This window comes from Anser brachyrhynchus, assembly GCF_964034855.1.
Source record: "Anser brachyrhynchus genome assembly, chromosome: 2".
NCBI lineage: Eukaryota > Metazoa > Chordata > Aves > Anseriformes > Anatidae > Anser > Anser brachyrhynchus.
In genome coordinates, this window is record NC_137695.1 from 86,816,911 (window position 1) to 87,105,268 (window position 288,358).

Here is a 288,358-nt window from a genome sequence, read left to right on the forward strand (position 1 = left end):
AGAAGGAATACCAGGAAGTGTGGGAAACTTTATTGTATAAATTTCCTCAATAAAAATGGGATTCGTTATATTCTAGCCTGAACGTCCACAGCCAGTATTAAAAATATACAGGATTTTTTAAATGTTTTTTATCTGTTTGTTTTGTTCCTCATAAAGGGCATGGCATGTGAGGTTGAAATAATGAAATCTTAATGAACGTTTTTCACCAGTAGGGTTTACATTCACCACCAGGCAGCACGAAGAGAACCAGGGGAAGCTGCTAGAAAGGGCGGTACCACCGAGAAGACATGAAGTGCGAAGGGACAATTATAGTTTGGGAGACTTTCAAGGCTGTGCAGTGGGAAGCAGAAGATGTCTGTTTCTTCAGAGAGTGCAGAAAAGGCACAGCACTTGCTCCCACTCTTGAAGATCAGAAACTTCTTTAAAATGTTATCTTAGCCTGTGAAGACAGCCACAGAGATCTGCCAGAGATGTGGGGAATAAAGGCGTTCCCTGGCAAAGTGCTGCAGTAAGCTTGGATGTATGGCATGCCCTTGTATAACATATATTCTTAAACATCTGAAGTGGAATTAAAAGTTTCAGCTCCTTCTAGCTTAAGAGCAAATACTGCTAATTATTTGAGCTAGCAATCTAGAAACTGAGCAATGCTTTTCGGTGAGCATGTGCCTCCAAAATATGCCAGTAGAATATTTTACTGTCGTGACCATTTTTGTTGTCTGTGCAGAAAACAAACATGAAAGGGCAGCTTAAGGCACAGTTGGAAGGTCTCTTTAATTACTGCTTTTGGCAGAATTTATTTCCAGAAATGTTATCACAGAATTGGAAATAAAAATGTCTCCTGGCACCACAAGAGCATTTTCAGATATCACTCTCAAATGTGACACTTCTGAACAAGTTGGAGGAAAAACAAAAAGAGAGAGAGAGAGAGAATATTGTGCCCACTGACATCTAACAAAATACTATAACACAAAGAAAAAAAATTTACACGAGATACTTTCTGTATCACCACCACTTACAGTACAGAAACAAACCTTAATCCCTCAAACACCCCTGCTAAACTATTAAGGCACAGTCAGATTGCTTCAGTTTGTGCCAATTCATTATATTTTTTAAATTTCTGCCTTTGAACATGGACAAAGTGCCTAAGGCTTCTCGCTGTGGACCTCTTAGCTTTTGTCTCTGCTGTCAATAGAGAAGACTCAAGTCCCTTTCAGACTACAACTAAGTCCAGGCAGGCCTTGTATCATGCAAGATACCAGATAAGGAAAGGCTTGTACAAGAATGTAGAGAAAAACGAGAATCCAGCAACTGTCAACTACCTCCCAAAATTTATAGCTAAGCTTTCTTTCAGCAGTCTGTGAGACTCCTGTGACAGGTTGTGAGGACATCTGCAAACATACTGTGCTCTCAACTGCTCTTTGAACTGCTCCGTAGGTACATTAATATACATCCTAAGCACTTTCCTTTCCTCTCTGATCTTAGCATCTCTGGAAATGCTTTCTGTTATTAAAGTACATTTCTTCCCAATATGCTTCCCAGTGCTTATCTCGCCATGATTTGTTGATGGGTGGAGGTCCCAGATAGTGGTGTGTGGTGGTTTTACCGTGCTAGGCAGCTGAACACCACAACCGCTCTCTCCCTCCCCCTCCTTAGATGAGGAGGGGAAGAAGTAAAGGAAAGAACAACTCACGGGTTGAGATAAGGATGATTTAATTAAAGGAAAAAAAATAATTATAAAGGAAAGATTATTATTAATTAAACAATTTAACTAAACAATTTAACTAAACAATTAACAATTTAACTAAAGGGGAAAAAAGGAAAGGGGAAAAGGGAGGGAGAAAGGGAAAACTAAACAAAACAAGTAAATGCTATGTGGAAGTACAGAGGAAAGAAATTACTCTCTACTTTCCACAAATGAGCGATGCTTGACCACGTCCTTGAAGCAGGGCCTCAACGCATGTAGCCGGTGTTCGGGAGGAGGACAGACGTTTCCACAATGAGAGCCCACCCCTCCCCTCTTCCTCCTTTTTCCACCTTGTATTGCTGAGTGTGACATCACATGGTATGGAATATCCCTTTGGTTGGTTTAGGTCAGCTGCCCTGGTGCTGTTTCTTTTCTCACATTTTTGCCCACCCCTAGGGGGGTTAGAGAGAGTCCTGATGCTGTGCCAGCACTGCTCAGCAGCAGACACAGCACTGGTGTGATACCATTGCTGTTTTAGCTACGAGTGCAGAGCACAGCACTGTATGGGCTGCTGCAGGGAAAGTTAACATCCCAGCCTGACCCAGTACATGGTGCCCGATGTAATCCTCTGTGATGTTTGCGATTCTGGCTCAGCACATGGGCACCAGGTGAGGCAGAGCATACTGCAGGTGGGTGAGGAGGATTTTGGACCTCGAGACAAAAGGCAAATGTTTGTAGTAGGAGGTGGTGAACCTGGGGCTGGATTTCTGGCTTGGGCAAGTGAGACCTGTGATAAAAAAGTGGGAAAAGTGGGGAGGATGAGTGTGGGGTCCCGTTTTACATAGGTAGGTTCTTACGGCTCCAGAGACTGGTGCTGGAGCTTCTGCTGCCTCAGGTACAACCTCTAGGCCAATCTATTTCCCCGGCAGGTAGGTAGCCAGACCTGGATCAGTGCTTATGTTGACTGAAAACAACATCAGAGAAAAGTACAACCTCTTTACATGCTGTACTATCCAAGTAGAGTTCTTTTCAAAATTACAGGAAAAGAGGAAAGAAAAAAAGGAGAAACAAGTTGCCAACAGAGTACTGGCATCAGTGAAATGCTTTATGGAAATACAGACATGCTACCCACCTATTGCTAAGGTTACCAGCTTACTATCCTGTTGTCTTCACACAGAAGCTGGCAGTAGAAGCTGGGTTTTGTGAAAGAAGGGAATAATGCTTTCAGATATTTTTAAATCATCTCATCATTCTCATCTTTGTTCTTGAAACCTTCTTTATAATTTAAGCTAATTACAAAATAGAGAGTGACAACCATACAAATCATGGATAAATAAGGGTCCTGGACAGTTAAGGGAACTTCATAAATAAGGTCCATATCCCTCTGTATGGTTTCGTAAAAAGCTTTTCTCTGCATCTCTATATGCCAGTACTATTCAAACTAATGTGGGCATGTTATCTCTGTTCTCTTCAGTTATCTTCAGATCAAATGTGGACTGAATTTCTTATAGGTGAAAACACTGTTTTAGCAAATAAATGGAGAGACGAATAGTCTTTTTATATCTAAAACCATGAATATTATTCTATCCTAAAATATACTGCCACAAATACTTTAATTCTTCAAAACAGAATTTAGACTAAGCTTTTCACTAGCTTTATTGGCTCTTAAGATTCATCTTTAAAAATTACGCCAATAAATTTAGAAATGCATTAGATGCAGTTACCATAATTAGATTTTACAACATTTGGAATGCTTTGTCAAAAGACTTTTGAGGATCAAAGACATTTATAAAAGCTCTATTTCAAGTGTAATCCAATCTTAATAATGAAAATGATAACAACTGAGAAATGAGGAGGTAGAGAATATAGATGAGCATAAAAGGAAACAGATTGGGGTCTTTCTCAACATACTTTTCCAGGTTTTTAATAAGTTAAAAAGTTCTCGTCAATGCCTATGCTTTTGTTACTTTGAGTCACATTGTGATCCATGCAGAATGCAAGCTACGTTCTGGTGCCATGAATCATTGATGTCTATTATAAAATTATAGTCATATTAGCTCACATTTTACTATGACCCTTTATACCAGAAAACAAATAAGGCACCCCCTTAGAAGACAAGTGTGTTACCTGCTGTCTTTGCTAACCCAAGAGACTGACAGTTCTGCAGCAAGAAGTAGTAGCTGCATGACACACTCAGAAAAAAAGAATATATAGCAATGTATGGAATATTGCAGCCGTAAGTAGACAGGGGTGTCTTTGCAATTTCAAAAGTCTTGCTTGCACCTGGCCTTTTAACTATCCTTCTGCTGCATTGGTCATGCTGCAGGTGTAGGAGAAATAGAAGAGTACACTCTTTTACAGTTCTGAATACCAGAAAGACTGACTGTTCCATCGCAGGGCACAGGGAGTGCTTTCCCGGAATTCTCAAAGGAGACTTGCCTGCAGGCATCTCATCTGCAGAGGAGCAAAGTGATAGAGATAGCAATAATATTTGATAGCATCTTACCACTAACTTGTTCATCTTAGTGTTCTGCTTTTCATGTTTGGCTCTGCTACAGAGCTCTGAAATATTTAACTGCCTTATACCTAAAAGCATCCAGCCTGGTGTTAAGTGTCATAAATGCAATACAAATTGTAAATAATCATTGTATATCTCAAAATGTAAATATTGGATTGCACCTTGCTTAGCATTATGGGAAGCAAATGTCATTAATTTTCTATACAGCTAACCTAAGACACTGCTTTACCTCAGTGATTCACATCAGCACTTCCAAAGGCAGAAAATTCGACACAGTGATCTGCAGCATGTGAGACACTTCCATGTATTTCTGAGCTCAGCAGCCACCACTGTCCCAGAATGCCCCCTCATCTTCTCCTTCTCGGGGATTAATGTAATGCATTTAACCATTTTCTCCTAGCATACTCATGCAGTCCTATGCCTTTTCTTAGCAAAGTTTGTTATTAGTCCTGGTGGTTTTTATTTACTTACCACTAAGTGGTATAACTGAGATCATAGGATAACAGAAACACTTAAACTGGAAGCAATTCTGGGGTCTTCTGATTCAAGCACAGTTCCAAGCAAGATTATTCAAGGCCAGTTCAGGTTCCTCAATGCCTTGAGGTCTGAACACCTCTAAGGGTGCTGATTCCACAACCTCCTTGAGAAACCTCTTCCACTAATTAAATGTTTTTATGGTGAAGAATTTTTTCATACATCCGTTCAGAATTTTCCTTGTAAGTGCTGCTTCTTGACTTTTCTCTGTTGTGCTTGTGAGAAGTCATGCTTCCCATTCTCTACAATTCCCCTTTAGGTGATAAAACAATGGACCATTCATGCAGAGAGAAAAATAAAGAAAAGGAGACTATTGATAAAAGAAGTAACTGTGAGCATCTTTAGTCCTGATTTCACAGGTAAGAGTTGTTCTGCTCGAGTTTTTGCTTAGGGAAAAAAATAATAATAATAATAATAATGCAAGCAATTATTAAAATAACATGTTTCCTTCTCTTTTTCATTAATCACTTGTCTTCCTGTACATGTAATCTTTGTGCAGATCTATCAGATCTCTCATCAAATCTCTCTTCCAGATTCATTGCTGCACTAAGTTCTATCAAATAGCAAGCTGGTAAGATTAATTCTTGTGCTTTGAATTCTGATAATATTTTCTCAAGGGAAAAAGATAATTCAGATTCTTTTTTTTTTTTTCCTCTTTTCTCTTGGATAAGCTGAAAACATAGTCTGATCACACATGATAAGACTGAGAATTATGAGCTGGGATTTGGAGATAGCACTACATTGTATTAGCATATTTTCTGTCTGATGAGAGGTCAGAATAAGAAACTACTGTTGAATCAAAAGGAAGCATCTCCTTAGGAAGAGAAAAAAGGAAAAAAGAAGAGTGAGATTAAAAAAAAAAAGAGAGAGAGAGAGAGAGAGAGAGAAAGGAAGTTCCCTTCAGTTATAATTCAGCCTCCTTGGGGATTTTTTTCACTTTCTTTATCTCACAGGTTGAAGAATGTACAGTTGCCTCCAGATGAGAAGGTGAAGATAGCCTTCAGTGGAATAAAAAGAGGTATTTAATGAACTCTGCTGATGATATCCTTGGTAATAGAACAATGGATTACAATCATATGCCTTACTTGCTTTGTATTCACAGGAGCTCCACTTACTAGTAGAATTTAATGTTCTACTAGTAGAAAATTAGGTTATCCATCCTGAAAGCACTTTCTAAGTCATAGGAAGAGTAAAACAGACAGACAGGCAAACTAGCAAAAGTGTTTTGCTCTTGCATTGCTTTTGTTGTTGTTTTCTTTGTTTGTTTGTTTTTATAAAGGAGTTATACACAATACTCAGTTTAGATGCCAAACACTGAAATACTCTCTCTATGAACTGATGCATGATACCACCTCCCCACAAGGTCTTGGAGCTATTCTCCTTCAGTATGCAAAAGGATGAAAAGTGTCATGGGGGAGTGGTATGACAGCGCATATGTTTCTCACTCAAATTACCTACAGCATCATTCCTCCAATGTACAGTGTAACAATTCCATATCACAAGAGGCATTCTACTCCTCAAAGCCTTAAACGACATGCCCTTTCAAAGTCTGCCACGTAAACAGTATGATTTATGTATTTCATAAAGGACCTGCTAACTCTCTTCCTATTCATTCTGTTGCACAGTTGTTCTGCACCAGAAGGGGTGCAGGATTCTTTCTGGATCTCAGTAAGAAAGGCACAGCAACAAATGGAGTAAAAAAACTGCAATAACAACAACAATGACAATAATAAGTATTATTATTATATTATATTATTATGCAAGAGAAAGAGGAAGAAAAATACAGAGACTGAGTAAATAAAACATCCCTTCAGAAGCTGGGTACCCTGCTCTTGTGCAGTGTTGGCTGGGCCCCAGATACATAGCCACAGCACCCTGTGCAGATCCCATTTGTGGTGAGGTTCACTCTCACGCAGTACCATTAACTCCTTTTACCTAATGTAGAAAACAAAACTAGGCATCTTGTTTCAACAGTTCTCTTTCTTAATGATCTCCAGAACATGGCTAGGTAAATGTATAGGACCTGTGTCCTATATATCATATAGTACATATATCCTTATAGGTGCTTATCCAGAGCCTTCCATTGCATATCCAGAGCCATCCATTTCCCTGTTCAGTTATATACTTAGGGTTATGCAGCAATTGTTCATGTGAACGTAGGGATTTCTCGAGTGCAGTCCCCAGTACGGCTGTCAGGGCTTGCTCAAGGTCACTGACTCCTCAAACACAATATCTTCCACAAGACTGCCAGTGCAACAGTATTTCTTTTTTTCTTCCATTGGGGAGCTAAGACAGAAAGGTACAAAAGAAGAGATTGTGATAGGATGACAGTATGTCAAAACTGGTGTATCTTTCCACTCTGGAAAGTCTAATGGTGCCTACAGTTCTCAACTTTTATCATTCTTTGTCTGTCAAAAACCACCTGTGAAATGATTGCTGATTTAAATAGAAGATAACGCCAGCTGTTGATACTAGTACTTTCATCATCTAAATGTGACATCACTAAAGTTTCATCACTAAAGTGACAAACCGATATGCAAGAGATCTACTTATGATGGACTCTGTGAGAGCTGCGCATTTTTATGCATAAAACAGAAGAAAGGTGTATAAATGTCATAGAATGAAATGTTATGTGTAGAGTAAAGCAGACAATGTTAAGTACAAATGTTAATATTTTATGGAAAAAAATCCCCTTTATTCTCTTAAATATTCAACATATTGCACTAGATGTATCTGCCTTACAGATAAAACAGGACAGTATAATAACAGAGGCAGTATAACTGCCAGAGTTTGAAGGTGTGGTGTGATCAAGGCAGGAGGTCATGTGAGACCCACATCAATCTCCTGGATGAGGAAATTAAATGCTAATTAGTAAGCTTGGTATGCAGCTTTGCCTCTTCTGTGGTTGTGAAAGGATGCTTTGCAAACTACAAGATGAAGTTACTGGGAGGTGAAAATGCATTTATATTGCTCTATTCTTGGATTCCTTAACTGAGACTGTATTGCCTGACTTACTTGTTTATTATTATTATTTATTTGCAACTGTACCAAGTGCTTGCACTTCAAATGAGATCAATAATGCAGCTTCTCAGAACCTGTGAGGGCTTCCTTCCCCTCAGGGGTGCTGTGAAGATACAATAGCAATATCTCATGCATGTTCATAATATTGTGACGAGTTCCAGACAAAAGCTTGTATGGAAAATATTTTTTTTTTCTTCTGAATTATTTCTGAATGGTGTATAGTAAACAAGTTCTCATTGAAAAATAAGGGAGGAAAAAAACAAACAAAAAACAGGACACTGAAGAGGCATTTGCTTAGATTGTCTCCAGTTGGTCTATACACTGCAAGAGGTAGGATGACTACAGGAAATATATAATGAATTTCTAAGGCTCTCATTGGACCGGTTCAACTTCAGGGTCCAAACTCTCAATATTTTCTCTTCCTAAGCCATAATTTGTGTAGTATTAGTGATTATATGTCATACATATTCCTAATTCCATGCAATTCTGGGTAAATATTTCCTGTCTAAACTTCCTCTGATGTGAACTGGGCTCTTGCAATTTTAAAGATGTGTTCTGTTGCCATTAGGAGACAGAAATGCATAAAAAAATTCTCCTCTCACTTTGCTGCTGACCTGCAGGCAATCAATATGAACATCTCTCTTGTCCTTTGTTTTTCATGAGGAGGTGCTGGTTTTGTATGATCTCAATAAGAAGTTACTCAGACTCTGAAAGTATTCCTCCTTGGAGCTAACACTACTTAAAAATAAATACATAGATAGATAAATAAAAAATAGTATACATTACCTTAGTCTCTTCAGATGCTTGGAAGCACAATTTATGCAGCAGTCAATGGGCTTCTCTGATCAGGACACTGCATGCCACACAGATCCCATGCCTGGAGAAATTACCCAACATTCTGGTATTTTGAACTTTTACAGGATTATGCAAAAATATATATATATTTTGTTTTGTTTTGTAAAAGGAAGTTCATATGAAAACTTCTTGCTGTACTTCTAGATAAAGGCAAGGACAACAGGTAGCATAATTGCCAGTATCAGGCCAGAACTGCCTGCAGGCAGAATCCACATAAACCACAGTGAAAAGCAGAAAGCAGTAGAAGATACTTCCATGAAATCATGCAGAGGAAAAACACTATCCAAATAAATGATGAAATGGCTTGACATTGGTATGTTTGATGTTGCCTAAGATCAAGTTAATTATAATAAAACCTTTACATGAAAAATTTCTTGGTAGTTTCAAAAAGTCTCAGGGTCCTGCAGGTACCAATAGTCCTTAGCAGCACTCATCAGCTTCAGCTGTAGCCTCCACCCACCCCTTCTGCTCATGGACCCAAGCCCATTTAAACTCAGTCCTGGGCTGTAAGTTTTTTCCTGACCCACAAGGGTCAGGGAAAAGTTAAATATGAAAACCACATTAGGTCTCAAAAATGACTCACCGCCATGCCCTGTTTGGTTCATGGTGTTCCTTAATGCAAAATATTCATCCTCAAGAGATGTATTGGTCAGATCAGAACTTACAGTAGTCAAGAAGTTCTAGATTAGAATTTTGAAGATCACCAGAGGTCAGGGAGGAAGGTGCTTTTACTTTTGTGACTTTGAAGGAGATTTTGAATACCATATGAAACTGCACTTTATGAAACTGGAGTGTACTTTAAGCATAGAAAAGGATCCAGTGCATGCTTTGATATTATTCAATCACGTTTTTTGTGCCTCGATCCTTATAGAATTTAATTAGTTAAAATAAGTGGATGGGCATCTCATTTACTTAAATATATATAAGTAGTTATTCTATGTAATTTTCACAATTCATAACAGCTGCAAATCTAGTTAGCAGGCGGTCTGTACTTCAGTCTACACAGGATATGTATTTCTTTCACTCTTTGACAGGTAACTTTGCTCTTATTAGATGGCTCAGATGGTGGACTGTTAAGATTTACTGCTCCTTGCAGAAACCTGGCAGTAATAACCACAGAAAGCAAAACAGACAACTTCCATTGCCTGTACCTGAAATATTTTCTTCTTTATGCAATTCATGTGAATTCTTTGTTATAAAAAATAGGTTATTTAGACAGAGGAAGAAAATTATCATGTTATTCTATTATCATAATCTTCTGTTTTTAGAAGAAAAAATAATTGAAAAAAAAATCATATTTTTTTCTAAATAAAACAAGGTGGTTTCTATCTGTGCAATCTGTGAAGGCATTATTCAGAGTCATAGGATTCTTTAATGTGAACTGTACGTTGGGACATAATTTCTCAGTTTAGGATGACATATCCTTCTTTTTGAAGTAAAAATAGCAGCTGATAATATTTATCTAACATTTATGTAATATTTATTTACATTTTCTTCCAACTTTCTTTGGCCAATACCACAGAAAATTCTTAAGTAGGGCTGTGACTACTATGTGATGACATCTACAAAGCACAGAAAAAAGTTAATGGATACCTTCAGTTCACAGGATCCCATTCAAAGAATTATAGAATACTTTGGGACAGAAGGGACCTAAGAAGCACATCTAGTCCAGTCTCATCCTCTAAACAGGACTAGTTTGCATGTCATATCAGGCTGGGTCTCATCACTTTCGAGAAAGCTCTTCAGAAAGCTCTCAGGGACTGCAGAGGGGAGAGTAAGCAGCCACTGTGAGCCAGAATGAAATCCTGTGGTATTGTGTAAAGGACGAAGCACCCAGCTGCCAGTGAGGAAATGCTTTGTGCAGAAAATCACTTTATCTCTCAGTCTGGAACCTCAAGGGAGTCTTACAAAACACTGTACACAGATGCACCTGGGAATTAAATGTGTAGCACTAGGACATCAAAACCCTTGGATTCAATAGAGACACTTGTTATGGCATGTTATAGCCTCTCTATCCCCACCTCCAACTTTTTTGTGCTCCACAGAGTACAAAAACTCTCTCTCCATCTCCCCCTTTCCCTCCAGCACTAATATCCTACCTACTCTGAAGACTCTAGATACTTTTCCTTTCAAGGTTAGCCTGACAAGTAGCTAGCTTCAGAGCAAGTGTTCTGAACTCACAGTCATATCTGAAGTCTGCTGCTCCTGGAGAAGGAATTGCCTGCTCAAAGTTCATCTATTTTTTCCTTATTATACCACTTCCTCTAGGAAGATATTACTACCTATAGGCTTTATCTTGATGATATTTCTAGAATATTAAATTTATAACGAAATGCAATATTTTGTGGGTTTTTTTGTTTGTTGTTTTTTGTTTGTTTGTTTAGCATCCACATGGGATGCAGCTGGAATGTCAGAACTCCAGTTTTGAACAATGCTCTGATATTTTCCAAATTTGGTTATGGCAGGCAGTAGCCCAGTGCAGCAGATGATTTTAGGCAATAATCCCAGATCATGCCAACTTAGTCTGCCCCTGAACCTCTAAAATACTTCCAGCTGCCTTGTGTACATATGTAAAAGTCATTAGCTAGTTTAAAACTTTGGCCACACAGGAATATTAAGCAAGTACTCAAAAACAGAACCCAGACTCTCAAGTACCCAGAATATTAACCTTCGGTATAATAACTCCTTAATTATCTTTCTTTCCCATGAAAATCTGTTGGATAACAAGTGCAGGTATCTTGTTTTTCACAGACAGTGAATTGAAGTGGTAAATAATACTCATTTGATACACTAAAAGGCACAAATTTGACTTCTTGCAGTTCACTTGTTTTATGGCTTACAAGTAAAAATTGAAATAGTGTATTTTCACTTCTGTTAATTCTATTTACTTAAAACATCAGGTGAGATTTTTCAGTGATATTCTGACACAAGAAAGGAAAATAAGGAAACAACATACAGTGGTATTAATATTTTTGATATGCATTTTCTTTATGCACAAAGAAATAGCATGTGGTTTTAATATGAATCTTAATGAATCTAATTTAAAAAGAAAAGAAATATGGATACCTTAGCTGTATTTATGATGACCAGGCAATATGGCAAATCTATGGTACAATTAATAGCTGCTTTATTTACTTAAGGTTACCATAAGCCCAAAACTGAATGTCAATGTATAAATATGTATGGGAATTGTTGTGGTAACCCTCCTTTTTCTGAATATATGCAAACAAACTACGTTAATAAAGAACACAGCTTTCAATTACTCATAAGATGTTTAGAGGAACTCTAAGGATTTTATGACAATCAACAAGTAAGAAAACAGGAAAATCAGAGTTACACTTAAAAGAATTCCAAAAATATTTCAGGATATGTTTCAAGTACCCACACTTCCTTGGCTGTCCTTTAGTGACTATTTAGTTATGACAAATGAACTGTAATTCTCAAGGAATCAAACATTTTTCAGTGGACTAGGGCAGCAGGATCTGGCTTTTCCCATGAGGCTTTTCACAAGTGGGAGAGAGTACTGTTGTAAGAAAGACAAGCCTGCTCACACTGCAACATTTGCAGAAAAAGAATAGCTCTGATATTACACAGCTCTAATAAAAAAAAAATCAAGAAACTCAGCCAACATTTCCTTCTGATGATTGACATAGACCATGCAAACCATTTTTGGGATGATCCATTCTCCAGCTTCTTTGTCAGCATAGAGACATGTGGAAATGGGATGCAGCTCCCTAAAAACTGGACATGTTTTCAAAGGTTTCTTTTCCCTTTATGTATACACAGAAACAGAACATATGAGACAAAGGATGATGACCCTACAGGTACTTTTCAAATAGCTCAGAGGTTGAAAGAAGTTATTGCACTTCTTGCATACCTTCTTTCAAAATAAATGTGAATGCAATAAACAGCCACAGCCCTATTTCAGGTTACACATTACTGCTACAAGTATCAGCAAGAAACAAAGTTATGTATAGCAGCAAACCAAATACCTTCCAGATTCATAGGAAACTGGCCAGGCAAACATAAATTTCCTACCATGGAATGAAACAAAATGAACAGCGATTAGGGAAGATAATATCAGTATAGGAAGTATTCGTGCACAAAACTTCCCTCATAATCTTATTTATTCAAGTCCATTAAAATTATTATAATATTTAGGTATTATAGGTTTTAATTTTAACAGTGACATCAGCAAGTTACACGTTGCTGTTAAGCATTCAGAAAGGCAGAAATTAAGGACAGAATAAAAGGAATATTCAAAGATCTATCTTCCTCTCTAGACAGAAGTTCAAATATGATGCAAGTGTTGTCTAAGACTATTTGCTCACTTAAATTAACGTATTTATTCTACATGTCCATGAAATGAAACGGGAATCATCCTGTGCCAAGGTACTTCTCTCATAAGTGAAACCAATATACAATCTTCACTTTATTGGCACTGAGAAACTAGAGTAGCGTTCATCTGTTTCCTTCTTGTTTCACTTATCAGCTTCAAATACCACATATCTTAAACAGGCAAGTTTGTTTGTGAATGGCATCTTTTGTTCTTCTCCTGTAAAAATAATTTTACAGTTAAGTGCACTTTAAGACAATATTTAGACAACTAATAGTGTTGATAACATTGATAACAAAGAAAATTTTAAAGATCTACAGTCCTTGATCAAACTGCAGAAAAAGATTTCCCTGGAGTGGGATCAAACTAGTGTGGATTTAAGGGAACTAATTCCCCATTATTCTGTTTCTCCTAAGTCACCTGTTGCCCGAACAGAACCACAATGACTAAACCATATCCCTAAGCTCTACATCTAAACGTCTTTTAAAGACCTCCAGGGATGGTGACTCCACCACCTCCTTGGAACGGGCTGCCCAGGGAGGTGGTGGAGTCACCATCCCTGGAGGTCTTTAAAAGACGTTTAGATGTAGAGCTTAGGGATATGGTTTAGTGGAGTACTTAGTGTTAGGTCGGAGGTTGGACTCGATGATCTTGAGGTCTCTTCCAACCTAGAGAAATCTGTGAATCTGTGAATCTGTGAATGACTGCCTCCCCAGTCACAGCTTGTAGCAGCTCATGTCAGGCATAGAAACAACAGTGAATATTATAAATATTAAATATTAACATGTCTTGAATTTCCACCATACGAAAGATCTAGTGATCAGAAAGTTTTTCTTTCCTGAGGTGCCTTGTGGATGCAAAAGGAAAAGGAAAATGAAAAGGAAAAGGAAAAGGAAAGGAAAAGGAAAAGGACACAAAATGTTAAGAGAGAGAGGTGGACAGGATATACCTTGACTTTAGGTGTTTCCTCCCACAGAAATTTAATTTGAAAACTGCGAATGTGTAACTGGATAAGCAGTCTCTTAAGTGGGCTTAACATAGTCAGGACCAACGTGCTCAAGAGGCAGTGATCCACGTCCAACTGGAAGTCACCTTCCAGAAGCCAGGCTAAGCGTGTACCCGCAACAGGCCACACACAGGTACACGTGTGTACACCTCACACCTGCATATACATGTCTGGATGCACAGATCTACTCAGACACACACACCCAGCACACACACAAACACAGACAGCACCAACGGCCTCATCCTGTTTCTCTCTCTGGTTGAGCAGGACAGAGGTAAGAATACGGGTAAGAATATATATACACAGGAATGTATGTAGAATATACATCTTGTACATATACAAGAATATATGTATAGCACGGATGACTCCAGAAGCTGGGCTCACCAGTAGCTGCCTCTGGATCCCAGTCTCTCCGTTAGCTGTCACCTGAAAATAGATGACCCCAAGGCTGAAGCTGTGCTCCAGGTGCTGGTACAGACACCCTCACTCACACGTGTACCTCCACCACACACCCCAAAAATGTGTCTCAAGGAGACCCCAGGACCCCACAGTCTCTCTGGCAGTTGGCCTGGACTCCTTGCTTCATCCAGAAGCCAGATCCTCCAGTTATCCCACTCACAGACACACAGGCACACACAGCTTCCAGGCAGCGTCACCTAGACACCAGCTAGTCCAGCCTGATCTTCACTAGTTGTCACACACTCACTCGCACACCCACACAGTTTTCTGGCCCCAGGCATTGCACGCAGCTCCCAGACCCACGGTGCCCCAGGAAGGAGCATGGGACAGGCCCACGGCAGCCAGCATCAGCCAGGAATCCAGATCATCCGGCTAGTTTGTGTTGATGAGGCAGGTCTGAGGTTGAACCACAAAGTCAGTCCACAAGTCAGGGTCAGGTTTGGTGAGGGTAAACAGACCAAATGGGGCTTCAGGTCTATGGGTGGAGTGGAAATATGTCACAGGTGAGGCTGGTAAGGGTCAGTAAGGTCAGTGCCCTCATGGTTCTGAAAGGAGGCTAAACTGGAAGGCACCAGAGGTGCCTTCCAAACAGTATTTCTGTGGTTCTTCAGAAGCATAGCAACTATGATGCATGGTTTCTTGGGGACAGCAGCCATATCGCTTCAGTCAGCATTCTTCCAAACTATATTGCTGGAGTCATGGACCAAGTCAGAAAACCAAATTTCTCTTACCTTTCTTTCCATCCACCAAGGCACATGGAGAAGTGTAAAGAACCTGCCTAATCTGATTTTGATGAAGAAAATCCGATTATGTAAATGGTGAGTGCTTGCTAATGCAATCAACAATTCAAAATACGCATGATTTAATGAGTAAACCCAGCAAAAGGTTCTTAATTATGCTTTTGTGCATATGCTCATCTTCAACTTTCTGTATTCCCATAGTCTCTGCAGTGTATTTTCTGTCCTAATGTGTGTATTCTTTTGTATTCCCTCTTGACTTTACCATGAACCAAGGGCATTTCATCATCCAATAGGGAAAAAAGAAACACCACCCCCCCCCCGCCTCAAATGGCAACTAGGGAAAAAAAAAAAGAATTACCTAGTAAACCATAGGAGGAAATACACATTGGTTTTGGTTTCAGAGTAAAAATTGTATGCACAAAGGAACAAAGGAAAAATAAATAACTCCAAGTGATTAACTACTCAAAACTATTGTGAGAGAGAAGGGAATGCAAATGAATGATGAGGATGTGAAAGCAAGATCTGCAGTGGTGCATGAAAGAACTTATGCAATGAGGAGCAAAAAGATAGGCAATTTTAGAGCTATGTGAAAAGAAAGGTATAAATGAGATATATCAATGAAATCCATTGTACTGCAGAAAGGAAAACATACAAGGAAAAGCAGGAAAAAAAATAATGAAATACAAAAGAAAAAAAAATCTGAGAATTTACAGAATGAAAGGTGATGTACAAAAATGAACACATATGTAAAAGCGAAAAGCAAAACCTTTAAAAGTCATAGGTGAGTAGGAAAAGGCACAATGAAATGAGGAAATCATAATGAAAGTCAGTTATGGAAGAAGATGAGGAAGAAGTATGAGAAATGCAAAACATATCACAGACTAATGTGTAATAAAGAAAAATGGGTAATCAGGAGGAAATGCATATAGAGAGATTAATGCAGACAGAGAGAGAAAGAAAGAGAAAGAGAAAGAGATAGAGAAAGAGAAAGAGAAAGCAAAATAGCCTGGGAAAAAGAGTATTTAAAATAAGGTGGGAGAAAAAAAAGAAATGAAATAAGAGATAAAAATGAAAAGTGAGATGTGCAATTTAAGAACTAATCAGTTATAAAAAAAAAAAAAATGTGAAGTAAGAACATATTTAGCAACAGAAAAACCTGAAAAAATATAATTAGATGATGGACAAATAGATGATGATGTGAGAAAAGATCACATCCAGTAGATATGAGGCTGCTCAAAAATACAAGCAAGTATCCAAAAGTTGAAAAATGCAACATTAACAAAATGTGAGTATGTGTAAAATGGCTGATTTTATGTGTAATGATACTTTAAAGACAAGATGTAAATAACGGAGTTGCATAATGAAATGTAGAAGAGCCATAAGCATTAAAAAGGGAGATGCAAAATCTGAAATGTGTAGTTATACAGCTAAGGAGGTTGTGCATAAGTGGAAAAATAGAACCAGGTGATCCATGCTAAGATGAAAATTTCTAAGTCAAATTTAAACTTGGAAAGAGACAAAATGGAAAATTCACTCTGAAAGGGGAAATTCATAAGGAAATGCAAAACTAAAAATCTGTGAGAGAGAAGAGAAGAGAAGAGAAGAGAAGAGAAGAGAAGAGAAGAGAAGAGAAGAGAAGAGAAGAGAAGACAAAATCAGAAATGTGTCATGAAATACAGAAATCATTAGAAGTAAATCAAGCTGCATAATCACTTGCATTGAGTAAAATGCAGAAATAGCTCTAAAAAATCGGAAAAAGATGCAAAATCTGAAGAGGAAATGTGTGAGGATTTGCAGATAGGAAAATGTATGATAAGAAGCCATTCCCCCAAACGTTGCAAAAATTACAAAAAGGGAAGTTTGTTATGCATTCTGTAAATGAAAACTTAGTATGAGATACAGAAATGAAATTTGCAATGAGATGAAATCATTTAAATGAGTAATGAGATACAAAAGAATACGTTTATTGAGGTGAAAAAGAAAGAGTTTACTCAGGTGTAAATAAATGATTTTAAAAATCATATGCTAGCAGGGAAATATGAAATATATAAGATGTAAGAAGTTAATTGAAGAACGTGAGAAAAGGAAAATGCACAGAGAAATCTGAAACCTCTTGTTCAGAATGCTGTGCATAATCTGTAATGGGCAACAAAAAGGAAATTGAGTAATAAGCAATGATACATGAAATTCCTAATTAGATCCAAAAGTACATAATGAGACATTGAATCAAAACCAAGCAGTGAAATAAAAATGAACACGCACAGCAAAAACCAAAACTGGAAACTGGAAATGAGATGTAAAAAAGGTCTCATATTGAGATGCAAAATCAAAAAAGTGGGTAATGAGATGTGAAAAGGGAAACTCATAATAGGATTTGACATCAGAAATGCATAATAAGTTGAAAATTCGTAATAAGTGATGAAGTACAAAATCTGAATGAGTAATGATAGGCAAAACCAGAACTGCACCTTAAGATCAAAGAGGCAAAATGAAATAAGATGCAAAGCTAAATAGTGAATCATGTAATGCAATAGGGAAAATGCATAATGAATTATGAAAGATTAAATGCATGATGAAATGCAAAAGGGAAAATCCATAATAAGTTGTGAAAAATCTGTTTTTTAAGGGAAGTAAACCCCCCAGTGTATGGTGTAATATGAACACTGAAATCCACAGTGAGGGTCTGCAAGATGAGTAATGAGATGTGAAATCAGAAATATAATGATTTGTGTGTGATAATGATCATTCATAATGACAAGCAAAAACAAGAATTGAAATGCTAATGCAGCATGACATGTGAAATGCCAAAGGAGATACAACAGCTGAAATGCATAATAGAATATGGAAAGAGAAATTTATAATGAAGTGTGAAAGAGAAAACGTACCAACACAGGAAATGTTCATAATGAAACAAGCATGGCAAAATATGTTGACCTACAAGTACTGAAGCACATAAAGCAGTGTGAATAAGGAACAGTACAGGTGTTGGACTGAAGTATGTGTGAGGTTCTGAGCAGGAATTTTACTCCAATATTTGAATGATAGGTTTAGTTAGAAAGTCACTAATTGTTGTGGGCTTGTTTTACCTTTTTTCTTTGTTTGTTAGGGTTTGTCCTGCTTACATCCTGTCAAATACGGGAAGGATCTGAACCTCTGTTCACACATGAGCTCTTGATACTCAGTGATATCATATCATAATGTGCCAGCTGCATTTTGTATGGCATCATCTCTTATCATGTCACAGCAATTGACTCCACTGGCAGATTACGTAGGAGAAGCAGCCTTGGGGAATTCTGCCTCAGGCATGTCAAGGCCACCAAGCGGCTTATTAATTGCAGAACAGCTTCAGCCTTACGGCATTTGTGCCCAGGCCCACCAGCAGAAACATGGATGAGTTTGTTAGGTGCAGGTTACCTAAAGAGAATTAGACAGCAGCTACACAGTGATTTTGTACAAGTTAACAACATATGTAAACAATGGGTTTAAATGCTTAAAGAGAGGCTATTGCACTACATTTTCACTACCTCCTGCTTTATTCATGCTGAGCAGTATAGATAAAGCCAAATCTCCCATGCACCAACAGCACATTTGGCCTTAAGGCACTGCTGCAAGCCTTGAGAGGGTGCTCTGCTGAAATGAGCAGTCTGCTTGGCCCTGACATTCCCTTCCAGGGTGCCTCCAGCCCACGGGCTGTCACCTTTCACCTGTGAGTGCTAAATGCTAATGCGGCCCTCTTCTCCAGTATGTACCCCAAAGGCGATGTGACATCTGCACCATGGCCCCGGGATATTTCTGTCCCACAGGTAGCTCATTTTTTCAAAACTCCATGGCACAGGTAGGATGCAGGTACTGCTCATACAGGAGGTCCACCCCCAAAACAGAGGGTGCCTACAGACAAGAAAACCTTTGAATCACAGAGAGGAGTAAGACTTGGACCGTATGAGACTCATGCTAGAGAGGAGACCTATACAACCATAGGCAGGTTGGGAGTGCGTTTCACCTTGACAATGGTGATCAGAAAGCTCTCTGGAATAACCTTGGGATGCAGAAGCAGTAACCCCAGCTGGCCCGCACAAGGCCATCTTACCTCTAAGCCAAGTACTTCACATGCTGGTCACACACACCAGAAACACAGTGTAGCACAGGCCAAGTCACTGCTGGCCTCAGGAGAAGACACTGCTCAGAATATGTGCCGCCTTCCCTCTGTTGCCTGTCATCTCTGCCACAGGCCATGGAAATGCTACTGCTCAGAAAAGATCTGGTATCACTGTTCTTTCTATTTTGGGTAGCTTTTTGGAGAAAGGGTCTGAAACTCTTCCAGGGCTAATGTAGAAGAGGGCAGTGCTGTCACTGTCCTCACTTTGCAAAATCTCTCTGTTCATTGTAAAAATACCATAGTATGCCATAGTGTAAACCATCTGAGGCCTCAATTCTGACTGTACAAGGGATCACCCTGGCATCCTGATAGTGCTAGAGCAGGGTCACACCTGCCGGGCAGAGAGAACTGCAAAGCCCTCACATAGTACCTAGAGTATTTAGTATCCGGCACTGACAAGAAGGGTTCCATCATCTTTGCCCACCAAGATATAGGCAGCAGTTAGATCATCCATCAACCTCATCTTGATCAGAGTCCCCCAGCATCATGTGTTTCCTCAAGTCATATGTTGCAAGTCTTTGGTCACCCATATCTCTAACTGTTGTCTTATGCAGCTATCTGTGTTATTGTATAGTAAATGCTATGCCTAGGGTTACTGAAGGGGCTGGAAATAAATAGCACACCTTTCTTCTTTGTCATCGCTTGAGAGGACAGTATAACTGAGGTCGTTGTTCATTGTATCCATAACATATAACAGTGAAATGGCCTTTCCAGTCCTGTCTTGGCCCCTCTTCCAAAGCCAGCTATGTCTCAGCTCCAGTCAAAAACAGGATAAGAAGCTTGCCTTCTTGAAATGGTGGCTGAGGAAAGATAGCTACCACCACCAAGTGTGCGTGAGCACCCTGATCTTATATGGCATTTCCCTCTAGAGGTGCCTTGTGCCTCTAGGTCAGGACAGCATTCAGTCTTGGTTTGGAGGCTAACATGAAAGAGGAATGCAAAGTGGCCTTCTTGGCAGAGATTTGCAATGATTGCAGTCAAATGTTTTGGCACTAGTTGTTCAGGAGTTTCTCTGGTGGGGAATGGCCAGAGGGTTTTCTAATAGGAAGAAGCTTGTATCTTCTGTTTTACTCCAGATGCTTCTTTTCTCAATGCCCACAAAAGCACAATCTGACCTCTGATTTCTTGAAAAGGTCAACACTGGTTTTGAAATGTCCAAGCCCTTTCATCTTAGACCTGTCTTCCAGAGAGGAGAAACTCCTCATAGAAATCTGACTGTTAGCTAAGCTTCAGAGAAAACTCTAGCTGACTGCAAGAAAATTAGGATTTCACCAGTAACTCTGCTTCAGAAATTCTGATCCTTCCAGCATAATAACCTGTAAAATTTGGTCTGACAGGAGGCAAAATTCTTAATGGCATTAAGCTTATTAGGCTCATTCAAAAGCAAAAGTAATACTGTGATTAGTGTATATTGTATGCATTAAGACCGTAATGAAGAATACAATCTGTTGCCAGAAGCAGCTGGTAACTTGTCTCATGCTGTAGAGTCATTCCAAATTATTCACTGAACGGCAGAACACTTTAAAATATGCTGCTATCATTTTGGGTGAGAAACTACACAGAAATAAAGATTCTGATAGTAAAGATAATAAGATAACAGCTAAACAGTATATAGATACTGAATGCACATATAGATTCCTTTATCTTCCACTGCATTTTTCCCTCCTATATACCACGCACCCTTCATTTATACTATCTAGTAAGAAACTATTAAAACCATGCTCAGGCAGCCAAAGAAAATGCTCACAAATTATTTTAAATAAATAAGCATTCAGCAGAACTCAACTTTAATGGTGCAAGAAGCATTTTTTTCAAAGCTAAAGAGCAACATGAGGATTATATATCTTTGATGCAAAATATGCCATACAGTTTGTTGGTGTTCCATTTCATAAAAATGTTGAATAAGTTGTACTTTTTGAGAAACCAAAATATTGCAAAATAGTTTACATGTTAATTAAGTTAAGGAAAATACAAATATGTCATCTTTATGCATTCTGTGGGTACATGCTATTTCTGCTATAAATAAAACAGGCCCAAATCCTGAAAAGACACATGCACATCTCAACTAAACCTACAAAAATTTTAAGGGGCTGTTACCATAAGCTTCATCTGCAATTCATCTACAGCTTGCCATTTTGTTCTTCCTCTGTAAGATACTTATAGAGCCATAGAATCACAGAATGGTTTGGGTTGGAAGGGACCTTAAAGATCACCCAGTTCCAACCCCCCTACCATGGGCCAGGACACCTTCCACTAGACCAGGTTGCCCAAAGCCCCATCCGCCTGGCCTTGAGCACTTCCAGGGATGGGGCATCCACAGCTTCTCTGGGCAACCTGTTCCAGTGCCTCACCACCCTATCATGAATAACTTCCTCCTTATATCTAATCTAAAACAGCCCTCTTTTAGTTTAAAACCTTCACCTATTGTCCTGTCTCTCTACTCCCTTCTAAAGAGTCCCTCCCCATCTTTCTTGTAGGCCTCTTTTAAATATTGGAAGACTGCTGTAAGGTCTCCCTGGAGCTGTCTCTAGGCTCAATAACCCCAACTTTCTCAGCCTTTCTTAACAGAAGAGGTTCTCCACCTCTTCTGTGTTTCTCCTCCAGGATGTTGCTTGAGTGATACATTGCAATATTACAGTCAGCTGAAAGCCGATCAGAAAGCTGCACATGGGTTAGAAGATGATTTAAAGAAATCTGGAGTCTTTGGTTGGGTATTCCTTACTGAAACGTGAAATTTGCTCTTACCTTCTTTTATCATGTTACCGTAACTCAAGGATGTGGATGAGAGGAGTCTGGTGTTAAGCAGCTCATCCTCTGATACGTAAATTAATACTGTTCCAAGTGAGCTTAGATTGCCTGATAAAGACCACTTTGAATCTGATTTAAAATGAGTATGAAGGGTTCTCTAGAGGTCTCACTAAGCAGCACAAGTAAAAATTAGATTTTCCATTAGAACGCATGGCTCTCACATTGCACATTGAATGGATCCACGAACAGTTTATTGGAAGTGGGGGCAGGCAGACTTTTAAATTTTTCATGCTTATAAGTAAGTAACAAAGGGCAGATTTATCATGTATTTCAGATGGGCTAACATTTTTTGTTATAAATTTTGTTTTCTGCTAATTACAACGTTGTGAATCTTAAGCGGTTTGGGCTTGAGTTCTCTCATCTATGCACCTGCTTCAATCGACTGTTATCTTTTTCAATTTTTAACTAATGCAGTAGAGCCTTTTCTGTGACACGTACCAAAATACAATCTCGCCCATGCTGAAAATAATAAGATGGAAAAAGAAGAAGAAGAAAAAAAAGAAAACCCCCTTTTAAAATATTTCTTTTAAAAGCTTTAGTACTTCTGCAGATGAAGAAGTTAACTACGTATGTAACAGGGAGTCTTTTTTGGCTCTCAAGGCTTCCCAATTACATTCAACTAACACTGCTTTGGAAATGAGAAATCAAAAGTTCACATACACTTAAAAAGCTACAAAACTCTCTAAAGATGTGGCATTCACAGTATAGTCCATCCCTTCACCGTTTTACTTATCAAGCAAACAGCATGCACTCTGTGAGCCACAGAGCCGGTCTGAATATATCTCACTTCAGTGCTGGGCTGCAGGGACTTTTCCTGCTGATCCTCCTCCCATCTGACAAAAGAGAAAGTCTCTCTTTGAGTTTCCCGGTGCTTCCTCTGATGGCAAAGAGCATGGGGCAACAGAGGGAGAGGCAGACTCCTCCTCTGCTAGTCCTTCTTATAATGGGAGTCCTAGAAACTAGAAACGGAGAGAGGCGCAGAACATGTGTGTACATGTAGTGACAGAAGGGTCTTTGCATTTTTCTGCAACCATATGGCAATGCCACTAGCAAAACATATTTTTGTTTTGTTTTGGTTTTGTTTGGTTGCTTTTTTTTTTTTTTGAAAGGCAAGTTCATATGCAAACATCCCTTTTAACAAAGAGACAGAGGACTGTGCTGTGGCTCCTCAGGCCCCAGCCAGCTGATGACTCATGCTTTAAGGAGGGCTAAATTCTTTTTAAGCATTTCCCACTAAATTCTAAGGCAAGAAGTCTAATTACTCTTTATGCTTTAGCGCACTTAGAAGAACAGCATGATTTGGAAATGGCTCTTTTCATAGAATGGCTTTGTAGAGCACATTTGAAAGTGACTGCTTCCCTAAATGCAAATGTATGAATTCCTCTAATTATATAACTGGGGGAAAAGAGGCTTTTTTTAGACTGCTAATATCTGAAGAAACTATGAAAGGACAGGACAGCTTCTCCCACCATTCCTTTTTAGTGTGTTTTCTATTCTAGTTCTAAATAGTAATAACCAGTGAGACTTCCAGCACTTTCTTTTTGCTATTTACTAATTATATGTCACTCTTAAAAACATTTATTTATTTATTTATTTATTTATTTATTTTAATTTTAAGTTTCAGCTTGTCAATCCCAATTACACAACACTGTCACACTGAAGTCAGGGAGCTCCTAATCACCATCACATGGAGTTCAGAGAAGTAGAAGGAACGTGTCTGGGATTTCCTATTACAAGTCTTAACTTGTCTTTATCCTGGCAGGTAAGTAACATCCCTGTAGTAAGTACAACATCTGATTGCATGAAAAAGCAGTCATAGAAAGTGTATTTTTAGTATTTTTTAATGCAATTTCACAGCAGGAAAGTGGAAAAACAAGCATCCAAGCTGCATCTGAGCTCCTTTATAATGTGATTTAGAGGCTAAAACAGCTTCTCACCCTCACTGCTTAGAGGTGGGAGCATCCTCAGGATTGAATTCACACACACCTCTGCTAGGTTTTCCAGGGGTGGGGGGCAGGTTCCACTAAAACATCGATTTAGCATTTTCAAGGGGAAAGATTTAGCTGCATTCAGTCAGCCCCCACCTGTCTCACCGACCGTTCTGTTGACAGTATCAGGCAGAAAAAAATGGTCTGTCAGTCTTTGCTAGCTGCAGGAGCAGATAACTCAGACTCAATGAATACCCTGTACGTGCATGTCAGAAGGAGATGTATCTGTTCTTTCCATGATTTGTACTAGAGAGGAAGCCCTGGTCTCTTGGCCAGTTCCCAAGATGGCTGCAGTGGGAAGATCAGGTACAAGAGGGGCCTGAACAGCCCCTAAAGAAGCTCTCAGTCCTGTTCCTACTTCCTCATCTTCCAGCTGCTTCTCTTCCTACTGTCACATTCTCAACAGAACTATAAGCACTCATCAAGATTTTCTCAGCTGGAAACCAAGTCTCTACAGGTCCCCCTGTTAACCTTCTCTTTATTCTGCTACTTCATTATTTTGTAAGCAATAGGACAGAAGGCAGGATAGTGAGAGGTTTGCTCTGCATCTCACCAGAGCTGTGCTTCCATGGTAGATGGGATAGGATTTGTTGTGAGGATTTCTCATCATATAAGAGGTCACCTGGTAAAGCAATTGGCTTGGATAGAAGAAAGTCATGTCTACACCACTGTGTATAGACTCAGATATTTTTATTTTTTTTTCAGGACCACCCTGAGCTGACAGCGTAGCAGCACTGGGAGCACTGGAGAATACTGGTGAGTCCCAAAGGAGCTGTGGCAGGGGCAGTGCCGAGGCAGACGCAACTCCAGCCCCCCAGACCAGCACTGGTGTCATGGTTAGGTTCAGAGCAGAGTGGAAGCTCATCCAGAGACTGCTGTGACTCCACCAACTTCTACTTAGAAAAAAATATATATATAAAAAAAAAAAAAGACCTAGTGGCTTGGTAGGAAACTTTTTTTGTTCTACATCAGCACCCTTCAACTGTTAAATTCTAATCTCAACACACAACTCAGTAGATGTGCCCATACTTACCAAGAAAGGTGTATTTGTAACATGGATAGGTATACCCTGCCTTTTTGCATGCAGTAGGTTGAGAGATTATTGCTCTGACTCTGTATCCTGACTTTAGCTTACTTTTTCCTCTCCCTGCCAGTTAACTGAACACAATATGCTATATTGCATATGTTTCAATTCACAGTCCACTTTCAACTTGAACTGCTCATGCAGGTGGGTTTTTATTAGGGCATTAGAGGTACAGCCTGTCGTGTTCATTGCTCTCATTTTTTGCATTAGGTATGTGAGAATTAGTTTGGATGTGCCTACCCATATTTTTATTTGCTCCATATTGATCTCAGGGGAAAAGCACTGAACACTGTGGAAACAGAAGAACTCCATAGATTTATTCCGTTTTTATGTATAGCAAATTTTTGAAGCACCAGTGAAATATTTAAAAGAAATGTTTCAAACCTTGCCATTTCCATTTTTTTTTCCTTTTCATACTTCTTTTTTTAATGAGTTAGCTGTTCACTAGAGGAAAAACATCCATGGCAGCACTCCACACATTTTATAGTATAGCATAGCTCATTAAGATATGTAAAATAATTTTGCATTTATGTATGGTCTTTACCTAATGACTAAAATGTTTGGTATTGGTTCATTGCAACCCTTAAAACAAGACTTTGATTCTTTATTGCTATTCTGTCAATTACAACCATATGAACATGGTGAGTACAGATGTGAATTCTGAAGGACTCGCCTCTAAGAGAAGAAACATCCCCCTTTGGTGGCAGAGTGCTAGAACAGATAAGGCACTTAGAAACAGACCATTTCACTCTGATGAACTCTGATTTCAATGATGATAGGAGCGTTAGCAGGTTGTAGCTGAACAGAGGGCATGCTTAGCATTGTAGGTGGAGGTTTGAAACCAGGTTTACAGAATTGCATGTGTTTTCAGATGAACAAGTAGAATGTTTTTTGCTAGAATAATCATTTGGGCAGTAATTAAAATACTAATACTCTTTTGTGAACTCACATTGTTTTACCCACTTGGACTTACCTTGGTGTTCCAAATATCTATTTTAAAATTGTGCACAGATTTCCATGTAGCTGTAACAACATGTTCCTTAGGCTGATGACAATTTAGGGAAAAGCACTATTAGGACAGTAAAGGCATTGTGTTAAAGGCTTTGTTCTCAAAATGATTTCTCTATTAAGAGAAGATTTAAATTAACATTTATAAATACAAAATAGGAGCAATTCAGTTCACAAATAACTTCACAAGCAGCTGAACTCCAAATATAGTCAGAAATGCTGAATATTTCAGAAATAATTACATGCCTATTTGAGAAAAAACACTAGATAATATAACTGTGATGAACTCTCCTTTTCTGAGGAATGGAAGAGAAACTCCCAACACATTTCCACAAGTGAACAGATTTCTTACTAACATTGGGATAGTTTCTGTCCTATATATTCTTCAGAACCATCTACAATATTGTGTGGATTTGACACATAATCAACCCTTCTTGTTATAGGATCTTTAAGTCTCTAGGTGGGGTCAAACAGCTACAACTGCATTCTTGGAGCAATCAATGCTATCAGACAGCAGGTGCTCCATGCAGGTCTACACAGATAGAAGATACCACAGGGTACAGGTATACCATAGCCTTTCAGTTCTCCTTGTGGTAACTTCCTATTCTTTTCTTATTCATTTAAATGAGTGAAGATACTACTGGGGAACGGGGAGGTGGTAAAAAAAAAATATCTTAGTAAATAGACCGCCTTTGAGGAAAAAGATACAAAATCAGTTTAGTCAAAACTAAAACACTGAAAATCTAAACTAGTGTAAATCTACTGAAAGTCTTCACTGCCAAATACTGGAACTTGGCGTCTTGAGGTCTTAAAAACATTGTTCACACCAGGATGGTCTTAATACAGACAGTAAAAGAAATAAGATCTACCACTGACTGGTTCAGACACTAAGCTTGTTTTTCTTGCAGGGAAATTAAGGTGTACTGACCCACAGTTTCTTTCCCTCAGAAAAATAGGTTGCTCACTGGCCTATCTTAAACAACTCAAATTAATGCAGGCAGTAGATCCCAGCATGGCTCTAAAAACAAAGCCTTCAAAGTTCTGAATCATGAACCATATTAGCTAAAAAAGTGAGGCTGTCACAGCTCCATCTCCCCAGGTGCAGTAGTAGCAGGGCTGAGCATTTATTCCCTGGAGGTATACATTCATATACATACACATACATATACATATACGGCCCCAGACCTGCCTCCACTTATGGATCTTCCTGATCCTGACTGTGACCTACAAACTGAGGTCCTGTCTTGACTTTGGGCCTACCATATCAACATGAGCTTGCCTGATGATCTGGAGTTGTTGGAGTTGTTGGTTGGACCTGGCTTGTTAGCTTGTCTCTGCAGGAGATGATCACTGGACTGTCTTTGGGACTTACTTTCACCATCTTGCTTGCCTGCCTCTGATGGAGGGGCAGGCCCTGGCTCATTAGGTCCCTGACATGTTACCACAGTCAGCTCCCCAACCCCTGGGGAGCAACCAGCCATCACTGCTCCTCGACACTCTGGGTCATCTTACAGACTGAGGAGAGCTACTGCCTACAGGGGAATGGGTTTCATATGGGATGCTTGTTATGGGATATTTAAGGGAGAAGGTAAAGATGGGGAAAGGGGAGAAACAAGGTGTTTTGGGGAGAAACAAGTATGGGAAAATAGAAAGAAAGGGGATAAAATGTACCAGTCACATGTGATCAGGTTGCTGTTCAGTAAACTTGCCTGAGTGATAACTGAGCGTGATGACTGCAGTCTGTTCTGTCTTATTACAGCGTGTGTGCGTGTGTGTGTTTGTCACCATAGCAGCCTCCAATCTATAGGGTTGGGCCAGGACTGACCCAGGACTCAAGGCGTGCTGGATTTAGTAGCCTTCTGAAAGCAAGGATGGCATGCCCAGAAAGCCCTGTTTTGATGGCTAGGTAACCGGCTCAGGAAATCTATTTCATTGCAGTTTTTGTGGAAACCTAGACTGTCCTTGGTGACTTGTATCCTTTTGTCTCCCCAGATCTAATACAAATAAATCAATCAATAAATAAGTGGCAGGCAAAAGAAAGTGGTGAGTAGGTACATTTTTCCATTTATTACTAGTAGAATTGATGGGACCAAAGATTCTGGGAAGTGTTGCGTATTTGCAAAGAAATTGTGCAAAGGCTTTGGGTTTTACAGTTTCAAGAGACAGAAGAGACAGTATTAATAGTGGAAAATCATCCATACAGACACTGCTTTTGACGTATTTTATTGAAGACAGAGGAAGCTATTAAGGGAAATAATTACATAAAAACTGCAGACAGATAATTGATATTGTTTGTGAGCTTGAAATTCTTGCTCTCTTTATCTGCATACCTGAAGCCAAAATCCTGATCTAAAGCACATTTCTGTTTCAATGAAAATGTCTTTGACCTATGTTGAGTCATTTTAAAAACAGAGAACTTCTGCACACACTGAATATTTTGTTTGTTTTTCACAGAGAGACCTAAGGGACACGTGAGCAATTTTTGTGCTGTAGCTACTACTGCAGTTTAAGACATTCAAATTAATAAAGTTTTGTATGGAATAGCCCCTGCTTGCTTTGATTTACCACTGGTATTTTATAGCAAGAAATACTTCCACTTCATCCAGGATGGACCTTAATCAGCCTTGTTTCTGCCATTCCAAAGTCTCAGATAGCCAAGAAGAAAGTATTAAGTTGTAATCGTTGAAAGTAGGAGGTGAAATGTGACATTAACATGCCAACATTACCTTACTTCATAGCAACATAAACCCCTACATAGAAGACTACCACACGTCATATAAACAAACACACCCTACAATCCTTAATCCAGCAAAAATTACTCCTGAAGATGATTGAACTATCTCAGGATTTAATGTTCTCTATTGACTCACATTCTTTAGTTTCAAAAAGCTTAATTTCCTGTGAAAAAATTCATTATTCATCATGACATTCAAGCACACCACAATTTTCTTTCATTCTGGATAAATAAGCTATAGAAAAGGACGAGATTTAGTGGAAAGGGAAATATTTTGCATGTTATTTTAGTCATTCAGATTTCTACCGTTAAAACTTGGTTTTAGTTTTTATTTTACTAGTATTTGAACAAATCACAAAGAATAAGCAACAATTGCATTTGATTGTGAAAATAAATATGTGCATTTGTCAACACAGTTTTGTTTTTCATCAGGACAAGGATGTCGTTTTAGAAAGCACACAGGCTTCTGTTGCAATAAAATTTCTATCTGTCTTCCCAAAGGAAGATATGTGCACACTTGAAGAGAAACGGGTTTAGAGCATGATATAACCAAGTAAAGGGGAAATAACTCAATGAAATTTTCTAAATGTTAATAATAACTCTTTCCCCATCTCTTCCCCAGTGTTAAAAGACTATACTGCTGACAAAAACTGTGGATTTGCTGAAGCAAATGAAAGTTTGGGAGAGAGATGTGGGAAAAGAAAATTAACAGGGAGAAGAATCTTGGGGAAAAAAAAGTTATCTTCCATATGTTCTTCCATGCAAAGAACTTCTATAAATTCTTAAAATATGTAAGGTATCATCACTTTGAGTCTTTTGGTGGCAATGTATGAGTCTGGAAAGGATGTAGAGAAAGAGGTCTCCTGTGTGGTAGTTATGCCCACCCATCAACATAATTATGGAGAAAATAATTACAGCAGTAACAACTGTAAGGCAGGAAGAATGGCTTTATACCTGCCAGTTTCCTTCATGAAGAATTTCACATTGTATAGAATGAAAAAGTCCTGTTAGCATCACATTTACACACTGAAAGATCCCTGTGATGGTGCAGGCACCACCAGCACATCTGGCTTGTTGCTCAGACTCTGTGCATTTGTGTCCAGACATTTGAGATATACTTTTGAATGCCCTTCCTTTTGAACAGGAACGTGAAAAGTTCTCCTTGTAACTTTCTCCTATGTGTACATCCTCCACATGCACCACTCCCTCCTTTTTTGAGTTTTGTTTGACGTCCCCATCCTTGAGCATAGTTCAAGATTTCCTCGTTATATTGCCACATCTATACACAGGGATGTTCTCTTTATTGTCAGGTGGATGCCATCTTCTACTAGTAGACCTTCGTTTTCATCAAATGATGCACCATGATCAAAGAAACCAAAGCTTGAAGACATCAGACAGTCAACCCTGCAGTACAGTCTGTGGGGCAGCTACAAAAGAAACACTTTTGCAGAAAGGATCTGGTGGTCCTGGTGGATAAGTTGAACACAAGCTAGCAGCACACCCTTTCAGCAAAGAAGGCCAACCACATCCTGGATTGTATCAGCAAAAATGTAACCAGCAGGCCCAAGTAAGTGGTTCTTCTCTTCTGCTCAGCATTTGTGAGACGACATCTGTAGTGTTTTCTCTTGTTTTAAGCTCCACATTACAAGAAAGGTATGGACATAGTGGCTAAAAATAACTGACGGCCATGAACATGGTGAAGCAGCTGGAGAACGTGACATACAAATAGTTGAGATAACTTGGCCTGTTCAGGCTTAAAAAGAGAAAGTTAAAGAGAGACCTTATGGTTGTCTATAACTACTTGATCACAGGATAAAAAGAAGACAGATGTAGAATCTTCTTAAAGGTGTACGCTAATAAGACGAGAGGCAACAAACACAGGCTGGAGGATGACAAATTCAAGTGAGATGAGTTTTTTTTATTTTTATTTTATTTTTTAACCATAAGAGTGGTCAATTGCAGGAACAGGTTGCTCAGCAAGGCTGTGAAATCTCCATCCTTGGAGGTTTTCAAGACTTGACTAGACAAGTCTCTGAGCAGCCTGAACAAATTAGGTTTGCTTTGAGCCAGGCATTGGACTAAGTGACTTTTGGAGGTCCCTTTCAACTTACCTTATTTCATGATTCTAGGCTCTGCTGTGCTAGATGTGCTTTCTCTTACCCAAGTCCTTCCTCTAGATCAAAAGGATTGAGAAAGATATTGCCTGAGGCAACATTGCCCTCTCCCTTGACCCAGGGTCAGTCTTGACCTGCTCCTGTCTTCTCTGGCTGTGTGGCTGGTGCCCAAATGGATTAGAAGCACAGGGTAGTAGGTTGAAATGACCGGAATTTTTCAAACAGAAGCCTAAGAAACAGCAAAAATTGAAATGACATAGAGACCATCTTGCTTATTCAGTGAATATTTGTATTTATGCTTAGCTTTTACAGATTCCACAGTATTTGCAAAGGTATCAGTTAAAACACCAGCTTCTGTCTCTTTGTGAACAACAGTAGGGCATGCTATTTTTACTTACAAAAATATTTCCAGCTCTGGGAGGAAACTGTCTTGTGATTTGGGTCAGGGGTATGACTGAGAAGCAAGATATCAAAGGTGGAGGTGCAGTTCAGGAACACCAGCCATTACATACTAATTTCCCCCAAATGCTTACTAGGGTATGGAGTCAAGGACCTGAATTTGTTTACCTCAGCCCCGGATAACCATGTGTATTACCTACATGCAGCCTAGCAGAGATACACAGACCATTGCACTTTACCTGGCACAGAGACAAATAGGTTGCTGCTGCTGTATGTACTGACAGAGAAGGAACAACCATCTCCCTTTTACGTAATAATTAAATCCTGACACCAGGATTTAGGCCTGTCTCACCCAGCCTCACAGTGACTTTCTAATCGCTTGGCTACAGAGTTTTCTGAGATCATCACAGGAAGATATATTTTTCTAAGTGCCTTCTTACTGCCTCTGTTAATAAATCATTCTCTGTTCCCAAAATCTACATGACCCAGCTCTTGTTCTTTTTGCAAAATGAATGTACTTAATCGTTTCCACAACTTCCTGTACAATCTTCTATTCATTTTTTATTAGTTTCCTTTTTTCATTTTCTATCTGCTTTAGCAGTGCTTTGTAATGCTATTACTTACAACTTTCTCCTTTGCAGTCATTTTAATTCATATTTTGAACTTAAAATAATTCAATTTATGAGAGTATGAGTGAAAGTTTTCCAGTCTCCTCCTCTGACTAACAACAAAACTGTAGCTATAACACGATTTACAATTTGGATGCAATTTAGAGGACATATTGCTTGTGATATTTCATTTCAGCAAGCAATTTTTTACACAGAACTGAAATAAATTATTAGTATTTGTAACGAAGTTAATTCATAATAAAATGAATTTGAATAAAAATACCCAAATTGTCACTAAATCTCTTCTGCTACTATGACTGCATTACAAAAATACATGTTAACTGAATGCTCATGAAAGACCATGAAATGATAAACTCTCAGTCTGTCCGCTTGTATTCCTTCCCCAGGTGGATAAAGTGCATTGCCAGGAATCAATGCACCTTTTCATTGTTCCACTGCAGAGTTAGACAAGCCATTGAAATGAAGAAAGAAATGTAACATTCTGTTTACATACATATTGAGGCTTCTGCCCTTATACTAAACTGTGAAGAATGGTCACTAAAAAGCAGATACAGAACTGTAGCAATGTCCTCTCATTCTTAATCTTAACTGAGTTTAATATTGCAGCTGGGAGGTGAAAAAAACAGAATCTCATTTTTCATTTGAAGAATCAGATTTTTCAGTCAAAGGTTGTTTTCATCATTCTGTGGTGACTGAGATTGTGTCAGTCAGAAAATGGAAGAAAAGGGAAGGGAACACTTTGCTTAGCTGAAAAGCTCTTTCTGAATGTATCACTCCAAAATGCACCTAGTTTTAGAGATGTTTTTGCCTTGCTGATTGCAAAATTTTTAATTCTAATCACAAATGGTCTGACAAAATAAACGTGGCCTGAATGTATGTTAATGATGTAAATTAAAAGCACAGATATTTGGGAAATGAATAGACTTTTAAAAGATCACAATCCAAAGGAATAACAATCTATATTAAAAATTAGCATCAAATTGATATTAAAACTAAGTAATCAAAACACAGAATTCAAACTTTTGATTGGGTCCATTCCTTTATGTTGTCATGCTTTAAAACACTTGCTGAGCCAAAAACAGGATTTAAATGTTTCAGTATCCAAGTTGTTAGGATACTAACTTGGGAGAAAGAATGGAAAAACAGAAGCACGATTTTAAATGATCAGATAACACATCATCAGAAGAACAAAACAGAACATTTCAGTTCGGTAGAGTATACATTCAATTGCAATGCCAATTACGAAGCCTTCAGATTGACAGTGGTGGAATCTGAAAACAAACAAAACATTGGATTTCGAGTCATAAGTTTAATTTCTCCCGTGTGCACATCCACCACATTCTCTGTTGTGGTCTGTAATTTGGGAATGCCTCATTTTTTTCTTCCCCTAAAATCAACACCTAACATTTTTGTGAATCAAGAGAGCTATCACAATGCTGCATGCAACTGCTACTGACCCTGTGAGTACATTGACAATTCATTCCCCCAAAAAAACTCATCCCAAACAAGGGGAGAGAAGAAAGAAAAGCCCATCTTACTATACCTGCTACTTTGTAAATCAGCTTCGAGAAATGGGAGAAGCTGATGTCTTCCTGGCATATATGATATGAACTCTAATGTAAGATATCTGACAGGAAAAGATTATGGAGGACATACAGGGGAGAATTCATCAGTCCTAGAGCTGGAGAATCCTGATCATCAATAAGTACACCTCATACACAGTTAATAAATTTCTCTGCACATGAGCTAAACTGATTGTCTGATTAATGCACGTAGTGGCGGTGTGTTGGTAGACTTGCCTATGCTACAGCTTCTGTTAGAAGACTTTTACTGTTCTCCAGGGAAGACCTGAAACTATCACCTGTTTGAAGCAGCTAAAAGGCAAATTTCCTCTCTGAACAGAAGCCAAGTGGCAAAGTGGCTTGCAAACCAAGAAGCTTAAAACTTACATAAGGCATCAAGAAAGCACTGCGAAAGGAACAAGGTGATTGTGGTGGAGGTGAATGCACAAAGACAGCCACACATGGTGGATGTGCAACAGTTTTCCAAACACAATGGTGGTGTTAAGTAATCTTCATGGTGGTAGGTGAAGCATGCCTGCTGCTGGCCTAAAGCAGAAAATGGGTTCTGAAATAGGCAGAACTTCATAAGCCCTTTTTAATGCAGGCACACAACCTCAGAAATTACTGACCAGGGAAAAGATTTTTTTAAACCATCCTTTAAGAAAGCTTTTATAGCTTTATAACAATCACCACTTTGCTACTAATAATGAAGTAAAAGCCTCCATTGTAGAACACTTTAACAGGACACTCAAAAACAAGATGTGAAGATGTTTTAGAGCACGCAATCCTTTTTGCTACACTGATATATTATCACAGTTTATAAAGAGTTATAACCACAGCTTCCGCAGAACTATCACAGTCACAGAGCCTGTTGAAGTGAAACCTTTAAAATGGAGGGGGGGGGGAGTTAATTTAAAATTTACAATTAAAATTTAAAATTAAATTTAAATTATAGAATCTGCACCTTTCCTAAAAAGAATGGAGACAATGTAAGTGTGTCTGCAAGAAAAGAGAGATTTGATAACAGTTATAAAGCATTCGTGGATGAAATTTTCAAAGTAGCTAAAATTGTGAAAAGGGAGAGATACCCATGTGCTGCTTAATAGATCACAGTCACAAAGGAATCAAAGGGCCATTGTACCTATAGAACCTCTAAAAGTGAATTTGGATAAGGGCAGAGTCTACAAAAGTGAGAAAATCATTACTACAAAAGGGACAGGAAGGAAAAAGCAGGTGCTGGTGATATGCTGTGACACACCCCCAGGCATTCAACAGCTACACAGGGGCTTTCCGATACCAGAACATCTAATGATCAGGCTGGAATGATGGAAAAAAGAAAGATGGTGGACAGTGGTTTCTACCTATCAATATTCAGCAACATCAATGCCAGAATTTTCACGCAGAACACAATCCTAGATCTCACTGTACAGCTGCAGAGGCCCAAAGAGTTCATTCAAGTGGTAGGTGGAGCTAAAGGACATACAGTACTTACACAGCTGGAATAACACCAGTGAAATAATGAAATAGCTCTCCTGGGGAGTAAACATGGCAGTGTACTTCATGAAAGACAGTTGATTTTGGTGGCATGTGCACACCATCTTATGAACCCTGATGAGAAAGCTTCAGCCTTTGACCTTCCAGACACAGGCCTGATCTACAATCCTGTGATAAGGCAAACAGGCTTAAAACAGATGAAAATTCTTACACGGTTTATGAAGCTGAGACTCTAGTGCATATTTGGGGAGGGCTTTATTAGGGGCTGCAGCCCAAAAAATCACATTTTGGTAGACATCATCAGATGGTTTATCTTGTTCTACATCTACATGTATCTTGTAGAGTACCAGCGTAGTGGGGACTTTTTGGTTGCATTATTGCACCGTGTTCCAACCAGCAGTACTAACAATGAGATCATTTCTGCCATGGATGGTAAGCTGTGACAGCAAAGTGCCCACACATTAGCAAAATCAATGTTGAAATAAAGACTAACCAGAACAAGTACATCTTATTTTGCTTTGGAAAGGCAATGTAAAGTATCATCTGCAGCCCTGCAAGTTCCTGATATTTCAATAAACACCACAAACACAGTAGAAATACCTTGTTACTAGGACTCAGCCCTGCAAATGAATTACACAGTCCAGGCTAGCAGTGGTCTCCCAGGTTTTCAAGGCATTGCTTGTACGCCACAGGCATAGGAGGTATATTTGGTAGCCTGCCATTTATTCTGTGCATGCAGGAGGTACATTACATATACTCTAGCTGTAGACAGGCTGTACCATTTTCACAAAGGGGATTGGAAATTTTTTAAGTCACATGTTGAAAGCATCACTCCTCAAAACATTGCAAAAAGAAATGTGTTTGGACACATTTCCAGACCATGCTGTTAACACCATCAAATCAAGAAGGGCTTGTGGCCTGTTTATATTTGAAGAAAAAGATTTAATGAGAGAGACAGACAGAGAGAAACTCATCAAACCTACACAGGGATGGCCTGTGCCAGCCTTTCAAAAGGGAAAGGACGGGAAGAACCAGGTAACCATCTGTCTGGGAGACAGAGAAAGAAAAGCATAGGCCAAATTGTGTGAAAGGCACTGAAAGCCCAGAAAAATGAGGGCTGCTCTGCCACTAGAGAAGGAGCTATATTTTAACAGGGTTGGCTTCTGTTTACAGCTGCTCAAAAGAATATACCAAATCCAAGCTGGATTTGTTTGAAGTGTCCCCAGTACAGACAGGCATTGAGAAAAGCCTGCTTATTGGGGTGCCTCCTCTTTCCACTGCTGGGCCCTGCACCTGTGGACTTTGCCATGGCTGGGAATGGGGAAGGCTCCAGGGATCTGAACAACTCTGCAGTGCCTTTGCTGCAAAACTGTGGCTGCTGATAGGTCCACCTCAGCACCAGCAGGGCCCTAGGCCTTGCTGACCTCTGTTTCACAGAATCACAGAATCACAGAATCGTCTAGGTTGGAAGAGACCTCCAAGATCATCTAGTCCAACCTCTGCCCTAACACTAACAAGTCCTCCACTAAACCATATCACTAAGGGCTACATCTAAACGTCTCTTAAAGACCTCCAGGGATGGTGACTCAACCACTTCCCTGGGCAGTCCATTCCAATGCCTAACAACCCTTTCAGTAAAGAAGTACTTCCTAACATCCAACCTAAACCTCCCCTGGCGCAACTTTAGCCCATTCCCCCTCGTCCTGTCACCAGGCACGTAGGAGAACAGACCAACCCCCACCCCTCTACAGCCTCCTTTAAGGTAACTGTAGAGAGCGATGAGGTCGCCCCTGAGCCTCCTCTTCTCCAGGCTAAACAACCCCAGCTCCCTCAGCCGCTCCTCATAAGACTTGTTCTCCAGACCCCTCACCAGCTTCGTCGCCCTTCTCTGGACTCTCTCGAGCACCTCCATGTCCTTCTTGTAGCGAGGGGCCCAAAACTGAACACAGGACTCGAGGTGCGGCCTCACCAGAGCCGAGTACAGGGGGACAATCACCTCCCTAGACCTGCTGGCCACACTGCTTCTTTGCCATCAGTTACGTTGGGAAACCGACTTATTAAACAGAGCAGCTGCTGCTGCCCCTCCTGCACATTAGTTGTGCCACTGGTCTGTTACAGCAGCAACATTGCCCACATTTCTCCATGGGGCTGCTCTGCAAAGACACTGCTGCGCAGCAGAGAGCAGAAAGCAGCTTAGGCAGCTCTGGTGGCCCAGAGCAGGAGGACTGAATGCCTGGGACCGCTCCACAGCAACCTGTCCTTTCAAGACACGATCGTATTGAACAGTGCAGATGTAAAAATTAAGCTGATGCACAGCAAAGACAGCATTTGTTTGATGGGCTCCCTGGTAACAGGGGCCTGCAGGCCACTTATTGCCCATGTCTTTCTGTTTGTGAGGAGAGTGTGGATGGCACACAGTGCTTTTGGGACAGGCTGAGCCTGTATACGTGGACCAGTGCTTAATACCTGGTTGACTGGGAGGTCATGAAAGCATTCAACATAACAGGCAGGCAGCCGTGTCAGCAACCAGGAAAATTTGTTTCTGGGACAGCTGCCCAAGCTTGTTCAATCTTGTTGTTATTGTGTTCATGGATAATGATTCTTTTAGCGGCAATTATGCTTAGAAGCCTTTCAACTTTAAACACTAAGATATAAATTTTATGGCTCTATATGTGGATGATGAACAAAACCTAATGAAAGCACTGCAGCTTGATTTTTAAGATCAGCTGCTGTGTAAGAGAACACCTGCAGTTCGTACAGAGGGTCAGCAGCCATATCAAAGATCACATATGCTATCAACCAACAGGGAAGAGTTCATCCATGGCTATACCCAGTTTGCCTTTGACTTGTCTCCAGATCAGGAATGTGATGATCACTATTAATTGATTAAAATAGCACACATTGGAGCAAAAATACACTTTGCAGGGCCTTTGACCACCACAGCTAATATGATCGTGAACAGCATATTTTATATGTGGTGGAAATAAGCCAGAGAAGATATATACCTTTTTGACTAAAAGTGAGGACACTCACAGCTCTCCTGTGTTTTTGTTTGTTTGTTTTTTGTTTGTTTTTCAGCAGACACCTATGCCAGAGGAACATTTCTAGGCACATACCCAAGTGACTGATGGCACAGCCCTGAGTGCACTCACAGACCAACAGCTCTCAGAGGGACAGGTCACTCTTCAGAAGAGGATGATACATCATGAACCTAAGCTTGCCCTGATAGAAAGGCAGGATGTTGATTTGGGTCCTTCCTATTTAGCAATGAATGCGGGTAGCTTTTTTCAATATGCAGATGGCCAGCTGCACTGGTAGAAAAACCTCTAGTCCTTAGACTAAAAGACTCTGGAAGCATTTAAACTGTCAACCAGGTACACATATAGTGCCTAAGTAGCAATTTCAGGTCCTTCTAAAATGAAGTAGACCAGGGACTCATCTACCTGACTAAGGACACAACATGGAGCTTATCTCAGGTGTTCTTAAATAATACCACATATTTTGTGCTGAGGGCCAAGAACAGCTCTTTTTTATCCTTGCAAAGTGAATATTCTGGACAATGTAGAAGATTATAAATTCCTGTAATATGCATATATAGTAAGAGCTTTTTTAATTTCATTGCTTTCACCAGTTTTGTTGAATCATCAGCCACAAGCATGTTTACTTTCCTAAAAGGAACTAATCAGTTACCCCAGAACCATAGAGTAGCAGAAATTGGAAGAGACCTCTGGATATCATTTAGTCCAGCCTGCCCTGATCAGCCCCCAGGGTCAACTACAGCAGGATGCTAAGGACTTTGTCCAGATAGATTGTGAATATTCCCAAAGATGGAGACTCCACAACCTTTCAGGGGAACCTTTTTCAGTTTTTGTCCACCATCCCTGGGAAAAAATAAAATAAAATAAAATTAAATTAAATTAAATTAAATTAAAATCCATATGTTTAAATGAAATTTAAATGGAATTTCTTGTATTTCACTATGTGTCCACCATTACCTCTTGTGATTTTTCCCACAGCTGCTGTGCCTTGTCAGAATAGCAGAAAAGGGATGTTCCTAACAGTGGTTGACTGACCAGTGGTCCAAAACTGCCTGTTTAAATGTTTAGTGAGTACCCTTTTGTCAGAGAGCATCTCTGCCTCTTCCAGAGGGGCCTTGTTGCTGTCACACCCTTCTCTTTGTTCTGGCAACAGAGCACTGCTCTGTTGTGATCTTTTTGGGTACATCGCTGTCTGGATTTATGCTGTAGACCAAGATGAGCTCCCTTAGCAACTCAGAATTGGTGTTTGCTGTTTGTTGCAGTTAGCGTTGCCTTTAACTTTTGACAATGCAAACTCAGTAATGTGCTTACTTGTCAGGTTGCCTAAATAGTCACTGAGCAGGGATGTTCCCGTCCCCTGAACAACTCATGAAATCTGAGTCTGTGTTGTGATTAAGTCAATGGTATTACAGGGCACACAAGAGATCGTAAAGCTTCAGGTATACGTATGCAATAGTGAAGCAAGCTATAAAATGTTAGTGCTGTGTTCCAGCATCACACCTCCTTTGGTGTGCTTCCATGAGACAGTGGCCACATGCCCATTGACAGAAATGCAGGGGGACACATCACAAGACAGAAAAAAGAGGTAGCCATACAACTCCTCTGGTTCTCTCACATGGATAGCAATGGGAGCATTTGCTGAGACAAGCCCACGGTGGGCCATCAAGGTGTCAGAGCTCTCAGCTTTGGGATGTCCAAGACAATATTGTTTTGTTGTTGAAGTAATAACAACTAGTAAAGTCATAGTAAAGTATCTTTTCATCAGCTCTGTAATACAGGCAAAAGGCATTTGTCCTGCTGCCCAAGAGCACACCTGTGGCAATCAGCAGCGTTTGCTCCTACAGCAGCCTACTTTTGCCCCCATACAGATCCAATGCAAAAGTCTGCTCTCTTCGGGTGGTCTATCTTCTGTTGTGTTGTGTAACACAAGTACTCAAAGGTGGCCCCCATCAGGGGGTGTCACTCATTTCCATGGCATCATTTCAGACAACTGTGGGAAAAGCACCCATTAAATTCAAAAGCTGTCAGCACCCAGCTGTTGACTGCATAGCCATCCAAGAAGTTAGGCTCCCACTTTATATTTTCTTCTTTGTAATGTATGATGGATTTTAGTATTTTCGCCATGTACATAAGTTACTGAATAGAAAGAGTGTAATATTTCTTTCTCCTCTGATGACCTCTGGGTGGAAGAGCATTACCCTCTTAAGTTTAAGGAGCATAAACAAGCATGTGGACGTGCATTATGTGGTACACTGAGAGCATGTATACCCTCCCATTTTCATCACTCTTTCTGATAAAGCATGTGACAGATCAGCACCACAATCTCCTTCTTCTGTGAGCCACAGGCTCCCCTCAAAACTTTGACATCTTGATAGCAATAACAACTCAGCTCTTTTTACAGGTCAAACATATCCTCCTGATTAGCTGCATGCCATGCCAAGAATTGATCAGGGACCTGAGGGCACTACTAGGCCATAATCACCACAGCCTCACCTGGGGCCTCCACTCACACCTGTGGCCCAGGGCTGGGAGATCAGTCCCTGCCTGAGCTATATGGTGGATTTGCCTGTCCCAGGCTCTGTTTCTGGAATGCTGTTTGAATTTCCTGGCTTGATCTTGGACCTGTCTTGTTGCCTTCCCTCTGCCTGATGGTCACAGCACAGCCAGTGCCTGCTCAGGTCAACTGGTCACTAATTTCTTGATGGACAATAGTTTTTTGGTTAGGTCCACTACACTTACCTTAACCTGTATACAAAGCATGAAAGAGAAATATAAAAAAAAATAAAAATGCTAAGGCTAGTTGCCAACCACAACAAAGCTCCACTTCTTATGGTACCTACACATAATAGTTGTTTTTTGGAAGTGGTGAGGCACAAGTCACATGAGCATTTTTAACCACTCTACAATGAAATAATCTGTGTAACAAGTGTAGTTTGTGGCTGTTGGAGAATCGTGTTTTCAGGGGGTTTACATTAAAATCAAACCAAGAAAGGAACTTCATATGCCAGCCTGAAGCAGTGTGAAGGTCAATACCCTATAAAAAAACAAGCTCAGAGGCAAGTGTGAAAGCTGTCATAATTTGCATTAAATGAGTTTGGGATAGTAATTTAGGAAAAGATTGTGGGAATATGGGAGCCTGTTAACTGATAAGATTTTAAGTCATTATTGGGTGCAATGACAGCTAACATGATGTCCAAGGTTTAGATGAGACTAAAATCACTTTCTGTACAGGCTATTTGATAGCAATATACATACTTACCAGACACTTGAAATGAGAGAGGCCACAGTAACCTTGCTGAATACATTTCTTCTCAAATTTTATTTTGAAATCTCACATTGCACTTTAACCCTTTAGTGTCAGTCTTAGACTTCAGGAACACAAACTGAACGTGAGCATGCAGAGGCCAGCATCATGTGCTCAAAAGGGATCCATACAGCAGTCCACTTGCACATGTTTATCTTTCATAGCATGGGAGATGATCATCACTATATCCTCATTTCTGTAGTCTATCAAAATGTTCACTTCTTATTGGCAATAACTCAGTTCTTCTTTCAAGTCAAAAGTTTTCTCTCTAGTTGCTTTGTGCCATTCCAGGAACTGTTTTTTTTCTCTTTGGGCATTGATCAGTGGGCTTTAGCTTCTTGACCCAAATGCCTTCCTGAAACCCTAAACCTATAATAATAAAAAACAAAGAAATGGGTTCTGGGATATTAGGGTTTGTCATCTGACAATGTTGAGAGCCCAAAGCCATTTTTCCCTGCACACATCATCTTGATATATACTAACACATAGCAGATTCTCAAACAATAGAATATCTCTTAGCATGACTTTCCAATTCATGGAGCACCCCCTTTGTGTGAAACTTTGTTAAAAGTTTAAAATTTTAAAAGTTTTTGTAAAACTTCTACATCTTTCAGTTCTGTCACTGCTTAGGGCTCTGTGAGACTACCATCAAAACTGAGATTACTGTCTCTGTTACTTAGATTACATAGTACTGTTTCTTGACAGTAATCTTATAACTGAGGATAGACTGTGTGCAGCATCCCCAGCTGCTTTTAGAACAGCAGTAGTCAAAAAAAAAAAAAAAGTGGATTAAAAAAAATGTTTACTGACCCATTTTAAAAATGTCCCAGCATTCAGATTGCTTAAATTGATTGTGGGGGAATATAACAAATCATGCATGCTGACAGCTTCAGGCCAGAGTAGCTCAGAAATTCCAGGTTCAAAAAATCTGTATAAGCAGTTGGAGATTTAACGTATTTCCCACCCACCCCACCCCTCCACAATCACTTCATAATTATTGTGAAACAATACCTGAACAAAATTACCAAATCTGTATTTGTCTATATGTTCTCTAACCATAATAACCCTACCTGTAATAACAATAATAAACAGCAATTGTGGTGTTTTGATGAGATTTTTAATTATGGCAAGAATAAAGGTGACTTCCTTTTTGTCCATAACAATACCTCTAGTGGAACAACAAGAGGTGGGAAGGATCCATCAACCCATGCTGTGAGAATGTCCCCATCAGAAGGGTACTTCTCTTCTTCATGTAAGGGGCGGGGGCTGGATCAAGCATCTGGTGAGGCTGCTGCAGCTCCCTGTTTGATTCTGCAAATCCTGAGCCCTACCCTGCAAGAGGAACTGAGAAGTGTCTGTCTTGTACTAGTGATGCAAACCTCCCCACACAGCATGTGAGAATCATAAGCAGACCTCTGAGCCCAGTAGGAGATGACTGAAAAGTACAGCAAAGGTGGTGAAGGGCAGCAGGTGTCTGAGGGACGTGCAGGAGGAAGGAGCAGGTGAAAACAGCTGAGGCTACTGTTCAAGGCTGCCTTGAAACTATGCTGAAACCGTAGGTTGGGTCTGCAAGGGGTGTGAGAAGAGAGAGAGGGACAGAGACCTGCCACAGTAGTTCTTCCACTGAGTTGGGGTACCTCAGAATCAGGTACAGATTTTCTGTATCAGGCACAGAAGTTGCTTCAGATTTTCTGTATCAGGCACAGAAGTTGCTTCAAGGAGCATGGTAGTGAAACTTTGTTGTATGGCCAAGATACAAAACACCAGTTTTGGTGTTTTAGTGGAGTTTTATGTGCTCTAGTGAGGAAGGATGGCTGGAGTGCACCAGCACGGGCAGCCTTGTCAGTCTGGATAGGAAGACAGGTGCCTGAACATGTTTCTAGCCGCTGCATTATTGTTTCTCAGGAGACAGCACTCCAGTCTGTGAAGTAGCTGGTTCCTATTCAGCCCTAATCCCTGGCAGCTGCTGCATCATCTGCTGTAGTTGCCAAGGGAGACTGTCATTTGAGGAGACGGTAGCTCTCCACCATCTCCAAAGACATGTGTTGTGTTTCAGCAGTGGTTGCCCATTCTCACCAAGCATCTGATATTAGAAAGGGTCCATGTTCCACCCCCCCAGAAAAAGTGTAGAAACTTCTCTTACACTCAGTGTAGTTCTATTCTGGCCCACAATTCACTGACGGTTGGGGCAGCAACAGCAGTGGATATCTCCAGCATCATCTTTCCTAAGAGTTTTGTCAGCTGGGATACCATATCTAGAAGATGTTTCTAAGGGGGGGGACTGTTTATGTTGCAGATCTGGGCTGCCTAAGCAGCATGTACCAACTTCCACTTCATTCTCTTACCCAAACATCAGCAGCTCCACATAGTGCAATACGAGGAGACCAGGCCTAGTAGCAATGCAAGCTTTTAGTTCATCCTAGCATCAGGTGGAAAATCATTCATAGTCATACTTCTCCATCACGTATGCTCAGGAAGATTCATTTGATGCTACATGCACCTTCACCCCCCACATACACACACTCCTTGTCCATTTTCCCACACAGGGCCACCAAAACTGGGGCCTTCGTTTCTCCATGGTCCCAGGTGGCTCTGAGCTGTTTCTCTTATCAAAGGCTCAACAACACAGCAACCTCTGGCAACAGAGCTTTAACAACAAGAAGCTAGGGGTGCTTTTTTCATGATGTGTTTGTCTATTTGGGCACACAAGACCAAATGGAAAAGATCTGGAGGACTGAACCAAAAGGATTGTGCCATGATAGCATGATCTTTTTTTATCTTGGAAACTAGGATCTTTCCATCAAAGCATGCCTGGGGACATTTGTAGGTGCAGTTTAAGTCATTAATACAGTCACGGCCTAAGTGCATGTACACCAGACTTACATTTAAATCCACAGCAGGGATCAGTACAGGGACCTATTTTGTTCAATATGTTCATCGACAGTTTAGAGAAGGAAATGCACAGTGAAGTCTTCAAGGTTCTGAATGACAGTTCTTCAGAAGACCACAGACTGGTTTAAGTGTTGGGATTGTTTGTGAAAATGGCCATCATTTGCTTCCTGTTTTTTAACCAGCTTTAAAACTTTAAGAGAGCCTTTCCTCCAAACCTGTGCCAACTTCCTTTGTATCCATATGGCTGTCTCATACTCCATTTATCCCATACAGACACATAAATAGGATCCTGAAGGCAAAAGAGCAGAATAGTGTTATCTGTTAGGTGCTAACATGCACCCCACTGCACAATCCCGCCATCTTGCCCCTGAGTTGTACCAGTCAGTTCTCAGCTCCTTTCCAGTTTATGTAGCTTTTTCAGACAAAATTATTCTCCTTAAATTTTTGGTTATGTTTACTTCTCTCAAACAGGCATGTTTTAGCAAGTAAGATATTTAGAACTATCTTCAAAATTGCTCAGTTCTGCCCTAAATACAGACTCAACCTTTTGATGATGCTAGAGTTACCACAAAACTACCTTGTTCTAATTCAATGAATTTTGGCCACAGCTCTTTAGAAGCAGAAAGCTGTCAGTGAGTGCTTCTCCTTCCCTTGTATTTCAAGCTTGCCTCTTTTTAGAAGAGGTTATATGTACTTATTTGTGAAATCTTTTCCATGATGCTCCAGGTTGGAGGTCATTGTCTGCAGCTCAGTCCTAACTGCTTGAAAATTGAAGTATTAATTTTCCATTCTCTAGAGCCTCACAGACAGCAACTGGATCGTGAAAAAAACAACTATTGCTTCTGACTTAATTTTCCAGGCATACATATCACCCACAAGGAAGCTTGGGGCTAAGTGCAGTGAGACTAAGTTATTTGTCTTACTTCAGGGACATATAAACAGATCCACTGTGATTTATTACTACTGACAAACTAAATGAAATAGATAGGGAATTTCCATCTATGAGGTACTAAAAAGTGCAGGAACAATGCACCTATGTGTGAATAATAAAATTATCTATCAAGATAGACTGTATGATGTAAAGGCAATTTTTTATTCAGTACAGTTAAAAAATCCAAATATTTTTTTTTCCAGATACTTTTGCAGAGTAAAAGATTCAAAAATCAACAAAGAAATCGGTCTTTATCTTGATTATCACCTACATTTTTGACTGGATTCTGTTGTGCTGAACAATCCCATTCTTAGCTCAAAAATAACATTTACTTTCTTAAAAGAGTTTGCTAGCAAGATGGCATTGAACAATTTCTCGCCTAGTTCATCACTGTCAATATACAGTATTTCCTCTGGTATTCTATGTCTGTTCATATTTTTCATCTCTATTATTGCCTTCTCTTTCCTCTGTGTACAGATGCTTTGAAAAATCTTCAAGCCTTGGACTATGCTTTCAATTTAGGCATCTATGTGTTTGTACCATTAGTTTAAAATGAAAAATATTTGCTATGGTTTATTTGTTTCTTCATCCTTCCTGTTTATATGCAAATCCATCAGAAAGTGTGATTGTTTTTGGAATACATTTTAACTCTTTTCCAGGTGTATTTAGTAACTTTTACCCATTTAAACATCTGTTTTTCCTTTTCTAGCAGGATCTAGCTGACATGTTCACCAAATGAAGTTGTCTTCTCTTAACCTTTTCCATGAGAAGGTGGTGACAGAGTAAAGGCGCACAGCTAAAGACTTTGGAACTATGAACTTAATTCTTGCCTCAAAGGGTGCTTCCAGCCAACCCACCCATCCACAGATCCTTTAGATGACACCAGAAGACACTAGAGGTAATGCTACATGTAATGGTATGTAGACTTTGGCTACAGAAACTGGATGTGTTTCCCATGCTGGTCCAAAGAGCCATTTGGGCATGGGTCTATCACTGATTTGTTATCTTTAATCCCTTTTATTTCTTCCTCCACCTATGTTACATCCACTTTCCAATACCAGACGTCACCCTTACAAATTCTCTGAGCCTGTCTGTGATGCTTAAGTCTTAGTCTGACTGCATTCTTGTTCTAAATGACAAGAGAAGAGATTTCCAGGGGGCATAACTCAGACATCCAGACTAGGAACAATGAATTGCAGAGAAAAGCTTGAAAATCAAGACACTTGTGCAAAATCTAGGCACCAAACTACAAAATGCATAATGAATTTTTCATCTCTTTTTAGACCCTCCTGCACTCAAAGTGATGGTTTTTTTTTTGTGTGTGTGTGAAGCTCTGAATACTGTTAAGGAGATCAGAAGCCTGAAACACAAAATCCTAATGCTTCACATTCACAATTGGCAGGCTGGATTTTGTGGACCACAGCAATTCCCTTATTCCCCCCAGGTAAAGGACAAGAGAGTTCTCTCCCCAGGAGAGCGTGTGGGGTAAATATCACTTCTGCTCATCTCCTCCTCAGTCACTGCTTGCAGTGCTAGTGAATTCACTTGTACTGACTACCTGTTGTAAACCAGTGTGTGTAGAGCCCTTACCCAAATGTAGGTGCTGCACAGCACCTATGTGACTGCACCACCCAAGGAGCAGCAGGAGTTCAAGCCCTATCAAAACAAGGGATAAACACGAATCTCACCCTGTGTCCCATGTTCATATAAACAGGAGCAGGGCTCAGGACAGTTTCACAGTTCTTTTTACCTTGAAGGTAAGGGTCATTGAGAGAATGAGTGTGCATTTGTGTATCATGTGCTCAGACAATTGAATCTTTACACTGCCGTAAATTATCATTCTTTGTGTTACAGAGCATTTTAGTTGTACCAACGTACAACTGCTGTCACTTTAAACTCCTTGTTTTGTTTTAATGGGATGTTCAGAAGAGGTATTAACTACACTGCCATGACAGATACCCAGGCAGACTATGGCGTGTAGGTGTTTCCATCAAACAGAAATTTCAGTCTGTTAGATTGGTTACATTCCAACTAGTTAAAAAAAAAAAAAAAAAAAAAGGAAGGAAGGAAGGAAATGTAAAAAGATGGTGTTCTGTCTGCTCTAACAGAAAGAGGTTGTTTTCATACAGACAGCACAGCTGGAAGGGAACATATCCCACTCTGCCAAGGGGCACCATCACCAGCGTCACCTTATACAACAGGAAGCACCGTGCTGGCTGGGGTTATTACCGGAATGAAATGTCCTATTACCTGGTAACTCCCTACTTGTAAGGCATTGTCTTAACCAACACCCACCTGTAGCTGGAGTCCCAAGCAGTGAGGAGCTCACTACAGATGCTGCTGTTGAGGAAGAGGCGCAGTTCAGGGCTAGACGAGGACTGCAGGTAAGTAGGCAACTTATGAGTGCGAAAGAACTTTTGGTCGGCAAGGGGACTGCACGTGTCAGGCCTCACTTAAATCACAGTTATAAAACACTTCAGAGCTTTTTTGATAGGATATCGAGGGAGTTTGCTGGAAGAAATGTCCGTCAGGATGCATAATCAGTAAATCCCTGGATAAACTACTAATTCCCAAGGTTTTACATGTGGCTAGTTCTGTAGATTCAGTTTTTATTACGCTTTTTTTTTTGTCTGAATGTATATATTAAAAAAAAAAAAATGCAACATTACATTAAAATCTCTCTTTATCTTGGTAATAAATACACAAATGTAAGCTTAACTCTGATTAATACCACTCCTCAGCTTGTCATGACAAATGAAACTTTTAGGTCACCTGCAGTCATGGAAGTTGAAAATTAGTTGTGGATATGTGGATGTCTGGCATTTATGCTAGTAAGTAACTGAAGTAACTGAATGCTTCTTTATGTTGCTCCCAGTCATCTTTCCTCACTGAAGAGTAAAAAGGAGAGGTTGTTGTGGTCCTTAAGAAGTAGAACATTTTGTTTTAATATTGAATAATACAGTTTTTCATTATTCTGCTATTTTAAATGTTTATTACTTCACAGTTTTTCATTTCCCTCTGAATTAAAAAGGAATCCCTCAACTGGCCATTAAAATCTTATTTTCTTGCCAGTTTATTATATATAATCTCTTCCATCTATGCCATCTTCATAACTAACAGCATACATTTGGAATCCCTAAGGACATTTAGGGAGAGAGTGTCGGAGTAGACACTGTTAAGCATTGTCCTAGAAATGAACCATAGCTTTTGCATCAGACGTACGGAATAATTCGTCCCTTGCGGATAAATAATAAAGACAGATAGGCAAAGTCAATTTCTGAGCATTTCTGTTTGTGTGCTGAACAGTTGGACTACTTCAACCTAATAAAGTCATAGCTTAATAAAGTCATACCAGCTGTAGTAACTGATTTGAGAGACAGACAGAACAACAAATGGAACAGTAGTGGAAACATACTCTACATTTGAACTCCTCCACTTTGAACTGCTATAAACACACAAGTTCATTTCTGTTTTGCATTCACATAAAACTTCAAGTTTATCCTGGGGTCTAGTTCCAATTCACTACAGATATTTTTACCAGCATCGCAGTCTTTTGACAGTGTACAGAGAAATATTAACAGCATTGTAATTTCCCATCCTTTTTTCCCTAAATCAGACTGCAAATTATCCATATGTATTCAATTTTAGGAGGGGAAAAAAGGTGATTTCTCTTTTGCTTCCTGATGGACCGCCTTCATGATGGCAAATGCAATTGGGGCCTATTTTAATGCAGCTGTAGTAACTATCAAGACAGAAGACATTTCCTTTTTGTCCTTCCTAAGGTCAGCAGTTTAAGAATCTCCATTTTATAACCAGCATTTATCAAGCTGATCATTCATAGACAGACGAACACTTGGTAGAGGAAACAGAGGAAGGAGAGAGTTTTGTACTGCCAAATTGCAGTCAGCTATGTACAAGGTGCTGGCTATATGCACAGAGGAGAGTAGTGTGCGCAGTACTGTTTCAGACGTACATCGGCATATGTAGAGGTGACAGGCGAATCAGAAACCTGGTGCTCTTTTCCCCACCCAACTCTATAAAATTTCCAGTTGCTCTCCAGTAACATCCTAGACTGTGGGCAGGTTAATCAGAAGGTGACAGTAGCTGCCGGCAGGGGACAGAGGAAGTCATTGGGCTTATTTTGGGATGACGTGGACACTGCTCAATTCCTCATATATAGAGAGAAAGAAACAGGCTGGAAAATCACATCAGAGAGTTGCCACACCACACACACTCTGCAGTCTGCTTTCTGCAGGTGATCAGTGTGACACCACTCTCTGCCCCTAGGTCAGATATCACTGACACCAGCATTTTGTAGGCCATTCTATGCGGAGTTCTCCTCCAGGAAGTCCTCCTGGGACATGGTCTATTAAAGAGTCATGTGAAAGAGAAAAATAGAAGACTGAACCCTAGTAGTTACACCTAAGTGTGCCAGGAGCAGTGGTCATCCCAGGGCAATACTTCCCAGCTCGAGGTTACAGAAATTATAACCTGACAAAAGGGCAGCAGATTGGCTTTGAAGTCTGCTGTAATCTGTAAAATAATTACAGATTGTTGTGCAGGCTACAGTTACAGTAGTTAAGACTGAGACCTCTGCTATGATTAGGAGACACAATAATTTGTGTTCAAGCATTTTCTTTTTGAAGCACCATAGACACTCTAATTAGGTGCTGAAATAACAAAAATGTCAGCAAAGCTTCAGTGTTAGCTAGAGTAGCAAGCAGAGCAAGAAGCAGGTGCGACCAGCAGAGCAAGCAATGAAGCAAAACAGGAGCAAAACAAAGAGAACAGAAGCTGCTCACAGCACAGTCTCCACAGCAGATCTTCAAGCCGTGACTGTCAATCTGTAAATATAATTGTTGCACAAAGAACAGCCTTCCCTTTATTTTGAACTGGATTCCTGCTAGCTTTAGTAGTTTAGGCCTCTAGTTTTTGTATTGCAAGGCACTGAACAGTCAATCCCTATCCATTTTTCCGTATGTTACTCGTGGATTTGTAGACCTTTGCTATATCCCTCCAGCTTGCATGGTAGGTGAATACATTTATATTAAGAAATAACGGCATTTTTTCCTAAAAAAATCACATTTGATGTGCTTTTTAGACAGTTACTGAGCACTGAACCAATACCTTCATGCACAATCCTACCATTTTACCCTTCAGTTGTACTGATCAGCTCTGAGCCCATCATTTTACAACTAAGCTATGTATATCTTCCCCTATGCACATCAGTTTACGCCTACCTCTATTGAATTTCATCTGTATAAGTTTATTACAAAACAGAGTGGCTTGGAATTGTCTTTCAATCCTTCAAAGCATGCTCTAAAACTTACTATTATGAATAACTATTTACTATCTGCAATTTTCTTACCTCATTGCTCATCTCCTTTTCTGGTGAGCAGCACAAGTCTTCATAGATCCATCGGTGATCTCTCTCCCTTTTGCCAGCCCTAATGATTTACTTTCTATTTCTTACCTTTTTTAACCAACTGTATATTGTTGCCTAGGCCTTCTGTCTTACTTTGCGACTAGCTAGTTTTCTTTTAAGGTTTGGTGAGGGACTTTCTGCAAAGATACTGATCTGTTCCACACATTTGATGCTCTGGAAGCTCTTATGGACCACATCCTCCAGGACATACAGCTTCCTGCTGATGACAGGCCTTACGTGCTGAAAAGATTACTCAAACACAAGCAACAAACCACTTAAGAAGCACCAACAGCAGAAACAGGTGCAAAAGAAAACAGAGACCTGCAGCCTGTTGCAAAGTGAGGTAAACAAATGTTCAGCATGCAATACATGTTATCCTCATGTGGTATGTGAATAGGTATGTGCAAAATCTGTAGGGCATATTGAGACAAGGAGTTCTCTATGTTCATATTATGCTATATGAACAAAGCTGGTCATTCATAGTGGGGAGCACTGGGGATAGACTCAAATCATTGTGACACAAGCCAGTCTTTGGCAAATGGTCAGGGATCACTCTGTAGTGCGATGCAATAACTCTACATATGTGTGCATGCACATAGAATAATAACAACATGTAAGTATGCCCAATATGTACTTTAAATATTGCTTTTTAAAAGAAATATCTAATCACTTGATAGTTATTACTTATTAATTGATTAATAAGTAATAGCGTAATATTAGCAAATATTTGTATATTAAATTATTCATTTTTTTTAAAATCATTAAAAAATTACTCTGTCAGGAACCTCCATACCTTCTCATATCTAGCTTGCTCACCTTACAGAAACTGTCAAGACTCATAATATCATATAAAGATTGCAAATGCCAATGCAGGAAGGATACTTGGAACCAAAGAGCAGCTTCTCATCATGTATGAATGAATTTAGAAAACCCAGGAAGTTAATTTCTGTTTTTATCCTCCTAAATCCAACTGCTTCAAAGTTCCCAAATTTTGGAGTTCATGGCAGTCACTGTTGCCACTGTGAGGAGTGTGCTGAAGAAAACAGAAAAGAGAAACTTTTCATTTGTCATGGATTACCCAGATCCTCATGTATTTTATAATAAAAAACAAACAAAATGACAGAAAAAAAAAAAAAACTTTTTTTTCTTTCTTCTTGAAAGAAAAACAATGCATTGAAAGAAACTTAGAAACTTTTTTTTTTTAAACAGTGTAATTCAAGTTATGTGGTTGTTCCAAACAAGAGTTTGGAAGCAAATTCTCCTCCAACTTATATTTTGCAAACTACATTTTAGGTCTACTTTCCCAAAGTATAGCAATATGCTGTGTGCAATTGCATAAGACTGACAGATGCTGTATAGAAACAGACCGGGCATGATTTAAAATAGATCCTTGAGAATATGTGAGGAGGGAAATACCATATTGTCACAAATACTGAATCAATACTGCTCAGATTCAGAAATGTAAAATAAATTTAAAAAAAAAAAAAGAAAGAAAGAAACTTGGCCTTTGTTCTCAACATATTATTTCAAGAGAAGATCCGTAGCCTTGCTAGCAAAGGGCTTTATGTAAGATTTTTCATTTCTCTTTCTCTCTTTGAAAGGCTGAAGAAAATTTTGGAAAAACTTTGTTGTCACTACCAATGCTATGAAAAAGCAGCAAGTAAGCTTTGTCTTCAGCTTCAACATGATCAGTGCGTATCACAGTACCCTAAGGCAAAACTGTACTGGTTTTATAACCACAAAGCCAGTATCGTGTTAAATTTTCTTTCTACAGACAGTGCTAGGAATTGGGATGCTTTGCTTGGGTATGCCTATATAAATTGCTGGCGTGATACAGTATTAAAAAAAAAAAAAAAAGAATAAAATCATAAAATCTGTCAGCAGAGGTATTCCCAGTAGGTAGACAATTGCTCTGATCATCCATCATCCCAGTGGTGGGTCCAGGTTTGATGACCTGTACTCAGGAAAGAAGAATCTTACAAGGTATATGGAGAAGGCCTACCTGAGAGATGAAAGAGTGAGGAGCCTGTTTTAAGAGAAACTGTGGGAAAACATTTGCTGTTTGTTTCCAAGCAATCTTCCTCTAAAAGGCAAAAATTATTCGATGCATGTTTACCTATACACATAATAGCAGATATGCGAGTTAACATCAGAGAAGAAAATGAACGGTTATGTATGAGGACAAATGACTATTAATGAGCCATGAATAAATATCCATTTGAAATGAGAAGAGGATATCTAGACCATTAAGGCAATCATGTTCTGAAATTGGCTTTTGAGAAGAAGAGTAGGATCAAAAACCTCAAACAGCTTAAAAATGGATCTTAGTAATGCTTGCTATACATTTTGGCAAATTTGGCCATCCAGGGTTTGTTCCTAAATTCCATTTAGCAGTGGCAATCATAGTTTGGACAGAACTTGAATAGAAGAATAGAAGAATAGAAGAATAAGCATATTACATCTCTGTTTCCGTATCTGTAAATTACTAAAAAGTTGAAAATGAAATCATTCGAATCCACAAGAATGGCCTTTGTGAAGCAGGACATGAAAGAGTCCTACATTAAAAAAAAAAAAAAAAAAAGCAGTCTATTAGAAAAAAGCTATACCTTTAACTATATCCAAAATTTTCGTTTAATTTATAGGCATCTATGCCTAAATTGTGTTTAAAGTACTTCTTAGACAACTAGTAGTGATTATTTTATATCCCTTGCCAGCCTCATCCTTGCTTTTAACTGACAGGTTCTTATTCAGGCCCACAACTAGGTGCAGCAGGCAGTCTCAGACCTTCCCAGCAGAGCCTCATGAAGGTTAGGTATTTAATGAAAATTAATTGACTGACACAATATTGAAATATTTAAAGCCTATTGAAGAGTACCAAAGGGAATAGTTCTCCCTGGAGGCATAAAGAAAGGTAAATATGCAGTGGTTAAACAGCACAGGTAATGTAAAGGGCAAGAAAAATGCAAACACTAAATAGCTCACCTGTAATCAACTTAACCTCTTGTACAACAAAGGCAAAAAGACAATAGAACACAGACAATTTGAACATTATGACATTACGAGCACTATGAAGCCATGGTATCAAAAGCAGTAAGGCAAGAAGCTTCTCTCAGTGGATAGATAGATAGATGAGGTATTATTCAACCTATGCTGAAGGACGGGCTGAACTAAAAGCAATTCAGGGTGTTTATATAGCATAAGTACAGGAAGTACCTCTACAACCCAAGAACTATGCTATTTGCTTCTTAAAGAGTTTGTGCTATATGTGGCATTTCTTGTAGGCTGACATCATGGCCATTAAATTGACAGGGTCAGTTCACTGCGACAGAAGTAGTGCAGCACCCAATGTGTGATGATGCTAGCAGCCAACAAGCCACCATCCTTAGGGACTACTGGTTTTTTATGCATAACTCATGGGAGGAACAACAGATCTGAAGAAAGTTAACCAAATCCCAGCTTACTGACTGAAACAAATCTAGACGATCTGGAATGAAGGTATTAATGGCTTGACGACATAGCTCTGTAATACAGTATTGCCATTGGCCATAAGCTTCACATTGAGTTTAAAAGGCAGCAGGCACCCCCTCATAAAGAATATACATGTCAGCTATGATTTAAATTCTAGGCCAGAGGTATGAGTGATAACAGTTCATCACACGCTAACGTAATATGTAACAGGCAATTTAGGAAAAAAAAAAAGTCCTTCTTACTGATATTAGCAGAAATAATTACCACAGTGTGTTTGCTCTCCTATTTCCTTTAAAGCTGACTCTGAATGGCACTGATAATATTTAATTAGCTTCTTGTTTTGTCAATTATTGTTCCTTTCAGAAAGAAAGTGCATTTTTCAACCATTCAAAACCTTCTGTATGCGTTCTGGCTACCTAAATACATTATAAGCAGTTAAAGCTGACCTTTCAGTATGTTCTCTCAGCTAAGTCAAATTTAAAACATGCATTTTCCACTTGTTAGAAGGAAACTTTTTGTTTAGTCTAAACCTCAAAAATATTACAGGCTGGTTCCCTCCCCCACCTCTTTTCCCTGAATTTCTTTTGATGATTACATACTGTCCAAACTAATAATCTTGCTTGTGTTTTTGGCTGCTCTTTTGGCTTATCTGACACTGCAGTAGAGGTTCTTATCAATGATACAGAGAGCTGCTTCTTTTCTGACCCCATTTAAGCTCTTCACCTCATACCATGGCTCAAGGGGGAGAGAATTCTACCCATTAATGATGCAATCGAAATATTTCAGTCATATCACAGGTGTAACAAGCTGCCTTCAGAAACAGCCTGGATTTCAAAAAAATAAAGACCCAGCAACTTCTTTGTGTCCAAAATAACCATATGAGAATATGAAGAAAAATCACAGTAGTGCACAGAAATGGGAGCAGTCACCACATCTCAGAACATTTGAGACGCGTAGCAGATTCCTATACAAAAAGAAATCCAAAGACAATCTCCCAGGCTTTTCATAATTAAGTGAAGTATTTTAGCAAGAAATACGGGGATTATTCCTGATTACCTAGGCTGTTTCCTTATTTTCACAATTTGGGAAAAACTTTCAAGAATGGCTGTAACAAGGGAAAAGGCTATTTAAAATGTCAGCCTACAAGGTAGTAAACACTCCTACTAAGAGAATTAATTATGATATGAGACTCAAACTTTAAACCAATAGCTCATTTGTAAATCGTAGTATTAAGAAACTAATGGCAAATTATATTAATAAATATTTAAAATGTTGAAGAGGTAGCAACAGAGATGCTTAAGTCCCTTGAAAACCCTTGCAAGAGAAACTGAAATACCAAAGCATAAACAGCTTTCTTTAGTTCATCTTGCACAGTGGCCCTGTTTTAACAGGAGAGTTTTCCTCACTTCCCTCGATCTGCTGTGGGTGTCTGATGGGGTGTAGGAATAGCTTCCCCCACAAATATTTCCAGTCTGCCATGATGGAGAGAAACAAAATCTGTACCTATTTTTATTATAAACACAAAATGCAGCGTTGTTTTTAGGGGAGCAGGAGGGACAAAAATCTAAAAGTAATTTCTGTTTTATGCAATTCCTTGTATAATATTTCACGAAGCTATAAGGCCAGCCAAACTGGACAGAAAAACAGGATTATAGGGTAGCTCAGACCAGCAGGGACATTGGAAGGTCACCTAATACAACCTGCTTTGAGCAGGGTCAGCTAGGCAGCAGACCATGTTACTTAAGGCTTTATCCATCCTGGGCTTGAGAACTCCAAACGATGGCAGCTATGCAGCCTCTCTGGGCACCCTGATCAATTGCCGGCTGTCCTCATGGTTAACAAGCTTCTCCTTACACCCAGCCAGAACCTCCCACATTTCAATTTATACCTGTTGTCTGTTATCCCACCAGCCACTGCTGTAAAGAGCCTGGTTCCCCCTCCTTGATGGGTCCCAGCAGCTGCTGTGATGTGGTCATATCACAAGAGGCGCATGAGGAGCTGGGATCAAGGGCAGGAGACAGAAACGGCATAGCCAGAAGAGACACAAACTCATTAGTTCTGTCGATCATGAAACAGCCTGCTTCTGTTGGGTTTTGTTTTCTTCAGATACAAAATTCAATCAAATTATGTAAGATTTGTATTTGCAGTAGCCTTTTGAGCATATTGCTTCTGCATGGATATTATGATTATAGATCTACTCATTGTTCTCCTCTTTATAGTTAAAAATGGAGCACGAAGCAAGCAGGTCGGCTTGAACGATTTTATTCTGCATTGTTCAACTCAATCCAAATCTCTGATATGTGACTTTTTCAGAATGATAACTGTTTTTCAGTTTGAGAACAAAAGTAACTTTTGCAAACTGAAAAGGATTTTTTAAAAAAGTTAAAATGGCTTCAATTGTTTCCGTTGAATGGGTATACAGTAGTTATTCCTGGTAAATTACAATCCTGTACATGGACATTTTTACTTTCTGGGACTCCCTGAAGTGAGCTATATTTTTTTAAGGCTATCATCTCAAATAGTGAACAACTTAATTAGCAGCAGGATTTACGTTCTAAGAATACACAGAATGTACCTGCAGCAACAAAGCAGACAAATTTAATCAAAATGTTCTCTGCTTCCAAATCTTGATATGTCACACATAAAAAACTGTAGTTCAGTGGGATGCAAGATTGATGAACGTGTCTAGAAGACCATATTTTTAGCTGGGTTTCCTAACAAAATGAAGCTTATGCAATTCCATTTTCCAGCCGTCCATCTACACGTCTTCTATTACAAGATTTGACTCTGTTGGCCAGCTTTAATCAGGCTTGAAAGGGGTGAATATCACAAAGATGACTGAGTTACAGAAATGTTAGCAGTTTGGTAGAGGACAATGAATCACAGCAGTGTACTTGAGAGGAAAATGCAGAATTCATCTCCTGCACACTCCATTTGTCAACCACTGAAGATGCAGGCATTTGAATCCTCAACAGCATTACCCTCTCGGATTTTTATAAGCATTTGTTAGTTAAATATTTTGTTATTTTACACTTCTCAAGACATTTTAAAAACATTAAATCCTGCATTATATTAAAACACTTGGGAGCGCTTTCTTAGCTGCTGTAACTCAGCTAATGCCACAGGAGTATTCTGATATATGCTAACGGAGGAAGTATCCTCACAAGAAGTAAAGTGCTACTGAATTGCAGGTAAGGACACGAGAATTTGGGTGATACATTCATTATACAGACTACGCAACCTGTTTTCTTTCCATACAGGAGCATACTGAAGGCTTTTATGAAGAAGTAACAAAAGTCAACTGGACTCCACCTCCCAAAGTTAATGTGGAAGTGAAATAAATACTGCTCCTCGCATGTGAAATCATTGAATTTTCATGAAGGAAGGTGATTAGGATTAGACGTCAAGTACAGGGATATGTGTACTTCCAATAAACACTGTGTAGTACAACCTGCGTACTCAAAGAGGTCAAATTTAAATAAAAAGTTTTCTTTAAAAGCATAACTGGGAGATTCCAAGACAAGTTACCGCAGCTGTCAGGCTGCCCTAACCTGTGCCCAACCAGAACCTCCAAACTGGAGGGCAGAAATTCGGTGTGATTAAAATAATCGGTACAGCTTTGAAATAACAAGGTACAAATTACATGCAAATGACAAAATAGGCTTGTACACACTAGAGAAGGCTTGAATTCAGATATATAAATACATAAGCCTTATTAATATTTACCACAGAAGCCATTGGCCTGAATCCCATGTGCGGATAGGAGCAAAGCAATACTAGAAATCTCCTCAGCCACACCACAGAAAGGTGACAGTGACTGGCAAATGCACATCACAGCAGTGGTGGATTACAGAAAACAAACAGTAACTGAAGGCTTTAATACCATGGGACTACGTGGTACATGGATAAGTGATGCAATAGGGCACAATGGACAAAAAAATATTAAGGCCCCATAAACATCTGCAAACCAAATCTTGTTTTATTCTTCCTCTTTTTCCTCACCTGCCACAGGTCCCTCTGATCTCTCCCTCCACTCCCCCATCTCCAGTGCCCATGTGTAATAAACCTACTCTTCATTTTTTTCCTCACTCTAAAGCCCATTACCTCTCTCCACAATTCTGTTCAGCTGGAGAAGCCATATCACCATCCCCTTTTAATGCAATTTTCTTTAATTTCATCTTCTTATGCTTTTTACCAGATCCTTTTTATTGCAGAAACCCCTTTTCTCTTCTGTCCCTTTCCTCCTCGACTCAAACCACTCGCAGCTTATCTGGAGACTGCTTACCTCACCCTGAAGCCAGCCAAAGCTCTGGAAACAGCTGCCTGCCTCTGAGGGGAACAAAAACCAACGTAGCAGGAGAGAGATCCCTCCATCTGGAGCGCACAGCTCCCCCTTCCAAACCAGCCCTTTGCAGCTCAGGCGGATGCATCCAGAGGCGTTATCTCGCATTTAATAGCCCTGAACGTTTTTTCTCCTCTTGGTATTTGTCCAACTGCTTTTCAAGCTCAAATAAGATTTCACATACAAAATCTTCTGGGAAGAAATTCTGCAGCTTAACCAGGAGTTACAAAAATTGTTCCATTTCTTTGCTTTCAAACTGCACCTACATGCCTTGCTTGGTGTTGTTTAACTGTTATTAGAAGAGACTGGCAACTATTCCCTAGCTATTTTAGACCCTTGTCATATCCATCTTCGCTTACCGCTTACCAAGGGTGAAAAATCCTAACACGTGTATTTCATATAGTCTTAAATATATATTAACTTCATGGTTTTCAATCTAAACAGGAGATTACTCTCAGCCTCTCCAAATCCTGCCATGGTTTGAATAGATGGCTCTGAATACAAGCATGGATGTAATGACTGACAGCTGTATGGAAGCAACTTATGTGGAAAGACAGACATATGGGCTGGGCTGCGTCGCTGAAAGCTTTTTAAAAATGTATGTTGAATTCCTGGTAAGAAATACAGTACCAAACCAGAAACCTATAATATTGGGTGAAGCTCCGGCACAGAAGTTTTGGCATACAACAAAAGTTTAATGCACACTAGTGGCAAACCATTAATTTTTCTGACAGCACACTAATTATACAGCAGTTGGAGAGAGAAACAGGCTCTAGGAAAGATCTTCTTCCATAAGAAAACTCAAGATCCATCTTCTATTGTCAAGCAAATGCTTACTTTTGAGACTGAAAGACAAGCGGCTCTGTAAAACCACAAATTTCTGATGGGGTCAATATAAACACAAGACAGAGGTTTCAGATGCTCTTACTGTTAGTCTAAGCTGGAGGCAGTACCCCAGCAAAAGGATACAAGAAAAAGATGTGTGAGAAACATGCTAGCACACATCTCTAGTAGCTTCTTGGGACGGGTGAGAAGGCAGATGAGAAAAAAATGGCCAAGAAATCCTTGGGGTGGTAGTGGTGGGGAGCCAATCGGAATATCTAATCTTGGGGCAAGAAAAGAGAACCTTGTGAACAGTATAACTGTGTTTAGAAGTTTCCTAATGGAACATAAGATCCTACTGAATACAAGGTCTCCTGATTCACCCTGTTTTACTTGCAATTTCAATTTCTCTTTAAAAGCACAGATTTAACTCTGTTACCATCACCTTATGATTTCCTGAGTACAGCATGGACTACACAGAACTGAATGAAATCCTAGCTTGCACAGGCCTTTATATTAGAAACCATGTTCCTATTTATTACTCCCATGCACATTTAGTGAACACAAATTCATTTGTCATGATGATTGCTGATATATTACTGACTACATATTTCAGTCTAACTACTCTTTAACCTTTAGCAAATAATGTCAGCAGTAACCTGAACATTGAACTAAAGCTGGGTAACACAGGAAACATCCACACCTGTTCATGAAGCGCGCAGACTCCCCAGTCTGGACAATGCTTGGAGCTATTTCCAAGAGTCTCTTTTACATCAGTGCTGAGTATATTCTATTTTCAGCAGACAACTTAAACTTGAAGAAGGAAAAAAAAAAAAAAAGAAAAAAAAAAAAACAGCCATTTCGGGCTAGCTAGAGAAAACTTGCCAGTGTCACAGCTCCATTCCCATGAGCACACAGTAATAAAAAATAATCTCCTCTGCATGCTAAAACAATTAGGAACTCATGCACCTGAGCTGGATTTGCGTAGTTAGGGGACTGAGAGATCCCTAAGAAGGAAACAACATTTTATCATCAGGAAGAATTAAACGTTGTGTTAACGGTGTGACAGCGCACTGCAAATCAAGTATATGGTTTCCCAGGCACAATTTTGGTAGGAAAAAAAAAAAAAATCCCTTGTCCAGTGATCCATTACTTATTAGGAATAAAATGTTCTGAGTATAATCCATATGATAAAATCAAAGTATGTTTGAAGCTACCCTGTGCCTCAGGAAAGATTTTTCAGTCAGGACAGCACCACCTCTAAACTAGAGACGGGTGAGCTGAGCAGTTTATTTTACGGTGGGACGTAAGAATGGTGCAAGAGCGCACCCTCTCTGCAGCCAGAGCAAATTGAATTTAGCAAACTGCATTTACCTTATTAACAGCAGAAAATCTTGTAATACCCTGTAAGGAGATAACTAAAAATAATCCTACACTTGAGTCAATTTAAAGTCTTACTGCTGTATGAGCAACATTCAATTCCAGGACTCCATGGGGACTTTCACTTAAAATAAAATTGCTAAAAAGCTCTGCAAAAAATGCACAGGAAAAAAAGCTCTCCCTCCCCCAGATTCAATATTTACCTAGAAGAAAATGAGGACAAGCAAATTGTGAAGTAGCTACTGACAGCAATCTGCTTAAACAATGCTGAAAAAAATCAATTCATGTTCAGTGCAAACCTTTTCATAAAGCATCCTTGGAAAAATCCTGCTGAGCTCTTTCTACCTCCTGTGCATCAGAAGGGTCTCAAATTTGAATGTATAATGAAATGAAATGCATATTTTGCCTTGGTAATTCAGATGACATTCATGCCTAGAGGATTACCGTCCTCATAGTCTCAGAAGTTCATATGAGCCAGAAAGAACACGTTTTCGGTTCCTACAAAAGATAGATTAAGGACAGCAGCAGAAAGGAGAAGAGGGCTGTGAGATGGATGAACAGGTGAATCACTGTGAGAAGTTTATTCGATTTTTCTTTCTTTGAGGTTTGGCTGACACGACCACTTATGCCCCCAGATACTCAAGGCAGCATCCTACATCTTAGGGTCTGTATGTGCATTTACAAGCCCTCCGAGCAAACAACAACCTTAGCACTACTCCAAGAAATGCACTGACACACTTGGATGTCTAAGCAGTTCCAGAATGTGTGATGAAGGCGCACATGGAGTTCCCATCCAGCTGTTCTGAACACATCGGAGATGGAGGTATTTCTGAGGAAAGTCCCACGCATAGCTTGTGCCATAGTGGACCATGCTCTGAGGATCAAGGGACACCTTGTGGTCACAGCATGATCATGTAGCAGACTTTTAACATGAGTAAAACAATATGCATTTCTCCACCAAAATTGCGTAAGAGCTGGCTATCTCAGTCATTTCCATCTTCCCCAACACATCCAGTCAGATCTTTTACTTGTAATCTACAAATCTGAAATGACAGCCAGCTAGTATGTTCAGCATCCCCAGGAGGCAAGGCTCTCCTGCAAAGCCAGAGATCAAAAGTTTGTCAATACAAGAACCATACAAACAGATGCAAAATGCTGGGTGATGGTATCTGTCATCCCTTGTGCTTCACATTATTTTGACATATTATAAAAGTTAAATTGAGCTTTGATGAATCTCCAGATGAAGCAGATCCCCAGGTGACAGAAGATTCAAATAAACCTGTTTGTGTCTGCAGTTCCTGCCATAACTGAATACAGAAACAAGAAGATTACCCTTTTCTTTATGTCCATTTTCTTCCCCAAAATGAGAAAAGCCACAGGAAATTTCTACAGTAAAACTCTGGACTTGTGATAAAAGAAACACTAATTGTACTAGAGACAGTTCATCTGATACGTCTTCAGTTCATACTTATTTTCTCTGTGAGACAGATTGGTGAATTATATTTTCAACTAATATTCCCAGGTGTTTCTCCTTTATCATTTCTAACCCAGAAGTCTCCACTGTTCCAAAGCAGCTATAAATTCTTAATTTATAACCTGTTTCATCCCATCTCTCATACTTACTACAAAATAATAATAATAATCTAACTCTGTGCATTGACCATGCTTCACATATTTGTTACACCCATAAATCCAGTCATTGCATGGCAATTCTTATGTCATGATTATTATCAAATAAGGTCAAAAATAATCTGGTTCCAAAATTAATCTTCAACTAACTGCACCAACCAGGCCCAAAAATTTGCACTCAGCGCCATCTATTGATTCCTTCCTGGTAAAGAAGAAGGTTACACCCTGGCTAATTCTGTGATACGGAACCATGTTTTACTGAACGGGTTGTTTCTGTTGTTGGTTGTGGTTTTTGTTTTTTGTTGTTGCTTTTGTAATAGCAGCAACACTTTGTTAGGCATTACAAAGCATTTGATAAATCAGTGTTAAATTTCGACTTAGGCTCTAACTAACCATATTCTGCTTTTCCATAGAAAGAGTTATAAAGATGAAATATTGAGACAAGTTGCCTGGATAATGACTTTGAGGTACTAATATCTTAGAGATACTGGTTCTTCTCCATAGATCACACTAGCAGTGCAGGTTTTTCTTGGTGGTAGTTTTAAATTCTTATTAGTAGATTTCCAGCTTGGCAAGTAATAATTCCCATTGTGCCAGAAAAATTATTTTATATATCAAGCTAAGATCACTAAACTCTTAGATTTTACTTCCTTTTCCTTCGTGGAAATTTTCTTTTCTCTATATCCACTCCTGATGAACATTCTTCCCTCTCATTCCTATGTTGCAAAATAAGGGACAGCTCTGACCTAGACAGATATGATCTGGAGTCACTCAGGTAAAACTTGGAGTAACTGCAGCTTCCAAGTCTTACCTACAGAAAGCCTTTTCACGATGCTGTCAGGTCTATGAGTGCTGTTTTACTACTCTTAAAGCATATAGCACTGTTAGTGTAAGTAATCCATGTAACACCCAAACTGCAGAATTAAGGCAAATAAGCAGATTTTCATTATCAAAAGCTTCCATGATGAATCTACGCAACTCTCACCACAAACAAGTGAAGAACTTAATATTTCAGTGTGTTTTGATGATGTACTACACAAACCGTATCTTCCACACTTGTGGATTGTGTGAACATTTCAAATAAAAATTGATTAAAATCAAAGAGACAAAATATGTTTATCAATAATAACACAACAAAGACAATAAAAACAGTTTAGTCAGGAAGATTTATTGATTTACACCTTGATCAATAATCTATGTGGGAGCTGTGCATTTCCAGGGATTATGGATTTCAGAAGACAGCATATATTTACCTGTTTCAACCTACTGCTCCTAACATTTGCAGAGGTATTTTAACAAGTGCATGACAAAGAGAAAAAAAAAGAAAATAAAAAAAAAACTATTCTTGACTCCATTAAAACACTTCATAAAGCTAAAAAAGTTAAATAAGTAAAAAAGTTATTTTTTTTGTAATATCATAGAAAAATTCAGATTAGGAGGAACCCTACTGAGGTCATGTGGCCCAACCTGCAGGTCCAGCAGTGCTAACTTTGAAGTTAGATTAGGTTGCATGAAGCCTTGTCCAGGTAGATTTTGAAAATCTCAGAAGACGGAAATTTCATAACTTCCTTGGAGCATTTGTATTCAGTGCTTAACTACTCACGCTTTCTAACATTCACATCAACAAAATCCTACTTTCCTTGACAACTCTTTTTTAATAGAGGAGTGGGACAAAATGGTAAGTCATTTTGTTCAACTGTTACAACAGGAACTAGTCAACAAATTGTTGCACAGACTTGCCCTTGAACAGAAGCAACAGCATTTATTTTATTTTTGTTACCCCAAGAGGCACAGACTGCTGGGCCTCCTGTGCTCTCCCCACCTCCCCTCAAGGTCTCTATATGGATGTTAGAACTAATCATGCACTCATAGGGGAGAACTTGAACTCTGCTCACCCACACAGAACTCTGCAGACATACATGAACAGCTAGCAGATTAACCTTATTCTTTTTTCGTCAATCTCCTAAGAAATTTCCCCTGAGAGAACAAAGATCACTGGATGTTCTCTCCCAAGATTATACACTGAGTGGGTACTCGAGCTATCTGTTATCACCTGAACAGGTAACTCTTGACATGGGTGAGATTTCACCTACTCATCTTGGCACTCAAAATTAGCCAGATATGTCCAACTGGACTGCTGAAGAGGGTGAATGTAGCCCGTCAGAAGATTCAGCTTCTCCTCTGTGGAAAGGAGGAACATGAAGAGAGGAATCTCCTTGCAAAGATCAACACAAAAAAAAAAAGACACGCCTCAAGTGGATCAGTGCCATAGTTTTTACCAATAGGAAGAGGTTATTCTGACACAGAGGTTACGGGCTTCCAGTTTAAATACAGGATTTTCTGTGTGAGGCTGAAAGCTGTGATGTTGTTTGATTTAGGTTTAAAAATAAGTCAGTGAAGCATTTATTTGAAACCTGTTTCTTACTGTGCCAGTAAATCAACTTTGTGTTCAATCAACTCTTGTAAGTAACTTAAGCAATAAACAACTTGCTGCACAGCAAAGAATTCAGAGCAGGAAAACATGTCATAGCAACAGGGCAGGAAAAAGTAGGTAGGAGATGCTCTTTAGGCCCATAATCCCAGCATAAGAGATGGGAGGACAAAGGCTATTAACAATACCACTTGAGAAAGTTTTCCAGATCTCAAGCATAAAGACATTTATATCCACAGTATGAGAAAGCAGTTGGGCTATTTCCTGAAGAATAAAATCCCTCCATTCATAATTTCTACGTTCGCACAACAATTACTTGATAAAAAAAGCAAGTGGGAGGAGAAACCCTATTTTGATTTGATGGTGAAAGGCCGCTCTCCCACAGGCAACGCTGTCTCAGAACTGTTATGGTAGTGTAATACTTAGAAATGTGAACAGAGGCGTAGGAAGCAGGAAGCAATTTTGCATATTTCAGGTACAAAGATGTTTCACAAAGACATCCTTATCCTTTCACTGAAATACAGCTGTAGCCTGTGACTATTACTTTTACTACTTTTAACAAAATCACTGCCAATTTTCTAGTAAGCAGCCTTGGTTAAAAACATTTTGTCCAATAGATCTTTTGCAGACGAGCTGCTCATGGGTATCCTTAAGTGATCTACTACTACTGGGAGTAAATGAAAGACTTCTGCAATCCAAAGCAGGCAAGGCACCTCCAGGATTGAAACCTCCAGGTGTTCTGTTGGAAGTAAAAATAAACAAGTTAATATTGTAGTTGAAAGGAAAGCCGAATGCCATCTGAAGATTTGGGGGAAGGTCTTCCGGCTGTGAACTTGAGGTTCAATTCTGGTACCATTTTCTGTTAAAAATTGAAGTAAACAATCTGAACAGCAGGGTTTATTTACATACTAACATGAGTTTTTATTCTAGTTTTCACTCACCACCATTCAAAACAGTTTATGTGCAGAAGCACAATACATCAGCCACCTATAATTGATGTTTCTCATGTCTTTTAATTGGAGAATTCAGGACATAAGTTTTAGTCCAGATGTTACTAAAATTCATAAGGACACCAAGTCAGCAGTAGCCAGAAAATAGGCTTGTTGTGTTTAAGAGCTCAAAAGTTGTTTGACACAGATGTGTCAAACACGTGTGGGGGGGGGTGTCAATCGGCTGACCATTCACAACTTTACTGTTGTGTTAAAGTTGTATTCACAACTTTAGTGCTTGCTTTTTCCCCACAGCTGAGGGAAAGATCAGATTGGTTGAAGGTTTCAACACTGCTTGTTGACCGACTGTTGCTGTGCCACTTTCTCTTCTTGTGTTCAAGAAGCTGTCCAAAGTTGTTCTGTAAAAAAAAAAAAAGATCATGAACAAGCAACATAGCACCAAGTCATACCTGTATCTTACCCTGCCTCAGTGCATAGGTGGATGTAGGAGTGAATTACAGAAGTCCAATGCAACAGCAGTGCTGACATCTCTTGGAAATGGCAACAGATAATGACCAAGTTTTTTCTAACACATACTCTGTGGATCCCATTCGTCCACTCACTTTGCGAGTCTCTTCCTTCCACGTCGAAAGACCAAGGCTAATTTTGCCCATCAACACAGTACAAAACCAGTCAGCAGAGGCAGGAAATAGGTGGGGTGGGTATCTGCAGTTACTACCAGAGAACAGACAGGGGTTCAAGGGAGCATGGGGAGACTCCCAGTGTATTAACAGGAGTAGCCTAACAAGGATAAAAATGGGGCAGAATTTGTGAGAAGATGAAGGGTGATAGGTTGATGGCTGGCGATAGGGTGATGGTTGGACCAGATGATCTTGGAGGTCTTTTCGAACCTTCATGATTCTATAAGAATAAAGCAAAGTCATCTGGACAGGAAGAGGCAAAGGCCAGGAGTTCCATAACCAATGCTGCTGCTATTTTCTCACCTGCATTAAATCTTTGTGTCTGCAGAGATTATATATCCCTCTATCAGCCATGCCCCACTGGCTAACTGAACTGAACAGAACATTGTTATCCCAACTACTACCACATGCTTATTGGTTAGCCTTCCGTCCTCCTACTCCCCCACCTTATGGATACTATGACCAAGTATCACAGGCTTCTCTGTTTTCGAATCCTTAGCCCTTCCTTCATTACTATCATTTAAATATAGTTCAGTTACCTTTTCTTGGAGTTCACAGTTAGACAAGTCCCTTCCGAAGACTCGATTTCTGAAATTCTGAATTTGAATCAGTTATTGAAATTCAGAGGGTTAATAAAAAACAAAAGACAAGATGCATCCAGTCTTTGAGGTGGCTAAGAACTTGACAAAAATTTTGAAAGGAGTTTAGAAGTTACAGGGAGAAATTAAAAATTATATGGGAAGTTAAGGTACTTCAAGGGATCAGTTAGTCAATCTCCTCTTTTAAGAATGTCGTTGGGGACTACCTCCAGCTCCTCTGCACTCTCATATTATCAGGGGACCAAATGCACAACTATGAAACCAACAGCCATACTCATTGCTCCCTTTATAAACACAAAGAACAGTGAGCAGAGAGTGCCCATCCACCTTCCAAGCTCATTCTGAAGATGCCTGGCATTTACACTGAAGCTGATGTTCAAAGCACCTGTCAAACAATGGGATAAGGTCAAATATTACTTCATCCATTACATTTTTCATAAAGATATACAGAAGAGTGACTGGTCTCCAAAGTTTATTAAAAATCAAAGAATAGAAAACTTTACATAAAAATATGTCAATTTTAGCTTCCACATAGTTGTCCACACAAAAAATTTAAACATGATTTTTTTAAACCTGTAGCACATAACCACAGTGATAGCCAGGCCAATTTATTTGGTTCACCATGACTGAAGTGTTACATGATACCACTTTTCAAATGAATTTTGCTTTAAAATGGACGCTAGTATAAGACACCAACTAAAGCCTTTGAAGGCTCTTTAATGTAGTTATGCTCAATATTGCTAGTGTGTGAAGACTAAGCAGTACAGGCTCATGTAACAGCCCTTAGATATTATTTATGAATCAGCTCACAATTTTTATTTTTATTTAAAATTGTGATGAATCTGAGCATTAAGACAAACTTTTTGCAAACAGATATGCACTACTCTACTTTGGAATGTTGCCCTCTCTCCCCTCAAAGACCTGTTTTGTTCAACAGATTCAGTAATAACATGAACTACTTCTGCTTCAAAGGCATACAGCGTATTAAAAAGCTTCATGCTTGACACCTCATTTTAATAGTCAGATATCAGTTTTAAAACCACCTGTATCTGTACACAGTATAGATGTCCTGTTAACAGGATTCTTCAGCCTTCTCTGCTAATGGATTTATAGAACTGATCTGTAGTTTTCTGTATAGTTTAAGAACTTTCATTAAAAAAATGGGAAGTCAGAGGGCGTGAGATGTGACCTACTCCCAGGACAACTGTGGTGCTTTAAAAACTCAGGGTTAGGCAGGATGTACATTTTTCAAAAAGTTAAAGACAGTGTTTGTCATGGCAATACACACTTGCATAGTATACCTGTATGCATCTGTAAATTAAGTGCCAGCCACTCATACTGTGTACAACACTGGGCTGTGCTCTCCTGCAATACATTAAAAGATACTTCTCATAATGCTTAGAGCAGCTGAAGTACTTTTTATATATTTGCTCTTAACAGAACTAATGCATACTGCTATACAGATTCCTTAATGGAATCAACATATTTCCTTTCTCCACATTCCTTAAGCCGGGTACCTCTGTTTAATAACGTTGTTTGAACCCAAACATTAACAGGTTACATTACTAAAATGCATCAAAGCATGTAGTTCACAGCTTTTTAATTTCACATCAGGACTTGAACCAACCTTCCCCCCCTCCCCAAAAGTTTTCTTTCTGGTACTAAGAATGCTGGATTTGTTGTCTAGTAAAAGGAATAAAATTAAAACTCATTGGTCAGAGCAAGACAACTGATAGAGGCCAGACAATGAGCTAAAAAACATAGGGTCGAAATGCTTTGGAGCGTAATACCTTCTTAAAACCATAAGCCAAATCGCACTTTCATTGTGAATCGAGAAGCCTCAAATATTACCAAATGTCATGTTTGTAACACTGCTCAGACAACCTGCCAAAACTATGAACCCAACTTAGATAATGCAACCTGGGAAAGGATCTGTAAATTAAAAAACTTCTTCCCCTTAAATATAACTTATGTGACAATATGAAATTAAATTAAAAATTCCAAGTTATTGCACAAATTATACCTCCAATATTTACAGAGCAAAAAATTCCGAACTTTGAAACAAACAGGAGAGCAGCAAATTTATTTTTATGAATTCCCAACTTGATTTGCTGCAAAGAAAAAGAAAATCCAAGGGGCTGAAGTTTCCTTCACTTCCAAAATAAAAGAAAACAGAACCCACAAAGGAACAGATGTAGCCACAGCAAAAAAAGCCACAGCATTTGTAAATGTCCTTGCAGTTCCATTGTCAGAGCTGCTTCGGCACTGTATGAACCATTGTGGGAAGGCAGAAAAACAAACTTCCACATTTAATAAGGCTTCACAGATAAGCACAACTACTTCTTGAAGATGGACTGAACCACCACACAAAGAAACATGCAAAGAAGTCAGCTGCAGATATTTGGCAACACCAATAAAACGATGTGCTGGACGCTGGTCTCCATCCCCCAAGTCGAGTGGCACTCGCTCAGTTTGTCTGAACAGGGAAGGTCATTTTGGCATCTGCCATTATCTGCTCAGACTAATAGGCAAACTGTCTCTGTGTTTTTTTCTTCTCCATATATTACGATTGTACTGGTGGTGTCCTCTGTTACCAACTGGTTGCCTCATGCCTCCACTGCTGACAGGGCTGTAGCTGTTGCCTTGATTATGAGTTCCTTTCATAGAAAACTTCATTCCACTGTGCTGCTAAAAAAGAAAAAAAGATTCACTCAGTTTAGGCATACAAACAAACGAAACAAAGCACATATCAGTAGTATTTCCTCAACACACATCATTCCCACTGAACATCGCTTGACACAACTGATCTTTCCATGCTTGTCTAGTTTTAGCTACTCAAGTCCAATGGCACTAACAGCTTAAGTGTTTTCTGAAGTAAATGTCCTGCAAATGAAAATGTAGATTTAAAAGCATCCTTAAAAACCTTTCATCTCAGTATGAAATATGCTTCACCCTTCTAAAAACACAGGCCTTCCACATTAAACACTAATTGTGACAGTTGTGTCTATTTTAAAGATTCTTAGCAAGAGCATGACCAAGTGAAATATCCAATAAGACTTTCAGGAACATTATCATTAAGGAACACAGGAGCATGATCACATGAGCTGATGCAGACAAAGGACAAGCTCATTCTGCCAATAATCTCACTGAGCTACAGGTAACTAGCTATGGCTTGTAAGCATCTGGGACTATTCTGATAAATCGTCTCAGTCTGATCCATACCCTATACCCAGACCAAGGCAAAACAATGATCAGGAGTATAGCACGACACTATTTCTTTGGGAGAATCTCCAATAACTTGGAACAGCAACTGCTGAAAATGTTTAATAGCATACATCTACCAAACCATAAAGGTACTACAGTTGTCCCTATCACTTAGCACCACAGTAAGTTGGGTTAGTATTTATGTACTTAAGATAGGTACAAGAGTTTCGAAAGATGAAATTGAAACAGACTTTCCAAACACTTGCAACTTCAATGCAAGCAACTTTTTCTGATGCCTGAAGGAAATAAAGACAATTGACTGCTTTTAACAAAAGCTAATACACCATTTTGTCTACTTTAAGTGGTTTAGCAGGGACACCACAATGCTAACCTGAGGGAACTGCTTAGAATATGAAATATCTGCAGATACTTTATTAACTCACATTTCCAAACAAGTCTGGAGTAGAAAGAGAAATTATGAGAACAACAAATCATCATTAAAACTATTTAAGGGATAATGCCATACACGGCTTTTTACTGTCAAAGCATAGCTAGAAGAGACACTGAGCATCCAGAAAAAAAGCCAGTGAAGACTAGTGTTGAGAAATAACTACAGTTAACTGCAGGGCGGTAAAAGAACTCAAACTCTTTTCATTTGTAGGAAGTGCCCCGTGGTGACCTACCTTATCAGCCTCCAATATGCAACTTCTAAAACTCCCAAGACAGACATGCTAAGTGCTTTCCTCAGGCTAGCAACGGTAAAATAATCAAGGATGAAAAGGAAGAGAGATTAAAGAGGAGAACCCTTCATTCTCAGGAGACAAAATTACGCCAAACTTATTTATTGAAGTATGTTGCCAAAATACCTACTAGAAGCTATTTATCAAAGTCAGCAAAAAGAAACTAAAAAAATATATTTAATTTTTGGCAAGTGGTCCTTCAAACTAACACCATTTGTCACATTCTTGTGCAGCAAAATTTTCTAGTTCAATGTGTACATCTATCAATTATATAAGCAGACAATCAAGCACCTAGAAGTATCAAGTAAGTCACTACGATTAAATGAGGTCAAATACTACAAATGATCCTACTACAGTCAAAACACTAAGAACTGCCAGTACTCATCAGTTATTCTTGACTATATGATGAAAGAGAGACATAAGTTCAACTTTGCTATTGTAAAACCAGTATAAAACTGAGTAAAGCAGATACAGAACCTAAGCAAGCCTATCATCTTCAACTGGAAATGAAGTATCTAGCAACTCAGTCCTCAATTTGAGTGTTCAGCAAAAAAAATTACTGGGGGTGTGTTGGCAGACAATGCTTCACTCAAATCACGTCAGCCAACCACCACTGCAAATATGATTAATCCCTATCTGCCTGTATCCTGAAAAGAAGTTATATCCTTTTTTTGTTCAAGAGGTAACCAAATGTCCAAATAATTGCTACTAAGCTAGCCAGAAAGCCATCTCTAGCTTTTCATAGAACACTCTGAACATCTTTTTAAGAGCAGAATCTCAATGTTTAATGGCTCCATCAGTTGACAGACAGGTACTTAAGGAAGAGACATAAGAGGTTCCTGAGTCAACTAAGTACTAAGGTGATAATTTTATACCTAGTGGGTCTCTACTAGCTATCATTCATTAGTTTTTTCTGATTTGCAAAAGCATAATGTGCATCGTCTTTAATTTGAACCTATTAGCTGGTGATTTTTCAGCTCTTGGAGTAATTCATTTCTTGTCATTCTATTTTTTTTTCCATGCTGCTGCTGATTAGCAAGATCTTGACCATGTACTTCCTCATTCTCTTCACCAGGCTGAATCATTCATTTTGTAGAGAATCTATTCCATATTTGATCACCCTTGCCATCCCTTCCCTATTTTTCTTCCATTTGTATTATAACTTTCTTCTAATGTGGGAGGCAAAATTGTACTCATCATTCATGATGTGGGGATGCACATGAATTTTCCTGTGATGTTTTCATTCCCATTCTTTATTCCTAATAATGCCTAAAATCTGGTTTGACAGTTAATGCTTTCATGATTTCATACTGAGAATTATCAAAGCAGTTTTCTGCAAAAATGTCAAGATCTCATCTTTGCAACAAACTGTCAGCCCAGGGCATACCACCCTTTGCAAAGAGTTAAAGCATTTCTCTCTCTCTCCTGATGGACCCCTTTGAAAGGTCTTCCGCAACTCTTCTTGGTTGGCCCTGCAGGAGCTTAACTCCACCTGCAAGCTTTGCCACACATTATCCATTGCCTTTTAGATGGTAGACAACATGAGACCCAACACAAACGATGAACTCTATTTACTACGAAGACTTAATCTTATCTTTTACGTCTTAAGTTCATCTCATTAAGGTTATAAAATATATCTAACTAGTTAAATGTTTACAAGAAGACATGCTTCTTTCACTATTCCAGAATCTCCGGTAAAGGAAGTTTAATGCCTTGTGGAAATTCCAAGAGACCGTGCCTACTCTTATCCACACATTTCTTGATATCCACATGATCAGGACTCCCATAATCACTGAGACATGGCATGTCTAATCACATGATAGCTAGAAAAAGAGACCCAATAACCAAAACAAAAGCCCTGTATCTACCATCTGACAGACAAATCTTTACATGTCTTTAGTTTAGATGTTTTGACTTCTTTAGATCTATTTCCCTTGATAGAAGAATCAGTGGTCATATGTTCAACAACTGATAGATTTTTTTTGTTTGTTTTTGACAAGTATGCTCTAGAACTCGATCTTCTGCAAATAAAAGCTGCTAGATGTAGAGGAAAACTTAAGAAACTTGAGTCTAAAACAAGCTGGGGAAAAACCTGTAACAGGTTAAAAAAGTTTTCCAGATGTTTTAACAGAAATTTAAGAAAAGAGTGTTCCTAGCCTTTACTCCAAATGACAGAAAACCAGTGGAAACTGAAAAGCCAGGTAATTATTTGCTAAAGAAACTAAACTTTTCATCTTAAATACTGGCAAATTTACTACATGAAAGTGATGACAGTCAAAGACTCAGTATTCAGTCAGAATTTCTAGCCAAAAGTAAGTCACCGATATTTCAAAAACAACACAAGCTACATCGCTACATCGCTGGAGCGATGGGCTGAGGTCAACTGTATGAAGTTCAACAAGGCAAAGTGCCGGGTCCTGCACCTGGGGCGCAACAACCCCAAGCAGAGCTACAGGCTGGGAGATGAGTGGTTGGAAAGCTGCCTGGCAGAGAAGGACCTGGGAGTACTGGTTGATAGTCGGCTGAATATGAGCCAGCAGTGTGCTCAGGTAGCCAAGAAGGCCAACAGCATCCTGGCCTGCATAAGAAGCAGTGTGGCCAGCAGGTCTAGGGAGGTGATTGTGCCCCTGTACTCGGCTCTGGTGAGGCCGCACCTCGAGTACTGTGTTCAGTTTTGGGCCCCTCGCTACAGGAAGGACATGGAGGTGCTGGAGCGAGCCCAGAGAAGGGCGACCAAGCTGGTGAGGGGTCTGGAGAACAAGTCTTACGAGGAGCGGCTGAGGGAGCTGGGATTGTTCAGCCTGGAGAAGAGGAGGCTCAGGGGCGACCTCATCGCTCTCTACAGTTACCTTAAAGGAGGCTGTAGAGAGGTGGGGGTTGGTCTGTTCTCCCACGTGCCTGGTGACAGGACGAGGGGGAATGGGCGAAAGTTGCGACAGGGGAGGTTTAGGTTGGATGTTAGGAAGTACTTCTTTACTGAAAGGGTTGTTAGGCATTGGAATGGGCTGCCCAGGGAGGTGGTGGAGTCACCATCCCTGGAGGTCTTTAAAAGACGTTTAGATGTTGAGCTTAGCGATATGGTTTAGTGGAGTACTTAGTGTTAGGTCGGAGGTTGGACTCGATGATCTTGAGGTCTCTTCCAACCTAGAAATCTGTGATACTGTGATACATAATTAACAAATATTATAAATAATAAAACATAATTAACAAAACTGCAGTCTGAACAGTTTCTAAACCTTTTTTTTTGGCTGTCATCTCTAAAATAAGGAGAAAAAAGGAGAGAAAGCAATGGAAATGATGTATCAATAGTCTTAACTTCAGAAGAAATGACATTATGCATACAGCACTCAATTTATAAATAAGAGAAAGTTTAGAAAATAAGCTTAGAAAATAAGTTTAGAAAACCTATTACTATTACATTGTTAATGCTACAAGATTAAAGGCCATGACTAAATCCAGTCTGCAGTCAATAGGAATTGTGATCATTCAGCTTGCATATTTCAAAATCGTTTCACATAACATTTTCTGTGGCATACCACACTTTTTAATGCACCCTTAACATTTTAAGTATCCCCTTAAATACTTTACTATACATCCTCAAAATGTTTCAAAGTTCTTTTCAATTTCTCACAGTGTTTCCAAACTTTATTTCAGGCATATAGCAAAACCCACAACCCTTATTTTGAGGATTTACATCCACTTTCCCACTGAGCATAGCATCTGGAAACACACTAAAAAGCATTCTGTATGCAGATAAAATTTAACTTCTTATTCTTTATAAAAAACACTGTTCTGCAGAGAAACAACCTAATATTTTAATCATTAAAACACTACTGATAAACTAAGTACTAGGCAATGGTTCATTAGCCTCATTACTTTTAAGCTAACAAGATCACACAATGTACTTGTACCAGCTACTTGAGCATACTCTTCATCCGTTAAGGTTTATATGGTTTATATTTTTTTAAGCTGAAATATAGCAAAAAAAATTCTAAGCAACTCGTGTAAGAATTGTAATCTGTGGAAATAACGCCCAAAGCACTCAAATATCAGAGATGCTTCCTCTCCTTTTTGACCCCCTTTGGGCCTACTGGCCAATTTCATCATCTCTTATCTCCTAACACCAGGAAACCAAAAGACACAAAGCCACAACGGAATAGTTTATATCAGTCCTTAGCACCTTATCCTACTTTGTGCATTTGCTCTGCCAGTAGCCTGTAAAAACAAAGGGAAGCTTTTGGTTCTCTTTCCCTTTTAACTGGTTAGGAAACTAGTCATCTGGGTAGTTCAATGATAAACTGAGAGATCAGAAGGCCTATTTCCCTGAGTGACTGAGTAAGAGAGTACAGAGTGAAGTTTAATCTGACACAGGAAATACAAATACTCTTTGATCTTTTCATGTCAAGTTTCAAAAATTGGAGATTAGTCAAAATAAAACTACCAGAAGACAGAATTCGTACTCTGAGTTTGATACTATCGTGAGATGGCCTGTGTGTTTTCATTTGAATACTTATCATTAAGCAGAACAAGAGATGATAGTATTTTTGTCCCAACTAAAAGCTGAGAAATGTCAGTAAGGGATTTGTCTTTAAAGGTCTAAAACTGCCAGTATTAAGCTAGAAAATCTATTTCAGCGAAAAGGCACAAAGCACTCTCCATATGATGAGTTCATGTCAATATGGCAAATAGGAAAGGCAGAGGAAACGTATTCGCAGATATTTAAACCAATCTGACTTTGGGACCAGCCATCTGATTACAGTGACATCGGAAGAGAAAGGTGTGCTAGACAAACAAGAAACAGGTAATAATCCTACATCTTCTTACAGATTCTTTTGGTGGTTGTTCTGGTTGTTTAAATTTATGGTGAACTCCTGTTCCTAGAAACTGCTGTTTAGCCTGTGTCAAGCACTCAGGAAGCAGCCACCACTGTAGTGGTGAGACTTTCGGTCATGTAAGCATGGAGGTTGGAAAGAACCTCTGGAGACCATATAATCCAACTTCTGCTATAAGCAGTCTTATAGTAGGTCATCCAGGGTCCAGTTACCTGAATCAGTTTCCATACATGGAAGGATATGACCACATAAGGACTACCCATATAAATACATGACAATCTAAGATAAAATATTTTGAATACTAGTTGCAGTTGGACTGCCTCTGAAACTATCATAATTGCCAAACAAAGTAACCCCATCAACAATTGTTCTAGGTAAGAGCAAGCTCTGAAGCAAAGTATTTTAGCCAGTGAAGTGCCTATAAGGCTATTAGTGCTCTTTTACATTGCTTTATATGGCCAGACAAAAAAAATTGAAAAACAAATACATTCTTGTAAAAGTAATTTAGATTGTGGTATTTTAGCACCGGCATTAAGATTTCATTTCCTAGTTGTTTTCTGTCCTCCACAAGTGAACTAGCGAATGCTAGCTCAATGCTAGAATAAATAGTGCTCTTGGACAGAACAGACACACTGGAAGCCATTGCAGCAGAAGGACTGGTGTTCACTATTTTTAAGATATTTTAAGACACTTTTGAATCAAAAAACCACTCTTCGGGGAAAAAATGAAACCTGAAAAGTTAAGAAGTTCTGAACAACTATGTTTCTTCTGTCTTCATTAGTGACTTTTCAACTGACCAGCAATCCAAGAAGAACAAACTGAACAGAGCTTGTCATCCCAAGATGACATTTCTCCTAATGTGAGGTCACCAATTTTTCTCCCCTCCATTGACCTGGACATGCACACCAATACCTTATCTTCTGCTGATCCCAGTGGACAGCTAGTTAAGATGAGCCTATTAAAAGTGATATACTACTATATAGGATGTTACTACCTCTCCAGTAACATCAACTGCAAGAGGAAAGCTATCAACCTAATCCAGTTCCATCATGCTCCAGAAAGTTGCAGATGAAAAGCATACATTTATAATATTCTGTGTAGAATGATTTCAGTTCCCACTTTTGACTGGGCTGGTCACAAACTTTATCTAAAAAGAACATTTCTACTACATAATACAAGCTTTCACTAAATTCAGTGCCGATAAAATCATCCCATCACTGTAGATAGCAAGAAAATTCTGATTTAGCATGAATCCAAAGGGCACATCCTTGTCAAGCAAAAGTCACAGAAAATTTCCCAGTTTTAAACATGTACGCATTGTACATGCTAGTAAAGGACAGCCAAGTAACAGAAAACTAAAGAAAATGCTGTAAAACAGTTGTTTTCCAAGACTCCCAATTGCAACTATGGTCCAAAATTCATTCAACACATTGCCTCTTCACAATCAAGTCAACTCAATGCCAACTTGTTTTGTACCAACAACTGCATGCCTAAAAACTGGATTGTGTTTTGATGTAATTTTGATGAATTTAAGCTCCAAGATACCTCTTCAGAGAAAGTTGTTAAGGAAAAGAACAAACTAGACTAAGCTTGTATTTTATGTGAAGTTTAGCATAAAACAGGAGAACACTTTAAACGAATTTCAGAAGTTTCAGATCGTACACTCATGAATACTCCATTGCAGACACTAAAATAGCAAAACAAGGTTCTATTGACTTCTCAATGATAGAAAAAAAGTCCTGTTCAAGTAAGCTGTTCCTGCCTAGGTAAGACTCAGCCATAGGAAAGGACAGGTAAAGGGAGAAAAGTCAGATTTATCACTCAGAAGATTAAAACAAAAAGCATGCCTGAAGATACAAATGGCAGCTTGGTAGATGATTGAGGATTGCTGAGGGAATAGCTGGAGAGAGCATGTGATGAACAGTTTTCAAAGACTGTGCCCCTTCTATATTAACCTGCCTGCAAGGAACTAGTGGAACACAAGCAGTATGCACTGCAGTATGACTCTGACCTGACCTAAATGAAAGAAAAGGGGTGAAAAAGATTTCTGTGAAGTGCCTAAAATAAATGCTTGTGTAGCAACTACAAAGAATTTGGGTACTGAACTATATAACATGCCATAACTTGATGCTGCTATTACTGAACATTGAAAAAGCTGTTCAGATAAAATTTCTTTGTTATTCATCTAAAGTTCCAACTTTTTAAGCACTTTTTTTTGTTGTTGTTGTTGTTTTAAATCTATATTAAGTAGCAGTTGCCATCTCTAGAAATAAAAATCAAACTCACAAGCTGAATGAAAAGTATACCCTTACATCCCAGACTCGAAGTATTTTGACCAGCACCACAGAGTCCAGTTAGAGGTCAGCAACTAGTGGTACATCCCAGCTGTTGATACCAGGGCCAATACTAATTAACAACTTCATTAGTGACCTGGATAATGTGACAGTAACCACCAGCAATTGGAAGGAGTGGCTGATACATAAGAGTGCTGTCATAAGAAGGGAATTTGTCAGGCTAGAGAAATGGGTTGACAGGAGTCTTATGAACTGTAAGTGAAATATTAAACTCTGTCCCTGTGAAGGAATAATTTCATGCACCAGTACACCAGCTGGAAAGCAGCTTGACATGAAAAGACCAGGGATTCCCAGTAGACAAGTTGAACATGAGCCAGCAACATATCCTTGCATCAACAAAGGTCAACAGCACCCCAGGCTGCATTAGGAATGTATGTAGGAGTATGACTGAATGGAGTATGATGAATATGATGAATGTATGTTAGGAGTATGACTGCCAGGTGGAGGGAGATGATCCTTCCCTTCTACTCAGCACTGGTGAGGCCACACCTGGAGTGCTCTGAACAGGTCTGGGCTCCCCAGTACAAGATAGATGTGGACATAGTGAAGTGAGTTCAATCGAAGTCCATGAAGATAAGACACTGAAACATTTGTCATACATGGAAAGGACAACAGAGCTGGATTATTTAGCCTCAGGAAGAGCTCAGGGCAGGAGGGATCTTACAGGTGAGTCTAAACAGCTAATGAGGGGCTGTAAAGTAGATGAAGCAACACTGTTCTCAGTAAGAGTGCCCAGTAAAAGAACAAGGAGCAGTGGGCTTAAGCAGAAATACAGGACGTACCACATAAATTTAAGGTTAAACTTGTTAAATGCAAGCATGATCAAACACTGGAACAGGTTGCCTGGAGGGAAACTGAGGAGTTCCCTGAGGAGTCCTCATCCTTGGAGATATTCAAAACCTGACTGGACAACACCGTAAGCAACCTGCTCTTTTGATCAGGTGGATTGGTCTAGATGACTTCAATGCCCCTTTCAGCCTCAACTACTCTGTTATTTCTCAAATATCTGAGAAATCTCAAAACTGAAACAGATACATCTTGTGTCATGTCCCCTCCCTGAAAGCATTCAAGGCCAGGCTGAATGGGGCTTTGTGCAACCTTATCTAGTGGAAGGTGTCCCTGTCCACGGCAGATGGATTAGAACTAGATGATCTTTAAGGTCCCTTCCAATTCAAACCATTCTATGACTATGACCAAAATGTCAAGGCAGTTGTGAATCAGATCAAAAAAAAACAAGGTTATTAAATTAAAAATATCCTGGTCCTACAATCTCACAAACTGCAGCAGGAGGATTGAGAGATCAGGTTTTTGCATGATCAAAATTAATGTCAAAAAGTAACTCGTTTCCTTATCATAGGCAACGTACTACCCACAGCTTGCACTAAAAGTTCATGAGGCACCTCTTTTGACTAGTAGTTTTAATAATCAAAAATGAGAGAGTATTTTCCCATAGACAGAAGCACCACGGCCGTCAGGAAAAATTGAGGACTTTTCTTATCCTTTCACTATAATGGATGCATTAGCTAAAATACCAGTTAGATAGCACACAGTATCCCTGCACATTTAAGCACATTTAATATTTGGGTAGAATTCTTGGACACATGCCTACATTTTTTTTGTTCTCCCCTTAAAACATACTACAAAAAGTTACAGGTATAGTCAGATCTGTTCTAGCCATTCAAAATCAAGGCCACTAACCACACCTAAACAAGTCAGAAATATTTCTTCAGATTCAAACACTAGCTTACAGATGTACCACCTATGAGAAGCTTCTGTTTTAAGAACAGGAGGTTAAACAGCCTAGAAATCTGCAAATATCCCACTAGTTTAGGCACCATGAGTCTCAAATACAGCTTAAAGAGAGATGTCTAACACACTCCAAACAACATTCCTAGGTGTCAGTGAGCTGTGGAAGGGCTCCAAAAATCTCAAATACAAACATTTCCCACCCAGCCTTCTCCCCGCACTTCTGACATGGCAGGTAAGTTTTATGGTTACAAGAGATTTTGCACATGCTATATGAAGAATATCTTCAGAGGTTTTTAGACTGTCAGCACAGCACAAATGATCTACACTTCTGACTGGATCACTTCCTCAAGAAAAAGTTGCTCCATTTTGTTGGCTCATACCTGATTACTGGCGGCCATTATCAAGGTTCTCGAAGGCGCGGATTGGGGTTTACCACTTGGCATAGGCAATACGGGTGGTAAACTGGCCATAAGTTGAGTCGGTGCTTGCAGACTGAACTGGTAAACATTAGGAGCTGTGCAAGGTGGTGTATCAGAATCCTTTTGGCAGAGAAAAAGGGGAAAAGAAAAGCAACTTTACAGAAAGTACAGCATATACAGACTATGCATGTGAAAATGCAGCCAAATATCAACTCATGTGAATACTGTAAAGTTTAAGATTTTTTTCAGTGGTAAAAAATAAAATACAAGCCAGCACTATGTTTATTTTACACATCTAGCAAAAGTTTAATTAAGCCTGCATCAAGGAGACAATGTCAACAGGCCTATGGCAATCGTAGATCAGTTCCAGCCAGCTCAAACTGAAGCCAAATAAAATCTCTTCAACCAAATTAGAATTAAAAGGCGGGAACTAAGGCTGGAGAAAAATGTAACAAGAATGGTGACACTGTTAGTGGTACAATGACTACAATTTCAGCTGTCATGACAGAATGAGTACTCTAAAGAGTGTTCTGGATTGTACTTATCCATACAGCAAAGTTACTCACTGTAATTGTTATACTCTCCCATTCTACCCAGCAACAGCAAAGTTAAGGCTCCACCTACCAAGAAACAAGGAGATTATGGTCTGCTAGTCAAGACTAATATGTAAGCACCAGTTACCCACTCAACCGCTAGTTAGGACTTCTGTTCTCATCACTTTTCTTTGGAAGTCTGCATAATTTGGGGGGGGGGGACGACAATACACAATACTGATGTAGGATTATGGAAAGAAATATTGTAATGGAAACTTATTACTAGGTTTCTTATTCTTCCTTCCAGCCTGACCAACAGCAATTACACATGCTTCATAAGCAGAGTCATACTGATGTTAACACTACGTGTCTGGAGTACTCAACACCCATAACCAAGGAGCTAAGCACAAGTCTCGGAGTTTTCATATTTCAGTAGTTCCTGTAAACACCAAACTGACTACCTCAATTCTTAAGTGACCAATTATGTCTTAAATTAAGAAACTTGAAGACTACAGCCTTTTAATACAACTCTGAACACAGACCTTTTAAGTGTTTTTAAACCTTAACACAATTGTAATAAAAAGGTACATTTCCCTACCTTTTACTGCTGTTTTTTACTTTCTTCCCTCCTTAACTCCAAAGTATTCTGAGCTTGAAAATAATGGAAAGACTCATCTCTTAGCAAGAGACACTTGACTCATTAGCAGTTTAGGAGTTAGCAAATTAAAAGACATTATTGACTCAGATCATCAAGGATGATGAACTGATCATCAATCTGATGTTAAGTGATTACTGAAATATTCTACCTCTGTTCCTCCAACAATTGATTGCTTGGAAGCAAGAACTCTTCGCTTAAAACCAAGCAAACATTAAATAGATGTCCATTACTAATACTTGCCCTCCTATGGCTTTGCAAATGAGATTCTTCAGTTAAAAGAACAGGCTGTCTAGGAAACTATTTTAAAGAACACGAACAAGAAAATATTTTAATGCTCTCTTGGGGAAAACACAAGATCATTTAAGACACGCTGATAGTTGTGAATACTAAGCAGCTGAAACAACAAATTACTAGAGAGCAAAACTTACATCCTAACTGAATTCCCACAGTAGAAACAGCCCTTGGTAGTAGTATCAGCTATTAGAACAATCACTTCTTCATTGGTCCATATAAAGTTGTGCTCTCTAAAAACTAAGTTATAGAAAGGAAGGCAGAGAAAGGATCTGCTCTCCCAAGCTCAACTGGTGGTAAAAGTCACTGCATGACTTTGTGAAGTGCTTTGATATTTGCATCATGAATGCACTGAAAAGACAGACCATACAGGTAATAAGAATCTGGGCAGAAATTTAATTCTTATTTATGAGAAGAGATGTTTACCATTTAATATGTTCAGAGTGGACAACTACATGCTGTAGCAGTATTCAAAAAATTTAGCTTAGTTGCACATGCAAAGCAAAGTGCCTGGAAGAGCTAGCAATTTTTTGCCCTCATCCTACAAAAAGATTAACCAGACTAAGGTCTCTACAAAGAAGTTTATCACGTAATTAGTTAATAGTGTTTTCAGAATTAGGTACAGGGGCAAAAACTTATGATTTCTAAGCTGATTTTTTTTTTATACCCTACTTGTCAGGAAGCTATTAAAAATTTTACAAAATGAGGGAAAAGAGGCATAGTCATATTTGATCAACTTGTGAGAATACACATAGTAGCCATTAGTGAACAAATAAGGGGGGGAAGGGATCTTACTGTCTACCCAAGTCAATGCATTAGCTTCTATGACGCAACCTTTGCAAAACTGACCCAGCAGCAGTTTCACTCTCTCCAAAGAGCCTCCTCTATCTTTTGCTTAGGTGCCATTAGGCCCTTGGAAGAATCACAAAGAAATCTTAAATGGGAAGTGTCCCATATGGGCAGTTTTCTGAAATTCTCCAGCACGGAAGCAGCAACAGATGAAAGAAGAGTCACATGGTTTAACTGGGACTACATAACCTTTGGTACAAGGCAGCTTGTGTTGCTTTCTTATAATTTTGTAACAGGTACATTCTTCTGCCTCAGTGTTATTTACTGAGACATATCCCATTCACCTAGACTATATTCCCATTTTTAGGTCATCTTAGATAGCTAATAGAATTACTATAGGAATCTGACAGGCCAACTTACCAGCATCAAAATCCTTTTCTAAAGCAGAGCGTTACCTTTCTTCCTCAAGGACTAACCTTCATGATCAAAACTCATTTTCACATTCATCACCTACACTAAGGGATCAAGTCTTACTTGGTCTTCTGGACAGAACTCTTCAGTGTAATGCACAATCCTGAAGCATTACGCAAGCACAGAAACCTAGAAGTAAACACTCAACGCTTCATATTCACTTTGGGAAGACAAACCTCTGAGCCTAACCAGCATAATGGCTACAGAGATGACACTAAAAATATGCATGTAAAATAAAGGGATAAGATCCCTCTTTATTGCTTTTAGCAAGTTAGATAGGGATGAAGCTACAATGGCTGTACTAAGGGTGTACTAAGAGCCCAGATACGTTGCTGATCTCCTGAATACTACTATGAAGGCCAATCAGATCCCCTCACCCTGTAAGGAAAATACCTAAAAAGATGCTTTTGGAAACACAGACTGCCAGGGAAGTCTCTAGAAATTTACTGGAAAGTTTTCATTTAAAAAACAACTCTTCAAATCAATTTCAACTTCTTAAGAACGCAGTATCCAGAAGGAAGATTTCTACTATTCATAATCTTGATTAATGAGGACTCTTCAATTTACCTCACTTTTGGTAAGAAGGTACAGTATAGAAGAGTCCCGGAATTGCAAATGTTACTGATGAATTCACATTTAACCACAACTTGCTTGAGTAACATGATCCCCAGCTTTCTGTCTAGACAGAAACTGAAACAAGAATCATATCAAAGATGAAGAACTGAAGCAATCTTATAAAGCAAAAAAGCAAACTTCCTGACAATAGGAGAGAACAATTTTGTTGTTGTACAGAATGCACCTCCCCTTTTAATGTCCCAGGATTTCATTAGCAAGAGAATATTTACTTTTAAGAGTCCCTTACTAACTAGGTCTTGCCATAAGAGCTTATTTAAATTTCATTTATAGCTCAAGGCTTAAGATACAAGGTAAAGTTTATAGGTACACCCATCCATCAGCATAATAGTTTGCTTTCCTCTAATTTCACATGCATTCAATTATACTCACAAGTATCGTTTTCATATGTTTAGAATCATGGAAAAGCCTTCTGCTTTGTTTCATGATACAGTCAGTCAATTCTAACTTCCCAAGAGCTACTATTTTAGAAATTTCAGATTTCCAAGATGTCTTTTAAAGTTACAGTGGTCAAACAAGATTTGTGTGTGTTTTGTTTTTTTTTTTTTGCTTGTTTGTTTTTAAATTGCCCAGAGATAGAAGTCTGTAGCTATCCTAGAAGTCAATATTCAGAAATCAAAAGCATAACAAAAGAATGCAAGTTTCTTGCTAGTGTGAAAAATTTGGGCTGTCCCCTCTACACATCTGAGCATGAACTACAGAGATCTTGGCAAAGATGTTCTTATGGCTCCCATTCTCCAACCTTCTCCCACTAGTTAAATTTCTTTTCTTTCCCACAACATTCAGGAACTGGAAGCTGTGAGAACAATTGCTACTCCAGTAAAAATTGTTCTATCTTTGAAAATAAAGGAACTGAAAGTGAGAGAATTGGTGCCTACAGTTTACACTTTACACTGAACAGATTTTTCCACATGCTCCTCTCAATGTGCAGTTTTAACAGTACAGTTGAAGTGATTTAATACATAACTGCTGTCATTCTTACTTCTTTCACCTCTTCTTTTGTTGTTGCTTTCTCCATTGTATCTGCATTAGTATCTGACATTATGAGCCAATTCACAGGTGAGCCACAGAAAGCGCAATCTCCTTTTTTCTAGCTTTACCTTCTGAATAATCTCACCAGAAGGTTAGGCGAACACCAGTGAAAGAAAACAGGAGCAGCTACTGAATTGAATCAGCCCTAGCAAGAAGATCTAACTAGCGGATTGGCTCAGCAATGAAACACTACACTCCTTAGAGCAGAAACTAACACCAGAAAACTTCAGACATTTCACGTAAGTTCAGGCAACAGAAGCAAAACCTCAATGCACACTCTTTGTTTGAATGGTTTTAGCCCAGCATACTTAACTCTGCTTGACAAACCAACATACTTCCACCAAGGTGATTTCATGGATTTTACACCCCCATCCCATTTCTTTCATGCCAGCTTGTGCCATTTCCCTTTTTGGTAGGTGGAGCCATAACTTTAGTAAACTGGTATAATAAAGTAGAATGGAGATGAACAAAATTTCTATGTCTACAGCAGGTCACAGGATAGTGAATTTGCATCAATGAAGTTGCACCATTTCCATTTGCCAGCCTATGAACAGTACAAAACAGCCTCCAGTAAGATGCAATTGGTTGATTTTTCTGCCTTCATTCAGTTATACTGCATTACAAAAGCAAAATACTTTGGTCATGCTAACAGGAGGGGAAAAAAAGTGAAAGAATAAATACACAACACAAGCAAACTGAAAAATATGCATCCTCCAAAACCATTAGTGTTTGTTTTACAGACAAACAACTAAGAAGTTAAGCTAATTAGCATCTTGAAGATTAAATACAAGCACAGTGCCCCTTTAACCTCACCAAATTATCTTCTGCCAGGTCTGTCAACTTACTGCTTGTTTTTATTAATATTTGCTGTATTTCAAACCAACCATCTTAAACACAACATCCCAAAAACATGTTATTTAAAGCTTCCTTTATTACCCCTAATACTTCCATTTCACAGGCTTTCAGTTGGTCTGTACTGTTAGGAGTACAGTAATATTTCACATTTTGTATGTAAATGTTTTTCAAGCTAGGCATAAAGTTATAAGACTTATTAATGCAAGTTGAACATAGTGTATTAAAATATAAATATTCAATTTAGGTTTTCTTCCATCCTAAATGGCTTTGGCACCTTTTTCAGGTGAGCTAATATTAAAATATGGCAAGAATACAATTAGCCCATGGCATCAAAAAGTAGTCTGAGGGTTTTTGTTTGTTTTTATTAGTGAAGTTGTGTGCTTCCCTTTCCTTACCTCGCTGACATCACAGCAGTAAAATCCAATGTTACTTGCTGATTCACACATTCCCTCTACGCCCTGTGTTGCTTACAGTAAATTAAATCACTTTATAGTTGTGTTCAAAACTGTCTCCTGCAGCGTTGCACAAGTTTAGTCTTACTATGTATATCCACTTGAAGTAAAGACTGTTCAAGCAACTGAGACAGAAGAACTGAAGGAGAGCACCAGACAGTATAAAACAGCACATAAGAATATGGATTAAGAAAATAAGAATATGGATTAAGAAAACCAAAACAAGGTATGGGACAATATGGTGAAAAGGGAAAATAAACAGGCAAGAGCAGCACTGGAAAAATTTGTTCCTCTCTGATCTAGAAGCTACCAGAAGCCTGCACAGCAAGAACAGGGAAAATAGTTTTAAGGGATTTAGGAAGGAAAGGGGGCAGACACTGTTCAAGGTTGCTGACTGCTTTATTTGGAAACTTAAATCTTTCTTGAAAGACTAAAGATTGAGTTGCTTACTTCTTAAGAGATCTTGCGTCCCTTTATTTGTTCAGGAAGGAGAAAGGACAGTAAGGTAAGATATGCATTCTGCCACAAGATGGTCAACTACCCATACACATTTGAATGGTTGTTTCAGTTAGGGCATGAGAATATTCACAGAAGAAGAAAGGTAGAATAAATACATTTGTGCAGCTCCTGCTCTTAGACTGGGAGTTTTTTTTAGGCCACCCCTTCCTGCCCACACATTTTTAATTGGAACTCTACAAATTTAATCCTAGTCATTAAAAGGATTTTCCAAGACTCCAAGAAGAGCTGTTACAGTAGCTGTTTTGAAGTGTCATCAGTGTCTATCCCTCTCCTGCAGATAAGCACATACCTTACACCTGCAAAATTAATCCCTTTAAAAAAGCAACATTTATCAGGACAATGTCATTTTTTTTCCCACCTCTGTCTGAAGAGTGAAATACAACAGCTCCTGTCAATAAGCTGAAATTCACAGCCCTTAACTAACAGAAGAGAGGGGAAATGGTGACACTTCATTAAACACATTGAGCCCAAGTACCAAAAGCCACAAACACTGCACAGCAAGTGACTGTTCCAAAGTCAGCGTGCATCTTGTATGCATTGAGCAGAATGATAGCAATAAGGAGTATCAGTCTTATCAGTCTATTTACAGACTATTCTCAGAACCGTATCTGATCACAGTACTGAATACTTAATACTTGAAGACAGTGAAAAGACACGCTCCACAGAACAGTTAAGGAACTGGTTGGCATATCCACTGACAGGGGCAGAACGGTGGGCAGATCAAGCAGTGACAGTCTGACAAAATGTTATTATAAAGCCTGAACAGCAACTGTTACAGCTAACATGTCAGGAACAGTATGAAAAAACATATGTAAAAGCTCAGAAAGTTAAATAGACTACACAGGTACCTTGTTCACTGGAACTTCCACTATCTTGGCATGACTGTATGGTCTTGAGAATTCCAAATTCTTCATGAAAGAATCTTGTCATAGAAGCCCAAAAGATACCACCAGAAACACTTTGTGATAAGGTGTGTGAGATTTCTGAGATCCAAACTTCTAACCAAACTCTGAGATTGTGCTGGACTGGATCTAAGGTTATGTATCCATTAGATATCAAGAACAGCTTTAAAACTTTCCTATGATCAGTTACATCAGTTACTGATGTGCAGTTACCACTGTTGCACTAAATGCTAAGCTTTATTTGGCACAACAGCATCAAAACTGCAGAGCATATTTAACACCAGGTCATATCAGCCTGAAATGAGGCTGGAGAAACATACCTCTCACTATTTTCACTTGGCAGAAAGTGTTGATCAGGCTGACATTCTCCAGCACAACTCTAGGATTTCCCTGAGCTAATAAAAGGAGACTCTCCACAATGCAACTGGAAATCCAGGTCAGCAGTTGCAGAGTGCATGTCCAGAACAAAAGAACACCCAGGAAAAAGTAAACTTCATTTTCAAGAAGAATTTGGTTACTGCTCAAGTTCCCAGACCAATATCTGCAACTAGCCAGAGCTGGCAGAGAGGCAAACACAAACATAGCTCACTTCATCAAGTTTCAGGTTCCCATAGCAGTCACTAACTCAGTAAGAAAGTTAAAATGAGACTTCCTGATGCCAGATGCTTATTTTATATTGTGGAGCAGATTGACTTGTGCTCCCTTAGAGAAGAAGCTCAGACTTTGCGCTGTCTTTAATGGCAAAGATATTTATAAAGCATCTTCAAAGGAAGATCTATGTACAACCAGCAGAATTATTCACTTCAACATTTGTTGGGAATGTGTAGTATTTTGAAACTTACCTGTGGGCAAGAGTAAGAGCGGAATACATGCTGCCTTTTTACCAGGGCAGCATATGCTATTTTAAATACCTGCACAGCAGAATCCTTCATTCAGAAAAAGACATACTGCACAGATCAGTTTGATAATTGAGAGAAGCCAGAAAAAAAACGTGCAGCCAAATATGTTCTGATAACCAGATTCTTTATGTTCATAGGTTCATTTCCAGTGTTCCTCATTTTGCTCCTGCTTAGTTCGTTGATAACATTTACACTGTACACAGAGCTGAGATAATAGAATGGGAACTTCAGTACTATTTTACAGTGAAGTATATTAGGAGTGTCAGTGAGAGTTAGAGGCTTGTATTGACATGAGTAGTATGACAAATCCATAAACTGAACAGCTCTCTCTGATAGCAAGAGGGATATCAGAAGTCATATTTCACTACTAAGCAGGCTTCAATCTGAAATTCACTGCACCTTATGAAAGCTTTTTCTTTAAATGACGGATTTCACTTTTTGCTAGGACTTTTATGAAAGACAAAGCAACTAGAATTTCATCAGCCAGACATTGCTAGCCTAAGGCATTTTGTAAGTAGCTTTTGCTTCCTTAGAAAATCCTTAAAAGATTATTTTTGAAAAAAAATATGGTTTAGTCTCATTAGGTCCTGTTCTTAGTTTTGGGCCCTGTAGACTGGCAAGCTAGTCCTGGACCTGCAGAGATAAAAGGAATCATCCTTCTGAACTTGAGACAGTGAATTTGAGAGAGGAAATGCATATACATCTACAATATACACAGAGAGAAAGCTGTCCTTGAAGGAGGCAGTTCTCACACTCCTCAGCAGTACACAAGCTCTCATCTGAGAGAGGTTATTATCAGTATGGTTCCTGAAGGAAGGAAAGCAGCAGAAGGAACAGAAAGAAGCCTGGGTAGTAGCTTTAAGCTTTTATATCCCTACACTTGATGAGTACGTACAAAATTTGAGGCTAATTTCTAAATGTTATCTCTGATCTACACCAATCCAGCCTCTAGAAAAAAAAATGCTCATTTTTATTAGCCTAATATTGTTCTGCTGCTGGAACAAATCTATAACCCATGTTATCTCAAGTGCCCATAAGGCACCAGAAGCTCTGACTATTCAGCTGCTGAACCGTATTTATGGAGTAAGGGAAAGTCTGTAATGCTGCCAAAACTTCAGTGAAGCAAATCCTTAAAAACCATACAGCACACGGTAATACAACCAATAGCTGTAGATAACATGAGCTACAATTTTTAATAAAAAATTATAGGGTCTCTACTAGCAATACCGCATTGATTTGATAATGCTTTAATACTTGACATATACTACCAATACCTCTTCCAGGACATATTGATGGGTATATGCAAGGCCTCTAGACTTACGGTCAGCATATAGAGGAATGTGATAGCTGCAGAACGCAGCTGCCTCTGTGCTAGAGTGGATGGCTGTAGTATTTGACTTTCATTAGAAGATGAAGTTCAGAGAGGCAATCTTACTCAGTAACGCCACAAGTAGCCAAGTCTACTTCCTCTTCCTTGACATATAAAAGGAGTTGACTTCTATTATATTGCCAGACAGGTCCCAGCAAGATCAAGGTGCAGCTGATCGCTATGACAAGTCAACTTTCACAGTACATAACAAAGCAAATACACTCTAATTTGACGTCTAGTCTCTTATAGTTGATACACGTTAAAAGTTAGCCTGCAGTCATGCAAAATATATCTCCAGAAACCATGTCTTGAGGCAGACTGTACTTAAGGGAATAACAGCAACATAGGGATGGTTATCTTGCTATTGAAATAAAATCTTACTTTTGGGGAAGAGGTCAAATTGTCAGTCTAGTATCTCCTCATCCCCTGCACTTGGTTTATAATCTGTATCTTCTCAAGTCTTCAGTATCAAACTTTTAAAAAAGTATTTAACTTTAAATGAATACGGAAACATCCCTGAAGAACAATTCTCCACAAGATCAGATCTAACACCTCACGTACCTTTATCAGTGATGCACAATATTCCCTCATTCTGAAACTAGTACCAAAATTCACTGCATCATACCTATTCGCAGCGTGCACCAGAAGTCTTAGCACAAATATTATTTCCACACATGCTAGATGTTTCTTTGCTAGAAGTTGTGCATAGAACTATACTAGATCACTCAACAGCGCCTCCTCAACTCCAGCAGAACAGGTTTCTCTTACTGAATTAGGTACAGTTCAGAACTGCTCAACCAGAGCTTGTTCATCCTTACATAACCAAGTAGGATGGACTCGGTTACTTGTCAGAAACCTGCCATTCCACTGCAAACTAAGATAATATGCTGGTAGTCTAAAGTCTTAATACTAGTAAATGACCAGGGCTTAAAATAGGAACTGTCACAAGCACACAAGCATAAGGCTATTTTTCTAAAGAGTTGCACTTACATTTACTTTTGGGATACCTAAGGGGAAAGTCCTAACTGTTCACTCCCCCCTAGTTAGGTTTAGAGTGCAAAATATTAAGCAAATATTTGCATTTTCTCATAAAACTTATCTTACAGCAACATCATCTTCACTGACATACTCAAACCAGGAGCACAGCTAACATTATCACTGCCAAGCATCATTCTGCTTTTTTCCCCTCATTTGTCAGATTCTGTAACTTATGCATTTACCATATTTACTGGAGGTGGAAAAGACAATTCAACACAGAAAGTTCAGGAGCATTAAGGAATTACAGAAAGTAACCAGAACATACAGTGAATGCATTTGTCCCTCAAAAGTTTTTTCACTGAATACAATTCCCAACTTGTAATTCAATGTTTGACCAGTTTTTGAAGTCAGTCAAGAAGAAAGTACTTGGACCTCTCTTGGCATCATCCACAGTTACTCACTGTTGTACTTAACTGTCTATCACATCTTCTTCCAATCAACACCTGTACCTAACACAAAGTCATCCAACAGATTTATGAGCGCCTCATGCAATGCAAGTTTGTGCTTTATAATCTCTACAGCCCAACTTTGTTGACTTAAATCTATACCAAAAGAAAACACCTGACAGTCTTAAGACTCTAGGAACAAACCTAGACTACTGTCTGTCTCCTCTTTCAGAAAATTATACTAAGCCTAGCAGTCACTTAAACTGCACTTTCCAACAAGGAAGCTGGTATCAAAACTTTACGTATTAGGGCCTCCTACCACTAAAGGATGAACTGAACGCTTGGCTGAAAACACTATGGAATATTATTCACCTTCGCAGCAAGACACGGTGGTCATATGTTCCATCTGGAGTGTGGGAAGAAAGGACTGGAAATTGTCAATGAGATTTTTCTTGATAGGAAGATCTATGAAGAGATTTCTATTATTCTGCTTAATTAGCTACTGTTAGCCTGGTGCTTTATATCTTATTACATCTAAAGTACTACCACAAAGGGTACCGAAGGTTTAGGATGGAATTAAGACACATTTCATTTAATGAAAAATACTTCATTTCAGTAATTTTTCTGAGCAGAGGAAATTATTAATTTGCTATAGCATCTTAGGGACAGTATCATATTAACTGTTGTTTTTTTAGTTAAGGTTTTGAATGGCATGATACACTCTGCTTAACAGTTTAACAAATTAAAAAAAAAAGCTTACAATGTCACTGCCGGAGAGCGATGATACAGAAGACGCAGATGAGCCAGAGGATAACTGTTGTGTATTAGCTAGTGACAAAGCCAAGCGTTGGTTGTAAGATGGTTCAGAGTCTCTGTTCTGTTGCTGTTCTCCATTGCACGGAGCTATCTGGTCTCTTATTTTCAACCTATTATCTGTTAACAGAAAACATAAGCATCAATCAAGAGCACAGAATACAACGTATGAACCCTGAAGTCTAAACTTCCATTTAACAAGCCAACAAACTGAAGAACAGCCTCAGAAAACATCTTGGATTAGAAAGTTACAAATCCCTTTTACTTTTTCTTTCATACCTGAAATAGCAATTAATTTCTAGGCATGGGTATTTTGAATTGCACCAAATGCAAGAAAAAAAATGATTTAGTTGGTTTCAAAGATTTCTGCTATACCTACCAAGTTCAGGTGATAAATTAATTTTGCTCCCCCACTTCTTTTTAATCCAGGCCCTGTAGTCAATCACTTCTTGGGTCACTTTGATGATTCTACCTAATGTGCTAAAAAAATTTTTAAATTAAGTATTAAAGACTGTTGGTTACATACTTGCAAGCATTTCAAAAAGCAATAAAATTACATTAAATCAGTTTAAGATATTCCTAACCAAAGATTTTTTGAAGTTTCGTTTTCTTAGATCACCATTTGGGCCTCTAAAGAATCACACTTTTAAACTAGAATATTACTCATCTTCCACCCTACTAACATGCAAGCACTGAAACAGGTAAGATTTTTACTCTTTCTAAATGGAATGCATCTTAATTATCAAGAATATACATGAAGATGATAGTGTATTTGATAAAAGCAATTTACATGTTCTTGCATTTCTCCGAACAAGAAGTATTTTTTCACTGAATCTCAATTGGAAGTTTTTTGATGCACTGAAGACACTGATGTCCCAGCCCCCTCAAATGATCATCACACTGAATAGAAAGACTCTCAATAGTCCTTCCTTACAGATTTACATAACATCTTCAAAGATCCCCACAATTATAAAGGAAGTACCATGGATCGTGAGGTAGTGGAAACAAGACACTGGCTCCGAAACCCAAATAAGTTAGAATTTAAGGAAACTCTTAAAGGTACCTGGTTCTGAGAAAAAGCTGACCTGGTCCTATTATCCTCTTAACTTGTGACCAGTTGTCAACAAGTACAGAGCAGTATTTTACAATATATTTTCTCAACTTTCAGATACGTGAACTGCATGCCATTTTGAGGAGGAGTTGTGTCCTGGTTTAACGATTTAACTTCCAAGCTTTCATTTCAATGGTGGCTGGCAGCTGAAATAATTTATAAACTCCATGATCAAGATCCATGAAGGACTGACTAGAGTACAAAAGTAAGCTGTGAAAAGTTGGCAACTTGAAGTTATTTTAATTCTAAAAATCTTCAACAGTTGTAATAAAGCTTATTCTTCATTTCACATCATAAAGGTACACTGTACCTTTATTGGAATTTTCGTTTGAGGTGTGTAATGGGGGGGCATACATAGTCTAAATGAATTTACACTACCCTTACTAGGTCATTTTAGAGTAACTCTTTAAAAAGGAACAATAGTTCTCCTGGATTAGGGATTACAAATTCATTGCAAGACCAAATACTATCTGTTCCACATTTAGACTTCCAACTTTACAGACATCAGTACCAAAACAGGCAGCCCTGCACTTTAAGCAAACATTGGACCAAATGACATTATCTAAGTTACAAGTCCAATAGGTGAAGGCAATCCTTATGGACAGAATGAGTACCATCTACTGTTCTCCTGTGTAATGTAGATAAATGAAATGATGCATGCTGGAAAACCATCTTGAATTTTACATGCAGAATTAAATGCTTTGACACGATTGTCACCATTGGGAATTATTTGGAAACTACAGCTCAATAGCTAAGTAGAGCACATTAAAAAAGGAACAGAACAAAACAGTAGTATTTTGTCAATGTACAATCCCGCAACATAATAGCATCTTAAATACTTAAAGCAATTCTGGTTTCTTAGTCTCAAAAAGTATGTTAAACCAGAGGAGTAATTTTGAAGAACTGCAGACAAGGACAACCAATACTACAGAGAATCAGCTGTGGCCCTGAAGCTGCAGTTCCCCAGACAGCAACGCTAGGATAGAACTCGAACATACAAATGCTGGGTGGCTCTTCAGCACTGGGACAAAGGAGGAAATCTCGCGGCTGTTTCATCTGAGCATGCCTTCAAGCAGACTTGAGCTTTTTTTGAGCTTTTATTCCAGGATGGCCCATAAGTTTCACAGCTATTACCATCAGTGGTCTTCAAAACAGAAAAATGATAATGGACCTAATAACACACTTATGGAAAAGGAGTTTGTCAAGCTTGAAGCTTCTTGGAGTACATTCCCCGTAGTAGTTTAGTAGTCATGCCTTCATGTTATTCATTTTCTTCCTGATATGTAAGATGGCTTTTTTTTTTTTAATCTGTGGAAGACTGCTATACCAAAAATGCCTGGTATCACAAGTGTAAAGGGTGAAAAACTAGGGCTACGCCAAGAACTGTGGCAGAGTTGAGCATACAGAGCCTGGGAATTTCTTCTCTCACTAGCTCCTTTTGCAGAGGACAGAGCTTGAAGCCCCAAACTCTCATCTTTTGGAAGCAAAGCAGAAAAATTGTAAATTTACTTACTTATCAAGAATTTGAAGGCAGATCCATACTACATTATTCACACACTAAAATTAAAAGTGTTACGACACATCAGAAACTAAAAGCTGATTAAGTCTACACTGCCATATACTTAATACAGCAGCAAAAAAAAAAAGCAGGTATGATCAGAACAGATACTTTTCCGTTTCATTACATATGGGACTCAAGCACATCCATAGGGTCAAGGGACTTTTTTTTTTTTTTTTAAATAAGTGTTTAAAAATTGTGCTTTTATCTGATTTCAACACTGCAAATGCTTAGGAACAAAGAGTAGCTATTGACCTACCCAGCCTCTAGTATGAGTAAATTCCACACTTTTTTTTGCCCGACACCAGAGTGAGACATTGCCACAGCTATACAAAGATGTTTGTTTAGAAAAGGGGGAAAAACACCAAGTTAACTGGTTAGACAGCTCTCCCGTGAAAGATGCCCCCTTACACTTTTTCCTTGATTATCATCAAATAGTAAAAACAATAACAAGCTATTTGCATACCCAGTTTATTTTAGAAGAGCCTAGAATCTCCACTTTTCCACACCACACAGCTTCGTCACACTAATGCTAATTCAACTGTAAGACTTGAGTTCACGAGGACACTTTCTAGCTGTCACTAACCATGATGCAAATCAATCTTAAGATCACTCTTTAAAGGCTCAGATTGCTGATGCAAGTTTCAATGAGATCCAGTATCTAATGCTCCAGCAAAGCTCTACATGAAAAAGTGCCACAGCAGGAAAAAAAACACATTGTCTGTGAAAGAACAGTCAAGATAACTGTTTGGTAGGCCTTAATTTATGAAATATCCCCCTGATACTGGAAAAATAAAAATCTAAAGCAGACTAAGAAGCATCTGAGAAAGATCTGCTTGAGCACAAGGATAACAAAAGTCTAAAACATTTAGCCAGACAAATACTCTGCGTAGGAAAAGCTGATATTGCTGATACCTCAGGAGACAGCATGCGTTCTAGTGATGGCCACCACCCAGCATTCACGATATGAAGCAGAAGAAGAACTTTTTCAGACAGAAAATGTTCAGACAGAACTCTATCAGCAGATCTAGCAGATACACTTAACATTCCCTTTGACAGTACTGGGAGCTATCTTGGCCAACCAGGAGCAAACCTAACACACAGGCCTGCCAGCAGTTAGTGGACTAAGAACAGACCAAACAGCTTTCAAGCACAGAGGTGGAAAAAACACTTTACTCATGGCACAAGACTATTGTTAAGATTGTCACCTACAAATGACAGTTCCAGACACAGAGCAGCAAAACCTTGCCAAGGCTTCCTGCAACTCTGGCCCACTGGCATAATAGTCCCTTTCCCTCATCCACCACTCATAAGGCTCCAGTAAGGAAGAACTGGTTAGAAATCTAGAATCCTAGGAACTGAAGAAAGGTTTCAAAAGTCTTAGTTATTATACTGAAAGGACACATCACAGCAGAATCTGACTTCCATTCAAAGTTCTATTAGAACTAAAGCCCTATTAAAATTAAATTTGGCCAGGGACATCAAGGGCCAATGATAAAGTCTTCTATAGGTACATCAGTGACACAAGAAAGACAAGGGAAATTGTGAGCCCTCTCCAGAAGGAAAGAGGAGACCTCATTACCTGGGATATGTAGAAGGCTGAGGTACTCACTGACTTCTTTGCCTCAGTCTTCACCAGCAAAAGCTCTAGCCACATAACCCAGGCCCCAGAAGACAGTTAGGGACTGGGAGAATGAAGGACTACCCAGTGTGGTATCAGGTTTAGATCAGGTTTAAAACAATCTAAGGAACCTAAAGGTGCACAGATCCACGGGACCTCATGAGATACATCCATAGGTCCAGAGGGAACTGGCAGATGAAGTTGCTAAGCCACTATCCATCACAGTTGAAAAGTTGTGGCAGTCTGGTAAAGTTCCCACCGACTTGAAAAGGGAAATCACAGCCCTCATTTTTTAAAAAAGGAAACAAGGAAGACCCTGGGAAATACAGACCAGTCAGTCTCACATCTGTGCCCAGCAAGATCGTGTAGCAGATCCTCCTGGAAACTATGCTAAGGCGCACAGAAAATAAGGAGGTGATTGGTGACAGCCAACACAGCTTCTCTAAGGGCAGATCATGCCTGTCAAATTTGGTGGACTTCTACGATAGGGTTACAGCATCGGTGGATAGGGGAAGAGCAACTGACATCATCTACCTGGACTTGCATTTGACACTGTCCCGCATGGTATCTTCGTCTCTAAATTGACGAGACATGGGTTTGGTGGATGGATCACTCAGTGGGCAAGGAACTGGCTGGATGGTCACACTCAGTCACAGTCAACAGCTCAATGTCCAGGTAGAGATCAGTAATGCGTGGTGTTCCCCACGGGTCAGTACTGAGACCAGCACTGTTTAACATCTAGCAACACAAACAGTGGGATTCTCATCACGTTTGACAGTGACACAGTGACACTAAGTTGTGTGGTGTGGTTGACACGCTGGAGGGAAGGGATGCCATCCAGAGGGACCTTGACAAGTTTGAGGTGGACCTGCACAAGCCTCACAAGGTTCAACAAGGTCAAGTACAAGGTTCTGTTCCTAAGCCAGGTCAACCCCAAGCAAGAATGAAGGATGAACAGAGAATGGATTGAGAGCAGCCCTGAGGAGAAGGACCTGGGGGTACTGGTTGACAAGAAGCTCAACAAGAGCTAGTAATGCGGCTTCTATAGCCCAGAAAGCCAATTGCATCCTGGGCTGCATCAAAAGAAACATGGCCAGCAAGCTGAAGGAAGTGATTTTGCTGTGCTCTCATGAAACTCAACTTTGAGTATTGCATTCAGATCCACGGCTCCCAGCACAAGAAGGACATGGACCTACCAGAAGAAGTTAAAAGCAGGGCCACAAGGATGATCAGAGGGATGGAGCACCCCTCCTATGAAAGACAGGCTGAGGGAGTTGGGGTCGTTTGGCCTGGAGAAGAGAAGTCTCTGGGGAGAACTTACAGCAGCCTGCCAGTACCTAAAGGGGCCTACAAGAAAACTGGGGAAGGACTCTTGTCAGGCACCAAAGTGATAGGACAAAGAATATTGGTTTTCAACTAGAAAACGGTAGATTTAAATTAGATATTAGGTTTAAACTAGATATTAGGAAGAAATTTTTTCCCCATGAGGGTGGTGAGGCACTGGCACAGGTTGCCCAGAGAGGCTGTGGATGCCCCATCCCTGGAGGTGTTCGAGGCCAGGCTAGATGGGGTTTTGAGCAACCTGGTCTGGTGGGAGGTGTCCCTGCTCATGGCAGAGGGTTGGAACTGGGTGTTCTTTAAGGCCCCTTCCAACCCGAACCATTCAGTGATTCCTCATTTCATGTGACATCTGCTCCCAAATACGGAGGCATATGGCTATGCTGCTGTTTAGAGATGCAGCCTGAGCACACACTTATACCTCAACCATATGACAAGCTAGTATGTAATCCAATATCTGATCTACAGACATGTTATTACCACAAGGATGAATTCATGTCACATCCAGATATTTATTTCCAGCATCATTTATGGCTATCAAACAGAATATCACTCTCTTCCATCTTATCCCAAAGAAATTCCTTCTGCTTCTCTTGCTTCTGATCTGCCCATCAAGTAGCCACAATGCAAACTGGATCAGCTTCTTGAGATGATAGAAGTGCTGATGTATCTGTTTTCATTCAGACCAGAGTTCATCTGACTTACCTTCTGACTGCAGGATCACTGGATCTGATCCAAGGAAAAAGTCAGGAATATGTAGATTGAGAAGGAAGAAATTGAGTTCATAACAGGATATAGTCCATATATACGTTATACCTTGTATAGCCTATTTCCTACTAGGAAAACCTCTCCTTCCAAGATGATAGGAATCAGCTTGGTCTAGAAATCTTCTGTCTAAAAATCTTCTGAACCTCTCCTTGAGGCATTCTAGAAAAATAATGTGTGAGGATGACTAGGGACAAAAAAGAGTTAAGGTAATTCCTGGGGCTTTGAACCACTACCTTCAGGACTCAACTGATTAGTTTCCATTCAGTGTAGAGCCAAAACACAATGAGAAGGTCAGACAAATTATAGCTTTTATCTCCCCGGACACTTCAAATGTTGTATTTGGAAGCATGAGCAGGACACTGGAGAGAGTAATTTGAATTTGCCCATAGTGTTCTGAGGGTTATGTTAGTACAGAACAGACAAGAATAAGACCTATGCTGAAGGATACAAAGTCTGACTGTTTTTTTTTTTGAAATAGGGAATAATAGAAGCAGCAGTTGACTAGAAAGCCTTAAATTACCTTAGGCTTGAGCTCCTTTGAGTTGGACTGACCCTGAAAAAGGGCAGTAATGATCACTATGAAACATTTGAAAGCTACTGAGATGGTCATCTACAAGACAGGACTGCATACACAAGATGTACATAGAAGTTTTCCCTGGAAAGAGTTGATATGAATTGAAACCCACCAGGCAGCCCAAGCACAGTTCTTCATGACTAAGGGAAAGATAGCCCCAATTATGACAGCACTGAACAAGTCAGCCTGTGCATTTAGTATCTTGCAAGTTCCTACCCTTTCAAGTGTTCATTTAGTATTTATTGATTCTTTTAGTAAAATGTCACATAGCTATCACGGCTCTTAAAGAAATTCCCCTCCTTACAGTTTAACCTGCCACTAACAAGCCTAGAAAAAGAAGAAAATGGATCATAGCAAAGGGCTCCTGCAGGGCTAGAGCTTTAGGTCAGCCCACTGGAAAAAGTCTTTATACCAAGCCTGGACAACTCTGCCTAACAGGTAGAAGAAGGATCTGAAAAGCACCTGGATTGCCCAGACACATTCAGTTTAACTAAAAATTGAAACTGAACAGGGAGTGCTGTTGAGTTTCTGCAACAAGCTTGGTACCAAACAGCACATCATCCACCTACAGGTCCTGGTGCTGAGGAAACTACTTGAAACCAGGACTTCATTGAGAGCTGCTCCTCTTATGACACCATTCCTTCTGATAAAATGGCAAGTAACAGGTGTGACAAGCTCTGAGACAGTTATCACTAGCACAGACAGCCCAAACTAGCAGAAAAACAGGTCAGATGTACAGCACCTGCTGAAACACAGCTGCTGGGACTTCTCAAGTCTGAAGCTGTGACAGAATTCAAACATTTTTCTAAATACAGTAAGTATACATGTTGATGACATCTGAGACTTGTATTAAATGCACTTACATACTTTTTGATATCTAATATAAATTCAGGCACCGCATAAGAGAACGACCACATCCTTTGAAGAACCATAGAGAAGTTAATGAAGACCAGGGCCCAAGACAAGCAAAACTTCAGGTATCCCTAGGTTGTTCTACTTATACTTACATAACAATAAAGTTTCCTTCAGCAACAAGAAATGTCAGACAGTACATATTCAATAGATGCACCTTCAACTTAAGACAGCAGTCTCAAACAAGAATGTGTAACTCTTACCACACTTCCTACATATCCCCATCACAGGAATGTGTATGGCCTCAGTCGTTGAGAATTTAGTACCACAGAAAACCCAGGGACGCACAAGCAATATTAAAACCTGTCAGTATTAAATCCCTACTGTATGGTAAATTTACTATATATAGTCTTTTTACCACAAGTACTAAGCTTACTATAGGAGAACCATTTCACCTACCACTTGCAATAATATTGAAAATTAGCAACTTGAATAAAGTCTGGAATTATATCTAGATGGTTAACGTGACTTTCTGCAGCCATTCCCTCCTGAAATTAGCTAGGGAGCTCAGAATGCTATTGTGATTCTAGGGAAGTCCCAGGGAAGGTACGTCCTCTGATCTAGCCCCAATTTATACTGAAGGTTAAAATTACATAACACATGCTAGAATAGATACATGAATGAAAAGGCACGTCAAACACGTTGTATTTGTTTTCTTTCTCCCTCTCCTTCATCAAAAAAAAAAGTTAGCAAAGGTGAGAGCTTGAGAGCTGACAACACAATAAGCTGTACAGTGTTTCTAAGACAGACATGAAGAACTGTGCTAAAAATGACGTATCTAGAAGTATTCTTTTAACGGTAGTTCTAACGTTATGGCCAAACTGAATTGACTCTAACAGCTTAGCTACATGTCAAGCCTTTTAGAACAGTTTATGGGAGCACATATTAAAGAACAAGGTAAATTTCTAGTCTTGTCGTCTAGTTTAATATATAAAACTTGGTTCGCACCCATTTCTCCACCATAGTACAGACACAGAAATCATATTGAATGTTAAAACCAGCAGTCCTTCCTTTGAAATATTTTAAGCAGAATGTTTGTAGAAAGACCACTTATCCTCTGGGTCCCTTCCACACTAGGAGAACCGCACACTGGAATCATCCTGTTTTGTCATGCTGTCTTTATTTCAGGGATGCACATGAAGGTATTACACTCATAGCACTGGGCCAGCCTAAATTTCTGGGCAGATGTCAATACAGCTGCAGGTAAATATTAAATAGCAATATACCTCTTATTGATTAGACCCAAACAATTCCTAAATAATTACACAAACAAACAATATTCAAAAAGTGAACTAATTACCTCTCAGAATCTCTATTTGGATATGATCTTGCAAGTGGTGATACTGCATGGCTAAGAACAATGTAGGCATAATCAAAAACTTGTTTCACTTGCATGGCACCGTAAGAGCTTCTGCCAACGTCGTTTCCTGAAATAATGTGACAGTGATCAGATCATCGTTTTTTGAAATCAGTAACCAGAAAATTATTCACACTTAGAGATCAGAAGCCTTAACAATACAGTTTAACTCTGTTTAAACTGGTCAGCCCACTCTATTCATATCAGGAACAACTAGGTTGTGCCAATCTCAATAAGGGAAACTAGCCTTAGGAATGATGTTCAACATCATGCATTCAATACAGCATTTGTAAAATACTGATGTACCAGAGCCTGAAAGAAACAGAAAAGGTAACTATAAAAAAAAAGTTTTAAGCTGATCTCTAATAGGGAACGTACCAAGGTCAAAGCACATCTCACTTACCAGTACAGTTTTTGCAGACCAAATTCAGCTTAGAATTCCACTTGTGCAACCACCTTATCTTCATATGGCCAGGTATATTTATACCAACCCTACTTAACCTTTTCAAAGCTACAGCTGAATAAAATACAGACTGCTTATCTCTACAGGATAAACTAGTTTCTCAAAATCTTTATCACCCAGGATTTCCAGAATTTTGTACAGTATTGTTTTTGATCAAGTTACTGGTACTTTTTGACTGCCCCTCTTTAAACAGGGGTGACTTTTATAGCAGAATTCCTTCCAAACCTCCACCACAACTCGAGAAGAACTGCAGAAGTTAAGAAGATGCTAAAGCTGCTGTATCAGTGACATTGCACAGGCACCAGTCTTCTGTTTGATGCCTAGAATGATCTTGCCAGTACCAAGAAGAAAGCATTTGGGATTTATTTTTTTTTTTTTTAAGATATATTTGGCACCAGACACCAAAGGTTCACTGTCACCACTCAATTTAAGGAACACTTAAAAACAACTTCCTCCAAATTGCATGTGCAAAACACAGATTAGATCTTGAGTGGGTAGAAAGCTGCTTACAGTAAAAGGTTCCCTCCTTCAGAATGATACTTGAAATGCTGTGAGAACACTGGAAATGGATGAACCGCTAAAAGTAGTTATTTTAAGCTTGCAAATCAAATCAGGGCCCACAAACAAGTTATAATGAAAAATCCTCTTTTAAAATGGATAGGTGAAGGATTGAGTCTATCCTTTGGAGACTGAATCCAATAAGACTGAATTTGACATTGGAGGAACCCTTCACTCACTGAAATATTTTGTCCAGCAAGCCATTATATATAAATAAGCCAACATCTGCCACCCAGGGTGAAAGGCAGCCTTGGCTTTACTACTTGACAACACATATTAGCCCTTCAAGATTCTCCAACAATGACGCCACTTAAACAGGAAAGGGTAATCAGTGAAAATAGATGTGGAGTATAAAGCATTTTGGGAAGTCAGGATTTCTTCAATAACATATATTGTTAAGTAAAAGTTGATCAAGAAAAGACTTCATGTTTAATGAAGTAACTGAGTATCTCACTCTGAATGTACTGTCACAGTATCCAACAGCTGCTAGACTCAGAATTACAGAATCCTCTTTAAATGGCATATTTACAACTGGACTCTATCCTGAAGTAGAAGCAGAAGCCAACGTAGGCCTTGGAAAGTGGATCTCTGAAGAACTACACTGTAGTTCAGTGTTTCACTGCAAAGTAGGTATCGGAGACTTTCCCAAAGGACTTTGTCCAAAGACAGCTGAATAGAGACAAGGGAAGTTCAGTGGTCAAGAAACCAAAACATGAACATGTTAATTCCACTAGAAAAACAGATGAATTCAGTACAAATTTTCCAGGGGAAGAACTGTCCTGCAACAATACCACCTTCCACTTAATAACACACAAAAGGTACATATAAAATAGAATTAAGTTGAAAAGGAATAAATAGAAACAATATTTACAAATGGCTAAACTCACGCAATTGCACCTACCACTAAGTTTACATAACAGGAATTGAGAATATACTGTCAAATTGCATTAGTGTAGTCTAACATAGTGCTAAGGCAACTACATTTAATGTGCATCATTAAAGGAGCTACACTAAAATGAAGACACTACCGCTACTTATTATTGGTTACTCCTTTTGACAATTATCACTTCTGCTCTTCTGCCAGCAAAAGAAATCAGAAACCATTCCACATCCACTTACAGCAAACTCAGGCAGTTTAGTTTAAACCACCAAGTTGTGTATGAGTCTTGATTGAAGCAGATGTGAGAAAAGGCAGGATAGCTCATGCCAAAGCATGCACAGGTTCTTGGATTGCCTCATTCTCCACCTGTAATTAGTTCATTAAAAAGTCTGAATAAGCAGTTTTATTCAGTTATAGTCTGCAGGTCTTCTGACTTGCACTGCAGCTGAACAGCAGATATGGAAGCCAAAGCTAGGCAAGCTACTATGAACAGTACCAGTCAAGCCTGCATAGAAGGTGACCCTACTCAATCCAGAGAGCAACATATTAGAGAAGCCAGAAGATCATGCATTTAGCAGTTCTGAATTCTAAAAAATAAAATAAATTTTAAAAAAGGATTCTTTAGGGAATAGGCTTTCTTCTGTGAGATTGTTCTGCCTAACACATCGCCTTTACATACCTAGGCAGCCTTTCAACACAATCTAGACCGAACAATTAAAGCACATACTCAAATGCTTTCACTCTTAAGAAGCCAGCCTTCAACTCTGATACAAACATCAGTGGATAACAATGGTGTATAATTCCACATATAACTCAATCCTTATTCTTTCGTGTGAAGTACAGCTTCATCTCTGAAGGAGCATGTCTGAGACTTCCATCAGTAGCTATCAGTATTAATCACTATCAAGTAGCCTTCCATTACCTGAAACAGTTTTAAGGACACAGCCTGGAAAGTCAAAAGTAAGACCATGAGCTAGGACTGAAGCAAATTTGTTTGTGTTAAGCTCTTACCTACTAAACACCTTCTTGCAACATTCATGAAGAGATTGTTTCAGCTGCTAGCCTCAATGTATTTGCATATTTTTTATAAATGTATGCATTTTATACACACATATATATTCACAGGTTCTAATGACAAATAACAGATACTGAAAAGCTGTGATGAATGTCTTTGGGCAATCACTAAGGCTAGAAAAGAATCCCAATAGTTGTTGCCATCTCAAAGCTTCCTGCATTTATGGCCTACCAAAATGCAGAAGAAAGCAACATGAAGCATAATTAGTCCTGTAAACAGTCCCTTCAAGAAAACCATATAAAAATTAACATTTAGAACTTTACCTTAGGCACTGGTAAATTCACCACCCTTCTCATGAAGAGAGCAGCAGAGATGAAGCTCATAGTCAGACTATGACAGCTATGCTTGCTGCTGCCATTCTGAACCAAGATCAAAATCACTTCTGTCACGAGCATCAAAAATGTGACTGAAGAACCTTGACATTCCCCTCAGATAAAAGAAACTAATAAGCTTCTCTAATAACTTACTGAATAAATTGGAAAATTGTTTTAAAACCACAGATGAAAGATTTGAGCTACAACCAGAGTCCTGTATTCCAGGACAGGATATGGGTGGATCAATTCCACACATACAAACCTCTCCTAGGATGGTAGCACCTACTCTGCTCCAACACGTTCCCATGAGCAGACTTCCTGAGTGCCTGACTTTGCAGGCTGCATCTTCTAAAAGGATGATTGCACAGGCATCAGCCCTCTGATGCACAGGCATCTCCTAAAAGGATGCTTTTACTTCTTACACAAAGGATGACTGTTTCCAGTAACTGCAGCAGTGGCAGTTAAAAGATGTTTACACAAACTCATTTCCTTGGAGAAGAGGGAGAGATTTTCATTTCATTACCCTGCCCTAGGACACTAGTAACTCAAGATGAAGAGCCTTAAGGTATTTAAGAAGATCAGATAGAAACTATCACTAAATTGCATCACAGGATTGATAATACTGACATCTCAAATCCAAGTTTCCACAGACTTCCCACTTCAAGTATAGACTCTCAATGTCTTTCTTGGTGTTTCTTTGATCTCAAATCAAAGAAATTATAACCCTCTAGTGCCCAATGAAGTCTTGAGGCTCTCAAAGGAAACCCTGTAGCACCCAGGAGAATCTTATCTGAGTTAAACCCACTACAACCAAAACTGATGTCTGTTCCTTCCAGATCTAGAACGGAATGTCCTAAGCAGGAAAAACTATTCCACAGACTTAAATGAATTAATCTCACTGAACTTAATCCTGTCGCCCCCTAATGCTATACTACCTTTCAGCATCCTACTGCACAACTTGTGCCTACACCCATAAGATGGCCTTTTAAACTGCTTGGATAATCTAAAGGAATTTAAAGGGTTTTTTGCATCCCTGTATTTTTGTGTCTGACTTCTGGATTAAGAAGTCACCTTGCAAGGTCTTCTTGCAAAGCTTAACCAGAACTTTACAGAAAGCTATGATCAAGCTGCAAAAGGACCCCCCCAAAAAGATTAAGAACTAGTGCATGAAGTATATAAACAGATTTTGGGGAAAACTCTACAGCACCTTATGTTAACCTAGATCAAGGAACAGCTGTTCTCCCTTTCCCAAGATATTTGTTCCCATCTCCTTTTCAGTGCCAACAGTGAACATCATAGAGCTAGACACTGAGCAGATCTGAGCACAAACTAACCAAGCAGAGGTGATGACCTGTCAACTGGGCAAGGACCTGAACCATTGGGAAAGTATTTTGTACTGAAACAAGCAGTAGCAAGACTAAACTAAAATCTAGATCTTATCTACATTATCTTACACTCAATAGGTACTTTGAGGCACTCTAAGAACATGTAATTGCACCTAGATCTAAGGGGGCTGTATTCAAGAGATCCAATTCAAAGTGCCACCCTACACGTTCTCTAAAGTTTTCCTCCTAGTTCCATCAGGCAAGTTCTGCAACTCTATGGTAGCTACCAAAAAATATCTGACTACTGTGTCCCAAAGGAATCATTAATTTCAAGTCGTCCACTTTGATTTGCCTTGCCAAAACACTTTCTCCTAGAAAAGCTACATTATCTCAGCCTACAGAATCTCACTTAAAACTTAGTTCTTACCAGCTCTTTAAGAGCATGTAACTATAGATCTTCCTTACAAATCAGTTCTCTTCCTTTAGTCTTCAGCTGGAAAGTCAGAACAGAACTGGAAGTCCAGGTAAGATTTTTGGTTCTAAAAAAAATGCAGTCATGCTGCCATCAAAACTGATTTTTAGGCAAGCGCACAGCTATTGCATGAAAACTCAACATGATAGATGTTCTCCAAAAATCACACTTATGCCTGGCCAAGTGCAAGAGTCATGATGGACACAAACTCAAAGCTACATACGTATCAGATGTAGCTAGACAAACAAGTATCTTAGCACACAGCCTGTTCTAGGGAAGCATGAACATTCGGTACACGAGTATTTAGGAAGGAGCCAAACTTCAGCTCCTGATCCATGGTATTTGCTTTAGAAGTGCTATACATAAGCAGCCTACCCACAAAATGTGACAGTATGGAGTTTGAGTGCCAATTACATTCCAAAAATATTAAAGCTGAAGTCCAAATTAACCAGAACTTGATTTTATTAAAAAGCTGTTCTAGAATTCCAGCCACTTAGGACAGTCTCAACAGAATCCAAACTGAGCACTACTAGCTGGCAATTTTCAGGAACTTAACCAAAATTAATCTTCATTACTCTGAACATTCCTGAACCAAAAACAAGACTTCGGGGAAAAAAGTATTTTAAATTACTTTCAAATGTACATGCAACCAAATGTGACGTTCTCTGGAAGTCCCTGTGCAATGCAGAAGCCAGTTATGCAAGCCAGACTCTCCACACCAACATAATATTCCAGCCATTCCCTTGCTACACATTTATGGCCATGTGCCCGTGTTTCTATGCAGTCTGTAGTGTACTGCCCTGCAGGGTAGGTACTTCATCTAGTGCATTTCATTTCCATGTGGTACAATACATCTGTAGCATAGCACCACAGATTGCAGCAGGAAAAGCTACACCTTCCTTTCTCATTCTTTCATAACAAAGAATGAAGAATTGTCCCTTCCAACAACTCCCCCTTCCAGGATTTCCTGGACCTCTCTCCTTCACTACCCCTCAGCACTGTTAGAGAACCTTATTATAAGCTCAACACATTTCTGAATCTCCAATGCATTATTTATCTGCACTGTTTGTGTGCAATCCAGCTTACTCAGGCTAAAGATCTTTACAAAATTCAGTTCCATATCCCTTGGCTCACCTCCACAGCTGTACCTCACCTGCAGGAAGTTTTTTCTCCATGCAGATTCAACACGTTTAACAGACTTTAGGAACTCTAAAATAAGTTAGAGAGCATGAGTTGAGCCAGAGCTCCAGAACACAGCAAGAAGTGCAGTCTTACCAGGCAGGAGAGGATCTTCAATACATAGCATGGATGGTCTGTATCCATTAGTCATGACTTTCATGATTTCTTCTTTGGCAATATAGGCACCTCCATTTTTTATTCTAATACCAGTTTTCAAGTAGTTAAAATTCCTTCCGTAGAGTTCAAAGAATTCTATCAGAAGCATTCCAAGGTTTTCATCAGCTCTTCTGGCATCGATTCTTGGATGCAGCTGTGACAGAACAGTTGCTAATTATTAAAAATAAATGCTTGTTTGACCATAACAGTACAACAACAAGCTCTCATTTAAACAGCCGAGTATAATCTCTTTACCCAAATCTGAGTTAAGTCATGTACTTCCACTACTTTCATGTAACCAAAAGGGGGCAGCACTTCAGCAGCATATAGGAGCCAAAAAATTCTTTCTTACCTCCCAACTTTTTATGGATTAGTAAATTCTTGTTTCTAAGCCAGAAGCAATAGAGCACTACATGCCACATTAAGGCTTAGTAATAGCTGATATTTTTTTTTAAAGAAAAATCCACCAGGCTTAATGTTTTCAGAAGCACAAGAACTATCTACCCCAACTGAACTGCAGTTCTTTTCTCAATCTCTTCATGTTATATATTTATATATAATCTATAGTCTTATTTCATTTAATTACTAGCAGCGGTGATACACAGGTTTTTCCATTATCAGAGGTGTTGAGACATTAACATTGTACTTCATACTCCCACAAAGCTTACTGTGACAAAAGTTTATTGGAAGTAGTAACAGCTCATTAATGATCTCGTGAGTAATTACCTAAAATACTTGCCCATTTTAAGCATTTAAAACTTAACCTATGAACATAATTAGAAAATGACCATTTACTTTCTTAATTTTAACAAGCACCGAAATCAGCTACTATCCACACTCAGTACCAGTAGTCTAGGAAGTAACAGACAAACTGTTTCCTACCAGATTTAGCACCAGTAAAATCATTCAGGGTCAGAACTGGAATAGACATAGGAAAGCACCGTAACCCTCATGACAGGACCTGTTATAGAAAGCAATGCACCACCTCTATGCTGTTGACAAGTCTCCTGCTCCTGTCTCAGTTCACACAGTGAATAGATCTTAGGTTTGAGAGGTAATCTATAGGAGCTGTCAATGATCAAACACCTAGAATCACAGCAAAATGAAGCTGTGCATTGGTATGGGATTGTAAAGAAACAGCATCTTCCATAACAGGGCCTAGTGACAGGAACAAAAATATTTTAAAGAACTTAAGCAAATAAGAAACAGACTTACCTGCAGGAAACTAATAGCCATTAAAATTAGGCTGTAAGAGCTAATTCCACCAGTAAAAACTTCATTCAAGTCCCTCTGAAGTAGGAACTGTTTTAATACTAAAATCAAATAAGGCAGCAAAGAGTATTTCTGCAAAGCAAAATAATTCTTATCAAAGATAACGTCAAAATTCCAAACCAAAATACTAAATCTCAACATAAGATTAATCTAATACAAAAATGTTGTTCAGAAGCATGCTATGTTTCCTAAGGAAGAAACAAAACATGCAATTTTTTATTCTAGAAACTGAGACAAATAGAGAAACTCATACTTGATCGAGTAGCCTATACAAATTTAATTCCCTCATCTCCTCCCCAACATGAAGACTTTTATATCTTCATTGAATGCAAGTGTCATTCAGTCAGTGCTTTTCATCTAAACAGTGCTTTTACTGCAGAGCATAAAAGTAAACTTAGGTTTAAGTACTTAGGCGCAGAATTGTTTTTAGACATTGCTTAACAAGGCAGCATTCACAAGCAAGCACTATTAAAATTCAAGGTAAGTAAAACTTGGACAACCTTGCTCTAGAAACAGTTTAGTACCTATCTCCAGATCTAAATACAATTGCACAAAACCTTTCAATATATAGGTTTATGAACAAAACACCTACCACTCAACTGTTAGAAAACTATGTAACCACATTCAGCTTCAGTGTTTACAGTTTCTAGTTCACAAAGCTCAAGCTTTTTAAAAAAATCTTAATATCTTTCTACCAAGTAAGGCAACACTGAACAGATACCAGCAGAAAATAAATTAAGACATTCATGTTTAATTAGTATTAATGAAAATAGTCTTCAACAGTAAGTTTTCAAAAGTCTTAAGCCATACCAAAAAAGGTTAGCTAAGCATCTAGCGTATCCTTGGTAAGTAGTATAACATTCATTGTATTGTTGATACCTTCATGTATTCCTTGATAAATCGAGCTGCCTTCACACCAGTTTCTACATTAAAACTGATGTCAACTTTCACTTCTGTCTCCTGGTCAGTAAGTTTTATTATTGGTACCTGAAAAGGTTAAAACAGGGTTTTATGAGTCCCCAAAAACACAACACCAGTGCTCCTCTCCAGCTACTTACTTAACACAGATGTGTACTATCAGTCCAAATGAATGACAAGGGAGACAAGAAAACGTGTTTTTGAGAAAGGATAACAATCCTAACTTGGCTGACAAGTGAACAATTTTTAGATTTTTAGTGAGGTGATTGAAATATTGGTGTGTACGATCACATTAACTTACGATCACTCATGTACATTCCCACAGCTGTTAGACATCTGCCTCCATAGCTGCAATATCAGTGTTGTAAGAACTGCATTCATCTGACCCAGCAGTGCACCATTCAGCTAGCTAAACTGACAGAAGACTTAGCCTAGCAGAAAAAATAAAGAGCTGCCTGTTGGTTTTATCAAGCTGAACTGGTTCACTGCAGAGTCAAATGAAAACCAGAATGGATAAAAGCAAAGCAGGAATAGCAGTACTTCCTCTCCTGGCAGCAATAAATCATTACAGAACTACAGAATATGCAGTTCAGTCTCACACCACCACCTTGAAGACAGTATCCAACAAAATGATATTATAAGCATGTTATCTCACAATCATAACCTAAACTTCAGCTTATACATTTATTCTGAATTGAGCTTCTTGCATGTATTTTTCATCTGAAATGGAAAGCAAAAAAAAAAGGCAGAATTACAGCATCATTTTATACTAACAGCAAAGGGAATAAAATAAGAGGCTGGTAAAATTAGTAAGCATACTGCCTTTCTCCTTTGCTACCTGGTACTAATACTGGAAATCCCACTCTCAGGCAATCCAAAGATTACCAGAGCTCCTGCTATGTATTGCTATTTCAGCAGAAGCTGTAGGAATCTTCCGGTCCTAAAAGTCACTATTTTCAGAAAACACAGAAGGTGACTGCCTACTAATAGAAGTCTGCAATATTCTGCTTAGTCTCCTGGAGAAAACACTGGTTTGGTAAAGCAAAATTCTTACATTAAGTTTTCAGCACATTCAATGTTTGATCAATTGTGTTCACAAGACAGATGCAAGAAATAATAAACAACACAACTCTAGCTACCAGTCCCTGGCTAAACACAAGTCCTCTTAAAATTCAGTGGAAAAACACAATATAGTTAAACTGTCTTGTATTTTGCAAATACAAACTTTTCTTGACAATAGGAATTCATTCTTTATTGGCAATGAGCATAAAAATGGCCTTCCAGCAAATACAGTGTACAGTTACACGTGCCTGGTGACAGGACGAGGGGGAATGGGCTAAAGTTGCGCCAGGGGAGGTTTAGGTTGGATATTAGGAAGAACTTCTTTACTGAAAGGGTTGTTAGGCATTGGAACGGGCTGCCCAGGGAAGTGGTTGAGTCACCATCCCTGGAGGTCTTTAAGAGACGTTTAGATGTAGAGCTTAGTGATATGGTTTAGTGGAGGACTTGTTAGTGTTAGGTCAGAGGTTGGACTCGGTCATCTTGGAGGTCTCTTCCAACCTAGACGATTCTGTGATTCTGTTAACGTTCTGTGTCAAAGCTTCTCTATGCTACTGCTAAAAACATACACATTCTACTAAAATCTTTACTAAAATCTTGCCCAGATAGAGCAAAACAAGATAACATCATTGTGCTTAAGACATCAATTTCTTCATGAATTACTTAAATTAAAGAACACTATTTATCATGTAGTATTATATTAAGTAGTCTAAAAACTTTTCTGTTCAGTGTTCCAATGATTGTTACTTACCGTAGCTTTATCAAGTACTTTAATGGAATATGGCTCAGCCACGTTGTGTTTTCTTAGTGCTTGCTCCAGCAGCTGTAAAGGGGGGCGTTCCCATTTCCCAAAAACAACTAAATCAATATCACTAGACAAAAAGAACACAGCATGAAATCCATTATGTCTAAGACGTGGTAGTCCGCAAACAAAACTGCCATCCTACATGTAACAAGTCCAGAATAAACGTTTTGCAACTTTTAACGATCTAGGTTTCTACGATGCTTGCTTTAGCAATGTTAGAGACAGGCTAGTGTGCTCTAGGACCCAAATTCAGTACTCTAGTTCCTTACTTTCAGTCCTCTGATGAGTTCTTTGGATGACTCCTTCCTTTTTTTTTTTCCTTGCTCCCCCATTCTGACTTCCACAGCCCAATCCTGTCCCCCACCTATCCATGTTGGTACGTTTGTTAATAGTCCAAATAAGTTTTGCTCTTTTTAAATCAGTAATTTTTTTCCACAGGAATTGATTTCCCAGTGCTTATTGAAAAGGTAAAGATGATAGTCTTTAAGACACAGCTAAACAGATTTCCCACTGACTTTGTAACCATCAGAATATCTGTTGAATTTTAAGTGACATAAAACACTTAATTAAGACACTTTACACTCCAAAGAGTTGAGAAAACCCTGCTGTGATGACCCCACCAATTTTGCACAGTAACTGCGACACTCAGATTTATTTAACAAAACACAGCATTTTCATAGTAAGTAGTAAACTTGCCAGTTTACTTTATCTTGAAAGCATAGCCCAAAGGAAGAAACAGTGCTTCACCAAAGCATTGACAAGTATGTAGTGCTGGCACTGATATACCAAATATTTATCAAATCTAAGTCGAAAGCTCTTCCCTTGGTCACACGGGACACTAAGCAAGAACTTTGCTGGAAGTTTGATAGGTTTACAAGTTACAGTCTAAATTCCCCTTTGAGTTTTACCATTAAACTAAAAGACAAGCTTTATCTAAAAGTAAATTATTACTTACCTAGTTGGAAGATAAAGCCCTGTACTAAAGCTGCCAAATATCTGGACCTGAAAAAAAAATGAAATCACTTGTTATGAATGCTCACTTTTAAGATTTGTTAAGATTTTCTGGACCTGTTAAGGATACAGCCTGGTGAAAAAAGTTATAGGGCTTACATGTCAGTATACAGACTTTGCTGTATACTGTTAAGCTTGTACAAATATACTTTCTCTTATAGATTCAACTTCACGGGAAATTGTATTTTTACAACGTGAAATGACTACCAAGCCTGAAAGCCAGACAGCATAAACTTTTGAAAAGTCCTTTTACCTATTTATTTCGTTCTATGGAAGTATAAGCTGTTATAAATTTCCTTCCTCTGCCCTCTTTCCTCATAGGGCAACTTTACTAATTTTGTTTGTTTAAAGGAAAGTATTTTTTTTTTTCCCCAATTCTTATGTTTAACAAGTGCAACTAAATTTTCAATTCATAAGAGACGTTAAGTACTCCAGATTTTACTGTAAGGATGACTGAAATTGTAGTAGATGTTTGGGGGAGAGAGGCACACGCAGAGAGATTATCCTGAAGAGACATTCATAGTCCAGATCAGATACTTTCACTATACTTCCACCCTAGAAAATTGAGATTTTCTTCTCTCTCATTTACAGCACAATTTGCAAGTTTACTTTGAAGCGACCCATAAAAAGGCTGGGCCATTTCAGTGACTATTACCGTTCCCACGGTCTAGAAAAATCTTATTGCTAAGAAAAATTGTAGGTGAAGATGAAGATAGGCTTTACAGCGTATTTAGCTCAACACCGTGCCCATAACCTTCAATTTTGGTCATTAAATGCTATGAAACCACAACGGTCTGAAATTTTGTTATGCTTGTTAATAACTACTCTGCTATCTGCAATCAGAAGGGTAATGAGATATGAGCAGGGTAATAGAGATATGGTTCGCAGTAAGTTCCTTTTGGATGTTTTTTTGTTTGGAGGAAGTTTGTTCTTTATATAATAAACAGTTTGAAAACAAAACAATTTTGGCTAAAAGATACCTCAGAAAGTAAAAGTCCAATCTTCCCACTAAAGCTGAACTGAAGTAATTCAAAAAATGTCAGATTTGTGAAGTATACAAAAAAGGAAGTTTAGTTTTGAAACTGTTCTTTTATGAAATATTTGTATTTACAAATATCCACATAGTCAGGATCCACTGTAGAAGTGGATACATCGTCAGGCTTATTTTGATATTCAATAAGCTTTTACTTTAAGAAATTAAAAAATATATATACTAGTGTATATATAAGTATATATGTATATATATGTATATAGTATATATGTGTATATATGTATATAAGTAGCCTTCACTAGCCTGATATCTAGGTTTTACGTTTCCTCCACTTTTTAAAATAAAATTCTGAAAAGCTGTGATATTTATTCAAGTCAATCACCTTAAAACTTACCTGTTCACTTCTTAAAAACAAAAGATAACTTCATGAATTGAGCTCTACAATCTACTGGAGAAGCAAATCAGTACTTGAGTTACACTCACATCAGCTGTAGGCCAAAGATCTTTGATGACCGTTTCTATTCTTTTCACCACTTCTCTTCTCATAGCTGCTTCTTCTGGACGAGGGGACATGAAGTCATAGAAATCAATTATTTCTTCGTGTAGTCTAAAAGAGAAAGAACCTTCAATTATTTTTTTGATGATTTAACTATTACAATAATGTCACACACACCCTAAATAAGGCCATAGGTTTTGTTTAATATCATTTAACCAAATCCAACAGTACTTTCAAGAGAGAGGTGAGCACCACAGAAGTTAGATTTTGGGAGGTAAAGCCAGACAGCTTGAGGTCTAGGATCGGCAGAGAGGCAAGGGCCTCAAGATGTATTCATACTTAATTTCCACGGCAGCACCTCACAGTAATCTCAGCAATGCCTACACATCAGCTCTCACCACATTACCTAACTGCCTAAAGATGTCAAATAACAGGACACAAACACTGGTAGACATTTGCTAACCTTCCTACATGCTCAAAAGGGAAGTTACAGGCCACTGACATTGAGTTTTTGCAGAGGGCTATAAGAGGGCCATATGACTATTCCTTGATGCAAAAACATACACTTGCACAAATAGGGATTTCCTTAACAATTCAAGTCCTTTACAAGCCATCTATTCATACAGGAAATGACCTTTCAACTGAACTACTCAAAGTAAGGAGTGTAACATTTTCTCCAGTGTAAAATACATTAATACCAGCACTAGGTGAGGAGTTCTCACACAGCATCTTTCTGTACCTGTTAAGTGCCTCCGTTTCCCATTTTCCTGATACTACAGGGTACTCACTGACAAACATGAATGAAGATGAATTTAAGTTTTCAGGTGAACATAAATGCTTGTTTACAATGGAAAAGCACCAAGCCATGCCAGGCAAAAAATATGATTTCTTGAAACAGGACAATAGCTGCTGCTGTGATATTTTAGCAAAGATCTTTTTGGTGTTGATATATACTCAATAAACTTAGCCTTCCAAAACAAAAATTGTTTAAGTCTAATAGAACTCTAAACTACTTTTATATTTTCCTGAGACTGTTTTGCAACAGATTTTACTAGAGAATTCCTTCCCTATCAGATATCCTTCAACAGATCATATTCAGAAGGCACTGCCCACTTCTTAAGTGTCAAGATTCCTTTCTATACACAAAGATTTCAGCAGCAAAACATAAAGACACTACTTTTAGAGAGTATATATTTAGAATTACCATGTGCCTTTCCTTTTATCTTAAGCTGTTGATCCACAGTTGAACACTTAACTACACTGCAGGCAGACCAAACTTTTCAATTTGTTGATGGAGGTACTTGACTTCACAACTTCAGAGCAAGATAGGAGGTACAAACCAACATGCCCCTATCTTATTTTGTTTGTTTCTAGAAAGTTTCTAGAAAGCACGAATTTTTTCCCCCTCTCCAAGGTTAAAAAAAAGGAAATTGATGAATACATGAAACAGCAACGAAACCCAACTAAAGACTTCCCATTGTCCTGTTCATAAAAATCAGCAGTAGGCAGATACAGGGTGAAAGCAAGAGAAGACAAAGCAGTTATCCAACTCCCTTGCAGCAATTCTTCCAAGTCTACAGTAATTCTGACATACTTTTGGGGCGGATACCAAACATGTGTATTAGCTCAAAAGACTTTTCTTCCACTAATTTTTCCACATCTTTTTACTCTATTTATGCTTTTGTCATTCATTACATTCTATGACAACTTAAATATGCATCAGAGTAAAGAAGTGTTTTATTTTAAACTCCTTCCCGTGAATGAGTCTACTTGATGCTCTTTTTCTAGGAAAAAAAATAATTTCTGGCAGCTCATCTCCAAACATTGTTTTGCAGACTCTGCATTTACATTCACCCGTCTCTTTTTCACCAGTTTATTTCCCCCTCAAGCTAACCACCCTCATCTGCTCCTCTCCCCTGACACAGGAGCAGGTCCAAAGTTTCATCAGTGCTGACTTTCTTCAGCTTGTTTTCAGTTGCACCACGCTTTTGGCAGGTGACCAGAAAGGCACACAGTCAATATGTAATTACACCACTTAGCGCATGACACACCTGTTATTTATTTTTTATTGTTCATTCCTACTGCTACTAATTGCTATTTGAGGAGCCGAGCATACAGTACTCTTTAAAAGAAAGCATTTTGAAGGAGCATTGAGATGTTTTCTGAACAATTGCCACCGATTGCCCACCCACTTGGCATGTGCAGCCTGAGTTTTCTTCAGATTTTTGTCTCCATGTTTACTAGCATTTAATTTTATCTACAGCTTTGTAACCTACTGAATAATGAACTCCCATTACAACTGCCTGCAATCAGCTCTGGCTTTCTGTTTCTCTTGGTGTTCCGTCCTTTTCCCATTCACTTCTTCCCTCCAGGTATTTATGAATATATTGTGCAACTATGTCTTGAATAATTCCACTGGTACCTTTCCTTTATTACAATATAAATAATTTATTCTCTTTGTTACTTCTAAGCAGTTGGTAAACCCATAAGCACAGCAAGCCCATGACTTTTAAAAAAGCCTTCAGAAAAGAACCTCAAACATTCCTCCAAAAGAAAAAAATATCCTACAGATCTATGTTATCCCAATGACCACGTTAATAAGGGTTAGCAATGAATCCGTTAGGATATCAGCCAGGTTCAACCACTCCTGGACATCCAGGCATTCCTGCAAAAAGCTGTGTTTGCAGTTGCCATTCAGTGTTAGGAAAGAAGAGAAGGCAGAGCAAGCACACATGCACTCCCCCACTGCAGTGCCCCAGCGAGCCTCTGCTCAGACCAGGAAGCGTAGCAATCTTTAAGCATATTATGAACAACTCAACATTTCCTTCCCTGATCTACTTTTTAACAAGTCAGCTCCACATTTCCACTCTTGCCCTGCCAAGAAAGCACGTAACGCTTCAGTTTGCACAGGACAACACCACAGGAGTTAGATAATCAAAGCTGTTTGCAAGTTGAAACTACGTGCTGCGGTTTCATGGTGAAGTTCCTCTTGAATTCCTCAGCACATGCCATCAGACGTGGCTGTATACAAGTCACTGTCCTACAGATTTAAACATTCCTTATTGAAATTCAACATGACAATTCCTCAACAGTCAAAGTCAAAGAAAGTGCAGATGAGAACTTCAAGTCCTCCTCTGGCAAAAAATAAAAATAAAAAATAGCAATGCAATTAGATCATTCAGGTTTTAGTGCACGATCTCACTTCCCCTTGGTGCCCTTTCACATCTCTGATCCTGGTATGAGCCCTGGCCACTCCGGCAAGTTCCTTGCTTTTGATGCATAAGGCTTCCAGTTTGTAATGCACTTCACAAGACAGAAGATTTGAGAACTGATTTAACAGACTCATTTTGTTTACTCCCCCTTCTACTCTCCTTATTTCAACAGTTTCTATTTCTCAGAAAACATCATCAAAACTCTTTGGTAAGAATCAATGCTATCGTCAGAGTCAGCCCAAGACAGCACTTGATCTTAATGCAGCATTTTCAAGTATTTTAACCTCCTGGCTTCTTTCTAAAGAAGCTTCTCAAAATAAGTTTTTGTTTTGTTTTGTTTTTAAAACTGAGTATTATTACTGTTGATATTTTCTAAGCCTCTTTGCTCAGATGAGATTACTGGAATGCTAGTCACATAAAAAGTAACTCTGATATACGCAGCCAGATGCTGTATGCTGCTCAGGACTAATCCCAGAGTAACTTCTATATTAGCTGCAGGAATGATTTGGTGTCTAAAAACAGGCTACAACATGACATTCACCCAGCTAATATATGGATAGTTGCCAGTTAAGTATTTTGCCCATGTACCCTCTCTCTGATCTTCAGAAGTACTTGTCACCTTCTTGGTCAGGACTGCAACAGGATCTTCATCATTAAGAACAACCTCAATCTGCAGCACAGGAGGTACTAGCAAGCGAAAATAAGACTTTTAAAAAAAAATAGAGCTTCCTTTAACATATAGCACAAGCTTCTTAAACAACTTATGCTATAAGAGCATCCCACTACATATCTACTTTCTTGGTTTAAGACTCCTGCTATACTGCTTTCTTAAAGCTGGGCATTTTAATTGACTTTTTAAAAAGGCAGTTTCACTCTATTAAAATATTGGAAATTAGATTTGTTGGCGAAATGTAACTATACTGCTAATGGAGGGTGGAAGAGATTAGAATGCAGGGATGCAGAAGAAGGGCTATTTGCACTTAAAACACTATTAATCTTGCTAATTTTAACACCCTGGAGGAACCAACCATTCACTGATGCCATTACTGCTAAACACAGTAAACATCTGCTGCTTACAGGCTGAACTATGCAACACAAACACCTTTGTTTACCAAAAAATATCCCTTTTACTGTTTTAGGAAAAGCAGAGATACACTTCTGGGCTTCAGGTTAAAATAAGACCAAGGAGGTATGTGCTTAGTCTTTCACCATGTTTTTCTTTAAGGCAGGTTTCTAAGAGAGGAAATCATTTACTTTACTCATTACTTACTGTGTCTACAAGTACTATTTTATACTTAGCTCATTTGTTACCTCAAGGGCTGCCTTCAGTGTATTGACATGAAATTCTGAAACTGCATCAGCAAACTGGAAAGTGAATGAAAAGCAACAGAGCGTTTGTTCCCTCCAGTAAGCATACTGTTTGTCTTCAACATCGTGTCTGCGCTATTAAGCGCACAAATTTATTCTTGGGCAGAAACATGACTGCATCATTTACATGGAACTGGTATTATTTTTTAAAATATATTCATTACTACATGAATATTTTTCTAATTAAGAACACATCAGCCAAGTATCCCTGTAAACGAATGGACACCTCAGTTACAACATATGTTTAATACCAGCACAGAGCAGGAAAGGCAGTATTTCAAGAGCTTTGTTGAAATAAAGGTTACAAACAACAAGCTAAGTTTTCAGTGAAGTATGAACTCTGAAACGTGTCTGAAGACTTGGCTGTCTCAAGCTTAAATGGTAAAGCCCCAGCAGTCACTGTGTGCATTTCTCAAGTCCGTTGAAATATTTTACCTTCACCTACAACTACTGCAAAGCACAATTGTATTATCAAGGAAATATAAGTGAAATCTCTAAGCTACAACTAAATGCATTCAATAGCTAACACCAGTATTACAGTCGAACTGAGGAACAGTTTAATATAACAAATGAACATGCACAATCGAAGCAATAGTATATTCCGAGATGTAGACTTTTACCAATATAATTTAAAATGAAGACATCTACAGAAGTAACAAAACAGGAACTATAACCCAGAAGAGGCCATTAGCTCCCAGCTCTTCTCCCCCTACCCGACTCGATACCCACCAGGCACCTGCACTTCTCTGTGCCGTTAGTGCTCAGGTAACAGCACACTGTGCCCTATGCAGCACTCTAAGGCTTGCAGATCAGAAAGAGCTATGAAAACGCAGCGCTGCGTTCATATATGATATTGCTGCAAACCAGTCTCACATTACACTGTAATTCAGACAGCGATTACTTTTATCACTGTAATTGCATGGAAGGCAGCAAACTCTGGACAGCAGAGGTAAAATCTCAGCCTAACAGAAATTCAGGGAGAACGGAAGAAAAGAACTTCTGTTCTCATCCACAAAACACAGAGGGTAGTCTTTTAAGATCTATTGTACCTTTTCCACAAGTGATCTCATTTCCCCTGTAAACTTTCTTTGCCCCAAGTCAGATCCAGTCCTAATTTCAGACCAAGTTTGTGGTCAACTGAATTTTACACCTTAGGAGCACACATGAAACTAAATTCCCTTTCCACCGCAAATGGACCAGTTTATGCTGCAAGTTTCCAGACTTAAGAGAATTTGTTTGTATTTTGGAAGAGAAAACCAATCAAAACTAATCTGCTTTTCAAAGTCTATCAATCTAATAAAACCCAACCAATTAGCTTCTTAATGACCTTGAAAAATCTGCATTATACTAAAATCCAGAAAAGAAACTGATATATTAGTATTATCTCCAAGCTGATACATGACAAAACAGATCTGCTATGCAAGCTTCTGAACAGCTGTACATGGCTCCTGACAGGCTGCTCGTCTTTGCCACAACACCAAGAAAACATCACATTATTATTTTGTTGCATCAATGAAGGAGCATACCATATGTTAAACCTTGGAACTGGATCAGCAAGCTCACTATGCCAATAAATAGAACCGCTAAACACTGAAATTCCTGTCTTAATACTATTCTTTTCCAAATGCCCAAAGATAGCAAGCGATTAACATCCCAGACAAGTCAGAAAGGTTGCAACGACAGAAACATCAGTGATAGAAACTATGCCCATGCAGCAGCTATGCATCGCATCACAGTAGCCACTGCAACTTTTCAGAGACACGATAACTTAGTCTTGAGTACCAAGCACACAGCTGAACCCAAAAAGCATCAATCTGAACAGCAACAGCAGCAAACCCTACACATCGAGTCTCTCTGCAGGGCAACAAAAGGATTTGGGGGTTTAAGTATTGCTGCAGTTCACTACATAAAAGAGGAAGCTTCTTAATTTAAGAATTTTAACCAAAAGACGGTGTGTTTAAGAGAATATCGAAGATATCATACCAGTTGCTCAGCAAAAGTATGCATCACTAATCAGATTTTAGGGAAAAAAGATCTTCCGCTACCTTGTCATAGGATTACATCAGAAGATGTCTTCAAAAACCCAAAGTCATGTGCAAAGCAGGAAAAGAGTATTTGGAAGATTAAGGATATTAAAAAGGATCGTGAGGAAAAACATAACAAGATACAAACCTAAGCTTAGGAAAGGATAAATTAGCTCACGAGCCAAAAAAAAATGCTTCAAGTGAATTAATTGATCAGAACAGAGAAGGTTAAATGATCACAATGCAAGACAAGCTAACTTTTTTTCTCTCCCTCAGAGAGGTTTCCCTAATCCCTACTTTACAGCAAGCTTGCCCCAAATTGACGTCTTAGATGGAAATACTTCACAGCAAAATCTATTCCTGGCAATTTGGCATTCACCAAAAGCAACTTTCAGTTCTGCATTTGTATCACAGGAACATTAAGAAACAATCTTTTTTTTAAATTAAAACAATTAGTTTTGACATTCACTATAGTCCAACTAGTCAAAGATAAAATCAGTGCAACCTATGAACAGTTACGGCTATGTCCAGATGTAAGCACAGCTTTCTCATATGGAAGCAGTGTCTCTTAAAGAAAACCATGGGGAATTACTCGCCAAAATCAGTGAACCACAAAGGAAATCCTATTATCTACTTTCCAGCATCTGATAAATCCACATCCTTACAAAAACTTACGAAGGAAGTAAGCTGACACAAAATGGAAGTGAAGACCTTCTAGTAGAGAAAGAACTGTTTTTAAATGGAAAACAAGCTGCTGAAACTTAGTTTTTCTATTGAAGGAAGGTCACAAGCGAAGTCCCAAAGAGTCCTGTACTATTCAACATCCTCTGAGCGATCTGGAAAATGGACAAATAGTAAAGCAGAAAAATCTGAGGCAGCAAGGTTATCAGGAACAAGCCAGCTGAAGAACTGCAGGTGGACATTAAAAGACTGCACAATGAATAATTACCAGGCAGAATTTGAGATAAGAGTCTTCTCATAATCATCTTTGTTGTGCTTTATACTTAGCCTGTCTCTACAAGGATACAACGAGGGGCTCTGCACTGACTGTCAATACTGAGAATCAAGATCCAGAAGAACTCTGCAGAAGTCTGTTTAATACCCAGTAACCAAAAAGAACAGGCAAGTCCAGTGCTGGAAAACAGAGAACAAGGTAGGAAGCCCCAGGATGCAGGAATACAGTGACACTATTGCACGCAGGCCTGGTTTGTCCAAGTTCCAGAGATAGAGCAGAACCGTCAAGCATGCAGAGACGATAAACATTTAGAGGCAGGGAACAACTTCAGCAGAAGCGATTAAATAGAGTGAAAGAAAAGTTTTATCAAGCCAGATACAAAAGGCACACATTGCCTGGATAATACAGTCATGGCTGGCAGCAATTACAACTCTAGTGATAGACTCGGGACAAAAAATAACGGTTCTTTACACAATGCATAACTTATCTGAGGAACACCATGCCACGGGACACTGTTCATCCCAGAAGCTCGATTCATTTTGAGCAGGTACAAATTCATACATTAAATCCACAATAAGCATGATGCACTGTCTGTAGCCCTATCGGTCCAAGAGCCACAGATCACTGAAATAAGGGCTTTCTCCAGAAAATATCCCCACAGGCCCATGTTGATAGGTTCTTCTCCCAGCATTTGGCATTGACCTCCAATGCTCTCACCTAGTACAGCTGTTTATACCCTTAATGCTGGTTACCTTGACTGCCAAAAACCTAGTAACTGTGAAAATCACCATGAGGCTGACACCAAGATTAAACAGCTCCAAGCATGTCTTACTTTCCTTTACACAAACACAAGCATCTCTTAAGCAAACTCACCTCCCGTTACACCACTGTAGAGCATCCCTTCTGATCTTTATCTCCACTACGTTCTGCCTCAAGTCTACTGCTGCCATAATTTGCTTCTCATTCCATTACCGAAAGCAGCAGTCTAACGACGCTAGGCATCCACTCTGCAAGGAAAGCTTTTTGAGTTTCACTGACTTAGCTTAGTTGTCTACAAAAAGAGACCTGCGCGCTTTGACAATCCATCCAGCAGCTACCCTTGAACTCTGCTGCGTACCATCCTCCAGGCCTGGAAACAGTAATTCCACTTCCTGGTGCTTTCCCAAGTCCCTCTCCACACATTTAGGACTAACAGGCAGCTACTCTGCCCTTCCCATGCATATTACAGTACATACTGCCTCATTCTGCCCTGCTCCTGAAGCCAGGTGGAACCAGAATCTATTGTACATCGCCAGCACTGCCTGCCTCTTCTATGGAGACCTTCACTGCAGGTGCCCACCTACAGCCGTGGGTAACCGACACCAGAGCTTTAACGGGAGCGTTTAACAGGCCACCGCATTGATTCCTTATTAGAAGGCACAATATACAAGACAGCACTCTTAAGTATAAGGAAAAGTGAGAATACCACGTCTGGGAAACCCATAAGGCCCTTACAAATGCTGGATGCGCCAGTGCAGACAGCAAAAGCTTCAGTTTCCAAAGTTTACATTTCGTTAGCTCAGCCAAAATACAAGAGAACATACATTTGCAAAAGAGGCTGTCCATATGGCATCCCTACACATTAACTTGCAGCGTCCAGCTCTAACAGCAGCAAAGTAAAAGGCAAGAATTGACAAACACAGAATTGGAGCCCTGCTACGTCCTGAAAAAAGCATTTTCAATAGTCGATCTGCACAGCACAAAATCCAGCTGGATTTCTCTTGGTCAAGTTCGGCAACAGATCATAAAAGCAAAATAAGCAAGAAAATCAGAAATGCTTCCGCAGAGGTGAAGAACAACAAAACCTAATATAGGCTTAATATACAATAAGAACACCACATCCCAGTAGCTACAGACATGAATTTCAGGACATCACTTTTGGCAGACGGTATCCTTCAGCTGCTGAACAGGGAAACAAGTGGTCTGGGGAAGCATCATCACGGCCTTACTCTGCTCATAAGAACCGCTTCTGCCACCAGCCTCTGCCAGCCTGCATCCTCCTTCAGGCAGATCACACGTGGAGGTGCCTGCGCTCGTGTGCTCCGACAGAACAGTTGTGCCTCTCTCTAACGAGACAAAGACAACTGGTATGGGGGTGAAGTGGATGCAGTTTTGCGAGCTGCCAGCTGCTATGCACGGCTATTAACGCAGGCAGAGCACCATTTCAACGCATCATCGGGCTTCTGGTACCCACGCTGGCCCTCAACAAGCCAGGCCTGTTGTTTCTGCACAGCACTGCAGCGTACCAAGAAGACATGCCAGGTATTTCAGCACTAATCTCATTCAACGTCTACAATTAATCTGAGTATTTTGAACTGAGTTTTAAGCAGAACAGGCTTATACAGTTAAATATGTCAATTCTTTATTCACCTGCTTCGTTTCATATTAAAAAGAATTAAATCAGCTATGATTTTATACTACTCATAAGCCATTAGCTACATCTTAAGAGAAATTGCCATATTCCTGTTTACACCAGCAATGCAAACTTAGCAGCAGAGTCCTTAAGAAGTTCACGATAGCTTAGTTTCACATTCTGAAATAAACTTTCAGCACTTTGAAGCTCTCTGAATGCTAAGATTATTCAAATATGTTTTAAATACATACTTTATAGAAACAGAAGCTATTAATTGGATGTACAAAGAAAGCCGACTAAGACTGTAGGTCTAATTTAAAGCCACTTAAGAGGTACTTCAAACTAGCAAGGACTCGCTCGCTGTTCTGAACAGTCACAAAAGTTTGAGCTAACCTAGTCACGTAACAGGACACTTATCTGCTTACATCTGAAATCAATCATTTCATCCTCCCTTCTCTGCTGCGCTCCTAATCTAAACCCAGGCACTCAGGAATTTACACTGGTGCTAAAGTAATCACTCCACTGAAGCAGTGCAACAAATAAAGTTCATTCTTCTCACCATCTTCCAAACATCTGGGAAGAGATATACAGGTCAACCTAGGGCACGCTAAAGCACAGCTTTAGGATGAAATCTAATCAAGCACTGCTAATCTCACACTTTTGTTTCACGAGAGAGACTGTTTCCTTTACAGCACAACCATTGGCATGCTACTGTCACAAGGTGGTGAAAGCAATAGATACGAGTCCTCTAGAGAAAAAGGAATACTGTACATAAAATACAGCAAAGCAGAGCCTTTACAGCATGCAGCATTGCCGGAAGTCACTACGCTTACCATCACTGAGCCTCGGAATATGATCCCTTTGAAAAAAAAGGCGATGCCATGAACTGCGACAAACCACCTCCAGCTCTGAAGGAGAAACTGGAGAAAGCACAACACTGCTTCAAAGCACACGGGTATCTCACCAGAAGCCCTACTGCATATCCTGGAAGAGTGCAAGCAGGACCCACCCATTCCCTGCCTCTTACCAAAAGAGACTACAGAACACCACGAGCAACTGCTTATTTTTTTCTACAACACTTAAATGACTTTCTGTGAAGAACAATATACACAGCAAGCTATGATCTACAATATTACCAGGTAACATTCATGCCTATAAGCAGTGTAACAGCACCTATGATCAAGTCCTTCTTCCTCCTACCTATGCCCAAAGCAGCCTGCAACTGAAGATTGCAGGGATGCCTTTTTGCCTAGACAGTTGCACACACCAGTTGGACACGCTGAACGTACTCTGCCAACAGACCACCACAGTCACAGAAGTGTTGTCAGCCCAGCTCTGAAGCATCTGCAAGTAATGCTGGGCAACAAATAAGGAAAAATGATCCAGAAGCAACTGCTGTAAAGATCTGTTCCCACACCAATCTTCTCAGAGCATTATTATTTGAACAGCCAAACTATATTTGAACATACACTCCACCTGCCTGGCTTTCGAAAAGTGAAATTAAACCCACCAGCAGCCAGGAATTACTGCAGAAAATAGACACCTAAAGCCACTCCATCAGTGAAAATATGTTTGTATTATTTCTATCATGAGTACTTCATGAAAAAAATTTCAACACCAGAAAACTGCTCCAGAACACACCCTCAAGATTCCAAGAGTCCAAGATTCACCCTCAGTAACAGAACTGAAAGTTTAAGGCAGGAACTGTTTCTTAGATAAGCCTGTCATCTCAGTTTCCTTGCTGTCCTCCAGGACTAGTTCCTTGTTACTCTGTGAACACCTATGACATCCAAACAGCTTTGTGAAGCGTAATGATTTGACAAATTTATAGTGAGACAATCTAGAACCACAGGATCACACACTGTAGTTATCTGCCCTAGTGACCCTGTCCTAGCATCAGGTCCCAGTGCAATAGCACAGATTCTGGACGGAAGATCAGGAAACAGCTTCTACTTTAAAAAGCTTCTTAGCCAACAACTTGGCATCAACTCCTCAGCAGAAGTGCAACCTGTATTATGCAACTAAATAGTGCAAATGAAGCTTGGCTAAACAACTTTATTGTACGTGGATTCTCTACAAACTTATACTAGAAAACTGGCATAACTTTTATTAAGGGAAACCCAGCAGGAAAAAAAAAAGGCAGAAGACAAAAGACAAGAAGGGTATGCGGGTAGCAAAGGTGATGCCGCCTAGTAGCCAGAGAACAGAACTTGCAGCGTCCAGATTTGACTCCCAGCTTCACCACTGCCCTGCTTGACGACCTCAGGCAACTCTGCCATCTGTCTGCCTGTAGCCCTGCCTCAGTGGCACTGACTTGTCTTACACTGATTAAGATGTCAAGCAAGCGCTCTACTGCGTATCTGTGGGAATAAAGCAAAGAAACTCAGACTGTTTTTGAGATGCTATTAGAATTTTAAACACGCATCTGAGCTTCCTGCCAGCAATTTTCATTTACAGCGTCACTTTGGGAATAAAAAGAGTAGTCAAATCTTGACCTCCACGAGGAGAGGCTACAGTTTGCAAAAACAGAACTCTAAAAACATGTTTTAATACTTCTGAATAACTTCAGCGCACCCAATGCCTGACCGTACCGCACAAAAGAGAAAAGAAAGACTCTGTTCTTCGGTCAAATCGCTCAACTTCTCCAGCTCTGGAAGTGCACCCTGTTATCTATTTCCTTCCACAGATATGCAGAGCCTTTACTCCCACTTGCATCCAAGAGCTTTGGATTTTAGTAGTTCCAAGAAAATATTTTTGAAATGACATCAGAAATCTTCTACAGTCCATCAGTGCAGCTAGCACTTTTTCTGTGAATAAGATAACCTTAAAATTAGAAAGCAATGTTATCCCTTGACTGAGTGAAATCTGACAGCTGAAAGACAAGTCTCGCGGAGCGCCCCAGAGGTGCCTTCTTCAACCTCCAGTGCCTCCTAAATACTTCCACAGCAGACTGAATAAACCCCCCAACTGTCCATTTATATGGGAAAGTGATGGTCATGGAAGAGGATAACCTTTTTATAAAGTGTTCTCACTCTTCAGGAAAGGAAGATTTCAGTTTAGACGCTGGCTGGCTGGGTCTACTTTAGAGGCAGCACACGCTTCCTTCAAAAATGTTACAAGACCACGCTGAATTTTGCATTTATTTCATCCAGAGCTGGGCACTTCCCTTACAATGGATGCCCTTAACACTTTTCCCAAGCTGCCAATCTGTTCCAGCCTGAGCAGAGGCTTTTAAAAATTGCTGCAGAGGCTTCCTTCGAGGTCCTGTGAACTGACTGCTGCCTTCCCCTTCTCCCTTTTAAGCTGAATCAACCCCTAAGAGCTCTGAAAAGCTTCCCCTGCCCATCCACGCTTGAATTTTTGCGGGAGGCACTCAACAGCCGCCTGGCACCTTCACTTCTGAACTTGCCCCAAGGCAAGGCCTAACCCGCCGTGCCTGCGCTCCCAGCATCACCGCTCCAGCCAGGGGCCACCCAGAGGCGATTTAAGCAAGGAGCCCGTTTCGTGTCCCCCCCCGGTGCCACAAAACCGGCCCCAGAGGAGGCCGTGCCGCCGCCGCCCCCCCTCCCCGAAGGGCTGCTCACCCCTGCACGCCCGGGCTGTACTTCCTCGTCTTCCAGGGCGTGCCGGGGCTCTGCAGCGCCGGCTGAGGCGGCTGCCGCTGCAGGTGCGGGGAGGTGTTGGCGGCGACGCCCCGGCTGCCGGAGAGCAGGTAATTCATGCCATAGGTGCTGGCTTTATTCTCCCGTTTCCTCCGGCCCGGGTGGTACTGGTGCTGCTGGGGGGAGGCCGGCGGCGGGTGGTGGGGCCCGCGGGCGAGGTGCGGGGGGGGAGGCGGGTGGTGCCCGTTCACACTGTTCGCTTTGTCGTTCTCGTGGAAGTTAAAAAACTCCCCGGGCCCGGCCCCGCTGCCCAGCAGCCCGGGAGGAGCCACGGCCGCCCGGGGGCCGCAGGAGGAAGAGGAGGAGCCGCCGCCTCCGCCGCAGGAGCCCGAGGAGGAGAAGCCGGGGCTCTCGGTGCCGGACTCCACCGACGAGCACGACGACGACGACGACGACACCGACGGCGACTTCTGCAGCCGCCGCCCTCCCTCCCCGCCGCCACCGTTGGCGGGGCCGGCGGCGGGGGGGGGCGCGGGGGGGGCGGCGGCGGGCAGCAGCCCGGCCAGCAGGGCCGGCGGCGACGGCGAGGGCGAAGGCGGCGAGGACGAGGAGCAGCAGCCGGGGCCGGGCGCCCCGAGCCGGGCGCAGCCGTGGCCGCGGGGCGGAGGGGACGAGGCGGCGGTGGCGGCGTTAGCGGCGGCGGCCGGGTCCAGCGCCGGGGAGTTGAGGCAGAGGTAGTGCGGGAAGCCGGCGCCGCCGCCGCCGCGGCCCCCCACGCCCTGCGAGGTCTCCCAGATCTGCATCCAGAGCGCATTCGCGGGGCCTTTCTGCTCGGGCTGGATCCAGGCCACGCGGGGATCCATCCACGCTCCGCCCGCAGCTCAGCGCCGGGCCGCGCCCGCTGCCGGCAGCCGGGGCATGGGCACGGGGACGGGCAGGGGAAGGGGACGGGGACGGCCGGCCCGGCGCTGCCCGCAGCGCTCCCCTCGCCGAGCCAATGTGGCGGCCCCCGAGGCAGAGCCAGGCGCCGCGCCGCGCATGCGCCGCCCCGTTTAAACCGGCACCCCCCTTCCCTTCCCCTTGGCCCCGCCGCCCCGGCAACCGCGCGTGCGCGCTGCCGGCCCCGACGGGGAGGGGGGCGCGGAAAGGACGTTGCGATGGCTTAGCCCCCTCCCGACGGGCGCGGCGCGCATGCGCGGCCGGGAAGGGGCTTCGGAAGGGTTCGGAAAAGATCGGGAGGGGAGGGGGGGTGATCCCGAGCCTGCCGCGCCTGCGCAGAGCGGCGCTGCTCCGCGCGGGGGGCGCAGTGCTGTGGGGGGCGTATGTAGCGTACAGTGCTTCAGGCAGCTCCGTTCCCTTAAACTTCAGGGAAAGAGGAACTACACGGAGCCTCCTTTTTATTTTATTTTTTATTGTTTGAAGTCAAACAGCAGGCCGTTCGTTTCTTTTTCTGTAGAAGCAGACCTGCCTTCAGGAATAACAGACACACCGCACATAAAAGTACACAGTAAACTAACCAAAGCCCAACCACATGAGAGAAACGTTGGTCTTGTCTCGCACAAAGCACCTTCACCACAGTTTCTGCCCAGTGAAACCTGAGTGCCCTTCCGACTTGGTTATCCAACCCGGGACACAGTTCTTCAGCTGCTCGAGCCCTTGGTTTTGCAGTTCATCTCCCCAAAGGATTTGGGATAACTTTGTGTTTAATTTAACTTGGAGACACGCAGACAGGGCTGTCACCTCTGTGCTAGTATGTGTGCCATGAGAAGTAAACCACAAAATTACACCCTCTCCTCTTTTATCCCCATATCCCCGAATACCTCGCATCCTTGTCCCCCAGATGGCCCAGATTTAGTAAGAGGACCTGGGGATCAGCGACATCTCCCCACACCTCAGCCTGTGGTTGCTTTGTAGATCACTCCGAAATACCATGAAGAACCAGGAGGCCCCAAAGCCCAGACCTGAACCCTTTTAGCCATGTACTGACTTGTCACACAGTAAGTAAAGATCACAACTTCAAGCTGCTGTGTTAAAAATCTTAATGAAGAAATATTGTTCAGTATTAAAAACAAACAACAACAAAACAACAACAAAAGAAGCACGGATCATGGAGGCAATTCCAAGCTCTGCCGTTTCATGATTTATTTTTATTTTATTTTATTTTATTTTATTTTATTTTATTTTATTTTATTTTATTTTATTTTATTTTATATTTTTATCTTTATTTTCTTCCCTGCCCTGCCGATATCCTTAAAACACAGCACCTGATTTCCCACCTTGCTAAAATTATCTCCACCTTCATTTTGAGGCAAAGCTGGTAGAGACCACTGGCTTGAAGAAGCAATAACTCAAAAGCAGCTTTTGACTGAGGAGAAACACATTATTCCAGGGACTCTCACCAGTCCCCGTACTGTTTTGGAAGGACCAGGCTGTTCCCTGAAGTACCTACCATCTTCTCAGAAGGGTTTGCTTCTCACTGGTTTTAACTGTGTTCCTCTGTTCAGAATTTCTGGTTGTATAATGGTGTTTTGTCAGTTCTTTCTATGCCAGCAAATGCCATGTGTAATAGTGGGCATGGGGTAGAAGTTTGGGGCACAATCTACCCAAAGTTTATAACCTGCTCCACATCTTAAGAATATGAAGAAGAAAGAAGTCTCCTCTGGTAAATCTGTAAGCAGTGGTTTATTAACACGCTAGTCCACTGATGTATCTCATGATGATTCTTTGAAGCTTGCAACAGGTCAGTGAAATATCTCTGCAGAGAAGGAGGAGACATTTACATGCTTTCTTTTGTAAGTCTGTAGTATGAAACAACAGCAGCCAATTGCTTCTTGTGTCACAAGGACAAGGAAAATTATCATCTTCTACCTACTCATCAGCTCTTACTTTTCTCTGTTTCTAGACTCTCCATTAAGAAATCTGAATTTTTGATTCAGTCGTTTAAAGTTATCTTGCATCCATAACAAAATCTCGCATATAACAGACAAAGCTCTCAGATAAATACAGTAACCTGTTATTAAGGCTGTAGGAATAAATTAATGTCTTGCTTTTTGTGTTCCTTCTGGTCAAAAAAGGGAGAGATATCGCATTCTTTTCCCATTTGGGGACACTGGGACATGATTTTGGAAACAAATGTAAGTGAATGCAATTGAGCAAGGTATTTCATGAATATAACTAAGTTGTTAATATCTAAATATTGCAAGGCAGTTGCAGTCTGGAAAACAATCTTCTTGTGATATTATGGCCTATAATAAATTTACTACTGCATATTAGCATACAATTTTTCTTTAATAATTTGACACTTTTCAGCCAAAGTAATTGTTCATGTTAAAATTCTGTTTAGAGAGATTCCATCAAAATCAGAGCTTGGAAGATAACTTTGTCGTGAATCCAGTGCTAGATATTACAGTTCAAGGTCCTCTTTTAGACCTGTGGAAGAAACGGTGTCACTCTAAAAGAATTTAAGAAATCTGTCGACTTACAAAATACCTGGAAGTCCGTGGCAAATGAGTAGGAAAGAAAAGAAGGGAAGGAAGTGGGGGGGAAAAAACACATACTAGTTAAGTGGTTGGATCAAAAAGATTTCAGAGACTATATGTAAAACAGGTAATCAAGGAAAGCATGTTTCACATCTTGTCTCCTTAAAATGAGACATTCCCTGTAAAGGCAGTGAGAATTTCCTTTGCAAGGACTGATTTTATAAAAAGCCTGGTTGATTTTAATTCAGTTGTCTTTTCCTGAATGAAAATATTCACTGAAGGTAAGACTCTCAGAAAGTATGAAAGTCAAATATAGTTTTGATTGTCAGAAAAATTTGTTCGCCTTTTTTTTTTTTTTTGAAAGAGCTTCCTTCCCACTGGTGAACTTGTGAGGACCTGGATAATGAGAAGATCCTAATCTGAGGAGGCGGAATGCCTTGCCTGCTGTGGGGAAACTGACATGCTTGATTCAGACTATTAATGGCATATTAAAATGCCTCATACCAGGATTGCCTGTCTTCATGCCAGTACCACAATGCTCCTGTATCTGCTCTTTTTAGTGACTTCTGTTTCTTTAAGGTAGTATTTGAAGGTAGTAGTCAAAGTGATACAAATAATGACTAAAACTGTGGTTTCACTACTTCTGAGGCCATTTAATTAATCTGTTATAAAGTGTTTTAATCTGGCTGCTTTTCACGGGAAACACAACCACACAGCTCCCTTCTGGATGAAGCTTATATTTCGGTTTCAACTTCAGCCAAATACATCTTTGATTTGGCAACAGCGACAGTGCTGCAGTCTTTGGTAACCTTGTGGTTGATGACTTTGATGTCCTGATGACCACAATTCCAATTCTGTGAATAGTTCATGTGATTTAGTAAATAATAGCAGCTGAGTTGACTACCTAAGTGGAATATACAAGGCAGTGTTGCCCAACGCTTGCTATTAATCTGTTTTTTAAACAAACACTCTGAACTCATTAATACAGAGATAAGTCGGTAATGTCTCATACCTTTAACATGGCTCAGTTGACACCCCTGGAAATGATGAGATGAAAATGCAACATACCCTCGTGATGCAACTTTAATTCCCTTCTCTGAAGTTGGCAATTGCCACAGGTGTGATTCTCTCAGGGCAATGCAGCGGTTGAGAGGTGACCAAGAGGTTCTCCGGCAGTTCATGCTCTCCAGCACTCCAGCACCGCTCCAGGATGTTGTGCCATATGACCTTCATTCTGGCCATCCATAGTCTCCGCAAGCCTCTTGACGCATCGCCTCCACCAGCTCTGCTCCTCTTCCATAGCGTTTGCAGTCCACAGAATGTATGGAGAAGACACAGGGACAGGCTCAGCAGTATTTCTGATCAGACCTGTATCTACTGAAGACAGGGATAGTAAAGAAAAGAGCAAACTATTTTTTGTAGCTGGATGGAAGCACGAGAGAAAGGTTGTCCAGCCAAGGAGGCGCACCTCTAACATTCGACCCTCAGAGTGCGCTATTCACCATGAGACAGGGGAGGAGGTAAAGGGGAGGTAGTTTCATTAGCTGCACTCCTGTCACTTTTTTTTTTTTCCAGTAAATACATTCCTGCACATGAGGGGGGCGATACAGTTTTCATCTCTCAAGCTGAGGGGATCAAATTGGGGAGGTGAATGTAAAGGCAGAACTGGAGTTTTTGGTTCTTACAAGGCATGACTTGGGGCATTCTCGCAATCTGTCCTCTGGAAACCAAGGCTTTTACGTTTTTCAAAATGGCCTCTTCTGTTTCCCATTAGAGAAGGTCTGGAACGCTGAACAGGCTAAAATCATGTCATCTTTTCCTCCTTAAATCTTCCACTTTGCTCAGTCCTTCTTCTCTTGGCTCAATGTCCATTTCTGATGAACGCTGAGCTTCGGCCAAGTTTAGGGTGTTGAGACATATTCAGCAGCGAATTAAACTGCAGAGGCTGAAACAGCTGTCAACCACGAGCCGTCTCTTCTTCCCACTCCATCTTCCCCCAGTCTTACAAAGGATGCCATCCCTGTGTCAGAGAAGCTGAACAGATGATAAATCAACTGCTGAACAGCTGCAGCTTCTAGCCAGGCATGTTCGTACGCATTGAAAGCCTCTTCTAGCTGCCTATATAAAATAGCTGGGTGGTAAATGGAGAAAGCGTGGGAGGCAGTTCACAAGTCACTCAATTACACGTGCAGTCAGGGTGGCAATTTGACAGAGAGAGGTTGCATGGACAGCCAGGTGTGATTCTTGCCCCACCACCAGTGTTTAATGCTGGATGTGTGTCAATGCTTCTTGCTGGAGCTCTCTGCCTTGGAGAGCTTTCATCATACGTACATCGTATAGATTTGCAGTACTACAGCAGAAGTGAGATAAATGTGTAACTGATATACCCACATTATATTTCCCTTAATATGTTTGGGGCTTTAATGGGGATTACTTTCAAAACATTGCTTTATTATGAAAATTTGTCTTGGTTTATTACACAGCAATTATTTTCTTAACACTATTATTTTTGTAATAGTTTTCTATGACAAAAACATTTAACTGTTCTGCTTTAAGGATGGTCAATGCAACTTTGTAAATTGTTCTTATGCTCTATTTCGTCTCTCTTCCTTGTGTAGAGGACAACTTCCTTTATTCAAAGCCTTATTTAGACATGGAAATTAAATTGTGGTAACAAGCACAGAGACCATTTTAAGAATATTTTTAGGTGTAAAAAAAAATCTGTGAGAGAGATCATAAACAAGGAATGTTTATGTTAAATATCTATAAAGCTCTTGGAAGTATTTTTCTAAGTGGAATCTGAATAGTTGTAAGAAATCAGGTGTTCTGCCTTCGTGTCCTGATAATGGAGAACCCTGCAGAGAGTTGCTTTTGTAAGAAGGATAACTTGCCATTAAAGGACAGGTTGACAGAACACTTTAAGGGGACTATTGGCAGTTCATGACAACGAATTCCTGGAACTGGTCACGATTCCTCTCTTACTCTTGTTTGCAGTCAAGGAGGTCCCAGGATCATCATTAAGTTGTCATTCTCTAGGTTGTTGTTTGGAAGACAGCTGAGGGCTGTGTGAATCCTGGTGAGTGCAAGGGATCCCAATTCAGAATGTGGCTGCACGTGCTCTGAAATGGAAGGAAAAAGCAGATCTGGCGAGACTTTCTGCTAGGAAAAGAATCTGTAAGTAATGCATTCCTCCGAGGAACAATATTACAATTAAAAAAAAAAAATGCTTACTTTCACATCTGTTCGTTTCGATATGTTTCTGCTGAGGAAAGATATTATTAACAAAAAAAAAAAAAAAGGCAGGAAAAGAAATTGCAAAGAGGTACTGGAAAATTTATGAGAGAGCTGATGTAAAATGTGCTTAGTGAGGATGTGTCCTTGAGCCCTCATCTGCCATGTTCACATGGCACCCAATAGTGCACCAGCTGCTTCAACACTAAACCTGGAGGAATCATTTATATGTAAGAGAATGAATATGGATAGAGTTAAAAAAAGTTACATTAGGTGTCAGCAAAGACTATCATGGTGAAAGAAGAAGCTCGGTCTTATTAGCTCCCAAGCTAGATCAAAGCCATATTTGATCTTGTACAGATTTCTACAAGCTAATTGATCTTGTGCGGACAGCTGCCTAATTATTTTTCTTTGGTTTATCCTGCCCACTAGACCTCATCTATAGGCAGCACATGCACATACCTACATATTTTTGTTCTGCACTCTGTTGCAATGCACTTCCCACCACCTGAGTATGTGTATGTCCTGCATCTCCACCTTCAAAGCTATTACCTTTCACTGTTCTTGGGCCACAACTAAATCACTTGGACATCTCAGGAAGGAGAGCTGTAGAAGAGAAACAGCTTGATACCTGTATGAAAGTGCTGACCTGAGCCATATGAACATTGGCCCATGGATAAGTGAGCAGAGAAGTACAGAAGATCAAAGGAGAGCAATTTTTTTGCCAGGGTTCTTAGATAACATTAATATGGAATAGGTGTAGGATAGATTAGGTGGGGACTGATGGGAAGGAATAACATGGTTGGTTTAGCAGGTCGTTTAGAATGAGGATAGGAACAAGGATGGGGAAAAGTGTTAGTCACTAAGAGAACATTTAGTCTGATGTGGAGGAAGGTGTGGACTAGGAAGGAGGAGAACAAAGGAGGTGAAGTGGTCAGATGGAGGTGTTGACCAGGGGGGCACAAAAACCCACAGCTCTGACTCATCTGTCAGTACACACCTTTGCCATTTCCTCTTTGAAGGAGCTAAAGTCAAGGCCAGGGATTGGCAGGACAGCACTCAGATGTCTCTCTCCCAAACGTTCTAGTAGCACTCCAGCTTTCTGGCACCAAAACCTCCTAGCTCAATAACAGAACCAGGTAGTCCCTTTACAGCTTCCTGTGCCTCCCTTGAGACACAGTAAACAGTCTCACCATCGTACTTTTCAGTGCATGGACAGACTGTGGCCAGCCATCAGCTAGGACTTTTCCAGGGCTTCTCCAGTTTGTCCGTACCATTTCATCTCAGGATCTTACACCCATGCAGAGGAACAGACGTGCCTTAGGGATCCTGAAGGCTGCAGATGAGCAAGACACCAGAACACCCCAAGGCCTCCTTATGTCAGCAGCGCCTCTGTCTCCTGTCTGTAGGTATCAGCAATGAACAGGATAGTTATCTGCAATGGCAATCTCCCCTCCACAGCCACATGAATTAAATTAAGGAGTGTGTTCACCAGTCAGTGTCCAATCTCAGCAAGCACCAGTTCCACAACAAGTCTATGACTCCGAGCTCCTGGACTGATGAGCACTGTATGGACAGGTAGTCATTTACTGTGCCGAGAGCAGAAAAGGCATGAGGAAGGGGGACTGAAATGTCAGCTGAGGATTTGTGGTTGCCTGTGATGACTGTGCTTAGGTTGAGCCGGGAGAATACCTCTTGTCACTTCAGGTAGGTCAGGGACCTACGCAAGGAGAGACTGCCATTCCTGCTGCCACAAGCCAAGGCGAAGCACCCTGTAACTTCATGAAGGGGCAGCTTCATTTATTCTCCATACTTCAAAAACACCATAGGCTTAAAGCATCCAGAAGGATGGAAACAGCCCCAGGTTCCTCCTGTGAGGTCACGAGGAGGCCTCAGAGATCAGTGATACTCTCTAAAACCTAGTGTCCAGCCAGTTCACTGATGTTTCCCAGACGAGTGAAAGGCCTGAGCATCCCTGATGTTCTCCCCAGCTGAGCGAAAGGTCTGACTGCCCTGCAGCCATGAGCCTGCCTTCAAACAGTCTGGTCTCCACTAGTACAACTCTTAAGTAGAAGTTGTCTATTTGTTTATCATGGCTGCTGCTGCATGAAGCTGCCAACGGGAAACTCTTTTCTGGCAGAAAATGGTGTGGTACTGACTGAAACCATGGAGCAGGTAAATCAGGCACTCATTCTGCTCTCAGAATTTGCTCAGCAGTCTTTTCCTTTTGGTGTGGTGGCAAGGTGCATGGAGTTTCTTCTCACATCTGGAAACAGCAAATTCATCTGGAGACAAGACACGTGTACTCAGTCATGGCTGTAGGGCTGGCTGGTGGAACCTGGAGAGCCTCTCTTCATCACCAGGCTGTAGCTGTTTTCTCATTCAGAGCTGCCTGGTGATACCCATGAAGTTGATTCCAGGTAGTTCTTCCTGAGATGGTGGTAGACAAGGTTCCTGATAAATATTTTTGTTAGACAGCAGCTGGGTGGACGTGCTCTCTTGGCCGTGGAGTCAGGTGACAGACATTAACACAGCGTAAACCCTGAGCTTCTGCGGATTGGGCAAAATTCTCAGAACTCAGTTAAGCCATGTGGCTGCCAGTGCTGAGCTGAGATCTGAGTCTTGCATGGTGGGAGAAAACACTGGAACAAAATGCATTGAATGAATAACTCTTGTGTGGTCTTTGACTCTTGTTTGCTCAGTTCATCTACCATGAATTAGGAGGAATTTAATCAGACTGGCCATGCAGGCAACACCACAGAATGATTCTGAGCATAAAGCCATTCTACTGCCCTTTCCAGCTGCACATGTGTAAATATCACTTACTGCTTGAAAAGTGCTTCTCTGACAACTTTTTTTGCCACTTTTTTAAACACTTATGTTCATTCCTTCCCTTTGTGATGGTCTAGGTCATGCTGTCCAGAGGCCATCCTTTCTGATATTAGTGTTCTTATGGGATGTTGTGTCAAGGACTCAGCCAATTCCTACATGATATAGTCATCTTCCTCTAGCTCCTTGCCTGTAAAGTTAGATCAGTCCCTCTCCACCTCCAATGGGATTGTCACCTGACATTGATCATCCTGTTCCTTAACTCACCTATGAGAACAATACATAGTACCAACCTATACCCCATACTACCTGTGGGGATGCTTCAAGAGTGCTATTGCAGAACTCCATGGCTGAGTCTTGGCCGTGAAGTGCAGACCACTTCAGAGTCATCCCTTGGATTGTATCTTCTAGGAGTGGAGAGAGCAAGAATGATGAAAGAATCTGTGTACAGCTGCTGTCCTGAGGAAGTGGAAGCTGCCTCTTTCATCTTTTGCCCTGTATTTCTTCCTTTCTACATCTCTGTGACAAGGGAAATCCTTCCCCTGTCCTGAGTGTAATGTGTTTCTTGTTCAGAACATGGTAATGGTGCATAATGCACACCCAGCCTGGTCATAAGAGTTCTGTTGTTTGGTGCTGGCCTGGAGATGATCTGTCGTTACCAGCAGTGGCTCTGGCACAGGGCTAGAGGACAGGGTGGAAGTGGTTTTCCAGGTACTTTGGCTATGTTTGTGCTGTCTATAGGATAGGCAGCTCTGCCTCAGCTTTCCACATAGCTGCTAAGAACAATTTATTGACGACATTTGTACAGTATGACGTTGTAGTTTGCTGTACCTGATTCAAACTTTCTCATTCATTTTGAACCTCTCATTTGGGCCACATGGAACCCAGCAAGAATTACGGGCAAAATGTTTTAATCTCACAGAAATTACTTCTTCAGTTACCTACAAGGAAGGAGAAATTATCTGTGATGTCTCAGGGCAGATCTCATCAGTCACCCAGGAAAGTTTCAAATCAGATCTGTTAGAACAAAATATTTACAGTATACATTAGGACAGATGAAACCTCTTCTAGATAAAGTAGAGCTCTGGCTGAGTGCCCAGCCTTGTTGCCAAACAGCTGGCCTTGCTGTTGGAGCAGAAAGTAAAAAATGTACATTTCCCTGGAGGAATCTGTATGAACGTTAAGAGAGGTTAGAGGCTTGTTCCCACAAACCAGTACTACCTGGAAACCTCACCGATATCCATTCCAAATGCTTGTTGGAGAGCCTTTAAGAAAACTGGTTTATTTAAAATCAAAGCCCATTCAAAGGCTGCCATTCAAAATGACTATGGAGACATGCTTCCCTAGGCTGAAAAATACGGTGCTATGGAAATCAGTCTCTATGTACAATGAGAGCTGTGCTATATATTTAGTGTGTTTCTCCTTCATTTTATGGTACATTCATATACTTTAGAATATGTTGAAGTTCCAAATTGCTAATAAATGTAGGCCCAAAATCTACATCTGATAAGTACCAGCAATTCTTTATTTTTTTATTTTTTTTTTAAGGTAAAACTTTGCTTTGGTTATGTTCTAGATAGGGACTAATAATGAGAAAGCATTTGGGTGATATACAGAGATTTGCTTTCCCCAGCTGGCCACACTCTCACTTTCCTTTCTGGGTGCTTGAAAGGCCATTTCGCTCAGCCTGCACGTGCACGGGCCAGTCTGCATCATAGTTATTTTTACATATGATTACTTCAATTCTGGGAAGTAGATAGAGAAGCTAAATTCCTTTTGTGAACATCAGACAATAATTCTGTTTGTGCAAAAGGTCGTAAATAGTTTTTGTGTTCATGTCACTGTTTCAGATCATGAAGGGAAATATGTTTTACTAAAGAGAATAAATTTGGGGCAAAAATATATTACAAAAGTTAGGTTTCTTTAGTCAAGAAACAGAAGGAATATTGAAGATGACTAAGCACAATTAATGATTTTCAAGTATCTGGTATCCAATAATCCTTCCTGTGATCAGTTCATTAGGTAGTCCATAAATTGGCTATGTATTTCTTAAACTGCAGAACGATGTTATATGAGCAAAATGCTAAATAGTTTTGTTGTTGTTGTTGTTGTTTTAATGAAGCTATTTAGAGAAAATCTGAGCAGAGAACGGACTAAATATACCAGGCCTCTCAGTTTTGCATGCCCGTGTACCCGCTGCTGAGGAGAGCAAGGATCCAGAGCCAGTTACGTGGTGCCATCCATGTCTAAGCACAGTTACCATGTGTGTGTGTAGCTCCGTGTGTGTGGCTGTTAGCAAGGGCTGCGCCAGCAACTGGAGCAGGGCTGCAAACTCAAGGGCTGGTATATCCAGGTGCCAGCAACTGGGCAGACTGGGATCCAGGGACGGCTGCTGGACAGGCTGAGTGCCTGAGCCCAGGCGCTGGGGAGACCCACCTTGCACATACAGGTTTATGTATTTCCCACTAACATACCTTCATCCTGCTCACCCAGAGTGGGGGAACAGGGTGAGGCTGTTGGTGCTGTTTGTGTTTGCAGGCGAGCTGAGTGTGTCTGTTTATGCTGATTTGTGCGGCCAGCCACGCATGTATGCATGTACGTGTTGTAGATGGGTGTTTGTATGTGTGCCTATCAGGAACACAGGCTCAGCCCTGATACCTTCTGGACCTGAGGACATGGAGCTGTGGCAGCCTCACCTCTGTTGGGTAATGCATTTGGCAACCCCCAACACCTCAAACTCTTATGCTCATTCCTGGTCTTACATCTGTGGACATTTAGGCAGAAACTGAATCCCGACCACTACTGAGAATAATTTAGCTCGTCACCTTTGCAACTGTCTTCAAGTCATTTCAGGCAACTACTACATGGCCTCCTCTCCACCGGGCTAAATAAGACCAGCTTCCTCAAATTCTTCTGACAGTACATGTGCTCCTGGCCTCTGACCACCACGGTTGCCTTCTGCAGGACCTTCTCCAGCATCTGAGTGTCCCCTTGGACTGCAGGGTTTGCAGGGGGAGAGGACATAAACAGACACGCTATTTCAGACTTGGCCTCACACGTGCTGAACAGAGGCAAATGATAACTTCCCTCATACTTTCATATATACAAGGCCCACAGCCTGAAGCGTGGCTTGGCCTGCTTATAGCAAGAGCACGCTGCTGGCACCAGCTGTAAACCCTAGCTCCATTCCTTCTGCTCACCTGCCCTATGCTGATGCTTGTGGTTGTCTTGTCCCAACCCACGCAGAACTGTGTCTTTCTCCTTACTGGACTGCATGAGGTTCCTGCTTCCCAGTCCTCAGGTTTCTCAAGATCCCTCTGAATTGGGGCACTGCTATTTGTCTTTCCAGCCACTCCCTCAAAGTTTGGGTCATCTGCCAATTTGCTGGGAGGCGCGCTGCGTTTCACCATTCAGGTTGTTATTGAAGACACCGAACAATGTGGGAATCAGTCTTAAGCCTGAGGTGCCCCACTCCTTACCACACAGCAGCTGGATATCGAGCTGATCACTCATCCCAATCCACTGGGCCTGGCCAACCAGCCACTTCCACACACCTGACAGAATTCACTGCTCGAGCAAATACTCAGCTTCGAAACAGGAATGGTGGGGAAGATGGCAACCTCCTAAGAGTTAGTGTGGCATCACTTGATGCTGATAGCCCAAGAGGCTTCTCTAAGCAGTTTTAAAGCCTTTTTTTGCTCCATGGTCAACTCCAGCACTATGCAGACCAACGTACTAATTTTTTTGTTTTTTTTTTTTCTTCTAAGCTCACTGTTTGCAGTTTCAGGCACACATTAGCTGATTTGCACTTCCTTGTGGGGCTGTGCCACAGAACGATCTAGAGGCTCAAACAGTGGTATTTGCAGTGCCTTGAGGGGAAAATGGGAACATGTGAGGGAGGATACAAGACTTAGAATCATAGAATCATTAAGGTTGGAAGAGACCTCCAAGATCATCTGGTCCAACCACCGCCCTACTACCAATGTCACCCACTAAACCATGTCCCTAAGCACCAGATCCAACCTTTCCTTGAACGCCCCCAGGGACAGTGACGCCACCACCTCCCTGGGCAACCCGTCCCAATGCCTGACTGCTCCTTCTGAGAACGACTACTCTAGGATGGTGCTGAAATGCTGTACGTGGCAGAGACAAGTCTGGCATTGTCTCTGGCTTTCATCATCATCATCAGGACTGAAAACACAGTTCCATCTAACAGCCCTCCCTTCCAGCTCCTCCAAGCCACCTAACCAAAGGGACTTCACAGCCCAGAAGTGTAACACACTTTATTAAACTTCCTTGACACCATATTCATTGCAAAATTAAGAACAAAGTTTAATATCCTTTATTGCTATACATATTGTGAAATAAAGAATCAAACAACTGGCAAAGACCTTTGCTGATGACTTTTAGAGGCTTGTTCTGAGGTGCATTCTTGTCTGTTCGTGGTCCACAGCTGGGAGAAATATAACTTTGAGTTAGAGGAGGGGACTGTCCTTGAAGTTGCTACTGTGACTTCCTCTTTCTGCTCTAGGCAGCGCTTAGTGGGAAAGGGCAGCTGTAATGCTATAGGTATCCACTAAACCCACATCTGTGCAGTGCCACAATAAGAATTCAAGTGTTTGGATTTCATCAAAGTTAAATAATGCAGCTCATGTTTCTAGTTAGCTTAGCACACCACAAAATAGAAGATGACATTACTTGATAAAAAATAAAGCAGGGTTGGTTATCTGCAGTGTTACTTGTAAATTTTTATTTTATCTGTAAAAGGAACTGGAACATTCAAGAACGTTAGCAGGAGTGATGTTGCGATATGAGGACTGACATTTACCTATGCAGTATCATCAGCTTTCAGAAATATAAATACCGTGCACGCTTGGTGATATCTGTGATTTAGCTCCAGTAGCAGATGGGAATACATTTGCAGAGGACTTGCATTATGCTGTCTACACTGAACTGAAATTGAAAGCTACTGTGACGGCGATCCATCTAGCATAAGGAATTAGAAAACAAAGTATAATTACTTGACTTTTGTCGACTTTTGCTAGTAACCCTTTTAAAAGTAGCAATTATAAATCAGTTGAGATTTGAAATGTCTACCTTGCAAAATATTGTGTAACAGTTTCAGTTTAAGAAAACCACTTAAAGCAATTGACAAAAGACCTCTGCCTACAAGTGCAATGCAATTGCTTTATTTCACAATTTTAAAAAATAAAATTTGCATAAACTTGTCTCAGCAGGAGTAAGTAACTATGAGAAAAAGTGATAGCAATAGGAATAACGTTCTATAAAAAGCTTATATATTGGAGTAAGTTATGGCATAACAGAAGAGACTGAAGGGCATAAAGAAAAAAAGTTACTTTTGAAAGGGATTTTAAAGACTACAATAAATCAAAGTAAAGAGCTACAGGGATAAACATACAAAGGAAAGAAATTGGAGGAGGAAATTTCCACTAACAATAGCTATGTGGTATCTAATGAGGAGACCTGATCTCAGTGAGTAAAAGAAATAAGTGGGAGCTGTAAGAACAGATCAGTTTAAAGGAAAAGTAAGGTTCTATTCAATTCAGATTTTATTAGAATATGGACAGATCGTTAAAAATATCAAGAAAGTGAACCTACAAAACAAGAGTTAAAATAATCCACACATAAAACTATCTCAGTGGAATTGCCTGGCTAAAGAGAGAAAGCTCAGTCTTACAAGCAGGTTATTTCCCTCTGAGATTTGGGTGAACTAGTGGGGAACTGCAACCCCTGCTGATCACTGCAACTGAACAAATGCAACTCTTCAGAGCTGTGTTGGAGGTTGTCTACCCTGGCAGGTCAATGGTATCCCTTCCCAGAAACACCTCAAGAGAGATTTAAGTGCATCTTCTTGGAAGCATTATTGAGAACATGACAGAACAAGAAAGTTGTGCTCAGTTTAACAAGGCAGCCTCTGTTAAGAAGGGCTGCTGCCATATGCTCCATGACACCTTCTTCCTTGCCATTTTAAGCCAGTGATCTAAAAATGATGTCCATAATGTTACAGGAATACTTTTTAGGAACACTTAGACAAAATTTAACTATTACAGCAGAAAAACCTTACTTAGTTTATCTACATCCAGAGACTGCATTTCAAAGAGACTTTTGAGTATCTGTAGAAGATGACCTACAAGTAGGCCTCTATGTAATCAAACACGTTACCTCAATTGATGAACTAGATCACCACATGCTGAATCAGTCGTTATACAGATTTATATTCTTTCATTATATTTCCATTCAATTCTGCAAACAAACTTATTGCTTCCACTCAACAAAAATACACAACAAAACAAGGTATTAGTTTTGCTTGCAATGCCAACATTAAATTAAACGAGATCTACAAGACTTTTTCAGAAGCTCAACAAGATCAAGTGGAAGCTGAGCCCACCGTTAGGTGCAAACCTTGTTATAGGCTCATCCCTTCCATTGTCTTCCAACAGAAATTTCCATAATTGCTTGCTCATGCATGTGCACAGAAGTGCTATTGTTGGTCCAAATGAAAAGTTCACTCTGAACTAGCAGAGGAAGAATCTGAAAATGTAGCCTCTGCTTCTGTTATTCTTTAATCTATCTATATGCAAGCACAGAGCATCTCAGTTACTTAGTTTGCTTTACATACAAATGTATCACTAGACAACTTATCTTGTAACTTCCATTTTATTTTTTGAGTGCATCTAGTCAAGGTCATATATGTACCTGGGATATTTTAATACAACCTTACTATTACAGTCCTCAAGACCTCACTTGGGATAATGAAAGCACTGGTACAAAAACCCTTAGCCAATCTCCACAAGTTATAGCAATGACTGCTAACAGGAAAAAGTATTCAAGCAAAACACCACAAACTACGTTTTATTAGTAGGGGATCCTTGTGAAAGATGCAGGTGATCTGAACAGACGTGTCTGTTAGAAATTGCTATAGCTATTACCACCCAATAGAGAGTGTACACATTTTCTCCTTCTGGAAAGGGTAGAACATAATTCATTTTAACACTACGTACTTTGAAGAAAGATTTCTCGGTATTAGATATTTTCTCACAGATAAATTCTGTCAATGCTCCTAAAAGGGGAGGAGAGTACAAGTGAAGTATTAAAAATGAAAGGGAATACTGTTTAAATAAGAGACATTTCTAGAATTTGAGCAAATTGATTATATGGTTTTCACCAATGCTGTTCACCTTGGTATACTGTATGATATATAAGAATGAACTGCCTTAAATAAAGTTCTGTAGTTCAGTTGTGACAGGTTTCAGCAGTATGATTAGAATATAAAATATAAACAAAAAACAAAACCTTCTTCTGCATTTTTTTTAATATTGCAGTTAACTAGAATTTCCAAATGCATTGACATTCACATCCCATACAACTTAGTGTTTCCTTTTCTGTAAGAAGTAAATGAAAAAACCACCAATAAACCCTCAGAGTGCCATGTTTCAGACCTTCATTCCCCTATATGTAAACCATAAATTAACATTGCGAGCAAAACCAGTTAAATTTTTGTCGAGATAAACACTTAGCAGCATAGAACCAGAGCAAAACTGAGGCATCAATAAAAGTTTTCTGTAAACAATAAAGACTATAATATATAATAAATGGTTGTACCATTAGTTGTTTTTTTTTTTAAACTAACCCCAAAATATAAACATTAATTCACTGTAAACCATGCAAGTCTTTAACCCCTAGATGAGATGTTGATACATTTTGCTCTTCTAAAACAGGTATTGATAACTGGATGGCTTAGATACCATGCTGCAAAAGGGCTTAGAAATACCTGGAAATTAAAACAGTTCCTAAAATTCTCTTCAGACTATGCTTTAAGTGATCCTATTGAACTTCTGTTATCCACTAGCTCCACTGAGGGTAAGTCATCCTTCCCCTGAGAGACTTCATGACCAACTTTCATCAAAACAGCTAGGATCAAGTGTTGCATTACAGCATGATAACAAAAAATAAATAAAAAGGAAAGCCTCAAGTTTTCTGTAAAACACTAAGAAAAGACGTAAAAGACATAAACATCAAATAAAAGATTAAACAATTTGAGAACCAAGCAATGTGCCAACTGACACTAACTTCAAAGGAGTGGGTATTCCTAGACTCTCCATAAGCTGCACTTCCCGGATGACGGCTGAGGCAGTAACTGGTCATCACTGTGCAGAGCAACTGGCAGTCCAATGGCTTGGCTGTAGGATAAGTTATCATTGTGGTATGAGTGACAGCTTCTCTCCCCTCCATCCTTTGACTATTTCAGTCAATAATGATAAAATGTGTTACATTGCTCTGTATCACTGAATAAATCCTTAATGATAGCCAAGACTTCAGTGCACTAAGTACTGTGTAACTGTTACAAGAAGGAAAGCAGGAAGACACCACTGTTAAGAAAAATCTTGGGTGGCAGAGTCCTTTTTCACTGCCCATTTCTTGAATGTACTTTTTAAAAGAAAATACTTAAAATTAGCTGTGTAGGTCATAGCAAAGAAAGAATTTTGAACACTGGACAAAGCTTAACACAATACCATACCAGAACACTCAACATCTAGTTAAGTTGTATTATCAATTTGTTTTTGATTTCTATAGATTTCTAAAATACATTTGCAGCAGTTCATTTTTTTCCTTGAGGCTTTCTGTAGAAAACCCGACTTCTCTGCAATTCTAAAAAACACTCTTTAATATCACAAATATTCAAAGGACATAGATGCGTCCAGAACTCAGAAGCCTGTACACTTGAGATCCTATCATGTTTTTGAAATCCCCCTGGATTCCTTCAGGAGAAAAATATAGCAGTGTGAGAACTAACATTAATGAAACAAGAAGGAAGCACTAAAAGATTCAAAACTTTGAATATAAAAATCAACTAGACCATTATCAACAGGAAAAGAAAGAGTTTTTTAAAACTGCATAGTAAGAAAATACTGTAAAAACCTTTAGAGAATATTACAAAGAATTGTTAACAGTGCTAGACTGTAGTGAGCACCCTTAATAAAAAATATCCTCTAAAAATAGTGCTGAATGCAAAAACACATGTTGAGAATTATTTGAGATAGTTATGAAGTTTTAGAGGTAGATGACTAAATCCGTTATTTGGGAGAATTATCACTACAGCTATTGGTGTAAACAGTATTACATTTTACCTATATATCATTCATATCTGTGCAAGAGTGCAGAGATGAGGAAGAACATTTCTCGCCTAACAGCAACTATATTCATTCAATGTCTTTGGTCTGCACCAGTTCTCCTGGAAATGGGGGGAAGAGGAAGAAAGTTAGGAAGGCAAGACAAATCAACCCCATTTGCATATGCAGGCAAGTAAGAGGCAAAATGCACCAGCCAAATTATACACTAAGGGTGACTGGGCTCATAGCACAATCCTCAGGACATGGCTAGATCAGATGGGTAATACCCAAACACTCTATAGGCTGAAAATGAAACATCAGAAATCCTGTACAGTAGTTTCCACGATGTGAATTCAATCATCTTGACTTACGTATTCACAACAGTGCTGTGTTGTTGCAAAAGCACTTTCGTTCCTGTTCACCATGTCCATCAGATTTGGGGGTTTCATTAAGAAAAGCAGTAACTAATAGCAGCACAACGCTTTGTCGCTAGTGAACAGAGTATGCCAACTGGCTAACACTTGTAAGGTGTTAGTTGTTCCAAAAAGTAACCATTTCAAAAACAGCGTTGCCACCAGAACCTGATGGTATTCAAAGCATCCGTTAATACACAAATGGAATCAGAATTTTTCTATCCTTTGGGTAGTCTTCAAATTTCTCAAGGTACCACCTGAAAAACAAAGGTACAAATGTGATGAGTATTGCATCTTTAAAATATTGTCAAGGAAGTTAATTAACTATATAAAGCTTTCAATTTAATCCATATATTTGTTGGATACAAACCAGAACAGTGTCTTTAGAACCTACTCTGGATAGAAAATCGCTATTTACCACACTCATTCTAAGGAAATCTAATTGCCAACTACAACAAAACAAAGCTATCGTTGCTAGCAATGGGAAATCAAACTAGTAGGTGCGATGAGAGCAGCCAGGGAAGGAATGGACTTCTCTTGTAAGATGTGCATTGTAATGCATCCTATTTATATTTTAGAAGTAGAGAAAAAAAAATATCCAAAAGGATAAAAAGACAAATTTTATAATGACTACATGTAGAAGCAAGAGATGTTTTACACATTGGAACAACAATTCTTTTCTGGACAGAAACATCTTCAACCCCAATCAGGACATGGATAATCAAACTGGACACTTCAAACATCACAGTAGCCTTACTACTAACCCTCTTCAAATTATTATTTCAAATTAACTTCAAATTAACTATTTTCAAATCTGGACAATTTCAAAAGAATGACTGTATAGCACTAATAAATGTTATTTCTCTGATCACCTTACAACAAACATTCACTCCCACTTTCAAATAGCTCTTCCAGTTCTCTAATAACTCCTTTTTTTCCTTTCGATAACTTCATTTGGGATCCTCAAAGTTGCAAGTGTTCATACAACAATAATCAACTGAAAGATCAAAGTTCAAATAAGCAGAGAAAAAAATTGACAAACTAAAACATGTTGGTGTTGTGCAGGCTCATAGTTTTCATCTAGAATAAATGCTTGTGGCCTATTTGCAGTGACACGTGAGAGGAAGTCCTGTGATTTCTTCTATAGAAAGCATACATTGCATGATTACCTGAAGCTGTGGGATACCAGCATTACATTATTTATCCTTTTCAGCCATTTATTTTAAGTTTTCCAAACAGCCAAAACTAAAATATTCTTCAATTACATGGCTTCGCTATTTGTCTTTTTTTTTTTTTCCCTTCACTCCTCTTCCTGTTTAATGCATTTATTCCCTTAATGCAAATTATTTCCTTTAACAACCCTTAGCTTTTCATAAAGCTCTAAGTAAAGAGCTCAACGTTTTATCAAGGCTTAAGATAAATGGAAACCAACCATGGAATTTGAGCCTGAAGAACATAATGTATGAGTAGAGACTGAGGAATATAGCACTCAGTCTGATGAGGAAGAAGCCAAGGGACCCTGTTATTTTCACATATGACTACTGGAAGTCAGAAGGGGATTTACTTAAGACAACAGAGCAAAACTATGAACAAAATGCAAACTCCCATGGCTAGGATGTAATAGCCCCATGCTAGACAACAGATTAGAGACTAATTGGTTAGGTAGCAACTCTGCACAAAAATGCATGGACATTCTGGTGGACAAGTTGAACATGGGTCAGTGATGGATCCCTGCAGTGATGACAGAGCTGTGTACTGGGCTGCTTTAACGTGTGTAGAGCCACCAAGTCAAGGGAAGTGCTTGTTCTCCACTATTCAGCAGTCAAGAATCTGCATCCAGTTTCGGGCTTCCAGTGCATCAGAAATGCCCACAAAATAGAGGTGAGTCCAGCACATGGTCAGTAATACAGCTGTGTAGTTGGAACACAAAATACTTGGGGAGAGGCTGAAGGAATTAGTCTTAGTCAGCTTGAAGGGGCATTTAATTGCAGTCATCCAGTACCCAAAGATATTTGAGAATATAAATAACCTTTTTAGAGGTGCACAGCAAAAGGACGAGTGGCAGGGAATAAGCACTGCATCATGGAATATTCCAGCTAGACGTAAGGAAAACAATCTTCCCCCATAAGCATGGCAAAGCACTGGAACGGGATTTTTTTTTTCCCCTCAGTGGTGCTAGGATCTCCATCCTTGGAGGCACTCTGAACTCAACTGGATGAAGGACTTGGCAAAAGGGTTTAGCTTTGGTGTTAGCCTTGGCAGGAGCAGGTCAGACTAGGTAACTGGACTAGACAACCTTCAGATGCCCCTCCCAACCCAAAGTACATTATGGCTCACCCAGCAGTGGCAGGTGGTAGAACAAGGAGAAATAGTCATAGGTGACCTGGAAGTTTCAGGTTGTATAGTAAGAGAATCTTGTTTACTCGGATGGTAATACAGAACTGGAACACCCAACAAGGTACAGAAAAATATTTATTTCTGGAAGTTTTGAAGACTCTGCTAGGCAAAACCATGGCTTATCTGACACTTAGCAATGGCATTCTTCCAGTCTACCTCCTCCTTCTATTTAAGTTCATTTCCTCTTATGCCACCAAGTTCCACAAAAACAGCCAAAGCAGGAAGCCAAAAATAACTAAGATTGGGTTGTTCAGGTTCTTTTAAGTGTGCTATTCCTGAAAAAGAATTCTTTCAAGAAGTTTTCTCAAACTGATTCTTCTATTAACAGGAAAGCCAAAATGTGAATACAGTACATTATCAGTCTGATAGTTTATTTACAGAGCAGAGCCTTCATATACAAAAATAAGAAATCAACTCTATTAAATGGATATTTAATAGACTTGATTTTGATGGTCCTGCCTGTAGCAGAAACCTTTGGTTATTTTCAGTAATTTAATACTATTGTAAAAAGTTTGAGCTGCAATGGAAAGTAGACTATAATGTATGATCAAGCAAAGGTAATTTTCCCAAATGTATCAGATCTTTACAGGTCCAGGATGAATTGTGTTCATGTAATGAATAGCCATTATTTTGACTACCTCATTGTACATTGTGTGCACTTATATTCCTTATGCTTAACACTACTTTGCTGCAATCTTATGTTTAGTGCTGCTTGAAGCGTTATCTCATTCTTCACTGCAGTTAACAGCTTTTCATTAGACTTGTTCTGCAACATCCCTATGGGATGAGGTATAATTTATACATTGGAAATGAAGTGTGGCACAGAGACAATAGAAATAAGACAAACACTTACTGGTGGTGTTGCTTTGCCCTAGAGCCCAAGATAAAAAGTGTACACAATGCAAATGCAAGGCTTTCGATGGTGCAGCAGGCAAGGGCAAACCCAAACCATTCCAGGATCTCTCCAAAAAAGTTGGCTCCACTGACATACTCAAACATTCCTCCTAAAAGCAGGACAGGTTTATTTGAAAAGCACCTTAATGAAGGACATATACAATGTAAGTCTAAGACATCCTATATCACCAATGTCTCCATATATTTTTAGAGGCAGTGGAAACTGTTTTCCAGTTCAAGCTGTACTATGAAGGACTACTTCAGACATCCTTCTAAAATAGACCTTCTCCAGTTCCACTTTTCTTCTTCGAATCATGAAAAAAGACTTGGTACCAGAAGTGATTCCATACCTCTGTAAATAATTACTTCAAGCTGTATCTGACCATGTACTAAACTTTTTTTTTTAAACATGCAAAAAATAGAAAATACAATGCCATTTAAATAGTCCCATAAAATACACCTAGGGTTAGTTAGCATACAATGTCTCATTTCTCCAGTTTAAGTATCTCAAATTATATTAATGATAAAGAATATTTTTCTAAATTTAAGTTGCAAATTTATGCTCTAGCTTAAGATGCATTGCCCTTTTGTTCCTGTGCCCTGCCAGGCCTGGAGAAAGATCACCTTCACTACTTCAATCCTGACCCTCATCAATAGAAATAACTGGCAGTTTGTATTAAACACATTTTACAGCTAATTATGCATAAACAGTCAGTACTCACCTGCTGGGAGTTATTTTAAAAAATAAGAACTTTCACCCTAATTCCAAAGTTAGAGTACAAATTGATAACATCTCAGTAAGTGCATGTTCTAGTGGGACCAAACAAGCAAATATTTGCCAAGCGTAATAAAGGACACGTTTTGACCTTGCTTTTAATTACTCTGCTTTTGTGACAAAACGGCAGAATTCTAGCACTTGAATTGGATAAGTAATATCAAAAAGACCAACTCCTCCTGATTATGCAGCAAAACAAATCTTATTTCCTTCTAAACATTCGTACACTGAACATCTCACACGATGTCTGTATTCATCTTAACAGATGTTAATTCAACTGCCCATGTAAAGATACAAAGTTATGTTCTTGGTGAATAATATGAACGCTATGAAATCACTTCCTAAGATAGTCATTTATGATATGACAGACAAATTGCTGTTACCAGTTTCCTATCTCCAGTAAAATACATCAAGCTTTGGAAGGTCTCTGTAACACAGACTTGCAGAATAGTTTAGGTTGGAAGGGTCTTGAGATCATCTAGTCCAACCTCACTCTGTTCAAAGCAGGGTCAGCTAGAGCAGGATGTCCAGAATTGTGTCCGGTCACATTTTCAGCATCTCCAAAGGTGGAGACTCCACAGCTTCTCTGGGCAACCTATTCTAGTCTTTGGCCAACCTCATGGTAAAAAAGTTGTGTTCACATGGAATTTAATTTAATTTGTGTTCAGCGCCTTCTGGCCTGTCACTGTGGACCACTAAGAACCTGGCTCCCTCATCTTCATCGCCTCCCATCAGGTACTTATTTACATTGATGGGATCCCCATGAGCCTTCTCTTCTCTAGGCTAAAGAATCCCAGCTCTCTCAGCTTCTCCTCACAAAACGTGCTTCTTTTGCTAAAGAGATTTTTGTAACATTTTACTTACCTCTTGGTATCTTGTAACCGGTTTCCCCTGGTTTTCTCAGATTTCTAAGAATATGATCAGAATGAATATTGATTGCCATGCCGACCAGCCACCCTATAAAACCTGAAGAGAAATATTTAAAATACTTCTCTTTAATACACTGAGTCAAAGCACTCAATCAGAAAAAAAAGTCATATTTCCAACATTAGTCATACTGTCTCAAAGCAGTAGTAACGTAAGCACGATAAACAATTCTAGTGACATTATGCACAATCCCAATCCCACAATGAGCTTTTCGGCCAGTAAAGCTCACAGTAATCAACAGGTCTCTTGACAGGAATAATATTTTTAAGTATAAAGTTTTATTCTCATGTTGCCAAACTCAGGTATGCACATATATTTAAATATATGTGTGCACAAATATACACACCTAATGTGTATAACCCCTAACTTCCATAAAGAAAATCAAACACACCAACATTTTAAACAACACTGAAGGAATCAGCCATTCTCATTCCTCGCACCTTTGTCTTTTTTTTTTTTTTAGTGACAATATGCCAGAGTTTCCACAGCACACTCTGTAATAAAAGGAATAAAAAAACACTAGATCAACAAAAACATCATAATCATGTTCCCGGAAGTTAGGTTTAGAGTCTTGCTAAACCTAGTCTTGCTGAGCACTATAAATACGGAGTTTGCAACAAGTATGATGCAAAGAGAGAAAGAGCTTGGACTTTCTTTAGAGGAAAATTTCTGCCGTACTGTCTCAAGCTCAGTCCAAAGTCATAAAAGACTTCTTTCTGTGACCTAAACAAGAAATGCATTTTTAAGATACCTGTAACAGAGAATGAACTCCAGTGAAGTCAAAATAAAAAGCTAAGAGAAACAAATAAAAGGACTTAAAACTCTCTACAGATTTGATAGTTCTACAGATCTATCAACCTGGCAAGTAGGAGATAAACCTGAATACAATTCATATTCAGCGATCCACAGAGCAAAGGTAACTAATTTCACAGTCAGTTGTTGCTTCAGTTGTAATCCAGCTTCTACTGTGGACAAAACATACTTAAGGTTGGCACTCAACACTTCAATAGAACACTAGTTTTCTATTCATCTTTGACTTCCTTTGAATATATGTTTGGCGATATTAGTGAAAGGGAGAAGACAGCGGTAGGCAGCAAATAATATTAGCCTATACAAGGTTATCTTAAACAGCCCGAAGTCATTTGGGAGTTCATCCATCTGAATAGAACTTAGCTGTGAAGGCTTAGTGGTGAGTAGGCTCTCATGAGGTCTCAAACCTTAAAAGAGCTGCAAGTTAGAACAACGAAAGGGAGAATTGGAGAAAGCATGACTAGAGCTCTCATAGGCAGCCTGTGGGATATTCTTCATTAGTCTGCTTGCTTTGCAACCTTAGTTTTATCACATGTTGTGCTGCCTTTGAAGCAGCACTTTTTGCTTTCCTTTCAAAACAGACTAGTTCACTGCTCTGAACTAAACCAATGCAGCCTGTAGAAACCATGAGGGAACTGCATTAAAGCTATATTAGTGCTCCAAATCAATTGCTGGTGTAGATGTAAGGCATTGATTTCTCCAAATTAACTCCTAAGCAGCTGAAAACAGGCATTCCATCAGTATCCTAAGGATCCACAGATAGAAATCTGGAGAAGTGAACCTAATTAACCACAGTGGTGGGAGGTCTCAAAGAAACAATGCGTTCTCTATCTTTGCTGCAAATTTCTCTTCAACTTTCATCTGAACCTTGTTTGTCTGCTACTTGTTGACGCACTCCCATTTTTGTTCCTTGTATAGCTTCATACAGACTAAAACAACTTATTAACCCTTGGCAAATGTGCTTTCCTGCTACTCTCCAGTCTTCTCATTTTTGGTCATTTCAGCCACGGCCTTAAAGACACTGACATGTTTCTGAAAAATCAGAACATAGCCCAATTGTTCAGGGAGCATCTGGCATACAATAAAGCACTTCCGCATTTGAGTGACCAAAAACTACAAGCATGAACTGCAGATATTCCAATGGTGCTATTTTGTGTTCGTCCCAGATAACTATTGTAAATAGCCACTACATTCCAAGTTAGAAATGTATGTATGTATGTATACCCTTTCAGCAGGAATAAAGGAAAGAAGAAGTCTTAGGTTTGGCTCTCTCAGACCCATACCAACCTATCTCAAGATTTATTACAAAAAGTCTCAAAAAAAGCCAGTGAGTGACAGTACTACAGTAGATGCTATGCATACCAAGAATCTCCACTTCCTTACTTTTCAGGGTAAGTTTAGACTTAAATAAAGTGCCCTTGTAGTCATGAAACCAACACCTCTTACAACTAGGAGTACAGGAAATATAAAAATTAATTCCACATTGGTATTAATTGCAAAACAAAGTTAAAATTCATACACAGAAGTAATCATAACTAAAGGCAGATGAACCTAAACATTATTATTTGTACATTTACATATTTCAGAAATCCTTAAAATACAGCATTCAAAAAAAAAAAAAATCAAGGAAACCTGAACATGACCTATTACCTTTTTTTCCTAACCTTTCAGTAAGGAGGCATTAATTTATGCCTCATGACTCATGTTTTGTTTACAGCACAGTTTTGAGATAATGTTTTGATTAAGGTACTAAACTAGGACACCGGAAACTGAAGATTTATTGTGTTGCATCAGCCTTTAACAGTTTTGATCAACTGTTCTTTTGAACACTTTTTTTGGAACCAAGTTTAACCAAGAGACTAGAACTTCAGAAGTACCAGGAGAGTTTCACTTATGTCCATACGACTACCTACCTCCCCTGTCAAGATATTCCCTTGTACCTCATTTTCTCCGTTTTTGGAGCACAAACAATACTTCCTCTTAAACTTTGCAAGATAATCTGTTTGAAGAAATTTAGGTCTAATCTCAGTCATTATAGCACAGTGTCCTTCTACTGTCATCTGCCATAATGCTGCAATAAAAATAAAGCTTTCTTTTTCTTGCTGTACAAGGCCTGAGAAATCCGTGAGAAACACCATCTTGCTTTGACTCCAGAAAAACAGTAAGAATTGTACTGGGTCAGATTAAGAATCCGCACAACCCAGTGTTCCATCTTTCACTGACAAGGCAAAATATTCTGCCTTATCTTCAGATCACAGAGAACCTTCAGTAAATACTTTCTCAGAAAAATGGTATTACATTTGACAGTAGGCAAAAGTAGGTGCCTAGCAAACAAAAAGTACGGCAAAGAATACAGTCAGCAAACACCTTGTCCTTTTAATTATATGCCTGGCTTCAAGCATAAGTGTAATCTCACCTCCTGATAGGACTGAATGATCAACCTTCCAACCCCACCCTTGTGCGACAATTTTGTTCTTTGCCAAAGCCCACTCATTGCAGTGGGAGGAGATAGGTATGTTTATAAAAAATAGCCTAACATCAAGGACTTTTGATGTTAGAAGTGGTATCCTGGTATTTAGCAACTGACTTTACTTCATCAAGTAAATTTGTTCAGTTCTGTTTGACCATATATAAACCTTTAATATCTATAGCATCAAGAAGCAAAGGAATTTTAGCTTAATCTACATGTTATGTGGAAAAATCTGTCTGATTTGTTCTAAACTCATATGCTGCTAGTTCCATTTAAGGCCTGCAGTTCCTATACTGAAGCAACGCTTGGCTCTTATTCACTTTGGTGTTAAGGAATAAAGACAGTAATACATTCATCTAGCACTGATATCGCAGGAAAAAATATCTGTTTACAAATGTAAAATAAAAACCATTAAAAGGCTTCCAGCTATGCTACCACAAACAAGATAATTAAGCTTATTTAGAATACTGAAAAAAACTGTAAAATGTAATTGAAGAATACTGTAACATTATAAAAAACAAAGCTGCGAAGACAAAGGGAAATTTCTACTCCTAGTGCTCTCATACAGTGTCTTAACTCACCTGTAATGAAACAAGGATCTTTTAACCAGCCTGAAGGGTATTCTGCATAGTTGCTTAAGCTTCGGCCTTGCAAGTATCCGTTGTAAATGCAGAACAGAAGTGCTAGCAGGAAGGTGAAAAATGGTGTTGGCTTTCCTTGCCGGATCAGGAAAGGAAATATGAGTGCCCTATAATGAACCAGGAAAGAAGAATTGTTGCATAAATAGATATAACACTTTTGGTTTCCACACCTGCCATCCATATTCCATATCCTGCTTCCCAAATTCTCAGTGGAGTCTTTGATCCCAGCTCAAATGGATAGTTATGCTTAAACACCCAAACATTCCTTCTGCTGCCTAACAGGAACTGCAAGCCGAATCCCCTCTCCCCTTATGATGGAAATTTTGAACTTCGCATCCAAGGCAATTACTTCGACCAGCGCAGTAAAGACAAACGATATTAAGCACAACTTAGTTTTGCTCACCTTTGTTGCTGAATGGCATAATCAAGCACTTAGAAGTGAACGTGGGCTCATAAACCCTATCCAAAATCTACCAGGTGGAAAAGCCCACGCGAAACACACCGCAGGGGACTGTAACCTAACCAAGACACCTTGCAGCCAACAGTTCCGTCGCCTTTACCTGTACGGCGCCACTCAGTAGAGTAACGTACCAGGAGGATGGACAGCCACGTTAAAAGCACCTGAGCTGTCACACTGGGGCAAGTCAAACACCAGCAGCAGGTAGACCAGCCCGCGGACCAAGGCCATACGCCTTACGCTGGGGGCACTTGTGCACGCGCGCTGGGCATTTGTGCTCAGGGGCTGGGCCGTGTGATGTATTTTGTGAACGAGCTGCCAAACCTTATAGGTTGTGCTACTAATTCATTGCAAAATGTGAAAATCCAGCAGATATTTTGACAAATTCGCTTTGTACGTTGACTGTGAGGCCAATTATAAAGTCTGATTTTCCACGTGGCAAATTTTCATGGCTTTGGCAAGGAAAGGAGAAGGAATCCCCTCGATGTGAATGCGATGGAGCTCTAATGGAAATAGTTTTAAAATTTTGGAACAGAGTCAGAGAATCACTGAGGTTGGAGAAGACCTCCAGGATCACCTGGTCCACCACTGCCGCCCGCTAACCCATGTCCCCAAGCACCACGTCCACCCTTCCCTTGGCCACCCCCAGGGCCGGTGCCCCCCCCCCACCCCCGGACAGCCGTCCCGAGCCCACCTGTGCACGTAGTGCAGCACGAAGCAGCCGAGCAGGACGCGGTTGGGCCAGCGGCTGGCGGCAGCCCCGCAAGCGGCCACGCCGAGCGGGACGAGCAGCGCGGGCAGCTCCTGCAGCGCCCAGGCGGGCCGCGCGGGCAGCGGGCAGCCGAAGCGGGGCGACGAGTACCGGCCGTAGGGCATGGGCACGAAGCGCAGCAGCAGCGCGGCGCCGGCGCCCAGCGCCACCAGCCCGTAGGCCTGCAGCTCCAGCAGCCGCCGCTCCTCGGCGCCGGACACCCGCCGCCAGAACGCGCACGGGCCCTCGCCGCCGCCTGCTGCCATGGTGGGAGGGGGGGCCGGGGGGAGCCGAGCGGAGCCGAGCGGAGCCGAAGGGACACGAGGCTGAGGGCGGAGGGAGCCGAGCGTCCCCATTCATCGCCACGCGGCGCCGCGCACCAATGAGCGCAGAGGGGCGGGGCCAGCGCCGGGGCGGCGGCGGCGCCACCGGGGCGGCGGCGGCAGTGGTGGCGGTGGGAGGCGTGGAGCTGCGCATGCGCGCGCGCCGCGTGGCGGCGGTGCCGAATCCTCCCCCGCCATCACGGTGCTGGGCAGGCTCCTGGCCGCCATGGGCCGCAGGGCCCGTGACCGGCGGCGGCCGCAGTGGCAGGAGCGGGGCGGCGGGGACCAGGCGGTGAGAGACCGAACCGTGCCGTGCCGTGCCGTGCCGTGCCGAACCGGGCGGTGTGGCGGCTCGGCGTGACGGTGTGGGTGTGTTTCAGGGCTGGTCCGGCGGCTACCCCGAGATCGTGAAGGAGAACGAGCTGTTCGAGCGGTACTACCGGGAGCAGGCCGTCGTGCCCGCCGCCGAGTGGGACGCCTTCATGGCGGCGCTGCGCGAGCCGCTGCCCGCCACGCTGCGCATCACCGGCTACAAGAGGTGAGCGGGCGGCCGGGCCGGGCCGGGCCGGGCCGGGCGGTGGGTACGGGGCCCGGCCCTCAGCCTCGCCTCTCGCCCCGCAGCCACGCCAGGGAGATCCGGCACTGCCTCAAGGACAGGTTCTTCGCCGAGCTGCGCGGCCTCCGCGTCGACGGGCAGGAGGTGGAGATGCCGCAGCCGCTGAGCTGGTGAGGCAGCCCCCTCCACACACCCCTCCCCACCTATTCCTCCTCCGTCTCACCTCCTTCCCCCACTTATTCCCCTTTTTCCCCTCTTTAATCCCACCTTTTACCCTCTTCCATCTCTTTTTCCCCTCTCCCAGGTACCCAGAGGAGTTAGCCTGGCACACCAACCTGAGCAGAAAAATCCTACGCAAGTCGCCACAGCTGGAGAAGTTCCATCAGTTCCTGGTCAGCGAGACCGAGTGTGTAAGTCCCCGGTCAGGTCCTGGTGCTGTTCTCCAGCCCCACGTGGAGTTGTGTTTCAGCGTGGCGTGACAAGTCGAGGCAGTGCCTTTCCTCCTAGAAATCTCCTGACTCAGAAAAAATCTGGATTTTATATTCCATTGATTCATCCCGTAACTCCAGTACATCATTATATTGCTCCATATTACATTGATTCATCCCATAACTGCACCACATAACTATAGTTACAAATATTTCTGCTAAACTCATTGCAATTTTTTGTTTGGGAACGTGAAAATGAATGCATCTGGAGTAATGCGAAAATGAGTGCCTCTGCATTAATTAGTTGCTGTTAAAAAACAGATGCTTGAGCAGGGTAAAAACCACATGTATGCATACCAAGACTTACCTCTAGTAGCGGATGTTTCACACTTTTACTTGTTTGAAGCCAGTTTTTCTTTTCTTTTGAACAGAAATCACACCTGTAGAATTAATAGAAACGGAGTAAATCTGAAATTCTTTGAAATTTCGGTTTGAGGAAGTACTGATTGTTATATGGTAACATAATTTAATTCTAAGTTTGAAGCTGTGTTTTTGACTACCTTGTTAAGTCTATTGTAAAATAAATGCTTTGTCTTGTCAAATGTTTTTTTTTAATTTTTTTTTTCTCTAAGGGAAATATCAGTCGTCAGGAGGCTGTTAGTATGATCCCACCTCTGCTGCTTAATGTTAATCCTCATCATAAGGTAACTAAAATACAACGCATGCTAGCCATTTTTCCTAGAGGGTGACGATTAAACTGGACCTACAGTGACAGCATCAATGCTAATGTTCTGTGTTGGCGTGTCTTATACTTTCTGTACGTAGGTCACAGCACTCAGCTAGTGTTTAGTTCATAAACTGATTGTCAGAGGGACACATGCTTTTTCAGCTATAAGCAATACTAAGGAAAAAAGACTTAGTTTTAATGTAGTTGTGCGATCTTAATTTCAGTGTGTAAATGTAATTAGCTGTATCCAAGTTAGGTATCCTGTTTTTTGTGTTACACCCCCCTTTTAAAGTAAAGTAACTAAATGTTTAAACTTCGTGTTATCTGTCACGCTGTGAACAGGCATGCTTTTCCAGATCCCAATAGTCATGTTCTCTACCAGCTGATTTTCAGTCCTTCATACCTTTTGAAGAAGTTGCAAACTTCTGATCTGTGTATCTGTTAGGCAAAGTAATTTCGGTGAGCTGAAACCTGCTGTTGATGGTGGCTGAAAATTATAGTTTGCTAACTTAAATTTGAGGTGGCTAAGGAATGCATGAGACACTTTCTAGTGGCAGATCATAGGGATGGAGGCATCTGATAGCAGACTTCCTGTTCTAAACTTGGCCACGTTTGCATGCACTGTACTTCAGGTCAGAATGAATGTCAGTCAGGTGGCCTTACTCTTTCAACCTGTGTCAGGGAGCTAGTTAAAAGTGCCCTGTGATCTTAAGCAGCCGTGTTGTGCACTTCGTTATAAAAATTTTAAATCTCCCTTTCTCTTCACTGAAAGGATTGAGCGATAGAGGTTGTCCTAATGAGTCACAGGTGGATTTTGAGTTTCGTGTGGGGTAAATGTGTTTGACTTGATGTAAAACACAAATTGTCTGAATATTTTTGCACATGCTTTATTTGTATTGCTGATACTGGGGTAGCAGTGTACATTTTTTGCATTGCGTATTTAACTTAGGTGACTGTATTCCAGTGAGTGCTTAGCAGAAATGCAAGTAAAATTTCACAAATTTCCTCATAAATCGGAGTAAGTTCTTTATCCTCTCTTGTGATTAGGCAACAAAGAGCTGCTGTAACAATGGCTTAGCTATTGTCATTTAGGAACTTCTGTGGCTCTTATTGCCGTATATTCAGAGCTGCTTGTAATGACCAGTGTTCCAGGTTATTTATCATGCTTAACCAGCATGTTCTGTACATCGTGTCTTACAAAGCAATTCTTTAAGTTTCGTTGGGGTCTGCTTTCCAATTTAGTCTTGTTTTTACCGGGAGCTTAACATGAGGATCTATGCGAATTTGTCCCATTTTTATCCTGTTGCACCAAGAGTCTGGGAGATAGATTCTTTTGATTATGTTTTTTTTCCCACTGGTTTAGATGTTCCGTACAAGCCAAAGTTCTTCTCATGTTGTAGACCCTTAGAGATAAAACTGTTTTTCTTGATGCATTTAAAGAACAGAACAGCACTTTGTAGTTTCTTGCAGATCAGTGTTCTGAGTAATCATAATCATTTTGCATTTATATGCAAAAAATATGTATTTAACCAAGAATACATAGCATATTTTTCAAGTACGTAAAAGATAGGGCTTGTTTGTTTTTTTAAATCTTTTTGTCTTTTTAGATTCTAGATATGTGTGCTGCACCTGGATCTAAGACTGCACAGCTCATTGAAATGTTGCATGCAGACATGAACGATCCTTTTCCCAGTAAGTTTGGAAAAATTAGCAAAAAAATTCGTGACTTTAAATTTCCCCCTTTTTATGTAGTAGATTAATATCACAGCTGCATTTAGCTATGTACTGAATTCCATAGTTGGTTGAATTATAAGAGATGGAAAGTACTCCTGCCTTTTTCTTGAAACATTGTGGGCTTCCTTGGTTTGAAGAAGAGAGATGGATTATTTATCTTCACAGTTGAGAGTGCAACAGATGCGATCACAGATTAATTTTTGTATGTAAATCAAGTTCATTTACTAGGTGGTGGTCTGCACATCTTTGTGTTCTGGTATCCTGCAAGCACTTGGCTTAAGGTGCTTCAGCCTTAAATTAAGATTATCATAATTATCTTTCTTTAAACTTCAGAATCCTAGAATGGTTTGTGTTGGCAGGGACCTTAAAGATCACCCAGTTCCAACCCCCCTGCCATGGGCAGGGACGCCTCCCACCAGACCAGGTTGCCCAAAGCCCCATCCAGCCTGGCCTTGAGCACCTCCAGGGATGGGGCATCCACAGCTTCTCTGGGTAACCTGTTCCACTGCCTCACCACCCTCAAATCTTTACCTTTACTTAGATGCTCACAGAAAATACCGTCTCTATAAATTGTGAATTTGGGGGTTGGGTTCTTCCTGTACATCAGCAGATTTTCAGGGTAACACAGAGATTGTCTTTGGTGGTGGTGGAGGTTTTATCTCTGAGGGTTTTGCTTTGACAACGAGAAGGGCCCTTGGTTGTGCCTTAGAAACTCAGCTGCATGAAAACTAGAAATCTTGAGATTAATTTGTCACATTAGTTAAACCTTACCATTCTTAATTTATTTTCAGTTAGGGGTCCTCTGTTTATAAATGGTCCTCTAAATAAGAATCTATAGTAAAAGATCTGCACAAATTTGAAGATAAAGCAAGCCACTCTGTAAATTATTTAGCTGTTAAATAGTAACACTTCTTCCCACTGTTTTATGTTCACAGAGGGTTTTGTAATTGCTAACGATGTTGACAACAAGCGGTGCTATTTGCTGGTTCATCAGGCTAAAAGATTAAACAGTCCATGCATCATGGTGGTAAATCACGATGCCTCCAGTATTCCTAATCTACAAATAGATGTTGATGGAAAAAAAGAGGTCCTCTTCTATGACAGGATTTTATGTGACGTCCCCTGCAGGTATCTTGCATGCATACAAGTACTTCAATTTTTGTGTTACCAAGTTATGTTTTCTGTGTTGCTTACTGTGTTACCACTTTTGGTTACATCCAAAAGAGGTGAATCTCTTAAATGTCATAAGGTAAGGGGATACCAAATCAAGGTGGCCTTTTATTATTCCAAGTGGTACTTCAGTTTGATTAGCTGAAGGGTTACAAATTTTCATTTCATGCTCAGAATATTAAAATACAAATACAGCATAGAAATAAACGATACAGCATAACATGGGACAGGGACTGTTAATTTTTTTGCAATTGTAAATGACTTGGATATGGAATGAATTTTACCCACAAATAATACAAAGTTGTTTGACCTCTGTTACAGTGGAGATGGAACCATGAGGAAAAACATTGATGTATGGAAGAAGTGGACAACACAAAACAGTTTGCAGCTCCATGGGTAAAAATGCTTGTTATACAACTGTCTTTTCGTTTCTCCTCCTCCTTTTCCTACCATTTTAGCACTTGCATGCATTGTATATTAATACATGACAAAACAGTGTTACTTTTCTATCAGATCAAGAGCTCATATGATATTCTGAGAAAGTGTTAATATTTTAGGTGTGAGGTCAACTTCCAGTGAGATGTATAAATCAAAATTGCTTGTATTGCTATGAATATATGACACTACTATTCAGTGAATTAATTTTTACAGGGTAGGTAGTAAAATAGGGAACAGATAATTTGGATAAGATTCTTAGTGATTACGCAGGTGAAATACTGATGGAAAATAACTGATGTAATCACAGAAATTTGTAAAACTTAATAGTGGTGTTCTAATGTATTCTAGAATATTGGAGCCCATACATAAATGGTTTCAGTTACCTGAGACTGACTTACGTTAATTTATGGTGAATGAGTATTTAGCGTAGTACAAGGTACTAGGTAAAAAAGCCATAATTTAAACATAGATGAAAAACTTAGAACACTTTATTTGCATTTGTTGCAAGCTGGCAATGCAGTCAGTTAGCGTGACTCACCTGACCTGTGATGACATATTACTGCTTGGTAACTCATTTGTAATTGTAGGGTTTATTTCAGTTGTAAATATGCAGCTATAGTATAAGCTGGTTATCCAGCTCAGTGATACTCTTCACTGAAGTCCAGTGTTAGCTAAGCTTTTTTGTCTGTGATAACAGTCATATTACACTTCATTTTAATTCTAGATTTCTGAGAAAAGTAGGGCTTGGGGGGTTATTTTCCTAGTTTTGCATACTTCATTATAAACTTGATGGGGCGCTAGATAGAACAAAATAGAGAATATTGTGTTAAAACTTGCCATGCAGTCCCATTGATGTTTGACCTAATTGCTGTTTTAACAGGTGTAATTGTGCGTGTGTGTGCAGCGTAGAGAGAGCTGACAGTTTACAACTGACTTTAATTTGTGTGTTGGTGTGGTGGTTTTACTCGGGTGGGTGGCCGAACGCCACCACCACCGCTCTCTCACTCCCCCTCCTCAAAGAGGAACAGGGAGAAAATACGATGAAAAGGGCTCAAGGATTGAGATAAGGACGAGGAGATCGCACAGTAATTATCGTGATGGGCAAAACAGACTCAGCATAGGGAGACAGTAAGATTTATTGCCTATTACTAACAAGCTGGAGAAGCGAGAAATAAAGGAAGGAAACCAAAAGCACCTTCCCACCCATCCACCCTCTTCCACCTCTGCCCTCCGAGCGGCGCAGGGGAACGGGAATGGGGGCTGTGGTCACTCTATAGCGCTTCTTCTCCGCCGCTCCTTCTCGGTCACTCTCGTCCCCTGTGCTGTGGGGTCCCTCCCACGGGATGCAGCCCTTGCTGAACTGATCCGGCGTGGGCTGCCCACAGGCAGCAGCTCTTCAAGAACTGCTCCAGATATGGGTCCTTACCACGGGGTCCATCCCTAAGGAGCAAACTGCTCCAACCTGGATCCCCCACGGGCGGCAGCTCCTGCCAGGTCACCTGCTCCTGCGTGGTCTCCTCTCCAGGGGCTACAGGTCCGGCCTGGAATCTGCTCCAGCAGGGGTCTTCCACAGGCCGCAGGGGACTTCTGCTCCGGCGCCTGGAGCACCTCTCCTCCTCCTTCTTCACTGACCTTGGCGCCTGCAAGGCTGTTCCTCACTCCTCTCACTCTCCCAGCTGCTGTGTGGCGCAGCGTTTTTTTTTTCCCGTCTTAAATATGCTCTCACAGAGGTACAAACAACATCACTTATTGGCTCAGCTCTGGTCAGCAGTGGGGCCCTTACCAAACATGGGGCAGCTCCTAGGTTCTTCTCACAGAAGCCACCCCTATGGCCCCCTGCTACCAAAACCTTGCCAGGTAAACCCACTACAGTTGGTGACAACCGTTGAACTCAGAATGTGCTGAGTTAGCCCATGGAGAGCTATTTGTCTGAGGTATAGGTAGCATAGCTTCCCCTGGAAAAAATAATGGTGGGAAATGTTTCTGTTTCCTGAATGATGCCTGATTAGACCAAGAATGTTCTTTTAGATTGCAGTTAAGAATTGCGACCCGTGGTGTTGAACAGCTGGCAGAAGGTGGGAGAATGGTATACTCTACATGTTCACTGAATCCTATCGAAAATGAAGCTGTAATCGCAGCTCTGCTGGAAAGGAGTCAAGGTGAGAATGCAATCTTGGACAGTAGGGGAAATGTTATTTTTTCGGTCCTCCCCTCCCCCTGTCCCGACCACCCTCTGGGTGCAGAACCTTTCCCTAGCCCCCAGCCTGACCCTCCCCCGTCCCAGCTCCATGCCGTTCCCTCGGGTCCTGTCGCTGTCCCCAGAGAGCAGAGCTCAGCGCCTGCCCCTCCGCTGCCCTTGTGAGGGAGCTGCAGGCCGCCATGAGGCCTCCCCTCGGCTTGCTCTGCTCTGGGGCTGAAGAAACCAAGGGACCTCAGCCTCTCCTCATGTGTCTTGCCTTTCAGACCCTTCACCATCTTTGTAGCCCTCCTTTAAACACTTTCTAATAGTTTTATGTCCTTCTCATGTCGTGGCACCCCAAACTGCACACGGTGCTTGAGGTGAGGCGGCAGCAGTGCAGAGCTGAGCGGGACAATCACTTCCCTCAACTGGCTAACGATGCCGTTCCTGATGGTCCCCAGGGTACAGTTAGTGCTTTTGGCTGCCAGGGCGCACTGTTGACTCATATTCAACTTGCTATTGACTAAAACCCCCAGATCCCTTTATGTGGGGCTGCTCTCCAGCCTCCCATCCCCCAGTCTACGTATAGCCAGGGTTGCCCCTTCCCTGGTGCAGAATCTGGCGCTTTCTCTTGTTAAACTTCATGTAGTTGGTGATTGCCCAGCTCTCTAATTTGTCAAGATCTCTCTGCAAGGCAAAGAGATTTCTGCCCTCGAGGGAGTCAGCAGCTCCACAAACTCAATATTCCTTCAAGTCCTGCATCCAAGTAATTTATGAAAACATGAAGGAAAACTAAAATGGAGCCCCAGGGAACCCCACTGGCTGCCAGCCTGTAACACTTTGAGTCCAACCCGTAAGTCAATTGTTCACCTATCATATTATGTATTTATCTAGCTGTGTGCTGGACATTTTGTCCATAAGGATACTTCGAGAAACAGTATCAAAAGCTTTACTGAAACTAAAAAAGATTGCATCAGCTGGTTTCCCTTGGTCAACTAGATGGGTAACTTTGTCATAAAAGAAATTAAGTTCATTAAGCAGGACCTTCCCATCTTGAACACACAGTGGCTCCAACCAATGACCGTGTTGTCCTTCAGGTGTTTTTTCAATACCACACAGAACAATTTTCTCTATAATTTTACCAGGCACTGAAGTGAGACTGACAGGCCTGTAATTACCAGGGTCCTCTTTCTTGCCCTTCTTGACAACTGGGACAGCATTTGCCAGCTTTCATTTGACCGGGACCTCTCCAGATTCCCAGAACCATTGAAAAATAATTTAGAGAGGTCTGGCATTGACATCAGCCAGAGTACCCTGGGATGAATCCCATCAGGCCCCATGGAGGTAGCTGCATCCAGCTGGAGCAGCACATCCCACGCAAGTTAGGGGTTGGCTGGAAGTTTATCCGTCCGTTAAGAATGGTCCCTAGTTCTGTTAATGATACACAAAAGAGTACAGTAGAGTCAATAAAAGTCAGTCTGTGTTACCCGTCTTCTGACTGATTCCACTGGTTGGGCTACATGACTGATGTTCACATTCCCTGTGGAAAACACAGCGTGGGATCTTACTGATGTATGCCATAGGAGTAAAAATCTGACTGTCCTTAAGCGGTTTGAGGAATGTTTCTGTGCGCCAGTAGGTGTGAGTCACTGATACCATTAGCGTCTTTTGACTCACGTTTTAACATGCTTGTAACTTTAATTTGTTTGGGCTTGTGTTTTTGTACGTTTTTGGCTTGCGTGTGAAGGCTTGCATATGCTGCTGTTAGCTCTCAATCACCTGAAGTAACAAGAGGTGAAAAAATTGATCTGGGAAGGTGCACTGCATTAATTTGTGTTGTTAGGGTTCAGTAGCCAAAATTTCTGAACTTTAGCTGAGGGACATTTTCTTCTGAGTCAGTAACTTGAAGTTTGGAGACATCTAACTGGATTTTGCAGGATTTTTTCCACAGAGTTTATTAATTTGAGCCAAGTACAGTACAGAAGCAGCTATATTATTCCTTGGAGCTGTGCTAGCTCTGGAAATAGAATTGAATTGACTGTTCTGTGTAATGTTTTCTTTGTGCTAATCACTATTCTGGCCCCAAATTAAGTATGGAATCTCATTGTCTCTGAAACAGCAGTTTAGCTAAAATGCCTGCAGATAATTTGGAATTGACTATTTAATTTTCACTTAAAAGACATTTTTATTTAAAGGTGGTTTGTTTGGCAGACTGAGTGAAAGAACAACATAGGTCTGTTTCCAGTAAGTTGTTACATACGTGTTTTTTTGAGGGCTGTGTTAGGCCAGAGATAAAAGTTGAATGATGACAAGATTGGGAAGTATTAAGGACTGTCCACAAACCAGAATGGAGATTGACAGAGGCCAGCAATTGCACTATTTGGTGCAAATTTAGTACTTGGAAGTAAGCATCTTGACTGCAGTATTGGGCCATGGCATATGGACTGCTCGCTTGGGTATCCCAGTGAGCAAATGCTATCCTCACAGGGCTTTGAGCATAGATGTGGCTAAAGAAGGACAAAGTAGTAGTGCAGTGGTCTGTGAGGGGCAGTGCACCTTGAGGAATTGCTTAGGTCAGTCCTTTGTACCTAGCACTTTATAATACTGCTTCTTGTGGAGCACATCAGTGTTTCCTTTCCCCTCAGGGCAGGAGGAGTAAGGAAACGGCAATTTTGTACCACGTTTCTCTGCTGGGAGTTATAGTGTTTCTGATGCCTGGTCTAATGTCTGATTGGTCTGATGTAGTCTTGAGGCATCAGCTGAAGTCATGCTGGAAGTAGTCAAGAATATTCAAAGGAGAGACACAAATGACATTTTGAATCTTATTCAACTTGACATTTTAGAATATGTATACCTGTATCACTTTTTTCATTTATTTAAAAGACTTACTTCAACTGTCACATACAGCTAGCCACTGTAAGAGTAAATGTTTAGTCATGTAGAAGAGGTTGATAAATTGTGCAAAACATGAGACAAGTCTGCCTTATTTCTAAATAACTATTCAGAATCACAAAAAAGAAATTATGAGGTTACTCTTCATCCCAGAAGAGTACTTCTTTGAAAAATACTTAAGCAGTTTTGCGAATCCAAATGCTAAGTAAATGAAAATAGAAGCTGTTCTATGACTGCACTGCCTGGAACACTGATGTTTAATTATATAGGTTGTGGTGAATTACTCTATGTAGCAGTTGGGAAAAGTGTCTAACCAACCATTGTTTTTTGGTTGATTTATAGGTTGCAAACATCTGTAGTTAGTATGAGCAGCAATTAGCATCTTTCTTGTTAATTTGCACTGTAGTAATTGTATTGTACTTTGTTCCTTGAAAGTCTTAAAAAGCAATGGCGTTAAAGTGGTCTTAAAACTTTAAGGAAAGCTATTTTTATAAAAGTTAATTAGGAGAACAGCTCTTAAATTGTGTTTTCAATAATTTTTTGTATCTGTGACATTTCAGGTGCCTTAGAACTTGCTGATGTCTCTTCTGAGTTGCCAGGTCTGAAGAGGATGCCAGGAATTACAAAATGGAAGGTACTTTAACATGGTATTTCTGTGATGTTCTTGGTCTGTAGTCGTGTGTTAAATTGTGGAAATTTCAAAACATTAGATTGAGCTGAAATAATGTTAGCAACTTGCTGTTTAGAGTTTTAGACTACGTAGTATTGTAGAGAAGAGAGGTAGAATCTTTCTAATGGTAAGTTCTTGTCTCCTCATCTGCTCTTCTGTTTTTCTTTTGGTTTTCTTGGCTCTATCGCCTCTGCTTTCTTAATGATTTCCTTTCCTACGGTGTGCAGCTGATGGCCTGTAGATGGCAACATAATTTCAGGCACGTCTTAATTTAGCCCTCTTCCTCCCTCTTTACAGTCTGTAGCTGTTAGATATTAGAGTTGTTTAGCTGGTCCATTTGAATCATTTGGAAGTAAACGCTGTTAAATCCACTATGGAAATAAACTATAAAAAGTGCAGTGATGTGTGTAATCCTAGCGTACTAGTAGAAGTTCAGTGTTTTGTTCCAGGCCTTATCTGATTTCAGTTCTGGAAAAAGACTAGTAGGGAGGGAAGAGAGGGGGGGGAAAAAAAAAAACCACAAAGCTTCTTCAACTTAGTAAGTTAAGCATATAATCAGGAGAAGTAAGCAGCCATCCTGGTAGTAGGGAAGGGAGCTCTGATTAAATTTTACTTATAGGTACGTGCCTTGCAGGTTTGTGCCTGAGTGTAGGCTAATGAACAAGATACATAGAATAAAGGTTTGCTTATGTTCTGCTATTAGAAATCCAGCCGAAAAGCTGGCTGACTTCTTGGTTGTTATAGTTCCATAAGTTTCAATTCTATTCTTGTAGCTGAAAGGTAAATGTAAAATTCATAACTGGCTCTATAATCATTGTTTTATTTTGTTTGTGCTGTGTAAGGCTACAAAATATATACATAAAGATGCAAAGATTATATTGGGTTCCCAGGAGCATTTATTTCTGTGATTGCAATTGAAATACAAATCTCCCTAATGGGTATCTTAAAAAAACTAGGCTAATAAAATTTGGAAGTTTGCAAGACATTCTTCAGCCTTTATTTGCTGCTACTACATCCTTTTCAAGCCTTGCTGGCTGGCTTGTCACTGAATGTATTAGCTTGCTTTGGTACTGTTTTTGCTCCGTATAGTCTTTTGTTTTCTGGTGAAACATCTGTTCAATGGGAGTTCTGTGACTTAGTGATTACATTAAATATTCCTGAGCATGAGTTCACTGTAGATCTCTGGAAACAGCAAAAGGAGAAGGTTTTGTTCACGTGATGTTTAGATGCTTGGAAATAGCATTCAGTACTCTGTCCTTAAGCCAGATGATGAGCGAACTCTAATGACTTATTTCATAATCTTGAAGGAAAGAACCTTTTTAACTTTGGGTAATGGTAATCTGCTTCTGCATCGCTTTTAGTCTTTGTTCTGCCTTAACAAGAAGCTAGCAAAACGTGTGATAGAGAGGAGTTCAGTACGTTCTTTTTGACGGTTTGTCATTCCAGCAGTTACACTGGGAGGTTTGACTGGCAAACCGAAACTGAACAGAGCAGGGCTGTTGGGCAATTATTCTAGTATCCACTATAATTCCAGACTTGTTTACACATCCAGTTGTTTATCTGTCTCGTGGTTTTTCTCCGCAGCTGAACTCATGACTTGCAAAGGAAAACAGTTCAGAATCACAGTCTATCTTGTCTCCATCTAGCAATATGGCATGCAGCATATTTGGACTTGAAATACCTGCAAAAGAGTAGTATTTTAGGTGTAATTAGTTCAGTGTCTGAACTTTTGCTTATATCCTAAGAGTCTTTAAAAGCTTTGAGCCTTCGATGGAATGAGATGATGTTATACACATGGTGGTTAAGTAGCTTTCCTTAAAAAAATCACTATCTATGACCGTTGTATTTGTCATGGGGTTCTGTTATTACATCTTTCCTAAAAAATAAAATGGGGATTCCTCATTTCTTGTCTTTCCTGGAATGCAAAGAAGAATGATTAGCATTCTTCTTTGTATACTGCTTGGAAGATGCCTGTAGCAGGATGTCTCACAGCCAGTCTCATGGAGAAAAAGAAGTAACATACTCTATATGATGGCTTACTAATCTTATATATTCCACTTTTGTCCTTCCTTGTTTGAATTTTGGTGTTCTGTATGTTCTGGAAGTTTAACAGAGATAATGCAGTTGATTCTGCAGCAGGGTTTACTTGACTGCGTGCTTTTTTGAAGCATGCAGAGTAGAGCAAGGAGGCATGGCTGGCAAGAATCTCCTGCTCTTAAGTGCACGAGTACAGTGCACTTTAAAGAAATAATGTGCTTTAAAGAACTTAATTTATTATAACAGAAAATAACTTTTAGGCATCTGAATCTTGGTTTGAAAGTATTTTAATTAAAAATGGCGACCAATATTCTTCATGTTATTTATATTTCCTCTTTGAAGGTCATGCTGAAAGATGGACAATGGTTTGAAGAGTGGAAAGATGTGCCTTTAAATAGACAAACACAAATACGTCCCACTATGTTTCCAGTAAAGGATGAAGAGAAGCTAAAGGCAATGAATCTAGAGCGTTGGTAAGAGTTTTTTCCTGAGTAGATTTTACAAGGTTTTGTTGGCTACCTTCTATAGTGATGGGCAAATTATAAGTAGGAGTTCAGATTAGGAATGTGTTGCAGTATGTCTACGCTATGCTTGTACAGGTCTGAATATAGTTCGGTTGCTTCATAGGTAATGTCAATACATAATATTTAGATTTCAGTGAACGTTGCTTACAAGGAATAGGTATTAATACAACAGGTCAGTTTCTTTGCAACCAATAAAGATACACGGGCAAAATTACTGGAAAAGTATACTAAGCATTATCAGTTCAACACCGTGACTTATTTTCTATGAAGGACTTTTCATAGCTATTCTAAAAATAGTGTTTAGAAATGAGTCATTAAAGCTCAGATGTGAATGGTGAAATGAATGCGTTGCACTGATGCAAGTAATTTTGTCAGAACGCTCTATTTTAGATCCTATTCCTACCTTGAATTAAATCTGCGCAATCCTGATAGGGATACTTTACTCTGAAAGTAAATGTGACGCTTCTAGTACTTTGCAAGAGTCTGAATGCTGATGATGAATCTGTTGCAATTTTTTTTCCTCTAGTCTTAGGATCTTGCCGCATCACCAGAACACGGGAGGCTTTTTTGTGGCTGTTTTAATAAAAAAATCTCCAATGCCATGGAACAAACGCCAGCCTAAGGTAACTTCTTTTAAAAGAGCAAAATGCTACCTTTCAATAACATTTCTGGAATTTACAGTCTCCTTTTAATATAGGAGGAAAAGGGGATTCTGAAATCATTGTGAAATGGCAAGATAAAAGTTGAACAGAAAATTAAGACTGTGAAAGAACTACAAAAGCAGATTGGACAGGGTAGCTAGAGCTGTCACTGCCTTCAGCTGTGTGATCTGTTTGCTGAAGTTTTTTTCTACTGTGTTGTAAGCTAATTCTGATTTCACTTTATCTTACTATGTGATGGGTTGCTCAGAAGTGATTTGCTAGCAGATCGAGTCCAGCAGATCATTAGCAGGGGGAATGGATGTAAAACTGTAAGGAGCAGCAGCAGCTTCAGCCATCTGACTTTGATCCATTGTTGTCAGTTGTGTGGTTTTTAATTATTAGCATATTAAGTTGATATGACTCGTCTGATCTCTTAGACTGCTCGTATCTTTGAGAGAAACTTCTTGTGTGATTCCCTTTTAGCTGTTTCAATTTATTTGATAAGCTTCATTAGAAGCCCTTATGAGTAAAACTTCAGTGGCACTAAGGAGAAAGCTTTTGTTCAGAAGTAAGCGTCATCCAAATAGTTTATACTGTTCTAAGTTTAATGCTGTAGCACTCAAGTGCAGTTTAATGCTGCACGTCTTGTGCAGCAGGCTTTGTGTGTCATTTTGAGTGCTAGGAGGAAAGCAGCAGGTCCTGGCTTTAAGTGATCATCTCTGTGAATGCTTGAACGTGATTTTATAAATGGTACAAGAATACCTTTCTTGTAAACTTGATAAGACATTGTCTAGAGCCATGCTTAGCGGTAAATGCAACCTGTGGGCCTCAGTACTTAGATTAACTAACTAAATGGATCTGTTGAGGCACTTCCATACAAATTGATAAGAACTAAGCATGTGCAAAGAGAGGACATATGGGTACCTTTTGTTACCAATTAAGTACTGCTTTGGCTTTGTTGAAAATACTTTGTTTGAAATAGGTTCATCAGAAATTACCGCAGAGAACAGGAGATGCTGAAGTAACAACAACGAATGCAGATGATGGTTCTGAAGATACTGCTGAGGAACCAACACTTGCTGAAAATGAAGAGTCTAAGAAAATGCAGGAATCTCAGAATTCAGACACTGAGCAAAGCAAAAAAGGAGGAGTATGTGGGTGAGAGACTAAGTATTTGTCTTGTGGCAGCCTCATTATTGCTGAGTATTGTTTAGTTTTTCTGTTATTGGACACTTTTAGAAATGGGTCAATAAGAATTACTGAATTTGCTCAGTTGTCTACATTACTGAGTCTGTCTTGTATTTAAGCAAATTAGAAAATGACCACCTTGCCTATTAGCATTTGCAAAGTCTGTTAGCTCTTTATTCTCTGTCAAGGAAAAGAAGTTAACCTTTGGAAGATCTTTAACTGCCTCCAGAATTTTTCCCTCACAAATCTCTGCGTGCTTCTTTATGTGGTTTCTGCTCTCAAGCACTACTTTCACTTCCTCATTTTAAGAGGTTAAATTATAGGTAGTATTGTCTTACTGAAGTACAGGAAAATGTCAGTATCGAGTTTGGCATGCTACCGTTATCATAAGGCAAGTGTTTACTAAATGAACTGGATATACTGATTCTAAACTGATTACTTTTTGCTAAAATTGACAATGGTATTTGCTGTTTAGACCACCGCCATCTAAAAAAATGAAGATGTTTGGTTTTAAAGAAGATCCTTTTGTGTTTCTCCCTGAAGATGATCCGTTGTTCGAACCTATCCAGTAAGAAAAAATGTTTCTGTTTTTGCAGTAGGATTATGAATAGTCTAGGAATATTAATAATTTAGTTAATCACACAAGATGGGTCTACTTGATCATACATAAGCTTTTTCCCTAACTTTTTACAAGATGCCCTTCTCCTCCACGTTTGAGCTCTTAAAATGAAAGTCTAAAATATCTGGATTTGGCAGGCCATGGAGGATAGTTTGCACTGGAAATTTTCAAATGCATCTTAGTATTTATGACCGAGAATCTTTTCTCATGTTTAGAAATGTTAGGTTTTTTGTACTTAGAAATCTCAGAAATGTTAGTTTTTGTGTACTGAAGCCAGTGTCAAGTGACTGAAGGTGTTTGTAGAGGTAGCTTGAGCAAATATGCTAATCTGTACATTTTGAGTATGTGATTTCATTGTTCATGTAACCAAAACAACTATTATATGGCCACAGGAAGTTTTATGCATTGGACCCTTCATTTCCCAAGATGAATTTACTAACTCGAACTCAGGAAGGAAAGAAGAGACAGCTGTACATGGTTTCTAAGGAGCTAAGGAACGTGCTGTTGAACAACAGTGAGAAGATGAAGGTAAGGTTCATCTTCACAACAGAGATTATAAGCATCAGTGGATGCCTCCTTTAACTTTTTTTTTTTCAGAGTTTACCATTCATATGGAGAAGTAGCCCTCTAATAGGCCTCTTCTTAGTCTGAGTGAACGTTTTCCTCTGTTTCCATCCTCTGTTAAAGAGGTGAAGTACTACCTCAGAGAGGTAAATATCAGTCTCCAAGATTAAAATCACTATTATGCTTGGCAGGTGGAAGGGAACTTAAAAATAGAGGAAGGGACTATGTAACTGCTACGCTGTGTGTGTACATGAATTCTTCTATGATCTTCAAGTACTTTCACAAGTAATCACAAGTTTGCGTTGATGCTGTTGTAGATATGAGCCCCTTACAGGAGGTATTAAGACCTTGAAAGCCTACCAAAAACAACAGATAACTTCAGTTGAACTATTAGCTGTGTGCATTATATAGGGGCATTGTTTAAAGTAATTTCAACAACTGAATGTTTTGTAAAATGGTTAAGCCAAATAATTTTGACATACAAAATATTTTTTGTGAATTACAGGCCGAGGAGGAAAAATATTTATTTATTTTATTTAATAAGACTCCCATGCTAAATGGATTCGTCAGGCCATGGAGGATAGTTTGCATTGGAAATTTTCAAATGCATCTTAGTGTTTATGACTCCCATGCTAAATGGAAGTCATACTAAATAAATAAATAGTCCAAATGCTAAAGATTTGCCGTAAAAGTCATTGGATAAATAGGTCTGACTTCAAAGCTAGATCAGATGTGGTTTAGGGTCTTGTTCAGTTGAAAACTGAAAATTTCTGAGCATGTCCAGTACACATTACAGGTCTTCAAGATAGATAAATACTTATTTTATCCCACATGCAGGGAATGGCTACAAAACTGACAATTTCAAGAAACTAGAGTGTTTCACTAGACAGTAAGACTTTGGGTACCACAAAGGATGTGTGTCCTAATATTAAGCATCTCTGTTTTTAAAATCCTGTCCTTGATTGACTTTCCCAGAATCATACAGAAATTTCTCACAAAGATTAAAATTAGACCTTGATAGTTGGGTGCCCTCATTTTAAGACTACCTCTTTTTCGCGTTGTTCAGTTTTCAACATGGAAAGGAGTAAAAGTTGTCTGACCTGAGAGAGAACTATATTTTGATATTGGAAATTCCTTTCTTCCTTGAATGAATCTTCACATGAATTTAAATATTTGCCTAGTGCAAATGAGCAGATGTGTCAGAGTTAGCCTTTTTTCCTAGTTTTTGTCGAGCAGTTGAAGAAAAGCAAAGTGGTAATTTTGAATTTGTACTCTTTAATGATGCTTATTTGCTTTGCCATTTGCAGGTTATTAACACAGGGATAAAAGTCTGGTCTCGCAACAGTGATGGTGAGCAGTTTGGATGTGCCTTCAGATTAGCACAAGAGGTAATTGTATAGTATTGTGTTTTCAGAGAAGATAACCTTGGTGTCCTCTTGAGCTTAGAGCACAGTTGGCACTAAATTTGTCAGATTAAGGGCAATTTGCATTTTTAGGATGTTTTAACATTTGAAAATTGTCTTCTGGTATCGGCTAAAGCACGTACTGTTTTTAACATTTCTCCTTCAGAAAGCAGAGGCTGCATTTCAAAATAATTATATTTATCTATTATACAGGGAATATATACTCTATACCCATTCATTCATGCAAGGATTATAAATGTCTGCATAGAAGATGTTAAAATTCTGCTAACCCAGGAAAATCCATTCTTAAGTAAATTTAGCAGTGAAACACAGAAGAAAGTCAAAGACATGGGTAAGTCTTCTAGTTTGTGATATGACAAAACGATCATTATATGATGTTTAAAATGGAAAACTGGAAAAAAAATCCTGTCACGTAAACTGTATTTGCTTAAAAAAATGACTAAAGTTATCTTAAACCTGTTAATTAGGTAGTTAAGCATTACTGAAGCCCTGTGTACTACTAGGGTTTGTAGTCCTTTCTGGTCACAGAAAGGTTTAAAGTACCTGAAGAAAGATTTTTAGGTCCACTATTGATCTTTGCTCCTCCTAGTGTGCCAGTTGAAAGTCCTTGTCATCTGGAATTGTTTCTCATGATTCTGTGTATCAAATTTAGGTACTCAGATTTTATTGTCTTAAATATGGGGAGCAAGATGTACTCAGGCTGATTTTTTATTTTTTTTTTCCTCCATGCTGGATGCTTGAAGAAATTAAGACTTTTTTTCTGTTTATTTATATCATTTTATTTCCAAGTCATCGCTGGTTCTTCTACTTTGATATATGATGAGACAAAATGGGAAAAACTTCAGAAATAAAGTTTGGGATGGCATACTCTTATCATAGAATCACTAAACTTAGAAAAGTCTTCCAAGATAGCTGGTCCAACCGTCCCCCTACCACCAATATCAGCCAATAAACCATGTCCCTTTTACTTAAGTAAAAGTTCCTTGCTGGATTTTCTGAGTGAATTAATCCACTATGTGGTTTTCTAGCTTAATTTGTTTGCTTTAGGGGCCTTTTTAGGCAATTGCTGATGTAACCGTAAATATTTTTGGTCTGCCAAAATAAATAAATAAATAAGCACTGCTTTGTCTATAATTTATGCTATTGATGTAGGTAACAGCTAATCAGCTGTCAAAGTCATGCTGTGAGGCTGTCTAAAAATGTTGTGTTTTTTCAGTATTTTTCTAATTACAATCATTCAACATTAACATTGCACCAAGTGACACATCTGTTGTTTTTCTCCCCCCTCCCCGTGCCCTAGCGATGGGAAGTATAGTTTTGAAGTATGACCCAGACCCCGAGTAAGTAGATATGTTGGTTTCCATTTACTTGCTTTTAAAATTTGGACAAGAATTTGTTTTCACTCTGAAATAAACAAAAGTGGAGATGCATTGATATCAACAATAAAGCTAGACAGAATGCCATGAACTAGAAGGTAAAGAAGCTATCTTGGCGTTGTGCTTTCAAAAACAATTGTGGACTCTAGCTCTATAAAGGAGAGCCACTAGTTCTGCCAGAGATGCACAGTATCATTGCATGTGATGTTTTTGTTTCCCTGTTAAGGAATAGGAAAAAAATAAACATTTCCGTTGTTCATTTTTGTTGCCTAAGCAGTTTCAGAAGCTTTTGAGGTATCTTTTTAAATGTAAGCTTGTATCTCACTGTTGCTTAAATTAGTTTTAGAAGCCATCAGAGCCAGAAAATCATTTTACATGTTGCAGACATTAATAGCCTCGAGCTTCTCTTTTTTTTTTTTTTTTCTTCCTTGCTGGTAGACAAGCAGCTACATGTTTAGATATTGAAGTTACGAACAAAGTACTTGCATCTCCTACAAATAGTTATAAATTGCATTTACTGTTAAAGATTGTGTGTTTATTTATCAGGATATGCCTATAAAATTAAGTTTTCAAGATTCACCTTTTCCTAGTTGATCAAATATAACTGCTTGTTTGTAGAAAACCTGATGAGCTTCAGTGTCCTATAGTGCTGTGCGGTTGGCAAGGAAAGACATCGCTCCGTGCCTTTGTGCCCAAGAATGAGAGACTTCATTACCTGAGGATGATGGGAGTTGAAGTGTTTAAAGCGAAGAGGAAAGAGGAGGAATCAGAAGGTAAAACAGAGGAAGAAGGTCAATACAGAGCAGCGCAAACGGAGGAAGGAATGGATGTGGAAGATAAAGAACATGATTTAGTCACAAAAATGGAAGCAGAAATAGGTGAAGAATCTTCTCACAGTCCTGTGGAAAGCAGTGCTATGGAAGTAGAAAATAAAATTGAGGATTTGGGTCAATTTAGTAAAAATAACAACAATCATGTAAGCCAGGAAAGTAAAGACAGTGATACAAATGATGTGAAAGATTAAATTTATTTCTCTGTTACTTGGCTGCTTCCATGAGAACTCACATTCAGTCTTTTGCTTTTAATATAGAAGAATATTTTAAAGTTTCAGTTGGGATGTGATGTTTCCTTTTTTAAAGTTTAACCTATTTTATTTTTTAAATCAAAACTATAACGAGCTTTCTCCTCAAGCATGTTGTATTTGTACCATTTTTAAGCTCAGTTTCACTGGTGGGTTGAGTGTCTGTTGCTGGCAATGGACCATGCACCAATAAAATCTAAAGCCTGTCTTTGAAATGGAATAATGGTATGTAGAAATAAACTGTCTGTGGAACTGTTCTGCATTTTATGAAGACTTCCTTCAGAATAAAACAAGCAAACAACAACCAAAAAAAACCAAAACAAAAAAAACCCACGGTGTTTCATTCAAAGCATAAAAATTCTAGAAATAACATTTTTTTCTTTAAGAGTGTTTACCCCACCAACCACCCACCCTGAGTACTATTTACATGCTTTTTTTTTTTTTAACTGGATCAGGGAATCATCGCAAGTATGCATACAACTACACAAACATATAGGATACCTAACTCAAAACCCACTTTATTTATTCAAAATAAAATAATGCGCAGCATCCTGGCAAAAAAAATGCAGAATGCATTTTGTGAGGGAGTGGTGTCTGGTATTTTTCTTCAGAGTGGCAAGTTCTTTGTGAGGGAGATAGTGTCCTTAACCAGATCTTCAGGTGCGCTGAACGTGCTTCAGACTCATGTCTTGAAATTGTGCCTGAAAGAGTCTGTGACTGTGCCTCACGACTACAGTAGTCCTCTGTTTCTCAGTCATTTCATCAAGTGGGAGTTGTCTCTAATTTCTGCAAGATACTTGTTTATAGCTAAAATAATACTTTTTTTAAAAAAAAGTGGTATGTATATTGTCATAGAGTAAATGTTTAAAAGAGGTTATTTGTGGCCAAAAGGGTGATTTACATAAGCTGACTAAAAAAATTACTTGGCTGTCCTCAAAGTTTATAATTTACATTCCACCCTTTGTTTCTTTCTACTTTTATCAAGTTGACCTGAAAGGAAAGTGACTGGTGGTACAAGTTATTGTCCTCCAGTAGAACCACGTGATGCAAATATTTGTGCTGCTTGTCAAACTAAATTTACAATGTTTGCTTTTCCCGATGAAGTCCTAACGTGGCTTGGATCCATTTGCTGTACCTTGCTACAACAGACTTTCTGATGCCTGCCCTTGAACTACTTCATCACAGGGTGTATTCTTGAGGGAGAGGTGTAAAACTGAAATGGTGACATGTCCTCTGGTAAGATGCTAAGTTTCATGCAGTGAAAAAGCATTGACAGGACTCATTTTCCTCTTGAGAGTTCACAAAATAGGTTAATAAAAACGTTCTTACCCTTGTATTTTGCTTGTTAGAGCTAAATGCTCTATTGTACATATCCACAACCAAGGTTTGAATTCATTCCTTGAACTGAGAGCTGCAGTTGGATGGGTAGCTTTTTTGACAGGTCCTGCATAGCAGAATTTTCTTTTGAAAGAAAGTATATATAAAGTATAATTTTTAGTTCTAACGATATATAAGAAAATAAATCCTGCTGGTACAGCAGCATCCAACTTAAAGCGTGAAATTAGCATTGGTTTTCATATGTTTGCATTTATTTTTACATATTGGGTATTTGAAATGGAGGAAGAGTTGGAAGATCATCGTCATACAGTCTGCAGTACTCAGCCCTAAGGACTAATTATAACACAGCCATTATTTTTATGGTCTAATGATGTCCACAGATTATCAGAATGTCAAAAATTATGTAAAAAAATCAGAACTGCATCTGTTGGTGCCTTTGAGCAGTAAATTAAGTTTTGTTTCAATCTGTCTCTGCAAAGGTTTCCATTCTAGGGCAGGTTCAGTTGATGAGAATACTTGTTGATACAGCTGATTGCAACAATTGGCAAAAAGCTATCTGTATAAAAAAAGAACAGTCTTGATGGCTTTTTTTTTTTTTTCTGACAGCTTGCCACTGTCAGACCAAAATGAGAATAGAAATTTTATGTCTGGGAGCTAAAGGAAAGTGCAGTCTTAGATCATTAACTTATTTAAATCAGGTATAACTGAATAGATGAAGAGCCCACATCTAGACCATTTTAAATTCTTTGAGTAGTCCCCTTTTCCTGCAATATCTACAATTTTTTTTATTTTTTTATTTTTTTTCCTGTCAAATGTAATGGGAGATTTGAGCCAAGAAACGGGGAGTCTACTTTTCTTGCCCTGATCAACAGTTTTACTCTGTATTTCAGAAACAACACCACCCCCTCCAAAAAACAACAACAACACTGCACAGACGTTTTTGTTGTTTGTTTAAATAGTGCTGGTTTGCTTATTGTGGTTGCTCTGTCCTAGTTAGTTACTCTTGCCTTGACTGCCAGAAAGAAGCCCAAGACTCTAGGCAGTGGCTGAAAACACTGTCCTGACTTCCCAGGCTGGAAATCCAATGAAAAGCTGTGTATTTGTCTTTCTCTGTGAGGTTATGTGCTTCGGTGATTCTAATGGTCAGATGGCTGAACCTCTACTTGGGTGGTTTTGAGCATTGGTTGCTGCGGGTAATTGAACAGTCTAAGAGGAAGAGAGGTGATGCAGTAATCTTGTTAAGTCTGAGAATGTAGAAGTTTTCAAAATGACTAGGTTTGCAGTTCATGAATTGAGTCCATCCTTGTAGACAGTCCCTATTAAATGTCTTGAGAGTTTTCTCCAGTTTGCCATTTTTTAGAAACACGGGGACTGTAGATGCTTGCACTGGTGGCAGGGTGTTTTAAATGTGATAGAGGGGAAATAAAAAGTTTCTTGCATCTGAAAGAATATTCTGATTAGGTTCTGCTCAGAGATGCCCTCAGGAGAAGTTGATGGCGCTGTTAGAAAATCATCCATTGCATGAGAAAATTAGAAAGAAAAGGAGGGGAAACACCAAGTGGATACTGTTTTGTAGCCTTGTCTTCAGCGTTTACCAAATGTTAGTTGCTTCTCTGGAAGCTAGAATTCTGACAGTTCGGTTTGCCTCCGAATTAATATACCGTAATCTCTTGGCACCAGGATGATTATTTTTTTTCCTTAAACATCTGAAGCCTATTAGAAGTCAGTGGGACTTTGCAAAGTAAAGTGTTACCAGTAAAAGAAACTGATTCAGCTCCCGTGACAACCCCTATCCTGGGCCGCAGCAAAGGGCAATCAGCGTGCTGCTTTCTCCCAGTGGGAAAACTCCGGCCTGGAGAAAGCAAGCAGTCGTGTGCTCACAACTCTGCATTGCTGGCAGAGCCGAGGTCAGCACGTGGTTGTGCCGTGGTGTCTCTGCAGGACGAGTCTTGTAAACAAGCTCCAGCAGAGCAGCGCGGGCAGCGTGGCCGTTTCGATACTGCCACTGAGCATCCTGATAAAGTCTGCTTGATGCAATCACAGCACTGCACGTATTTTTTTCCCTCCCCTTCCCCTGAAGCAAGCACTGTAACCTGAACACTGACAGGTAGTGAGAGCGGCTGGGAAAGCGTTCAGGCACCACGAGAGAGTGCAAACAAAACCCCTGTTCTGGAAGACAGATGGGACAGCCACGGCAGCAAACCTGAGGATTGTACTTCAACTATAGTCTTGTCTACTACTCGCAGTATGGCTCCTTGTTTTGAATGTAAATTAAGTTTTCTTACTTCTGCACCTGGTATTTCTATTCAGTTACATTTAAGCAGGCTGTTGGCTACATACACTTTTGCCTTTAATGCTGCTTTTTTTTCTTTAAACGAGCAACCCAGAGCAATTTGTTGTCACTTACTGAAAGAGATGCACTTTCATTTATATTTATTCTATCATCTGCTGTTTGGCCTCCTTCCAAACAGAGCAGCAGCACAAAACTCTGTATGTATCTAGCATTCATAATGCCTCATCTGCAGTCATTACTCAAACATCAGATTTCTTTTTGGCTTCCAGGGCTACAATAAATGTACAGAAGTCAACATATCTGACAAAAAAAAAAAAAAAAAAAAAAGGTTTAGACAACTCTACAATGTATTGTTTCTTGAGATAATGACATTTAAATAGAATCTCCATGCTCAGAGGTTTTCAAGAGTCAGCCAAAGTCACAGGTGACGTGATTGAGTGTTTATTACAGTCCCGTTCTGAACACGGGGTTGGGCTAGAAACCTCCAGAGGTCCCTTCCAAACAGCGTCCTCTGTAACTGCAAGAAAATGCTAAAATAAAAAGTCAGCAGATGGAACTGTTAGAGACCTTGTGGAAGAATGAAGCCAGGCACTTAAAAACAAGCAGAGAGATGAACTGGGTAAGTGTTTTGTTTTTGTTTTTGTTTTTGTTTTTTTTTGGTGACTTTTAAGTGTTCAGTTTACTACAGAGAAACTGATTATCCCAATTCCAACATGGGGTCTCTAATGCTTACATCTAGTTTTTGGGGTGTAGAATTGAGGCTCTAGCATTCCCTGAAGAAATACAAAGTACTCAAATGTGCAGTTGATTATGCTTTGCCCATATACAATGCTTTTTACTACAAAAAATCAGGTACCTTCAGTTGTTCACCTTGTATTGGTGAGTGTATCTGTTAAACCTTCAGCTTGCTGTTGATGCAACACTCATAGCACTAACACCTTCAGTGCCCAGTAACAGTGAGAACAGGCTGACTGGTAAACTCCAGGGAATGGTGGTAAGGATGACAGGAAATTCCTGATAAAATGGATTGTTATGAACCCTTGGTTAAGGGGGGAAGCCTTTTCTCTAGGCTTACACAAACCCAGCTCTCTCCTCTCCTTGTTCATCATAGACTAGCCTCCTAACGCTCTTGGTGGGTCTTTACTAGTTGGCTTCTCCAGTAACGTTGGTAATTTTTCTAATGGGGACCTATTGGGCTGTATTGTAATGGGCTGTACTGCAGGTACAGGCTCACAAGCTATCAGCAGATGGAAATGATCACTACCCTCAACCCCCTGGCTACTTCGTGTCTCTGTATTTTCATGACATTTATGCTGCTGCGTTTATTCTAGAATTTTCTCGGTGGTTTTCCATGCCTTATAACTTCATTTTCATATTCTAATTTTTCAAATTGCTTTTCTCTCGATGACAGAAAAAAATCCTTGTAGATGTGTGAAATGTTCCAATTTAGTAAACAAGGAGAAAATATAACTAGCTTTGTGCAAAGTTCTCTGAAATATGAAGAAAAAAAAAAAAAAGATTTTTTCAGTAATCATAGGTTAAGAGCTTTTTATGTGGTGGCATATTCATGATGATAAATAATGTCAGTTATTTAGAAGGATGATTTTTTAAATTATCATATTAATTGCATGGATCATTTTTAATGCAAAGTTACATACCTTTTTTTCCCAATTTAAAATATGTACCTCTTAATGCAGAAAAACTTGTGGGAATGCCTCATGATCTCTCAGTGGACCAGTAAAATTTCCAAGAAATACAGGCTGTGGAGGCAGAAAACGTGTTCCTCAGCTTCTGCCTGCAGTGCAGAGTGGAGCTAAAGGTCACGACTGCACCATTTTTAAAAAAAGGAACAGGCAGAAGCTCCCAGCTTCGTCCACTTCCCCTACAAGCAAGGGGTGTTTGAGAGCCTTGAGTCTTACTGTCCGGGTTGATGTATAATGGATCTGCTCCTGCGGACAGTCTCAAGTGCTAATGAAACAGCGATGCAAACTGCTGCTCATCCCCTTGCCTGAGGTCCGTCCTGGATCTGTCTGTCTGTCTGTGTGTGTGTGTGTGTGTCTGCCTTAGTTTGACATCCAAGTCAGGGTTTTAGATGATGTTTTTTCATCAGAGAAATAGAATCCAATTAACTTCTTCAGCCTCCTAGAAAACAATTAACAAAAGGGATAATTATGATAGCAGGATGGGTGGAAGATAACGTGTTTCCATAGGCTTGGCGCGTTGCTGAGAGGCCTCTAGATAGCCAGGGTAGCAGAGGACGTGCGCTACTTGGTGTAAGGCCCTTACCACACGATCAGGTCTCGCTGTTTGCAGTAGGTTGCCTGCCATGGTGGTGAAAATGCTCTCCAAACTGCAGAGAAAGAGGAGTTCCTATTTCTTAGAGCTTTTACCTTCTCCCACAGGTAACAGGTGGAGCTGGGTGTTACAGGCCCATAGTCAGGTGCGTATCTTTTCTGAGGAAAGCTCCCTCCATCTTCTGTAATGCCCCTTCTTTGTGCTTATAGGGTATTAAGCATGAGTCCACAGAAACAATGAGCTGACACCTTCTTTTATGGCAATTTACAAAGAAGTGAAAGACACCCCTCACTTTCCAAATGGGATGAACATTGCTATTTTTCTTGTGCCACAGACATCTTAATATCACCTCATGTTTTGCAGTCGCAGTTGATCTGTTTCCTGTTTTTACATCTGTCATTTGCGTAGGCACAGACCTTATTGAGTTTATAGTAAACTTATTTTATTATGTATTTCTACATCCTACAATTTCCTAGCTTTGAATCTGAGGTTGTTTTCTTGGTTTGGTTTGTTGTTTTTCTTTTAAGTGTAGAGGTATAAGTGCACTCAGCTGTGAGTTGAAGAGGCCATTACAAACACATTAAAAACGTGTTCTTTTACACCTTAGTAATAAATTTTCTTGGTGTGTGTGTGAAATTGCTGCAGAATCAGCTTAGGTTATTTGGATTTATATTTTTTGTTGTTACAGTAAAAGTAATTTAGAGCTTGTGGAAGGTGCCAGAATGACAGCCTTGAAGTTAAGCTGATTTTTCCATTATTTCCTGTCTCCTCTCTTTCAGTTTCTCAAAAACATCTGCCCTTTTCTAATCTCCTGTGAGCTCAGTTTCTCAGACCGCTAAGAGCTCTGAGACAGTGAGAGCCACTTCTCTAGGTATCCTTAGATGATACTTATCAGGCTTGTCTAATCTGAAGACCTCTAATTTATGTCATTAGGTCTAACTTATTGCATTATTCCTTATCCTGCTCTATCCTTGGTCCCTGACACCTTTTCATCAGTGTTATGTGCATGAGCAATCTTTCTACAGGGCTAGTTCACCTTTTTAGATACATTAATTACTGATACTCTTTAGAGAGGACTGATTCAAAAGAAGCCATAATCCAGCTCGAAATCATCTACTGAAACCTTTCCCTTGAATATCACTGTTTTCTTTAGGCATTCAACGAGGTAAGCACAAACTGTGCACAAAATGATTTCCTGTTATTCTGTAATTCCCTTGCTAATTTGAATCTCGTTTTTAATATATTTCTTCTTTATGTGCATGCATTCTTTTACATTCACGTTAGTAAACAGAAAAAGTTTCCACTCTCTTTATGATTCTTTTTTCTGCTTAAAAGTCCACCGGTGGAGAGACCTACCAAAACAGTTAGGAGGCTGGAGCCCATGCCCTGTGAGGAGAGGCTAGGAGAAACGTGTTTGTTCAGCCTGAAGAAGAAATGGCAGGTAAGATCTAGTTGCTGTCTTCCAGTAAATAACTGTTACAGAAAAGAAAAAGCCACTTCTCAGTGCAAAGTGACAGGACATACAGCAAAGGACACAAGATGCAGCAAGGAAGACTCCAGCTGGACAGAATGAAATTAATCTTCCCCACAAGAGGATTTGAGTACAGAGGCAGGCTGCCCAGGGAGCAGGTGGATCTTCATCCTGGAGATATTCAAAATTTGGCTTGCTGAAGTCCTGGGCAAGCTGCTGTAGCCTGGAGGCTAGCTCTACTTTGAGCAGGGGATTGCACCAGCTAACCTGTAAGGCGTGATTCAAACCTTGGTCTCTTTGTGTTCTACAATTGCTCCTGGTGTGGAGGTCTTTAGTAATGCACACAATCACAGATATCTGGGTCTCTTCTGCTCAGTACTACCTTTAAATAGCCTCTGACAATTCAGAATTAATATCGCATTTTGAGATTAGGGAAAGGTGAACTTATGACAATCCTGAGGGCGGTGGTTTAACAGCAGAGTCATCAGGTTCCCTACTGACGATGTACAATAGTTCGGTATTGCTAATCCTTTTCATTTACTGCCATTCAAGTCAATTCAGTGGGATCTGCAAAACTGCAGAAGGAATAGTTTTATTGTTAGTTCAACTATTTCACAAATCAGAGTATAAAAGATGACTGAGTTGAAACTAGATGAAATTGTTAGATTGCTGTGCTAGAAGCCAGCCTCCACCCTGGCTTTTTGTATCGCCTTGCCGTAGTGTTGTTACAATAGCACTGCAAAAGGTACAGGGCTGGGGAATTGTGTCCCGAGTTTCAACATGCTGCATTCCTAGCTGAAGGGGCTGCAGTACATAAACAACGTGAGGTATCTACAGATCTGAATTGTTCCTGGTTTTATTAAGTCATATGCTCAGCCATAAATGTTATGGTGTCTCTAGAGGCAGAATATGAGCTGTATGTAATGACTACGAGTCTCAGATAGAAAGAGTAGATCTGAGCAATTGTAGGACATTTTCATTTCCTGCAAAAAACTGAAATCGGCGCAGAATGATCTGGTTACTAAACAGTACAGGAAAGCCCAGCTCCCTTTGACTTTGGCCAAGAAGTGGTCATCCACCCAGACACACACCACACCAGTGCTGGGCCTGGGCTTTTTTGATCAGAGAGGATTTAAGACATTGAGGATTGACATGTGGTAAAATCAGGGGGCACAGGAGTTGCAGTTTCTCAGTTATTTCATTTTGGAAAGGAAGTCTAGGCACTAAGGGAATGCCAGGCTGAGAGGCACTAATCCTGGCTGGACTACAGCGTGTTTCAAGGAGGCTGGGAAATTCCTCTCTAGAGAAGGAATACTGTTGGGAGGGCACTGATAGCAAGCATGTTTTCTTTGTTCTAGGTGGCTTGTGAGACCATCTCAAAAACAAATTGTGGAGAAAAGTAACATACGTGTGCTGCTGAGTCTCATGTAGGTCCCACGTGATGTCACCCAGCACGGTGGAGATGTTTCTGATGCTCTAGAACATCTTGCAGGCAGTCAGAAACAATATTAAGGCAACTGAACTTTACTTTCCTGTGGGTGGGACTTCAGCAGCTGGATAATATCAGAAGCAAAGTAGCTAATCTGGGTTTTCTTTCAAAAAAATGTTGTGTTGTTTTGTTTTTAGCAAAACCTTTTCAAGCAGTACTGCTATGCCTTGCACTGAAAAAAAAAAAAAAAAGTGAGCTACAGAAAAGTCTAGAAAAGTGTGTCAAATAACAAAAAGTGTCATCACCATTGACACACAATTTATCTGTTTCTTATGGATTTGCATCCACATCCAATGTTCAGGAAAACTCAGAAAACAACCCACTCAAAACCCTCAGATATTAACTAGCTCTTTAATGCTTCCCGTGACAAATTGCAACAGGTCATGGAAGTGACATGCTTTATTAAGAATTGATGTTACATAAAAGCTTTGCACCACTAAAATCTGAAATCTCCGATCATGCAATTACAGAGACTGTGCTGTTCTCTCTGAGAAGAAATAATAGGGGTAATGTAAGATTAATGGTGGGAAATAATTTGGGGGGCTTTCTGAGAAGTTTGAGCACAGGATAGAACATTAAGATTTTGTATTACGGTGTGTCTTGGTACAGCACGGTGATAACAGAGTAGCCCCACTGACCTCTGTGTACCATACTGAAAGGAGAGCAGAACTCAGTATGATCCTTTCCCCAAGTTCATAGAAAAGCGTGGCAAGTCAGATTTGGTCTGAAAAGGTAAATATAACAAATCAGGGTATTTTCCAATATTCTTTGCAGTACATCAACTGTCTTATTATGTCAGCTTTTCAGCTGACATAATTTTCTGTCTCTAGGCTGATTTCCAGGCAATATTCTGAGGTAAACTAAGCTATATTTCAAATCGACTCTGTCCACCAAACAGAGGACACAGAAACATGGAAATAACAGAACAAGTTGGGTTGGCAGGCACTGCTGGAGGTCAGGTAGTGCGGCCCCTGCACCAAGAAGGGCCAGCTTTCAGGCTCAAGCAGGTTGCTGAAGGCCCAGGTGGGTATCGGGAATGCCTCAAGATGGAGACTCCACCACCTCTCTGGGCAACTGCTTGCCCACTCCTGAAGGGAAGATGTTCAGCAAAACATCAAGTCAGCTCGCCATTTACACAGCTGCACTGAAATACTGCATTTTCCTGAACTATGCCATGTTTGTTTAAGACAAGGAAAAAAAAAAAAGATGGTACATGGGAGAACAGGGAGATCTCAGTTTGAAATGAGTGATTGCCAACAAATTACCATTGATTTACAGAGAGAATGTGCAGAGACTTATGTGAATGATACCTCTCTGTTAGGCTAACTGCTAAAACATCCAGTGGAAGGGCCTTACTGTGCAAAAATGAATAGCAGATGCTGATCATAAAAAGAAGTCAAAAGTCTCAAAGAGCTGGTAAGGACACTTAAATTTATGACTGGTAGCACCAAGCAAAGCTGTCGACTATTGTTTCTATGCAAGGACTGCAGACAGGATTTTAACAAATGCATCGTGATTACTGGAAAGCCATTATATTTGCCTCCAGAGCTTGAAAGTCAAAGATAGAAAGATTGGCTCTAGCTCTAGAGCTGCTCAGTTCCTTATGTGTGGAAGATGAATGCCAGCAGTGACAAATTGCCCTTACATACAGAACATGTAAGAGATGGCCCAGAAACAACCTGTCAAAAGAAACCAAAGCATACGCAGCCCATGACGACAGCACTGCAAGTTCTTGTTACATAAACGTTCTTCAGAGGAGGTGACCTTGTTCAACAAGCTTCAAACACACTGGCTCCCAGCACCACTTACGGACGTAGGACAGGCCCAGGGCATTGGAGAAGAAGGGTTTGGGACTGACAGGAGCAGAAGAAATGCTTTCTCAGAACCATTTCATACGTCAAATGAAAACCACCTCCTCCAGCAGGTGCCCCTGCAGGGTTTTCTTTGCCTAGAGGTCTGACCATGAATATCCTCTTAAATGCCATCCGCTCATTCTCACGTGGCTGCGTCCACTCGCAAACTGCTTGCTGCTTCCTAGCGAGGAAATGAAGTTGGCTGGGTGGGAGGTGGGAGGAACCTGGAAAGCTGGGGAAGCTTTCTGAGGAGAACAGAAATCCCGCGACATGAAGGAATAATAAGCAAATGCAGAAATGGCAGCTGGCTTTGGATGAGCGGAGTGTTAGAGGGTTTTGAAGATCAAATATGCAATGCTGAAAGGAAAAGATGCACCTGAGGCACCGTGTGCCTGCATAACGCTAAAACAATGGCTTTCAAGGAGCGCGCAATACATTTAAGCATTGATGCACTTACTGGTTATATTCCAGCTCCTGAGGGAAATGTGTCCACAGAAGAGCTGATCCCTTGAGTGCTTAAAGGAGCAATTAAGGGTATTGCTAGCAAGCTACATGATTTCTTAATGGCAACTTTGTCTGCAGACAATGTTGAAGACAAGCCAGTTCTGGGCTTGTGAGTAATGAGGGTGTCTTACAAGGACAGGAAGCAGCACAGCAATGTGATGAACAGAACGGCAGGTACAAAAGCAAAACGACACACTAAAGAGTAGCCTCTTCCATAAAGGTCCCACTGGTGAGTGTTCAAGAGCCTGTAAGCCGCAAATTAAAACATGATGTAGCATATAAAATGTCATAAATATATCCAAAAAATAACATTAATGCATACTCTATATGTAATATATTTTATAAGAGTATATAAGCATTTCATGCTATTGATTAAATATATGTTAACTGACTGATTCATTTATACTTTAATACTTTAGAATTTTACTTTGATATATTAGTACTAGTTAGTGTTTTTTAGTATTAATTAGTATTTTTTATAAATTGTATTTCATATTCATATTGTGACATAACTCATAACATATTACATAGACATGTTAAGACAAGTATTCATAGGTTATATAAAATACTACACTCATTTACTATATTTATATTACATATATTGTATAACGTAAACTACTTATCTATACACATTTACATATGTTGCATTCTGCATGTATTACACAACTTATAAAGTAATATATATTACCTACAAAAATAGATATTTTAATTTCTTACTGAAATCTAGTTATGTGCCAGGGGTTAAAGGTAACCAAAATGCTGAGCATCTGTTTTGTTCTGTTTTGGTTTTGTTTTCAGATTAAAAAAAAAAAAAAATCTGAGTGATCCAGAGATTTAGGAGCTAGTAAGCCTTGTACATGTAACTGACAGAGTTTTAGTTGGTCATTTGACATAAAAAAAAAGAAAAAAGGACAAAGGAGAATACAATGTAGTTAATCACTCAAAAACCTTTGAGGAAATCCTTTCTTAGCAGCTATAAAAATGCAGAATCTTGTTAGAGCTACAAATCTGGCCATGAGACAGGAAATAGACGAGGACTGAGAAATCAATTTTCAGGATAGTAAAATATGAGAAATGTCAAAATATTTAAAAACATTAAGCTTCAACAGTTGACTTGTATAACATTAAGTACTTGGAAATTCGAAAAAAAAAAAAGTTTGTGAACAGTGAATTAGCAAAATCTGCAGAGGTATTTGTTTTAGTTAAAACTTGAAAATATTACAAGGAAGTCTAATGAAGAAGGATGTAATGAAAGGTAAGGAAATGGATGATACTGTCTCGAATGGCCCTTCATATTCAATACAAAGGAAAGAGCACTGGAGGGAAAATAGAAAACTCTTCAAACACCTCAGAATGTTAAGTGGATAATACCGTCTTGGTAATGAAATACGGTCGCTGCTATACTGCCATACACAGATCACGGTAGACCTCTGCTTGTGGATAACTCAAGTCAAATTAAAATACCAACACATTGAGACACAACTTGGCAAACCATAACAATTATTTTCTCTCTTTTACAACAAGTTTTACTCACTTCTCCCAAGTGCAGGCTCCTCTCGGAGGTGCTCAGTGATGGAAGAGGAGAGCCAGCAGCCATGGTCTGCGCTGACCGGACGGGGGGAAAAGGCTGATCTCCTGCCGGGTGACCAAGCACTGGAAGAGGCTATCCAGAGAGGTGGGGGATGTCCACCTTCTGAGATATTCCGGACTCACCTGGACAATGCCCTGAGCAACCTGATTTAGTTTCAAAGCTGGCCTTTCTTGGAGTAAGGGGTTGAAGGATATAAACCTGCTCCAGCCTGAATCTTTCTGACCCCCAGGATGAGTCTTATGCTCTCCTCTAAGCCACTATGATACAGACTTAAATGACTGTCTCATCCAGCCACACAATTCATTTGTACTGATCTCAACATTTCTGTTATATCAAAAATACAAAACAGATGCCTGTTTCACATCTTGCCTAGCATAAAATAAAGCAGTTGTTTTTATTGCACATCATGAACGCAGAATGGAATTTGCAGGTAATATTAAAAGATTATGAGATACGGTATCTGAATGTTGTCAGGCATTTTTTCAGAAAAGCATTGTATCTTCCAGTCTGTTTGTACAGCATGTTCGAAGTCTGAAAATCCTAGCAATAAAGTTACTGACTAGCTAAAGATGCCTCACATGCAGCACAGCATGAACGCTAAGATTCCTTTGGGATCAGCTTTAAGCGGGACAAAATTTCCATTGGGATCAGGTGCAGTAAGCACAACAAAATCAGAGCTCACTGCAAAATGTGTTATCTCACCCTTTCCAGTTGTCCCTGCCTTCTGAGGGTGTGCACAGCTCCGAGGCACTGCGAGAGCTTTCTGCCAGCCTTCACGGAGCACCAGCTGTGCTCGGAGCAATCCGGGGAAGCCGCTGTATCCTACTGACGATACGCGGGTCCTGTGGCAGCCCGTAGTTAACTCTTGCTGCTTTCCACTTTCTGAAGTATCTGGATCCCTCAACACTAAGTAAAAGGTTATTTTTATTTAAGTAAAAACCACGCTTTTGCTCAGTACTGATAAAATGGATTTGTTTATTTTTTAATTACTTTTGACCTCAAAAATGGAAGACAAGGTGAAGCTTTCTCTGGAGTAATTTCTCTGTTCCTATTCAGAGCGTTATGTTGCTTAGGAAGGACAAGACAGAGGTATGAAGGGAGGGTGGGGTTTTTCCTACAAGCTGAGATGAGTCACTGTGTTGGATTTTTGCCTTACTGATAGAAAGTGGAAAACAATGAGCGTACAGAAGGAGGGACGTGAAAGTGCTTGTCTGTCTCAGCTGAGTGCATTTTCTTGCCACCTAGTCTCCTGATTTTACTCCCTTTGGCTAGATCAGTCTAGAACATAACACCTTTGCTGGTTGCCCGGTGTTAACTTTGCTTTCCTTTTTTCTCCCCTTGTCCTGTCCTCCCTTCCTCCCTCCATTTCCACTTGCTGCACCACCTCACCACAAGGAATCTGGTAGGTTTATCCATTAGGCAGCAGCAGAGGATTGATTTGGGAAGAATAAATCGATCTTTTCAACATGTAGCCCTTAGGCAAAGAGGTCCTCTGGTCAGAGAGCAGTGAAATAAAAAAACAGTTTCCTATTGCTGAGGTCAAGAAGGTAAGACCTTGTATTTTCTCACAGGAGAGTGCATTCCTCACTTGTAAGAAAGAGATACTGAAAGACCTCAACATTTCTCCTCCAGATTGAAAGAATTTAATTTAATTGAAATAATGCCTACAAGGGATTACCTTTTGACTAGCTGCTTGAGTCAACCTCTTATGTTACTGATGTTGACTCAGCTTTGCCAGTGTTGTCATCCACTGAGCAATGGTTTTCTCGGTTTGGCTGAGTCTGTCAGGGAACCAGGGAGCTGGAAGCAATGTGGCAGCAGGTTGCTTAAAAAAAACTGTTTTCCTTTAGCATAAACCTAGCCTCTAAGAAGTTAAGGACACTCTTAAGGAGACATTCTTCAGTTGGAAACGGGGAGATCCTACCTTGCCACTAGTTTTTTCTTGCGTAGAGAAAAATCTGGCCAATCATTAAACACAAAAAACTATTTTGGTGCTTTGTGCTGTTCAGGTGAAGCTGACTGAATATGCTAGCTGTTTAATTTCACAAGTTAATGAGTGTACCTAAAGCTTCGCTTCATCATTTGTTCTACAGCATCACTATTAGAGGATGAAGGGGTGCAAGTGTTGGTAAATAAAATGCTGTTTCAGTTACTCTATTACATGAGAGCTATTGTTACATGCCACTTGACAAAATCTCAGATGACTTGAAAAATTGTCCTGAAGAGGTAATTTATTTCCTGAAATTAATTTCAATGACAGAGGGGGCACAACCATGTTGTAAGTCAGGGCTGTCTACTCTTTGTTTCACGCGTCAGCTCTCACGAAGAGATAGCTGTCACTTTAAACCATGCAAAGGCAACAGCAATGTTTATTTGTGCTCATTAGATAAGCACACACTTCAATTACTTGCTATATTAGCAGCTTCCCACTTTCTTTCCAGCTGATACGTTGCACAAACTTACCTCAAAACATATGAAATCAGGTACAGCTATGCGAAGCAGAAATGAGTCATACAAGCTTACAGATGACTGCTAGCTGAGGGAATTTACACATATTTGTGAGCACTTTCTGTCCTACCCAAACTTGCCATTTTGCATTTAAAAGGAGTCCACACTGGCCCACGATGGTGTCCGTGACACGGTCCCTTGGGTATTATCCAAGCATACCCCAAAATCTGGGAAGGTGGAAAAGTATATCAGCTGAATGGCTGCTTCAGAAATGTGAAGTGATTTAAGAGAAAGAGTATGAATAAGAATTTCCTGGTAGTCTTCTAAATTTCTAGGTCCCCTCTGACTTCTCATCCTTCCCTGTCTGGCTTGCTTTACTGCAGGAATTTTATGTTCTTCTCTGTAAGTAGCGTTCAAAAGAAATCAACAGCATAAACTGAAGCTTCTCCTTCAGGAGGCTGCAAAAACTTTTGTTTTGTTCCGTTTCATTTTGCTTCCCAAAAAAATCATAAGTTCTTCCAGGAACATGGTTACCTACAATAATTTATGATTACCATATGTACTGCTCTGGACACGGTTTTCAGCTCCTTTACCACCTTCACCATGGTGGACCCTCAGCATACATACCCACATTCTGCTAGTTACATTAGGATTTACCATGGGTATTATGCAGTTTTTCACATGGGCAGATGGTGATAGGACAAGGGGGATGGTTTTAAACTAAGAGGTGAGATTTACATTAGATGTTAGGAGGAAATTCTTTACTCAGAGGGTGGTGAGGCACTGGCAGAGGTTGCCCAGAGAAGCTGTGGATGCCCCATCCCTGGAGGTGTTCAAGGCCAGGCTGGATGGGGCTTTGGGCAACCTGGTCTGGTGGGAGGTGTCCCTGCCCATGGCAGGGGGTTGGAACAGGGTGATCTTTAAGGTCCCTGCCAACCCAAACCATTCTGTGGTTCTATGAGTATGGGCAGTGTCCAGCTGTCTCTTTCTGAAAGCTGGTGTATGAATTACTGACTAGGCAGCAACCTGATCACATCACCTGCCAGTGAAATTCATGTCAAGAAATACATTCTCTCTTCAGGTCACTTCCAATGGGCAGGAATCTTTGAATTTAGTATTGCCAGTACAGAAGGAAGAGCAGAAATGGCTTTGAGACAAAGCTGTCATCCGTATCTCAAGTGCTACAGAAGTTGTGTATGTAGTAATGCTTCAGGTTTGGAAGCCTTATGGGTGTTACAGTGGAAAGAATAACAGAATAGTCTGCTTCAGCTTTGGTCTTGGGTCCAGTTTTGGGTCCAGCTTTCCCCTGGTTTATATATAAGACATATAAGACCAGGTTGGACAAGGCCCTGGATAACCTGGCCTAGTGGGAGGTGCCCCTGCCCATGGCAGGGCATTGGAACTGGGTGGTTTTTAAGGTCCTTTCTAACACAAACCATTCTGTGGTTCTGTGATATATAAGACATTGGGAATAAAAACTGAGTACCTGTAGAGAAGCTGGCCAAAAGGTCAGACCAAGAGTCAGATTTTGTCTTTTTGGTGCCAGAGGTGGCCAGCAACTCAACACACCTCATTTCAAGAGACCCTATAGAGGCTGGGCACCAGTTGTGCTCACTGACAGCAGCAGAAATGCTCGTGCGATGCTTAGCGTCAAAACCAACTGCACTTTCAGTGTTATTCCGTTTTGCACCCTGTAGAGAATCAACGAGATGAATCACAACACTACTCACTGTTGCAATGTCAACAGCTGTGCTCTAGGGCCAGTCACTTTGAATACATTAGTTCTTTGTTCAATCCCTTTGTTTTCTTCCAAGTGCTCTGACTGTGCTTGTGAGGGAGGGGTACTTGACAACAAAACTTTATCTCAGAATTGGTGTTAAAATAAGTGCCTTCACAGAAGGCTTTCCTGTCTAGGAACGGTGATGCAAAGCACACCAGGGAGCAGGAAAGGAAAAACAAATGCAGGTTCCCACACTGGCCTTCTTTGGACAGGGGAGCCATGTGTATCGAGCAGATTGGGATCTGTCGTGCAGCAGAATGAGGACGTAAAGAACAAGTAGATATGCTGTATTATAACACATGCCAGGTTGAGGTCCCTGTCAGAAATGCCAGCAAAACCTTTTTTTATTTTTTATATTTTGCTTCAGACATCAATCTGCAAAAATTTAACAGGGTGCAGGTAAAGCCAGGACAAGATTGATAACAGGGGTTTTGGCCCTAGTAATTCAAGAATGGCTCACCTTAGCAATCATGAAATCCTTGCAATGTGAGGCAACCTCCACTACCGTAAATTGCTTTTCAGAATTTAGAGAATTTTCCCACAGGATATGCCATCTGTAAGCTCCAGGTTTGCTTTACATGCTTTCGTTTGTATCCTCTCTGCTGAGGGAGATATTTTTCAATCTTGCATTGTAGGCAAAGAGACAGCATGAAAAACCTGTTAGGCTTAAAGTGCTTCAGGGAAAAAAAGAACTGAGAGTTCTCTCAAAATACATATTTATATGGAAAATATTTATAACAGTGGACTGGTAGCTGTTTTATGTATGGAAAAATTTCAGTGTGGCTCTGCTAATTAGGCTTAATCCAGGGACACCTTCAACAGGTGTTTGCATGAGCTTATACAACTGCACCCACACAATTATGTTAGAGCATGGGTTACTTGGGAGGAGGTGGTTTACACTAAAAATTGGTTGGTACTGAGCCATGAACAGCTGGCCCTTGCTGGAGGCTTGTCCCCCTGTGAAGAAGGTAGAAGAGTTCTGCTGCTTTCATTTTCTTCTGGATAACTGAGAGGGCATGGGGAGCAGCCCCACGGGGAGTAGCTGCCCATCTTCTGGTTTTATGATACTGCATGCGCCACCTTCTGCCCGTTTACCATCCTTCCAAACTTCTAACCATCAAAAGGGCCACATAGCATGAAGTACTTCTGCAGCTTGAGGAGAAAGCATGTGTTAATGTGGTAATTCACGAATCACCAGGTGTTTTCCTTTCATTCGTGCCAGTGTAATTAATTTCTGAATTTGCTTGTATGCAAGTTTTCAGGTTCCTTTCATTTATACTCAGCTGTGGTTTTGATTATGGTTGACACAAATTATTTCTCAAACATAACAGGACGGAAAATGCTACTTCTCATTATTATAATCATTTAATTCAGTGAGTTGTAAATAATGAAGGCAGCCTCCTGGAAGTGACTGAAGTTGCAGAGTTAGCAGCTTTATGGATCCAGGTGGAGCTTCACATATTAGGACAGGCATATTTTTGGCCATGAAATTTGTTTATTTGCTATTTAATATTGCTATTTATTTAATATTATCTACTTTATAAAATTTATTTAATATTGCTATTGCCATTTATTTGCTATTCAGTACCTCTGAATAGCAAACAATAATATTAGTAGTATTACAGAATCACAGAAACATTTTGTTTGGAAGGAACCTTTGGAGATCCCTAGTCCAAGCTCCTGCTTTAAGCAGGGCTAAATTTAAAGCTGCGTCAGGTTACTCAGGGCATTGTCGAGCTGACTCCCAGAAATCTCCCAGGGTGGAGATCCCATTACTTCTGGGCAACTTACTCTGGTGCTTAACTGCTCGTGTGGTGAAGAGGCTCTTCCCTCCATCCAGCTATAACCTTGCTTGATGCAACTTGCGTCTGCTGCTGCTTGCTCTTCTGTTCTTCCATCTCAGAGAAGATGGCTCCATCTTCTCTGCAATCTCCTCCTAGGCAGTGGAGGGCTGCGGTCAGACTCCCCTCGGCCTTCTCTTTCCAGGCTGAGCAGAACTTGCTCTCCCAGCCTCTTCCCACACAACATATGCTTCAGACCTCTAACCATCTTGGTGCCCCTCCACCGGATTCCTTCCAATTTGTCAAATATTGTCTTGTTGTAGGAGTAGGGGGCAAAACTGGACACAATACTCCAGATTTCACCTCACAAGTGATGATCAGAGGAAAAGAATCCCTTCCCTTCACCATTTGGTTATGCTCTTGCCAATGCAGCCCAGTGTGTGGGCTTCATTAACACAACGGCACACCATTGATCCCTTGTAAATCTGCTGTCCAAGTCTTTTCCTGCAGAACTGTGAGCTAGCCAGAGAGTCCTCAACCTGCACTGATCAACTGGGTGGCTCTGTTCAAAGTACAAGACTTAGCTCCTGCTGTCAAATTTCACAAAGTTCCTGTTGGCCTACTCCTTCAGCTTGTTCAGGTCCCTCTGAACTGACCCTTGCCTTCTACAATATTGATCATTCCTCCCAATCAGGTGGGATTATTACAAATTCTGTTAGTATATTATAAAATTACATTTATGTAATAATTATATTTAATAACAAAAATTGTGCCCAATATGAGGCATTACCTGAGTTTGTACTGTTATCACACAGTCTCAGAACCAAACCATGCTGATATAAATGAAGAACTGGTCTAAGTTTTTTTTTTTTGAGGCTGGTCTGCTTTCATTCCCAAGATGCATGCTAATTCCTGAAAGTATGGATTTTTGTGCTGAATTCAAAGTCTTGGTTGTGTTGAGAAACTTCAGAAGGGGAACCTCTGGCAAAAGTCTACGAATCTTTTTAATGCAAATGGCAAGCGAAAAACTCCTCTAAATCACACAGACAATTAGATTTGGTTCAGTTACATTTCATTGATCTTGTGGAGAGAACCTGAGACACACTTCAAATATTTCTGTTAGTAAACCAAAGTAATTTAAAACACATGAGGTCAGCAAGTAAGAAAACAAGAATATTTGACAACATAAGATAATGCATGCTAAGTGTGGTGGCAAACACTATGTATAAAATGCAAAGTTTTCAGAGTGCGAGGAGTTATCTCTGAATTCCCATTTGGTGAAACACAACTGCAATGAATATTTATCACCACCTTATTTAGCAGTATGAACAAAAAGAACTGTTATAAATAAACAAATAACACTATGGCAGTTTCACTGCTGTTATCTTGACATTCTGTTCTGAAGTCAATCAAACTGAAAGACAAAGCAATCAGGGAAAAGACCAATTCAAACATCCAAATTACAGTTTCTATTTTTGTGTTAACTACCGTCATCACTGATTTGTCCAAGACTTGCTAGTGTGAGGAAGCTGTCGGTGAAATTTGACAGGTGTCAGCATGGCATTTGCATGCTTCTAGAATGAAAGGCAGGTTTTAAATGTCAATTTACATGACTTGTTTTAAGGTTCCCTTAGCATATTAGTGAAATTTGGAAGTGATTTAAAGAGGTGGGTAAAATTTACAAAGTAGAGTAACATAAGTTTAAGTGGCTACGATTAAAGAGTCAATAACACGGTGAGGGAAAAAGTCTTTATACCTTCTTGCAATGTCCTCCTGGCTGCTCTTGTGGCAGTACCTCACCTCTAGCCTTTCATGTTCCAAATGAAACCACCTCTCCAGTGCAGTTGTGCTGATAATAGCAGCTGACTCACTTTCAACCTATTTGTCCTCAGACCTAGTTCGACAGCCGCTTTATTCTTCGGAGCGAGCAAAGCAAAAACTTTAAATGTGTCACTAACTTGCACAAAACCCTTCAGTGCATATTTAGTAACCCATCTGCTCTGCAAATCTGAACCCAGGTCAGAGACGCACTGAGCACTTTGACTCAGTCCAACTAATATATGCATGATTGTAAAGTGTTTGCAAGATCAGTATATGGATACGAGGCAGGATGCACATTGCCTAGACAGGCTCAGAGGCTTGTTCCCCCAGCTGAAAAGGCTGGAGAAGGTACGTATCCAGGAGCTTTTCTTCAGGGCCTCTACTGGCTGTCATCTTCTGAAATGTGGTGTGGGCAGTAGAAGCCATTTAATATAGGTTTCTGCTTGTCAGGGATGGGGGGATAGATAACTGGAAAATTACACTGTCCTGGCAGGTCAGCCTACTTAATTCTGTTGTTATAATTCGTTGTACGCTTTGAGGAGAATCTCCTTCACCAGCATTCACCCACCACATGAAAGAGACAAACCTTTCACCATGACTATGCAAGTGTTTCCCAATGGAAGACAGGTAAGCTTTCAGACCCCTACGCGTGCATCACACCTGCCCATGTATCACTGAACAGTAAATCCTCAGTATTCCAGCACAGCTCCATACCCTGGCATTCAGCTGGAAGGCAGCTACCCTCCACAACCCTGCTGGACAAGGAAAGTGTGCTCATAGCCAGCTGTCTCATTGGAACCATGTAAATAACCATGCTGGCTTTAATGCAAGTGTCAAACCAAGACGCTATGGCACTGGTCAATGATCTTGAAAGACGAGTAAAATGTGGCAAAGAAAAAAACAGATTTAAATCCCAAATGCCAGTTCCACAGTATTTTCTCTGCATGGCCAGCACATCAAGATTGGTTTCTTCTGTATTACAAGTTCCCGTGGAATGAGAAGTCCACATGCATCAGGGTACTGGCCGTGAGAGCGATCACTGCTTGGCAATTGTGACTTCAAATGTCTTTCTCAACGAGTTTTCTAAAACCATATATATTACATAGTCATACCACGTGGATTTGTTATGCTAGAAAGGCTTTGTCCCAACCCTGCCTTTTATACAAGAAGCTCTGTTTTAGGATCTTATTTACTGCTTTGGAGAAGGAGAATGAATTGAACCCTTTTTTATATGACATGGTGTTACAGCTCTAAATAAACAGGCCATGCTTATTAGCTTTCTTTGGACTTGGGACTGAAGTGCATGTTGGAATGAAGGAGATGCTTTGCCTCTGGGAGAGAAAATAAGGCAAGTTCAAGAGGTCTTTGAGTGCTGATTTTTTTTCGTTTTTAGGGCCAATTTCTAACGTCACAGCAATGTGTTCCCTCATAAATCACCAGCTCTGTTCTCTGTGGAGAACCTTCAGTGTTTAGATATTCAGAGACAGCTTCCTTCCTTTACCATAAGCTTTCTTTATTCAATGTCAGTGTTGAGTAGTTTTTCCAGACTTATAGAAGCTTCTCCAAAAGGGCATATTCTAAAAGCCAGGAAGCAACTTCCTAATACAACTTCACACCTCCACAGATCCTACTTTCAAATTAATCATCTGTTCTGGGGGCAGCAGATGGAAAATAATATTCCTGAGTACATGGCTCTAATGAGAACTGGAGGACCCGTGCTGACTGCTGAGTTTACAAGAAGCCCTGAGAAGTTTTTGGACTGAATAAAGATGGAATATTGACATTTACTGCGAGCAGAAGAAATTCTCCCCTTCCTCTTCTCCCCCTCACACTCCCGCTTTGATATTGTGGACCTTTGAGAAAGACTAAGACTGGCCAAACTATTTTGGCCTCTTAGGTCTTGCTCCCTTCCTTTCTCTCACACACCTTTCCTTTCCTGATGTTCTCACTGACTTTTTTAGGCTCGTCTGGTGCAGAAGTAGAACCTAATCTTCAGCAATAGCACTGAGGCATAAGCTACTGATACAGCTAGACAATAACAATGTACTAATTTCTCTTAAAATAGATCAAACCTCTTTCTAGATCTCTTAATTAACTACGTTCTCACCAATCTCCCCTCCTCCCTGGTCAGAAGCATAACGCTTCTAATGCTTCCCACTGTCCCCTTTTTTACTGCACTTCCCCCTAGCACAGGCTGCTCCTGCTATAAGCCGTCTCTTCAATAAGAGCGTTTTTATTTTTGGTGTGGCAGGAACTTCATCCCGACCTAGTTCATGCAGTGTACTTTTGCTTCTTTTTTTCCTTGGACTATTTGTTGCTGTAGCTTATCACATGTGCTCTGCTCCCCTTCTGCTACAGCTTCAAAGCGCTCCAGATTTTTTTGATTTGCCTCTCCTACAGCTCCAAGACTCTGAGTGATACAGAGAACCTCCTACAGCCAGAAAGCAACTGTGATTTTTAGCAATGATGTTTGCTATAACTATTTAAAGCACACTTAAGAAGATACATAATAAGTAGGTTTGAGGAAAGTGGTAGCAATCCACCCACTACCTTCCTTTTAGCTAACCCTTTAATTAAATATTAAAGATATGGTTCTCAGGAAGATTTAAAATAACCCACTGACAGAAAAAAAAAGAGACAGGTTGAAAAACAGCAGAGAAAGAAATATTCCCTCTCCCCCCACCCCAGGATTTACCACACCTTCACATTGCTTTTAAGAGCATTTTACCATGCTGACAAGGGAAGAGCTTTTCAGAAGGGAAATAACAAACCCTATGCTTTCCAGCGCTATATGTTCCTCTACATGTTTTCAGGAACTCCCACTAGGGATTGCAAATTATTCGATGCCAAACTAAACATACCAGTTTTCTCTTTCCTAAAAGATAGCAAAAAGTGTTCATAAAAAGGAGTAACTATGTGATTTGAAATGCTGTCCCTCTCTCAAAGGATACATTCTGCTGCTGGATGCACAGAAGTGACAGCCTGAGAGGGAAAGTATATACACAGTGAATTGCAGCATTGTCTCAGAGTATACAACAGGGTGGGATAAATCACTGCAAGATCTGTGCGCATTTATGGTAAAAAGCATTTCCAGTTATAACTGAGATAAGGCACACCAGGAGGGTATCAGAAATGGTCTCAGGCGAAAGACGAGGCAGATGAAGGAGATGAGGGAAAAGCGTGAAAAACCAGCTATGTTCACAAGACTGAGTGGCTCTGACCTGAATAGCCATTTCGCTGCAAGCCGAATGTTTTTCTCTTCATCTAGCTGACAATCAGCTACATGGGCAAAGCAGATAAACTGAGCAGTGTTTGCACCACTGCTGCGTGAAAATCTGCTCTGCTACTTCTTCATTTGTGCTCTCGTTCCTTTCTTCTTCGTTACTCTTTGGTCTTCTCTGTTGTGTGTTGTTGTAAATCAAACTCTAAGCCCCTGACCTGTCTGCACGGTCTCCACACATCTAGAAACTGGTCAACCACTTTGACGTAGTCTTGACTTAGAGATATAATGGAAAGTGTTTTCAAGCACACACTTTTTCCCCCACCAAATTAGATTCTTACAAATGGTACTGTCCTGCTTGCAATTAATATACTGCCACAACAGACATATGTATAGGATTTCACAGTAGGAAATCTATTACTTTGAATACAAAAGTTGGCCAAAATGATGGAATCCTTGAGGCAACAAAAACGATACTGGTGATTTTATTCAGCATGTGTCCAATACGATTTTCCATTTGGAATCCACATTTTTTTAATGCTTTCCTTATACCATTCTAAACATTACCTTCAGCTTTTATGGAGTCCCTTAGAAAGTTTTTCCATTTGTTTACCAGAAAACTTAAATCTTAATGATTAAATAATAGGACATTTATATACATCAGTGGGTTTTCTCAGATACTGGGCTCTAAGTACATACAATGTCTATTGAGTAAAAAGAAAAAAGAAAAATCCAGTCATGCAAATCATCTTACAAACCATGTTTCATTTGCTTTGAAAATTTTTTACTCTGTTACTGGCATATCATTTTAAAATTAAGCAGATAATTTTTTTAAGGTTGCTTTGTCCATTTCCACTTGTTTGTTTTGCCGTTTTGAAGAACTGAGGGGCCACATGCGACTGCAGAAGGTACTGGCAGGGTAATAATGCTTCTGCTACCACCAACCACTTCAAGCCCTGGCATGGATGTGTTTAAAAAAACCACCTAACCTTCAGCTAACTGCACTGGTTTATTTCTGAACAGCACATCACAATATCAGCATAGATAGCACATTGTAACCAGTTGGGTGATTCCACTTAATAATTTGTCAACACTAGGACCTTTCATCATTTTAATTCCGGTTTCATTTATGAATTAAAGGTCATATATAGAGCACAAATGAGGTCTAAATTTAGTCACAGCAGACCACAGTTCCACATAAAGACAAATCTTCAAGTTATGTTGACCTGCTAGGAGACAAAGATAAACAGCACAGCAAACATGTACCTGCAATGCACTGCTTCCCTATTAAATATTAACTGTTTCATTTACATTTAAATGAACTGAGCAGTAATGGATAGACTTTCCAGTACTGCTGTTTGGTGCTGCTGTCATGGAAAGAAGCTGAAGACAATGTGGGCTGTATGGGGGCAAATGATGCAATCTCAACATCCGCTCAAGTGACTTCAATGACGACCATTCTCCAGTCTTGAAATATAATCCTAAACAGCATCTTTTTTTTCCTCTCCCTCTGTAAACACATCTGTTCATAAATAACTTAGATGTCTCCTTGACATTCATGGTATGTAACTGAAGCTGAAGTAGAAAAGGATGGGCGGTGTACAGCACTGAGGAGATGTCACAGTACTTTTGTTCAGCATTTTTGTCAAGTGCAGGTTGCTAACATCAGCCATCAGAGACGGGCGGAGTGACCCACCCATACTTTTCATGGGTCTTCACCAAACTCTTAAATGTTGCTTCAGCTTCCTTTCGACTGAACGACTTTTTTGATTTGCCAGCTTTTCTGCAGATACGGCCCTGCACCAAACAAAAAAGAAAACCTTCATTAAGCATGTGAATATACGCAGCTGGAAACCGCAGCTTAAGTTTTCAACACCTCCAGCCACCGTGTATCTGCTTGCAGATACCAGAAAGCACTGTTCCCGAACTGAGGCAGACAAAGATACTATTAGAGATGATTAAAAATGGTAATGGAGTAAAGGGGGGGAAAAAAAAAAGACAGACATCTGCTGGCTGCTTCTTCGCGATGAACCCCTGTGCTGGCAGGCTGCCCTGCATGCAGCAGCACCCCGCTGCTGCCTTGGGGCTCGCTGCTCTTCTCACACCCGCTCAAACCAACGCAGGGATGTCTGCCTTGCAGTGCTCGGCGTGCAAACCCTCATGCAGCCCCGTGAGGTCAGAGGGGCAGCCCCAAGCAGGCAGGGACCCTTTGCAATGCGGGGCCCTGTGGCCCTTCCCAGCCACAGGAGAGGAAGGGGCTCCCCTAGTGCTAGAGGAGAACGGCACTACAAAATACATCCTTCCCACCAAGCACACTTCATTTTTCTTCCTCTCCTCTGAACTGTCAGAAATGAATAGCCCTGGCACATCCTAAAAGCACCTCTAAACATGCTTGCTTCCAACCTACATAAGAAAAATCTAACTTGTTTACTACCCCATCGTGACAAGCTGGCTCGACAATACATGAAAATATACGCATACTGCACCTCTATTACTTTGCCATTAAATATTACCTCCAAACAAACATCAGCATATAATTTCAAATCCTTGCTTGGCAACATAGACATTTAGTGAGTTATTAATAGCCCACCTTAGTTTGCACATTGGCCCATGTCAATTACCACGTAACAGAAAACACAAGGAAGAAATACAGCTGCAGATTTATTCCATTCTGCAGCACTAATACTCTTTACAGTATTTCTGCCTATTAGGCTTGTCACAGAACAGACGTTTAATAAAATCACGAGTGCAATAATTTTTGTAACTTTTTGACAGACTGCACAAACGTTATTTGATGAGCAGATACCATAGTACGATGTTACAATTATTAAGAACCACGATAGCACCTTCTGATATTTTGCACTCTTTTGCTCAAAGGGATGCATCAGGTTGCATTTTTTGCTTCCTATATTTTGCTGCCGATTTGGAATCCAAAATGAAAATTGTCATTCTTAATTACATGCAACAATTAATCCTGAGAAAATAATTAGCTATGTGGAGAAAAAAAATAAAAAAGGGAAAACAACAAACTCTGTCTTCAGAGTAACAAAGTTATTTTTACACAGTAAAATGAGTAAGATTCCCCTGCAGTGTGGACAAATCATCTCACTGTAGAAAGCTGTCACAATATTGCACAGATATGCTTTTGTGTTCAGCACCACTATTATTGTAACAAAACTAGACATAGGACATAAAAAAGCTGTTTTTTATTCCTATTTTAAAAAGTCCCTTTTCTGTGTGGTTTGACTTCTCTTTCAGAGAACTTAATCTTAAGAGTGGCCTTTAATTCCACGCTCCATTTATTCGAGCCGCCCTTGGTTTTCTCAAAAATAGATATTTTACCTTTTGACGCTTTTTCTCCCTTTTCTTCCTATTCCCCACTTATAAACTGTGAGCATATTTTCAGCATAATTTCTCTTTAAATATTCTTGTACTAGACTGAACAGTAAGACAACTTCACTATCCCCACACTAACCCGGCAATTAGTATTTCACAAATAAGGATGGTCTGAAGGGTACTCATTTAACCCTGAAAAGAAGTGTTTGACAAAAGGAATAATTAAATAAAACTAGGTAACATTTTCAAAATCTCATGAGTGCTACTTCTAATGCTGCTCGTACCTGGAAAATTGCTGTTCCTGTTGGGTGCTGCACACACACCGCATCCCCATTGAATAATTAAATTCTATATCCTGCAATAGTATTCTTGTTATTACAAAGCATGTTTTCTATTTTCTTCCTAGTCCATGCTTCTCTTGGAAGCATACTTAGAGAAATATAGGAAAAGATAAAGCAAAGCGCAACAGAAGATGAAATCAGCACAGGAAATTACATCCTCAAAATCTCACCAATGAAATACTTTTGAATGTAAATATAAATATAAACCTGCTCTACTACTTAATTTATGGACTAGGTCCATTTGCCATCTCTTGTCTTACATACAAGACTTTTTGGCTTTTATACCTTTCTGAATTGTCTGCATAACACCTAGCACAGGATGATCTACGTCTTCCTCAGTTTTATCAAAATATTAGTACTTATCTGTACCTAGATACAAGATCCTTGCATTCAGAACAGCTACCACTCATATGCAGTGTCAACTGCTTGCTGCTTTGAAATAAGGAAAGTGAGAATTCTTTGGTCTTAGAATAACACAGTGAATATCGTACCACCTAAAATGTTACTGGAGTTACAGCAGATGAAACAAGCATTGCTCCATGAATTTATTCTCATACTTATTAGCAATGTAACAGGTACTGTATGCAGGTTGTATGTAAACTGTGCCATCAAAGACCACCTAATTCTACTAGATGCAGTCTACTTATTTCTATATATTTATACAGAAACTATAAGTGGCATTGCTAGCACTGTCTCTTATTAACCAATACCCTGCCAGTTGTTTATAATTTGGATAAAATTTAACCTCGTGGATTGAAAGTCTCCATTTCTGGTGCATCAAATAAATCTGAGGTGAAAAGAAGGAAGGGTGAAATTTCAGTCAAAACAATTCGGATGATTTCAAGTCAACGCTACAGTGGTATCAACTGTGATAATGAATTATAGCTTTTTGCCATTCACACAAAACTCTTCCCGAGTTTAACTAAAAATGGCATTTTGTGCATAGTTATAAAATAGTGTCAAACAACCACTTTAATGGGCACTGTTACCAGCCATGACTAGTTTGTTTTCAGACTGCTACTAAAACGTATAGTCATTTTAACTCTGGTCAGGAGACTACGAGCCGTTGTATATTGTAAATATGAAAAATATGGTAAATACAGTATGCAAATACAGTACTGGCGATAGGTCAATTGCACACAACTGCATTTTGCCTAATTTCCAAACCATTCATGTCACTACTGTTGTGGCAAGACACACAGAACATCTGCACGTCAATGTTTTGATGTGCCCAGCACCAAATCAAGAAAAGACATCAAACCAGTATCTGAACAAGACGAGCACATTCCACAAAAGATTTGAAACAACAGAGAAAACCCAAGAAATCCTTTCATAAAAATATTAATTTTGACTTTAGCTCTGAGTAGTCGCACCAGGAGCTTATTTAAATGCTTGCAATGCTTTCAGACATTCATAGGGAGCTTTTCATAAAGGGATAACTGAAAACCTAATTAAAATAAAGAATTGAAGAGAACATTTCAGATTTTGCCATCTGCTGTAACTTTATGTGCTTACCAAGATATAATTTTAACAAGCTAGAAACATATGAAAGGTGGAAGTAATGACACAGCATCCAACTGGTTTACACAGCCATGCTGAAATGCGGGAGGACGTGCTGCACTGAGCCTTCTTATAACTTCTGCTCCTACGGTGCCTGGTTTTGAATGTCACCCGTCTACACTTTGCCCAAACTCACAAATTTTGTGACTAAACAGCTGGTAAGGATCCAGTCTATATGCTGGTAACTGCCAGGTGCTCTAGGCTGCCTTATAGGGCCCTGGCCGTGCTCCCTCCCTCCATATTCAGCAAAAGACCTGAGGTAGGCCTCACATATGGCTCGGCAATCAGATTTACAGACCACCCTGGGCAAATCTTGGAGCTTTTCTACTTCTCAGTGATGCCGTGGTAGCCTCCGCATTTTCCACAACCGTCAGCTCCTCAGCACGTCCTCTCCTCGAGAACACGGCGTGACACTGACGCGCGTACATCCCCAGCAATATTAAACTCAACATTGAATACCTCAGCTCCGTTATCAGGAATGTGCTGCATCTTTCCTTATCCGACAATATCATGCCACAAAGTGGTCTGCAGACAGATTCAAGTCCTGTGCAGAGATGCCGAAAGTGAAGCCTGAAGCTCTTTAGCCTTGGAATCTGACTCAAGCATGTATCTGCCCACATGTGGTCTTTGTGCCATGAAAAACAGTCCTTGCATTTCTTCTGTTACTTCCAGACTCAGGAGGGCTTCAAGGGATTCCCTTGGCAGCGATGAAGGGATTTATCTCTCTCATCAAACCAGTTATGGTAGCTCCTACACCAAAACCCAACAGCCCAGGCATAGTGCACAGAGCCAAGTGTTCTTCCACCTCGTATCACTTTCGGCGCTACCTGAAAGGACAGGACTACAGGCTGGTGACCCGCCCTTCACGGGATCATACTATGACAGAACTGGTGGCTGGAAGGGACCTCTGGAGGTCTCCAGGTCCAACCAGTTACTTGGAGCTGGACTGCCAAAACAGGTCAGTGCAGCTGTGGCACTGCGCAGCCAGCTCCTGAATCCTTCAAGGATGGAGGTTTCACTCCATCCTGCCCTGATGCAGGTCCCTGTGTTACTGGGCCCCCGATTTTCAGAGATTCATCGTATGCAGCCCTCAGCCCTTACATAACTGAGGTTATTCTGAAAACGGCCTAACCCCTGCGCTACACATCCCTGAGGTGCCACAGCAAACCTTTCAGGCATATCCAGGCTTTTTTTTTTTTTTCTGGCCTGGTTAACAAGAAGTTTATTCATCACAAACAGTACACGCCTAATAGAAGCAGACAGGCCTTCATATTGTTAGCACCAGTCTTATCACAAACACCTCAGCCCTGCATTCCCCTCATTAATCCTGGATACGCAAATAACTCATGACTGGTCTTCGAAGGTGAAACCATACCTGCCTTCTGCGCATGGGGCTAAACGTGGTCTGTGTGCTCAAGTCAGCACAAGGGTGCATGGGCAAAATTTCATTTTCTCCCTTTATCACTTGAAGGGCTGTGCCATGCCACAGCTTTCCAAGCCTAGAAGGAAGCTGGCTGTAATGACCTAGTTCTAGGTAAATGTTAAGAGACAGAAAATGAGCAAAGGTTTAGACAAGTACTCAAAAGGCTGTAGGAAGTCGCTGTGCCTCACAGCGCATCTGTGGTGATCCCTCCAAGGACAGGAACGATAGGTCCCAGGTCTGTTGTCTCGTTGTTGTCCACAGACAGTGCGAAACCACAGATTTTTCGGAGAGCTGGAGCACAGCGTGAGGCTCTGGCAGGTAACGTGTTCCACTGATGTGCCCGTGACTAATGGCCTTGGGCCTCAACTGTGCAAAGCCACGTATTGTGCAAACACAGTCAAATCTTTTCAGATAAGTAACAGAAGAATACAATGCTCAGGTCTCAATCAGTCCTATTCTAGAATATTTAATCAAGTTCTCGGAGGAAAACACTTCCACTGGCTTTAAAGAAGCATTTGAAAGCAAAAAAAATGGTAGAGTGAGCTACTGTCACATTCTCAGTGCCATGACTACGATGTGCCATAACATCGCTGTTAAGAGTGTAATATACACACTTATATGGGTTTATATATATGTATATATGGGGTTTAATTTTTTTTTTCTTCATATACTGATGAGGCACAGTTAATTGTGTCTCAGAAACTGCATACCATTTATACTGCACGGTAGGTAAGAATTACCTATAACTAAAAAAAAGCAGTACTGAAAATGACGCAGATAAATATTGTTAATGTAGCAGCGTTAAGTGAATTAAAAACGTGACGTTTTCCCTCAAATGTGTAATTTCTGAAGCAGTATCTCCTTGTCTTTTTTAATCTCCTTTTTATGAATAATCCATACAAAGAAGTGGAAACTCAGCAAATTCCAGCTTTAAAGCATCCTATAAACTGCTCCTTTTGGGAATGTGACTGTTCTTTGACAAGGAAAAAAAAACTGTGTTCCAGCTGAGTAATTATTAACACTCACTTGTCTGGTGCAAGTAGCTTTTAATCAATGTGAGAACACCTACAGCCCTAATCCCTGTTGGCCTGCTACGGAGCACTGTGCCCTCCTCCTTGTCTTTCCCTGAAGCCAACACAGTCAGCAGCACGGCTTCAATACAGCTGAGGGTTAAAAAACTTTGTTTGTGCATCTTAAGGATGGGACAAACTGCTTTAGCAAAAGAACAAGAAAACCTTGACAGCCAGCCACATTTGTGGAACATGCCTCCAGCCCCGAAATCACAACGTGAGTAAAATCAGGCTAATGGTGGGCTTGCATTAAGAGGAAGCCCTACCATCACATGGTACCTGCTAGACTAGATGGAGAAGGGTCATTTTCTATGTCAGTTTTCTGCTGAGCTCTCAGAGTACGTCCCTGTGCTATCAGGTACCAGCACAGTTACTGACTGAGTGTCTGGTCCAAGCGACAGAGCTGGATCCGTGACAGCCCCTCTTTGCATTAGCTCACGGGTCCTCCACCTCATGAAACTGAAGTTACCCAAGTTGAACGCTGCCACGGCTGCAAAGCAAAGCAACTCGAAACATAGCAAGGCAAAGCAAAGCAAAGCATCCTTTATAACAGGTGCTACAGACAAGGGAACCACAACCCAGACAGCAATGTCTATCTCCACATTTCCCAAAGTTTCACCACAACAAAAAATGAAATTAAAATTAAATAAAATTAAAATTAAATAAAATTAAAAAAAAAAAAGCAAAAATCTGACTACCTCTGGGAACATTTAACTGATATACAACCAAGTTCGGCAGGCTTAGTGCCACAAGCTGGTGTGCTTTTTCTTCTGCTATTTATGCAAACGTGTCCATCTCTTGACTGTGATATGTTTCGTACTGATGCACATGGACATCTTAGTCATTGAGCTCCCATTTCTAAGTGCTTTGAGCATGTATCCTCATATCACCTTTGAAAAAAAGATTATCTGTACTTCACAAGCGCGAAAGAAGACTACAGAGAAGATATATGACTTGCCCATGGCTGCACCCAAAGTCAGCGGCAAAACCTGGATGCTAGGTTTGGATTACCACTCCTCTGCTTAAGTGCTCTAATTAGAAATTGAAATTATTAGCTTTCTTTTTCCCCCACATAACTATAAAACACTTCAATCCTGAGTATATTTTATAGAAATACTTAATATTGTCAAAATAATAGAAACTTTGACATTTATAGAAATGTACAGAAAATTTGACAAAATTAATTAACATCAATTTCTTCTTGTGATGTTTTCATTTTTTTTAATGGGCACACATTCAAGAAATAAGCTCTACATTTCTTACTGCAACTGTCGTCTTGTTACCATTTATAACACAAACCTAGAAACAGTAGAAACATCTAGTCGTTCTACAGCTCATAAAACCTAACTATGAGAAACATCTGAGCTCCAGGCCATTTCATAATGCAGGCTTACTCTTCCTTCCTCAGGTTTATTTTCACTCGTCTTTGCATACAGATTCGGGATTGTTACTGATTTGTAACTCTACCAAGGAGTCACTGCAGAAGCCCTGGGGCTTCCGAAGAGCCCGTGCAGAAGAGAGTGAAATCAATGAGGATCCTCAATTTTAACAACACACACAAAATCATATAGTAGATAAAAAAAAACATTTTCCAAGGGCTGACTCTGCATGTGCAGGAGGAAGGCATGTGACACGCATCCGTCAGACACAGCTGAATACAAGCATGCCTGATGCACTGCTCCTCAGCTTGGCTTTTAACTGGAATGGGGCAAACTAGATTGGCACCTTGATCCTATTTCAGAACAGGAACCACTTGGGTATCTTAAGTATGGTGCCCGCTTACCTGTTTTGTGAACACCAATATACAATGCAAATTTATGTTCATCAAAACACGCACCTTTCTCCCTAACTCATGCTTTCATGCACCGTCCCATGCAGCTTGTCCTGTAACTCCCCGAACCTATTAAATTACCACCATTTTCGGCCGGAGTTAAAGACTGCCATGAGGAGCATTCAGCACCCTCTAGAAATGAGTCTGTAGCATATGGCTGAACCAGGTGTCAGGGTAGCCCCGGGCCTCACACTTCTCAATAGTACGATGGTACTCAACAGAAACCTGGCATTCAATTTACAAGTCAGACGACTGGAGCCCGCGCACGTTAAATTTAACATGTATTTTGAGCCGTTCAGACAGCATAATCACCACAGCCTCTGAAGTTCTCCCTGTTTAACTGCAGAGTAATTGCACCTGGCAATCCTTCCATCCTCACTTCCCCCCCGGTGCCTAATGTCAGTTTTACCTTTCTTGACAATTGCAGAAGGTAATTTGTAAACTGGAAACTGAATGTGAAGGACTGAATATGTCAAGGAAAGAGATATTCAGTCTCTCATCAGCCCAAAGCAGCTGAGACGGGAAAAAAGAAATGCTGCTACTATTAAGTCACTTAACCAACGTCCCACTTTGTGGCAACAGATGCCCACCCAGGGGACATGCCTTGGATCTCGCCTGACAATAAGACTCCCTCTGTATGAGGACCGGAACTGTTGTAGAGTTACAGATCTTTGATCTGGAAGTCTCCGGTCATGCATGGAAATCGCTGGGCACTCTGTAGATGCTAGGAAATCTGCATATTTTCAAGCCTAGCCTGTATAATGAAGAGTAAATCTTCCTCACAACAGAAAGTAGGTTGCTTTGGTTAATCCTCCATGAGAACACCATGTCACCCCTCAGGGACTAGGCTTTCTGCATTTGAAAAAACATGATTCTTACACAAAGATTTGACAAAATGCACAAATGCTACAGTTCACTCTATTTGAACACTTTCACTGAATAAATGAGGCCTTCTACAGCTTAAGGAAGAATTTTACTCTTTTGAGCAAATTCAATTTTGTTAGGATCCAAAGCGGCAATTCTTTTAAGTTCTGATTTAGGAGATCAGCCAAGTATTGCAAAGAAGAATTAGTCCCACTTGCCATAAAAGGACGTTTTAAGATAAGTGGTTTGTTTCAATTCAGTGATTTTACTTATTTGTTGACTATGTTAACATTAAGGATGATAGCTGAATGTATTTTGAAAGCTCTAAAATTTTGCCTTTCTACACTTTCAAGGGGTAAAATGGAGATTATATTCCTTCTGCTTTTTAAAAGAATTAAAGCAACCTCCTACTTCAACAAGTCGGAATCCCTGTGTCTTCATTCCTCTCAGTAGAATATATTTGCATAATAATAGAGTCTATAGTCAGAATTGCAATATATCAGAGTACACACGAACAATGTTTTTTCCAGCCCATTCATCATTCCCAGCACCTCAACATGGCAAATATGTATGTTCCCGCTTAGACTTCAGCTTGAAAATCTAGATTTCTCAATTGCAATAAAAGTGAAATCTTAGAAGGCCAATATATTTTATTTTTCTCTGTACTAAACAATATTCTTTGTTACCTCTTAAGCCCAACATTTATACCTTTTCATGGGGAACAAACCCCACAAAATGTTCTTTGTCTCCTCTGTAATCTTTGTATATGAGTCAATGTGTTTTTAGTCATGGACCTAAAGCAACATTTCTTCCCTTGATAATAACTGGCATCGTTTGCTTAGGCAATAAATCGAAAGCTAAAAGCAAGCCAGATTTATTTTTTAAGGCCCTAATATGGGGGCCTTATGGCCCTAAACAATTTAGAGGCCATTGAGTTCTCTATATCTTTCTGCAGCATTTGAGATTAGCTGATTTATTCATGGCTACAGTCCTCAAACTGAGTATCTGGAGTAGGAAAGCTCATGGATTTGCAGTTAATTTCTGCTATACATATTTGAAAGACCTGAAGCCTGCTGACCTCCCGGACACCACGCAAGGTCCCATCTGCTATCTGCTCACTCATACTTTTGTTTGAAAGGATGAAGAGGGACTAATTTAGTCTATGCTTAACAGCTATGTTCTGCATTTCTTTTTCATAAAATAAGCCCATTTCTCCTGTTTCAATCTGCTAGAAGTCAGCTGCGATACTAGCATTTTTAAAATGGAAATGCAGATCAGCCTAATGTTCGTACAAAGCACATCTCTCTTGAAGCAAACTGAGAGGCTTACACTGAGGTACTTCTAACATTACAATGCAAGTGATGAAAGCACTATGCACAAATAAATAACTTTTATTTGATTTCACAAAATTTTGCTATAGGAATTAAATCTTAATCACAAAGTATGTTTTGACTTTAATTTAAATCATTATATATATAGAATCCCACACCAGCAAGAGTACTCATGACTAGGGGTTCCCCATTCCTACTTCAGTACGTCCTGACAAAACCTGTATGCTTTTTCTATTCACAGGAAGGATGAGGACATATTTTCCTCAACACAAAGAACTTTTTCCATGAGATAATTTGCAGAGTCGTCAGTCACCTGACAGCTACCGCTGTCTGGTATTTCTGTCCTCAGCCTCCACAGAGAGAGCGAGGAACTCATAAAAAGGAGGACAAGGCTGCTACTGATCAGTTGCTAGCCTAGGCTCGAAGTCCTCAAGGCATCATATAGATCTGTGTTACTCGTTCTCAAAAAAAAGTGAGCAATTCATGATATACTATTTCGACAGCATACTTAGATGTGTGCTCTTTTAAGCTTCTACTAAACCAATGTCCAATTGTCCCTCTCTAGAGAGAAACAACGTGGATTCATCTCATTTTTCCAACTGCCTGCTAAAATCACCCACGCTGCAGTATCTTTTTCTTCCAAATATAAAGTGTGAGTGTTTGGTTTAGTGTATTAAAGGACTGAAAATCCTCTTCCACTTCCGAGCAAAGTCTGTGTTTCATTTGGGACCATATCATCTGCCTCCAAACCCGGGGCTGTTCCCTCAGAGCCTGATGCAGGCCTCAGCCACGTGCATCACAACCCACCTCCCACTTCTTCACCGCTCTCATATGACTGGCGTTGCTCCCGCTGCCTTCACCCAGCCATTGATGTTGTCAGTGTGATCATGGCAATGGTACTGTTATCAGGAAACCGATGCTTTTTTAAGCCCCCCTCTTAAATACCAAACTGGTAAAAAGCAGCTTTAAAGCACGCCGCTGCAGGGGCATTGCGCAGAGCAGGCAGATCCCATAGCCCATGTGAGCAAGTAGACACGGGTGGTGCTGAACAGCTGCCCCCAGGACAGCAGGCAGCTGACATTCAAATTATTTCCTCAGTATTGCCTCAGGTGAGCATTTCGTTAGGTGAAATCCCAGCTCGGCAGCGGCCGATGGCCACCTCGCCGTGGGTGGAAACGGGCCGAGCTTCTGGCCATGACGGTGGAAGCCAGCGAGCGGCACAACGTCATCCCCTCAAAACCAAGGCTGAAGTTGAGATAAGGGCAACACTGAGTTTGTAAAATAAGATTCTGGATTCCAGACAGATAAACAATCTTAGGCCTTTGATGTACTGAGAATTCCCCTCAAGATACTGACTAGGGCTGTGTGAATAATTGACTTTTTCAGCTGAATAGCTGAAGCAACCAACCAAACAAACCCCAACTTGTTTGTTAATTAACATTTTTTTCTCCCTTGAAAACTGAAAAAAAAGAAGAAAAAAGAAAAAAAAAAGCATAGTTTGGGGTTGCTGAATTGTTTCATTCAAACAGAAATTGTCTCTCTTTCATCTAAACTATTTTTTTTTTTTCAGAAAAAAGCCATCTAAAAATGCAACACAAAGTTTCTGATAGGAAACAAGGGCATGGATAGGCACAGAAAATATTTACTAGGCCAATGGGAGTACCTCTGTATCCCATGATGTAGGACACTTCCCAAGCAAGGCCACCTAAGGTATATGGCTCCTGCTTGGGGAACCTGGAGAAACACCTATCCTACTTTAAAATCCAGCCCCTGGGAGACATGCCTGAGTCAAAATTCCTGCTCAGGTACGGGAATCGGGACCTAACGCTTCAAGCACGATGCAGAGAAGTAGTAGGGAAGTGCCACCTATCAACTTCTTTGTTGCGCACTTAAGTCTCCCTATGATCCTGAATCAGATGTTTCACTTCAGAAAGATCAAAATGAATTCGCTCCATTTTTCTGTAGCTCTGCTAAAAGGTCTGTGAAATCTATTGAAAAACCTGAATTTGCCAAGAGTCTTGATTGCCCCAAAAGTGTACTTTCAGCGTAAGCCTCGTTAGCTTTTCAATCACTTTGTCAAAAAAAAAGAAGAAAAAAGGCTACATAGGTCAACAAAATAATATACCAAGAAGTGCTGCAGTTTTCTCCAAGGAACTAAAACCCAGCACAGATCAGCAACTCAGTAGTTAGCAATGGAAAACAGCACTGATAAGAAACAGTGAATGAAATCAACCACCTTAGTTTTATCATTCAAACTGTCAAAAGGATAAATGTAAGCTGCTGGAAAGTTCAGTCCTGCCTACTCACATCTGCGTTTGTATTACAGACACGCACTCTCGGATGTGTCACAGGCTCAAGTATTTACGATGATTTCATGCTAAATCACCGCCCTATGACTGGGTGACATTTCTCTTGAAGGTCCCCATTCCCCCATGCTCCCGGTGGGACCCACGCTGCAGAGCCGCCTCTGAGGACTGTTTCCCTGAACTGTAGCGTGAGCTGGGCTGCACCCTCCATCAGTTAACATTAATTTTTAATTCAGAAATTAAACAACTACCCCAATTTAAGCCACTGCCATTTGTTCAGGAACAGCCACTGCAGCCAGCGAGGCTACCCACAGCATGACAGAAGTTATCCAAAACCAGCTCTGCAGCTCAGGGAAATGCAGTACCCCTACTTCTGACATTTTTGCAGCTGTATTTTCATTTTTAAAAACATATTACAGTCCAGAGCATATTACCTTTAAAATACAAAATGAAATGGGGATCCGGGAGTGCCTGCTGTTATTTTGAGCCGTATTATGCAATTGAATCGAGATTACATAACCAGAGTGTGATTACAGAAATGTGGCTCCCATTACACAGAGCCTGGCTACGATTACAGAGTGGCAGCCCATCACAGATTACACATCTGTAACAAGAAATTAAATCTATTGTTAATATTACCTATTAATGTTTCAGTTTAGAATGCACACACGCAGACTTTGAAGTGCACATTATAGCTACTTAGCTAGTAAGTTACTAGCAGCAATTTGTTTTAGACTTTTATCCCACATGCATTTTCTTTTTTATAATTAACATCTTAAACTTCTGGAAGAATGTTATTGAAACTCTTGTATATTAAATGTGCCTACTAATGGTGCACCCATAAACATCCTGTGTTATCAGAAACTACTATCACTTTGTGGAAAAAATTCTTAAGGGGATTAGGCAAAAAATACAGGTTAAAAAGCTAAATATTAGTTACTTACCTAATAATTTAGTGGTTTTCTTTACTGAGTCGTTTTATGATCTCAGTAAACCTTAACCTAACCCTTTAACAACATTGAATACTGCAGAAATGTGCCGAATTGTTAAAAGAAACAGACAGAATTTAGTATTGTCCTTCTAAATCCTTGTTTAAAATAATGACAAATATAATCACTATAATAAGATGGGTTACCACATTGCATGACATGCTAAGAGTAGCTACAGAACTTCAGAATACCTCTGGCTTAATGTAAATTAAGGCTCTTTTTTTGTTTTCTGGTAGGTGTTTTTTATATCCCAAGGTGACCTAGGGAACTTGACCTATTCCTCTTCAAATGAAACGCAGAGAAAAATACTACCTGATTTAAAAAAAAAAAAAAAAAAGCGGTAGGCCCAAATGAAACAAGGGAGAATGAAAACACTTACAGATGAGGCCATTACATAAACAAATTTTCTGTGTTAAGGTAAACTGAGTCTTTACTCCTGTTCATGCAAGCAGTTCCACAGAAGCAAACAGGAGTAACCTTTCCAAACAAATGAATAACATGTTATTATTTACTCCTTCCCCCGTCCTCGCCGAGATAGGAATTTAAGAAGTTACTCAGCATCATTCAGTGACAGATGAGGAGCTGTTCATGCCCACTGGGCTCAAGGGCATTCATGAAGCGAGCAGCAAAAAAACCACCCCGCCACAGCCATGTGTACACTGCCCACTACAATGACCACGAAGAAAGACGGGTTATGAGTTTCGCCAGCAATATTTACCTACTTATTAAAAACGTCTCTATGAAATACTTCTAAGGATATTCTGCAGGAGAGAAAGAAAATACAAATAAAACATGTTGATTCAGCTGGGAAGGAGGTGAGATCCTCTGCCGGGGGAACCAGGAACCTCCTCCAGAGGGGAGAGGAGAGCTGGCTGGATCCGTCCAGCTGCTGTCGCTGCAGAGGCACCCTGAATTAGGTGGTCCTTCTGGGCAGGGGCAGTTTAGGCTGGCACAACTCCGCCACAGCCGCACCAGGTGTGACCTCCGGGGGCCCCTGCAGAGGACAGCAGTGGACAAAGACCTGGGGGCAGCAGCTCCGGCATCGCGCCCTGCGCCAGCGGCCAGACTTCACCGAGGAGGCCAGCAAGGATGGAGGCCACGAAGCATGAAGGCCATCAAGTACGGAGGCCAGCAAGTATGGCCAACCAGCCGGAGAAGGGCAGGAGGTGGAGGACTCCAGTCCTGAGCCCCTATTGCTTCGGGACCCTGTGCCTTGTCTCAGTGCCACATGCCACCAGGCTAAGCTGAGGAGCAGGAGGCAGGCAGGAGGGCATGACGCCTGCCTCTGCTCCTCGCCCCTCCACGCCGCCCTGCACCTCTGCTGTGCTGAGAAGGGCCCCGGGAGCGAAAGATGCTCCCCTTCCTGCCCACCAGCAACACCAGTGCCTCGAGGGGAACCCCTCGCCTGGTCCCGGCCGAGGTTGGACCCACCACCCTTTGGGGTCGCCATCCTTAGGGCTGCGCAGACGCCCGCGCCCCACGCGCGCGGTGGGAGCCGCGACCCCCCCTACCTGCCCCTTGACCAGGCTGGCCGCGAACTGCCTCATGACGGCCTCCACCGTGTAGGCGCTGGACCAGCCGCGGGGGGTGAGCAGCTCCATGCAGATGGCTCCGCCGTCGAGGACGTAGCCGTTCTCCAGGCGCGGGCTCAGCACCCTCATGAAGGGCGGCGAGAAGGGGAAGTTGTCGGGGAAGGTGAGGTTGAGCAGGATGTACTCCGTGTTGGTCTCCTTCATGTCCTGCCACAGCACCGAGTCCTTGTCCACCTGGTGCAGCTTCACGTTCCAGTCGAAGAGGCTCTCGTCCACCAGCTCCACCGAGATGAAGCGGTCGCTCAGCCGGGCGATGTCCTGCAGCTCCTTCATCAGCCGGCGGCTCCGCACCTGCGTGCAGTGCTGCTGCCGGCCCGCGGGTGCCAGCGGGCCGGGCCCCGACGGCGGCGCCACCGGCCCGGAGCCGGCCCCGGAGCCGGAGGAGCCGGAGCCGGAGCCCGAGCCCGAGCCGGAGCCGTGCCGGCCGCCCCCGTGCTGCTGCTGCTGCTGCTGGGCCGCCTCCTTGCCGGCCGGGGGCTCCCTGGCCGCCTCGCGGGGCTTCTCCCTGCCGCCCGCCTTCTTGTCCTTGCGGCCCCCGGGGCTGCTCTCGCTGCTGCTGCTGCTGCTGCCGCCGGCGGGGGGGGGGCCCTGCGGCTGGGGCTTGTTGCTGCTGTTCTTCTGGCCGCCCCGGCCCCGCAGCGAGGAGCCCTGCTGCCCGCTGCTGCCGCGGTGGTGGTGGTGGTGGTGGTGCTTGGGGTCCTCCGTGTCGCGGCTGTGCAGCCGAATCAGACCGATTTTCCGCAGCAGAGTGGCCATGTTGTGCGCGGCTCCCTTCTCCCTCCTCCCTCTTAATATTTTAATTTTTCTCTTTTTTTTTTTCTCGCCGAGGGAGGAGGCTCTTTATCCTCGAGGAGCCCCCGCCGGGCTGCCGGTGGCCGCGGGGAGGAGGAGGAGGAGGAGGAAGGGGGGGGGGGAGCACGGCGAGCCCCCGGTGCTGCAGGGGCGGCGGGCAGCGAGGCGCCGGCGCTGCCGCTGGGGGGGGGGGGGGGGGGGGGGGGGGGGGCGTGCGGCCGCCGCTCCAACACCGCCCTCCCGTCGCTACGCCGGGGGCATCACCACGGCAAAACGGGAGAAAAAAATAATAATAATAAAAAAAAAAAAATAAAGATATGTATGAAATAGAGAAATGCCACGGAGAGCCCCCCGGCGCAGGGCGGGCTCTCCCGGTGCCGCCGATGGCTCCCCCGGCACCTCCCGGCTCGCCCCCACCCCCGGCGCCCCCCTTCCCCCGGGGGCCGGTCCCCGCCGCGCCCCCTCCCGGCGCCTCCCCCCGGGCCGGGGAGGGCGGGGGCTCCGCGCCCCCCCGCCCCTTTGTTCCGTGCCCCCCCCCCCCCCCCCCCCCCCGGGCACCCCCCGCCTGCCGGTGCCGCTGCCCCCGGTACGCGCGGGGTGCAGGGGCTGCGTGGGAGCCTAAGTGTACCCACGCGTGTCCCTGCGCACCCGTTTGTTGCTGTGCGGGTGTGTTGCTCACCCCCACGCGTGTAAAGCACGTAAAGACTGCGTGTATATATATATATATACCCATGCACTGCCTATATATTGCATATCCTAACCCCACCTGTACCACCCAGTGCGTGACCGTGGGTATAAGCGCCTACGTACGCGTGCACTGCTGTGCGTACGTCTCTCTGTGTTGTTCGTGTGCTTTCGTGTGCCCGCGCAGCAGACGCACAGACCTCATCCCTCCGGTACCTGCTCCCTCCACAGCAGGTCCGTCCAGCCTCCTCGGGCCGCCTGCAGCACGGTAGAGAAAAGACAGTTCCCCAGATCTGTCCCCACAGCCCTCTGCCCTCAGAGACTGGAAAATAATAAATAAAAAATGCAGTGAATGCTTTGGATTAGGGAGAAGGCAAGGCCCAAAATACAATTTTATCAATCATGCAGAGTATGTAAAGCAACGGGCAGTGTGTGCATGGAACAGCACTTTATTCTATGATATTTTTTCCAAGCAAACAGACTCCCTTCCCTAGGACTGCCCTCAAACCCCATCGTCAATGGTTTTGAAGACTTGTCTGCGCTGGAAAAGGGCTGCGCACTTCTGTAACGAAGTCCAGGAGAAACCACTTGGGCTTCTTGAAAGATACTGCAGGACACATGATGTTTTCATCAAAAACTGGGAAACCGACTTGCTTCCAAAAATTGCTGGGGTCAGTTCACTTTTCAGCTTATTTTCCCTTCTTTCTTGCTGTTACTCAGACCCCTTGCTTTTACCAGCGGCTCCACGTTCACCAGGTGACCACTCACCAGCAACTGTTACAGCAAACAAGATGAAAAATATCCAGTCTTCCCGCCAGGCTCTACGGATGCATCCAAATGATAGATTTGCCTGATACACCGTAGGTTAAAAAAATAATAAAAAAATAAATCTTGCTGTTTTTAAAATTGAGATCCTAGAATCATATTTGTTTTTCAAATATGGCATTATTAAGGGCTCAAAATCTTATTAAAAACCTTTTTTTTCTATGAGGCTGTTCATGGTTTCATTTATTTTCTCAGTTTGTGCAATCTGCACAGAGCATAGGAATAAGTATTTATTCATTTTCAAGTTTACCTAATAATGTAGCAGGAAGACTTGCTGTATGAAATAGGTATTTGAAGAGATCACAGCAAATGTAATCTAAATTGCAGGCCACATGCCATCAAGAAGGATGGGGAGGATGCACAGCATGACTCTGTGGCCGTGGCAGGGCCACTGCTGTTGGCTGCACCGTGACACTGTGGGGCTTGCAGGGTGGTGGCACTGCTCTGCAGCTCCTTTTTGAGGGCAGGGCGTGAGGAAGCTGGAGGTGGAGGCCCCCTTCTTGCTCCCAGAAGACCCTGTAGAGGTGGGTTAGGAGACATGGAGGAGCTGGCCTGCACGTGCTACCCGGTGCACCTCTCATTAATTAGTCTGCTTTGAATGGAAAGAAGATGAAGAGCTGTAAATGATGCCCCAGGAAGCATGCGTGGTTACCAGTACTGTGCTACGCTGCTTTCTTTTTTTCGCTTCTGCCCTCCGTGCTGTTGACCTGCTCAGTCCCAAAGCCTGTTAATATGGTAACCTTTGGGACGGCTTCGATCCTTGCTTGTGAAGGTCCCTGGGGTCTGTTGCTGGTGATGTTTGCTAAATTTCCCCGTTTGGGTAGATGTGCATGTGAAATACGGGATGTTTCCTGGGAGGCCAGGTCCCAGAGAAGCTGGAGGTGGGTAGTCTGACTTGGCTGGTAATGTCCTGTCCACCTCATGCTGCTCTCCTATCTTCCTTTTCTCTACAGCACACCCTGCCTGCGTGACTGAGGAACCGCTGGGTTAGATGATACCGAAGTGTGTCCAAGCCTTCCCGTACGAACATTCTGGAGTCCCAGACTCCCACTGAGCTATATTACTGGCCCATCCATGGAGCTGGGAATCTCTGGAGCACAGACAAACTGCGTGCAGCCATTTTCTGATGCGTGATGCTCCTAAGTAACCCGTAAGCTGTGCTTTGATGAGCACAGGACTCCAGCAGGACTCGCAGGGGGAGAAGCACTGAAGGATATCGCTGTTCCTGCTGTCTGCAGCTGGAGCAGGGCGGAGAGGAATAAGATAGGATGGGTCTGGAGATTTCTCCTGCTTGTGTGAAAAGCTGCTGGTCACAGAAGTGTCACCTGCAGCTGCAGTCTGAGTGGGCGGTCATGCAGGACACGGCGTTCGGTGGTTGTTCCTGGCTGAGCGTCCAGTGCCAGCCAGGACAGGCAGGCACATATGTTGGACTGAACCAGAATGCCAATTAGCAACTGGAACCTTTGTGTTGGCTCCATTAGTGCTTCAGACTGAAAGGTCACTGCATGGTATCCCTGTGATAGTTGGCAGGAGGAGCCGCGGTCGTAAATTTAACGTGACGAAAGTTATTTACCTTCCTCATATAACCGCTGAGGTATCTGCCCAGTGGGGAAGCTGCAAAAAAGAGCAGGGTCTCTGCAAAGAGAGACGGGAGCCAAGCAGTGCCGTTGTTTTGCAAAACAGTGCAAGATTAATGATGGGAGTGATGAGAAAGCTGGTTCGATGGGGTGTAGGGTGTAATAGGTGTGCCCTGACAAACGGTGCTGTGCTGTGACAGGGGGCTGCTCTGATCGTGCTGGAACTAGTGCAGTCTGGTACAACCTGTGTCCGTACTGTCTGTAGGATAAAACAGCTGTAGTGATGTAGTGGAGTCTTCTTTTTCATAGCCTAGCTTCCTCAGCAAGGGAATTAGTTGTAAGTCCAGGACAGACTGTGGATGGTTGCAAGTCTAGGGCCTTGAAGGAAAACAGAATGAATCAGCTTGACAGTGGAGATTTCCTCCTGCACCAATCTTATTCCTTATGTCCTTACCCAAATGTTCATTGAAAAATAACAAATTTTGGTCCACGATCACTCTTTAAGGAATCCTCATCAATTCTTCTTCCATAGTACCTTACACAGAAGAACCCTGACTATTAACTCTATTCATTATTATATTTTCTCACCAGTTTGCTAGGTGCAGAAGTCAAACTGAACTCATCTGCAGTTTCCCAGACACTGTCCTCCTGTTCTTTTTTTGGAGCAGAACTAATTGCTCCTCTTGTGGTACATAAAGACATCCTAGAGTGATGCAACTAATTCAGAACCGAGGAGGTAGAGGGCAGCTGGGTGTGAAAAAATAGGCTGACATCTTGCAGGTATGTCTCCTGCATCTTCAACCGGAGAGCTGCTTTCAGGCCCAGCCACTGTGTATTGATTACTGAAACCAGATAGTGCTCATAGTTCAGGTCTAGCAGCAGCCCTCGACATCACATGGAGCAGACTGCAGCTGGTGAAGGGCATCTCAGATGCTTTTTGCAGATGGGTAGAGAGGCATCTGTCCTTAGCTGGAGATGTAGAGCTCTGAACTGCTAATTGCAATTTGGTGTTGCTTGGGGCTGCCAAGAAGGTCTTTATGGCGGTGGTGGTGGTGGGTTTTTTTTGTTTGTTTGTTTCATTTTGGTTTAGCAGCCTCAGTCTGGCCTGTGATTCTCTCATTTTTATTGAGTTTGCAGAAAAGGAGTTACTTGAGACTCAGTTAAAAGTTGTGATGTGTACTGTTTGCCTCAACGTATGTGCAGGACATTTTTAAGGCTCAGATGAGCAAGTTAGATGTTACTTTAATTGTAATGAGAGCAAAGAAACATTCCTAAGATGACTGGGGGAACAAAATGCACATCTTAGGAGAATTGGAAGATCTTATCTTGTTTAGAATAGCCCAGCAAAGACTGAATGGGGGTGTGGTGACACTATATAAATATATTTGAGAAGTAAATGTCAGAGAGAGATATTGACTTCATCACATGATCAAATGGCTGTACAGTGAGTAATCCTGAATGCATTTGGACTGGAAATCTAAAGGCTTTCAGCTATCTGATGAATGAGGGGCTTGAATACTCTTCCAAGCACTAGAAGCAGTAGCCTTCAGTCTTGTAGGATGGAGCCTGAGAAGGTTATGGACATGATTGTACAACACAATAGAATAGGAGAGGATAGAAAAGTAGGCTTATGTTATTAGTCCCTTGGCATCTGATGTGTCGGTATCCCCAGTTGTGTGAGAAAAGAGATTAGATCACTGTTGATTTGCATTACACTTATAATAATTCCATGCCTCAGGGCTTCCACTAGAGCTGGAAAATATTTTTCATTCTTCTTGATGCATAATTTGTCCTCTACTGGTCTTTTTGACTTCCCCTGTAGGTCTGCAGGTAGGTTATTATAGGTGGCATTAAAATCTTAAGGTTTGTGTGTTCTGCTCACATCCTCAGGATTAGGCCAGCCTCTAGAACTGGATGTCTTTTAGAGTTGTTTACCCGGATCAGCTTGGTAGGCACCATTGATTTCCTTTACAGCATGGGACAGTTTCCTTCCTAGAACCAACTGAGGCTTTATTTAACAAATTATTTGCAAATCTACAAAGACTTTTTTTTTTTTTTCTTTTTTAACCTAAAAAGCAAGCTATTTACTCATCTACTCATCTTTTCTTCCTTTGCATGACTGAGGTATCCCAATACTTACTAGTATGTCTGTGGGCACCTTTCATTATTTTTCTGCCTCCTTTCATCCTCCAAATTGACTTTTCTGATACTAACTGATCATTTTTTTTTACATATTCCACACGTGGAGGGTGCAATGCTTAATATCAAATGTACTGATTGGAAGATATTCGATGTTACAGGGGAATTTCATTTTAGCCGTTTACTGAAATCACTGTGCAATCACAATATAGCAATTGCAATATACCCTCGGATCACAGTACAAATGTGATTGCCATTACTGGTCTCTGTATACAAACCATCACAACGCTGGGCATCCAGAGTCACCAGGAAGAAATGCGCAGGTCTGAAGCCAGCTCGAGCCTGTTGATCTCTTCAAAATTCTTTTGGTAGTTGTTTGGTTTTTATACTCCATGTAGGGCTGAGACATGCATTCACTCCCCCTCATGCTGGTCTGACACAACTGGAGACATTCACACTCTGTTAATGAAGGGAGAAACATTTATAACACCAGTCCATCCATTTGACTGTTGATGGCTGTTTATCTAAAACAAAGGCCACTCTCCAGTCCCCTTTTGTGTTGGGATAAACTCAGCTTCTTTGCAACAGCTGTGGCCAGTCACAGCCCGCATTAATCCCCGAGCTTCATGGGCACATCATCTGTGTGTAGGGGTTTATTGGTCAGTCTCACAACACCGCTTATTTTTAAGGGGATATTCAGAGGAAAGGCAATGCTAGCAAACAAGCAAATCAAGAAATAAGAAAGACACAGAGCTATTTTCACTCCTGGAACATAGAAGCCAATAGAGGTGCATGCGCGGTCCCTATATTACTGCTGACACATGCTCTGAAGTTACCTTCCTGTCAGTGTCACAAGTCCATCCAACATTTCTAATCTCTTTTACCGAGTTAGAGAAACAAAATGCATGAGGTAACATCCACTCCACAGACATGATAAGCCCAGATAAATGCAAAGGATACATGGTTAAATAAATTGGGTAAATGAATAGCCGCTCTATCACAGCAACAGCTTTTAAGGATGAGGAGGTAAACAATATTTCTGGAGAATATAATTGCCTGTCTGCTCTTTAAGTCTGTGCAGCGCTGGAAATTTTCAGACTTTTAACTTTCATAGCGTTCACCTTCATGTGTTGCTGCTTATTGACTGAACAAGATTTGCATCCAGGAATTCTGAATCATGGAGCATCCTTTACTTTGCTTAAGATGACCATCACATATACACACAAGTATGTTTGAATTCTTCCACTCGTAAACACACGCACACCAAAAAAAAAAAAAAAAAAAGACACGGTCAGTAATCCTGAGAAAAGCCTTACTGTGAAGTACAGAAAGCACTCATAAATTTCTCCCAGAATAAAAGTACAGTGCATCCTCTACTTTGTTCCACCTTTAGTCTTGACATCTTCTGGGCACAATTTCATGCTACAATGTCACCCGTACAGTCATTCCTCAGCTGCTCAGTGAGGAAGCTGTATCTCATGCAGTGCTTGGAGGAATGGCAACAGCATGATGGTCGTTCTACTCTGGATACAAAAATTCCTGTTTGTCATTGCAGACAGGGACTTTCTAGACTTTCTGGCTAGAGTTTCTAAAGATCTGAGATCATGAACTTTCCTGGCCTGCTTCGTATAACCAGAGCACCTGGAAGCTGCAGTCTGCTCCACATGAAGTTGATGGCTGCTGCTAGAGCTGTTTTGCTAGCAAGCACACAGTGGCTGCACCTGAAAGCAGTGCTCCAGGTACTCCACCATGCCAGGTGTGAGCCACCAAAGGGACTCACAGACCATGCTTGTTACCAGCTCAGTGTGCCAGGTTAACCCCCAGCTAGACAAAGGCACGAAGACTTGAAGTCAGCTAAGTAATACATGGGTGTCAGTCTGAACCACACCAAGCTAAAATACGGAGACAGCCAAACCCATTGAATCTGACTTTAAAGGCAAAACACTGGAATTTCAGTAATTTAGTTTCAAATACTTCATGGTGCCAATGAATCATTTTTGGCTCCTGAAGTTTTAAAACTGCATACCAGACCTTTTGTTCACCTGAAGTGACAGAAACAGGACAAAGTTCAACAGTAAAACGTCGTGTGCTGAGGGGCTAATGATAAGGAATTGTTACGTAAATCTGGAGGAGCAGACAAGGAAGAGAGAGAGAGAGAAGTGTAGTGGTAGACAGGATAAAAAGGATGTGCTGACAGAGTGATGCAACTTGAAAGAAAGAAAGGCTAATGTGACTGATGGTAGACAGTGAGTTACTTTTATAAAAGATGGGGAAGCATTAGCACCATTGCGTAAGGTGTTCGTAAGCTCTCATCTGAATCCCAGAACGCTCATCTTTGATGCCTGCTGAACACTTTTTGCTTTGACTCCCTTCAATCCTTTGTGTTCTTTTAAATGCAACCACATTCTCTCATCTTCCTCTTTACAGCATACAGCCATAAGAAAGGTCAATTGCAAAGCATTTATGGGTAATAAACTTTCTCCTTTTCCCTAAGATCTTAGCATTGTCAGCACAATAACAAGAGGCATGCTTTAGCTTCATGTTTCTCAAATGCCAATTATAATTCCCAAGTGGAGTAGAAAAGCTAAATACTTTAAGAGATAGATAGATTAATTGAAAGATTACTGGCAATGGCTTAGTTCTTCAAAAGTGAGGAGAGTATTTACATAGACTGTCACACATTGTTCCCAAGAACTGTGATCAAGTCTTCACACCTTGGTCTTGGAGAAGCTGCTGCTGCCACCAGCTGGTAGTTCACTGGTCCTTGTCTGGAGAGACGTCCCAGTAAGGCAGCTAGGCCATGAAGCAGCTAACATCTACAGAAAGCTAAAGAAACGTTGCTTCAGCCCAAAATCCATTTAGGAATTTGACAAAAGACAAGACCTGTGTTCTTAACAGGGCAATCTTACGATAGCATTCACAGTAAGCAGTTATCCATGGGCATGGCTGGAACAACAAGCATACTAAATTCAGAACATCAGAACACTGGACCTTTTTATGACTGGATGACACTAAAGTGATTCATTACTTAAGTTCCAGAAATGCATTTTGGCATGGCACCTCCTTTGTACTCAGGAAGTAGAAATGGCAGTTCCTTGCATGCTTCACTGCTTCATCTGCAGGTCCAATGTAAGAAGGAATCTAGTGAGCATAACGTTAAACACCATGTAAAAAAAAAAAATTAAAAAGAAAATTGGTTTAGCGGCCTGATGAGTGTTCTGTGGTCACTGTGGTTGCAGTCATGGACGTTGTAAGAGAAGGGCTTTTGCCCCACTAATGGGTTTAGTGCAAATCAGTGGTTCTTTTCCTGCCCACTCCGTATGCACGAAGATGCACACAAAGATCTTGGATTATCAGAAGCTGTATACATCACTGTAGATTGGCTACTGGGTTTGTCATTAGGAAGCCAAAAGATGACGGCTTTGCTTTATTAGGTTTAGCAACAACATGCATTTGGTCATACAACTTATTACGGTTGATTAACTTCAATAGTTGTCATAAAGCTATTATGGTTGATCTGGAGGTAAATATAAAATTGTAAATAAAAGAAGAAGTGCACAGAAAGGCCAGTGTAGTGACAGATAGTGTGGAGGCAGCCTAAACTGAACAGTTGGGTTTGCGAAATTAATGTATTTTAATACAAACAAATTGTAAAGTCATCTTCCTCGGAGCAAGTCGTGCAAGTTCATTTAACTGGATCAGCCCAAACTACCAGCAGAACTTTGTGGCAAAGGGGAGTTTTGCAGTCCTGCAGTGTATTAACAAGAAAGGAGTGAGCAGCACGAGGGATGGGGGGACACAGGGACCCACAGCTCTGCAAAGACCAATATCAGATTTCAATGTGCAGGTCATCTTTCTTTTTCTGACAATATTGAAAAATTGGAAATACTGCAGAAAAAGCTGAAAGTGATTCAAGAAAATGGTGTAAAGAGTTTGGTTTGTTTAATTTATCATATAGAGGACTGAGAGATGATTCAATTATTTGATTAAAGTGCAGAATAGATATCTCAGAACAAAACTAACAGGATAATAAAGCATTTCTTCATCAGGTAGGCAGAGATGTGGAGAGAATAGAAACCTATAAATTAGACTCTTACTCAGGCAACTTTTGTGATTAAAACCTATTTAAAGATTGGACACTGAACATGAACAGTAAAGAAAATAACTTTCCCAGAAATGCAGGCAGATTGCAAAGAGGGTGGAATATAAATGCACAAGAGTGTGAAGAATGACTTTAAAGTTGAAGAGTTACTTGAATTCCCCAAAAAAGAATAGTAGAAAGAGAGTCTTTAGTTCAATGCCTACCAGTATCACAGTGCCTTTCAGGAAGGACCTTTGTATCTGCTGCATGACCTTGCTAGTAGAATCACAGAATCATTAAGGCTGGAAAAGACCTCCAGGATCATCTGGTCCAACCACCACTCTACGACCACTGTCACCCACTAAACCATGTCCCTAAGCACCATGTCCGACCTTTCCTTGAACGCCCCCAGGGACGGTGACTCCACCACCTCCCTGGGCAACCCATTCCAATGCCTGACTGCTCTTTCTGAGAAGAAAAGGCTCCTCATTTCCAACCTGAACCTCCCCTGGCGCAACTTGAGGCCATTCCCTCTAGTCCTATCACTAGTTATCTGTGAGAAGAGGCTGACCCCCAGCTCCCCACACCTTTCTTTCAAGTAGTTGCAGAGAGCAAAACATGACAAGGTATACCAGAAAGCTGGGTGGCTATAACTGTGTCTAGAGTGTCCACACAAGGTGGGGTGAAGGAGCTACATGTACAAGCCTTTCGCCCTGTTGAATTCTGAAGTCCCCCAAAGCCTACTGCTGCCTGTCTACTCCTAACTCATATACTGTGATGGTTTTGAAGCTGAGAAGTTCAGAGACAGTCCCAGTTTGAACTGGAAGCAGTTTCTGAGCTGTTCTGGTGATCATGAGACCCTTCATTTTGATCCAGGTGAATCCTGTAGTGCTTGCTCATTCCAACCTCTTCTGCATGAAATCCATGCCAACTCCAGGCCTACTTCCAGTGTCAAGGCAATGGCGCCAGTAGTTCCATACTGGATGTAATAGTGGCTCTGTGCAATGTGGTGGATGTATGGTTTAAACGCTTTCCACCACAGGATGTAATTGTGAATACTAAGTAATTTTTCTGATTTTCTGATTTGATTCATTTTGAATCCATATGAGCATCACTTCATTTTCTCCTTTTAGTCGCACACCATGAATTATAGCTATACCTTAGAAAAACTAAAAGTACCACAGAATGGCATCCACTCTGTTTAACTCTTACAAAGGTCCCCAGTTAGCTTGTTGGCCCGCGCCAACCAGCACTCTTCCAGAAGTGCTTTCAGGCACATTTCAGAATGTAGATACTCCAGTACCAGTTGGACTCAGTGCTGGAGAGTGGTCCCAGGTCCATTTCATTTGCTAGCACACATGTGGTCTGGAATCTCGGTATATCCTACTGCCCGGGATATTCCTGTGCCTTCTTTCCTGCCTCTCTGGTAATGAAAGTGTTGGTTTTAAATACAGTGCACTAGTTAGTGAGTTGAAGAGGAAAAAAAAGAAAAAAAAAAAAAAGCAGAACCAGCTCTGCTTATTGCTATTATATAAGGAAGAGAACATTTTTTCAAGAGTACAGTGTATATATATTTCTCACATCTCTGGAAAAATATCATGTGAACATACTTGATAAATAATGAAAATGACTCTGCATTTCAGAAGAATGCATCTTAATTTTGCTTTAAATGACAACTGGTGACAATACGGATGCAATATAAGCCCACTCTAATCAGTAAGATTAATATTCCAGGGGAAAAAAATCAGATAATTGTATTGATTTTCTCAGCATATTTTTAAAAGCAAAATGAACGATTAATTCTTTATGTAATATCAAGGTTATTAGGAATTAAAGTTTTCAACATTGCAGATCATTGTCATTACCCTATGGAAATAAGGTTCTTATACTGATAAGCATATTTAAGTCCTGTGTTGTGTCTTAGAGCTGTGAGAAGAGACTCTTTCATCCAAAGTCCATTGCTGTCAACAGAGAGAGTTCCAAAGGTCTCAGTGATCTTTGGTTCACGTCCCACTAAAACATCTCCAGATCTACTGCACTAGGAAGAGCAAAATTACTGTATGAACAAAATCTTGATCTGCTGCTTCTTGAATAAAAATAAATAAATAAATAAATAAATAAAATTGGATGATTTCAGTAAGAATGAGATCCAGTCATGATACATAAATGCACCATCCCACTAGTTTGTGCTAAGTGTATTATTTCAAGTCATTAATTAGCAAGTTGCTAAATATCCCATCTGTATGGAAACTATCATTGCACCTCTTATTCAGATGAACAATATATATATATATATATATTTTCCCCTGAGAAACTTGTTTATTTTATTGTACCACCTTATTTTTATACAGTAAAATGTGAAAATACAGCATGCTTTGGAGTTACTCCAAAACTGTCCTAAACGTAAATACTATCAACCTGATACATATCAAGAACAGGTAAATGGTATTCTCTGTGCTGCTCACATCTATCTTCCCTGCTTCTCTTTTGCTTATCACTTGTTGTAATTAAAGAAGGGTAGATGGCTTATAAAAGAAGAATTCTAATGTAGGCGATGTCCCCCAGTTAATGACATCAAATTTCAGCCTACATTTCTGGGTCTGCAGACATAGCATGAGAAAGAGATCCATGGATTAGATACAATAATGCAGAAGAAAACAGGGAAAAAAAAAAAAAAAGAGAAAATGAGAAAGACCAAAGGAGAGAAAAGATACATCACTGGAACTCAATGGGTTTTATTTTCTTTATTCACTTCTATTTTATTCACCAGTGGCAGAAAACAGGAGCTGGGAGGAGAATCACAGTTTTAGACATGGAGAAGCATATGAATAAATTGTGCCTTTTTATATTTCTAAGAAGACTTGGTGATAATGCCAGCATTTTCAGTAATTAATTTTAAACACTGCATTGTGCCTTGTTACACTGGAAAGGTCATTTATCTGAAGTGTATAATCAAATATGAAAATAGGGAATTTAATTTTTTTTTTTTTTTACCTGATAAAACAGTCTCAAATCAACCTTTTTATGCTCTGCTTGGTAAGAAACCACTATGCAATCTGTCTACATCCTACACAGCACATGTCATTCTTGGACAAGTCGAACAGGTGGGACCACACAGATTCAGACAAAGTCTCCTGTGCTCAGCAATAACCAGAAACAAATACTAAAGAGTGAGGAAATGACAAACGTGTATGAGACCACTCCTGAATACTGTTCTGGGCTTCTCAAGCTGAAGTGTCCCTACCTATTCAGGTTTTCCTAGCACAGTAGCCTTTCCTTAACTGGAGTCATCTTGGCAGCCCCTCTCTGGCTCTATCCCAGGTCTACTCCAGGGAACCAGAACTGCACATAGTATTCAAGGTTGGGATGAACTGTGAATTTATGCACTGGCATAATGACATTTTCTACTTTGTCCTCAAATTCCTAATGATTCCTAACTCTCTGTATGACTTCTGATCACTGCTGAGCACCGAGGTGATATTTTCATGGGACTTTCTTCTGCCATCCCTGAGTGTTGCTCCTGTGTGGAGCAAGAGGCCATCAGCCCAGAGGTCATGGATCTTCATGTGAAATTAGTTTTGTTGTTGTTTGCTATGTACATCATTTTATGTTATTTGTCTGCATTTCTTCTGATATTTTGTTGCCCAGTCACCAAGACTTTTCAGGTCCTTCTATGGTTTCCTACAACCTGTACTCATCTTTACTCTCCCCACTAACATTCTCATAAAGCTGTTTTCTCATCACACTGATCCCTTTTTTCTGGGTCATCTGTGAACACAGAGAATGGCACAAATTTCAGCACAGACCCCTGTAGAATTCATCCAAGAACCACTCTCCCCTGCAAGAATTGAATATTTCCTCCTACTTTGTGTTTCCTATTTGGCAATCAGTTCTTCATTTACTCAAGAATTTCTGCTCTAATGTGGTTGCTGTAGCTCCTTAATTTTTTTTTTTGTTAAGGAATTTGTCAAAAGCCAATGGGAAATTCAAGTAGATTGTATCAATTAGATCACTCTTATCCACATGCTTGCTGACCCCTTGAAAAAATCATTAGAAGTTTACAAAGCAGAATTTTCTTTTACATAACCTGTGTTCTCTTCCCAAATGGGTCATGTTGATCCACAAGGCCTTTCATTAGATCCTTTATTAAAAACTCTACTTAAATGCGCAGTACAAATGTCTGGCCTACAAGCCAGTAATGTCCTGCTATCTCCGTGGAAATAAAAGTAGGTGTTCAATATGGCTACTTAAATTGTGGACCATGAAATTTTCTTTCTAAATCTTTCTGTCTATTTTGACTGATTAAGTTATCTGTCAGACTACCTGCCTACCTACCTACCTATCTATCTATCCATCCGTCTTGTACCTATCTTCCATCTATCTGTATCTTTCATTGGAACACCACTAGATTCTCTGTATTGCCTTTTTTCCCACAAATAGGAAAGCATTCTCCAATCTGGTGATAATGAGAACAACTTAATAACTAGTTGTATATTTATAGCCATTTTTAATCTTAAAAGTACTGTACACACAGTTATCTAACAAAATTCAGTAATCTAACATAACTGACTTAGTTAGTATAGACTTAATATGAACTGGATATCCCTACATTTGTTTTTTGACTTCCATTATTTTTTTCTGTCAGATACTTTACCCAAGTTATGTTGGGTAATGGATGTGCATCAGATTTCACTCATCCCAAGAAAGCAAGAAGTCATGTTTGCTCAGTTCCAACAGCCAAGGTCTTTTCCACAAAGAGGAAGGAGAGGAGGCTTTAACAGTATCTCAAAGCCCATTTTTGTTCCTGGATTTAAAGCAAGGTAGTCTGTTCCAACACTGAGTGTCTTTAACAGATCTTTTCCCATAAGCAAAGATGGATATAAAGCAATTCTTCTGTTTCAGTCCCAGGTTCTTGTGTCTGCAGAGTGACACCTGACACAACTGAATGTATTTAGATTGTTCCTTCAAAATCCTCCCTCCTTTTTCCTCACATTCAGATTTAATCTTGTAAATCCAACATATTCTTTAATCTTCCCTTCCATATATTAGAAAAAAATATTCAATTCCTAAAATGAAGATTTCTCATGTAATCAGTGAAAAGTACTCATTTTTACATGTCATAATTCTGGGACTTCTGCTCTCCAGAGAACATTCTATTAAAACAGAACGGTCAGCAATTGGTGATCAATAGGCAATGGATTTATTTTATCATTCAGTGACAATAATTGACAAGGCCTGGAACTGACTAATTACTTTTTGCAGTCTTGGTTTGTTCTTACAATTTTACATTTGCAAAGTACTATATTTTCCTTGATATTTAGTGCTGTTTACAGTCACTTATTCTTTCTAAAATTAAATATTGCTGAGTGTAATGGTTCTCACTCTTCAACAGAAAGGGTTGCAAGTTATACCTATGAATTCATAAAATACATTAAATTTGTTGATTGAACATCATATCTACATTAGTTTAGTTGTTATTTCAGATATTCATTCAAATAACTCACTATGAATCAAAGCATTAGATTCTTATCTGCTGCAAGCTGATAGCAAACTCCATTTACATCAGTGGTAGTTTGGCAGACCTGAAGGGCTGACTTTTAAATTCCAATTGACATTACTTCTCAGATTCAAGTGAAAACAGGCATACTGGAAATAAGCTATTTATAAAACATGCAGTTATTGTGGTGTGCCAGGGGAATTGAAATATGTCAGATAATCTTCCCACAAGGAAAATGTTAACTAGATTATTTAATATAGACTGAGATTTTGTCATTCTACAGTTAATCCCATTGTGGTTTTTATTATCAAGCAAAATTGTCTGGCTGTTGTTTCTTCTATTTCTTACACAGTTTAGAGAAGCACACATAATTAGGAGATCTAAGACAGATGGGGAAGACAACAAGCCCTTATCAGATAATCAGTCAGTGGTTCCTTCATTTCTTTTTGTGTCTTACGCTAAACCTTTTCTCCCTGCTGCTCAAGGAATACTTAATTTCCACGCAAAGAATAGCCACAGGACCCCAATGCCAAATGCACACTACCCTCTGAGGCCAGGGCTTTCTGTAGGCTCTGACTCTTGTGGATAAGGGAGAGATTTAAATCCAGGTATCCTGCACTCTGGGTGTGCATTTTCATTACCAGGTACACGGGATGTCTGAGGGCTCCTTTTGTGTGTGGTCGGTCACTGTCTGAGCATATCTGCTGATCAGATACCGCCAGCAAGGCTGGCAGGAAAATATCTGCATTTTAGATCTATGCAGTTACCCGTATCCCAGCTGCGGCTATGACCTTCACCTGCTAGTCAGTCCTGCTTTGTGCAAGGACTTCACAGAGGTGACCCCTGCACCAGCAGGCAGCAGCGTGCAGCGTGGGTACCAAGGCAATTTAAGGAGGAATTTGACAGGATGCAGTCAAATGCTAGGACACAGTAAAAGGCAGTATTGGACAAAGCATGAAGCTGCCTTTCTGTAGTCTTTCGAGAAAGGAGTGAACTCTGCACGGTGAGGGGTTCAGGACTAGAGTTCAGCCTCTTGTATAGGGTGGGGACAAATGGGAGCTGGGCAAAGGTTATGAAAGGCTCTGAAAAGGAGCTTCAGCTTTATGTCAAAGGCAGCACACAACAGGGAACCACTCAGAAGCAGAGAGGTTCTAGCACTAAATGTTGATCTAAAACAACTGGCCATATGCTAATATTTGCTGAGGACTGAGAAAAAGATGATCGAAAAACAATGAAGAGAGAGAATTATAACAGTATTATAAAAGTGGACAGGAAGGAAAGACTGTCTTAGAGAAGCCAGGCAGAAAGACACTTTGAGATCTAGATGCAGCAGGCCATGTCTGGAAGGCTACAGAAACTGGTGAGTTACGAGTGAGTTTAGAAATTTCGCCATTTCTAAAGGTGCTGGCAATTTTGTCACGGATGTGATTAATCACATTGCGTGCATCCCACTCCACTGGGGGCTACTGAAAAATTCCTAGAGATGCTACGTGGTATCAAAAAAAAAAAAAGGAAAGCAGTGCCGAGGGCTACTGAATGATCCACGCTGTCAAACTCCAATTATCTGACATTTATAAAAGATGCTAAATATAATTTAGTATCGATTTGCCTTCGAGGTAAAAAAATATTTCTCATTATTCGCAGTCATGTATTTGATAAATTGGGAGTGCCCAAAGCAAATACCGACTTGTGTAAATTAGGTATTATAGATCTTATTTTTGTCTAGCGCTCATTTTCCGTCAGCTGTGGAAGCGGTTAGTGGGAAGCGCAATTAAAACGCCACCGTAAATGACAAATGGCCATTGTGCTGGGGTGTTCCGCAGGAGCCAGCGCGCTGCGGACTTCCAGGACACGATGTGAAACGCCGCCCAACCGCACGGTAAAGAGAGCACCCCAAGGCCGGCACTGCGCTTAATTAGGTGTTTAATTAAACGGAGTGAGAGCCTCGCAGAGGCTGACGGGGATCCGCCATCTTGGGCGGCTGTGGCCGGAGGCGTGGCGTCGCCCTCCCCTCCTCCCCTCGGCCCCCCCCCCCACCGGCTCTGTTCCCGCGCACGCGCGGTGCGCCGGAAGCGGCGGCGGGGCGGCGGCGGCGGCGATGGCGATGTCGGAGAAGTTCGACTCGCTGGAGGAGCACCTGGAGAAGTTCGTGGAGAACATCCGGCAGCTCGGCATCATCGTCAGCGACTTCCAGCCCAGCAGCCAGGCCGGCCTCAACCAGAAGCTGTGAGGCCTCCCGCGCGGCCCCATTCCCCTGAACGGGCCCCAAAACACCCCCAAACCCGACCCAAAACAAACCAGACCAACCCGAAACACCCCCAAAACAGCCCAGACCCGTCCCAAAACAGCCCCAGAACACCCCCAACCCCCCCCAGAACAGCCCAAACCCACCCCAAAACACTCCCAAACCCACCCAAACCACCCCAAACCCATCCAAAACCCACCCCAAAACAGCCCAAACCCAGCCCGCATCCCGTCCTGGTTCCTGTTTTTCCTCACGAGCCGCCCTGTTTTCTCCTCATAGGAATTTCATGGTGACGGGCCTGCAGGATATCGACAAGTGCCGGCAGCAGCTTCACGACATCAGCGTGCCCTTGGAGGTGTTCGAGTGAGTGCCCTCCTGTCCGGGGTGGGTGCTGGGGGGCTCTGGACCCTGCCTCCTTCAGCACCTCCTTCCAAAATCACATCCCAGGGGGTACCAGGAAATGATAAACTATACACCTGATTTCACCTCTTTCATATATATTTTTTAATTTACGTTGTACGACACTGTACGTGTAGGCAGTAATATAGCTTCTGCCCCATCTAGCAATACAGTAAGTAATCCTTCATTTTGGAAATGCACTTCTGCACTAGGTTAGAATCAGGGTAGTAGAGTTGCAAACAAAAATAAATTAGGCCAGTACGTAGGTATTTGAATTTCACTAGTGGCAATCCTCCTTCTGTCGGAGATCTAACTGTTATAAGTAAAATTATGAATGTAGAGGGAGAGCTTTACAAGATAGCTTTTATGCAGAAGACTAGTAAATTGTTAGCATCTTGTAAAACCAAAAATATCATCAGTTTGCTACGCTCTGGTGCGTTGTTAGCTGTATAGGGCTTTCTCATAGGCCTTTCATTCTTTATTTATGATAGTACTCCTAAATGTTCCTTTTTCTTCATTCAGGGTTGTAATTTCCCTTTGTCTAATACTTAAGCATATTTTTATTTTGCTATATTATGTTTACTTGTTCAAGTGCTGGTACAATTTTTACTCTTTAGTATCGTACATGTAATTGTTCTTTGAGTTGCTTGGTGTCTTACGTGTTAATTGCTTACCATGTACTAACGAAACTATTTTATAGTTATTCCCCTTGCAGTTACTAAGGATGGGTTCACCTTTCTACTTTCACATGTACCTATTGTATGAGAGGAGCTGGGTATTATATTTTTGATAATTTTTTCAATGATCCAGGGTCTCTGGAAACAAAGATTTAAAATAATATATCAGGACAGCTGCTTGCTGTCTTCCTTGAGTAATATTTTGAAAGTGACTAATCTAAACTGTGTTTTTTAAAATTCACGTTTCAGACAGTAGTAATAAAAAAAGCAGAGCGAATACTTCTGTTCCTTAGAGAACTTTCTAGTACAAATGCAATCACTTAGGCAGTATCTTTTCTGTTTTCAGATATATAGATCAAGGTCGCAACCCTCAGCTTTACACCAAAGAGTGTCTGGAGCGAGCTTTGGCTAAAAATGAGCAAGTAAAAGGAAAAATCGACACAATGAAGGTAAGCCAGAAATAATGAAATTACTAATGTATTTTGTTCAGTCCTTTCCCCAAATATATATGGGGGAAAGGATTTCACTTATGCAGTTATTAAATCCTCCAGTGTGATTTGCATTAGGGATTGCTCTGCATCCGTGTGCCTTAACAGAGAAGTCAATACAGGAAGCTTGCAATTCACAGCTGGAGATGCAGATGTTGCTATGAATTCATTTTGACTAAAAGTATATAGTGTTGCAGATCTCTTTTGTTATTTGTGTTCTGAATACTAATGGGTACCTCACACTGTTATGTATCTGTAACAGTGTGACGTGTGTAAATTTAGAAATAAGCAAAACAGAAGGGGTATTTTTACAGTCTTGAATGGGTCTTAGCATGTTTGCCATTTTTAATAGTGTATATGAACACAAGTTAGTCTTTATTGAATGACTTTAAATGTATGCCAGCATTTAGGGTTTTTTGAACTTGCACTTTTATCCAGAAAGAACTTAAGCATTCTGGTATATGGTTTTAACTACTACTGAATGGCAAAATTAGAAAAGGAAGTTCAAAGAAAGGGGTGTTTGTGTTTCATAACGTTCTTAGGCTCGATTTTAAAATTATTGTGGAGGATGCTGCAGAATGCAGACATATCTGTATATTTTCAGCACTTTTTTCTTTTGATAGAATGGACCTTGCTTGTAAAAGTTGTAGGAACAGTTACGCATTTCTGAGGCAGGTGTGAGTTCCTTCGTAGAGGTGGAGGGGATTACATAGCAAATCGAGTGGGCATGTCCTTTATCAGCTTTGCACCAATAACATCATCTAAACAAGTCACCTTCACAATGAAGGGTGTATGACTGGAACAGAATGTCTTAAACTTGGAAGTGTTCATGGTTACTTTCTGGAGACTATTTAAAACAAGTTGAATGGCTTTCATTCTGATCTGACTTCCTGTTAATTTTGGGTGATCTTGAATGGGTGATGGGGGGAAAAGGACTACCTGCTTTCCTTGAATTTCAGTAATGCCACTTACTTATCATATACTTCCATCATCATCTTCTACTAGAAAGGGAAATAAAATGCATAGGACTACTCCAGTACTTTCTTTCTCATCCCAGGAGATGAGAAGGCAGTTGCAGCAGGGAGGGATTCTTGCTTCAAAATTGTCTGAAGAAATTCATGGAAAGCATCTGAAAGGAATGTGGTGGTAAAAGTAGGGAGGAAAAGAAGTATTTGAAGCTTAAGGTTCTGAGTCCAGCATATTTTTTCTGCAAATTGTTATTCCTTAAATTATAATACATGGAAGAAACTGCTTAGAGACAGGGAGACGGGACTCTAGACAGGTATCGATGCACCAGAGTATACCAGAGAGATACCACTGCTTTATGTTTCTTAAGTGAAGGTGCTAGTTTGTTTATGGCTAATTAAAAGCATTTTAGTTTGGTCCTTTTCTAGCAGATTTCATGTTAGTGTTTTCTTTGACTCTTGTAAACATTACTTTGGATGGGTGGGGTCTTTTTTGATAACTGTGTTTTAGGTCACCGAAATGTTAAAATGTTGTAAAAATATTTCTGTTAATTGGATTACACTGCTAGATGAAATCCAAATGATGCAGGTGGGAGTGTGTGTATTATCTCTGTCTCTCTCTACATAATGTTTTTTTTCTTTCCAGAAATTTAAAAGCTTGTTAATTCAAGAACTTACAAAGGTGTTCCCAGAAGACATGGCAAAGTACAAAGCTATTCGAGGAGAAGATCCTCCTCCTTAAGTTGGCCTTTAACTCTAAAAATGTCAATTCCATAAATTGACGCTTACCACTCTTTATAAAAACATGGACTGAAGAGGTGGGGTATCTGAGACTTCGTTAAAAACTAAACTACAAATGGCCTTGATAGGACGTAAAGGAGCTTGATGATCGCTCATGGTTCTGGTGGGAAGCTACTGCATCTTTATGAAGACTTTCACTCAAAGATCGCTGTTGAAACTTCTTGTGGTACTTGGTTGTTCTTTCCTGAAAGGTTTTGGAAATGCTTTGATAACCTGCAGGTGATTATATAGCATTTACTACAAAGTGCATTTCCGGAGCAGAAAACCATGTTTTTTGTCTTCTGTAAAGTGTGCTCCAGGGTTGTGGGTTCATTTGTTTTTGAGAAATATATTTATTATACTTGATTTTTTTTATTTGTAAACTGTTTTTTATCACTGTACAAACAATTGACTGTGTTCACCTTGGAAAATTCTGCTGAACAGGAGCCTGTCGGGCTGCAGTTTGCATGTGTCATAATGAATCACAGCCAAGAAAACCTTCAGATACGTGTTTTGTTCTGTAAGCTGCAGTGCAGATGACTGATGTAGAAGTGGAGCATATGCAGGGATTAGCTCCTCAACAATGTTAATATTTTGTGTAGTATTTAATGTAGGCCTTCGTTCATTTTCTTTAAGCAAGTTGTAGAATAAAAATTTGAAAAAAATTAAACTTGTGTGTTACTCTTTAGAGAATGAACCGAAAGCTGTGTAAATTAGCATATTTATCAGTGTCAGTGATAGAAATGAAACAGGTATCAGAACTTGGGTGTTACAAGTTATATTTACAGGTAAAGTAATCTTGGCATTTTGCTTTTTGTGGGGAAAGCTTTAATACCTGAAGCAGGAGATTTGGGGGATCAGTGATTATCACAAGAAGTGTTTCTGGTTAGATTCATACTCATTTGTGAAATCTCTTACTGTTTATATGCAAGACAGTCCTGAAAGAAAACAGCTTGATGGGATTGCTACCCAGGGGAATAGTGCGGAAGACTGCTTTTACAGTGAAAGAAACCAAATTTGCATATAAAAACTTGACCTTGCTGAAGGGGAAGACAGTTTCATTTTTTTCCCCTTTACTGCTGAGATGTGTTTCATGTTTCATAGATACTTAACATCCAATTTCACATAGTTTCACAGATCAAGTAATTCAAGAAACTTGTTATCACAAAAGAAGTAGCATAATGTCTATTATGATTATTAGTCACTTTGATGAAGTAAAGCCTTTGGAGCATCTGTAATGTCAAGCATACTTATTCCTGACCAGACTTTGGCATAACAAAAGGAAAAAAATTGAGAAAACTGGCTGTTCCTCTGAATTAGTTATTGAAGACTTGCCACAAAGAGATCTAATTCTTCCCTGGTCCTACTCTGCCTTGCCCTAGTCTGCAGATACCCGTTTCCTTGTACTCCCTCCAACCACTAATTGCGCTTTTCACTCCACAATGTTACTCCACGAACTTGGCAAATAACAGCAATAAAGAAAAAGCACATAAACTTTTTTTTTTCCTGCTTTGCCTGGAGTGCAAGGTCCTGAGGAATTCTTGAAGCGTGGCTTCAGGTTGGCACCTGCCAGCTCTAAAGAAAGTGGACAGAATACGAGGCAAGAGTGTAGAAGGCAGAGTGTTTTTAAGGTGCATGTCATGTGTTGGGCAGTAGAGCTGGAGAGCAAGAGCATTGGCAACAGGAAGGTGAAATGTTTCTAGGACAAGAAGACAGTAGGTAACTGGCTTGGTTATGGGGTATTTGCTGTTCAAAACCTTTTATTTTATATATATATATATTGTTTTAAATACCATATTTTAAAATGTAGTCCTCATTTTCAAATTAGTTTTACACACATGATTACTTTGAATTTCAGGCTTAGTGTATTGATTTGCAATAGTATCACACAACGCCTAGCCATTAATGTGAGAGCCCTATCAGAAATTTACATTGTAGATGTGTGGAGCTTGAAAAATCAGATGTCTCCATCAGTTGATATGCTGACTAGCACTGTGTTGATCATCTCAGAGCTAATGAGCTTAATATGGTGTAGGTATTTTTTGTTCTTTCCGTATCTATATTCCATGTTATTTATTCTGTAGAAACTACTAATGGGATACTGGAGTTTTATACAGTATGGATTTAAACATACTGCTGATGGGAAAAGAAGAGGTAAGGAGGAAAGGGATGCCATTATAAATTCACTGGAAACAGGATTTTTTACTTGACTATCAACACACTAAAGAGAATTCAAAAGTTAACATTCTGAATATTAAATATTTGTGTCCTGAAAATTTCCTGTTCTTAACAGAAAGAAACGAGTTGTGTGTGTTATTTCAATGTGTCACAGCTGCCTTCTCCAGCCATGCAGCTGAACCATTTCTTCACGTCTCTGCTACTTTCCACTTCTAAGAGCACCAGCAGGGCAGGGGGGAAATGAGATTTTTTTCTGGCAGAGGATGGTGAAAGAGAAATGCTGTTCATAGGATTTGTGAATTTTCTGTGCTTTGGTGGACTCAGTGTGGCAAGCTCTTGAAGTTGGGAAGCTCTTGAAATTGCTTAATTGTCCTGTAAGCATCCTTTTCTCATCCTCAACTACCGCCTGCGTGTCACTCTGCAGGAATGTCAGTGTGTTTTGGGATTTAGGCAGTCTCCTCTACCTTGTGGAAGAAGCTATTCGCTTTGCTGCCTTTACAACCTCGCTGTCCTTCTATAAAATCATAGAATCATTAAATCATAGAATCAAGAGCTGTACTGACTTGGACTAATTCTGTGCATTTGATTTGTTTGCAAACATCATTCAATTTCAGACATTTTCTCCTGATACTGGCACCAATTTACAGACCTGATTGTGCCAGCTGTGTAATACAGGAAGGCCTTGTGCATTCTCTCTTCTCACTGTTAATGCTGTTACTGCAACATTATTAAAGTAGTTGAATAAGTTGATTTTTGCAGAATGAAGAGAAATGGCACAGGCTTCTAACAAATAACAACACTTCCAAAACAAGAATTGAATCACAATATCTAGAGTCCTCAACAATTTTATATAAGCACAATAGGGTTTTTTATTTTAAAATTTATCCTATTGTTATCCCAGTTAACAAAGAATATTCTATGCTGTTAAATATTTCCAGTTTTTAACAATAATTTTATCGTGTAAAGGGTAATAATTTCCTCAGGTTGTGCATTTCCCTCTGTTTTGCTTTTATCCTCCATCCTGTAATTAATTATTACCTTATTTAGTGGACATTAATGAAGAATATTTTGCCAAAATAATCTAAAGATTACTTTCTTTCCATGTTATATCGTGAATGAGTGGACTTCGTTAAAAATTTTTGTCCCTTTTGACTGGTGCATCTTGACAGCTTTTAGCCTTAGAACTCTATCTCCTTCCTGCTTCTCCATGGCTTATGAGATTTTTCATCTCAGCTGCTTTTTAATGTAGAATCACAGAATCATAGAACATCCCGAGTTGGAAGGGACCCACAAGGATCATCAAGTCCAACTCCTGGCACCACGCAGGTCTACCCAAAAATTCAGACCATATGACTAAGAGCATAGTCCCAAATATGTTTCTTTCTCCAGCAGAGCAGAAATATTCAAGGCCAGAATTCTTAGTGGGATGATGGTGTGGCTGGGACATGGAAGTGTGAAAGCTGGAGAGTGACACCTTTGTTGGCATTCACTCTTTAAGCTGATATTCCCCATTGGCGACAGCATTGGTCAAGGTGTCCTCCTCTCATCGTGCTCGACTTGGAGACTAGAAGTGACGTTCACAGTGAAAAGGAGGAACCTCTCAGGGAAAGGAACAGCCCACAGGCTTGTTCTGAAGTCTGGCATTGAAGTGAGCCCCTAGTAATTGATGATGCTGTCTGGAAGCATTTGCAGGGCACTGGGAACTGTCTTAGGAAGAGCTGGGTGGCCTGTGGGGATGTGGGCAACCTGAGCAGGGTGAAGTGAGCCGCCTTGGTGAACAGGCCATGATTACATGGACAGATGTGTTCCCATGTGAGGGGAGCAGGTTTGCTTTGAAATCCATTTCCAGAAATTGCCAGGGCTGGTCTGGAGTGGGGTGAGTCTTTAGGAGACCCTGTGCTCCTTGCAGAGACCTTCAGTTGCCAGCGCTGGTGCTGCAGGCCTAGACACAGTCAGCTGCACCATGGGCCACCAGCAGGTCCTGGTCACCAGGTGCTGTGTCTTCTAGCAGCCCCCTCATCTGGCTGCAGGTGCATTTGGGACCCCAGCCTTCTCCCGTCTTTGAAACCCTGCTTTGTTTAGTTCTTCATGTATAGGATGCCTAACCTAAAGCTGTGAATTCTAACAGGTAATAAATAATACACCTGCTACAGGAGTTACACGATGCAACTGGTAAACGTGTCCTTCCAGCTCTGCGAAACACAGAGTCAAGGTGACGCAAGTGTCTGCCCTGCTCTGGGAACACTGTGCTTACTGCATCTACTTTGACTACTTCCTTATGCTTAAAACTTTTCATTTTCTTAATTAAAATAATTGAAGGGCATGCATTGCAAGGTACTTCTGTAACAATTCTGTTGATTCAAATCGGGAATCTTTGTTTTCTCTATTGTGACATATTTCATACTCAGAACTAGACGTATTTAGTCTCAACATGATGTAATGCAGACAGTAAAAAAGAAATACCTTTCCGCAGAGTATAAAAATTTTCAAAACAATTCCTTCTTCTCTCCTAAATGAAAAGTCCCTTTATGTGCTAAGAAAAAGCACGTTATATTCCCACTCCTATAGATATAACTTGATTCTAATTTTCTTGGTATTTGTCTTTTGGTCATTATAATCAAACTTCTCCAAATATTCCTCAAAGGAAGAAGCAGCTACCTTTATATACAATCTAAGAAAAGGCAATTTGAAATTATTGTCATACATCATTATTTAACAAGTTACTTTGTGGGAATCTGGGCCATATTTATTATCACTTCTGCTGCAAAAATAGCATTTACTCTTAATGTTAATTGTTGAGATTCATAGATGTTTACTTTGTATGATGCTAAAGATTAAAAATTCCTGTGATTGTATAGCTGTAATGACATATACCAAGCCACTTCTGTACCATCATGGGAATTTCCAGTCCTCATAAGAAAACAAAAAGAGAAGCTCATAACAGTCTGTCACTGAAATCACTGGTAGGTGATTTTTATAGGGGAACTGATGTAAATGTTTTTACCCTAGGCACCTTAGAAACACACTGCTAAAATAAGAGATTACCATTTAAATATAAAAGAATTTCCTTCTTCAGGATTATTATTACTTTCAAAGTACTATTACCTTTTAAATGTTAGACTATTCTCTATTATTTTATTACATTTGACCAATACATTCTCAAGAGTTTCTCTGATATGGTTAAAGCCTAAAAGGCAAGAAGTTTCAGCAGACATAAATGGCTTTGAATAGATCTCTTATCAAATATAAGATGTTACTTGGTCTAAGAGTATTTAATATCACTTAAGACTAAATAAGTCTTGGTTGAAAACTATTTAATATCATTTCTGGTCATCACATATGAAGTTACGATATCTAAAGGAATCATTGAATATATACCTGGTAATAAAAAAAAAAAAAAAAAAGATTCAGCGATACAACAAATCTAATTTAAGAGATGCATGTTAAAAAATCAACAAAATTTCTTCTTTCAGAGCTCTTCTCTCAAGAAATGTGAAAAAAATATCTAAAACTGTGAAATGTTTTCAGAGTACAGTAGATATCAATTATGTGGCAGCTTTTTACTCATCCTGGGAATTTCTTCTCTCACACAGCATATTGCAGAAGATGCATAACTTCATAGATGTACCTTTCCCTTGGACAGAAATTCAGCTGTTATATAAACGAACTTTCTGTGGCTGCTCAGCATATTTGTAAGCTCTGTCATATCTAGAGGTTGATAGTGATGGTTGCAGATCATTAAGATTACAAGAAAAATCTCATTTTCCACTCTTTTTTGGTCAAGTGGGGAAGAACGAAATACTATTATAACATGCTTGAACTCACTGAGATTATGGTGAAAGCAAAAGAGAGGAAGTAATTAGTAAAAGTACTTTTTTTCTCCCATATATTTGGGTTCCAAATTTTACAAACCGACGAGTTACGAAGCTAACCATATAAATATTGCTGTTACTGTTACCTTTATTATTACCTAAGGAACACAAATAGTGCTGGACCTGCCTCATCTCTGTGACCTTTCCTGAGGATTTGGACACCAGGTTGAAGCTGGCCACGACTGCTGGGCCTGCCCTGCTTACCTTGTGGGATGGGTCCCCCTGCCCTGCTGGGAGGTCTCACCATCTATGGGCTCCCTGCCCCTTAGGGAGCAGTTGGCCCTTGTAGCTTGCTGACATTTAGTTTTGCCCCTAAAATAAATATTTCCTACTTACATGTACAAATTACAGAAGTCTTACATACCAAATGCCATTAGAGCTTTGTTTGGTTTAGTCATCTATTCCACACTGTGACATGTAACAAAGAAAATAACCCCTACATTTTCTTCTCTCCACCTTTGTTGTAAAAAATCCAGTGCTTAGAAAAACACTAATTTTCACAATATCCCTGTGGCAAGTGTGGTTATAGCTGCAGATTTATTAAGTGAATTAGAAACATCAACATAGGCCAGATGTGGAACAAAAGTAAGAACAAGGCTCCATGTGCCTCCATACCTGTTCCTCAGGTAGGTTAGAGATGCTCTACATATACACATGGATACATATACACATGGATATTTGACAAATATTCCAGCCTTAAACTGAAAGAGCTCTGAACTGATCAAGAGGATGAAATATTTGGGAGAGCTTGCAGAGCTGCTCATATCCATTTCAATCTGACTTTGCCAAAATTAATTGTAAAGCCCTTTACCAAGTGTGTTGAAAAGATTCTGGGGGTAGAAGTCCACTGATAAGAATCAGTCAACAGATCGAGAGTGAATCTTTTTACAGTCTGGCTCACAGAAAACAACTTCTGTCTATTTAGCAAGATGACCCAGCAACCAATTTTCTAGAGCCACTGCAATTGCCTACCATGAAAATTACAGGTTATGTTCAAGAAAGGGTGAACACCAAATGAGCCTTTGTGCATTCGTTCCACTTTCTGCTGAGCAGCATTGGCCACAGCTTTCTGAGCATCATATCTCATTTACAAGGTGACCCTGAACACAAAACCTTTTAATTAGCCTGAAAATCCAACCTGCTTTATATACATGACTGTCAGCCCTCTCGCCTTCTGCTGCCCTTTGTTGCTATGGCAGCGGTCTCCCAACAATGGAGGTTATATTGCAGAAGGAGAAAAGCATAGCCAAGATGCTCAGAGCTTGTGTGTGAAGCCGGATAAATATTCATGTTGCAACCGGGTGCTGAGGAACTGCTCTTTGAGTAAGTTCTGTTGCTATTGTTCACCCTCAAATAACACCCGGAATAAACTTCCCCTTATTAATAAATAAACAAATCCCCAGGTAGACAGCAAATGGTAAATCATCTTCCTTCCCCAAAGAGCAGTTGGGAAGTGCCACGTGAGGAGACTGACGTACAAAAAGAAATGAATCAGGTGCTTGACCAGTATGTATCGATCTATTGAGATCTGTAAGACCCCTCCAGCTTTTACTGGTCGACAATTATCATTAGGCCCATTGTATTGATGGTACAATCAAAAGCAGAATCGGATCAACTATCTAGATCTATATAATAATCTATTGATTACTACAAAGTATATGGTTCAGATTTATTTTGTGATAAAAATCACAAAAGGGCACAGATGCTTATACCTAAAAGTGTAATCAGCTGTTGATCTACTCTTAAATACCTTCCTTTCTTATCCTGCGTGTTTTTCTCCATGGCATCTTTCTTAATGTCACTAAATTCTTTAATTTATCTTGAGGTTGTAGATAAATCTTCAGAATGTCTGAACACACTTTGTCATGTATTCCAGTGCTGCAAACTGGGAATTGTAAATGATTTTTCTAAAAAAAAATAGTATGCTGGGATGGTTCCAACAGCATTTTTGGAGCTAGTTAACATCTGTGCTGACCCATGGCTTATTTTAGCTCATAAATCTCATAAGCATCAAACATGATGCTGTGCCTTCAGTAGAACACTGATTACTATAATACATCTTCCTGTCATACACTGACAAATACAGAGATACAGAAACAAAAAAAGAAAGGAGGACTGGAGTCAGAGACATAGCTTCAGGACTGGTGACATTAAGACATCTCAAGAAAAGGGAAAAAAACGAGTAAAGAAGGCTGTTTCTGTCTGGGTATCCAAATTTGATTTAAGGAATTCATATTGCCTCAGTGTAGTGTTAAAATATTAGTGGCAGACTGCTGTACAGCAAAAAGGAAGGAGAAGTACTATATCACTACAAAGTATATTTTGGTTTCCTCTAAATAATAAAGAGTAGACTGTAATTCATTCCTTAAATTACAAAATTTACTTAATCTTGAAATGAATAAGTATTATGTAGTTGCTTAGCAACTCAGACAATGCCAACATCCTTGGCCAGGTTGTATCATTCCTTTTCTAAATTTCTGGCAGTATCTTTTCATCTGCTTAAATCTCTATAACAGTTTCTCTGCCTTTTATGCTTTAAATCCAAGTCTGTCCCCTTCAATTTCTCTGCACAAGAGACAGCCTTGCTACCAGGGAAGTGATTCCATAGAACTGAAAGCTGTAATGTATTTGATATATCTCTACGTCCCTATAGTCTCTTGGAACGGTCTATGGGGAAATGCAGTTGAATTCTGTTTTCATGAATTAATTTAGTTAATTTTGATTGAAGATTTACCTGGTCTTTGTCCTGGGTCAGACATATTGTTTCCCGTAATGGGAAACTTTTCCAGCAAGAAGTTGCAACAAAAGAAATTCCACTTACATGTAAGGAAGCAGTTCTCCTCCCTGAGTGTAGTTAAGCACTGAAACAGATTGCTCAAAGAGATGATGAATTTCCCTCCTTGGCAGTTCTCAAGACTCACCTGGATGACCTCCAGAAATCCTTTCCAACCAGGTTTTCTCTGATGCCATGCAAGGGAAACATTCCTGCACTGGGGCACATTATGGATTACATTCCCTACGAAAGTATGCAGGGACATGACTAGGCCCTGTGTGTGGGCTTAGGCAACAGAACAGACCATGAGAAAATACCAGACATGACAGGAGAAAATGCTGAATGTAGCAAATAACAGAGTGAGCTGCTGACAAACTTTGCAAAGTAACATCATGAGAAATAGCTGGATTTCACAAATTGTTATGGGGAGCTATGTGAGAGAAGGCTAATCTCTACAAGTACTTGGAGGGGAATATTGGGAACCTTTCTGGGAGCGCAGTCTTAAATGGAAAACAGTATCTAAGTTACCATTGTCAATAATACCATGGCCTAGATGACATAAGGTAACAGTATCAGTTACCAAATGTTTACTAAAAGTGGGACCAGTAAGGAAAAAGTAATTGGTGTGGGTTTTTTATTTGGGAAGAGACAAGTGTGGATAAAGATTGGGATCAAGATGGGTGGAGAGAATTATAAGCATGGGAAAAAACCGGCGCTTGTCCTCGTGGGGGACTTCAACTTCCCGGACATATCCTGGAAACACAACACGGCACAGAGAAAGCAGTCTAGGAGGTTTCTGGAGAGCGTGGGAGATAGCTTCCTGACGCAGCTGGTCAGCGAACCTACCAGGGGTGGTGTCCCGCTAGACCTTCTCTTCACAAACAGAGAAGGACTGGTGGGAGATGTGGTGGTCGGAAACTGTCTTGGGCAGAGTGACCACGAAATGGTAGAGTTCTCTATTCTTGGCGAGGCCAGGAAGGGGACCAGTAAAACTGCTGTCTTGGACTTCCAGAAGGCTGACTTTGAGCTGCTCAGGACGCTGGTTGGCCGAGTCCCTTGGGAGGCGGTTCTGAAGGGCAGAGGAGTCCAGGAAGGCTGGGCGCTCCTCAAGAAGGAAATCGTGATGGCACAGGAACAGTCCGTCCCCACGTGTCCAAAGACGAGCCGGCGTGGAAGAAGACCGGCCTGGCTCAACAGAGAGTTGCGGCTTGTGCTTAGCAGAAAAAAGAGGGTTTATAATCTTTGGAAAAAAGGGCGGGCCACTGAGGAGGACTACAAGGATGTAGCGAGGCTGTGCAGGGAGAAAATTAGAAAGGCCAAAGCTCATCTGGAGCTCAACCTGGCTACTGCCAATAAAGACAACAAAAAATCCTTTTACAAATATATCAACGCGAAACGGAGGACTAAGGAGAATCTCCATCCTTTACTGGATGCGAGGGGAAACCTAGTTACTAAGGATGAGGAAAAGGCTGAGGTGCTTAATGCCGCCTTTGCCTCAGTCTTTAGCGGCAGTACCGGTTGTTCTCTGGATACCCAGTGCCTTGAGCTGGTGGAAAGGGATGGGGAGCAGGATGTGGCCTTCGCTATCCATGAGGAAATGGTTGGCGACCTGCTACGGAGCTTGGATGTGTGCAAGTCGATGGGGCCGGATGGGATGCACCTGAGGGTACTGAAAGAACTGGCGGAGGAGCTGGCCGAGCCGCTTTCCATCATTTATCGGCAGTCCTGGCTATCGGGGGAGGTCCCAGTTGACTGGCGACTAGCCAATGTGACGCCCATCTATAAGAAGGGCCGCAGGGCAGACCCGGGGAACTATAGGCCTGTCAGTTTGACCTCAGTGCCAGGAAAGCTCATGGAGCAGATTATCTTGAGGGTCATCACGCGGCACTTGCAGGGCAAGCAGGCGATCAGGCCCAGTCAGCATGGGTTTATGAAAGGCAGGTCCTGCTTGACTAACCTGATCTCCTTCTATGACCAAGTGACGCGCTTGGTGGATGAGGGAAAGGCTGTGGATGTGGTTTACCTTGACCTCAGTAAGGCTTTTGACACAGTTCCCCACAACATTCTCCTCAAGAAACTGGCTGCTCGGGGCTTGGACTGGCATACGCTTCGCTGGGTTAGAAACTGGCTGGATAGCCGGGCCCAGAGAGTTGTGGTGAATGGAGTCAAATCTGGTTGGAGGCCGGTCACTAGTGGTGTCCCCCAGGGCTCGGTACTGGGGCCGGTCCTCTTTAATATCTTTATCGATGATCTGGATGAGGGCATCCAGTGCACCCTCAGTAAGTTTGCAGATAACACCAAGCTAAGTGCGTGTGTCGATCTGCTCGAGGGCAGGAAGGCTCTGCAGGAGGATCTGGATAGGCTGGAGCGATGGGCTGAGGTCAACTGCATGAAGTTCAACAAGGCCAAGTGCCGGGTCCTGCACCTGGGGCGCAACAACCCCAAGCAGAGCTACAGGCTGGGAGATGAGTGGCTGGAAAGCTGCCTGGCAGAGAAGGACCTGGGAGTACTGGTTGATAGGCAGCTGAATATGAGCCAGCAGTGTGCCCAGGTGGCCAAGAAGGCCAACAGCATCCTGGCCTGCATAAGAAGCAGTGTGGCCAGCAGGTCTAGGGAAGTGATTGTGCCCCTGTACTCGACTCTGGTGAGGCCGCACCTCGAGTACTGTGTTCAGTTTTGGGCCCCTCGCTACAGGAAGGACATGGACGTGCTCGAGCGAGTCCAGAGAAGGGCGACGAAGCTGGTGAGGGGTCTGGAGAACAAGTCTTACGAGGAGCGGCTGAGGGAGCTGGGCTTGTTCAGCCTGGAGAAGAGGAGGCTCAGGGGCGACCTTATCGCTCTCTACAGTTACCTTAAAGGAGGCTGTAAAGAGGTGGGGGTTGGTCTGTTCTCCTACGTGCCTGGTGACAGGACGAGGGGGAATGGGCGAAAGTTGCGACAGGGGAGGTTTAGGTTGGATGTTAGGAAGAACTTCTTTACCGAAAGGGTTATTAAGCATTGGAATGGGCTGCCCAGGGAGGTGGTGGAGTCACCGTCCCTGGAGGTCTTTAAAATACGTTTAGATGTAGAGCTTAGCGATATGGTTTAGTGGAGTACTTAGTGTTAGGTCGGAGGTTGGACTCGATGATCTTGAGGTCTCTTCCAACCTAGAAATCTGTGATACTGTGATACTGTGAAAATGGAGGGAAATGGGAATAAAAGAGGATAATCATGTAAAAGAAAGCTGCTGATTGATACATGAGTCTGACTGAGCCCTTACCCACTACAGTCTGTCTTGTCTTCTTATTAAATCCTATTCTTAACTATTTTTTTTTTCTGTGTAATATCACTCTCTGTCCTGTGTGAGTGTGGAGCGGTCTAAGTGTCAGTAACTGCAGTAGGGGCCCCAGCTCATGAGGGCCCATAGTGCCTACTGGAGAGTCTGGTATGCTGACATTTCCCAAGCTAATTTCAGTCTTCCGTGTGTGTATGTGTGTGTAATTCACTTCAAGATGGACTAGCTGCAAGTAGAAGACCTGTGTTTGGACAGACTGAAGGTTTGAGCCAATGCCTGGATAATGGCCCATGGCCCAAGTGTGGGTATCAGCATGGCTTAGAGCCTGTGCTAATACCAAAAGGATCTATGAATGTGCTTTGCTTCTGAGTCTGCAGAATGAAGGCGTGTGTATATTCACATTAGTGAACATTAATCCTGACAAACTGAGAGAAGGAACATGACCTAGCTAATTGTATTTAAGTTTATGTGAGTGCTGTTGCGGTCATGTAGGTGCCAGCAAAAGCACTGTTTGGTCCATGTGTCAGTCCATGTGTCATGTTAGTACTGTGTGTATGGTAGGTGTGCGTATCTGTATCTCTGGAATACATGGTCAGTCTCACTACTGGTCACACCTGCAAAGAGAAAAGCAGCTGCCACATCCATTAGCTGGGGACGGGAGAAACCTGATGGACTTTGGCAGGTTGGGGAGGGGAATCTCCTGGGGTCCCTCAGCAGTCCCTATCTGAGAAGCCCTTCCCTCAGCAGCCCCCCTTGAGAATTGGGCCCACATGAACCCAATGAGGTTCAACAAGTCCACGTGCAAGGTGCTGCACCTGGATCAGAGCAATCCCAGACATGAGTGCAGACTGGGAGAAGAACTCATTCAGAGGAGACCTGCGGAGAAGGACTTGGGGGTTCTGGTGGACAAAAAGCTTGACATGAGCCAGCAGACTGCGCTTGCAGCCCAGAAGGCCAACTGCATCCTGGGCTGCATCAACAGAGGGGTGACCAGCAGGGTGAGTGAGGTGATTGTCACCCCCTCCTCTGCCCCTGTGAGGCCCCTCTGGAGTGCTGCTTTCAGGTCTGGGGCCCCAGCACCAGAAAGATGTGGACCTATTAGAACGGGTCCAGAGGAGGGCCATGAAGTTGATCAGAGGGCTGGAGCACCTCTCCTTTGAAGGCAGGCTGAGAGAGCTGGGAATGTTCAGCCTGAACAAGAAAAGGCTCCAGACAGACCTCATTGCAACCTTCCAGTACCTAAAGGGGGCTTATAAAAAAGATAGAGAACAACTGTTTGCTTGAGCAGACAATGACAGGACAAGGGGGAATGGCTTTAAACTGAAAGAGGGGAGATTTAGATTAGATATAAGTTAGAAATTCTTCACTCAGAGGGCGGTGAGGCACTGGCAGAGGTTGCCCAGAGAAGCTGTGGATGCCCCATCCCTGGAGGTGTTCAAGGCCAGGCTGGATGAGGCCTTGGCCAACCTGGTCTGGTGGGAGGTGTCCCTGCCCATGGCAGGGGGTTGGAACTGGGTGATCTTTAAGGTCTGTTCCAACCCAAGCCGTTCTGTGGTTCTGTCTGTTTTGGATCATGTAATAGCATCATACCTGCAAATGAAGGTGAAATTGAGGCTGATGTTCAGGGCTGTGTCTCAAGTGAGGCACACACCTTCCATCTCTGATGGAGTCCATTTCCCCGGTATGGCTCCTCAGTGTGTTGGTTGGCTGCATCCCACATGCAGGAGGCACAGGTTTTGGAGGGAAGCCCAGTCCTGCAGGGGAAACATGAATTACTAGCTCCTTGGTGAGGGAAACAGGATGAGGACTTGGGGCTATGGTCTGGAAGTGTGAAGTGGAAGGCTTGACAGACCTGCTGCTGGGAGGAGCTGTGTTAACGATACCTGGTAGTTACAGTACTCACTCCTCAATCCATCTTCATTCCAGGTTTGACAGGATCAGACTGAATAACTAGCTTTAGCAGGAACAGGACTTTCAAGGGCTGGAGACAAAGTGTTCTGCACTGTTAGATTACGTGACTCTTAACCTTGGCATTTTCTGATCCTGACATCAGAGTCTATACTAACAGCAAGCAACAGAAAAGTAGGAAGAGGGCTGGGGGAGAGAAGTATGCAGCAATAAGTTGTTTGTTTATTCTTTTCTAAATTGCTTAGCTACCATGGAGATAAGCATAGCACAGACACCAAGAGGAACTAATGTTATTCCCGCACATGTCATTCGACAGCACTGTGTACAGTTATAAAGCTTTAAAAAATAAAATATCTTAGTGATTGAATTTAGGAATTCTGAACCTCAGATCAGTGAACAGTATTGCCTTTCAAGAGAGAGAGAAAAAAAAAGAAAGAAAAGAAAAGAAAAAAAGAAAAAACAAAACTTAAAAAGCAAAAGACCAGGGGCCGTGTCTTCATATCTCAGCTTTTGAAATGAAGTTTGGAGAACAGGAATCTGGCCTTTGTGCTGCTATCATAATTTATTTACTTTATGCTTTTTTTTCTTTCTTTTTTTTCTTTTTCTTTTTTTTTTTTCCTGTGTTTTATTTTGTTCTACTGCAGTAGTGCCTAAGCAGGAAAGCAAAAGGGGGAGGTGGTGTAAAAAGTAATAACACTTTATTTGATATTGGTTTCTTCTTCTTTCCATAGGGAACTCTTCCAGAAGGAGCATATCTACACCTGGCATCTCTGGTCTCGTTTCACATTTGGGAGGAGTATATGTGGATGTGCAGGCTGCTGTTCTTGATTGTATTAGCCCCTCTGGAAAGGTTAATGAGAATATACTTCTTTTGGAGACTGGAGCTAGCATGACTTCACAAAACCATAGAGCCCTTCTTTCCTCCATGCCCTGTGCTCCTGCAGAAAGCCCAGGCAGGAAGAATGACTTACATCGAAAGACAATGACATATGTGACAGTACTAAAACTGGTAGCAACTAAGGAAGGTGGTGTTTGCACCAAAACAACAACACAATGGACTCTTCAGCAGAAGACTTGCATTCTGACTGCAGGAGGGTGGCAGAGTGGTTACAGGACATGGGTTGTGCCTTTCTTCATCCCAGGCTCCTGAAGGGAATGATATAACTGCTCCAAAGCAGTTGATTGTCACCAGCAAAGAAACTTGGAAGACGTAGTGAGCACTCAGTAACTGGCATCTCTCATCTTCTCTGTTACACACAAGTGATCCATCTCCAAACATTAATACACACAATTTACATGAGTGAAACCTAGGAAAGAACGATTGTAAGAGTGGAGAACCAGTTTTGTTTAAAATAAATATCACCTTCCCTACCTGTATAGTGCCTGTGTTGATTTTCATTGCCTTAATTTGATATGGTTCCAGTTTTGTGAATGCATCACAGTCATATTAAGTATTCAACAGCTTCTAGGCAAGTGCTCTAAAAATTAAGCTATAGTTCCTTTAATTCTCTCACTTAATAACCAATCATTATTCCATTTAAAATACGACAGGTTGTGATGCTGAAGGTTTTCCAACCCCGAATTCCTTGTATCAAGACTGTTCCACCAATTTTTTATGGGGTACGATATGGCAAACTAAAGGAGGGGGAATATGCATGTGGAAAGGGTTGGACTGAGGGAGTAGGAAGAGAGGGGTGATACTCCGTTTATATTTCTCCTAAATGTGGTGAAAAAAGTCTAAAACCCTCTCTGTCCTCTCCCTCTTTTACCTGCATTTATCATGTCATTTGAAGTGCTTGGTGTAGAGAAAGTTGTCTGCCACCAGCAGGATACTTGCTGGTTGCTTGCAGTCCAGATTTACTGCCACTTGAGGAGCTGCCATGTGATTTTATGATGGTAATGTTCAAAAAGAGCTTTAGATACAGGTTTCCACAGGTAGAGAAACATCATCACTGCAGTGGCATCCCTGATGTCATCCTCAGGGTTCTTGTATAAGAGAAATGATGGCAGTGCCTTCTCTGCTCACTGTGTTCTCCTCCCTCAGACCCTGTCTACATACTAGGTGAGTCCATTTTTTATAGGTGTTTACAGAATGTAATGTGTTAACATATACATTTTGGCACTTTTAGCCAAATTCTTTTGGGCTTAGGCATCAAGCCAATAGGATTTTTGAGAATCTAAAATTTCAATCTGGGCACCAGGAGGGATAATTAGACATTTGAAAGCACAACTCTTGTAAATCTTGCCCCACTAATAAATTATCAATGCCACTTCTCCCTGCACTTTGACTTTTTCAGATGGTTATCTAGCTATTCAAAGACCATACCCCACTTACAAAATACAACAAGAAGAGAGTCGAAGGTGAAATATTAATATTTAACAGAAATATAGTACTACTAACCCTGTAATTCAGAATACAAAAGGAAATTACTTTTTAATTTCCTCTTTCTAATGAAATAACAAAATACTGCCTTCTGTTTGTGAATATGAAATTGGTATTTCTCCAGATTGGAACACATCTGAGCAGCTTGGAGTTTTCTATTATTTTGTTAGTTATGTCCACAGGAAGATAAACCAATGGCAAAAAGATCACCCAGTTCCAACCCCCTGCCATGGGCAGGGACACCTCCCACCAGACCAGGCTGCCCAAAGCCCCATCCAGCCTGGCCTTGAGCACCTCCTGGGATGGGGCATCCACAGCTTCTCTGGGCAGCCTGTGCCATTGCCTCACCACCCTCTGAGTGAAGAATTTCTAACTTATATCTAATCTAAATCTCCCCTCTTTTAGTTTAAAACCATTCCCCCTTGTCCTATCATTATCTGTGTGTGTAAAAGTTACTTCCCTTCTTTTTTTATAAGCCCCCTTTAGGTACTGGAAGGCTGCAATGAGGGCTCCCTGGAGTCTTCTCTTCTCCAGGCTGAACATCCCCAGCTCTCTCAGCCTTTCTTCATAGGAGAGGTGCTCCTGCCCTCTGATCAACTTCGTGGCCCTCCCCTGGACTCATTCTAACAGCTCCACATCCTTTTTGTGCTGGGGGCCCCAGACCTGGATACAGTACTCCTTTCATTAAAATTGCATTATTTTCAACCTCTAAAAAACTACGGTTTCAGAGGTGTCCTGGTTCCAGTTTAGGACAGAGTTAATTTTTCCTCATAGTAGCTGGTAGGGTGCTATGTTTTGGATTAGGATGAGAAGAGCGCTGATAACATGCTGATGTTTTACTTGTTGCAGAGCAGTGTTTACACCAGGCCAAGGACTTTTCGGCTTCTCGCTCTGTCCTGCCAGCGAGCAGGCTAGGGGTGCAGCAGGAGCTGGGAGGGGACAGACCCAGGACAGCTGACCCAAACTGGCCAAAGGGGTATTCCATACCATCTGGCGTCATGCTAAACAATATATAGGGGTGGCTGGCCGGGGTGGGGGGGCCGGCTGCTCGGGGATAGGCTGGGCATCGGTCAGCGGGTGGTGAGCAATTGCATTGTGCATCACTTGTTTTCTTACACATTATTATTGTTAATACTATTATCATTATCACTATTATTATTATTATTGTTATTACTATATTCCTGTCTTAATAAACTGTCTTTATCTCAACTCACCGGCTTCACTTTCCCGTTTCTCTCCCCCATCCCAGAGAGGGAGGGGGGAGGGTGAGCGAACGGCTGTGTGGTGTTTAGCTGCCGGCCGGGTTAAACCACAACAAGAGGTTTTCAGATTTTAAGTGAAATTGAGTGAAATTGCTTATTTTTCTTCCTGACCAAAAAAAAAAAAAAAAAAAAAAGGAACTGCCCTTTTCTTTTGAAAGCCTTTGTAATTATAAAGTGGTAACTTTATGTAACACATACAAACATATGCACTCACCAGTGTCCTTTCCTTTCCAGGTCTTTTGCTTGTACATCTTTGAAGCCATTCATACTTTTCATGGTTTCATGACCCTCCTGTTTGTGGGCAATAACTGCTTGTGTGCTTAGGCTCAGGGAAGAATTTTTGCTTCTTCTTAAGTCTGAGAAAGGCATTTCTAAAGGAAGGAATAATAAAAAAGCAGAGGATGAGGTTCAGTTTTTTACTGTGATGCTCCAAAGGAAGCCTTGCCCTTCTTTTAGATGGGTAGAAGTAATAATGGAGAATGTCACAGCAGAGAGTTGGTGGGGAAGTAGGTTAGCACTGGAGTGCAGAGGTGGTGGAGTGGAAAGGGAAGGTGTGCTGGGCTTCCTGCATGGACACAGTGCTGTTCTGTGGCTGTATTTCCTGCTGTTGTCCTGAGGAGTCAGACAGCTGGGGAGCATGCCCTGTGTCCCAGAAAAGGGAATGATTTCCACAGGCTAATGAGAGTGTGGCCCTTGGCATTCAGAAAGCACCTGCAGTCCATGCCCATAATGAGTCTCTCATTGCCATCAGAGAACACCCTCAAGTCAGTGGTTGCTTGTGGAGGAAGGAAGCTCCTCCAGAGAAACAGGAACGGTCTGCTCAGGACCACGTGAGTGTGTATGCGGGCAGAGTAGAGGTGAGTCTGGTGCCCCTCAGGGGAGAAGGTACCGTTTCACTTATAGGGATCTGTAGTAGAAAGCTTCAGGTGGGTGTGCCTGGAAAGTAAACCTAAAAGCCCTAAAAACAGTGGTGAAGAAGGTCAAGAAGAATGGTAACTATTGATGGCACCTGACAGGGAAGTTTCTCAAGGTGCCAACACATCTCCATACAGCTCCTTGAGACCCCAGCTAGGAAAGGCCAGCTTGATCACTGTCTTCCCTATACCTGCATCATGGCAGGGCCATAATTGACACACATAACTATCTGTGCCATAACTGACAGACATAACTATTTATGCAGGCTCCTTCAAGTCGCTGTGGTCAGAAGCTGCTTAGAACCCATACACTAACTGGTAGGCATAATACAGAAGTTTATCAGATGAAGTTTTTATTCTTTATGTCAAGAAAAGGAAGAGTGTTTTGAAAGGGACTGACAAGTGATAAAGTCAAAGTCAAAATTATCCATGTGTCCACAAATACAGTCATTTTATCACAGAAGGCAATCAGATTGTTCAGGCATGATTTGCTCTTGGTAAACCCATGCTGACTCTTCCCGATCACCTCCTTCTCCTGCATGTACTCCTGAATCTGCTCCAGGGGGCCTTGATGCATGATTTTTGGAGGGGTCAAAGTCAGTCTGAGTAGTCTATACTTCCTGATCCTCTCTCTCAGATCCTTATAGTCACTTTTGATACACTTAAGGTTTCCCCTGGCAGTATCATTGGCGTCCATGTGGATAAGCATCAGGGGGTAATAGCCTGAGAGCCTTGGCTGTTTCTCTGCAACATCTTGGATCTAAGTCTCTGGCGGGCAACAGATCTTTCAAGATAGAAAGCCAAATGGGCAGATGGGGACTTCTGTCCTCCACAAATGGAAACCTACCACTACTAGTCCATACCACTTCCTCCTCTTGCTAATACGTGGTTCATGCTTGGCCAACTCTGATGCTTTCCCAGATATGGAGATCTGCCTCTTGCGTGATAGCAGGGCACTGAACCCATTCTGCAACTCTAGACCTGCAGGTGGAGGAGCTGTCCTTCTTGTGCCAGAAGTCAGGTTAGGTGAATCTATTATAGCTAATTCAGTAATGATAGTAATGATTCTTTTTTTTTTCTTTCTATTTCTTTCTTCCTTTCTTCCACACACAAGTGAAGAAGAGGGGCTGTCACCATCGCCTTATGGGCTGAGAGGGGTCACTGTCTATAGAGGCATGGGACATGCTACAGCATGCGGAAGAGCATCTGGGGATTGCACATGACTTGTTATGGGATGTGTAGAGGAGAAACCAAGGGTTTTGGGGAAAGAGAAGGATCAAAATGGTTTGTGGAGGGTCAATGGTGCTGTGTGTGTGTAAATAGGCCACCGGTCAGTATGCATGCCTAGCCTTGTCCTATGTCCACTGCAGTCTGTCCTGGTTTCTCATTAAACTCCATACATATCTCTTTTCCTGGGTGAGGGGATACCTGTTGTGTGCAGATGTGTCCGTATGGGGTCTGCACACATCACGGGCAGTATGACTTGGTCACAGGGGCCTGCACGTCCATGGTGCAACCCAAGCAAGTGAGTGTGTGTGTCAGCGTGCCCTCTTCCAGCTGCCTTCCAAGTAGGCCACAACCCCATTCAAACTGAGAGAGGGAGTTAGGAGAATCTTATCAAGTAGAGATACAGCGCTGACGGCATTAAGCTAGGATGCTACTCAGTGTCTTTGCTGACTATGGTGCATTGTGCAAATTAACTAAAGCAAGAAGCCTTGGGCCCCTTACCAAGGTCAGTCTCCTAATAAGAGAGTGAGCCTATCTTAAGAAATTGGTAGAAACTGGTCCTGCGGATGGACAAGAGCCAAGGAGCAACTGAGTCTGTGCAAAGACAAGAGGTCAACTAGCGGTGACAAGGAAGAGTCATCAATCTTCATCCCCACGACCCCCGATGACCACCACCAGAACACACTGCGCAAGCGCAGATGGGAGGAGTTTATGGAAATGACTCCTTGGAACTAACTTTAATACGAAGCGGGGACAGGTTATGAATATGTATAGGCGTATTGTGAAACTTCATGCATATATAACTCTTTACTGCATATAACCAAGGCTAGTTGCTGCGTCAGGTGCGCATGACTTTGGCGGGACTACCCCCCGTGCTGCCCAGCGCTGAATAAACATACCTACTTTACAATCTTACTGATTGTGGAGTCCATTTTCTGCAAGTCAAAACCAGCGACATGCTTCTAAAATTGTGTCCATTTGACCAAATGAACATGTTTCAGTTTATATATTTACATCTGAGCTAACCACTTCAGGCTCCATTCCTAACCAACCGAGAGATTAATTCACATTAGTTTGCAGCAAATATCCACAACAGGTCATTTATCTGGGCTGGCTGTTTATAATCCCATTTATAGGCACCTTAACTTTTCAAATGTTTTCTGTAAGGAGCCCAGACAGCCCAGAGTGTGCTCCTGGGCTCCAAACTGGAGGCAAAATAGTTGCATTAGACTTATACAACTACCTTGGAGAATTTACCTATGCCTTTGCTGTCTGAAAGAGGACTGAGATTACTTGTACACTGCTTAGGAAGATGGTATGGATGAAAATATTCAAGGCTGTGAGGAACTCATATATTATAGGAATGTTACGAATAGCAGACCAGAAAATCAGGGAATCACTCTCTAGCCTATAAAGTAAGAGTAAATCTCATTTGTCAATTAGAAGAAGATTGCATCATGATACTGTAATGATTTCTCCCCCTTCTCCTCCTTACTCTATCTATTCCCCACCCAGAATATAATTCAGCCATAAACTATATCTACTGTCTAGTCTTGAAGGAGATGAACAGAACAAATCTATAAATCTCTGTGTTGAAACCAGTTTTGTGTTGTTTTGTGGTATATACCTAACTGTTGTCTTCTTCTTCTGCAAAGTCACTGTCTTGGGAATTTATGAGTTTCTACATTGCAAGGCAGGAAAAAATGATTATTATTATTATTTTAAGGATGTTAACTAAGTTTTCAAAAGATTGTGCTGTATGATTGTCTGCAACACAGCAGAAGACTGAGCTAAGAGACTCAGTATCTTCATCTTTGTGTTTCAAGATAATGTCATGATTCAGTAAGGAGAAGGAAGCAGAAAATGTAAATGCAAAGAATATTAACAACTTCAAATTTGTCATAACAGAAGTGGAACAGAGGCAGCAGCTGGGAAGATTACACCTAAAATCATATGATAAAAATCATAAAGTATAACATTTTCTTCTTCCTATTCAGTTCAGGTCCTTGTTTTCCTGCATCTCTTTCTGTACCGTTGTTGCAAGTTACTATAACTTCCACACTTAAAAAATTCTGTAAGCTCTTCCAGGACGAAGTCAACCCCAACTGTGTGACCAATAAAACTGCTTATTCTGTTCAATAATGCAGCTCTACTGAAGAAGATTTGCATTTCTGGAAAGAACCAGTTCTGCAGGGAATTAATTCTTCTTGAACTGCTGCTGAGAGGAAATGACCTTGCAAAGAGACAACTGACTTGCAGATTTCTTGTCTATGGCTACTTAAGCTCTCAGTCATTGCAACTCGTCTATATTTATTTACTTAACTGAGCATACACTGAGCTAATTTACTGTGATTTTACTAAAATTGCAATGCATTAATAAGCACAATAAATTCAGGTCAAAATTAAAACACAATCCATATAATCAGAAGATAAGTTTATCAAACACCACACAAATGCAGCAAAAAATTGACTTAACCAATAAACCACAGAAATTGCATCGTGCCAGTCTTGTCTTGGATAATTGCAGATAGATTTCCTTCAGTCCCTACACATAGTGCCTTGCTTGACTTATAAAAGTAAATACCTGTGTTGCTGTCAAAAATGATTGGCTCACTTTCCTCCATTCCTTAAGTCACACTAGGTACAGGATTGAAGCACTAACTTTCCAGAAACTATTAGTTTCTGCACACATAATGTAGGCTTGATTGTCTCAATACCTACTGAAATAGTTTTCAGACAATACTGCTTTTGAATCGATTGACTTTGAAACACCAATTTAACCTTTAGCAAATTTTTACATTCTATGTCATTTCTCTACTTCTATTTATTCCCTTCAACAAGTGGAAATAGTTAGTCACGGCTTGTAAAAGAAACAACAGGGTCTGTCTTGTCTGAAAGGGGTCCAGGGTGTTTTTACTTCCAAATGCTTCTTTTCAGCTGGTGCTCTGTTGGTAATGTATTGCCTTGCTGTATTTTTAATTATTTTCTATACTGTCGTTTGATACTTTTTCAGGCAATCTCTACAAATCCTGGATTTCAGTTCTAGGACAGCCTTTTAACCTGTGTATTCCTGCTATGACTTCAGTCTTCCCATCTGCTTTCAGAATGCTTAAAACTAGATCACATGGTGGAGCCTGGATGCGAAAACTGTCCTAAAACCATACAAAGGTTGTTTGAAAGGACGTTTTGAGGTCTCTACTCCAACCTCCTGCTTGAAACAGGACTATTGCTGTGCCACATTAGGTCATCCATGCTTTTGTGTAATGAAGTTTTGAAGTTTTCAAAGGAAGAGATTCCAACTCTTGTCTGGATTACCTGCTTCTGTGCTGCATTCCTCTTCATCAGTAATATCAAGTACAGGAAGCTAATAACTTCCCTCAGAGTGCTGGGTGCGGTACTAATGTGGCTCAGCACATAATTTGCCTTATTTGCAATGAGACCACACAGCTGACATAATCAAACTGCCATCCCCTGTTATCTCCAGGTCCGCTTCAGCAGGACTGCTGTTCACGCAGTCAGTTTCTAGTCTGTACTGGTGCATTCCAACCCCAACTCAGTATTTTGCACTTCTCCTTATTGAACTTAATGTTTCTATTCTCCCTAATGGTCAGTGTTGAAGTGCTACACATTTGTCACAGTCAGCAAAAATCTTCTTTTAAAAAGTTTACTAACAACTTGCTGAACATATTCACTTTATTACACCCTCTTTATGACGTGTACAAGCATTCTTCAGCTTTCTGGACCTCTATCAACAAAGTATTTGAGATGCTAATAGAAATTCATGACTCGTGTTGGCTTGGACCTAAATAAACAAGACAACCTCACTTCCAAATTCTGTCAGAATAGATCCTATGTACAATTGCATCATTACAGTTTGCCTTGAGCTAGCTCAAATCTGTGTTCTTCTCAGATCTGACTTTTCCATAGCTGATTTTATTCACATGATACACAATGTTCCTGTTCATCTCAAATGCCAATGGACTGAACAGAAAAAAATTGTGATGTACAGCACCTGTACTGATACACTTCCAAAGAACCAACTAAACAGCGTCCTACTGAAGCTTGCAGACGGCAGCAGTTTTCTGATGCCTACAAAGACTTTTCGTCCTTGGTTAGAAGTGTCTCTTCATGACTCAACTATATTTTAAGCACATTAAAGTTACCTTGAGCCCCATCTGCTATTAGGTTAGATGTGCTAGTAGTCACCACAAAAGATCTTTGTAGCCAAACTCCACATCAAGAGAATGAAGTCTGTACAGCCTCTTACTTTATCCAACAATGCAAAATAAATGGGCAACATATAGAAGCCAGTAGTTTATGCTTTTTCCAACCATCCTTAAGTTAAATGTTGAATGGAACAGCCTCAGAAATTTTCCTGTAACACCCCCCCCCCCCCCCGCCTTGAAATATCTTACTTTGACAGTCAACCACCGTCATTCTTCCAAAAACTATATATCCACCCTATGACAACCTAGAAATGTTTTGTTCATCAGATTGTCATGTCAGTGTCAAAAGCTTTACCAAAGTGAAGATGCCACATTAACTACTCAGTTCATGCTAGTGAACAATGATGAAAGTTTTCATTTAGTAGAGATGCACCAACCTTGCTTTTCAAAAGTCCAGCAATGGTACAAAAATGCTTGTTTGCAGAAATACTTGTGAGTGCAAATACGTTATCAAACTCTGATTGTAACTGTCTCTTTATTTACCTCCTTGCAAATATTTAGTGCAAGCATAAACAGAAAACAGGTGTTCCCTGCTTCTTAGACATCATTTCCCACTTTACTGATTTCTGTTTTATTTGCTTTATGGTTATTATAATGGCTGCCACCAACCACTCCCACTTCAGTGTGCAGACCATGACTCACATAAGTGCCTAATAAATTACATCAATGGGAAAGCAGATGAGCACATGAAGAGGAGGTGCAAAACTCATTAGTCATGCAGTCTCCTTTTCTGGGGACTGAATTGCCTGACATAAAAGCGTTGTGAATGGCTCGTGCATCTGTCAAGTCCGCCAGATGCCAATCTTACTCTTGCAGTTTTTGTGAAAGCTATTAATCAATATGCATTATTCAGAATTTTAAAACAGGACCTTAATTAAGCAGCCAACTAAAGCAGAAAGAAAAAGGTAACCACCCCATATACAGTGAGTTTTTTTTTCAGACAAAGAGAATGACATGGGTTTTAGCACTCGAAGCAATATTCAGATCTCAATCCATTTATTTCTTTCCCATATATTATCTTGCATAATGATGCAGTTAAAGAGAGGTATTCTGGAGCAATGAAGTGAAATGAAGAATCTCTGTGTGCTAGATACCGATTTCAATCAATCTGCATGAAATAAAGTACATCAATGTACTAGATCAAAATTAGAAAAGGACACAGTATTGCACTGCTGTCCATATTGCTGGGAATAAGACAACATCCTCATTATAATCAGAATGATTTCAGGTATTTAAGCATATCTAGAATAATTCACCTACAGCTGAAACTGTATAAAGTCTCTGTATAGCCTTCCAGGATTTTTTTCTTGGTTTATTCTCACAGAAGGGACCCTGGCACGTTTATAAAGGAGTGCAGTACATCAAAAATAAAAAGAGCCCATTTTTTTTTTTCTAATATCAGCAACTGCGAAGATACTTTCTGTATGAACAAGTCTCAATAACCTTGAGAGCAGCAAGGGTTCCAATCTACCAGAGCCATTCTCATAGACCAACCTGTTGGTCAGATCAGACTACCCCTTAGTCTCTGATTCTTTATATTAAACATCTTAACAAGTAACCAGTGCCATTTTTACTTCAAAAAAGTTGCTGATCAGATGACTTAAATTAGTCCTTGCTTGTTAGCAAAATGAAGTAAAAATGAAACCTGAAAACTGCAGCAACGCTAGCAAGTGGCAAAGCAATTCTGTCCCTTAGCTAGGCAAAAAGAACTTAATGGACCACTTATAACAACCTGAAAAAATAAAATGATGAACATGAAAGCTTTAAAGGAAGAATAAATAGTATATGAAAAGAGGAAGAGAGGACCCCATGACGAGGTGTGAAACATAGGGTTTTGCCTGTCCAGAAGACCGCATTATGGCGCTGATTTCAAGCTCTCTGAACAGAGCACAATGCAGGTTTTTGATTCTGGGACAGGAGTAAGAAATATGACTTTTTGAGTCAGAACCATCAGTAATTTGTCCAAGCCCTTGCTACATTTATAAGCTAGTATAAACACAACTCCCCCTCTCCCAGCACTTTTCTGCACCCAGACCAAATGCAAATGTAAACCAGCTGAATCAGGTGTCAGCAGCAGGCCCCTCCTATAGTTTCTAGATTTTTCTAGAGTACCAATTTATCCAGCTATCAGGCTTTACTTCATAGCTGAATTAGCTTGTTTGCATCTAATGTGTGTATGTCAGCATTTCTTGGCAGTACTGCAGGCATACCTAAAAGGACAAAGCTACTTGAGTCTGCTTTTAAGTGTGTGTTGTTTTCCAGATTTGTGCAGGAAGCTCTAAGTAGCTTAAAGAGACAACAACACCTAAGCGGAATAAAAAAGGAAATAGTCAGTCTTTTATTTCCTGGTATCTTTTGATTCTCCACAAGTTTCAAGTAATTTCATTTTTGTTTCTTGTGGGCTAATGCATTCTTAAGTTTGCTTCTGTAAATCAAGAATAGAATGTGTGTAGAAAGTTTTGCAGATCAAGATTCCCCCGTGTAAACCATTTTTTTCTTGCATTTGTTCTATTATTATTTTATTGAGAAGAATAGAGCAATTTATCTAAAAATTCATCATTTGTTACTCCTCACTGTAAGAAATTTCATATGAGAAAATTCAGTGGCTGAATTGCACACGGCTGATTATATCATTAAGAATACTCAGGAGAAATGCAGCAATAAAATTGAGTGCTGCCCAAATTAGTCTTACTATCACAAAAATAAGAAAAAAACTGTTCATGACCAGGGGACTTCCTTAGTAACAATCAGTGAAGTATAAGAGACTGCCTTTGGTGAATTGATGTATTGACTTCTTTGTACTCCAGAACAATTAATAATATGCAGATTTACAACTCCCATTGCTAAGAGCTCAAAATGTGAAATAAATAGAGGTGTCTTGGGAGGTGGGTCATCTTGCTGTGAAAATGTTCCTATCATGTTCTATTTACAGTCCTTTTATGAAAAATACACTTCATCTTAGTAACTGGAACACGTAAGGAATTTACAATGATTAAAGTAGGTTGCAGAAGGAGTTTGCTTCTGTGAATGGATAAATCTCTGTCTTCAGCATATTAAACAACTTGAAATCTTGATGAATACATGCAGTTTGGAGAGTTCAAATTTTTTTCCGTGTATAGCAACTGAGGTCTGCCAAGGTCAGCTACAACCTGGGTTGCATCAGGAGGAGTCTCACCAGCAGGTGGAGGGAGGTGATCCTTCACCTCTACTTAGCAGTGGTGAGGCCACACCTGGAGTGCGGGGTCGAGGTCTGGGCTTCCTGGTACAAGAGAGACCTGGACATACTGGAGAGAGTCCAGCAAATGGTCATGAAAATGGTCTGGAGCATCTCTTCTATGAGAAAAGGCTGAGAGAGATGGTTGAGGGGGAATGCCATTTATCCCAGTGAAATGGTCATTTCCAGAATATCTGGAAATGGTCTTGCAATGGCTGACATATAGAGAGAAGTAGCAAAGTAAATGCTTAAATGCGTGTGAGAAGTCAGGCTCTGTTTACAACTGTTGTGGTTTAACCCGGCTGGCAGCTAAGCACCACACAGCCGTTCGCTCACCCTCCCCCCTCCCTCTCTGGGATGGGGGAGAGAAACGGGAAAGTGAAGCCTGTAAGTTGAGATAAAGACAGTTTATTAAGACAGGAAAATAATAATAACAATAATAATAATAATAATAATGATAATAGTACTACTACTAATAATGTGTAAGAAACAAGTGATGCACAATGCAATTGCTCACCACCCGCTGACCGATGCCCAGCCTATCCCCGAGCAGCCGGCCCCCCACCCCGGCCAGCCACCCCTATATATTGTTTAGCATGACGTCAGATGGTATGGAATACCCCTTTGGCCAGTTTGGGTCAGCTGTCCTGGGTCTGTCCCCTCCCAGCTCCTGCTGCACCCCCAGCCTGCTCGCTGGCAGGACAGAGCGAGAAGCCGAAAAGTCCTTGGCCTGGTGTAAGCACTGCTCTGCAACAATTAAAACATCAGCATGTTATCGGCGCTCTTCTCATCCTAATCCAAAACATAGCACCCTACCAGCTACTTGGAGGAAAATTAAGTCTGTCCTAACTGGAACCAGGACAATAACAAAAGTGAAAAAAAGCCTCAAACAATGCCTTGCATAAAAGGCAAGCATGGGGTTCCTCAAATTTATTAAAAACCTCAAAAACTGATTCTTAAATTTGCCTGAGACTGATAATGGTCATGCAGAAAAAGAAAAAAACATCTGTTTTTGGTTAGTGGACCTCTTCATGAGATGACTGCAGTTCCTTTCAAGACAATGCATGAGTAAAGAACAGAACATAAACTCAGTGACTAGCAAAAATAGCTATTTTAAAGAACTTTTTGCCATTAGACCCCCAAGCACTATCAAAAATAAATAAATAAATCATTAATGTTGCTATTGGTGAAACCAGAGAAGTGTGTTCACACATGAACTGAGAACGCCCTTGGCATCCTGGAAGACATCTGCAGAAGGGAACTCCTCGTGTCCCCTTGGGTTGGTGTGAGGGGTTTGTCCTGCTCCTCAATTGATGGGCTAGGATCAGTTTGCTGTCTCAGAGATCACCAGGCAGACAGTGACTACCACCCATGCAACTACAGCCTCTTAACCTACTGACCAGAATCACAGAACCACAGAATGGCTTGGGTTGGAAGGGAGATCACCCTTAAAGATCACCCAGTTCCAACCCGCTGCCATGGGCAGGGACACCTCCCACTAGGCCAGGTTGCTCCAAGGCCCATCCAGCCTGGCTTTGAGCACTTTCAGGGATGGGAATAATGTGCACACCCAAGCTGTTTGCGCAGCCCAGGGCCCATGGTGCAGTTCAGCCTCCCAGCCATGCTCAAGTGCTGGGAAACAGTGGGTTGGACCAGGTTGAACATGCTACCAGTTGAGGAGCATGAGTGACTGGGGACCAGCACTTGGGCCTGTGCTCTGCTGCTGTTTGATTTTCTGGCACAGGCTGAGCCACAGATAAAGAAGACCATTATATATTGCCAGCAAGGGCAATTGCTATGTCTACATCTGCAAATTAAACAGCACCCATGCGTGCAGTTAAGTGCTGGCCTGTGGTTGTCTGTGCCTCTAAACCATGATCACGGTCCCTGGCATGGCCTAGCAGCCACACTTCACTGCTCCCCTGAGGCTGCAGCCTGGGAGCAGCAGGCCAGCCCGCTCCCCGAGGGCATCTATTTCCGTGTAAAATCCTCTCCTCTGAACAATGCCTTTTAGGCCCTTCATCAAGCATACACAAAAGTACAACCCTTGCCCATGGGAGTGTTTAATGTCAGGGAAAGCAGACCGTGGCAGCCAGTATGGCTTCTTTCTGGCTGACTACCTGCTTTGGGGGTACTTCTGTTGTGTTGGGAATGCTAAAGGTTGGTAGCAGGAAGGCAGGCTGACAGGCTGTTTGCCTTGCCACAACTCCATTTCAGGTGGAGCCCTGTTGGGAAAGGGCTGCCAGCACCTCCCTTTAACTGAGACGGAAAAATGTTCTGGGGCTAAAACCAGGGTGAGCAGAGCCACAGGGTCACAGAAACAGTCTGGCAGGTTGGGATTTCATAGGGATGTGTAGGCACCGTGAGGTGTTTGCTCAAGCTGTATCTTCTGGCATAACTTTGCTAGGACAATCAGCAGGGGGAATGCTCTTTACGAAAGCTGATTACATTGGTTTTGTATAATCTCACCTTAAGTACTGAATTTTCACTGTCAGCAAAATTATTTTATGCCAGTTTGTGTTCTGTTAAGTCCAACTTTAAAGATAGGAAGGCCTTTAAATATTTTTGGTAGGTTTATTTTAGGAAAGATGCATGCAGATCTAGCCCAGGGTTCTAACCAATGCTGATGCCCCATCTTCAGGACAAATATATATAAATAACAAGAGTTTAGAGGCCAGGACACATAAAGATCACCAGACTAGATTTGCAGCCAAGGAGAAGGCTAGTGCTCTCTGAGAGGCAGAATATCAGCACATTTTGGAGAGAATGACACATAGAGAGGGCCAGCCAAAATAAGGAAGGCCAAAAAAAGAAACCAAACCAAACCAAACCAAACCAAAACAAAAAAACAAACTGTAAAACAATGTGAAAGACAAGCATTTATTACAGCAACAGGTCTAAGCAATAGTATCATACAGTAAAATTGTTTTTTTCATTTTTGAAGAGGAAGAAGTGGAAAAAATTAGCAAGATAAAAATGTAAGAAAAAAAAAGTTCAGAGGAACACCATAGTTGAAGATGGTAAATGGTATTCCATTGATAAGTGTATAAAATATTTCCAGATACTTGTAGTGGTCCCAGCTTCCTATTTTGCTGTCTGAGCGTGAGCTCTTCACCAACAAAGTGATATGAGGGAGAAAAAAAATAAAACTTGTTTGGAAGGCTGTGCCCAAGTCTATTACGATACTAAATTTGAAGAATAATATGACTTTAGTGATGTCTCTCTCTTTTTATTTTTTTCACAGGTGTTTTCATCTCAGAATTTCAAACCACTATTGTGTTCAGCATCATACCAGCTAGGTGAATATGTTTTCTCAGTTTAGTTGTCATTTATTGTACACAAAGCAAAACTTCAACTGTATCTGCAGCACTGAATTAAGGAATTATCATTCTAAGCTGAAAAAATGTTGGAGATAAAAAAATAAAATAAAAATCATGATACTAGCTAACCTGCTCAGATACACTGAAGTCCAGAATCCCTGACTCTTTTTCACTCTTTGCAGAAAGTCTGAGATCTTTGTAGTGTTCTTGGAAGTCAAGAAGTTCAGGCTTAGTTTGCTGAAATAAGAAAGAATGTCCTTACAATCTGCTGAAATGCAGGTACTGTCTATATGGAGGCTTAGGGTTAACCAAAATGTCAGCTGCTGTTTCTCATGTATGTAGATGGACCTTGCTGTCCAACCACTGCTATTCCTGTTTTGTTGTTGGTTTCTTTGAGAATTCAACTGTCTTCCAGGTTTGCTTCAGTCATTACTCCCTAGACATAAATCAGGATGAAAAACACTTGTCTTTCTTTTCCAGCTTGTGGCTTCCTGTCACCAGTCAAGAAAGAGCATGTCAGATAGGACCACGGACTTCCTGTGCTTAATTGCAGCACACAAGCAAGTAATCTATAAGTGGATGAAAAGGAAGGTGAAGGCTGCTCACATATTGAAGTACAGCAGTTTCTGAAGTACAGAAGCAGCCCAGTAGCTTCCAGTGGTCGGCTGAAGGGAGTCTCTGAAGGTAGACAACAAATATACCTCTCATTTGGAATTTACATACAGCCTAAATTTCAGGTTCTAACATTTGAACAATCTGTATCAAAACTGTGAAGAAAATGATGGTTAATTTCCAGAAAAGATTTATTATGGAGGTAAAATGAAGCTCTCAGAGATAAATAGCTTGTGACACATTCAGGTTATTGCAGTGATAAGACTCAAATAAATCAACAGCACTGTGTTTTGATAAGCTGAAACCGAACTGCTTGAATATGTTTAACAGCGGACCCATCTCAAACTCCTTGTTTATTAAACCTTGTCCTTGGGATAATGCCAGCATTGACTGGGTCACATTTGCTGATATCATTTGCTGCCAGAATGAGCCTGGGGAGACTCATGGGCAATATGTTTAGTCAGCAGTGCTCCCCAATGGTGAAGAAGATCAAAGAATATTGAAGCTGAATAAGTAAGAGTGTAGCCAGCAGGTGGAGACAAGTGGTTTCCCCTCTGTATTCAACTCTGCTGAAATTTCATCTAGAGCAGTGTTTAGTTTTGTGATTCTGCTATGAAAAAGGCCTTGGTATACTGGAGCCATTTCAGCAGAGGTTGACCAGGATGGCCATGCAAGGAGCAGCTGAGCAAACTACTTTGTGCGGTCTTTAGAGGGGAAGTATAACAGAAATGTCTTGTAGCTTTTTTCAACTGCTGAAGGGAGGTTTATAAACAATGGAGCCACATGCTTCTAGAGGTACAGTGTGACAGGATGATAGCCGATGGACAGAAGTTGCAACATATGAAATTCTAATTAATTGTAAGAAAAAAAAAAACAACCACAACAAACAACCTACAACTAATTCACTGAATTTCAAACTACAGAAACTCAGCTAGTCAAGGCCCTGAATGATGTGATCTAAACTGACCCTGCTTTGAGGGGGAGTTTGGTCCAGATGATCCTCATGGACCCCTTCCAATATATACAATTCTACTAGCTGATCAGGTTGCTAACTGGTGCCTGCAGAAAAAAATACAATCCTTTCTCACCTTACATGAAGGTAGACTTTTTAGAAACCAATTTTTTTAAGTGGTAGGTTAAACTCTTCAGCAATATGGCCATGTAAAAGAATGAAATCACATTGAATGCTCCTGAATTCTATGTAGATCATGTACAGATATTATAGGTGGATAAATATTATTCTGGAAAGGTAACACTCTAAAAGACAGTGTGATGTGGCATACTTCCCTGTTTAAAGATGGTGTTTAAGCCTGGATGTATTTGCAGTTATTTTTGGCCAACTAAGTTTTAAACATATGGGCAAAATTGTGTTTAATCTGCTTTTGAATATAATTTTTAATGTAAGTTATTGCAGTAAGTCTGGATTGTGATAGCTCAGAAAATTCTCTTTTGGATTTCATAATACACAGAAACCTAATCTTCAATTTAGCCTCAAGCTCAGAAACAATAATGTGCACATTTTTATTGTGATTGTTCTTCCATAATTTATAATGAATGTAATTGGACTGAGACTCTCATAATAATGTGAACAGATGTCTTGACTTGTAATATGTTGTTCCATATTAGATACTATTTTTATTACCATTGAAATTGGCCTTTATTTTGTATCCCCTTCCCTTGAATTCTGAGGCAGTTTAGAAATCCAGGAGGTGTATCCAACAGATAAAACAATTATAGATGGGAAGCAGAAAAATTGTGAATTTCAAAAAAGCCCTAACTATGAATAAAGCACTTTGCATTGATGAATGAAGCTCTCTCTTGGATATTTCTTGGACATTCCTATTACAAATTAAATGGTTCATTGAAAGATAAAACAACCAAAAAAAAACCAAAAAAAAACACCAACAAGGGTTAACATTGTCCACTGAATATTTTCCATCAATAATTTTTGTCTTGACAAAAAATCAATTGTCTGTCCTAGAAGCTTTAGAGGAAACAATTAGATCAACAGTCATTTAAAATTTTTAGTAAGAACTGAACACTAAATACAGCTAAATGAATTCAGTATTAGTAGTATCAAGGAGGGGAATACCTTAGTCTATTATAGGTGGTGTTGGCTGAAGAGATTGGGAAATAAATAAATAATAATTTAACTTTTCCATATGACAGGTTCACAGATGTATTCTGTATCAGGTAGAATGAGATCTCTGAACACAGATTGTCCCAAAGGTAACACTGCATCTGTGCTCAGCTGAACACCCGGTAGTTATCGATAGCACTGCCCAGAACCGATCCACTCTTCACGACTATGGGACACCACTGTGCGTTATTCCAATGTGTTCGTTTAATTCCTCTGGCATAAAATACATCGTGTGAGAGTGGAATTACTGACACTTAGTGAGCTGCTGCCAGAAGGAAAGTAGTAAAACCATTATTAGGTTTTTCATAGGGAAACCCTTGGGGTATTGTTTTCAGAGAGATAAGAAGTTCAATTTAATTACTGAAATAATTTGTCCAAAACGTTTTATTATCTGTAGCACAGCAGAACCGGGTAAATACTTATCTCCTGCTGTGGCAGCTCAGTGAATCAGAACAGTCAATCTCCCTGCTCTCCACCGATGAATACACCGTCTGTCCCCGAAGTTGTCATCACAAATCAAAATTGAAGAGAACGGGGTAATTTGGAAAGATATTGGGAGAGCTAGATGAACAGCCCTGTGGGCAAGACACCAAAACCACTGAAAAGAAAAGAAGGAATGGGGGTTGGCCCTGAGAAAGCACACTGAGCGTTCATGCAGGGTGCCACCAGGAGAGCTGTGTACAGGCACACCTCTTCCACTGAGCGATACACCCTGCCTCTCCTCACTTTACCTAGCAAAATATTAGCACTCCTTGTTTTAGTGGCTATTACGGTTAACATGCATGTGATTCACACAGATGTTCTGTAAATGTGCTTTCTATCTGTGAACAATTTCTCTTTGAACCATTAGTGTTACAATTTAGTGGGGACAAGGAAGAAACATCTTTCGTAATGTTGTCCCGGAACTAGCAGAAGCACTCATCAGTATACAGTGCTCTAATTACAAGCTCGATAAATAATATTAAAGTATTGCAAACTCAAGAGAATGCATGACTTTCAGGACAAGGATGTTTTCTGCTCCCCTACCCCTTCTCCAGCTTTATTTTTTTGACTTTATTTTCCTTCTGCTTTCATCTCCTATTCCTTGTGCTAGTCTGTTAATTTTGTTGTTGTTGTTGTTGTTGTTGTTCTTTCCCCCTTCAGGCTTTATTTCATTTTATTTTATTTTTTTCTTTTGCACTTTTTCCCTTTTGGGAGGCTGGGGGAGGCTGGTACTTGGTGTTATAAATAAAGGAAAGTGCCAGTAAGGGTAAGGACAGTGGCACACAGCAGATGCTCTAAGAATACTCTTATAGCCTGGCAACAAATTAGAGTTTCATATTCAAAAAATCTTTTAAAGAATGCTACCGAACTAGCTGAGTGGAAGAAAAAAAAAAAAGTTGCCACTGCAGATATTTTTCCATGAGCTCCACCAGAAGTAGTGCTGAGCAGGTAAGCACCTGTTTAGTGAAATACATAAAATATACAAAAGAAAATGGGATTGCTTTAGGTATTCTGCCTCTCATCTGCTACAGTGTCAGCTGTAATGCACCCCTATGAATCACTGTATCCTATAAATTACTCTTATCAGTCTTATCACTATATGTAATTTTTGGACTTGTATATTATGTACATTTAGATGTATTCTTAGGATACAGTTTTATCAGCACAAAATGCTCTCACAGCAATAAGTCTGGTCATCTAAACTTTCATTTCTAAATTGATGTATAACAACATCAACATTTGCTATGGGCTGTCAGGACTGCAAACAACATCCTGTACTGTGCAAGATCTTTAGCAGGATCTTTGCTTGGTCATGCTGGCAAGCTATAAACAAAGCCTGTTTCAAGGAGCTCAGTAAACAGAGTGCTGTGAAGTTCAAAAGGAAAAGCAGAAACATTGCCAACTCCAGTACCTCTCCGGGGGTCATATAACTTTTGGCTGAAGCTGATGCCAGTTTTGTGTGGAAAAAATCAGTCTCTTCACAAAGCATTTCACTGGCCGTTACTTTATTCATGGGATAAAGCCCAACCAAACTTTAAGGCATATATCCCAATCTTCATGAGACACGAAAGGGCTTGGGAGAGTGGAAAAGTGGTGAGAACTAATGTATGGGTTAGGAATCTGTCACAGCTGTGCAGCAAGAGTGGTTTGCAATGGAAGGCAATACCACAACAAGTAAAGCTGCTTAAGTGGTGGTCTCCTGATTCCTACAATACACATGCTGGATTGAAATGTGAATATATTCTAAAGACATACAAATGACAACCATTTATACGCTTTATTTTCAAAATACATAAAAGCAATTAATTTTAAAAATACATTTGAATTACATTTTATATTGCTACATTTTGTTTCTTACTGCTTGCTTCTGTGTTGGCATTTACCAGGGTGCTTTTCTAAGAGTCTGAAAAATAAAAACTTTATCATTTTCATGATGGCAAAGTTCTTCGCCTGAAGAACTGAAGGAAGGAGGCTTTGTGCAGTCTTCCCCTGCCTATGGGGATGGCGTAGAGCAGAGTATGGAGGTAGACTCTTAGAGCGCAAACAGAAAGGTAATCAATCACAAATTGCAACAGGGGAGGTTTCGGTGGACGTAGGGAAGAAATTCTTCAAAGGAAGTCCAGCCAAGCCTGCGATGAGATTGTCCAGAGAGGTATTGCTGTCTTCATCCCTGGACATTTTCCAATCTCACTGGCACAAGCTGAACAACCCAATGTAGCTTTGAAGTCAGCCCTGCTTGGAGATCCCTTCCAAACCAACGCTTTGTGAAACCCTGTGCAACACAACTTCATACAATAGCAAGGAGAGAGCGTTAAATTGCCATTGCAAAGTTATCTTCTCCTTTCAGCAGTGCAAAGTCTGAAAGAGACTAGGGAAGAATAATAAATGGGAAAGTGTGCAGTGTGATGTGCTGAATTTTATTTGGTGCATGAAGAGGTACTACATTGCACACCAAAAAAAGAATAGGCCCTCTTTAAATGATTCTTATGCAGCACAATACTCTATGTGCTATTTAGCTTGGCTATTCTTGTTACCGGCTATTGACATGCTGGAGAGATTTGAAGGTGGAGAAGTTAAAATGATATAACTTCTGAAAAGACACATAGCAAAATCAAAAAATAACAGCCCATACGTCTCATTTAATTGCCATGGCTTTATTCTACAAGCAGTTAAAACACATTAGCATGACATAAAGAGAAGCAATAATAAGGATGAGGAAGATGTAAATAAAATAAAAGAAGTGAAATTCAGATTGCAGTGCTGAAACCATTTCTAATAGTGAGATGTAGTGAGAGGGAGAATACGAATCCCACTGGCTAACATATTTAGCTGTAAGTCTGGCAGAATTTGAATAACTATACAAATAGAGATATCTTTTGTTTTGTTTTGTTGGAAGGGGTATGGAGTGATGTAACTCCTTTCCAGCACTAGATTCAATTAACCAAATTAATTTTTAGTGTATTCTATTCAAGCAGTGGAATGAATAATAGTCAATATTCCTTTTTTTTTTTTTTTTTTTTTTTCAGGATTCTGTGCATACTCTTCTGTTTCTTCAAAAATGACATAATTACTTTTTTGGAAGAAAAAATTCCTGAAATTAGTAACACAAATAGTTTTGTCTCAAGGAGTGTGGGTAATTGTTTGTGTATTTTTAACATTTGGGGTGATGCTGTATTAGATGAAGCTATACTATTTTTATTCTTTCATCAACTTGAAAGATTTTATCTCCTTGTCCATAGACCAAAGCTTTTAACCTTTGACCAGCTAACCTAAACTTTAATGGGAGCTGGATGTATTCAGCATTTCTCAGTATCCAAGCATACAGTAAGTTCTTACACTTTTTTGATGGTCTGCCTCATTATATAAGCAGATGGAAAATACTGCATGCTTTTAAGAATTATCAACAATTCTAACCTATGCTATATATTGCTAAAGTCAGAGTGCACACTGTCTTGACTTGCTGTTATCCTATGGGAATAAACAAAACTGTGCCTTTACCATGCATACAGAATTTGCTTCTTATTTATTTCAAATGTTTTGGTCTTTCTGGCTCCCCAAGAGTCTCTGCTGCCTTAACAGAGTGATTGCATTATTCTGTCCATCTTTTGCTCTTTGAAAATGCAAATTAAATACTAACAAGCTTTAAAGAAAAAAAGGTTGAGCAATTCCCTTTTTGACATACAGACTACAATAAAAAACAAGCAAGGACACAATTACTCCAGAAATATGTCCTGACAAGAATGTTAGGTAGTGCAGTCTTGTGGTATTAATGATGTTCCAAGTGCATGTGCACATATTCACGTGTCATATGAATCGCCGCAGGTATATGTTAGAAGTCTGCTTTTGAGAGTTTTTCCAGAATGGAAATTCAAATGCTCATATGGGTGGAAATTCATATTATGGCCATAATCTAATTCAGCTGATTAGGATATTGCTTTAGCTGTAATAGCATTAATATCCTGTGCCACTATTAAATTAACACAAAAAGCAAGCTAAATGAAAACATAATGTAATTAACATCAGCATAGTTGAGAACCAGTCCCCATTGCTGAATTATCCAGATCAGCTGTACTCCACTGGTTATAACCATTAATCACAGTCTGGCATATTTTTATTTTGTTATCTCAGAACTATGTTCTTTTAATCTTGTGATTTTTTATTCTTCTTTTTTTTTTTTTTTTCCTGCTAGCTCATCTGCAGTGTTCTTATCTTAAATTTTAGAGCAATTTTACATCCCTCAGTTAGGTTCATGGTACAATTTTTTTGATATTCCTTATGGCAAGTTGAACATGATACAAAAATAATAAAATGGTAATATGTACTTTTTCTACTGTTGAGTCATTTTTTTCTATGCCTTTTCTGTATCCTCATCCCTTACTATGTCTGCAGATTCTTTGTCTGCCTTCCATCTCCTGAAGAATTCAAAAAAGAGTTATTGCTAGTTTTGGTGTCTTTTAAAAATTAATACTCATACACTGTTTGGACAGTCTTAGGATGCTTTTGCATTTAATCTGCCAGCATTGATCTTCCTTCCTATTTTCCTCATTTGTAAAAGATTACAGATGCTCCTTGCTCTTGCTTGTCTCCTCTACACTACTGTTCAGCCATGCTAGCTTCTTCCTGGCCTTTCTTAAATTCCTTCCAGCGTGCATGAATTCTGAACTTCCAGTGTGATGTTCAGGATGCTCACCATACTGTCTGCAATGATGGTTAATTTATTGATAGCCTTAAAAAAACAAAACATAACAAAACAAAACAAACAAACAAACAAACAAAAAACCCACATAGTTTCAAAGAGGGATTTAGGCTGAGAGTTCATACTGCACAGTCACCTGCTCCAAGCAGAGCTAACTACAAACCTAGGTCAGGTTGGCCAAGCCTTTGTGCAAGACAGTTTTAAAAATCTCCAAGGATGGTGATCCCATCACGTCCTGGGCTTTACTCTAACTTTTTTAGCAAATATTTCTTTCCTTACATCTAATCAAAATTTTTCCTACTACTCCTCATGGCTGCTGTCACCTGTCCTTTTGCAGCACTGAGTTCTCTTCTCACGATGACATGCCTCTCGACACTGAATGGATGCACTGCATTCCCTTGTTGCTCCCACACTCTGCACATGTTATGATCACTGTTGCAGGATGACTCTTCAGCAGTAATATTCTGAATCAGGTCCTCATGAACTGCTCAGAACTGGGCCAACAGCTGTTGATGGTGGCTAAGTGTTAGTCATAGTCCATGGCATTTAAATAGACTATATGGCGTGTTATTTCCTGAGGGTGCTGATGGCCCTTGGGGAGGAGCTAGGTAAAGTGTCCAGTCAAAACATATTGTAACACAGTAGTCCCCCTCCTTACTAAGACAAGCATATAGCTCTTATGGAAAATAATTTCACAGAAAAAGTGATAATTCCTCAAAAGCAACTTCCCCCCCCCTTCCCCCCCCCCCCCCCAGTTTTTTTTACAAATGCAAATATATTGCTGTATTATAGGTGGTAAAAGTATCTCAAGACAAGGACAACAGACGATATTTTAAATATCTAGAAATAAATAGGCTGGATCAATATACTGTAACAGATTGTTTTGCTCGTTAGAAGGTAAAAATAAAAAGGAAACTTGTCAATCTACCAAAAATCTAGCCTTTCAATAAGGTTATAATTGGAACACACTGTCAAAAACAACTCTGAAATTAAATTCACAGCAGCTGGTACTCAATACACTTCATGACAGGTCATCAAAGATAAAAATTTATCTCTGCACGTTACTTCTTTCATCTCTGTCAGGTATTTCAATATGTCCAGGCTTTTTAAAGCCATATTAACTCTTTCACATTAGAATAATGCACACATTGTGTCTTTGTCTTAATTGGAGTTTTTTCCTTTGCAGGAAAAACAGAAAATCCTTCATTAAGAGGATACTCTTAATACTTCACTCTAACATTTGCTACTGTGAGTCATAAGCCTCTCCTAAACCAGCCTGTATAGCCTTGACTAGTCCTTAGCTGTGTTGTAGCTTTTTACTAATAAATTCTCTCTTTAGTAATAGATGATTTGCTTCCTTTGCTATAAATACTATGCAATATTTAGCAATATTTTATACCAATCAACAGATTGTGGACACCATCTTATGTGTGCATGTTTCTTAAAAAAAAATAATAATCCCAAACATCCAAATCTAGAGACATTTAGAAAGACTGAGGATAATATTAGCAATTTGATCTGGTAAAGATCCCTGCAATTCTGCTCTGCAGCTCACGGATAAAAAGAGGTATCACCTCCCGCATTAAACCTTCATTCTAAAGGAACAACAAATGATTATTACTTTTCCATATCAAAAAGTCTCTTTTGATGTGTCTACCACCCATAACCCAAAATAATCATGTGAAACGCCTCAGGTGACTAGTTTTCTTAAATGAGATAATCTACAATTTCAGGCAAAATCCTGTCCAAATGGTGGGTTTATCTGCACTAGACTGAAGTAGCAGTGTTGATTTTAAAGAACCTCTCAAAATGACTACACACCACCAGACCATCTCTAGAGCTGCAAAGATGGAACTAAAGAGGAAAGAAATCCTGCCATGGCTACCATGGAAAGGTTTTCATATGCTCCACTCTTCTATCATCAGTATTGTTGAATAATTAAAATTTGCCTGCTACCTATTTGATCTGCCTTTCTTATCCACGGTCTTGTGTTTTGTATACCTCTCTTTACTTTGTGCTCCATCATATGTATTTATCTTTTTTTGGCCTTTACATATATCTATCCATTTTATCACTGCACTATCTCTTCCCATGAAGTGGCTATTCCTGTGCAGTGTCACCCCCTACTGTGAGAAAAAGGGGGTTTAGCACCCACTTTGCAACTGCTGTCCATGAAATACACTGAAGTAGGAACAAATGCAGAATGAATTATATGACAGTGCTTACTGGTGGGAAAGACCACTGAAATGGGTCTATAAATAGGTTCATGAGGGAGGGCATAATCTCAAAGAATTACTGCAGACTTGTAGCCCTTAAGAAAACTGAAGTCCTTATTAGTGAACTGGGGTCTCACCTTTCTGTCTCTTTTAATGAGCAAACCAGCAAAACCACAGAGTTTTTGGAGGTTTGAGGTCCATACAATGAATGTCATGTTGCAAAATCACCACTTGAGCTGGTTTAACACACTAGTTTCACTTATAAAAGATCCTAAATCAATTTATTATAATTAGGATTTTAATTAATGGAAATTTATTTTTCAAAATACAGAATACTCAAGAGCTAAGCAAGCCTCTTGCCTTTATCTCACTATGTTTTAAGATAAGACTACTACATTACATGATTCATCTAGTAGATGGTTAACATTGTATGTGAAAGTGTTTCATCAGTATTGAAAGTAAAATATACTTTTCAGAGAACAAGCACAATATTTAATTTTTGTTAGTTTCAATTTATAAAATACATATGCCAAAGGGTAAGATACCCTCTTCATTTTTCCCATAAATCCCTTTTCAGCATTTTGTGGACTGACTTAGAATTATAAAATTAAATACAGAACTGTATTCTTTTGACCTAAAATCTCTGACCTGTGAGATAAAGTGATATTCTTTCTGCTTGAGGAGTGGTTCAGCTAATTGCTGAGTGATGGCCGTGACACAGCTGGTACACGGTTTTGTTCCCAAGGTAACTCTCCAATAAGAAGAGATTCAGAATCAATCATTTGTTTTATAGCGATACAGCAGGTGTTATGTGCTACACATGGGGAAAATAGACATTTTTACTGAGAGGGTCATCTTTTTATTAAAATATTCTTTCATTCCCCTTTGCGATGCAGAAAGAACATTGTCAGTATTATAGCTGAAAGGAACATAATGGTTTCAATATGAAGGAGACTCAGGAATTTCTCCTTTGCTTAACAGGAGTTCCCTGGCATTCACATGAACCTAAAACGCTGTAATAAAACTGCAATGAAATACCACTTTATTCTCTCACCTTCAATAAAATCATATAGCCTTTCCCCAGACCTCCACACTGATGAGCACTGGATCACAGTAAGAGGCAATAAGCTACTTTATACTTACAACATGCAGCAGAGACCTCCTTATTAAATATGAACACTAGGCAGTTAGGACAGTGTCCATCTTCCAGTGAAGTGTACTGGATTTCTGTGCTTCTAGTCAAGGGAGCTGGATCGCCCTCATAGCGCTGGAATTTTGCTGGAGAAAGCAAAAGCTTCTACACAAACTACATATTCCTTTTTGTTCTTGAGAGGACATCTAAGAATAGGAGATAGCGTTTATTCCTCTTACATGGATAAAGAAAACCTTTTATTTCACATGTGAACATGAAATTCTTTTAAGCACAAACCCTAGTTCCAGATTATCATATATCTCAATAAAAAAGGAAAGAATATCTTCTTCATCGCATGAAGCTATTGGTAAGCCAGAAAAACTCATTAAGGACGTAGTCGGTGAGTTATGGTTTGCTTCACAGCTGTGCAAAGCATTCCTTGACTTCCATAACATTTTCCATACAGGCAACACAACAGCTCCTCCATCCTCCCTCCCCCCCATATTTGGTTTATTATTTCTAAGGAGAAACAGAAAAATTTGGAGACAGAAGAAACTAAGCATTTCTGAGTTAATAAAAAATATGAAGAGCTGCATGAAGAGTTACACTTTAAATTATTTTCTACATATTTTTAAGAACATAGCAAAAAGTGCCTTCATTTATATTAAATCAGGATTTTATAGCTCAAAGCAATGAAGAAAATCTGTGAATCAATTTAATGATATTGACTTCTCTCTTAAAGCTAGTTCCTATTTAATCCAACCACAAACAGAATTAATATAAATTCAGATGAGACAGAGATGATCCTGTCATCAGATTCATTTAAAGGTATGGGAAATCCCTTCCAGATTTATCACCATTTGACAAGTCCAAAGAGTAATGATGATTTCTGGATGTTCTACGACTGTCTAATACTCCTTATCATTTCAATTACTTTCTTGACATTACTCTCTCTCTTCAAGGGAATGCTTTGGTTTCTTAAAGGCTCCTGTAAAGGAGAGTGCAGTGGGTAAGCCTTGTCTAGCAGCCAAACTCCCACCCAGGCACTCCCTCCCTCCCCACATAACGGAGCTGGGGTGAAAATAGGAAAAACAGGAATGAGAAAGCTCATGGGTGGATATCAGGACAGAGAGGTCACTTGCCAGTTACCTTTGCGAGCAAAACACACTTAACTTGGGGAAAATCAGTTTAAATTCTGGCCAATGAAAATAAATATTTAATTACTGGTCTGGTAGTGGAAAATAAAAAGACAAACCTTAAAACAGCCTATTTCCTCCCCACTTTCCCAGGCTCAGCTTCTTCATCCTGGTTCCTCTACATCCTCTCCTCCCAAAGTGGTGCAGGGAGGGGGCTGGGGCATGGGGCTGGGACCAGCCTGTAACAGCCCCCTCTGCCACTTCTTGCTCCTCGTGCTCTGCCCTGCTCCTGCGGGGGCTCTCCATGGGCCGCAGCCTCCTCCAGGCCACATCCACTTGCTCCACCGGGGGCTCCTCCACGGGCTGCAGCGTGGAGATCTGCTCCGTGTGGGACCCATGGGCTGCAGGGGGACAGCCTGCTCCGCCAGGGGCCTCTCCACAGGCCGCAGGGGAACTGCTGCTGCCTGCCTGGAGCACCTCCTGCCCACCTGCTGAGCTCACCTTGGGGGCTGCAGGGCTGCTTCTCACTCCTCTCTCTCACAGACTGCTGTGCAGCATTTCTGCCCTTTTTCAGTATGTTTTCCCAGAGGTGCCCCACACATTGTGGACAGCCTTAGCTTTGGGTGGTGGTGGGTCTACTGGAGCTGTCTGGAAATGGCTCTTCTCATGGAATACACACCTGCAGCCCCACCACTTGTCACATACCTGCAATACTGAGGTCTGGCCTTAGATGTATAATGTTCAGCTTTAGCAGATAGTTAAATCTTATCAGGGCAGGAATCCTAAAGCAGAGCAAGAGGAAATGTGTTATTACCCCAAATCTGGTGCAGCAGCAGCCATATGAGAGGCAAAGGCATGGGCAGGGCAGCACTGGTTGAGCTTCACAGATACTAGAGACTTCTGCCTTCACCTCTCCTGCTCTCATGAGATCAACCTTGCGATATGCTGGGTTGTATTAAAACTCCCTATGTAGCAACATACAATGTCAGACGAGTAACATGGCCTTCAGTCTGTTTCACAGACAATTTAAATTGGATCTTCTGGCTCAGTAAAAAGCTAATATTTAAAGCCTTGATGTTATTGCCAGGACTTAAAGTCTGCAATTCAGAGATTAGATTCCTTTGATAATTATCTTATTTTAAGTTAGAGGCTCTGTAACTCTAATTGTACACTTGCAGTTCTTGTATTTCCTTATTTGGAATAGCATTTTATTACATCTTTTGTTTTTGTTCATCAAAGGGAAAGTTCTGAATATGAAAGCAAACAAAATTTTGCATTTGAATGTATCAAAATACTGCTGGAGATAAAGCATCTTTCAAGATGAGATGTATTTGCAGTACACCTAAAAACCAACCAGAATATGTGAAAAACAACCTTCTTAGTTGTTAGTCATGGGACTTAGTCATGGTTGGAGTTAATGACTTAAAACGTCTAATAATCATTTAAGTCAATTGATAGACTTGTATGATATCAATTAGCACAATTAGCAAGGATCTGAAGATTCAGACCAGAAAAGTTTATTGTCTTGAAACACCCAAGAAGACCTAAGTCATCACAGCTCATCCCAGAAATGACAAGGCACAGTCTTCAGCACATGGGAGGACCAGTGTCCCAGAGAGAGCAGGTGAGTGACAATTTACTCCTACACGATCTGCTATTAGGCCTCTGGTCATAACTGCCAGCAATACTAAAGGAGGCTTAATTCACGTGCATTTGAGGGTTACATCTGAAGCTCTTACTTGTCAAAGAAAATTCTGAGCTCATTTTATATTGAATCTCACCAAAATGAAGAATCTCAGCATAGCAGAGCAAGCAAGCCTCAGAGATTAGGGCAAGAAGATGTTGCTTAATAACAGTTCTTCTAAAGACTGAGGTTCTTAATACTTGACATAGCTGTTTAGTTTAACTGTTTGAACTCTAAGCAACGATATAACAAAAATAATTATGCATTTTATATGAATTGATATGAGAAGTATTAGTGATCAGTAATACTAAGCATCGGTATTAACAGTTAGCCTACTATTAAAATGAGAGGCTGTACATATAAAAGTACATTGATTTTGTAGTAAAAATATTTCTGTTGTTACTTATCTTTCTGTAAAACTCACACATTTCTACTATTCTATTGGCACTATCACTTGAAAGTCCTAGGCTTTTGCAAAAAAAAAAACTACATTAAAACAAAAGATGAAAGATTTCTCATCCATTCCAGATGGATTTGTATATTTGATTCTTTTTATATGAATCTCAATCTTGTTTCAGTCACTTAAAAACTGTCTTGTCTTAGAATTAAATAACTGTTTTAGAAGTTTCTACTTGTAATGATTCAGACTACAGTATTGATATGCTGAAGAGATCTAAAGATGTATTGTACTTATTCTTTGAATTACAGCATTAATTATAGGCAAATTAAAGAGAGAGGTTAAGTGAAATTTCAGTGTGTATAAATATCTGAGGGGAGGGTGTCAAGACGATGGAGCCGGTCTCTTTTCAGTTGTGCCCAATGAGAAGGCGAGAGACAACAGGCACAAAGTGAAGCACAGGAAGTTCCAGATGAATATGAGAGGGCATTTCTTTACTGTGAGGGTGACAGAGCACTGGGACAGGTTGCCCAGAGAGGTTGTGGAGTCTCTTTTTCTGGAGATATTCGAAACCTGCCTGGATGCTGTCATGCGCAGTGTGCTGCTGTATGTGATCCTGCTCGGCAGGGGGGTTGGACCAAATGACCTTCAGAGGTCCCTTCCAACCTCGGCCATTCTGTGATTCTGTGATTTTGTGAAATTCAGTAAAGAAAGGAGTTTCTGTTACATGTCAATAGTTTCAAAAAAAAAAAAAGCAAATAAACTTTTTTTTAATTGACAGAAGAAAGTGCCAAGGGGCTTTTAGCCTGCTTGCTTAAGAGGGTTCATAATGCTAAGATTAAGCCTCTGATTCCGCAAAACCCCTTTGTGAATTAAGTGTATTAGTAATCAAATCAGAATTGCAAAGTCGATTCTACATCCCGAGCATCAGCACTATTTATTTCTTTCAAAGCACCCCTAGTAGTACAGACTATCTGAAATGGTTTAAATAAGCTTGCAAATACATTACATTAATGAGTCCTGGCTAAAATAAGACTCCTTTTAACTTTGGTTTACAACATTGGAAGTTAAATCCTTTAACAGCTACAGTTTTTCCCAAATGCACAAAGAAAACTAAGTTTTAAAAGTAACTAATATACAATTTTCTGCATGGTTTTATAAATCTTTCTTACCTTTTTCTTTACAAAGTAGAACATTAACATCGTTTATAAGTCACAGGATGCATTGATTGGTGAATGTTTGATTTTTATAAAGAGAAAAAAAACACAACAATTCTAGATGTACAGAATCATTGATATTGGCATTATAATCCTCTGAGAATTCCTGGTACACAAGACAAATTTTCTCAATATGCTGCTCACAAAGTGAGATCAATCCTTTCACCCTCTTGATGGTTTTAAATGGCTTACCTTTATTTTGTGCTGCCTTTTGTATCATCAAATATGCATTATTACATGTAGGCTCTATTAGTCATTTCAACCTATTCCCACATTCAATTCTTTCATCTCATTTGCTGTTTGCTGTCTTTTTCCTTTTGAGCAAATCTCATCTGTCTTGTCTTTGCATTTAGTTTGGCAAGTACCAGCGCTTGCTGCCATTTCTTCACCTCTTCTTCCTGCTGCCTGTCCCCTTCTTTACTGATGTTGACTGGATGCATGCATGTATTTTTTTTATTTTTATTTTTTTAATATTTCATAATTTTTATATTTTCAGAGAAAGTGTTATATACTTAAATGAATAGTTATGTTCTCTAAAAATTCTACTTTAATTCCTTCTTAGAAGAGAACCAGAAAGTCAAAGCCTTCTGTTAGACATAGTAATAAATTAACTGTAAGACTATGTGTTTCAGACATCCTACATATACATAGGAGTTACTGCAATCTTCAAACTTAGTATTTCTCAACAAAGGACACTGGACTTGAGAAATTGCTGCTCATGGGCAAGTAATTTGAGTCTTAGGGTTTTTTTTTTGTGTTAACAGAAAAAAATATTTTTTACACAGCTAATAAAAATTGAATGTGGGCAACCTTTTGTGGTGTGGTAAATCTTTTTTAAAGACTGATGAACAGATATTCAAATTTGGTCATGGATGTCTGAAGAAAGTAGGAAAAGAAGCAACAAATGAGCATCTGTCAGATCAGCCACGTGGAAAGTAAAATGCCATCAGCCAACACAATAATAGCATTTTATTATTTTGATCAGGCCACCAATACACCACCAGACTGAAAGAGAAATTATAGTATCTTCATTTAAATTGAATTTTCTTATATACATATGGGAAAGACTTCTTTTTTCCTCTCTTCTTTCAGTGTTCTGGCCTCATGTATATATCCTCGCCCTTTAATAGGGTCATTAAAAAAAAAAAAAAAACAAAAAAAACAACACAGGAAACTTAAAAGAAGTCCAGGAATTTGACTTTCAAGAGAACAAGAGTTATTAATTTTGTTCGGTTCTTGAGCAAAGGCTGTACAGTTCTCATAACTTTGCCATTCTTTTTCACTCAGTGTTAGCAATGATATTTACAACATACTTTGCTGTGGATTGTGGCATTTCAGTGTACTGTGGCCCATATCAGGATCACCCACATAATCCAGGAAACGCAGTTTTAGACTGAACAGTGTTCAGTGAAAAGTCTTCAAAGCTAAGCATTAACTAAGAGAATGGCCCAGCTGATATGATACAGCCATTTGAGCTCGTCACTGTCAATGCACTTCGTATATTAGCAGAACTACAAGAGTGGTTAGTCAAAAGGCAGAGAATTGGGGATGGCTTAAAAAAATAAGCATTTTTTATTTCTAGATTTGAAAAATATTATTTCATAGAATCACAGAATCATTAAGGTTGGAAAAGACTTCCAAGATCATCTGGTTCAACCGTCCCCCTACCACCAATATCACCCACTACACCATGTCCCTAAGCACCACCTTTCCTCGAACACCCCAGGGACGGTGACTCCACCACCTCCCTGGGCAACCCATTCCAATGCCTAACATTTCCTCAATGTGGCATCAAAACAAACAGCTTATTTCTTGCTTGGGCCTTTGTTTTACATTTATCTCTTTTCTTGCTCTACTTGTCTTCCTTTAACACAAAACTCAAGCAAATCAATGCATGGATTTTCTGCAGAAGTCTGAGAACTGCAGCACTTGATATTTGTTTCTTTTGCTTATTATGTGAATAAATCATCGTATTCTCTCATGGTCCAAACTGTAAGTGAAAGCAAGCATATCCTTACCTTAGAATGACATTGGACAGCAACCCCAGTGTTCATAGGTGCATCCCACCACATCGCATTGACTTGTGTCTGTCCAGTTTGCTTAGATATTCCTTAACTTAATCTTCATACGAGGGTAAGTCTTTCTTGCTGTAAACCTTCTCACTGCTCTCTGGTAGTCCTGAAGGCTGGTTTTACCACTAAAATCTGGGGCAAGATGTATTGAGTTTCTTGGCCTTTTCTGCATCTCCTGACTTGCACCATTCAGCAGTGAGGCCATATGTTCCCTAAGTCATCTACTTGTTGATGATACATCTACAGAAGCCCTTCTTGTTGCCCTTCATGTCCCTTGTCAGATTCAACTCTAGATAGGCTTTGGTTTTCCTGACCTCACCCTTGCAGTCTCAGACAGTCTCTGCATTCCTCCTGGTACCTGTGCATATGTGACTGAGAGCATGAGAGGGTCAACTTGTTTAGGAATATAAATGAAAGAAAAATAATTTTCCTATTTGGAGTCATCTTATGTAGTCTTATTAACTCCTTTATGTCAAATAACTCAATCTTCCTTTGTTTACAAATCAGTAGAACTTAATGATTTCTCCAGCACATCAAAAGGCCACTCAGATGACTTTATACAGCCTTTTTCAGCAAGAGAGAACTCCCTTTTTTCCTCCAAGAGCATTCAAGATTAAGGATGTGACCTCAAGGTTTGTGGTGTTTTGAAACTATTTTACAGAGGGCTGCATTCTGCCACTTTTTATGGGAATCATACTGACAGTGCAAGCAAGCTTTTGGAGTTTGGGAAGCACTTAATAATCCTAACAAAGAGAAGTGGATATCTGAGATATTTGAATATAAGTGAATTGTTAAACAGAGTTTCAGGTAGCTTTAGGAGTTTTAGGCTTTTATTGGTTGCAAACC

General features: G+C 40.5%; 6 protein-coding genes and 2 long non-coding RNA genes across 19 annotated transcripts; 5 read left to right on the top strand and 3 right to left on the bottom strand.

Annotated features, from left to right (window-relative positions):
- The first annotated feature begins 214 nt into the window (after nt 1-214).
- LOC308189610 lies at nt 215-29,214 on the top strand. 5 transcript variants are annotated; one of them, XR_013946468.1, is made up of 9 exons: nt 215-2,373; nt 4,996-5,095; nt 5,270-5,307; nt 5,690-5,754; nt 15,165-15,231; nt 23,736-23,879; nt 24,811-24,861; nt 28,190-28,240; nt 28,652-29,214. It is a non-coding gene; the product is annotated as an uncharacterized lncRNA (long non-coding RNA). The 5 variants fall into 5 exon arrangements; XR_013946469.1 differs by lacking the exon at nt 5,270-5,307; XR_013946470.1 differs by lacking the exons at nt 5,270-5,307; nt 15,165-15,231.
- Nucleotides 29,215-67,475: 38,261 nt separating this feature from the next.
- Nucleotides 67,476-133,284, bottom strand: TENT4A (terminal nucleotidyltransferase 4A). 4 transcript variants are annotated; one of them, XM_080578945.1, is made up of 13 exons: nt 132,216-133,284; nt 127,707-130,479; nt 114,159-114,282; nt 112,629-112,675; nt 111,620-111,740; nt 109,771-109,878; nt 108,835-108,963; nt 107,560-107,773; nt 101,141-101,267; nt 92,338-92,438; nt 91,906-92,078; nt 80,280-80,438; nt 67,476-69,705 (listed from the first exon to the last, which is right to left on the bottom strand). In XM_080578945.1, the coding sequence occupies exons 2-13, from the start codon at nt 128,585-128,587 to the stop codon at nt 69,529-69,531; spliced, it is 2,361 nt and encodes a 786-aa protein (XP_080435071.1). In that variant the 5' UTR covers nt 128,588-130,479; nt 132,216-133,284; the 3' UTR covers nt 67,476-69,528. The 4 variants fall into 4 exon arrangements, with proteins under 4 accessions (XP_080435071.1, XP_080435070.1, XP_080435073.1 ...); XM_080578944.1 differs by having other exon boundaries at nt 67,476-69,708; nt 132,216-133,283; XM_080578947.1 differs by lacking the exon at nt 80,280-80,438 and having other exon boundaries at nt 132,216-133,283.
- An 11,297-nt stretch (nt 133,285-144,581) lies between these two features.
- SRD5A1 (steroid 5 alpha-reductase 1) lies at nt 144,582-157,272 on the bottom strand. The gene is made up of 5 exons (XM_080578949.1): nt 156,873-157,272; nt 155,662-155,828; nt 151,738-151,839; nt 150,058-150,208; nt 144,582-147,064 (listed from the first exon to the last, which is right to left on the bottom strand). The coding sequence occupies exons 1-5, from the start codon at nt 157,193-157,195 to the stop codon at nt 146,998-147,000; spliced, it is 810 nt and encodes a 269-aa protein (XP_080435075.1). The 5' UTR covers nt 157,196-157,272; the 3' UTR covers nt 144,582-146,997.
- A 69-nt stretch (nt 157,273-157,341) lies between these two features.
- NSUN2 (NOP2/Sun RNA methyltransferase 2) lies at nt 157,342-177,762 on the top strand. Its single transcript, XM_080578943.1, has 19 exons — nt 157,342-157,544; nt 157,633-157,790; nt 157,874-157,978; nt 158,113-158,218; nt 158,869-158,940; nt 160,571-160,655; nt 161,633-161,825; nt 162,189-162,263; nt 164,334-164,464; nt 167,937-168,010; nt 170,426-170,556; nt 171,134-171,230; nt 172,231-172,406; nt 172,912-173,004; nt 173,448-173,583; nt 174,927-175,007; nt 175,236-175,374; nt 176,344-176,383; nt 177,038-177,762. Exons 1-19 carry the CDS (start codon nt 157,479-157,481, stop codon nt 177,441-177,443), a joined length of 2,364 nt encoding a protein of 787 aa, XP_080435069.1. The 5' UTR covers nt 157,342-157,478; the 3' UTR covers nt 177,444-177,762.
- A 144-nt stretch (nt 177,763-177,906) lies between these two features.
- LOC308189182 (uncharacterized protein) lies at nt 177,907-202,321 on the top strand. Of its 5 annotated transcripts, XR_013946075.1 has the most exons (5): nt 177,907-181,750; nt 183,534-183,571; nt 184,762-184,867; nt 186,256-188,972; nt 190,268-202,321. XR_013946075.1 is itself a non-coding variant. In XM_080578950.1 (4 exons), the coding sequence occupies exons 1-4, from the start codon at nt 181,682-181,684 to the stop codon at nt 190,484-190,486; spliced, it is 432 nt and encodes a 143-aa protein (XP_080435076.1). In that variant the 5' UTR covers nt 177,907-181,681; the 3' UTR covers nt 190,487-202,321. The 5 variants fall into 5 exon arrangements, 4 of the variants coding, with proteins under 4 accessions (XP_080435076.1, XP_080435078.1, XP_080435079.1 ...); XM_080578950.1 differs by lacking the exon at nt 186,256-188,972; XM_080578952.1 differs by lacking the exon at nt 186,256-188,972 and having other exon boundaries at nt 190,288-202,321.
- UBE2QL1 (ubiquitin conjugating enzyme E2 QL1) lies at nt 201,854-219,247 on the bottom strand. The gene is made up of 2 exons (XM_080578948.1): nt 217,947-219,247; nt 201,854-203,181 (listed from the first exon to the last, which is right to left on the bottom strand). Exons 1-2 carry the CDS (start codon nt 218,781-218,783, stop codon nt 203,050-203,052), a joined length of 969 nt encoding a protein of 322 aa, XP_080435074.1. The 5' UTR covers nt 218,784-219,247; the 3' UTR covers nt 201,854-203,049.
- Nucleotides 219,248-235,664: 16,417 nt separating this feature from the next.
- MED10 (mediator complex subunit 10) lies at nt 235,665-240,409 on the top strand. Its single transcript, XM_080581868.1, has 4 exons — nt 235,665-235,848; nt 236,147-236,230; nt 237,290-237,392; nt 239,043-240,409. The coding sequence occupies exons 1-4, from the start codon at nt 235,721-235,723 to the stop codon at nt 239,136-239,138; spliced, it is 411 nt and encodes a 136-aa protein (XP_080437994.1). The 5' UTR covers nt 235,665-235,720; the 3' UTR covers nt 239,139-240,409.
- A 25,515-nt stretch (nt 240,410-265,924) lies between these two features.
- On the top strand, nt 265,925-271,563 carry LOC308191052. Its single transcript, XR_013947679.1, has 3 exons — nt 265,925-267,142; nt 269,652-269,706; nt 270,208-271,563. It is a non-coding gene; the product is annotated as an uncharacterized lncRNA (long non-coding RNA).
- Nucleotides 271,564-288,358: the final 16,795 nt, after the last annotated feature.

Bases quoted from the DNA above. Each gene is read 5' to 3' on its own strand.
- TENT4A (XM_080578944.1), bottom strand. From the start codon at position 128,587: ATGGATCCCCGCGTGGCCTGGATCCAGCCCGAGCAGAAAGGCCCCGCG. The intron at 109,879-111,619 runs GTAAGTAACAAT...TAACCTTTTCAG, and splicing joins AAGTACTTGATAAAGCTACG to GTACCAATAATAAAACTTAC. The intron at 80,439-91,905 runs GTAAGCTTTTTT...CTCTGCCAAAAG, and splicing joins CGCTCTCCGGCAGTGACATT to GATTCTGATACACCACCTTG.
- SRD5A1 (XM_080578949.1), bottom strand. From the start codon at position 157,195: ATGGCAGCAGGCGGCGGCGAGGGCCCGTGCGCGTTCTGGCGGCGGGTG. The intron at 155,829-156,872 runs GTGGGCTCGGGA...GGTTCATTATAG, and splicing joins GTGCTGCACTACGTGCACAG to GGCACTCATATTTCCTTTCC. The intron at 150,209-151,737 runs GTAAGTAAAATG...TCCTGCTTTTAG, and splicing joins CGGTTACAAGATACCAAGAG to GAGGAATGTTTGAGTATGTC.
- NSUN2 (XM_080578943.1), top strand. From the start codon at position 157,479: ATGGGCCGCAGGGCCCGTGACCGGCGGCGGCCGCAGTGGCAGGAGCGG. The intron at 164,465-167,936 runs GTGAGAATGCAA...GTGACATTTCAG, and splicing joins TCTGCTGGAAAGGAGTCAAG to GTGCCTTAGAACTTGCTGAT. The intron at 172,407-172,911 runs GTGAGAGACTAA...TTTGCTGTTTAG, and splicing joins AAAAAAGGAGGAGTATGTGG to ACCACCGCCATCTAAAAAAA.
- LOC308189182 (XM_080578950.1), top strand. From the start codon at position 181,682: ATGGAACTGTTAGAGACCTTGTGGAAGAATGAAGCCAGGCACTTAAAA. The intron at 181,751-183,533 runs GTAAGTGTTTTG...CTTCTCCCACAG, and splicing joins CAAGCAGAGAGATGAACTGG to GTAACAGGTGGAGCTGGGTG. The intron at 183,572-184,761 runs GTGCGTATCTTT...TCTGCTTAAAAG, and splicing joins TGTTACAGGCCCATAGTCAG to TCCACCGGTGGAGAGACCTA.
- UBE2QL1 (XM_080578948.1), bottom strand. From the start codon at position 218,783: ATGGCCACTCTGCTGCGGAAAATCGGTCTGATTCGGCTGCACAGCCGC. The intron at 203,182-217,946 runs GTAGGGGGGGTC...TGTTTGGTGCAG, and splicing joins CCAGCCTGGTCAAGGGGCAG to GGCCGTATCTGCAGAAAAGC.
- MED10 (XM_080581868.1), top strand. From the start codon at position 235,721: ATGGCGATGTCGGAGAAGTTCGACTCGCTGGAGGAGCACCTGGAGAAG. The intron at 235,849-236,146 runs GTGAGGCCTCCC...TTCTCCTCATAG, and splicing joins GCCGGCCTCAACCAGAAGCT to GAATTTCATGGTGACGGGCC. The intron at 236,231-237,289 runs GTGAGTGCCCTC...TTCTGTTTTCAG, and splicing joins GTGCCCTTGGAGGTGTTCGA to ATATATAGATCAAGGTCGCA.